The sequence below is a fragment of the Ambystoma mexicanum genome, chromosome 1q, assembly GCF_040938575.1.
Source record: "Ambystoma mexicanum isolate Mex_15411 chromosome 1q, UKY_AmexF1_1, whole genome shotgun sequence".
Taxonomy (NCBI): Eukaryota; Metazoa; Chordata; class Amphibia; order Caudata; family Ambystomatidae; genus Ambystoma; species Ambystoma mexicanum.
This window is the reverse complement of record NC_090922.1, coordinates 229,822,531-230,066,323: the sequence shown is the minus strand read 5'-3', so window position 1 is coordinate 230,066,323 and position 243,793 is coordinate 229,822,531. Positions and strand designations below refer to the sequence as shown.

At 44.8% G+C, this 243,793-nt stretch overlaps 50 non-coding genes across 50 annotated transcripts; all 50 read left to right on the top strand.

Annotated features, from left to right (window-relative positions):
* Nucleotides 1-549: 549 nt before the first annotated feature.
* LOC138565276 (U6 spliceosomal RNA) lies at nt 550-656 on the top strand. Its single transcript, XR_011301169.1, has one exon. It is a non-coding gene; the product is annotated as a U6 spliceosomal RNA (small nuclear RNA).
* A 5,334-nt stretch (nt 657-5,990) lies between these two features.
* On the top strand, nt 5,991-6,097 carry LOC138565275 (U6 spliceosomal RNA). The gene has a single exon (XR_011301168.1). It is a non-coding gene; the product is annotated as a U6 spliceosomal RNA (small nuclear RNA).
* A 2,411-nt stretch (nt 6,098-8,508) lies between these two features.
* LOC138565274 (U6 spliceosomal RNA) lies at nt 8,509-8,615 on the top strand. Its single transcript, XR_011301167.1, has one exon. It is a non-coding gene; the product is annotated as a U6 spliceosomal RNA (small nuclear RNA).
* A 5,334-nt stretch (nt 8,616-13,949) lies between these two features.
* Nucleotides 13,950-14,056, top strand: LOC138565273 (U6 spliceosomal RNA). Its single transcript, XR_011301166.1, has one exon. It is a non-coding gene; the product is annotated as a U6 spliceosomal RNA (small nuclear RNA).
* Nucleotides 14,057-16,467: 2,411 nt separating this feature from the next.
* Nucleotides 16,468-16,574, top strand: LOC138565272 (U6 spliceosomal RNA). Its single transcript, XR_011301165.1, has one exon. It is a non-coding gene; the product is annotated as a U6 spliceosomal RNA (small nuclear RNA).
* Nucleotides 16,575-18,985: 2,411 nt separating this feature from the next.
* LOC138565271 (U6 spliceosomal RNA) lies at nt 18,986-19,092 on the top strand. Its single transcript, XR_011301164.1, has one exon. It is a non-coding gene; the product is annotated as a U6 spliceosomal RNA (small nuclear RNA).
* A 2,411-nt stretch (nt 19,093-21,503) lies between these two features.
* LOC138565270 (U6 spliceosomal RNA) lies at nt 21,504-21,610 on the top strand. The gene has a single exon (XR_011301163.1). It is a non-coding gene; the product is annotated as a U6 spliceosomal RNA (small nuclear RNA).
* A 2,411-nt stretch (nt 21,611-24,021) lies between these two features.
* Nucleotides 24,022-24,128, top strand: LOC138565269 (U6 spliceosomal RNA). The gene has a single exon (XR_011301162.1). It is a non-coding gene; the product is annotated as a U6 spliceosomal RNA (small nuclear RNA).
* A 2,411-nt stretch (nt 24,129-26,539) lies between these two features.
* Nucleotides 26,540-26,646, top strand: LOC138565268 (U6 spliceosomal RNA). Its single transcript, XR_011301161.1, has one exon. It is a non-coding gene; the product is annotated as a U6 spliceosomal RNA (small nuclear RNA).
* Nucleotides 26,647-31,974: 5,328 nt separating this feature from the next.
* Nucleotides 31,975-32,081, top strand: LOC138565267 (U6 spliceosomal RNA). The gene has a single exon (XR_011301160.1). It is a non-coding gene; the product is annotated as a U6 spliceosomal RNA (small nuclear RNA).
* Nucleotides 32,082-34,482: 2,401 nt separating this feature from the next.
* Nucleotides 34,483-34,589, top strand: LOC138565266 (U6 spliceosomal RNA). Its single transcript, XR_011301159.1, has one exon. It is a non-coding gene; the product is annotated as a U6 spliceosomal RNA (small nuclear RNA).
* Nucleotides 34,590-39,923: 5,334 nt separating this feature from the next.
* On the top strand, nt 39,924-40,030 carry LOC138565265 (U6 spliceosomal RNA). The gene has a single exon (XR_011301158.1). It is a non-coding gene; the product is annotated as a U6 spliceosomal RNA (small nuclear RNA).
* A 2,401-nt stretch (nt 40,031-42,431) lies between these two features.
* Nucleotides 42,432-42,538, top strand: LOC138565264 (U6 spliceosomal RNA). The gene has a single exon (XR_011301157.1). It is a non-coding gene; the product is annotated as a U6 spliceosomal RNA (small nuclear RNA).
* A 2,405-nt stretch (nt 42,539-44,943) lies between these two features.
* LOC138565263 (U6 spliceosomal RNA) lies at nt 44,944-45,050 on the top strand. The gene has a single exon (XR_011301156.1). It is a non-coding gene; the product is annotated as a U6 spliceosomal RNA (small nuclear RNA).
* A 2,401-nt stretch (nt 45,051-47,451) lies between these two features.
* On the top strand, nt 47,452-47,558 carry LOC138565262 (U6 spliceosomal RNA). Its single transcript, XR_011301155.1, has one exon. It is a non-coding gene; the product is annotated as a U6 spliceosomal RNA (small nuclear RNA).
* A 5,328-nt stretch (nt 47,559-52,886) lies between these two features.
* On the top strand, nt 52,887-52,993 carry LOC138565260 (U6 spliceosomal RNA). Its single transcript, XR_011301154.1, has one exon. It is a non-coding gene; the product is annotated as a U6 spliceosomal RNA (small nuclear RNA).
* A 2,411-nt stretch (nt 52,994-55,404) lies between these two features.
* On the top strand, nt 55,405-55,511 carry LOC138565259 (U6 spliceosomal RNA). Its single transcript, XR_011301153.1, has one exon. It is a non-coding gene; the product is annotated as a U6 spliceosomal RNA (small nuclear RNA).
* A 2,405-nt stretch (nt 55,512-57,916) lies between these two features.
* On the top strand, nt 57,917-58,023 carry LOC138565258 (U6 spliceosomal RNA). Its single transcript, XR_011301152.1, has one exon. It is a non-coding gene; the product is annotated as a U6 spliceosomal RNA (small nuclear RNA).
* Nucleotides 58,024-63,351: 5,328 nt separating this feature from the next.
* Nucleotides 63,352-63,458, top strand: LOC138565257 (U6 spliceosomal RNA). Its single transcript, XR_011301151.1, has one exon. It is a non-coding gene; the product is annotated as a U6 spliceosomal RNA (small nuclear RNA).
* A 2,411-nt stretch (nt 63,459-65,869) lies between these two features.
* Nucleotides 65,870-65,976, top strand: LOC138565256 (U6 spliceosomal RNA). Its single transcript, XR_011301150.1, has one exon. It is a non-coding gene; the product is annotated as a U6 spliceosomal RNA (small nuclear RNA).
* Nucleotides 65,977-68,377: 2,401 nt separating this feature from the next.
* LOC138565255 (U6 spliceosomal RNA) lies at nt 68,378-68,484 on the top strand. Its single transcript, XR_011301149.1, has one exon. It is a non-coding gene; the product is annotated as a U6 spliceosomal RNA (small nuclear RNA).
* A 5,328-nt stretch (nt 68,485-73,812) lies between these two features.
* On the top strand, nt 73,813-73,919 carry LOC138565254 (U6 spliceosomal RNA). Its single transcript, XR_011301148.1, has one exon. It is a non-coding gene; the product is annotated as a U6 spliceosomal RNA (small nuclear RNA).
* A 2,405-nt stretch (nt 73,920-76,324) lies between these two features.
* LOC138565253 (U6 spliceosomal RNA) lies at nt 76,325-76,431 on the top strand. The gene has a single exon (XR_011301147.1). It is a non-coding gene; the product is annotated as a U6 spliceosomal RNA (small nuclear RNA).
* Nucleotides 76,432-78,836: 2,405 nt separating this feature from the next.
* Nucleotides 78,837-78,943, top strand: LOC138565252 (U6 spliceosomal RNA). Its single transcript, XR_011301146.1, has one exon. It is a non-coding gene; the product is annotated as a U6 spliceosomal RNA (small nuclear RNA).
* Nucleotides 78,944-81,352: 2,409 nt separating this feature from the next.
* Nucleotides 81,353-81,459, top strand: LOC138565251 (U6 spliceosomal RNA). Its single transcript, XR_011301145.1, has one exon. It is a non-coding gene; the product is annotated as a U6 spliceosomal RNA (small nuclear RNA).
* Nucleotides 81,460-83,864: 2,405 nt separating this feature from the next.
* LOC138565249 (U6 spliceosomal RNA) lies at nt 83,865-83,971 on the top strand. Its single transcript, XR_011301144.1, has one exon. It is a non-coding gene; the product is annotated as a U6 spliceosomal RNA (small nuclear RNA).
* A 2,405-nt stretch (nt 83,972-86,376) lies between these two features.
* On the top strand, nt 86,377-86,483 carry LOC138565248 (U6 spliceosomal RNA). Its single transcript, XR_011301143.1, has one exon. It is a non-coding gene; the product is annotated as a U6 spliceosomal RNA (small nuclear RNA).
* A 2,409-nt stretch (nt 86,484-88,892) lies between these two features.
* On the top strand, nt 88,893-88,999 carry LOC138565247 (U6 spliceosomal RNA). Its single transcript, XR_011301142.1, has one exon. It is a non-coding gene; the product is annotated as a U6 spliceosomal RNA (small nuclear RNA).
* A 2,401-nt stretch (nt 89,000-91,400) lies between these two features.
* Nucleotides 91,401-91,507, top strand: LOC138565246 (U6 spliceosomal RNA). Its single transcript, XR_011301141.1, has one exon. It is a non-coding gene; the product is annotated as a U6 spliceosomal RNA (small nuclear RNA).
* Nucleotides 91,508-93,918: 2,411 nt separating this feature from the next.
* Nucleotides 93,919-94,025, top strand: LOC138565243 (U6 spliceosomal RNA). The gene has a single exon (XR_011301140.1). It is a non-coding gene; the product is annotated as a U6 spliceosomal RNA (small nuclear RNA).
* A 2,395-nt stretch (nt 94,026-96,420) lies between these two features.
* Nucleotides 96,421-96,527, top strand: LOC138565242 (U6 spliceosomal RNA). The gene has a single exon (XR_011301139.1). It is a non-coding gene; the product is annotated as a U6 spliceosomal RNA (small nuclear RNA).
* A 2,405-nt stretch (nt 96,528-98,932) lies between these two features.
* LOC138565241 (U6 spliceosomal RNA) lies at nt 98,933-99,039 on the top strand. Its single transcript, XR_011301138.1, has one exon. It is a non-coding gene; the product is annotated as a U6 spliceosomal RNA (small nuclear RNA).
* A 5,334-nt stretch (nt 99,040-104,373) lies between these two features.
* LOC138565240 (U6 spliceosomal RNA) lies at nt 104,374-104,480 on the top strand. The gene has a single exon (XR_011301137.1). It is a non-coding gene; the product is annotated as a U6 spliceosomal RNA (small nuclear RNA).
* A 2,401-nt stretch (nt 104,481-106,881) lies between these two features.
* Nucleotides 106,882-106,988, top strand: LOC138565239 (U6 spliceosomal RNA). Its single transcript, XR_011301136.1, has one exon. It is a non-coding gene; the product is annotated as a U6 spliceosomal RNA (small nuclear RNA).
* Nucleotides 106,989-109,399: 2,411 nt separating this feature from the next.
* Nucleotides 109,400-109,506, top strand: LOC138565238 (U6 spliceosomal RNA). The gene has a single exon (XR_011301135.1). It is a non-coding gene; the product is annotated as a U6 spliceosomal RNA (small nuclear RNA).
* A 2,405-nt stretch (nt 109,507-111,911) lies between these two features.
* LOC138565236 (U6 spliceosomal RNA) lies at nt 111,912-112,018 on the top strand. Its single transcript, XR_011301134.1, has one exon. It is a non-coding gene; the product is annotated as a U6 spliceosomal RNA (small nuclear RNA).
* Nucleotides 112,019-114,429: 2,411 nt separating this feature from the next.
* Nucleotides 114,430-114,536, top strand: LOC138565235 (U6 spliceosomal RNA). The gene has a single exon (XR_011301133.1). It is a non-coding gene; the product is annotated as a U6 spliceosomal RNA (small nuclear RNA).
* A 2,411-nt stretch (nt 114,537-116,947) lies between these two features.
* LOC138565234 (U6 spliceosomal RNA) lies at nt 116,948-117,054 on the top strand. The gene has a single exon (XR_011301132.1). It is a non-coding gene; the product is annotated as a U6 spliceosomal RNA (small nuclear RNA).
* Nucleotides 117,055-119,459: 2,405 nt separating this feature from the next.
* On the top strand, nt 119,460-119,566 carry LOC138565233 (U6 spliceosomal RNA). Its single transcript, XR_011301131.1, has one exon. It is a non-coding gene; the product is annotated as a U6 spliceosomal RNA (small nuclear RNA).
* A 2,401-nt stretch (nt 119,567-121,967) lies between these two features.
* Nucleotides 121,968-122,074, top strand: LOC138565232 (U6 spliceosomal RNA). Its single transcript, XR_011301130.1, has one exon. It is a non-coding gene; the product is annotated as a U6 spliceosomal RNA (small nuclear RNA).
* Nucleotides 122,075-124,485: 2,411 nt separating this feature from the next.
* On the top strand, nt 124,486-124,592 carry LOC138565231 (U6 spliceosomal RNA). Its single transcript, XR_011301129.1, has one exon. It is a non-coding gene; the product is annotated as a U6 spliceosomal RNA (small nuclear RNA).
* A 2,405-nt stretch (nt 124,593-126,997) lies between these two features.
* Nucleotides 126,998-127,104, top strand: LOC138565230 (U6 spliceosomal RNA). The gene has a single exon (XR_011301128.1). It is a non-coding gene; the product is annotated as a U6 spliceosomal RNA (small nuclear RNA).
* Nucleotides 127,105-129,509: 2,405 nt separating this feature from the next.
* Nucleotides 129,510-129,616, top strand: LOC138565229 (U6 spliceosomal RNA). The gene has a single exon (XR_011301127.1). It is a non-coding gene; the product is annotated as a U6 spliceosomal RNA (small nuclear RNA).
* A 2,411-nt stretch (nt 129,617-132,027) lies between these two features.
* LOC138565228 (U6 spliceosomal RNA) lies at nt 132,028-132,134 on the top strand. Its single transcript, XR_011301126.1, has one exon. It is a non-coding gene; the product is annotated as a U6 spliceosomal RNA (small nuclear RNA).
* Nucleotides 132,135-137,057: 4,923 nt separating this feature from the next.
* LOC138565227 (U6 spliceosomal RNA) lies at nt 137,058-137,164 on the top strand. The gene has a single exon (XR_011301125.1). It is a non-coding gene; the product is annotated as a U6 spliceosomal RNA (small nuclear RNA).
* A 2,395-nt stretch (nt 137,165-139,559) lies between these two features.
* Nucleotides 139,560-139,666, top strand: LOC138565225 (U6 spliceosomal RNA). The gene has a single exon (XR_011301124.1). It is a non-coding gene; the product is annotated as a U6 spliceosomal RNA (small nuclear RNA).
* A 5,328-nt stretch (nt 139,667-144,994) lies between these two features.
* Nucleotides 144,995-145,101, top strand: LOC138565224 (U6 spliceosomal RNA). Its single transcript, XR_011301123.1, has one exon. It is a non-coding gene; the product is annotated as a U6 spliceosomal RNA (small nuclear RNA).
* Nucleotides 145,102-147,506: 2,405 nt separating this feature from the next.
* LOC138565223 (U6 spliceosomal RNA) lies at nt 147,507-147,613 on the top strand. The gene has a single exon (XR_011301122.1). It is a non-coding gene; the product is annotated as a U6 spliceosomal RNA (small nuclear RNA).
* A 2,395-nt stretch (nt 147,614-150,008) lies between these two features.
* On the top strand, nt 150,009-150,115 carry LOC138565222 (U6 spliceosomal RNA). The gene has a single exon (XR_011301121.1). It is a non-coding gene; the product is annotated as a U6 spliceosomal RNA (small nuclear RNA).
* Nucleotides 150,116-155,443: 5,328 nt separating this feature from the next.
* On the top strand, nt 155,444-155,550 carry LOC138565221 (U6 spliceosomal RNA). Its single transcript, XR_011301120.1, has one exon. It is a non-coding gene; the product is annotated as a U6 spliceosomal RNA (small nuclear RNA).
* The last annotated feature ends 88,243 nt before the right edge of the window (nt 155,551-243,793 follow it).

The window sequence follows — 243,793 nt, the reverse complement described above, 5'->3', positions numbered from 1 at the left end:
GCTTATCCAAGCAAACTAGACGTGGGTCGAAGGTTGAGCAATCCTTAAATCAGCAGCAAAGTTAAAATTGAAATCAGCCTCAGAATCCTTTATAGGATGGTCCAACATCTGTTGCTTACAGGGCTCAATCGGACAGCCTCTGGTGCTGACTCCTTAAGCCACCTCCTGTTTTTGCCTTGTCCTTGATACAGCCATGGGCCCACATACACTCAGAGGTACCGAGTTTTTCTCATGTCTATTGGGTCTATTGTGATGCTCTCAGGCTTGTATGACCCAGCCATTGTGATGGGGAGGGGGTTTTCATTTTGCAAGCACCCTGGACCATTAATCTTTATATCTTTAAATATAATTGGCATTAAACTAAAACCCTTTAGGGCCAGATCAATACAGCAGCAAAGAATGCTTATTCGTTGTTGTTTGCCTCTTCATTTCATACCACCCGATATCTAAATGGTGTTTGGACTTTCTGCCCTCTGAAATAAGGACATTTGGTATGGCAAACCTTTGACCAGAGGTCCTAATCAATGGTTTGATTGACTCTCCCTTTGCGCTTGCTTCTGCAACACATGTACTAATATTGGAATGATAATGGGAAATTTAAATCGGCCCCTGCTCTAAAGGATGACACGCACATTCGTAAAGCATTCACTATTTTTGGAACATGACTGGACAGAAACTTTCTTAATTTGCAAGTGTTGATTTTTTAATAGATCTTTCTTTATTGAAGATTGAAATTGTATGTTCATTCATATTACACGACAACACAATGCATTTTGCGCCAAATTCAACACTAATGCCTCAGGAGCCTTTTACTTGTGAGTCCTCTTGACTGAATGAACAGCCCCGTCCCCTTCAATTTCTTGACTTGTACTTTTACAAGTGGCACGCTTCTTTTGTTTTTTTTTATCCCATTCTACCAAACTCAGTATTATCACTTTCCCCCTTGTTGTGCACTCCAGCGTAAACTGCTTTAAGGTGCTATTTGCAAATATCGCTCTGAACTACAGCTTTACTTGCTTCTGGGCCTTAATCTTTAAATGGGGCTGAGCAGAGTACTCCGGGTTTGGCTGCTTTTAGTTGGTTGATTTCTTTTTTGATTTCTGTAACTTTCAAACAGTCCCATTGTGAAATACCATTGCCACAATGTGCTGCAGTGCATGAAAACTTAAAATTAATGGTAGGGAGAGGGAGAGGGGCTGGGGGGAAGAGAGAGTGCGGGAGGGTGGGAGGGAGCGAGGGAAGGAGACAGGGAGGAGAGAGAGAGAAAACAAAGAAAATATGGTATTTGGGGGCTATGTATTTGCATGGAAAAGATTTTAGCCTTTTAATCAAGTGGAAAGGGGCTCTGTGGTTGGTATCTCAGCCTGTTGATGCTTTGTTGAGTTGCTTGGAACATGCAAGGAAGGAGACCTGAAGCACTCCCGACCAGGTTGCATGTCTCCAAGTTACTGAAATCCAACAGACCTCCTCCCTGTGCCACAAACTTCTGGGCACTGAGCTCTGCAGTTGTTCCCCACAGGTCGCCAAGTGTCCCAGATTTACTTTCTCAGAGTTGCTAGTTACTGCTACCCCACCTCGACCACTATATTTTCCCCAGATACTTGCTACTGTGGAGTAAGCAGGGCTAAGAGAGAGGGAGAGGGGGTGTGCCTATGCAAATCATCTGCCAGTATGCTTCCTGGGAGGTCATTCCATCTCACCATCTGACACCTGGGCAGCGGCAGGTAATTTGGAGAACAGACATATTCGGACAGGCCACAGAGCAAAAGCTGGGCCGTTGATTGAGGATCCCTTTAGCCATGTCTCCCTAAGTTACTGAGGTCCAGAAAAATTCCACCCTCAGCTCTTATAGAGAGGTCCTTGGCCGATCGTGGCCGATCAGGGTCGGGGGTGGGGGGACTGCACACTGCCTCACCTTTTCACTGCTTTCTACAGCGGTAATGCTTTTGCAGAAGGGGCCTGTACAAGTGATTTTGTCTGCGCTGTGGGAAAGTGACATTTATCCACTGACATTAACCAAATTACTTGCGCTGTTCAACGCACATACATGCATAGAAATCATGTTATGTTTTTTGGGGAAGGTCTAGAGGGTCCTGCTGATGATTTATTAAGCTGTCTGCTACTCTTGCTTTTACATAGTCTTCCCTGCCCAGGCATGTTTAAGGCATACTGCATGTCCCTCCATTACAATGAAAACTCTGTTGAAAGCACAGAGGTACATAGGAATGGATCTGTTAAGAACTGAAACAAAAAGCCTGGAAAAATGTCGAAACGCGTAGGATTTGGACTTACAATTAACTGACTCACATTCAGATGTGCTATCCCTTGCCCCCCTGACCCCCTTTCCTTTTGTGTAATCCTTTTGTTCTCAGTAGGGTTTTCCAAAGTGGCTTTCAAATAAAAGATCATAGACCTGCATTTTGTGGCACACATGCCTCATATCCCGTTGCTCTTGATAAACTCACATCATCTCCCACCAATACAAGCTGTAAAAGATTTTCAGGGCTTAGCCAAGCAAACTAGACGCGGGTCGAAGGTTGAGCAATCCTTTAATCAGCAGCAAAGTTAACATTGGAATAAGCCTCAGAATCTCTTAAAGGATGGTCCAACATCTGTTGCTGGCAGTGCGCAATGGGGCAGCCTGGGTCCTGACACCTTAAGCCATCTCCTATTCTTGCCTTGTCCTTGATCCAGCCATGGGCCCACATGCACTCAGAGGTACAGAGTGTTTCTCATGTCTCTGGGTCTGCTGTGATGCTCTCACTCTTGCATCACCCAGCCATCGTGATGGGGAGAGGGGTGTCGATTTGCAAGCACCGTTGAGCATGAATCTTTTTATCTTTAAATATAATTGGCATTAAACCAAACCCTTTAGGACCAGATCAATAAAGCAGCAAAGAATGCTGATGTATTGCTGTTTGCCGCTTAATTCCATTCCATCCGACATCTAAATGGTGTTTGGTCAAACGTTTGCCATATCAAATGTCCTTATGTTAAAGAGCAGAAAGTCCAGAGGTCCTAATCAATGGTTTGGTTGGCTCTCCCTTTGCGCTTGCCTTAAGGCGTCAGCCCGATTGCGCCCTGCAAGCAACCAGTGTTGGCCCATCCTTTAAGAGATTCTGAAGCTGATTTCAATGTTATTTTTGCTGCTGATTTAAGGATTGCTCAACCTTCGGCCCACGTCTAATTTCCTTGGCTATGCCCTTGACATCTTTTACAGCTTGTATTGGTGGGAGATGATGTGAGTTTATCAAGAGCAACGGGATATGAGGCATGTGGGCCATAAAAAACATGTCTAGGATCTTTTTTTATAAGAAAGTCTCTTTAAGTAGGGAACTTTGGACAACACTGCTGAGAGCAAAAGGATTACACAAAAGGTAAGCGGGTCAGTGGGTCAAGGGATAGCACATCTGACTGTGAGTCCGTTTATTGTAAGTCCAAATCCTACCTGTTTCAACATTTTTCCAGGCTTTTGGTTTCATTTCTTAACAGATCCATTCCTATGTACCTCAGCAAAACATGTACTAATATTGGAATGAAAATGGGAAAATAGAATTGGCCCCTGCTTCAAAGGATGACACGCACATTCGTAAAGCATTCACTATTTTTGGCACACGACAGGACAGAAACTTTCTTAATCTGCAAGTATTTATTTTTTAATACATCTTTTTTTAATGAAGATTGAAATTGTATTTTCATACATAATACACGACAACACAATACATTTTGGGCCAAATTCAACACTAATGCCTCGGGAGACTTTTACTTGTGAGTCCTATTGACTGAATGAACAGCCCCATCTCCTTCAATTTCTTGACTTGTACTTTTAGAAGTGGCACGCTGCTTTTGTTTTTTATCCCATTCTACCAAACTCAGTATTATCACTTTTCCTCTTGTTGTGCACTCCAGCGTCAACTGCTTTAAGGAGCTATTTGCAAACATCGCTCTGAACTACAGCTTTACTTGCTTCTAGGCCTTAATCTTTAATTGTGGCTTAGCAGTGTACTCCGGATTTGGCTGCTTTTAGTTGGTTAATTCTTTTTTTATTTCTGTAACTTTCAAACAGTCCCATTGTGAAATACCATTGTCACAATGTGCTGCAGTGCAGGAAAACTTAAAATGAATGGTAGGGAGGGGGGGGTTATGGGGGAGGGAGGGAGGAGAGAGAGACAGAGAGAGAGAAAACAAAGAAAATATGGTTTTCGGTGGCTATGTGTTTGCATGGAAAAGATTTTAGGCTTTTAATCATGTGGAAAGGGGCTCTGTGGCTGGCATGGCAGCCTGTTGATGCTTTGTTGAGTTGCTTGGAACATGCAAGGAAGGAGACCTGAAGCACTCCCGACCAGGTCGCATGTCTCCAAGTTACTGAAATCCCACAGACCTTCTCCCCGTGCCACAAAGTTCTGGGAGATGAGCTCTGCAGTTGTTCCCCACAAGTCGCCAAGCTCCCCAGATTTACTTTCTCAGAGTTGCTAGTTACTGCTACCCTACCTCGACCACTATATTTTGCCCAGATACTTGCTACTGTGGAGTAAGCAGGGGTAAGAAAGAGAGCGAGGGGGTTTGCCTATGCAAATCATCTGCCAGGATCCTACCTGGGAGGTCATTCCATCTCACCAGCTGACACCTGGGCAGCGGCAGGTAATTTGGAGAACAGATATATACGGACAGGCCACAAAGCAAAGGCTGAGCTGTTGATTGAGGATCCCTTTTGCCATGTCTCCCTAAGTTACAGAGGTCCAGAAAATTCCACCCTCAGCTCTCATAGAGAGGTCCTTGGCCGATCGTGGCCGATCAGAGGAGGGAAGTGTCGGAGGTGACTGCACACTGCCTCACCTTCACTGCTTTCTACAGTGGTAATGCTTTTGCAGAAGGGGCCTGTACAAGTGATTTTGTTCTGCGCTGTGGGAAAGTGACATTTATCCACTGACATTAACCAAACTACTTGCGCTGTTCAACGCACATGCATGCAGAGAAATAATGTTATGTTTTTTGGGGAAGGTCTAGAGGGTCCTGCTGATGATTCTTTTAAGCTGTCTGCTACTCTTGCTTTTACATAGAGTCTTCCCTGCCCAGGAATGTTTAAGGTATACTGTATGTCCCTCCCTTACAATGAAAACTCTGTTGAAAGCACAGAGGTACATAGGAATGGATCTGTTAAGAAATGAGACAAAAAGCCTGGAAAATGTAGAAACAGGTAGTATTTGGACTTAGCACATTTGACTGTGAGTTAGTTTATTGTATCAGTTGACCCACTGACCCCCTTACCTTTTGTGTAATACTTTTGCTCTCAGTGGGGTTGCCCAAAGTTCCCTTCTTAAAGCGGCTTTCTTATAAAAAAATCCTAGACCTGCTTTTTGTGGCACACATGCCTCATATCCCGTTGCAGTTGATAAAGTCACATCATCTCCCACCAGTACAAGCTGTAAAAGATTTCCAGGGCTTATCCAAGCAAACTAGACGTGGGTCGAAGGTTGAGCAATCCTTAAATCAGCAGCAAAGTTAAAATTGAAATCAGCCTCAGAATCCTTTATAGGATGGTCCAACATCTGTTGCTTACAGGGCTCAATCGGACAGCCTCTGGTGCTGACTCCTTAAGCCACCTCCTGTTTTTGCCTTGTCCTTGATACAGCCATGGGCCCACATACACTCAGAGGTACCGAGTTTTTCTCATGTCTATTGGGTCTATTGTGATGCTCTCAGGCTTGTATGACCCAGCCATTGTGATGGGGAGGGGGTTTTCATTTTGCAAGCACCCTGGACCATTAATCTTTATATCTTTAAATATAATTGGCATTAAACTAAAACCCTTTAGGGCCAGATCAATACAGCAGCAAAGAATGCTTATTCGTTGTTGTTTGCCTCTTCATTTCATACCACCCGATATCTAAATGGTGTTTGGACTTTCTGCCCTCTGAAATAAGGACATTTGGTATGGCAAACCTTTGACCAGAGGTCCTAATCAATGGTTTGATTGACTCTCCCTTTGCGCTTGCTTCTGCAACACATGTACTAATATTGGAATGATAATGGGAAATTTAAATCGGCCCCTGCTCTAAAGGATGACACGCACATTCGTAAAGCATTCACTATTTTTGGAACATGACTGGACAGAAACTTTCTTAATTTGCAAGTGTTGATTTTTTAATAGATCTTTCTTTATTGAAGATTGAAATTGTATGTTCATTCATATTACACGACAACACAATGCATTTTGCGCCAAATTCAACACTAATGCCTCAGGAGCCTTTTACTTGTGAGTCCTCTTGACTGAATGAACAGCCCCGTCCCCTTCAATTTCTTGACTTGTACTTTTACAAGTGGCACGCTTCTTTTGTTTTTTTTTATCCCATTCTACCAAACTCAGTATTATCACTTTCCCCCTTGTTGTGCACTCCAGCGTAAACTGCTTTAAGGTGCTATTTGCAAATATCGCTCTGAACTACAGCTTTACTTGCTTCTGGGCCTTAATCTTTAAATGGGGCTGAGCAGAGTACTCCGGGTTTGGCTGCTTTTAGTTGGTTGATTTCTTTTTTGATTTCTGTAACTTTCAAACAGTCCCATTGTGAAATACCATTGCCACAATGTGCTGCAGTGCATGAAAACTTAAAATTAATGGTAGGGAGAGGGAGAGGGGCTGGGGGGAAGAGAGAGTGCGGGAGGGTGGGAGGGAGCGAGGGAAGGAGACAGGGAGGAGAGAGAGAGAAAACAAAGAAAATATGGTATTTGGGGGCTATGTATTTGCATGGAAAAGATTTTAGCCTTTTAATCAAGTGGAAAGGGGCTCTGTGGTTGGTATCTCAGCCTGTTGATGCTTTGTTGAGTTGCTTGGAACATGCAAGGAAGGAGACCTGAAGCACTCCCGACCAGGTTGCATGTCTCCAAGTTACTGAAATCCAACAGACCTCCTCCCTGTGCCACAAACTTCTGGGCACTGAGCTCTGCAGTTGTTCCCCACAGGTCGCCAAGTGTCCCAGATTTACTTTCTCAGAGTTGCTAGTTACTGCTACCCCACCTCGACCACTATATTTTCCCCAGATACTTGCTACTGTGGAGTAAGCAGGGCTAAGAGAGAGGGAGAGGGGGTGTGCCTATGCAAATCATCTGCCAGTATGCTTCCTGGGAGGTCATTCCATCTCACCATCTGACACCTGGGCAGCGGCAGGTAATTTGGAGAACAGACATATTCGGACAGGCCACAGAGCAAAAGCTGGGCCGTTGATTGAGGATCCCTTTAGCCATGTCTCCCTAAGTTACTGAGGTCCAGAAAAATTCCACCCTCAGCTCTTATAGAGAGGTCCTTGGCCGATCGTGGCCGATCAGGGTCGGGGGTGGGGGGACTGCACACTGCCTCACCTTTTCACTGCTTTCTACAGCGGTAATGCTTTTGCAGAAGGGGCCTGTACAAGTGATTTTGTCTGCGCTGTGGGAAAGTGACATTTATCCACTGACATTAACCAAATTACTTGCGCTGTTCAACGCACATACATGCATAGAAATCATGTTATGTTTTTTGGGGAAGGTCTAGAGGGTCCTGCTGATGATTTATTAAGCTGTCTGCTACTCTTGCTTTTACATAGTCTTCCCTGCCCAGGCATGTTTAAGGCATACTGCATGTCCCTCCATTACAATGAAAACTCTGTTGAAAGCACAGAGGTACATAGGAATGGATCTGTTAAGAAATGAGACAAAAAGCCTGGAAAATGTAGAAACAGGTAGTATTTGGACTTAGCACATTTGACTGTGAGTTAGTTTATTGTATCAGTTGACCCACTGACCCCCTTACCTTTTGTGTAATACTTTTGCTCTCAGTGGGGTTGCCCAAAGTTCCCTTCTTAAAGCGGCTTTCTTATAAAAAAATCCTAGACCTGCTTTTTGTGGCACACATGCCTCATATCCCGTTGCAGTTGATAAAGTCACATCATCTCCCACCAGTACAAGCTGTAAAAGATTTCCAGGGCTTATCCAAGCAAACTAGACGTGGGTCGAAGGTTGAGCAATCCTTAAATCAGCAGCAAAGTTAAAATTGAAATCAGCCTCAGAATCCTTTATAGGATGGTCCAACATCTGTTGCTTACAGGGCTCAATCGGACAGCCTCTGGTGCTGACTCCTTAAGCCACCTCCTGTTTTTGCCTTGTCCTTGATACAGCCATGGGCCCACATACACTCAGAGGTACCGAGTTTTTCTCATGTCTATTGGGTCTATTGTGATGCTCTCAGGCTTGTATGACCCAGCCATTGTGATGGGGAGGGGGTTTTCATTTTGCAAGCACCCTGGACCATTAATCTTTATATCTTTAAATATAATTGGCATTAAACTAAAACCCTTTAGGGCCAGATCAATACAGCAGCAAAGAATGCTTATTCGTTGTTGTTTGCCTCTTCATTTCATACCACCCGATATCTAAATGGTGTTTGGACTTTCTGCCCTCTGAAATAAGGACATTTGGTATGGCAAACCTTTGACCAGAGGTCCTAATCAATGGTTTGATTGACTCTCCCTTTGCGCTTGCTTCTGCAACACATGTACTAATATTGGAATGATAATGGGAAATTTAAATCGGCCCCTGCTCTAAAGGATGACACGCACATTCGTAAAGCATTCACTATTTTTGGAACATGACTGGACAGAAACTTTCTTAATTTGCAAGTGTTGATTTTTTAATAGATCTTTCTTTATTGAAGATTGAAATTGTATGTTCATTCATATTACACGACAACACAATGCATTTTGCGCCAAATTCAACACTAATGCCTCAGGAGCCTTTTACTTGTGAGTCCTCTTGACTGAATGAACAGCCCCGTCCCCTTCAATTTCTTGACTTGTACTTTTACAAGTGGCACGCTTCTTTTGTTTTTTTTTATCCCATTCTACCAAACTCAGTATTATCACTTTCCCCCTTGTTGTGCACTCCAGCGTAAACTGCTTTAAGGTGCTATTTGCAAATATCGCTCTGAACTACAGCTTTACTTGCTTCTGGGCCTTAATCTTTAAATGGGGCTGAGCAGAGTACTCCGGGTTTGGCTGCTTTTAGTTGGTTGATTTCTTTTTTGATTTCTGTAACTTTCAAACAGTCCCATTGTGAAATACCATTGCCACAATGTGCTGCAGTGCATGAAAACTTAAAATTAATGGTAGGGAGAGGGAGAGGGGCTGGGGGGAAGAGAGAGTGCGGGAGGGTGGGAGGGAGCGAGGGAAGGAGACAGGGAGGAGAGAGAGAGAAAACAAAGAAAATATGGTATTTGGGGGCTATGTATTTGCATGGAAAAGATTTTAGCCTTTTAATCAAGTGGAAAGGGGCTCTGTGGTTGGTATCTCAGCCTGTTGATGCTTTGTTGAGTTGCTTGGAACATGCAAGGAAGGAGACCTGAAGCACTCCCGACCAGGTTGCATGTCTCCAAGTTACTGAAATCCAACAGACCTCCTCCCTGTGCCACAAACTTCTGGGCACTGAGCTCTGCAGTTGTTCCCCACAGGTCGCCAAGTGTCCCAGATTTACTTTCTCAGAGTTGCTAGTTACTGCTACCCCACCTCGACCACTATATTTTCCCCAGATACTTGCTACTGTGGAGTAAGCAGGGCTAAGAGAGAGGGAGAGGGGGTGTGCCTATGCAAATCATCTGCCAGTATGCTTCCTGGGAGGTCATTCCATCTCACCATCTGACACCTGGGCAGCGGCAGGTAATTTGGAGAACAGACATATTCGGACAGGCCACAGAGCAAAAGCTGGGCCGTTGATTGAGGATCCCTTTAGCCATGTCTCCCTAAGTTACTGAGGTCCAGAAAAATTCCACCCTCAGCTCTTATAGAGAGGTCCTTGGCCGATCGTGGCCGATCAGGGTCGGGGGTGGGGGGACTGCACACTGCCTCACCTTTTCACTGCTTTCTACAGCGGTAATGCTTTTGCAGAAGGGGCCTGTACAAGTGATTTTGTCTGCGCTGTGGGAAAGTGACATTTATCCACTGACATTAACCAAATTACTTGCGCTGTTCAACGCACATACATGCATAGAAATCATGTTATGTTTTTTGGGGAAGGTCTAGAGGGTCCTGCTGATGATTTATTAAGCTGTCTGCTACTCTTGCTTTTACATAGTCTTCCCTGCCCAGGCATGTTTAAGGCATACTGCATGTCCCTCCATTACAATGAAAACTCTGTTGAAAGCACAGAGGTACATAGGAATGGATCTGTTAAGAACTGAAACAAAAAGCCTGGAAAAATGTCGAAACGCGTAGGATTTGGACTTACAATTAACTGACTCACATTCAGATGTGCTATCCCTTGCCCCCCTGACCCCCTTTCCTTTTGTGTAATCCTTTTGTTCTCAGTAGGGTTTTCCAAAGTGGCTTTCAAATAAAAGATCATAGACCTGCATTTTGTGGCACACATGCCTCATATCCCGTTGCTCTTGATAAACTCACATCATCTCCCACCAATACAAGCTGTAAAAGATTTTCAGGGCTTAGCCAAGCAAACTAGACGCGGGTCGAAGGTTGAGCAATCCTTTAATCAGCAGCAAAGTTAACATTGGAATAAGCCTCAGAATCTCTTAAAGGATGGTCCAACATCTGTTGCTGGCAGTGCGCAATGGGGCAGCCTGGGTCCTGACACCTTAAGCCATCTCCTATTCTTGCCTTGTCCTTGATCCAGCCATGGGCCCACATGCACTCAGAGGTACAGAGTGTTTCTCATGTCTCTGGGTCTGCTGTGATGCTCTCACTCTTGCATCACCCAGCCATCGTGATGGGGAGAGGGGTGTCGATTTGCAAGCACCGTTGAGCATGAATCTTTTTATCTTTAAATATAATTGGCATTAAACCAAACCCTTTAGGACCAGATCAATAAAGCAGCAAAGAATGCTGATGTATTGCTGTTTGCCGCTTAATTCCATTCCATCCGACATCTAAATGGTGTTTGGTCAAACGTTTGCCATATCAAATGTCCTTATGTTAAAGAGCAGAAAGTCCAGAGGTCCTAATCAATGGTTTGGTTGGCTCTCCCTTTGCGCTTGCCTTAAGGCGTCAGCCCGATTGCGCCCTGCAAGCAACCAGTGTTGGCCCATCCTTTAAGAGATTCTGAAGCTGATTTCAATGTTATTTTTGCTGCTGATTTAAGGATTGCTCAACCTTCGGCCCACGTCTAATTTCCTTGGCTATGCCCTTGACATCTTTTACAGCTTGTATTGGTGGGAGATGATGTGAGTTTATCAAGAGCAACGGGATATGAGGCATGTGGGCCATAAAAAACATGTCTAGGATCTTTTTTTATAAGAAAGTCTCTTTAAGTAGGGAACTTTGGACAACACTGCTGAGAGCAAAAGGATTACACAAAAGGTAAGCGGGTCAGTGGGTCAAGGGATAGCACATCTGACTGTGAGTCCGTTTATTGTAAGTCCAAATCCTACCTGTTTCAACATTTTTCCAGGCTTTTGGTTTCATTTCTTAACAGATCCATTCCTATGTACCTCAGCAAAACATGTACTAATATTGGAATGAAAATGGGAAAATAGAATTGGCCCCTGCTTCAAAGGATGACACGCACATTCGTAAAGCATTCACTATTTTTGGCACACGACAGGACAGAAACTTTCTTAATCTGCAAGTATTTATTTTTTAATACATCTTTTTTTAATGAAGATTGAAATTGTATTTTCATACATAATACACGACAACACAATACATTTTGGGCCAAATTCAACACTAATGCCTCGGGAGACTTTTACTTGTGAGTCCTATTGACTGAATGAACAGCCCCATCTCCTTCAATTTCTTGACTTGTACTTTTAGAAGTGGCACGCTGCTTTTGTTTTTTATCCCATTCTACCAAACTCAGTATTATCACTTTTCCTCTTGTTGTGCACTCCAGCGTCAACTGCTTTAAGGAGCTATTTGCAAACATCGCTCTGAACTACAGCTTTACTTGCTTCTAGGCCTTAATCTTTAATTGTGGCTTAGCAGTGTACTCCGGATTTGGCTGCTTTTAGTTGGTTAATTCTTTTTTTATTTCTGTAACTTTCAAACAGTCCCATTGTGAAATACCATTGTCACAATGTGCTGCAGTGCAGGAAAACTTAAAATGAATGGTAGGGAGGGGGGGGTTATGGGGGAGGGAGGGAGGAGAGAGAGACAGAGAGAGAGAAAACAAAGAAAATATGGTTTTCGGTGGCTATGTGTTTGCATGGAAAAGATTTTAGGCTTTTAATCATGTGGAAAGGGGCTCTGTGGCTGGCATGGCAGCCTGTTGATGCTTTGTTGAGTTGCTTGGAACATGCAAGGAAGGAGACCTGAAGCACTCCCGACCAGGTCGCATGTCTCCAAGTTACTGAAATCCCACAGACCTTCTCCCCGTGCCACAAAGTTCTGGGAGATGAGCTCTGCAGTTGTTCCCCACAAGTCGCCAAGCTCCCCAGATTTACTTTCTCAGAGTTGCTAGTTACTGCTACCCTACCTCGACCACTATATTTTGCCCAGATACTTGCTACTGTGGAGTAAGCAGGGGTAAGAAAGAGAGCGAGGGGGTTTGCCTATGCAAATCATCTGCCAGGATCCTACCTGGGAGGTCATTCCATCTCACCAGCTGACACCTGGGCAGCGGCAGGTAATTTGGAGAACAGATATATACGGACAGGCCACAAAGCAAAGGCTGAGCTGTTGATTGAGGATCCCTTTTGCCATGTCTCCCTAAGTTACAGAGGTCCAGAAAATTCCACCCTCAGCTCTCATAGAGAGGTCCTTGGCCGATCGTGGCCGATCAGAGGAGGGAAGTGTCGGAGGTGACTGCACACTGCCTCACCTTCACTGCTTTCTACAGTGGTAATGCTTTTGCAGAAGGGGCCTGTACAAGTGATTTTGTTCTGCGCTGTGGGAAAGTGACATTTATCCACTGACATTAACCAAACTACTTGCGCTGTTCAACGCACATGCATGCAGAGAAATAATGTTATGTTTTTTGGGGAAGGTCTAGAGGGTCCTGCTGATGATTCTTTTAAGCTGTCTGCTACTCTTGCTTTTACATAGAGTCTTCCCTGCCCAGGAATGTTTAAGGTATACTGTATGTCCCTCCCTTACAATGAAAACTCTGTTGAAAGCACAGAGGTACATAGGAATGGATCTGTTAAGAAATGAGACAAAAAGCCTGGAAAATGTAGAAACAGGTAGTATTTGGACTTAGCACATTTGACTGTGAGTTAGTTTATTGTATCAGTTGACCCACTGACCCCCTTACCTTTTGTGTAATACTTTTGCTCTCAGTGGGGTTGCCCAAAGTTCCCTTCTTAAAGCGGCTTTCTTATAAAAAAATCCTAGACCTGCTTTTTGTGGCACACATGCCTCATATCCCGTTGCAGTTGATAAAGTCACATCATCTCCCACCAGTACAAGCTGTAAAAGATTTCCAGGGCTTATCCAAGCAAACTAGACGTGGGTCGAAGGTTGAGCAATCCTTAAATCAGCAGCAAAGTTAAAATTGAAATCAGCCTCAGAATCCTTTATAGGATGGTCCAACATCTGTTGCTTACAGGGCTCAATCGGACAGCCTCTGGTGCTGACTCCTTAAGCCACCTCCTGTTTTTGCCTTGTCCTTGATACAGCCATGGGCCCACATACACTCAGAGGTACCGAGTTTTTCTCATGTCTATTGGGTCTATTGTGATGCTCTCAGGCTTGTATGACCCAGCCATTGTGATGGGGAGGGGGTTTTCATTTTGCAAGCACCCTGGACCATTAATCTTTATATCTTTAAATATAATTGGCATTAAACTAAAACCCTTTAGGGCCAGATCAATACAGCAGCAAAGAATGCTTATTCGTTGTTGTTTGCCTCTTCATTTCATACCACCCGATATCTAAATGGTGTTTGGACTTTCTGCCCTCTGAAATAAGGACATTTGGTATGGCAAACCTTTGACCAGAGGTCCTAATCAATGGTTTGATTGACTCTCCCTTTGCGCTTGCTTCTGCAACACATGTACTAATATTGGAATGATAATGGGAAATTTAAATCGGCCCCTGCTCTAAAGGATGACACGCACATTCGTAAAGCATTCACTATTTTTGGAACATGACTGGACAGAAACTTTCTTAATTTGCAAGTGTTGATTTTTTAATAGATCTTTCTTTATTGAAGATTGAAATTGTATGTTCATTCATATTACACGACAACACAATGCATTTTGCGCCAAATTCAACACTAATGCCTCAGGAGCCTTTTACTTGTGAGTCCTCTTGACTGAATGAACAGCCCCGTCCCCTTCAATTTCTTGACTTGTACTTTTACAAGTGGCACGCTTCTTTTGTTTTTTTTTATCCCATTCTACCAAACTCAGTATTATCACTTTCCCCCTTGTTGTGCACTCCAGCGTAAACTGCTTTAAGGTGCTATTTGCAAATATCGCTCTGAACTACAGCTTTACTTGCTTCTGGGCCTTAATCTTTAAATGGGGCTGAGCAGAGTACTCCGGGTTTGGCTGCTTTTAGTTGGTTGATTTCTTTTTTGATTTCTGTAACTTTCAAACAGTCCCATTGTGAAATACCATTGCCACAATGTGCTGCAGTGCATGAAAACTTAAAATTAATGGTAGGGAGAGGGAGAGGGGCTGGGGGGAAGAGAGAGTGCGGGAGGGTGGGAGGGAGCGAGGGAAGGAGACAGGGAGGAGAGAGAGAGAAAACAAAGAAAATATGGTATTTGGGGGCTATGTATTTGCATGGAAAAGATTTTAGCCTTTTAATCAAGTGGAAAGGGGCTCTGTGGTTGGTATCTCAGCCTGTTGATGCTTTGTTGAGTTGCTTGGAACATGCAAGGAAGGAGACCTGAAGCACTCCCGACCAGGTTGCATGTCTCCAAGTTACTGAAATCCAACAGACCTCCTCCCTGTGCCACAAACTTCTGGGCACTGAGCTCTGCAGTTGTTCCCCACAGGTCGCCAAGTGTCCCAGATTTACTTTCTCAGAGTTGCTAGTTACTGCTACCCCACCTCGACCACTATATTTTCCCCAGATACTTGCTACTGTGGAGTAAGCAGGGCTAAGAGAGAGGGAGAGGGGGTGTGCCTATGCAAATCATCTGCCAGTATGCTTCCTGGGAGGTCATTCCATCTCACCATCTGACACCTGGGCAGCGGCAGGTAATTTGGAGAACAGACATATTCGGACAGGCCACAGAGCAAAAGCTGGGCCGTTGATTGAGGATCCCTTTAGCCATGTCTCCCTAAGTTACTGAGGTCCAGAAAAATTCCACCCTCAGCTCTTATAGAGAGGTCCTTGGCCGATCGTGGCCGATCAGGGTCGGGGGTGGGGGGACTGCACACTGCCTCACCTTTTCACTGCTTTCTACAGCGGTAATGCTTTTGCAGAAGGGGCCTGTACAAGTGATTTTGTCTGCGCTGTGGGAAAGTGACATTTATCCACTGACATTAACCAAATTACTTGCGCTGTTCAACGCACATACATGCATAGAAATCATGTTATGTTTTTTGGGGAAGGTCTAGAGGGTCCTGCTGATGATTTATTAAGCTGTCTGCTACTCTTGCTTTTACATAGTCTTCCCTGCCCAGGCATGTTTAAGGCATACTGCATGTCCCTCCATTACAATGAAAACTCTGTTGAAAGCACAGAGGTACATAGGAATGGATCTGTTAAGAAATGAGACAAAAAGCCTGGAAAATGTAGAAACAGGTAGTATTTGGACTTAGCACATTTGACTGTGAGTTAGTTTATTGTATCAGTTGACCCACTGACCCCCTTACCTTTTGTGTAATACTTTTGCTCTCAGTGGGGTTGCCCAAAGTTCCCTTCTTAAAGCGGCTTTCTTATAAAAAAATCCTAGACCTGCTTTTTGTGGCACACATGCCTCATATCCCGTTGCAGTTGATAAAGTCACATCATCTCCCACCAGTACAAGCTGTAAAAGATTTCCAGGGCTTATCCAAGCAAACTAGACGTGGGTCGAAGGTTGAGCAATCCTTAAATCAGCAGCAAAGTTAAAATTGAAATCAGCCTCAGAATCCTTTATAGGATGGTCCAACATCTGTTGCTTACAGGGCTCAATCGGACAGCCTCTGGTGCTGACTCCTTAAGCCACCTCCTGTTTTTGCCTTGTCCTTGATACAGCCATGGGCCCACATACACTCAGAGGTACCGAGTTTTTCTCATGTCTATTGGGTCTATTGTGATGCTCTCAGGCTTGTATGACCCAGCCATTGTGATGGGGAGGGGGTTTTCATTTTGCAAGCACCCTGGACCATTAATCTTTATATCTTTAAATATAATTGGCATTAAACTAAAACCCTTTAGGGCCAGATCAATACAGCAGCAAAGAATGCTTATTCGTTGTTGTTTGCCTCTTCATTTCATACCACCCGATATCTAAATGGTGTTTGGACTTTCTGCCCTCTGAAATAAGGACATTTGGTATGGCAAACCTTTGACCAGAGGTCCTAATCAATGGTTTGATTGACTCTCCCTTTGCGCTTGCTTCTGCAACACATGTACTAATATTGGAATGATAATGGGAAATTTAAATCGGCCCCTGCTCTAAAGGATGACACGCACATTCGTAAAGCATTCACTATTTTTGGAACATGACTGGACAGAAACTTTCTTAATTTGCAAGTGTTGATTTTTTAATAGATCTTTCTTTATTGAAGATTGAAATTGTATGTTCATTCATATTACACGACAACACAATGCATTTTGCGCCAAATTCAACACTAATGCCTCAGGAGCCTTTTACTTGTGAGTCCTCTTGACTGAATGAACAGCCCCGTCCCCTTCAATTTCTTGACTTGTACTTTTACAAGTGGCACGCTTCTTTTGTTTTTTTTTATCCCATTCTACCAAACTCAGTATTATCACTTTCCCCCTTGTTGTGCACTCCAGCGTAAACTGCTTTAAGGTGCTATTTGCAAATATCGCTCTGAACTACAGCTTTACTTGCTTCTGGGCCTTAATCTTTAAATGGGGCTGAGCAGAGTACTCCGGGTTTGGCTGCTTTTAGTTGGTTGATTTCTTTTTTGATTTCTGTAACTTTCAAACAGTCCCATTGTGAAATACCATTGCCACAATGTGCTGCAGTGCATGAAAACCTAAAATTAATGGTAGGGAGAGGGAGAGGGGCTGGGGGGAAGAGAGAGTGCGGGAGGGTGGGAGGGAGCGAGGGAAGGAGACAGGGAGGAGAGAGAGAGAAAACAAAGAAAATATGGTATTTGGGGGCTATGTATTTGCATGGAAAAGATTTTAGCCTTTTAATCAAGTGGAAAGGGGCTCTGTGGTTGGTATCTCAGCCTGTTGATGCTTTGTTGAGTTGCTTGGAACATGCAAGGAAGGAGACCTGAAGCACTCCCGACCAGGTTGCATGTCTCCAAGTTACTGAAATCCAACAGACCTCCTCCCTGTGCCACAAACTTCTGGGCACTGAGCTCTGCAGTTGTTCCCCACAGGTCGCCAAGTGTCCCAGATTTACTTTCTCAGAGTTGCTAGTTACTGCTACCCCACCTCGACCACTATATTTTCCCCAGATACTTGCTACTGTGGAGTAAGCAGGGCTAAGAGAGAGGGAGAGGGGGTGTGCCTATGCAAATCATCTGCCAGTATGCTTCCTGGGAGGTCATTCCATCTCACCATCTGACACCTGGGCAGCGGCAGGTAATTTGGAGAACAGACATATTCGGACAGGCCACAGAGCAAAAGCTGGGCCGTTGATTGAGGATCCCTTTAGCCATGTCTCCCTAAGTTACTGAGGTCCAGAAAAATTCCACCCTCAGCTCTTATAGAGAGGTCCTTGGCCGATCGTGGCCGATCAGGGTCGGGGGTGGGGGGACTGCACACTGCCTCACCTTTTCACTGCTTTCTACAGCGGTAATGCTTTTGCAGAAGGGGCCTGTACAAGTGATTTTGTCTGCGCTGTGGGAAAGTGACATTTATCCACTGACATTAACCAAATTACTTGCGCTGTTCAACGCACATACATGCATAGAAATCATGTTATGTTTTTTGGGGAAGGTCTAGAGGGTCCTGCTGATGATTTATTAAGCTGTCTGCTACTCTTGCTTTTACATAGTCTTCCCTGCCCAGGCATGTTTAAGGCATACTGCATGTCCCTCCATTACAATGAAAACTCTGTTGAAAGCACAGAGGTACATAGGAATGGATCTGTTAAGAAATGAGACAAAAAGCCTGGAAAATGTAGAAACAGGTAGTATTTGGACTTAGCACATTTGACTGTGAGTTAGTTTATTGTATCAGTTGACCCACTGACCCCCTTACCTTTTGTGTAATACTTTTGCTCTCAGTGGGGTTGCCCAAAGTTCCCTTCTTAAAGCGGCTTTCTTATAAAAAAATCCTAGACCTGCTTTTTGTGGCACACATGCCTCATATCCCGTTGCAGTTGATAAAGTCACATCATCTCCCACCAGTACAAGCTGTAAAAGATTTCCAGGGCTTATCCAAGCAAACTAGACGTGGGTCGAAGGTTGAGCAATCCTTAAATCAGCAGCAAAGTTAAAATTGAAATCAGCCTCAGAATCCTTTATAGGATGGTCCAACATCTGTTGCTTACAGGGCTCAATCGGACAGCCTCTGGTGCTGACTCCTTAAGCCACCTCCTGTTTTTGCCTTGTCCTTGATACAGCCATGGGCCCACATACACTCAGAGGTACCGAGTTTTTCTCATGTCTATTGGGTCTATTGTGATGCTCTCAGGCTTGTATGACCCAGCCATTGTGATGGGGAGGGGGTTTTCATTTTGCAAGCACCCTGGACCATTAATCTTTATATCTTTAAATATAATTGGCATTAAACTAAAACCCTTTAGGGCCAGATCAATACAGCAGCAAAGAATGCTTATTCGTTGTTGTTTGCCTCTTCATTTCATACCACCCGATATCTAAATGGTGTTTGGACTTTCTGCCCTCTGAAATAAGGACATTTGGTATGGCAAACCTTTGACCAGAGGTCCTAATCAATGGTTTGATTGACTCTCCCTTTGCGCTTGCTTCTGCAACACATGTACTAATATTGGAATGATAATGGGAAATTTAAATCGGCCCCTGCTCTAAAGGATGACACGCACATTCGTAAAGCATTCACTATTTTTGGAACATGACTGGACAGAAACTTTCTTAATTTGCAAGTGTTGATTTTTTAATAGATCTTTCTTTATTGAAGATTGAAATTGTATGTTCATTCATATTACACGACAACACAATGCATTTTGCGCCAAATTCAACACTAATGCCTCAGGAGCCTTTTACTTGTGAGTCCTCTTGACTGAATGAACAGCCCCGTCCCCTTCAATTTCTTGACTTGTACTTTTACAAGTGGCACGCTTCTTTTGTTTTTTTTTATCCCATTCTACCAAACTCAGTATTATCACTTTCCCCCTTGTTGTGCACTCCAGCGTAAACTGCTTTAAGGTGCTATTTGCAAATATCGCTCTGAACTACAGCTTTACTTGCTTCTGGGCCTTAATCTTTAAATGGGGCTGAGCAGAGTACTCCGGGTTTGGCTGCTTTTAGTTGGTTGATTTCTTTTTTGATTTCTGTAACTTTCAAACAGTCCCATTGTGAAATACCATTGCCACAATGTGCTGCAGTGCATGAAAACTTAAAATTAATGGTAGGGAGAGGGAGAGGGGCTGGGGGGAAGAGAGAGTGCGGGAGGGTGGGAGGGAGCGAGGGAAGGAGACAGGGAGGAGAGAGAGAGAAAACAAAGAAAATATGGTATTTGGGGGCTATGTATTTGCATGGAAAAGATTTTAGCCTTTTAATCAAGTGGAAAGGGGCTCTGTGGTTGGTATCTCAGCCTGTTGATGCTTTGTTGAGTTGCTTGGAACATGCAAGGAAGGAGACCTGAAGCACTCCCGACCAGGTTGCATGTCTCCAAGTTACTGAAATCCAACAGACCTCCTCCCTGTGCCACAAACTTCTGGGCACTGAGCTCTGCAGTTGTTCCCCACAGGTCGCCAAGTGTCCCAGATTTACTTTCTCAGAGTTGCTAGTTACTGCTACCCCACCTCGACCACTATATTTTCCCCAGATACTTGCTACTGTGGAGTAAGCAGGGCTAAGAGAGAGGGAGAGGGGGTGTGCCTATGCAAATCATCTGCCAGTATGCTTCCTGGGAGGTCATTCCATCTCACCATCTGACACCTGGGCAGCGGCAGGTAATTTGGAGAACAGACATATTCGGACAGGCCACAGAGCAAAAGCTGGGCCGTTGATTGAGGATCCCTTTAGCCATGTCTCCCTAAGTTACTGAGGTCCAGAAAAATTCCACCCTCAGCTCTTATAGAGAGGTCCTTGGCCGATCGTGGCCGATCAGGGTCGGGGGTGGGGGGACTGCACACTGCCTCACCTTTTCACTGCTTTCTACAGCGGTAATGCTTTTGCAGAAGGGGCCTGTACAAGTGATTTTGTCTGCGCTGTGGGAAAGTGACATTTATCCACTGACATTAACCAAATTACTTGCGCTGTTCAACGCACATACATGCATAGAAATCATGTTATGTTTTTTGGGGAAGGTCTAGAGGGTCCTGCTGATGATTTATTAAGCTGTCTGCTACTCTTGCTTTTACATAGTCTTCCCTGCCCAGGCATGTTTAAGGCATACTGCATGTCCCTCCATTACAATGAAAACTCTGTTGAAAGCACAGAGGTACATAGGAATGGATCTGTTAAGAAATGAGACAAAAAGCCTGGAAAATGTAGAAACAGGTAGTATTTGGACTTAGCACATTTGACTGTGAGTTAGTTTATTGTATCAGTTGACCCACTGACCCCCTTACCTTTTGTGTAATACTTTTGCTCTCAGTGGGGTTGCCCAAAGTTCCCTTCTTAAAGCGGCTTTCTTATAAAAAAATCCTAGACCTGCTTTTTGTGGCACACATGCCTCATATCCCGTTGCAGTTGATAAAGTCACATCATCTCCCACCAGTACAAGCTGTAAAAGATTTCCAGGGCTTATCCAAGCAAACTAGACGTGGGTCGAAGGTTGAGCAATCCTTAAATCAGCAGCAAAGTTAAAATTGAAATCAGCCTCAGAATCCTTTATAGGATGGTCCAACATCTGTTGCTTACAGGGCTCAATCGGACAGCCTCTGGTGCTGACTCCTTAAGCCACCTCCTGTTTTTGCCTTGTCCTTGATACAGCCATGGGCCCACATACACTCAGAGGTACCGAGTTTTTCTCATGTCTATTGGGTCTATTGTGATGCTCTCAGGCTTGTATGACCCAGCCATTGTGATGGGGAGGGGGTTTTCATTTTGCAAGCACCCTGGACCATTAATCTTTATATCTTTAAATATAATTGGCATTAAACTAAAACCCTTTAGGGCCAGATCAATACAGCAGCAAAGAATGCTTATTCGTTGTTGTTTGCCTCTTCATTTCATACCACCCGATATCTAAATGGTGTTTGGACTTTCTGCCCTCTGAAATAAGGACATTTGGTATGGCAAACCTTTGACCAGAGGTCCTAATCAATGGTTTGATTGACTCTCCCTTTGCGCTTGCTTCTGCAACACATGTACTAATATTGGAATGATAATGGGAAATTTAAATCGGCCCCTGCTCTAAAGGATGACACGCACATTCGTAAAGCATTCACTATTTTTGGAACATGACTGGACAGAAACTTTCTTAATTTGCAAGTGTTGATTTTTTAATAGATCTTTCTTTATTGAAGATTGAAATTGTATGTTCATTCATATTACACGACAACACAATGCATTTTGCGCCAAATTCAACACTAATGCCTCAGGAGCCTTTTACTTGTGAGTCCTCTTGACTGAATGAACAGCCCCGTCCCCTTCAATTTCTTGACTTGTACTTTTACAAGTGGCACGCTTCTTTTGTTTTTTTTTATCCCATTCTACCAAACTCAGTATTATCACTTTCCCCCTTGTTGTGCACTCCAGCGTAAACTGCTTTAAGGTGCTATTTGCAAATATCGCTCTGAACTACAGCTTTACTTGCTTCTGGGCCTTAATCTTTAAATGGGGCTGAGCAGAGTACTCCGGGTTTGGCTGCTTTTAGTTGGTTGATTTCTTTTTTGATTTCTGTAACTTTCAAACAGTCCCATTGTGAAATACCATTGCCACAATGTGCTGCAGTGCATGAAAACCTAAAATTAATGGTAGGGAGAGGGAGAGGGGCTGGGGGGAAGAGAGAGTGCGGGAGGGTGGGAGGGAGCGAGGGAAGGAGACAGGGAGGAGAGAGAGAGAAAACAAAGAAAATATGGTATTTGGGGGCTATGTATTTGCATGGAAAAGATTTTAGCCTTTTAATCAAGTGGAAAGGGGCTCTGTGGTTGGTATCTCAGCCTGTTGATGCTTTGTTGAGTTGCTTGGAACATGCAAGGAAGGAGACCTGAAGCACTCCCGACCAGGTTGCATGTCTCCAAGTTACTGAAATCCAACAGACCTCCTCCCTGTGCCACAAACTTCTGGGCACTGAGCTCTGCAGTTGTTCCCCACAGGTCGCCAAGTGTCCCAGATTTACTTTCTCAGAGTTGCTAGTTACTGCTACCCCACCTCGACCACTATATTTTCCCCAGATACTTGCTACTGTGGAGTAAGCAGGGCTAAGAGAGAGGGAGAGGGGGTGTGCCTATGCAAATCATCTGCCAGTATGCTTCCTGGGAGGTCATTCCATCTCACCATCTGACACCTGGGCAGCGGCAGGTAATTTGGAGAACAGACATATTCGGACAGGCCACAGAGCAAAAGCTGGGCCGTTGATTGAGGATCCCTTTAGCCATGTCTCCCTAAGTTACTGAGGTCCAGAAAAATTCCACCCTCAGCTCTTATAGAGAGGTCCTTGGCCGATCGTGGCCGATCAGGGTCGGGGGTGGGGGGACTGCACACTGCCTCACCTTTTCACTGCTTTCTACAGCGGTAATGCTTTTGCAGAAGGGGCCTGTACAAGTGATTTTGTCTGCGCTGTGGGAAAGTGACATTTATCCACTGACATTAACCAAATTACTTGCGCTGTTCAACGCACATACATGCATAGAAATCATGTTATGTTTTTTGGGGAAGGTCTAGAGGGTCCTGCTGATGATTTATTAAGCTGTCTGCTACTCTTGCTTTTACATAGTCTTCCCTGCCCAGGCATGTTTAAGGCATACTGCATGTCCCTCCATTACAATGAAAACTCTGTTGAAAGCACAGAGGTACATAGGAATGGATCTGTTAAGAAATGAGACAAAAAGCCTGGAAAATGTAGAAACAGGTAGTATTTGGACTTAGCACATTTGACTGTGAGTTAGTTTATTGTATCAGTTGACCCACTGACCCCCTTACCTTTTGTGTAATACTTTTGCTCTCAGTGGGGTTGCCCAAAGTTCCCTTCTTAAAGCGGCTTTCTTATAAAAAAATCCTAGACCTGCTTTTTGTGGCACACATGCCTCATATCCCGTTGCAGTTGATAAAGTCACATCATCTCCCACCAGTACAAGCTGTAAAAGATTTCCAGGGCTTATCCAAGCAAACTAGACGTGGGTCGAAGGTTGAGCAATCCTTAAATCAGCAGCAAAGTTAAAATTGAAATCAGCCTCAGAATCCTTTATAGGATGGTCCAACATCTGTTGCTTACAGGGCTCAATCGGACAGCCTCTGGTGCTGACTCCTTAAGCCACCTCCTGTTTTTGCCTTGTCCTTGATACAGCCATGGGCCCACATACACTCAGAGGTACCGAGTTTTTCTCATGTCTATTGGGTCTATTGTGATGCTCTCAGGCTTGTATGACCCAGCCATTGTGATGGGGAGGGGGTTTTCATTTTGCAAGCACCCTGGACCATTAATCTTTATATCTTTAAATATAATTGGCATTAAACTAAAACCCTTTAGGGCCAGATCAATACAGCAGCAAAGAATGCTTATTCGTTGTTGTTTGCCTCTTCATTTCATACCACCCGATATCTAAATGGTGTTTGGACTTTCTGCCCTCTGAAATAAGGACATTTGGTATGGCAAACCTTTGACCAGAGGTCCTAATCAATGGTTTGATTGACTCTCCCTTTGCGCTTGCTTCTGCAACACATGTACTAATATTGGAATGATAATGGGAAATTTAAATCGGCCCCTGCTCTAAAGGATGACACGCACATTCGTAAAGCATTCACTATTTTTGGAACATGACTGGACAGAAACTTTCTTAATTTGCAAGTGTTGATTTTTTAATAGATCTTTCTTTATTGAAGATTGAAATTGTATGTTCATTCATATTACACGACAACACAATGCATTTTGCGCCAAATTCAACACTAATGCCTCAGGAGCCTTTTACTTGTGAGTCCTCTTGACTGAATGAACAGCCCCGTCCCCTTCAATTTCTTGACTTGTACTTTTACAAGTGGCACGCTTCTTTTGTTTTTTTTTATCCCATTCTACCAAACTCAGTATTATCACTTTCCCCCTTGTTGTGCACTCCAGCGTAAACTGCTTTAAGGTGCTATTTGCAAATATCGCTCTGAACTACAGCTTTACTTGCTTCTGGGCCTTAATCTTTAAATGGGGCTGAGCAGAGTACTCCGGGTTTGGCTGCTTTTAGTTGGTTGATTTCTTTTTTGATTTCTGTAACTTTCAAACAGTCCCATTGTGAAATACCATTGCCACAATGTGCTGCAGTGCATGAAAACCTAAAATTAATGGTAGGGAGAGGGAGAGGGGCTGGGGGGAAGAGAGAGTGCGGGAGGGTGGGAGGGAGCGAGGGAAGGAGACAGGGAGGAGAGAGAGAGAAAACAAAGAAAATATGGTATTTGGGGGCTATGTATTTGCATGGAAAAGATTTTAGCCTTTTAATCAAGTGGAAAGGGGCTCTGTGGTTGGTATCTCAGCCTGTTGATGCTTTGTTGAGTTGCTTGGAACATGCAAGGAAGGAGACCTGAAGCACTCCCGACCAGGTTGCATGTCTCCAAGTTACTGAAATCCAACAGACCTCCTCCCTGTGCCACAAACTTCTGGGCACTGAGCTCTGCAGTTGTTCCCCACAGGTCGCCAAGTGTCCCAGATTTACTTTCTCAGAGTTGCTAGTTACTGCTACCCCACCTCGACCACTATATTTTCCCCAGATACTTGCTACTGTGGAGTAAGCAGGGCTAAGAGAGAGGGAGAGGGGGTGTGCCTATGCAAATCATCTGCCAGTATGCTTCCTGGGAGGTCATTCCATCTCACCATCTGACACCTGGGCAGCGGCAGGTAATTTGGAGAACAGACATATTCGGACAGGCCACAGAGCAAAAGCTGGGCCGTTGATTGAGGATCCCTTTAGCCATGTCTCCCTAAGTTACTGAGGTCCAGAAAAATTCCACCCTCAGCTCTTATAGAGAGGTCCTTGGCCGATCGTGGCCGATCAGGGTCGGGGGTGGGGGGACTGCACACTGCCTCACCTTTTCACTGCTTTCTACAGCGGTAATGCTTTTGCAGAAGGGGCCTGTACAAGTGATTTTGTCTGCGCTGTGGGAAAGTGACATTTATCCACTGACATTAACCAAATTACTTGCGCTGTTCAACGCACATACATGCATAGAAATCATGTTATGTTTTTTGGGGAAGGTCTAGAGGGTCCTGCTGATGATTTATTAAGCTGTCTGCTACTCTTGCTTTTACATAGTCTTCCCTGCCCAGGCATGTTTAAGGCATACTGCATGTCCCTCCATTACAATGAAAACTCTGTTGAAAGCACAGAGGTACATAGGAATGGATCTGTTAAGAAATGAGACAAAAAGCCTGGAAAATGTAGAAACAGGTAGTATTTGGACTTAGCACATTTGACTGTGAGTTAGTTTATTGTATCAGTTGACCCACTGACCCCCTTACCTTTTGTGTAATACTTTTGCTCTCAGTGGGGTTGCCCAAAGTTCCCTTCTTAAAGCGGCTTTCTTATAAAAAAATCCTAGACCTGCTTTTTGTGGCACACATGCCTCATATCCCGTTGCAGTTGATAAAGTCACATCATCTCCCACCAGTACAAGCTGTAAAAGATTTCCAGGGCTTATCCAAGCAAACTAGACGTGGGTCGAAGGTTGAGCAATCCTTAAATCAGCAGCAAAGTTAAAATTGAAATCAGCCTCAGAATCCTTTATAGGATGGTCCAACATCTGTTGCTTACAGGGCTCAATCGGACAGCCTCTGGTGCTGACTCCTTAAGCCACCTCCTGTTTTTGCCTTGTCCTTGATACAGCCATGGGCCCACATACACTCAGAGGTACCGAGTTTTTCTCATGTCTATTGGGTCTATTGTGATGCTCTCAGGCTTGTATGACCCAGCCATTGTGATGGGGAGGGGGTTTTCATTTTGCAAGCACCCTGGACCATTAATCTTTATATCTTTAAATATAATTGGCATTAAACTAAAACCCTTTAGGGCCAGATCAATACAGCAGCAAAGAATGCTTATTCGTTGTTGTTTGCCTCTTCATTTCATACCACCCGATATCTAAATGGTGTTTGGACTTTCTGCCCTCTGAAATAAGGACATTTGGTATGGCAAACCTTTGACCAGAGGTCCTAATCAATGGTTTGATTGACTCTCCCTTTGCGCTTGCTTCTGCAACACATGTACTAATATTGGAATGATAATGGGAAATTTAAATCGGCCCCTGCTCTAAAGGATGACACGCACATTCGTAAAGCATTCACTATTTTTGGAACATGACTGGACAGAAACTTTCTTAATTTGCAAGTGTTGATTTTTTAATAGATCTTTCTTTATTGAAGATTGAAATTGTATGTTCATTCATATTACACGACAACACAATGCATTTTGCGCCAAATTCAACACTAATGCCTCAGGAGCCTTTTACTTGTGAGTCCTCTTGACTGAATGAACAGCCCCGTCCCCTTCAATTTCTTGACTTGTACTTTTACAAGTGGCACGCTTCTTTTGTTTTTTTTTATCCCATTCTACCAAACTCAGTATTATCACTTTCCCCCTTGTTGTGCACTCCAGCGTAAACTGCTTTAAGGTGCTATTTGCAAATATCGCTCTGAACTACAGCTTTACTTGCTTCTGGGCCTTAATCTTTAAATGGGGCTGAGCAGAGTACTCCGGGTTTGGCTGCTTTTAGTTGGTTGATTTCTTTTTTGATTTCTGTAACTTTCAAACAGTCCCATTGTGAAATACCATTGCCACAATGTGCTGCAGTGCATGAAAACTTAAAATTAATGGTAGGGAGAGGGAGAGGGGCTGGGGGGAAGAGAGAGTGCGGGAGGGTGGGAGGGAGCGAGGGAAGGAGACAGGGAGGAGAGAGAGAGAAAACAAAGAAAATATGGTATTTGGGGGCTATGTATTTGCATGGAAAAGATTTTAGCCTTTTAATCAAGTGGAAAGGGGCTCTGTGGTTGGTATCTCAGCCTGTTGATGCTTTGTTGAGTTGCTTGGAACATGCAAGGAAGGAGACCTGAAGCACTCCCGACCAGGTTGCATGTCTCCAAGTTACTGAAATCCAACAGACCTCCTCCCTGTGCCACAAACTTCTGGGCACTGAGCTCTGCAGTTGTTCCCCACAGGTCGCCAAGTGTCCCAGATTTACTTTCTCAGAGTTGCTAGTTACTGCTACCCCACCTCGACCACTATATTTTCCCCAGATACTTGCTACTGTGGAGTAAGCAGGGCTAAGAGAGAGGGGGTGTGCCTATGCAAATCATCTGCCAGTATGCTTCCTGGGAGGTCATTCCATCTCACCATCTGACACCTGGGCAGCGGCAGGTAATTTGGAGAACAGACATATTCGGACAGGCCACAGAGCAAAAGCTGGGCCGTTGATTGAGGATCCCTTTAGCCATGTCTCCCTAAGTTACTGAGGTCCAGAAAAATTCCACCCTCAGCTCTTATAGAGAGGTCCTTGGCCGATCGTGGCCGATCAGGGTCGGGGGTGGGGGGACTGCACACTGCCTCACCTTTTCACTGCTTTCTACAGCGGTAATGCTTTTGCAGAAGGGGCCTGTACAAGTGATTTTGTCTGCGCTGTGGGAAAGTGACATTTATCCACTGACATTAACCAAATTACTTGCGCTGTTCAACGCACATACATGCATAGAAATCATGTTATGGTTTTTGGGGAAGGTCTAGAGGGCCCTGCTGATGATTTATTAAGCTGTCTGCTACTCTTGCTTTTACATAGTCTTCCCTGCCCAGGCATGTTTAAGGCATACTGCATGTCCCTCCATTACAATGAAAACTCTGTTGAAAGCACAGAGGTACATAGGAATGGATCTGTTAAGAACTGAAACAAAAAGCCTGGAAAAATGTCGAAACGCGTAGGATTTGGACTTACAATTAACTGACTCACATTCAGATGTGCTATCCCTTGCCCCCCTGACCCCCTTTCCTTTTGTGTAATCCTTTTGTTCTCAGTAGGGTTTTCCAAAGTGGCTTTCAAATAAAAGATCATAGACCTGCATTTTGTGGCACACATGCCTCATATCCCGTTGCTCTTGATAAACTCACATCATCTCCCACCAATACAAGCTGTAAAAGATTTTCAGGGCTTAGCCAAGCAAACTAGACGCGGGTCGAAGGTTGAGCAATCCTTTAATCAGCAGCAAAGTTAACATTGAAATAAGCCTCAGAATCTCTTAAAGGATGGTCCAACATCTGTTGCTGGCAGTGCGCAATGGGGCAGCCTGGGTCCTGACACCTTAAGCCATCTCCTATTCTTGCCTTGTCCTTGATCCAGCCATGGGCCCACATGCACTCAGAGGTACAGAGTGTTTCTCATGTCTCTGGGTCTGCTGTGATGCTCTCACTCTTGCATCACCCAGCCATCGTGATGGGGAGAGGGGTGTCGATTTGCAAGCACCGTTGAGCATGAATCTTTTTATCTTTAAATATAATTGGCATTAAACCAAACCCTTTAGGACCAGATCAATAAAGCAGCAAAGAATGCTGATGTATTGCTGTTTGCCGCTTAATTCCATTCCATCCGACATCTAAATGGTGTTTGGTCAAACGTTTGCCATATCAAATGTCCTTATGTTAAAGAGCAGAAAGTCCAGAGGTCCTAATCAATGGTTTGGTTGGCTCTCCCTTTGCGCTTGCCTTAAGGCGTCAGCCCGATTGCGCCCTGCAAGCAACCAGTGTTGGCCCATCCTTTAAGAGATTCTGAAGCTGATTTCAATGTTATTTTTGCTGCTGATTTAAGGATTGCTCAACCTTCGGCCCACGTCTAATTTCCTTGGCTATGCCCTTGACATCTTTTACAGCTTGTATTGGTGGGAGATGATGTGAGTTTATCAAGAGCAACGGGATATGAGGCATGTGGGCCATAAAAAACATGTCTAGGATCTTTTTTTATAAGAAAGTCTCTTTAAGTAGGGAACTTTGGACAACACTGCTGAGAGCAAAAGGATTACACAAAAGGTAAGCGGGTCAGTGGGTCAAGGGATAGCACATCTGACTGTGAGTCCGTTTATTGTAAGTCCAAATCCTACCTGTTTCAACATTTTTCCAGGCTTTTGGTTTCATTTCTTAACAGATCCATTCCTATGTACCTCAGCAAAACATGTACTAATATTGGAATGAAAATGGGAAAATAGAATTGGCCCCTGCTTCAAAGGATGACACGCACATTCGTAAAGCATTCACTATTTTTGGCACACGACAGGACAGAAACTTTCTTAATCTGCAAGTATTTATTTTTTAATACATCTTTTTTTAATGAAGATTGAAATTGTATTTTCATACATAATACACGACAACACAATACATTTTGGGCCAAATTCAACACTAATGCCTCGGGAGACTTTTACTTGTGAGTCCTATTGACTGAATGAACAGCCCCATCTCCTTCAATTTCTTGACTTGTACTTTTAGAAGTGGCACGCTGCTTTTGTTTTTTATCCCATTCTACCAAACTCAGTATTATCACTTTTCCTCTTGTTGTGCACTCCAGCGTCAACTGCTTTAAGGAGCTATTTGCAAACATCGCTCTGAACTACAGCTTTACTTGCTTCTAGGCCTTAATCTTTAATTGTGGCTTAGCAGTGTACTCCGGATTTGGCTGCTTTTAGTTGGTTAATTCTTTTTTTATTTCTGTAACTTTCAAACAGTCCCATTGTGAAATACCATTGTCACAATGTGCTGCAGTGCAGGAAAACTTAAAATGAATGGTAGGGAGGGGGGGGTTATGGGGGAGGGAGGGAGGAGAGAGAGACAGAGAGAGAGAAAACAAAGAAAATATGGTTTTCGGTGGCTATGTGTTTGCATGGAAAAGATTTTAGGCTTTTAATCATGTGGAAAGGGGCTCTGTGGCTGGCATGGCAGCCTGTTGATGCTTTGTTGAGTTGCTTGGAACATGCAAGGAAGGAGACCTGAAGCACTCCCGACCAGGTCGCATGTCTCCAAGTTACTGAAATCCCACAGACCTTCTCCCCGTGCCACAAAGTTCTGGGAGATGAGCTCTGCAGTTGTTCCCCACAAGTCGCCAAGCTCCCCAGATTTACTTTCTCAGAGTTGCTAGTTACTGCTACCCTACCTCGACCACTATATTTTGCCCAGATACTTGCTACTGTGGAGTAAGCAGGGGTAAGAAAGAGAGCGAGGGGGTTTGCCTATGCAAATCATCTGCCAGGATCCTACCTGGGAGGTCATTCCATCTCACCAGCTGACACCTGGGCAGCGGCAGGTAATTTGGAGAACAGATATATACGGACAGGCCACAAAGCAAAGGCTGAGCTGTTGATTGAGGATCCCTTTTGCCATGTCTCCCTAAGTTACAGAGGTCCAGAAAATTCCACCCTCAGCTCTCATAGAGAGGTCCTTGGCCGATCGTGGCCGATCAGAGGAGGGAAGTGTCGGAGGTGACTGCACACTGCCTCACCTTCACTGCTTTCTACAGTGGTAATGCTTTTGCAGAAGGGGCCTGTACAAGTGATTTTGTTCTGCGCTGTGGGAAAGTGACATTTATCCACTGACATTAACCAAACTACTTGCGCTGTTCAACGCACATGCATGCAGAGAAATAATGTTATGTTTTTTGGGGAAGGTCTAGAGGGTCCTGCTGATGATTCTTTTAAGCTGTCTGCTACTCTTGCTTTTACATAGAGTCTTCCCTGCCCAGGAATGTTTAAGGTATACTGTATGTCCCTCCCTTACAATGAAAACTCTGTTGAAAGCACAGAGGTACATAGGAATGGATCTGTTAAGAAATGAGACAAAAAGCCTGGAAAATGTAGAAACAGGTAGTATTTGGACTTAGCACATTTGACTGTGAGTTAGTTTATTGTATCAGTTGACCCACTGACCCCCTTACCTTTTGTGTAATACTTTTGCTCTCAGTGGGGTTGCCCAAAGTTCCCTTCTTAAAGCGGCTTTCTTATAAAAAAATCCTAGACCTGCTTTTTGTGGCACACATGCCTCATATCCCGTTGCAGTTGATAAAGTCACATCATCTCCCACCAGTACAAGCTGTAAAAGATTTCCAGGGCTTATCCAAGCAAACTAGACGTGGGTCGAAGGTTGAGCAATCCTTAAATCAGCAGCAAAGTTAAAATTGAAATCAGCCTCAGAATCCTTTATAGGATGGTCCAACATCTGTTGCTTACAGGGCTCAATCGGACAGCCTCTGGTGCTGACTCCTTAAGCCACCTCCTGTTTTTGCCTTGTCCTTGATACAGCCATGGGCCCACATACACTCAGAGGTACCGAGTTTTTCTCATGTCTATTGGGTCTATTGTGATGCTCTCAGGCTTGTATGACCCAGCCATTGTGATGGGGAGGGGGTTTTCATTTTGCAAGCACCCTGGACCATTAATCTTTATATCTTTAAATATAATTGGCATTAAACTAAAACCCTTTAGGGCCAGATCAATACAGCAGCAAAGAATGCTTATTCGTTGTTGTTTGCCTCTTCATTTCATACCACCCGATATCTAAATGGTGTTTGGACTTTCTGCCCTCTGAAATAAGGACATTTGGTATGGCAAACCTTTGACCAGAGGTCCTAATCAATGGTTTGATTGACTCTCCCTTTGCGCTTGCTTCTGCAACACATGTACTAATATTGGAATGATAATGGGAAATTTAAATCGGCCCCTGCTCTAAAGGATGACACGCACATTCGTAAAGCATTCACTATTTTTGGAACATGACTGGACAGAAACTTTCTTAATTTGCAAGTGTTGATTTTTTAATAGATCTTTCTTTATTGAAGATTGAAATTGTATGTTCATTCATATTACACGACAACACAATGCATTTTGCGCCAAATTCAACACTAATGCCTCAGGAGCCTTTTACTTGTGAGTCCTCTTGACTGAATGAACAGCCCCGTCCCCTTCAATTTCTTGACTTGTACTTTTACAAGTGGCACGCTTCTTTTGTTTTTTTTTATCCCATTCTACCAAACTCAGTATTATCACTTTCCCCCTTGTTGTGCACTCCAGCGTAAACTGCTTTAAGGTGCTATTTGCAAATATCGCTCTGAACTACAGCTTTACTTGCTTCTGGGCCTTAATCTTTAAATGGGGCTGAGCAGAGTACTCCGGGTTTGGCTGCTTTTAGTTGGTTGATTTCTTTTTTGATTTCTGTAACTTTCAAACAGTCCCATTGTGAAATACCATTGCCACAATGTGCTGCAGTGCATGAAAACTTAAAATTAATGGTAGGGAGAGGGAGAGGGGCTGGGGGGAAGAGAGAGTGCGGGAGGGTGGGAGGGAGCGAGGGAAGGAGACAGGGAGGAGAGAGAGAGAAAACAAAGAAAATATGGTATTTGGGGGCTATGTATTTGCATGGAAAAGATTTTAGCCTTTTAATCAAGTGGAAAGGGGCTCTGTGGTTGGTATCTCAGCCTGTTGATGCTTTGTTGAGTTGCTTGGAACATGCAAGGAAGGAGACCTGAAGCACTCCCGACCAGGTTGCATGTCTCCAAGTTACTGAAATCCAACAGACCTCCTCCCTGTGCCACAAACTTCTGGGCACTGAGCTCTGCAGTTGTTCCCCACAGGTCGCCAAGTGTCCCAGATTTACTTTCTCAGAGTTGCTAGTTACTGCTACCCCACCTCGACCACTATATTTTCCCCAGATACTTGCTACTGTGGAGTAAGCAGGGCTAAGAGAGAGGGAGAGGGGGTGTGCCTATGCAAATCATCTGCCAGTATGCTTCCTGGGAGGTCATTCCATCTCACCATCTGACACCTGGGCAGCGGCAGGTAATTTGGAGAACAGACATATTCGGACAGGCCACAGAGCAAAAGCTGGGCCGTTGATTGAGGATCCCTTTAGCCATGTCTCCCTAAGTTACTGAGGTCCAGAAAAATTCCACCCTCAGCTCTTATAGAGAGGTCCTTGGCCGATCAGGGTCGGGGGTGGGGGGACTGCACACTGCCTCACCTTTTCACTGCTTTCTACAGCGGTAATGCTTTTGCAGAAGGGGCCTGTACAAGTGATTTTGTCTGCGCTGTGGGAAAGTGACATTTATCCACTGACATTAACCAAATTACTTGCGCTGTTCAACGCACATACATGCATAGAAATCATGTTATGTTTTTTGGGGAAGGTCTAGAGGGTCCTGCTGATGATTTATTAAGCTGTCTGCTACTCTTGCTTTTACATAGTCTTCCCTGCCCAGGCATGTTTAAGGCATACTGCATGTCCCTCCATTACAATGAAAACTCTGTTGAAAGCACAGAGGTACATAGGAATGGATCTGTTAAGAAATGAGACAAAAAGCCTGGAAAATGTAGAAACAGGTAGTATTTGGACTTAGCACATTTGACTGTGAGTTAGTTTATTGTATCAGTTGACCCACTGACCCCCTTACCTTTTGTGTAATACTTTTGCTCTCAGTGGGGTTGCCCAAAGTTCCCTTCTTAAAGCGGCTTTCTTATAAAAAAATCCTAGACCTGCTTTTTGTGGCACACATGCCTCATATCCCGTTGCAGTTGATAAAGTCACATCATCTCCCACCAGTACAAGCTGTAAAAGATTTCCAGGGCTTATCCAAGCAAACTAGACGTGGGTCGAAGGTTGAGCAATCCTTAAATCAGCAGCAAAGTTAAAATTGAAATCAGCCTCAGAATCCTTTATAGGATGGTCCAACATCTGTTGCTTACAGGGCTCAATCGGACAGCCTCTGGTGCTGACTCCTTAAGCCACCTCCTGTTTTTGCCTTGTCCTTGATACAGCCATGGGCCCACATACACTCAGAGGTACCGAGTTTTTCTCATGTCTATTGGGTCTATTGTGATGCTCTCAGGCTTGTATGACCCAGCCATTGTGATGGGGAGGGGGTTTTCATTTTGCAAGCACCCTGGACCATTAATCTTTATATCTTTAAATATAATTGGCATTAAACTAAAACCCTTTAGGGCCAGATCAATACAGCAGCAAAGAATGCTTATTCGTTGTTGTTTGCCTCTTCATTTCATACCACCCGATATCTAAATGGTGTTTGGACTTTCTGCCCTCTGAAATAAGGACATTTGGTATGGCAAACCTTTGACCAGAGGTCCTAATCAATGGTTTGATTGACTCTCCCTTTGCGCTTGCTTCTGCAACACATGTACTAATATTGGAATGATAATGGGAAATTTAAATCGGCCCCTGCTCTAAAGGATGACACGCACATTCGTAAAGCATTCACTATTTTTGGAACATGACTGGACAGAAACTTTCTTAATTTGCAAGTGTTGATTTTTTAATAGATCTTTCTTTATTGAAGATTGAAATTGTATGTTCATTCATATTACACGACAACACAATGCATTTTGCGCCAAATTCAACACTAATGCCTCAGGAGCCTTTTACTTGTGAGTCCTCTTGACTGAATGAACAGCCCCGTCCCCTTCAATTTCTTGACTTGTACTTTTACAAGTGGCACGCTTCTTTTGTTTTTTTTTATCCCATTCTACCAAACTCAGTATTATCACTTTCCCCCTTGTTGTGCACTCCAGCGTAAACTGCTTTAAGGTGCTATTTGCAAATATCGCTCTGAACTACAGCTTTACTTGCTTCTGGGCCTTAATCTTTAAATGGGGCTGAGCAGAGTACTCCGGGTTTGGCTGCTTTTAGTTGGTTGATTTCTTTTTTGATTTCTGTAACTTTCAAACAGTCCCATTGTGAAATACCATTGCCACAATGTGCTGCAGTGCATGAAAACTTAAAATTAATGGTAGGGAGAGGGAGAGGGGCTGGGGGGAAGAGAGAGTGCGGGAGGGTGGGAGGGAGCGAGGGAAGGAGACAGGGAGGAGAGAGAGAGAAAACAAAGAAAATATGGTATTTGGGGGCTATGTATTTGCATGGAAAAGATTTTAGCCTTTTAATCAAGTGGAAAGGGGCTCTGTGGTTGGTATCTCAGCCTGTTGATGCTTTGTTGAGTTGCTTGGAACATGCAAGGAAGGAGACCTGAAGCACTCCCGACCAGGTTGCATGTCTCCAAGTTACTGAAATCCAACAGACCTCCTCCCTGTGCCACAAACTTCTGGGCACTGAGCTCTGCAGTTGTTCCCCACAGGTCGCCAAGTGTCCCAGATTTACTTTCTCAGAGTTGCTAGTTACTGCTACCCCACCTCGACCACTATATTTTCCCCAGATACTTGCTACTGTGGAGTAAGCAGGGCTAAGAGAGAGGGAGAGGGGGTGTGCCTATGCAAATCATCTGCCAGTATGCTTCCTGGGAGGTCATTCCATCTCACCATCTGACACCTGGGCAGCGGCAGGTAATTTGGAGAACAGACATATTCGGACAGGCCACAGAGCAAAAGCTGGGCCGTTGATTGAGGATCCCTTTAGCCATGTCTCCCTAAGTTACTGAGGTCCAGAAAAATTCCACCCTCAGCTCTTATAGAGAGGTCCTTGGCCGATCGTGGCCGATCAGGGTCGGGGGTGGGGGGACTGCACACTGCCTCACCTTTTCACTGCTTTCTACAGCGGTAATGCTTTTGCAGAAGGGGCCTGTACAAGTGATTTTGTCTGCGCTGTGGGAAAGTGACATTTATCCACTGACATTAACCAAATTACTTGTGCTGTTCAACGCACATACATGCATAGAAATCATGTTATGTTTTTTGGGGAAGGTCTAGAGGGTCCTGCTGATGATTTATTAAGCTGTCTGCTACTCTTGCTTTTACATAGTCTTCCCTGCCCAGGCATGTTTAAGGCATACTGTATGTCCCTCCATTACAATGAAAACTCTGTTGAAAGCACAGAGGTACATAGGAGTGGATCTGTTAAGAACTGAAACAAAAAGCCTGGAAAAATGTCGAAACGCGTAGGATTTGGACTTACAATTAAATGACTCACATTCAGATGTGCTATCCCTTGCCCCCCTGACCCCCTTTCCTTTTGTGTAATCCTTTTGTTCTCAGTAGGGTTTTCCAAAGTGGCTTTCAAATAAAAGATCATAGACCTGCATTTTGTGGCACACATGCCTCATATCCCGTTGCTCTTGATAAACTCACATCATCTCCCACCAATACAAGCTGTAAAAGATTTTCAGGGCTTAGCCAAGCAAACTAGACGCGGGTCGAAGGTTGAGCAATCCTTTAATCAGCAGCAAAGTTAACATTGAAATAAGCCTCAGAATCTCTTAAAGGATGGTCCAACATCTGTTGCTGGCAGTGCGCAATGGGGCAGCCTGGGTCCTGACACCTTAAGCCATCTCCTATTCTTGCCTTGTCCTTGATCCAGCCATGGGCCCACATGCACTCAGAGGTACAGAGTGTTTCTCATGTCTCTGGGTCTGCTGTGATGCTCTCACTCTTGCATCACCCAGCCATCGTGATGGGGAGAGGGGTGTCGATTTGCAAGCACCGTTGAGCATGAATCTTTTTATCTTTAAATATAATTGGCATTAAACCAAACCCTTTAGGACCAGATCAATAAAGCAGCAAAGAATGCTGATGTATTGCTGTTTGCCGCTTAATTCCATACCATCCGACATCTAAATGGTGTTTGGTCAAACGTTTGCCATATCAAATGTCCTTATGTTAAAGAGCAGAAAGTCCAGAGGTCCTAATCAATGGTTTGGTTGGCTCTCCCTTTGCGCTTGCCTTAAGGCGTCAGCCCGATTGCGCCCTGCAAGCAACCAGTGTTGGCCCATCCTTTAAGAGATTCTGAAGCTGATTTCAATGTTATTTTTGCTGCTGATTTAAGGATTGCTCAACCTTCGGCCCACGTCTAATTTCCTTGGCTATGCCCTTGACATCTTTTACAGCTTGTATTGGTGGGAGATGATGTGAGTTTATCAAGAGCAACGGGATATGAGGCATGTGGGCCATAAAAAACATGTCTAGGATCTTTTTTTATAAGAAAGTCTCTTTAAGTAGGGAACTTTGGACAACACTGCTGAGAGCAAAAGGATTACACAAAAGGTAAGCGGGTCAGTGGGTCAAGGGATAGCACATCTGACTGTGAGTCCGTTTATTGTAAGTCCAAATCCTACCTGTTTCAACATTTTTCCAGGCTTTTGGTTTCATTTCTTAACAGATCCATTCCTATGTACCTCAGCAAAACATGTACTAATATTGGAATGAAAATGGGAAAATAGAATTGGCCCCTGCTTCAAAGGATGACACGCACATTCGTAAAGCATTCACTATTTTTGGCACACGACAGGACAGAAACTTTCTTAATCTGCAAGTATTTATTTTTTAATACATCTTTTTTTAATGAAGATTGAAATTGTATTTTCATACATAATACACGACAACACAATACATTTTGGGCCAAATTCAACACTAATGCCTCGGGAGACTTTTACTTGTGAGTCCTATTGACTGAATGAACAGCCCCATCTCCTTCAATTTCTTGACTTGTACTTTTAGAAGTGGCACGCTGCTTTTGTTTTTTATCCCATTCTACCAAACTCAGTATTATCACTTTTCCTCTTGTTGTGCACTCCAGCGTCAACTGCTTTAAGGAGCTATTTGCAAACATCGCTCTGAACTACAGCTTTACTTGCTTCTAGGCCTTAATCTTTAATTGTGGCTTAGCAGTGTACTCCGGATTTGGCTGCTTTTAGTTGGTTAATTCTTTTTTTATTTCTGTAACTTTCAAACAGTCCCATTGTGAAATACCATTGTCACAATGTGCTGCAGTGCAGGAAAACTTAAAATGAATGGTAGGGAGGGGGGGGTTATGGGGGAGGGAGGGAGGAGAGAGAGACAGAGAGAGAGAAAACAAAGAAAATATGGTTTTCGGTGGCTATGTGTTTGCATGGAAAAGATTTTAGGCTTTTAATCATGTGGAAAGGGGCTCTGTGGCTGGCATGGCAGCCTGTTGATGCTTTGTTGAGTTGCTTGGAACATGCAAGGAAGGAGACCTGAAGCACTCCCGACCAGGTCGCATGTCTCCAAGTTACTGAAATCCCACAGACCTTCTCCCCGTGCCACAAAGTTCTGGGAGATGAGCTCTGCAGTTGTTCCCCACAAGTCGCCAAGCTCCCCAGATTTACTTTCTCAGAGTTGCTAGTTACTGCTACCCTACCTCGACCACTATATTTTGCCCAGATACTTGCTACTGTGGAGTAAGCAGGGGTAAGAAAGAGAGCGAGGGGGTTTGCCTATGCAAATCATCTGCCAGGATCCTACCTGGGAGGTCATTCCATCTCACCAGCTGACACCTGGGCAGCGGCAGGTAATTTGGAGAACAGATATATACGGACAGGCCACAAAGCAAAGGCTGAGCTGTTGATTGAGGATCCCTTTTGCCATGTCTCCCTAAGTTACAGAGGTCCAGAAAATTCCACCCTCAGCTCTCATAGAGAGGTCCTTGGCCGATCGTGGCCGATCAGAGGAGGGAAGTGTCGGAGGTGACTGCACACTGCCTCACCTTCACTGCTTTCTACAGTGGTAATGCTTTTGCAGAAGGGGCCTGTACAAGTGATTTTGTTCTGCGCTGTGGGAAAGTGACATTTATCCACTGACATTAACCAAACTACTTGCGCTGTTCAACGCACATGCATGCAGAGAAATAATGTTATGTTTTTTGGGGAAGGTCTAGAGGGTCCTGCTGATGATTCTTTTAAGCTGTCTGCTACTCTTGCTTTTACATAGAGTCTTCCCTGCCCAGGAATGTTTAAGGTATACTGTATGTCCCTCCCTTACAATGAAAACTCTGTTGAAAGCACAGAGGTACATAGGAATGGATCTGTTAAGAAATGAGACAAAAAGCCTGGAAAATGTAGAAACAGGTAGTATTTGGACTTAGCACATTTGACTGTGAGTTAGTTTATTGTATCAGTTGACCCACTGACCCCCTTACCTTTTGTGTAATACTTTTGCTCTCAGTGGGGTTGCCCAAAGTTCCCTTCTTAAAGCGGCTTTCTTATAAAAAAATCCTAGACCTGCTTTTTGTGGCACACATGCCTCATATCCCGTTGCAGTTGATAAAGTCACATCATCTCCCACCAGTACAAGCTGTAAAAGATTTCCAGGGCTTATCCAAGCAAACTAGACGTGGGTCGAAGGTTGAGCAATCCTTAAATCAGCAGCAAAGTTAAAATTGAAATCAGCCTCAGAATCCTTTATAGGATGGTCCAACATCTGTTGCTTACAGGGCTCAATCGGACAGCCTCTGGTGCTGACTCCTTAAGCCACCTCCTGTTTTTGCCTTGTCCTTGATACAGCCATGGGCCCACATACACTCAGAGGTACCGAGTTTTTCTCATGTCTATTGGGTCTATTGTGATGCTCTCAGGCTTGTATGACCCAGCCATTGTGATGGGGAGGGGGTTTTCATTTTGCAAGCACCCTGGACCATTAATCTTTATATCTTTAAATATAATTGGCATTAAACTAAAACCCTTTAGGGCCAGATCAATACAGCAGCAAAGAATGCTTATTCGTTGTTGTTTGCCTCTTCATTTCATACCACCCGATATCTAAATGGTGTTTGGACTTTCTGCCCTCTGAAATAAGGACATTTGGTATGGCAAACCTTTGACCAGAGGTCCTAATCAATGGTTTGATTGACTCTCCCTTTGCGCTTGCTTCTGCAACACATGTACTAATATTGGAATGATAATGGGAAATTTAAATCGGCCCCTGCTCTAAAGGATGACACGCACATTCGTAAAGCATTCACTATTTTTGGAACATGACTGGACAGAAACTTTCTTAATTTGCAAGTGTTGATTTTTTAATAGATCTTTCTTTATTGAAGATTGAAATTGTATGTTCATTCATATTACACGACAACACAATGCATTTTGCGCCAAATTCAACACTAATGCCTCAGGAGCCTTTTACTTGTGAGTCCTCTTGACTGAATGAACAGCCCCGTCCCCTTCAATTTCTTGACTTGTACTTTTACAAGTGGCACGCTTCTTTTGTTTTTTTTTATCCCATTCTACCAAACTCAGTATTATCACTTTCCCCCTTGTTGTGCACTCCAGCGTAAACTGCTTTAAGGTGCTATTTGCAAATATCGCTCTGAACTACAGCTTTACTTGCTTCTGGGCCTTAATCTTTAAATGGGGCTGAGCAGAGTACTCCGGGTTTGGCTGCTTTTAGTTGGTTGATTTCTTTTTTGATTTCTGTAACTTTCAAACAGTCCCATTGTGAAATACCATTGCCACAATGTGCTGCAGTGCATGAAAACTTAAAATTAATGGTAGGGAGAGGGAGAGGGGCTGGGGGGAAGAGAGAGTGCGGGAGGGTGGGAGGGAGCGAGGGAAGGAGACAGGGAGGAGAGAGAGAGAAAACAAAGAAAATATGGTATTTGGGGGCTATGTATTTGCATGGAAAAGATTTTAGCCTTTTAATCAAGTGGAAAGGGGCTCTGTGGTTGGTATCTCAGCCTGTTGATGCTTTGTTGAGTTGCTTGGAACATGCAAGGAAGGAGACCTGAAGCACTCCCGACCAGGTTGCATGTCTCCAAGTTACTGAAATCCAACAGACCTCCTCCCTGTGCCACAAACTTCTGGGCACTGAGCTCTGCAGTTGTTCCCCACAGGTCGCCAAGTGTCCCAGATTTACTTTCTCAGAGTTGCTAGTTACTGCTACCCCACCTCGACCACTATATTTTCCCCAGATACTTGCTACTGTGGAGTAAGCAGGGCTAAGAGAGAGGGAGAGGGGGTGTGCCTATGCAAATCATCTGCCAGTATGCTTCCTGGGAGGTCATTCCATCTCACCATCTGACACCTGGGCAGCGGCAGGTAATTTGGAGAACAGACATATTCGGACAGGCCACAGAGCAAAAGCTGGGCCGTTGATTGAGGATCCCTTTAGCCATGTCTCCCTAAGTTACTGAGGTCCAGAAAAATTCCACCCTCAGCTCTTATAGAGAGGTCCTTGGCCGATCAGGGTCGGGGGTGGGGGGACTGCACACTGCCTCACCTTTTCACTGCTTTCTACAGCGGTAATGCTTTTGCAGAAGGGGCCTGTACAAGTGATTTTGTCTGCGCTGTGGGAAAGTGACATTTATCCACTGACATTAACCAAATTACTTGCGCTGTTCAACGCACATACATGCATAGAAATCATGTTATGTTTTTTGGGGAAGGTCTAGAGGGTCCTGCTGATGATTTATTAAGCTGTCTGCTACTCTTGCTTTTACATAGTCTTCCCTGCCCAGGCATGTTTAAGGCATACTGCATGTCCCTCCATTACAATGAAAACTCTGTTGAAAGCACAGAGGTACATAGGAATGGATCTGTTAAGAAATGAGACAAAAAGCCTGGAAAATGTAGAAACAGGTAGTATTTGGACTTAGCACATTTGACTGTGAGTTAGTTTATTGTATCAGTTGACCCACTGACCCCCTTACCTTTTGTGTAATACTTTTGCTCTCAGTGGGGTTGCCCAAAGTTCCCTTCTTAAAGCGGCTTTCTTATAAAAAAATCCTAGACCTGCTTTTTGTGGCACACATGCCTCATATCCCGTTGCAGTTGATAAAGTCACATCATCTCCCACCAGTACAAGCTGTAAAAGATTTCCAGGGCTTATCCAAGCAAACTAGACGTGGGTCGAAGGTTGAGCAATCCTTAAATCAGCAGCAAAGTTAAAATTGAAATCAGCCTCAGAATCCTTTATAGGATGGTCCAACATCTGTTGCTTACAGGGCTCAATCGGACAGCCTCTGGTGCTGACTCCTTAAGCCACCTCCTGTTTTTGCCTTGTCCTTGATACAGCCATGGGCCCACATACACTCAGAGGTACCGAGTTTTTCTCATGTCTATTGGGTCTATTGTGATGCTCTCAGGCTTGTATGACCCAGCCATTGTGATGGGGAGGGGGTTTTCATTTTGCAAGCACCCTGGACCATTAATCTTTATATCTTTAAATATAATTGGCATTAAACTAAAACCCTTTAGGGCCAGATCAATACAGCAGCAAAGAATGCTTATTCGTTGTTGTTTGCCTCTTCATTTCATACCACCCGATATCTAAATGGTGTTTGGACTTTCTGCCCTCTGAAATAAGGACATTTGCTATGGCAAACCTTTGACCAGAGGTCCTAATCAATGGTTTGATTGACTCTCCCTTTGCGCTTGCTTCTGCAACACATGTACTAATATTGGAATGATAATGGGAAATTTAAATCGGCCCCTGCTCTAAAGGATGACACGCACATTCGTAAAGCATTCACTATTTTTGGAACATGACTGGACAGAAACTTTCTTAATTTGCAAGTGTTGATTTTTTAATAGATCTTTCTTTATTGAAGATTGAAATTGTATGTTCATTCATATTACACGACAACACAATGGATTTTGCGCCAAATTCAACACTAATGCCTCAGGAGCCTTTTACTTGTGAGTCCTCTTGACTGAATGAACAGCCCCGTCCCCTTCAATTTCTTGACTTGTACTTTTACAAGTGGCACGCTTCTTTTGTTTTTTTTTATCCCATTCTACCAAACTCAGTATTATCACTTTCCCCCTTGTTGTGCACTCCAGCGTAAACTGCTTTAAGGTGCTATTTGCAAATATCGCTCTGAACTACAGCTTTACTTGCTTCTGGGCCTTAATCTTTAAATGGGGCTGAGCAGAGTACTCCGGGTTTGGCTGCTTTTAGTTGGTTGATTTCTTTTTTGATTTCTGTAACTTTCAAACAGTCCCATTGTGAAATACCATTGCCACAATGTGCTGCAGTGCATGAAAACTTAAAATTAATGGTAGGGAGAGGGAGAGGGGCTGGGGGGAAGAGAGAGTGCGGGAGGGTGGGAGGGAGCGAGGGAAGGAGACAGGGAGGAGAGAGAGAGAAAACAAAGAAAATATGGTATTTGGGGGCTATGTATTTGCATGGAAAAGATTTTAGCCTTTTAATCAAGTGGAAAGGGGCTCTGTGGTTGGTATCTCAGCCTGTTGATGCTTTGTTGAGTTGCTTGGAACATGCAAGGAAGGAGACCTGAAGCACTCCCGACCAGGTTGCATGTCTCCAAGTTACTGAAATCCAACAGACCTCCTCCCTGTGCCACAAACTTCTGGGCACTGAGCTCTGCAGTTGTTCCCCACAGGTCGCCAAGTGTCCCAGATTTACTTTCTCAGAGTTGCTAGTTACTGCTACCCCACCTCGACCACTATATTTTCCCCAGATACTTGCTACTGTGGAGTAAGCAGGGCTAAGAGAGAGGGGGTGTGCCTATGCAAATCATCTGCCAGTATGCTTCCTGGGAGGTCATTCCATCTCACCATCTGACACCTGGGCAGCGGCAGGTAATTTGGAGAACAGACATATTCGGACAGGCCACAGAGCAAAAGCTGGGCCGTTGATTGAGGATCCCTTTAGCCATGTCTCCCTAAGTTACTGAGGTCCAGAAAAATTCCACCCTCAGCTCTTATAGAGAGGTCCTTGGCCGATCGTGGCCGATCAGGGTCGGGGGTGGGGGGACTGCACACTGCCTCACCTTTTCACTGCTTTCTACAGCGGTAATGCTTTTGCAGAAGGGGCCTGTACAAGTGATTTTGTCTGCGCTGTGGGAAAGTGACATTTATCCACTGACATTAACCAAATTACTTGCGCTGTTCAACGCACATACATGCATAGAAATCATGTTATGTTTTTTGGGGAAGGTCTAGAGGGTCCTGCTGATGATTTATTAAGCTGTCTGCTACTCTTGCTTTTACATAGTCTTCCCTGCCCAGGCATGTTTAAGGCATACTGCATGTCCCTCCATTACAATGAAAACTCTGTTGAAAGCACAGAGGTACATAGGAATGGATCTGTTAAGAAATGAGACAAAAAGCCTGGAAAATGTAGAAACAGGTAGTATTTGGACTTAGCACATTTGACTGTGAGTTAGTTTATTGTATCAGTTGACCCACTGACCCCCTTACCTTTTGTGTAATACTTTTGCTCTCAGTGGGGTTGCCCAAAGTTCCCTTCTTAAAGCGGCTTTCTTATAAAAAAATCCTAGACCTGCTTTTTGTGGCACACATGCCTCATATCCCGTTGCAGTTGATAAAGTCACATCATCTCCCACCAGTACAAGCTGTAAAAGATTTCCAGGGCTTATCCAAGCAAACTAGACGTGGGTCGAAGGTTGAGCAATCCTTAAATCAGCAGCAAAGTTAAAATTGAAATCAGCCTCAGAATCCTTTATAGGATGGTCCAACATCTGTTGCTTACAGGGCTCAATCGGACAGCCTCTGGTGCTGACTCCTTAAGCCACCTCCTGTTTTTGCCTTGTCCTTGATACAGCCATGGGCCCACATACACTCAGAGGTACCGAGTTTTTCTCATGTCTATTGGGTCTATTGTGATGCTCTCAGGCTTGTATGACCCAGCCATTGTGATGGGGAGGGGGTTTTCATTTTGCAAGCACCCTGGACCATTAATCTTTATATCTTTAAATATAATTGGCATTAAACTAAAACCCTTTAGGGCCAGATCAATACAGCAGCAAAGAATGCTTATTCGTTGTTGTTTGCCTCTTCATTTCATACCACCCGATATCTAAATGGTGTTTGGACTTTCTGCCCTCTGAAATAAGGACATTTGGTATGGCAAACCTTTGACCAGAGGTCCTAATCAATGGTTTGATTGACTCTCCCTTTGCGCTTGCTTCTGCAACACATGTACTAATATTGGAATGATAATGGGAAATTTAAATCGGCCCCTGCTCTAAAGGATGACACGCACATTCGTAAAGCATTCACTATTTTTGGAACATGACTGGACAGAAACTTTCTTAATTTGCAAGTGTTGATTTTTTAATAGATCTTTCTTTATTGAAGATTGAAATTGTATGTTCATTCATATTACACGACAACACAATGCATTTTGCGCCAAATTCAACACTAATGCCTCAGGAGCCTTTTACTTGTGAGTCCTCTTGACTGAATGAACAGCCCCGTCCCCTTCAATTTCTTGACTTGTACTTTTACAAGTGGCACGCTTCTTTTGTTTTTTTTTATCCCATTCTACCAAACTCAGTATTATCACTTTCCCCCTTGTTGTGCACTCCAGCGTAAACTGCTTTAAGGTGCTATTTGCAAATATCGCTCTGAACTACAGCTTTACTTGCTTCTGGGCCTTAATCTTTAAATGGGGCTGAGCAGAGTACTCCGGGTTTGGCTGCTTTTAGTTGGTTGATTTCTTTTTTGATTTCTGTAACTTTCAAACAGTCCCATTGTGAAATACCATTGCCACAATGTGCTGCAGTGCATGAAAACTTAAAATTAATGGTAGGGAGAGGGAGAGGGGCTGGGGGGAAGAGAGAGTGCGGGAGGGTGGGAGGGAGCGAGGGAAGGAGACAGGGAGGAGAGAGAGAGAAAACAAAGAAAATATGGTATTTGGGGGCTATGTATTTGCATGGAAAAGATTTTAGCCTTTTAATCAAGTGGAAAGGGGCTCTGTGGTTGGTATCTCAGCCTGTTGATGCTTTGTTGAGTTGCTTGGAACATGCAAGGAAGGAGACCTGAAGCACTCCCGACCAGGTTGCATGTCTCCAAGTTACTGAAATCCAACAGACCTCCTCCCTGTGCCACAAACTTCTGGGCACTGAGCTCTGCAGTTGTTCCCCACAGGTCGCCAAGTGTCCCAGATTTACTTTCTCAGAGTTGCTAGTTACTGCTACCCCACCTCGACCACTATATTTTCCCCAGATACTTGCTACTGTGGAGTAAGCAGGGCTAAGAGAGAGGGAGAGGGGGTGTGCCTATGCAAATCATCTGCCAGTATGCTTCCTGGGAGGTCATTCCATCTCACCATCTGACACCTGGGCAGCGGCAGGTAATTTGGAGAACAGACATATTCGGACAGGCCACAGAGCAAAAGCTGGGCCGTTGATTGAGGATCCCTTTAGCCATGTCTCCCTAAGTTACTGAGGTCCAGAAAAATTCCACCCTCAGCTCTTATAGAGAGGTCCTTGGCCGATCAGGGTCGGGGGTGGGGGGACTGCACACTGCCTCACCTTTTCACTGCTTTCTACAGCGGTAATGCTTTTGCAGAAGGGGCCTGTACAAGTGATTTTGTCTGCGCTGTGGGAAAGTGACATTTATCCACTGACATTAACCAAATTACTTGCGCTGTTCAACGCACATACATGCATAGAAATCATGTTATGTTTTTTGGGGAAGGTCTAGAGGGTCCTGCTGATGATTTATTAAGCTGTCTGCTACTCTTGCTTTTACATAGTCTTCCCTGCCCAGGCATGTTTAAGGCATACTGCATGTCCCTCCATTACAATGAAAACTCTGTTGAAAGCACAGAGGTACATAGGAATGGATCTGTTAAGAAATGAGACAAAAAGCCTGGAAAATGTAGAAACAGGTAGTATTTGGACTTAGCACATTTGACTGTGAGTTAGTTTATTGTATCAGTTGACCCACTGACCCCCTTACCTTTTGTGTAATACTTTTGCTCTCAGTGGGGTTGCCCAAAGTTCCCTTCTTAAAGCGGCTTTCTTATAAAAAAATCCTAGACCTGCTTTTTGTGGCACACATGCCTCATATCCCGTTGCAGTTGATAAAGTCACATCATCTCCCACCAGTACAAGCTGTAAAAGATTTCCAGGGCTTATCCAAGCAAACTAGACGTGGGTCGAAGGTTGAGCAATCCTTAAATCAGCAGCAAAGTTAAAATTGAAATCAGCCTCAGAATCCTTTATAGGATGGTCCAACATCTGTTGCTTACAGGGCTCAATCGGACAGCCTCTGGTGCTGACTCCTTAAGCCACCTCCTGTTTTTGCCTTGTCCTTGATACAGCCATGGGCCCACATACACTCAGAGGTACCGAGTTTTTCTCATGTCTATTGGGTCTATTGTGATGCTCTCAGGCTTGTATGACCCAGCCATTGTGATGGGGAGGGGGTTTTCATTTTGCAAGCACCCTGGACCATTAATCTTTATATCTTTAAATATAATTGGCATTAAACTAAAACCCTTTAGGGCCAGATCAATACAGCAGCAAAGAATGCTTATTCGTTGTTGTTTGCCTCTTCATTTCATACCACCCGATATCTAAATGGTGTTTGGACTTTCTGCCCTCTGAAATAAGGACATTTGCTATGGCAAACCTTTGACCAGAGGTCCTAATCAATGGTTTGATTGACTCTCCCTTTGCGCTTGCTTCTGCAACACATGTACTAATATTGGAATGATAATGGGAAATTTAAATCGGCCCCTGCTCTAAAGGATGACACGCACATTCGTAAAGCATTCACTATTTTTGGAACATGACTGGACAGAAACTTTCTTAATTTGCAAGTGTTGATTTTTTAATAGATCTTTCTTTATTGAAGATTGAAATTGTATGTTCATTCATATTACACGACAACACAATGGATTTTGCGCCAAATTCAACACTAATGCCTCAGGAGCCTTTTACTTGTGAGTCCTCTTGACTGAATGAACAGCCCCGTCCCCTTCAATTTCTTGACTTGTACTTTTACAAGTGGCACGCTTCTTTTGTTTTTTTTTATCCCATTCTACCAAACTCAGTATTATCACTTTCCCCCTTGTTGTGCACTCCAGCGTAAACTGCTTTAAGGTGCTATTTGCAAATATCGCTCTGAACTACAGCTTTACTTGCTTCTGGGCCTTAATCTTTAAATGGGGCTGAGCAGAGTACTCCGGGTTTGGCTGCTTTTAGTTGGTTGATTTCTTTTTTGATTTCTGTAACTTTCAAACAGTCCCATTGTGAAATACCATTGCCACAATGTGCTGCAGTGCATGAAAACTTAAAATTAATGGTAGGGAGAGGGAGAGGGGCTGGGGGGAAGAGAGAGTGCGGGAGGGTGGGAGGGAGCGAGGGAAGGAGACAGGGAGGAGAGAGAGAGAAAACAAAGAAAATATGGTATTTGGGGGCTATGTATTTGCATGGAAAAGATTTTAGCCTTTTAATCAAGTGGAAAGGGGCTCTGTGGTTGGTATCTCAGCCTGTTGATGCTTTGTTGAGTTGCTTGGAACATGCAAGGAAGGAGACCTGAAGCACTCCCGACCAGGTTGCATGTCTCCAAGTTACTGAAATCCAACAGACCTCCTCCCTGTGCCACAAACTTCTGGGCACTGAGCTCTGCAGTTGTTCCCCACAGGTCGCCAAGTGTCCCAGATTTACTTTCTCAGAGTTGCTAGTTACTGCTACCCCACCTCGACCACTATATTTTCCCCAGATACTTGCTACTGTGGAGTAAGCAGGGCTAAGAGAGAGGGGGTGTGCCTATGCAAATCATCTGCCAGTATGCTTCCTGGGAGGTCATTCCATCTCACCATCTGACACCTGGGCAGCGGCAGGTAATTTGGAGAACAGACATATTCGGACAGGCCACAGAGCAAAAGCTGGGCCGTTGATTGAGGATCCCTTTAGCCATGTCTCCCTAAGTTACTGAGGTCCAGAAAAATTCCACCCTCAGCTCTTATAGAGAGGTCCTTGGCCGATCGTGGCCGATCAGGGTCGGGGGTGGGGGGACTGCACACTGCCTCACCTTTTCACTGCTTTCTACAGCGGTAATGCTTTTGCAGAAGGGGCCTGTACAAGTGATTTTGTCTGCGCTGTGGGAAAGTGACATTTATCCACTGACATTAACCAAATTACTTGCGCTGTTCAACGCACATACATGCATAGAAATCATGTTATGTTTTTTGGGGAAGGTCTAGAGGGTCCTGCTGATGATTTATTAAGCTGTCTGCTACTCTTGCTTTTACATAGTCTTCCCTGCCCAGGCATGTTTAAGGCATACTGCATGTCCCTCCATTACAATGAAAACTCTGTTGAAAGCACAGAGGTACATAGGAATGGATCTGTTAAGAACTGAAACAAAAAGCCTGGAAAAATGTCGAAACGCGTAGGATTTGGACTTACAATTAACTGACTCACATTCAGATGTGCTATCCCTTGCCCCCCTGACCCCCTTTCCTTTTGTGTAATCCTTTTGTTCTCAGTAGGGTTTTCCAAAGTGGCTTTCAAATAAAAGATCATAGACCTGCATTTTGTGGCACACATGCCTCATATCCCGTTGCTCTTGATAAACTCACATCATCTCCCACCAATACAAGCTGTAAAAGATTTTCAGGGCTTAGCCAAGCAAACTAGACGCGGGTCGAAGGTTGAGCAATCCTTTAATCAGCAGCAAAGTTAACATTGAAATAAGCCTCAGAATCTCTTAAAGGATGGTCCAACATCTGTTGCTGGCAGTGCGCAATGGGGCAGCCTGGGTCCTGACACCTTAAGCCATCTCCTATTCTTGCCTTGTCCTTGATCCAGCCATGGGCCCACATGCACTCAGAGGTACAGAGTGTTTCTCATGTCTCTGGGTCTGCTGTGATGCTCTCACTCTTGCATCACCCAGCCATCGTGATGGGGAGAGGGGCGTCGATTTGCAAGCACCGTTGAGCATGAATCTTTTTATCTTTAAATATAATTGGCATTAAACCAAACCCTTTAGGACCAGATCAATAAAGCAGCAAAGAATGCTGATGTATTGCTGTTTGCCGCTTAATTCCATTCCATCCGACATCTAAATGGTGTTTGGTCAAACGTTTGCCATATCAAATGTCCTTATGTTAAAGAGCAGAAAGTCCAGAGGTCCTAATCAATGGTTTGGTTGGCTCTCCCTTTGCGCTTGCCTTAAGGCGTCAGCCCGATTGCGCCCTGCAAGCAACCAGTGTTGGCCCATCCTTTAAGAGATTCTGAAGCTGATTTCAATGTTATTTTTGCTGCTGATTTAAGGATTGCTCAACCTTCGGCCCACGTCTAATTTCCTTGGCTATGCCCTTGACATCTTTTACAGCTTGTATTGGTGGGAGATGATGTGAGTTTATCAAGAGCAACGGGATATGAGGCATGTGGGCCATAAAAAACATGTCTAGGATCTTTTTTTATAAGAAAGTCTCTTTAAGTAGGGAACTTTGGACAACACTGCTGAGAGCAAAAGGATTACACAAAAGGTAAGCGGGTCAGTGGGTCAAGGGATAGCACATCTGACTGTGAGTCCGTTTATTGTAAGTCCAAATCCTACCTGTTTCAACATTTTTCCAGGCTTTTGGTTTCATTTCTTAACAGATCCATTCCTATGTACCTCAGCAAAACATGTACTAATATTGGAATGAAAATGGGAAAATAGAATTGGCCCCTGCTTCAAAGGATGACACGCACATTCGTAAAGCATTCACTATTTTTGGCACACGACAGGACAGAAACTTTCTTAATCTGCAAGTATTTATTTTTTAATACATCTTTTTTTAATGAAGATTGAAATTGTATTTTCATACATAATACACGACAACACAATACATTTTGGGCCAAATTCAACACTAATGCCTCGGGAGACTTTTACTTGTGAGTCCTATTGACTGAATGAACAGCCCCATCTCCTTCAATTTCTTGACTTGTACTTTTAGAAGTGGCACGCTGCTTTTGTTTTTTATCCCATTCTACCAAACTCAGTATTATCACTTTTCCTCTTGTTGTGCACTCCAGCGTCAACTGCTTTAAGGAGCTATTTGCAAACATCGCTCTGAACTACAGCTTTACTTGCTTCTAGGCCTTAATCTTTAATTGTGGCTTAGCAGTGTACTCCGGATTTGGCTGCTTTTAGTTGGTTAATTCTTTTTTTATTTCTGTAACTTTCAAACAGTCCCATTGTGAAATACCATTGTCACAATGTGCTGCAGTGCAGGAAAACTTAAAATGAATGGTAGGGAGGGGGGGGTTATGGGGGAGGGAGGGAGGAGAGAGAGACAGAGAGAGAGAAAACAAAGAAAATATGGTTTTCGGTGGCTATGTGTTTGCATGGAAAAGATTTTAGGCTTTTAATCATGTGGAAAGGGGCTCTGTGGCTGGCATGGCAGCCTGTTGATGCTTTGTTGAGTTGCTTGGAACATGCAAGGAAGGAGACCTGAAGCACTCCCGACCAGGTCGCATGTCTCCAAGTTACTGAAATCCCACAGACCTTCTCCCCGTGCCACAAAGTTCTGGGAGATGAGCTCTGCAGTTGTTCCCCACAAGTCGCCAAGCTCCCCAGATTTACTTTCTCAGAGTTGCTAGTTACTGCTACCCTACCTCGACCACTATATTTTGCCCAGATACTTGCTACTGTGGAGTAAGCAGGGGTAAGAAAGAGAGCGAGGGGGTTTGCCTATGCAAATCATCTGCCAGGATCCTACCTGGGAGGTCATTCCATCTCACCAGCTGACACCTGGGCAGCGGCAGGTAATTTGGAGAACAGATATATACGGACAGGCCACAAAGCAAAGGCTGAGCTGTTGATTGAGGATCCCTTTTGCCATGTCTCCCTAAGTTACAGAGGTCCAGAAAATTCCACCCTCAGCTCTCATAGAGAGGTCCTTGGCCGATCGTGGCCGATCAGAGGAGGGAAGTGTCGGAGGTGACTGCACACTGCCTCACCTTCACTGCTTTCTACAGTGGTAATGCTTTTGCAGAAGGGGCCTGTACAAGTGATTTTGTTCTGCGCTGTGGGAAAGTGACATTTATCCACTGACATTAACCAAACTACTTGCGCTGTTCAACGCACATGCATGCAGAGAAATAATGTTATGTTTTTTGGGGAAGGTCTAGAGGGTCCTGCTGATGATTCTTTTAAGCTGTCTGCTACTCTTGCTTTTACATAGAGTCTTCCCTGCCCAGGAATGTTTAAGGTATACTGTATGTCCCTCCCTTACAATGAAAACTCTGTTGAAAGCACAGAGGTACATAGGAATGGATCTGTTAAGAAATGAGACAAAAAGCCTGGAAAATGTAGAAACAGGTAGTATTTGGACTTAGCACATTTGACTGTGAGTTAGTTTATTGTATCAGTTGACCCACTGACCCCCTTACCTTTTGTGTAATACTTTTGCTCTCAGTGGGGTTGCCCAAAGTTCCCTTCTTAAAGCGGCTTTCTTATAAAAAAATCCTAGACCTGCTTTTTGTGGCACACATGCCTCATATCCCGTTGCAGTTGATAAAGTCACATCATCTCCCACCAGTACAAGCTGTAAAAGATTTCCAGGGCTTATCCAAGCAAACTAGACGTGGGTCGAAGGTTGAGCAATCCTTAAATCAGCAGCAAAGTTAAAATTGAAATCAGCCTCAGAATCCTTTATAGGATGGTCCAACATCTGTTGCTTACAGGGCTCAATCGGACAGCCTCTGGTGCTGACTCCTTAAGCCACCTCCTGTTTTTGCCTTGTCCTTGATACAGCCATGGGCCCACATACACTCAGAGGTACCGAGTTTTTCTCATGTCTATTGGGTCTATTGTGATGCTCTCAGGCTTGTATGACCCAGCCATTGTGATGGGGAGGGGGTTTTCATTTTGCAAGCACCCTGGACCATTAATCTTTATATCTTTAAATATAATTGGCATTAAACTAAAACCCTTTAGGGCCAGATCAATACAGCAGCAAAGAATGCTTATTCGTTGTTGTTTGCCTCTTCATTTCATACCACCCGATATCTAAATGGTGTTTGGACTTTCTGCCCTCTGAAATAAGGACATTTGGTATGGCAAACCTTTGACCAGAGGTCCTAATCAATGGTTTGATTGACTCTCCCTTTGCGCTTGCTTCTGCAACACATGTACTAATATTGGAATGATAATGGGAAATTTAAATCGGCCCCTGCTCTAAAGGATGACACGCACATTCGTAAAGCATTCACTATTTTTGGAACATGACTGGACAGAAACTTTCTTAATTTGCAAGTGTTGATTTTTTAATAGATCTTTCTTTATTGAAGATTGAAATTGTATGTTCATTCATATTACACGACAACACAATGCATTTTGCGCCAAATTCAACACTAATGCCTCAGGAGCCTTTTACTTGTGAGTCCTCTTGACTGAATGAACAGCCCCGTCCCCTTCAATTTCTTGACTTGTACTTTTACAAGTGGCACGCTTCTTTTGTTTTTTTTTATCCCATTCTACCAAACTCAGTATTATCACTTTCCCCCTTGTTGTGCACTCCAGCGTAAACTGCTTTAAGGTGCTATTTGCAAATATCGCTCTGAACTACAGCTTTACTTGCTTCTGGGCCTTAATCTTTAAATGGGGCTGAGCAGAGTACTCCGGGTTTGGCTGCTTTTAGTTGGTTGATTTCTTTTTTGATTTCTGTAACTTTCAAACAGTCCCATTGTGAAATACCATTGCCACAATGTGCTGCAGTGCATGAAAACTTAAAATTAATGGTAGGGAGAGGGAGAGGGGCTGGGGGGAAGAGAGAGTGCGGGAGGGTGGGAGGGAGCGAGGGAAGGAGACAGGGAGGAGAGAGAGAGAAAACAAAGAAAATATGGTATTTGGGGGCTATGTATTTGCATGGAAAAGATTTTAGCCTTTTAATCAAGTGGAAAGGGGCTCTGTGGTTGGTATCTCAGCCTGTTGATGCTTTGTTGAGTTGCTTGGAACATGCAAGGAAGGAGACCTGAAGCACTCCCGACCAGGTTGCATGTCTCCAAGTTACTGAAATCCAACAGACCTCCTCCCTGTGCCACAAACTTCTGGGCACTGAGCTCTGCAGTTGTTCCCCACAGGTCGCCAAGTGTCCCAGATTTACTTTCTCAGAGTTGCTAGTTACTGCTACCCCACCTCGACCACTATATTTTCCCCAGATACTTGCTACTGTGGAGTAAGCAGGGCTAAGAGAGAGGGAGAGGGGGTGTGCCTATGCAAATCATCTGCCAGTATGCTTCCTGGGAGGTCATTCCATCTCACCATCTGACACCTGGGCAGCGGCAGGTAATTTGGAGAACAGACATATTCGGACAGGCCACAGAGCAAAAGCTGGGCCGTTGATTGAGGATCCCTTTAGCCATGTCTCCCTAAGTTACTGAGGTCCAGAAAAATTCCACCCTCAGCTCTTATAGAGAGGTCCTTGGCCGATCGTGGCCGATCAGGGTCGGGGGTGGGGGGACTGCACACTGCCTCACCTTTTCACTGCTTTCTACAGCGGTAATGCTTTTGCAGAAGGGGCCTGTACAAGTGATTTTGTCTGCGCTGTGGGAAAGTGACATTTATCCACTGACATTAACCAAATTACTTGCGCTGTTCAACGCACATACATGCATAGAAATCATGTTATGTTTTTTGGGGAAGGTCTAGAGGGTCCTGCTGATGATTTATTAAGCTGTCTGCTACTCTTGCTTTTACATAGTCTTCCCTGCCCAGGCATGTTTAAGGCATACTGCATGTCCCTCCATTACAATGAAAACTCTGTTGAAAGCACAGAGGTACATAGGAATGGATCTGTTAAGAAATGAGACAAAAAGCCTGGAAAATGTAGAAACAGGTAGTATTTGGACTTAGCACATTTGACTGTGAGTTAGTTTATTGTATCAGTTGACCCACTGACCCCCTTACCTTTTGTGTAATACTTTTGCTCTCAGTGGGGTTGCCCAAAGTTCCCTTCTTAAAGCGGCTTTCTTATAAAAAAATCCTAGACCTGCTTTTTGTGGCACACATGCCTCATATCCCGTTGCAGTTGATAAAGTCACATCATCTCCCACCAGTACAAGCTGTAAAAGATTTCCAGGGCTTATCCAAGCAAACTAGACGTGGGTCGAAGGTTGAGCAATCCTTAAATCAGCAGCAAAGTTAAAATTGAAATCAGCCTCAGAATCCTTTATAGGATGGTCCAACATCTGTTGCTTACAGGGCTCAATCGGACAGCCTCTGGTGCTGACTCCTTAAGCCACCTCCTGTTTTTGCCTTGTCCTTGATACAGCCATGGGCCCACATACACTCAGAGGTACCGAGTTTTTCTCATGTCTATTGGGTCTATTGTGATGCTCTCAGGCTTGTATGACCCAGCCATTGTGATGGGGAGGGGGTTTTCATTTTGCAAGCACCCTGGACCATTAATCTTTATATCTTTAAATATAATTGGCATTAAACTAAAACCCTTTAGGGCCAGATCAATACAGCAGCAAAGAATGCTTATTCGTTGTTGTTTGCCTCTTCATTTCATACCACCCGATATCTAAATGGTGTTTGGACTTTCTGCCCTCTGAAATAAGGACATTTGGTATGGCAAACCTTTGACCAGAGGTCCTAATCAATGGTTTGATTGACTCTCCCTTTGCGCTTGCTTCTGCAACACATGTACTAATATTGGAATGATAATGGGAAATTTAAATCGGCCCCTGCTCTAAAGGATGACACGCACATTCGTAAAGCATTCACTATTTTTGGAACATGACTGGACAGAAACTTTCTTAATTTGCAAGTGTTGATTTTTTAATAGATCTTTCTTTATTGAAGATTGAAATTGTATGTTCATTCATATTACACGACAACACAATGCATTTTGCGCCAAATTCAACACTAATGCCTCAGGAGCCTTTTACTTGTGAGTCCTCTTGACTGAATGAACAGCCCCGTCCCCTTCAATTTCTTGACTTGTACTTTTACAAGTGGCACGCTTCTTTTGTTTTTTTTTATCCCATTCTACCAAACTCAGTATTATCACTTTCCCCCTTGTTGTGCACTCCAGCGTAAACTGCTTTAAGGTGCTATTTGCAAATATCGCTCTGAACTACAGCTTTACTTGCTTCTGGGCCTTAATCTTTAAATGGGGCTGAGCAGAGTACTCCGGGTTTGGCTGCTTTTAGTTGGTTGATTTCTTTTTTGATTTCTGTAACTTTCAAACAGTCCCATTGTGAAATACCATTGCCACAATGTGCTGCAGTGCATGAAAACTTAAAATTAATGGTAGGGAGAGGGAGAGGGGCTGGGGGGAAGAGAGAGTGCGGGAGGGTGGGAGGGAGCGAGGGAAGGAGACAGGGAGGAGAGAGAGAGAAAACAAAGAAAATATGGTATTTGGGGGCTATGTATTTGCATGGAAAAGATTTTAGCCTTTTAATCAAGTGGAAAGGGGCTCTGTGGTTGGTATCTCAGCCTGTTGATGCTTTGTTGAGTTGCTTGGAACATGCAAGGAAGGAGACCTGAAGCACTCCCGACCAGGTTGCATGTCTCCAAGTTACTGAAATCCAACAGACCTCCTCCCTGTGCCACAAACTTCTGGGCACTGAGCTCTGCAGTTGTTCCCCACAGGTCGCCAAGTGTCCCAGATTTACTTTCTCAGAGTTGCTAGTTACTGCTACCCCACCTCGACCACTATATTTTCCCCAGATACTTGCTACTGTGGAGTAAGCAGGGCTAAGAGAGAGGGGGTGTGCCTATGCAAATCATCTGCCAGTATGCTTCCTGGGAGGTCATTCCATCTCACCATCTGACACCTGGGCAGCGGCAGGTAATTTGGAGAACAGACATATTCGGACAGGCCACAGAGCAAAAGCTGGGCCGTTGATTGAGGATCCCTTTAGCCATGTCTCCCTAAGTTACTGAGGTCCAGAAAAATTCCACCCTCAGCTCTTATAGAGAGGTCCTTGGCCGATCGTGGCCGATCAGGGTCGGGGGTGGGGGGACTGCACACTGCCTCACCTTTTCACTGCTTTCTACAGCGGTAATGCTTTTGCAGAAGGGGCCTGTACAAGTGATTTTGTCTGCGCTGTGGGAAAGTGACATTTATCCACTGACATTAACCAAATTACTTGCGCTGTTCAACGCACATACATGCATAGAAATCATGTTATGTTTTTTGGGGAAGGTCTAGAGGGTCCTGCTGATGATTTATTAAGCTGTCTGCTACTCTTGCTTTTACATAGTCTTCCCTGCCCAGGCATGTTTAAGGCATACTGCATGTCCCTCCATTACAATGAAAACTCTGTTGAAAGCACAGAGGTACATAGGAATGGATCTGTTAAGAAATGAGACAAAAAGCCTGGAAAATGTAGAAACAGGTAGTATTTGGACTTAGCACATTTGACTGTGAGTTAGTTTATTGTATCAGTTGACCCACTGACCCCCTTACCTTTTGTGTAATACTTTTGCTCTCAGTGGGGTTGCCCAAAGTTCCCTTCTTAAAGCGGCTTTCTTATAAAAAAATCCTAGACCTGCTTTTTGTGGCACACATGCCTCATATCCCGTTGCAGTTGATAAAGTCACATCATCTCCCACCAGTACAAGCTGTAAAAGATTTCCAGGGCTTATCCAAGCAAACTAGACGTGGGTCGAAGGTTGAGCAATCCTTAAATCAGCAGCAAAGTTAAAATTGAAATCAGCCTCAGAATCCTTTATAGGATGGTCCAACATCTGTTGCTTACAGGGCTCAATCGGACAGCCTCTGGTGCTGACTCCTTAAGCCACCTCCTGTTTTTGCCTTGTCCTTGATACAGCCATGGGCCCACATACACTCAGAGGTACCGAGTTTTTCTCATGTCTATTGGGTCTATTGTGATGCTCTCAGGCTTGTATGACCCAGCCATTGTGATGGGGAGGGGGTTTTCATTTTGCAAGCACCCTGGACCATTAATCTTTATATCTTTAAATATAATTGGCATTAAACTAAAACCCTTTAGGGCCAGATCAATACAGCAGCAAAGAATGCTTATTCGTTGTTGTTTGCCTCTTCATTTCATACCACCCGATATCTAAATGGTGTTTGGACTTTCTGCCCTCTGAAATAAGGACATTTGGTATGGCAAACCTTTGACCAGAGGTCCTAATCAATGGTTTGATTGACTCTCCCTTTGCGCTTGCTTCTGCAACACATGTACTAATATTGGAATGATAATGGGAAATTTAAATCGGCCCCTGCTCTAAAGGATGACACGCACATTCGTAAAGCATTCACTATTTTTGGAACATGACTGGACAGAAACTTTCTTAATTTGCAAGTGTTGATTTTTTAATAGATCTTTCTTTATTGAAGATTGAAATTGTATGTTCATTCATATTACACGACAACACAATGCATTTTGCGCCAAATTCAACACTAATGCCTCAGGAGCCTTTTACTTGTGAGTCCTCTTGACTGAATGAACAGCCCCGTCCCCTTCAATTTCTTGACTTGTACTTTTACAAGTGGCACGCTTCTTTTGTTTTTTTTTATCCCATTCTACCAAACTCAGTATTATCACTTTCCCCCTTGTTGTGCACTCCAGCGTAAACTGCTTTAAGGTGCTATTTGCAAATATCGCTCTGAACTACAGCTTTACTTGCTTCTGGGCCTTAATCTTTAAATGGGGCTGAGCAGAGTACTCCGGGTTTGGCTGCTTTTAGTTGGTTGATTTCTTTTTTGATTTCTGTAACTTTCAAACAGTCCCATTGTGAAATACCATTGCCACAATGTGCTGCAGTGCATGAAAACTTAAAATTAATGGTAGGGAGAGGGAGAGGGGCTGGGGGGAAGAGAGAGTGCGGGAGGGTGGGAGGGAGCGAGGGAAGGAGACAGGGAGGAGAGAGAGAGAAAACAAAGAAAATATGGTATTTGGGGGCTATGTATTTGCATGGAAAAGATTTTAGCCTTTTAATCAAGTGGAAAGGGGCTCTGTGGTTGGTATCTCAGCCTGTTGATGCTTTGTTGAGTTGCTTGGAACATGCAAGGAAGGAGACCTGAAGCACTCCCGACCAGGTTGCATGTCTCCAAGTTACTGAAATCCAACAGACCTCCTCCCTGTGCCACAAACTTCTGGGCACTGAGCTCTGCAGTTGTTCCCCACAGGTCGCCAAGTGTCCCAGATTTACTTTCTCAGAGTTGCTAGTTACTGCTACCCCACCTCGACCACTATATTTTCCCCAGATACTTGCTACTGTGGAGTAAGCAGGGCTAAGAGAGAGGGGGTGTGCCTATGCAAATCATCTGCCAGTATGCTTCCTGGGAGGTCATTCCATCTCACCATCTGACACCTGGGCAGCGGCAGGTAATTTGGAGAACAGACATATTCGGACAGGCCACAGAGCAAAAGCTGGGCCGTTGATTGAGGATCCCTTTAGCCATGTCTCCCTAAGTTACTGAGGTCCAGAAAAATTCCACCCTCAGCTCTTATAGAGAGGTCCTTGGCCGATCGTGGCCGATCAGGGTCGGGGGTGGGGGGACTGCACACTGCCTCACCTTTTCACTGCTTTCTACAGCGGTAATGCTTTTGCAGAAGGGGCCTGTACAAGTGATTTTGTCTGCGCTGTGGGAAAGTGACATTTATCCACTGACATTAACCAAATTACTTGCGCTGTTCAACGCACATACATGCATAGAAATCATGTTATGTTTTTTGGGGAAGGTCTAGAGGGTCCTGCTGATGATTTATTAAGCTGTCTGCTACTCTTGCTTTTACATAGTCTTCCCTGCCCAGGCATGTTTAAGGCATACTGCATGTCCCTCCATTACAATGAAAACTCTGTTGAAAGCACAGAGGTACATAGGAATGGATCTGTTAAGAACTGAAACAAAAAGCCTGGAAAAATGTCGAAACGCGTAGGATTTGGACTTACAATTAACTGACTCACATTCAGATGTGCTATCCCTTGCCCCCCTGACCCCCTTTCCTTTTGTGTAATCCTTTTGTTCTCAGTAGGGTTTTCCAAAGTGGCTTTCAAATAAAAGATCATAGACCTGCATTTTGTGGCACACATGCCTCATATCCCGTTGCTCTTGATAAACTCACATCATCTCCCACCAATACAAGCTGTAAAAGATTTTCAGGGCTTAGCCAAGCAAACTAGACGCGGGTCGAAGGTTGAGCAATCCTTTAATCAGCAGCAAAGTTAACATTGAAATAAGCCTCAGAATCTCTTAAAGGATGGTCCAACATCTGTTGCTGGCAGTGCGCAATGGGGCAGCCTGGGTCCTGACACCTTAAGCCATCTCCTATTCTTGCCTTGTCCTTGATCCAGCCATGGGCCCACATGCACTCAGAGGTACAGAGTGTTTCTCATGTCTCTGGGTCTGCTGTGATGCTCTCACTCTTGCATCACCCAGCCATCGTGATGGGGAGAGGGGTGTCGATTTGCAAGCACCGTTGAGCATGAATCTTTTTATCTTTAAATATAATTGGCATTAAACCAAACCCTTTAGGACCAGATCAATAAAGCAGCAAAGAATGCTGATGTATTGCTGTTTGCCGCTTAATTCCATTCCATCCGACATCTAAATGGTGTTTGGTCAAACGTTTGCCATATCAAATGTCCTTATGTTAAAGAGCAGAAAGTCCAGAGGTCCTAATCAATGGTTTGGTTGGCTCTCCCTTTGCGCTTGCCTTAAGGCGTCAGCCCGATTGCGCCCTGCAAGCAACCAGTGTTGGCCCATCCTTTAAGAGATTCTGAAGCTGATTTCAATGTTATTTTTGCTGCTGATTTAAGGATTGCTCAACCTTCGGCCCACGTCTAATTTCCTTGGCTATGCCCTTGACATCTTTTACAGCTTGTATTGGTGGGAGATGATGTGAGTTTATCAAGAGCAACGGGATATGAGGCATGTGGGCCATAAAAAACATGTCTAGGATCTTTTTTTATAAGAAAGTCTCTTTAAGTAGGGAACTTTGGACAACACTGCTGAGAGCAAAAGGATTACACAAAAGGTAAGCGGGTCAGTGGGTCAAGGGATAGCACATCTGACTGTGAGTCCGTTTATTGTAAGTCCAAATCCTACCTGTTTCAACATTTTTCCAGGCTTTTGGTTTCATTTCTTAACAGATCCATTCCTATGTACCTCAGCAAAACATGTACTAATATTGGAATGAAAATGGGAAAATAGAATTGGCCCCTGCTTCAAAGGATGACACGCACATTCGTAAAGCATTCACTATTTTTGGCACACGACAGGACAGAAACTTTCTTAATCTGCAAGTATTTATTTTTTAATACATCTTTTTTTAATGAAGATTGAAATTGTATTTTCATACATAATACACGACAACACAATACATTTTGGGCCAAATTCAACACTAATGCCTCGGGAGACTTTTACTTGTGAGTCCTATTGACTGAATGAACAGCCCCATCTCCTTCAATTTCTTGACTTGTACTTTTAGAAGTGGCACGCTGCTTTTGTTTTTTATCCCATTCTACCAAACTCAGTATTATCACTTTTCCTCTTGTTGTGCACTCCAGCGTCAACTGCTTTAAGGAGCTATTTGCAAACATCGCTCTGAACTACAGCTTTACTTGCTTCTAGGCCTTAATCTTTAATTGTGGCTTAGCAGTGTACTCCGGATTTGGCTGCTTTTAGTTGGTTAATTCTTTTTTTATTTCTGTAACTTTCAAACAGTCCCATTGTGAAATACCATTGTCACAATGTGCTGCAGTGCAGGAAAACTTAAAATGAATGGTAGGGAGGGGGGGGTTATGGGGGAGGGAGGGAGGAGAGAGAGACAGAGAGAGAGAAAACAAAGAAAATATGGTTTTCGGTGGCTATGTGTTTGCATGGAAAAGATTTTAGGCTTTTAATCATGTGGAAAGGGGCTCTGTGGCTGGCATGGCAGCCTGTTGATGCTTTGTTGAGTTGCTTGGAACATGCAAGGAAGGAGACCTGAAGCACTCCCGACCAGGTCGCATGTCTCCAAGTTACTGAAATCCCACAGACCTTCTCCCCGTGCCACAAAGTTCTGGGAGATGAGCTCTGCAGTTGTTCCCCACAAGTCGCCAAGCTCCCCAGATTTACTTTCTCAGAGTTGCTAGTTACTGCTACCCTACCTCGACCACTATATTTTGCCCAGATACTTGCTACTGTGGAGTAAGCAGGGGTAAGAAAGAGAGCGAGGGGGTTTGCCTATGCAAATCATCTGCCAGGATCCTACCTGGGAGGTCATTCCATCTCACCAGCTGACACCTGGGCAGCGGCAGGTAATTTGGAGAACAGATATATACGGACAGGCCACAAAGCAAAGGCTGAGCTGTTGATTGAGGATCCCTTTTGCCATGTCTCCCTAAGTTACAGAGGTCCAGAAAATTCCACCCTCAGCTCTCATAGAGAGGTCCTTGGCCGATCGTGGCCGATCAGAGGAGGGAAGTGTCGGAGGTGACTGCACACTGCCTCACCTTCACTGCTTTCTACAGTGGTAATGCTTTTGCAGAAGGGGCCTGTACAAGTGATTTTGTTCTGCGCTGTGGGAAAGTGACATTTATCCACTGACATTAACCAAACTACTTGCGCTGTTCAACGCACATGCATGCAGAGAAATAATGTTATGTTTTTTGGGGAAGGTCTAGAGGGTCCTGCTGATGATTCTTTTAAGCTGTCTGCTACTCTTGCTTTTACATAGAGTCTTCCCTGCCCAGGAATGTTTAAGGTATACTGTATGTCCCTCCCTTACAATGAAAACTCTGTTGAAAGCACAGAGGTACATAGGAATGGATCTGTTAAGAAATGAGACAAAAAGCCTGGAAAATGTAGAAACAGGTAGTATTTGGACTTAGCACATTTGACTGTGAGTTAGTTTATTGTATCAGTTGACCCACTGACCCCCTTACCTTTTGTGTAATACTTTTGCTCTCAGTGGGGTTGCCCAAAGTTCCCTTCTTAAAGCGGCTTTCTTATAAAAAAATCCTAGACCTGCTTTTTGTGGCACACATGCCTCATATCCCGTTGCAGTTGATAAAGTCACATCATCTCCCACCAGTACAAGCTGTAAAAGATTTCCAGGGCTTATCCAAGCAAACTAGACGTGGGTCGAAGGTTGAGCAATCCTTAAATCAGCAGCAAAGTTAAAATTGAAATCAGCCTCAGAATCCTTTATAGGATGGTCCAACATCTGTTGCTTACAGGGCTCAATCGGACAGCCTCTGGTGCTGACTCCTTAAGCCACCTCCTGTTTTTGCCTTGTCCTTGATACAGCCATGGGCCCACATACACTCAGAGGTACCGAGTTTTTCTCATGTCTATTGGGTCTATTGTGATGCTCTCAGGCTTGTATGACCCAGCCATTGTGATGGGGAGGGGGTTTTCATTTTGCAAGCACCCTGGACCATTAATCTTTATATCTTTAAATATAATTGGCATTAAACTAAAACCCTTTAGGGCCAGATCAATACAGCAGCAAAGAATGCTTATTCGTTGTTGTTTGCCTCTTCATTTCATACCACCCGATATCTAAATGGTGTTTGGACTTTCTGCCCTCTGAAATAAGGACATTTGGTATGGCAAACCTTTGACCAGAGGTCCTAATCAATGGTTTGATTGACTCTCCCTTTGCGCTTGCTTCTGCAACACATGTACTAATATTGGAATGATAATGGGAAATTTAAATCGGCCCCTGCTCTAAAGGATGACACGCACATTCGTAAAGCATTCACTATTTTTGGAACATGACTGGACAGAAACTTTCTTAATTTGCAAGTGTTGATTTTTTAATAGATCTTTCTTTATTGAAGATTGAAATTGTATGTTCATTCATATTACACGACAACACAATGCATTTTGCGCCAAATTCAACACTAATGCCTCAGGAGCCTTTTACTTGTGAGTCCTCTTGACTGAATGAACAGCCCCGTCCCCTTCAATTTCTTGACTTGTACTTTTACAAGTGGCACGCTTCTTTTGTTTTTTTTTATCCCATTCTACCAAACTCAGTATTATCACTTTCCCCCTTGTTGTGCACTCCAGCGTAAACTGCTTTAAGGTGCTATTTGCAAATATCGCTCTGAACTACAGCTTTACTTGCTTCTGGGCCTTAATCTTTAAATGGGGCTGAGCAGAGTACTCCGGGTTTGGCTGCTTTTAGTTGGTTGATTTCTTTTTTGATTTCTGTAACTTTCAAACAGTCCCATTGTGAAATACCATTGCCACAATGTGCTGCAGTGCATGAAAACTTAAAATTAATGGTAGGGAGAGGGAGAGGGGCTGGGGGGAAGAGAGAGTGCGGGAGGGTGGGAGGGAGCGAGGGAAGGAGACAGGGAGGAGAGAGAGAGAAAACAAAGAAAATATGGTATTTGGGGGCTATGTATTTGCATGGAAAAGATTTTAGCCTTTTAATCAAGTGGAAAGGGGCTCTGTGGTTGGTATCTCAGCCTGTTGATGCTTTGTTGAGTTGCTTGGAACATGCAAGGAAGGAGACCTGAAGCACTCCCGACCAGGTTGCATGTCTCCAAGTTACTGAAATCCAACAGACCTCCTCCCTGTGCCACAAACTTCTGGGCACTGAGCTCTGCAGTTGTTCCCCACAGGTCGCCAAGTGTCCCAGATTTACTTTCTCAGAGTTGCTAGTTACTGCTACCCCACCTCGACCACTATATTTTCCCCAGATACTTGCTACTGTGGAGTAAGCAGGGCTAAGAGAGAGGGAGAGGGGGTGTGCCTATGCAAATCATCTGCCAGTATGCTTCCTGGGAGGTCATTCCATCTCACCATCTGACACCTGGGCAGCGGCAGGTAATTTGGAGAACAGACATATTCGGACAGGCCACAGAGCAAAAGCTGGGCCGTTGATTGAGGATCCCTTTAGCCATGTCTCCCTAAGTTACTGAGGTCCAGAAAAATTCCACCCTCAGCTCTTATAGAGAGGTCCTTGGCCGATCGTGGCCGATCAGGGTCGGGGGTGGGGGGACTGCACACTGCCTCACCTTTTCACTGCTTTCTACAGCGGTAATGCTTTTGCAGAAGGGGCCTGTACAAGTGATTTTGTCTGCGCTGTGGGAAAGTGACATTTATCCACTGACATTAACCAAATTACTTGCGCTGTTCAACGCACATACATGCATAGAAATCATGTTATGTTTTTTGGGGAAGGTCTAGAGGGTCCTGCTGATGATTTATTAAGCTGTCTGCTACTCTTGCTTTTACATAGTCTTCCCTGCCCAGGCATGTTTAAGGCATACTGCATGTCCCTCCATTACAATGAAAACTCTGTTGAAAGCACAGAGGTACATAGGAATGGATCTGTTAAGAAATGAGACAAAAAGCCTGGAAAATGTAGAAACAGGTAGTATTTGGACTTAGCACATTTGACTGTGAGTTAGTTTATTGTATCAGTTGACCCACTGACCCCCTTACCTTTTGTGTAATACTTTTGCTCTCAGTGGGGTTGCCCAAAGTTCCCTTCTTAAAGCGGCTTTCTTATAAAAAAATCCTAGACCTGCTTTTTGTGGCACACATGCCTCATATCCCGTTGCAGTTGATAAAGTCACATCATCTCCCACCAGTACAAGCTGTAAAAGATTTCCAGGGCTTATCCAAGCAAACTAGACGTGGGTCGAAGGTTGAGCAATCCTTAAATCAGCAGCAAAGTTAAAATTGAAATCAGCCTCAGAATCCTTTATAGGATGGTCCAACATCTGTTGCTTACAGGGCTCAATCGGACAGCCTCTGGTGCTGACTCCTTAAGCCACCTCCTGTTTTTGCCTTGTCCTTGATACAGCCATGGGCCCACATACACTCAGAGGTACCGAGTTTTTCTCATGTCTATTGGGTCTATTGTGATGCTCTCAGGCTTGTATGACCCAGCCATTGTGATGGGGAGGGGGTTTTCATTTTGCAAGCACCCTGGACCATTAATCTTTATATCTTTAAATATAATTGGCATTAAACTAAAACCCTTTAGGGCCAGATCAATACAGCAGCAAAGAATGCTTATTCGTTGTTGTTTGCCTCTTCATTTCATACCACCCGATATCTAAATGGTGTTTGGACTTTCTGCCCTCTGAAATAAGGACATTTGGTATGGCAAACCTTTGACCAGAGGTCCTAATCAATGGTTTGATTGACTCTCCCTTTGCGCTTGCTTCTGCAACACATGTACTAATATTGGAATGATAATGGGAAATTTAAATCGGCCCCTGCTCTAAAGGATGACACGCACATTCGTAAAGCATTCACTATTTTTGGAACATGACTGGACAGAAACTTTCTTAATTTGCAAGTGTTGATTTTTTAATAGATCTTTCTTTATTGAAGATTGAAATTGTATGTTCATTCATATTACACGACAACACAATGCATTTTGCGCCAAATTCAACACTAATGCCTCAGGAGCCTTTTACTTGTGAGTCCTCTTGACTGAATGAACAGCCCCGTCCCCTTCAATTTCTTGACTTGTACTTTTACAAGTGGCACGCTTCTTTTGTTTTTTTTTATCCCATTCTACCAAACTCAGTATTATCACTTTCCCCCTTGTTGTGCACTCCAGCGTAAACTGCTTTAAGGTGCTATTTGCAAATATCGCTCTGAACTACAGCTTTACTTGCTTCTGGGCCTTAATCTTTAAATGGGGCTGAGCAGAGTACTCCGGGTTTGGCTGCTTTTAGTTGGTTGATTTCTTTTTTGATTTCTGTAACTTTCAAACAGTCCCATTGTGAAATACCATTGCCACAATGTGCTGCAGTGCATGAAAACTTAAAATTAATGGTAGGGAGAGGGAGAGGGGCTGGGGGGAAGAGAGAGTGCGGGAGGGTGGGAGGGAGCGAGGGAAGGAGACAGGGAGGAGAGAGAGAGAAAACAAAGAAAATATGGTATTTGGGGGCTATGTATTTGCATGGAAAAGATTTTAGCCTTTTAATCAAGTGGAAAGGGGCTCTGTGGTTGGTATCTCAGCCTGTTGATGCTTTGTTGAGTTGCTTGGAACATGCAAGGAAGGAGACCTGAAGCACTCCCGACCAGGTTGCATGTCTCCAAGTTACTGAAATCCAACAGACCTCCTCCCTGTGCCACAAACTTCTGGGCACTGAGCTCTGCAGTTGTTCCCCACAGGTCGCCAAGTGTCCCAGATTTACTTTCTCAGAGTTGCTAGTTACTGCTACCCCACCTCGACCACTATATTTTCCCCAGATACTTGCTACTGTGGAGTAAGCAGGGCTAAGAGAGAGGGAGAGGGGGTGTGCCTATGCAAATCATCTGCCAGTATGCTTCCTGGGAGGTCATTCCATCTCACCATCTGACACCTGGGCAGCGGCAGGTAATTTGGAGAACAGACATATTCGGACAGGCCACAGAGCAAAAGCTGGGCCGTTGATTGAGGATCCCTTTAGCCATGTCTCCCTAAGTTACTGAGGTCCAGAAAAATTCCACCCTCAGCTCTTATAGAGAGGTCCTTGGCCGATCAGGGTCGGGGGTGGGGGGACTGCACACTGCCTCACCTTTTCACTGCTTTCTACAGCGGTAATGCTTTTGCAGAAGGGGCCTGTACAAGTGATTTTGTCTGCGCTGTGGGAAAGTGACATTTATCCACTGACATTAACCAAATTACTTGCGCTGTTCAACGCACATACATGCATAGAAATCATGTTATGTTTTTTGGGGAAGGTCTAGAGGGTCCTGCTGATGATTTATTAAGCTGTCTGCTACTCTTGCTTTTACATAGTCTTCCCTGCCCAGGCATGTTTAAGGCATACTGCATGTCCCTCCATTACAATGAAAACTCTGTTGAAAGCACAGAGGTACATAGGAATGGATCTGTTAAGAAATGAGACAAAAAGCCTGGAAAATGTAGAAACAGGTAGTATTTGGACTTAGCACATTTGACTGTGAGTTAGTTTATTGTATCAGTTGACCCACTGACCCCCTTACCTTTTGTGTAATACTTTTGCTCTCAGTGGGGTTGCCCAAAGTTCCCTTCTTAAAGCGGCTTTCTTATAAAAAAATCCTAGACCTGCTTTTTGTGGCACACATGCCTCATATCCCGTTGCAGTTGATAAAGTCACATCATCTCCCACCAGTACAAGCTGTAAAAGATTTCCAGGGCTTATCCAAGCAAACTAGACGTGGGTCGAAGGTTGAGCAATCCTTAAATCAGCAGCAAAGTTAAAATTGAAATCAGCCTCAGAATCCTTTATAGGATGGTCCAACATCTGTTGCTTACAGGGCTCAATCGGACAGCCTCTGGTGCTGACTCCTTAAGCCACCTCCTGTTTTTGCCTTGTCCTTGATACAGCCATGGGCCCACATACACTCAGAGGTACCGAGTTTTTCTCATGTCTATTGGGTCTATTGTGATGCTCTCAGGCTTGTATGACCCAGCCATTGTGATGGGGAGGGGGTTTTCATTTTGCAAGCACCCTGGACCATTAATCTTTATATCTTTAAATATAATTGGCATTAAACTAAAACCCTTTAGGGCCAGATCAATACAGCAGCAAAGAATGCTTATTCGTTGTTGTTTGCCTCTTCATTTCATACCACCCGATATCTAAATGGTGTTTGGACTTTCTGCCCTCTGAAATAAGGACATTTGGTATGGCAAACCTTTGACCAGAGGTCCTAATCAATGGTTTGATTGACTCTCCCTTTGCGCTTGCTTCTGCAACACATGTACTAATATTGGAATGATAATGGGAAATTTAAATCGGCCCCTGCTCTAAAGGATGACACGCACATTCGTAAAGCATTCACTATTTTTGGAACATGACTGGACAGAAACTTTCTTAATTTGCAAGTGTTGATTTTTTAATAGATCATACAATTTCAATCTTCAATAAAGAAAGTTCATTCATATTACACGACAACACAATGCATTTTGCGCCAAATTCAACACTAATGCCTCAGGAGCCTTTTACTTGTGAGTCCTCTTGACTGAATGAACAGCCCCGTCCCCTTCAATTTCTTGACTTGTACTTTTACAAGTGGCACGCTTCTTTTGTTTTTTTTTATCCCATTCTACCAAACTCAGTATTATCACTTTCCCCCTTGTTGTGCACTCCAGCGTAAACTGCTTTAAGGTGCTATTTGCAAATATCGCTCTGAACTACAGCTTTACTTGCTTCTGGGCCTTAATCTTTAAATGGGGCTGAGCAGAGTACTCCGGGTTTGGCTGCTTTTAGTTGGTTGATTTCTTTTTTGATTTCTGTAACTTTCAAACAGTCCCATTGTGAAATACCATTGCCACAATGTGCTGCAGTGCATGAAAACTTAAAATTAATGGTAGGGAGAGGGAGAGGGGCTGGGGGGAAGAGAGAGTGCGGGAGGGTGGGAGGGAGCGAGGGAAGGAGACAGGGAGGAGAGAGAGAGAAAACAAAGAAAATATGGTATTTGGGGGCTATGTATTTGCATGGAAAAGATTTTAGCCTTTTAATCAAGTGGAAAGGGGCTCTGTGGTTGGTATCTCAGCCTGTTGATGCTTTGTTGAGTTGCTTGGAACATGCAAGGAAGGAGACCTGAAGCACTCCCGACCAGGTTGCATGTCTCCAAGTTACTGAAATCCAACAGACCTCCTCCCTGTGCCACAAACTTCTGGGCACTGAGCTCTGCAGTTGTTCCCCACAGGTCGCCAAGTGTCCCAGATTTACTTTCTCAGAGTTGCTAGTTACTGCTACCCCACCTCGACCACTATATTTTCCCCAGATACTTGCTACTGTGGAGTAAGCAGGGCTAAGAGAGAGGGGGTGTGCCTATGCAAATCATCTGCCAGTATGCTTCCTGGGAGGTCATTCCATCTCACCATCTGACACCTGGGCAGCGGCAGGTAATTTGGAGAACAGACATATTCGGACAGGCCACAGAGCAAAAGCTGGGCCGTTGATTGAGGATCCCTTTAGCCATGTCTCCCTAAGTTACTGAGGTCCAGAAAAATTCCACCCTCAGCTCTTATAGAGAGGTCCTTGGCCGATCGTGGCCGATCAGGGTCGGGGGTGGGGGGACTGCACACTGCCTCACCTTTTCACTGCTTTCTACAGCGGTAATGCTTTTGCAGAAGGGGCCTGTACAAGTGATTTTGTCTGCGCTGTGGGAAAGTGACATTTATCCACTGACATTAACCAAATTACTTGCGCTGTTCAACGCACATACATGCATAGAAATCATGTTATGTTTTTTGGGGAAGGTCTAGAGGGTCCTGCTGATGATTTATTAAGCTGTCTGCTACTCTTGCTTTTACATAGTCTTCCCTGCCCAGGCATGTTTAAGGCATACTGCATGTCCCTCCATTACAATGAAAACTCTGTTGAAAGCACAGAGGTACATAGGAATGGATCTGTTAAGAACTGAAACAAAAAGCCTGGAAAAATGTCGAAACGCGTAGGATTTGGACTTACAATTAACTGACTCACATTCAGATGTGCTATCCCTTGCCCCCCTGACCCCCTTTCCTTTTGTGTAATCCTTTTGTTCTCAGTAGGGTTTTCCAAAGTGGCTTTCAAATAAAAGATCATAGACCTGCATTTTGTGGCACACATGCCTCATATCCCGTTGCTCTTGATAAACTCACATCATCTCCCACCAATACAAGCTGTAAAAGATTTTCAGGGCTTAGCCAAGCAAACTAGACGCGGGTCGAAGGTTGAGCAATCCTTTAATCAGCAGCAAAGTTAACATTGAAATAAGCCTCAGAATCTCTTAAAGGATGGTCCAACATCTGTTGCTGGCAGTGCGCAATGGGGCAGCCTGGGTCCTGACACCTTAAGCCATCTCCTATTCTTGCCTTGTCCTTGATCCAGCCATGGGCCCACATGCACTCAGAGGTACAGAGTGTTTCTCATGTCTCTGGGTCTGCTGTGATGCTCTCACTCTTGCATCACCCAGCCATCGTGATGGGGAGAGGGGTGTCGATTTGCAAGCACCGTTGAGCATGAATCTTTTTATCTTTAAATATAATTGGCATTAAACCAAACCCTTTAGGACCAGATCAATAAAGCAGCAAAGAATGCTGATGTATTGCTGTTTGCCGCTTAATTCCATACCATCCGACATCTAAATGGTGTTTGGTCAAACGTTTGCCATATCAAATGTCCTTATGTTAAAGAGCAGAAAGTCCAGAGGTCCTAATCAATGGTTTGGTTGGCTCTCCCTTTGCGCTTGCCTTAAGGCGTCAGCCCGATTGCGCCCTGCAAGCAACCAGTGTTGGCCCATCCTTTAAGAGATTCTGAAGCTGATTTCAATGTTATTTTTGCTGCTGATTTAAGGATTGCTCAACCTTCGGCCCACGTCTAATTTCCTTGGCTATGCCCTTGACATCTTTTACAGCTTGTATTGGTGGGAGATGATGTGAGTTTATCAAGAGCAACGGGATATGAGGCATGTGGGCCATAAAAAACATGTCTAGGATCTTTTTTTATAAGAAAGTCTCTTTAAGTAGGGAACTTTGGACAACACTGCTGAGAGCAAAAGGATTACACAAAAGGTAAGCGGGTCAGTGGGTCAAGGGATAGCACATCTGACTGTGAGTCCGTTTATTGTAAGTCCAAATCCTACCTGTTTCAACATTTTTCCAGGCTTTTGGTTTCATTTCTTAACAGATCCATTCCTATGTACCTCAGCAAAACATGTACTAATATTGGAATGAAAATGGGAAAATAGAATTGGCCCCTGCTTCAAAGGATGACACGCACATTCGTAAAGCATTCACTATTTTTGGCACACGACAGGACAGAAACTTTCTTAATCTGCAAGTATTTATTTTTTAATACATCTTTTTTTAATGAAGATTGAAATTGTATTTTCATACATAATACACGACAACACAATACATTTTGGGCCAAATTCAACACTAATGCCTCGGGAGACTTTTACTTGTGAGTCCTATTGACTGAATGAACAGCCCCATCTCCTTCAATTTCTTGACTTGTACTTTTAGAAGTGGCACGCTGCTTTTGTTTTTTATCCCATTCTACCAAACTCAGTATTATCACTTTTCCTCTTGTTGTGCACTCCAGCGTCAACTGCTTTAAGGAGCTATTTGCAAACATCGCTCTGAACTACAGCTTTACTTGCTTCTAGGCCTTAATCTTTAATTGTGGCTTAGCAGTGTACTCCGGATTTGGCTGCTTTTAGTTGGTTAATTCTTTTTTTATTTCTGTAACTTTCAAACAGTCCCATTGTGAAATACCATTGTCACAATGTGCTGCAGTGCAGGAAAACTTAAAATGAATGGTAGGGAGGGGGGGGTTATGGGGGAGGGAGGGAGGAGAGAGAGACAGAGAGAGAGAAAACAAAGAAAATATGGTTTTCGGTGGCTATGTGTTTGCATGGAAAAGATTTTAGGCTTTTAATCATGTGGAAAGGGGCTCTGTGGCTGGCATGGCAGCCTGTTGATGCTTTGTTGAGTTGCTTGGAACATGCAAGGAAGGAGACCTGAAGCACTCCCGACCAGGTCGCATGTCTCCAAGTTACTGAAATCCCACAGACCTTCTCCCCGTGCCACAAAGTTCTGGGAGATGAGCTCTGCAGTTGTTCCCCACAAGTCGCCAAGCTCCCCAGATTTACTTTCTCAGAGTTGCTAGTTACTGCTACCCTACCTCGACCACTATATTTTGCCCAGATACTTGCTACTGTGGAGTAAGCAGGGGTAAGAAAGAGAGCGAGGGGGTTTGCCTATGCAAATCATCTGCCAGGATCCTACCTGGGAGGTCATTCCATCTCACCAGCTGACACCTGGGCAGCGGCAGGTAATTTGGAGAACAGATATATACGGACAGGCCACAAAGCAAAGGCTGAGCTGTTGATTGAGGATCCCTTTTGCCATGTCTCCCTAAGTTACAGAGGTCCAGAAAATTCCACCCTCAGCTCTAATAGAGAGGTCCTTGGCCGATCGTGGCCGATCAGAGGAGGGAAGTGTCGGAGGTGACTGCACACTGCCTCACCTTCACTGCTTTCTACAGTGGTAATGCTTTTGCAGAAGGGGCCTGTACAAGTGATTTTGTTCTGCGCTGTGGGAAAGTGACATTTATCCACTGACATTAACCAAACTACTTGCGCTGTTCAACGCACATGCATGCAGAGAAATAATGTTATGTTTTTTGGGGAAGGTCTAGAGGGTCCTGCTGATGATTCTTTTAAGCTGTCTGCTACTCTTGCTTTTACATAGAGTCTTCCCTGCCCAGGAATGTTTAAGGTATACTGTATGTCCCTCCCTTACAATGAAAACTCTGTTGAAAGCACAGAGGTACATAGGAATGGATCTGTTAAGAAATGAGACAAAAAGCCTGGAAAATGTAGAAACAGGTAGTATTTGGACTTAGCACATTTGACTGTGAGTTAGTTTATTGTATCAGTTGACCCACTGACCCCCTTACCTTTTGTGTAATACTTTTGCTCTCAGTGGGGTTGCCCAAAGTTCCCTTCTTAAAGCGGCTTTCTTATAAAAAAATCCTAGACCTGCTTTTTGTGGCACACATGCCTCATATCCCGTTGCAGTTGATAAAGTCACATCATCTCCCACCAGTACAAGCTGTAAAAGATTTCCAGGGCTTATCCAAGCAAACTAGACGTGGGTCGAAGGTTGAGCAATCCTTAAATCAGCAGCAAAGTTAAAATTGAAATCAGCCTCAGAATCCTTTATAGGATGGTCCAACATCTGTTGCTTACAGGGCTCAATCGGACAGCCTCTGGTGCTGACTCCTTAAGCCACCTCCTGTTTTTGCCTTGTCCTTGATACAGCCATGGGCCCACATACACTCAGAGGTACCGAGTTTTTCTCATGTCTATTGGGTCTATTGTGATGCTCTCAGGCTTGTATGACCCAGCCATTGTGATGGGGAGGGGGTTTTCATTTTGCAAGCACCCTGGACCATTAATCTTTATATCTTTAAATATAATTGGCATTAAACTAAAACCCTTTAGGGCCAGATCAATACAGCAGCAAAGAATGCTTATTCGTTGTTGTTTGCCTCTTCATTTCATACCACCCGATATCTAAATGGTGTTTGGACTTTCTGCCCTCTGAAATAAGGACATTTGGTATGGCAAACCTTTGACCAGAGGTCCTAATCAATGGTTTGATTGACTCTCCCTTTGCGCTTGCTTCTGCAACACATGTACTAATATTGGAATGATAATGGGAAATTTAAATCGGCCCCTGCTCTAAAGGATGACACGCACATTCGTAAAGCATTCACTATTTTTGGAACATGACTGGACAGAAACTTTCTTAATTTGCAAGTGTTGATTTTTTAATAGATCTTTCTTTATTGAAGATTGAAATTGTATGTTCATTCATATTACACGACAACACAATGCATTTTGCGCCAAATTCAACACTAATGCCTCAGGAGCCTTTTACTTGTGAGTCCTCTTGACTGAATGAACAGCCCCGTCCCCTTCAATTTCTTGACTTGTACTTTTACAAGTGGCACGCTTCTTTTGTTTTTTTTTATCCCATTCTACCAAACTCAGTATTATCACTTTCCCCCTTGTTGTGCACTCCAGCGTAAACTGCTTTAAGGTGCTATTTGCAAATATCGCTCTGAACTACAGCTTTACTTGCTTCTGGGCCTTAATCTTTAAATGGGGCTGAGCAGAGTACTCCGGGTTTGGCTGCTTTTAGTTGGTTGATTTCTTTTTTGATTTCTGTAACTTTCAAACAGTCCCATTGTGAAATACCATTGCCACAATGTGCTGCAGTGCATGAAAACTTAAAATTAATGGTAGGGAGAGGGAGAGGGGCTGGGGGGAAGAGAGAGTGCGGGAGGGTGGGAGGGAGCGAGGGAAGGAGACAGGGAGGAGAGAGAGAGAAAACAAAGAAAATATGGTATTTGGGGGCTATGTATTTGCATGGAAAAGATTTTAGCCTTTTAATCAAGTGGAAAGGGGCTCTGTGGTTGGTATCTCAGCCTGTTGATGCTTTGTTGAGTTGCTTGGAACATGCAAGGAAGGAGACCTGAAGCACTCCCGACCAGGTTGCATGTCTCCAAGTTACTGAAATCCAACAGACCTCCTCCCTGTGCCACAAACTTCTGGGCACTGAGCTCTGCAGTTGTTCCCCACAGGTCGCCAAGTGTCCCAGATTTACTTTCTCAGAGTTGCTAGTTACTGCTACCCCACCTCGACCACTATATTTTCCCCAGATACTTGCTACTGTGGAGTAAGCAGGGCTAAGAGAGAGGGGGTGTGCCTATGCAAATCATCTGCCAGTATGCTTCCTGGGAGGTCATTCCATCTCACCATCTGACACCTGGGCAGCGGCAGGTAATTTGGAGAACAGACATATTCGGACAGGCCACAGAGCAAAAGCTGGGCCGTTGATTGAGGATCCCTTTAGCCATGTCTCCCTAAGTTACTGAGGTCCAGAAAAATTCCACCCTCAGCTCTTATAGAGAGGTCCTTGGCCGATCGTGGCCGATCAGGGTCGGGGGTGGGGGGACTGCACACTGCCTCACCTTTTCACTGCTTTCTACAGCGGTAATGCTTTTGCAGAAGGGGCCTGTACAAGTGATTTTGTCTGCGCTGTGGGAAAGTGACATTTATCCACTGACATTAACCAAATTACTTGCGCTGTTCAACGCACATACATGCATAGAAATCATGTTATGTTTTTTGGGGAAGGTCTAGAGGGTCCTGCTGATGATTTATTAAGCTGTCTGCTACTCTTGCTTTTACATAGTCTTCCCTGCCCAGGCATGTTTAAGGCATACTGCATGTCCCTCCATTACAATGAAAACTCTGTTGAAAGCACAGAGGTACATAGGAATGGATCTGTTAAGAAATGAGACAAAAAGCCTGGAAAATGTAGAAACAGGTAGTATTTGGACTTAGCACATTTGACTGTGAGTTAGTTTATTGTATCAGTTGACCCACTGACCCCCTTACCTTTTGTGTAATACTTTTGCTCTCAGTGGGGTTGCCCAAAGTTCCCTTCTTAAAGCGGCTTTCTTATAAAAAAATCCTAGACCTGCTTTTTGTGGCACACATGCCTCATATCCCGTTGCAGTTGATAAAGTCACATCATCTCCCACCAGTACAAGCTGTAAAAGATTTCCAGGGCTTATCCAAGCAAACTAGACGTGGGTCGAAGGTTGAGCAATCCTTAAATCAGCAGCAAAGTTAAAATTGAAATCAGCCTCAGAATCCTTTATAGGATGGTCCAACATCTGTTGCTTACAGGGCTCAATCGGACAGCCTCTGGTGCTGACTCCTTAAGCCACCTCCTGTTTTTGCCTTGTCCTTGATACAGCCATGGGCCCACATACACTCAGAGGTACCGAGTTTTTCTCATGTCTATTGGGTCTATTGTGATGCTCTCAGGCTTGTATGACCCAGCCATTGTGATGGGGAGGGGGTTTTCATTTTGCAAGCACCCTGGACCATTAATCTTTATATCTTTAAATATAATTGGCATTAAACTAAAACCCTTTAGGGCCAGATCAATACAGCAGCAAAGAATGCTTATTCGTTGTTGTTTGCCTCTTCATTTCATACCACCCGATATCTAAATGGTGTTTGGACTTTCTGCCCTCTGAAATAAGGACATTTGGTATGGCAAACCTTTGACCAGAGGTCCTAATCAATGGTTTGATTGACTCTCCCTTTGCGCTTGCTTCTGCAACACATGTACTAATATTGGAATGATAATGGGAAATTTAAATCGGCCCCTGCTCTAAAGGATGACACGCACATTCGTAAAGCATTCACTATTTTTGGAACATGACTGGACAGAAACTTTCTTAATTTGCAAGTGTTGATTTTTTAATAGATCTTTCTTTATTGAAGATTGAAATTGTATGTTCATTCATATTACACGACAACACAATGCATTTTGCGCCAAATTCAACACTAATGCCTCAGGAGCCTTTTACTTGTGAGTCCTCTTGACTGAATGAACAGCCCCGTCCCCTTCAATTTCTTGACTTGTACTTTTACAAGTGGCACGCTTCTTTTGTTTTTTTTTATCCCATTCTACCAAACTCAGTATTATCACTTTCCCTCTTGTTGTGCACTCCAGCGTAAACTGCTTTAAGGTGCTATTTGCAAATATCGCTCTGAACTACAGCTTTACTTGCTTCTGGGCCTTAATCTTTAAATGGGGCTGAGCAGAGTACTCCGGGTTTGGCTGCTTTTAGTTGGTTGATTTCTTTTTTGATTTCTGTAACTTTCAAACAGTCCCATTGTGAAATACCATTGCCACAATGTGCTGCAGTGCATGAAAACTTAAAATTAATGGTAGGGAGAGGGAGAGGGGCTGGGGGGAAGAGAGAGTGCGGGAGGGTGGGAGGGAGCGAGGGAAGGAGACAGGGAGGAGAGAGAGAGAAAACAAAGAAAATATGGTATTTGGGGGCTATGTATTTGCATGGAAAAGATTTTAGCCTTTTAATCAAGTGGAAAGGGGCTCTGTGGTTGGTATCTCAGCCTGTTGATGCTTTGTTGAGTTGCTTGGAACATGCAAGGAAGGAGACCTGAAGCACTCCCGACCAGGTTGCATGTCTCCAAGTTACTGAAATCCAACAGACCTCCTCCCTGTGCCACAAACTTCTGGGCACTGAGCTCTGCAGTTGTTCCCCACAGGTCGCCAAGTGTCCCAGATTTACTTTCTCAGAGTTGCTAGTTACTGCTACCCCACCTCGACCACTATATTTTCCCCAGATACTTGCTACTGTGGAGTAAGCAGGGCTAAGAGAGAGGGGGTGTGCCTATGCAAATCATCTGCCAGTATGCTTCCTGGGAGGTCATTCCATCTCACCATCTGACACCTGGGCAGCGGCAGGTAATTTGGAGAACAGACATATTCGGACAGGCCACAGAGCAAAAGCTGGGCCGTTGATTGAGGATCCCTTTAGCCATGTCTCCCTAAATTACTGAGGTCCAGAAAAATTCCACCCTCAGCTCTTATAGAGAGGTCCTTGGCCGATCGTGGCCGATCAGGGTCGGGGGTGGGGGGACTGCACACTGCCTCACCTTTTCACTGCTTTCTACAGCGGTAATGCTTTTGCAGAAGGGGCCTGTACAAGTGATTTTGTCTGCGCTGTGGGAAAGTGACATTTATCCACTGACATTAACCAAATTACTTGCGCTGTTCAACGCACATACATGCATAGAAATCATGTTATGTTTTTTGGGGAAGGTCTAGAGGGTCCTGCTGATGATTTATTAAGCTGTCTGCTACTCTTGCTTTTACATAGTCTTCCCTGCCCAGGCATGTTTAAGGCATACTGCATGTCCCTCCATTACAATGAAAACTCTGTTGAAAGCACAGAGGTACATAGGAATGGATCTGTTAAGAAATGAGACAAAAAGCCTGGAAAATGTAGAAACAGGTAGTATTTGGACTTAGCACATTTGACTGTGAGTTAGTTTATTGTATCAGTTGACCCACTGACCCCCTTACCTTTTGTGTAATACTTTTGCTCTCAGTGGGGTTGCCCAAAGTTCCCTTCTTAAAGCGGCTTTCTTATAAAAAAATCCTAGACCTGCTTTTTGTGGCACACATGCCTCATATCCCGTTGCAGTTGATAAAGTCACATCATCTCCCACCAGTACAAGCTGTAAAAGATTTCCAGGGCTTATCCAAGCAAACTAGACGTGGGTCGAAGGTTGAGCAATCCTTAAATCAGCAGCAAAGTTAAAATTGAAATCAGCCTCAGAATCCTTTATAGGATGGTCCAACATCTGTTGCTTACAGGGCTCAATCGGACAGCCTCTGGTGCTGACTCCTTAAGCCACCTCCTGTTTTTGCCTTGTCCTTGATACAGCCATGGGCCCACATACACTCAGAGGTACCGAGTTTTTCTCATGTCTATTGGGTCTATTGTGATGCTCTCAGGCTTGTATGACCCAGCCATTGTGATGGGGAGGGGGTTTTCATTTTGCAAGCACCCTGGACCATTAATCTTTATATCTTTAAATATAATTGGCATTAAACTAAAACCCTTTAGGGCCAGATCAATACAGCAGCAAAGAATGCTTATTCGTTGTTGTTTGCCTCTTCATTTCATACCACCCGATATCTAAATGGTGTTTGGACTTTCTGCCCTCTGAAATAAGGACATTTGGTATGGCAAACCTTTGACCAGAGGTCCTAATCAATGGTTTGATTGACTCTCCCTTTGCGCTTGCTTCTGCAACACATGTACTAATATTGGAATGATAATGGGAAATTTAAATCGGCCCCTGCTCTAAAGGATGACACGCACATTCGTAAAGCATTCACTATTTTTGGAACATGACTGGACAGAAACTTTCTTAATTTGCAAGTGTTGATTTTTTAATAGATCTTTCTTTATTGAAGATTGAAATTGTATGTTCATTCATATTACACGACAACACAATGCATTTTGCGCCAAATTCAACACTAATGCCTCAGGAGCCTTTTACTTGTGAGTCCTCTTGACTGAATGAACAGCCCCGTCCCCTTCAATTTCTTGACTTGTACTTTTACAAGTGGCACGCTTCTTTTGTTTTTTTTTATCCCATTCTACCAAACTCAGTATTATCACTTTCCCCCTTGTTGTGCACTCCAGCGTAAACTGCTTTAAGGTGCTATTTGCAAATATCGCTCTGAACTACAGCTTTACTTGCTTCTGGGCCTTAATCTTTAAATGGGGCTGAGCAGAGTACTCCGGGTTTGGCTGCTTTTAGTTGGTTGATTTCTTTTTTGATTTCTGTAACTTTCAAACAGTCCCATTGTGAAATACCATTGCCACAATGTGCTGCAGTGCATGAAAACTTAAAATTAATGGTAGGGAGAGGGAGAGGGGCTGGGGGGAAGAGAGAGTGCGGGAGGGTGGGAGGGTGGGAGGGAGCGAGGGAAGGAGACAGGGAGGAGAGAGAGAGAAAACAAAGAAAATATGGTATTTGGGGGCTATGTATTTGCATGGAAAAGATTTTAGCCTTTTAATCAAGTGGAAAGGGGCTCTGTGGTTGGTATCTCAGCCTGTTGATGCTTTGTTGAGTTGCTTGGAACATGCAAGGAAGGAGACCTGAAGCACTCCCGACCAGGTTGCATGTCTCCAAGTTACTGAAATCCAACAGACCTCCTCCCTGTGCCACAAACTTCTGGGCACTGAGCTCTGCAGTTGTTCCCCACAGGTCGCCAAGTGTCCCAGATTTACTTTCTCAGAGTTGCTAGTTACTGCTACCCCACCTCGACCACTATATTTTCCCCAGATACTTGCTACTGTGGAGTAAGCAGGGCTAAGAGAGAGGGAGAGGGGGTGTGCCTATGCAAATCATCTGCCAGTATGCTTCCTGGGAGGTCATTCCATCTCACCATCTGACACCTGGGCAGCGGCAGGTAATTTGGAGAACAGACATATTCGGACAGGCCACAGAGCAAAAGCTGGGCCGTTGATTGAGGATCCCTTTAGCCATGTCTCCCTAAGTTACTGAGGTCCAGAAAAATTCCACCCTCAGCTCTTATAGAGAGGTCCTTGGCCGATCAGGGTCGGGGGTGGGGGGACTGCACACTGCCTCACCTTTTCACTGCTTTCTACAGCGGTAATGCTTTTGCAGAAGGGGCCTGTACAAGTGATTTTGTCTGCGCTGTGGGAAAGTGACATTTATCCACTGACATTAACCAAATTACTTGCGCTGTTCAACGCACATACATGCATAGAAATCATGTTATGTTTTTTGGGGAAGGTCTAGAGGGTCCTGCTGATGATTTATTAAGCTGTCTGCTACTCTTGCTTTTACATAGTCTTCCCTGCCCAGGCATGTTTAAGGCATACTGCATGTCCCTCCATTACAATGAAAACTCTGTTGAAAGCACAGAGGTACATAGGAATGGATCTGTTAAGAAATGAGACAAAAAGCCTGGAAAATGTAGAAACAGGTAGTATTTGGACTTAGCACATTTGACTGTGAGTTAGTTTATTGTATCAGTTGACCCACTGACCCCCTTACCTTTTGTGTAATACTTTTGCTCTCAGTGGGGTTGCCCAAAGTTCCCTTCTTAAAGCGGCTTTCTTATAAAAAAATCCTAGACCTGCTTTTTGTGGCACACATGCCTCATATCCCGTTGCAGTTGATAAAGTCACATCATCTCCCACCAGTACAAGCTGTAAAAGATTTCCAGGGCTTATCCAAGCAAACTAGACGTGGGTCGAAGGTTGAGCAATCCTTAAATCAGCAGCAAAGTTAAAATTGAAATCAGCCTCAGAATCCTTTATAGGATGGTCCAACATCTGTTGCTTACAGGGCTCAATCGGACAGCCTCTGGTGCTGACTCCTTAAGCCACCTCCTGTTTTTGCCTTGTCCTTGATACAGCCATGGGCCCACATACACTCAGAGGTACCGAGTTTTTCTCATGTCTATTGGGTCTATTGTGATGCTCTCAGGCTTGTATGACCCAGCCATTGTGATGGGGAGGGGGTTTTCATTTTGCAAGCACCCTGGACCATTAATCTTTATATCTTTAAATATAATTGGCATTAAACTAAAACCCTTTAGGGCCAGATCAATACAGCAGCAAAGAATGCTTATTCGTTGTTGTTTGCCTCTTCATTTCATACCACCCGATATCTAAATGGTGTTTGGACTTTCTGCCCTCTGAAATAAGGACATTTGGTATGGCAAACCTTTGACCAGAGGTCCTAATCAATGGTTTGATTGACTCTCCCTTTGCGCTTGCTTCTGCAACACATGTACTAATATTGGAATGATAATGGGAAATTTAAATCGGCCCCTGCTCTAAAGGATGACACGCACATTCGTAAAGCATTCACTATTTTTGGAACATGACTGGACAGAAACTTTCTTAATTTGCAAGTGTTGATTTTTTAATAGATCTTTCTTTATTGAAGATTGAAATTGTATGTTCATTCATATTACACGACAACACAATGCATTTTGCGCCAAATTCAACACTAATGCCTCAGGAGCCTTTTACTTGTGAGTCCTCTTGACTGAATGAACAGCCCCGTCCCCTTCAATTTCTTGACTTGTACTTTTACAAGTGGCACGCTTCTTTTGTTTTTTTTTATCCCATTCTACCAAACTCAGTATTATCACTTTCCCCCTTGTTGTGCACTCCAGCGTAAACTGCTTTAAGGTGCTATTTGCAAATATCGCTCTGAACTACAGCTTTACTTGCTTCTGGGCCTTAATCTTTAAATGGGGCTGAGCAGAGTACTCCGGGTTTGGCTGCTTTTAGTTGGTTGATTTCTTTTTTGATTTCTGTAACTTTCAAACAGTCCCATTGTGAAATACCATTGCCACAATGTGCTGCAGTGCATGAAAACTTAAAATTAATGGTAGGGAGAGGGAGAGGGGCTGGGGGGAAGAGAGAGTGCGGGAGGGTGGGAGGGAGCGAGGGAAGGAGACAGGGAGGAGAGAGAGAGAAAACAAAGAAAATATGGTATTTGGGGGCTATGTATTTGCATGGAAAAGATTTTAGCCTTTTAATCAAGTGGAAAGGGGCTCTGTGGTTGGTATCTCAGCCTGTTGATGCTTTGTTGAGTTGCTTGGAACATGCAAGGAAGGAGACCTGAAGCACTCCCGACCAGGTTGCATGTCTCCAAGTTACTGAAATCCAACAGACCTCCTCCCTGTGCCACAAACTTCTGGGCACTGAGCTCTGCAGTTGTTCCCCACAGGTCGCCAAGTGTCCCAGATTTACTTTCTCAGAGTTGCTAGTTACTGCTACCCCACCTCGACCACTATATTTTCCCCAGATACTTGCTACTGTGGAGTAAGCAGGGCTAAGAGAGAGGGGGTGTGCCTATGCAAATCATCTGCCAGTATGCTTCCTGGGAGGTCATTCCATCTCACCATCTGACACCTGGGCAGCGGCAGGTAATTTGGAGAACAGACATATTCGGACAGGCCACAGAGCAAAAGCTGGGCCGTTGATTGAGGATCCCTTTAGCCATGTCTCCCTAAGTTACTGAGGTCCAGAAAAATTCCACCCTCAGCTCTTATAGAGAGGTCCTTGGCCGATCGTGGCCGATCAGGGTCGGGGGTGGGGGGACTGCACACTGCCTCACCTTTTCACTGCTTTCTACAGCGGTAATGCTTTTGCAGAAGGGGCCTGTACAAGTGATTTTGTCTGCGCTGTGGGAAAGTGACATTTATCCACTGACATTAACCAAATTACTTGCGCTGTTCAACGCACATACATGCATAGAAATCATGTTATGTTTTTTGGGGAAGGTCTAGAGGGTCCTGCTGATGATTTATTAAGCTGTCTGCTACTCTTGCTTTTACATAGTCTTCCCTGCCCAGGCATGTTTAAGGCATACTGCATGTCCCTCCATTACAATGAAAACTCTGTTGAAAGCACAGAGGTACATAGGAATGGATCTGTTAAGAAATGAGACAAAAAGCCTGGAAAATGTAGAAACAGGTAGTATTTGGACTTAGCACATTTGACTGTGAGTTAGTTTATTGTATCAGTTGACCCACTGACCCCCTTACCTTTTGTGTAATACTTTTGCTCTCAGTGGGGTTGCCCAAAGTTCCCTTCTTAAAGCGGCTTTCTTATAAAAAAATCCTAGACCTGCTTTTTGTGGCACACATGCCTCATATCCCGTTGCAGTTGATAAAGTCACATCATCTCCCACCAGTACAAGCTGTAAAAGATTTCCAGGGCTTATCCAAGCAAACTAGACGTGGGTCGAAGGTTGAGCAATCCTTAAATCAGCAGCAAAGTTAAAATTGAAATCAGCCTCAGAATCCTTTATAGGATGGTCCAACATCTGTTGCTTACAGGGCTCAATCGGACAGCCTCTGGTGCTGACTCCTTAAGCCACCTCCTGTTTTTGCCTTGTCCTTGATACAGCCATGGGCCCACATACACTCAGAGGTACCGAGTTTTTCTCATGTCTATTGGGTCTATTGTGATGCTCTCAGGCTTGTATGACCCAGCCATTGTGATGGGGAGGGGGTTTTCATTTTGCAAGCACCCTGGACCATTAATCTTTATATCTTTAAATATAATTGGCATTAAACTAAAACCCTTTAGGGCCAGATCAATACAGCAGCAAAGAATGCTTATTCGTTGTTGTTTGCCTCTTCATTTCATACCACCCGATATCTAAATGGTGTTTGGACTTTCTGCCCTCTGAAATAAGGACATTTGGTATGGCAAACCTTTGACCAGAGGTCCTAATCAATGGTTTGATTGACTCTCCCTTTGCGCTTGCTTCTGCAACACATGTACTAATATTGGAATGATAATGGGAAATTTAAATCGGCCCCTGCTCTAAAGGATGACACGCACATTCGTAAAGCATTCACTATTTTTGGAACATGACTGGACAGAAACTTTCTTAATTTGCAAGTGTTGATTTTTTAATAGATCTTTCTTTATTGAAGATTGAAATTGTATGTTCATTCATATTACACGACAACACAATGCATTTTGCGCCAAATTCAACACTAATGCCTCAGGAGCCTTTTACTTGTGAGTCCTCTTGACTGAATGAACAGCCCCGTCCCCTTCAATTTCTTGACTTGTACTTTTACAAGTGGCACGCTTCTTTTGTTTTTTTTTATCCCATTCTACCAAACTCAGTATTATCACTTTCCCTCTTGTTGTGCACTCCAGCGTAAACTGCTTTAAGGTGCTATTTGCAAATATCGCTCTGAACTACAGCTTTACTTGCTTCTGGGCCTTAATCTTTAAATGGGGCTGAGCAGAGTACTCCGGGTTTGGCTGCTTTTAGTTGGTTGATTTCTTTTTTGATTTCTGTAACTTTCAAACAGTCCCATTGTGAAATACCATTGCCACAATGTGCTGCAGTGCATGAAAACTTAAAATTAATGGTAGGGAGAGGGAGAGGGGCTGGGGGGAAGAGAGAGTGCGGGAGGGTGGGAGGGAGCGAGGGAAGGAGACAGGGAGGAGAGAGAGAGAAAACAAAGAAAATATGGTATTTGGGGGCTATGTATTTGCATGGAAAAGATTTTAGCCTTTTAATCAAGTGGAAAGGGGCTCTGTGGTTGGTATCTCAGCCTGTTGATGCTTTGTTGAGTTGCTTGGAACATGCAAGGAAGGAGACCTGAAGCACTCCCGACCAGGTTGCATGTCTCCAAGTTACTGAAATCCAACAGACCTCCTCCCTGTGCCACAAACTTCTGGGCACTGAGCTCTGCAGTTGTTCCCCACAGGTCGCCAAGTGTCCCAGATTTACTTTCTCAGAGTTGCTAGTTACTGCTACCCCACCTCGACCACTATATTTTCCCCAGATACTTGCTACTGTGGAGTAAGCAGGGCTAAGAGAGAGGGGGTGTGCCTATGCAAATCATCTGCCAGTATGCTTCCTGGGAGGTCATTCCATCTCACCATCTGACACCTGGGCAGCGGCAGGTAATTTGGAGAACAGACATATTCGGACAGGCCACAGAGCAAAAGCTGGGCCGTTGATTGAGGATCCCTTTAGCCATGTCTCCCTAAATTACTGAGGTCCAGAAAAATTCCACCCTCAGCTCTTATAGAGAGGTCCTTGGCCGATCGTGGCCGATCAGGGTCGGGGGTGGGGGGACTGCACACTGCCTCACCTTTTCACTGCTTTCTACAGCGGTAATGCTTTTGCAGAAGGGGCCTGTACAAGTGATTTTGTCTGCGCTGTGGGAAAGTGACATTTATCCACTGACATTAACCAAATTACTTGCGCTGTTCAACGCACATACATGCATAGAAATCATGTTATGTTTTTTGGGGAAGGTCTAGAGGGTCCTGCTGATGATTTATTAAGCTGTCTGCTACTCTTGCTTTTACATAGTCTTCCCTGCCCAGGCATGTTTAAGGCATACTGCATGTCCCTCCATTACAATGAAAACTCTGTTGAAAGCACAGAGGTACATAGGAATGGATCTGTTAAGAAATGAGACAAAAAGCCTGGAAAATGTAGAAACAGGTAGTATTTGGACTTAGCACATTTGACTGTGAGTTAGTTTATTGTATCAGTTGACCCACTGACCCCCTTACCTTTTGTGTAATACTTTTGCTCTCAGTGGGGTTGCCCAAAGTTCCCTTCTTAAAGCGGCTTTCTTATAAAAAAATCCTAGACCTGCTTTTTGTGGCACACATGCCTCATATCCCGTTGCAGTTGATAAAGTCACATCATCTCCCACCAGTACAAGCTGTAAAAGATTTCCAGGGCTTATCCAAGCAAACTAGACGTGGGTCGAAGGTTGAGCAATCCTTAAATCAGCAGCAAAGTTAAAATTGAAATCAGCCTCAGAATCCTTTATAGGATGGTCCAACATCTGTTGCTTACAGGGCTCAATCGGACAGCCTCTGGTGCTGACTCCTTAAGCCACCTCCTGTTTTTGCCTTGTCCTTGATACAGCCATGGGCCCACATACACTCAGAGGTACCGAGTTTTTCTCATGTCTATTGGGTCTATTGTGATGCTCTCAGGCTTGTATGACCCAGCCATTGTGATGGGGAGGGGGTTTTCATTTTGCAAGCACCCTGGACCATTAATCTTTATATCTTTAAATATAATTGGCATTAAACTAAAACCCTTTAGGGCCAGATCAATACAGCAGCAAAGAATGCTTATTCGTTGTTGTTTGCCTCTTCATTTCATACCACCCGATATCTAAATGGTGTTTGGACTTTCTGCCCTCTGAAATAAGGACATTTGGTATGGCAAACCTTTGACCAGAGGTCCTAATCAATGGTTTGATTGACTCTCCCTTTGCGCTTGCTTCTGCAACACATGTACTAATATTGGAATGATAATGGGAAATTTAAATCGGCCCCTGCTCTAAAGGATGACACGCACATTCGTAAAGCATTCACTATTTTTGGAACATGACTGGACAGAAACTTTCTTAATTTGCAAGTGTTGATTTTTTAATAGATCTTTCTTTATTGAAGATTGAAATTGTATGTTCATTCATATTACACGACAACACAATGCATTTTGCGCCAAATTCAACACTAATGCCTCAGGAGCCTTTTACTTGTGAGTCCTCTTGACTGAATGAACAGCCCCGTCCCCTTCAATTTCTTGACTTGTACTTTTACAAGTGGCACGCTTCTTTTGTTTTTTTTTATCCCATTCTACCAAACTCAGTATTATCACTTTCCCCCTTGTTGTGCACTCCAGCGTAAACTGCTTTAAGGTGCTATTTGCAAATATCGCTCTGAACTACAGCTTTACTTGCTTCTGGGCCTTAATCTTTAAATGGGGCTGAGCAGAGTACTCCGGGTTTGGCTGCTTTTAGTTGGTTGATTTCTTTTTTGATTTCTGTAACTTTCAAACAGTCCCATTGTGAAATACCATTGCCACAATGTGCTGCAGTGCATGAAAACTTAAAATTAATGGTAGGGAGAGGGAGAGGGGCTGGGGGGAAGAGAGAGTGCGGGAGGGTGGGAGGGTGGGAGGGAGCGAGGGAAGGAGACAGGGAGGAGAGAGAGAGAAAACAAAGAAAATATGGTATTTGGGGGCTATGTATTTGCATGGAAAAGATTTTAGCCTTTTAATCAAGTGGAAAGGGGCTCTGTGGTTGGTATCTCAGCCTGTTGATGCTTTGTTGAGTTGCTTGGAACATGCAAGGAAGGAGACCTGAAGCACTCCCGACCAGGTTGCATGTCTCCAAGTTACTGAAATCCAACAGACCTCCTCCCTGTGCCACAAACTTCTGGGCACTGAGCTCTGCAGTTGTTCCCCACAGGTCGCCAAGTGTCCCAGATTTACTTTCTCAGAGTTGCTAGTTACTGCTACCCCACCTCGACCACTATATTTTCCCCAGATACTTGCTACTGTGGAGTAAGCAGGGCTAAGAGAGAGGGAGAGGGGGTGTGCCTATGCAAATCATCTGCCAGTATGCTTCCTGGGAGGTCATTCCATCTCACCATCTGACACCTGGGCAGCGGCAGGTAATTTGGAGAACAGACATATTCGGACAGGCCACAGAGCAAAAGCTGGGCCGTTGATTGAGGATCCCTTTAGCCATGTCTCCCTAAGTTACTGAGGTCCAGAAAAATTCCACCCTCAGCTCTTATAGAGAGGTCCTTGGCCGATCAGGGTCGGGGGTGGGGGGACTGCACACTGCCTCACCTTTTCACTGCTTTCTACAGCGGTAATGCTTTTGCAGAAGGGGCCTGTACAAGTGATTTTGTCTGCGCTGTGGGAAAGTGACATTTATCCACTGACATTAACCAAATTACTTGCGCTGTTCAACGCACATACATGCATAGAAATCATGTTATGTTTTTTGGGGAAGGTCTAGAGGGTCCTGCTGATGATTTATTAAGCTGTCTGCTACTCTTGCTTTTACATAGTCTTCCCTGCCCAGGCATGTTTAAGGCATACTGCATGTCCCTCCATTACAATGAAAACTCTGTTGAAAGCACAGAGGTACATAGGAATGGATCTGTTAAGAAATGAGACAAAAAGCCTGGAAAATGTAGAAACAGGTAGTATTTGGACTTAGCACATTTGACTGTGAGTTAGTTTATTGTATCAGTTGACCCACTGACCCCCTTACCTTTTGTGTAATACTTTTGCTCTCAGTGGGGTTGCCCAAAGTTCCCTTCTTAAAGCGGCTTTCTTATAAAAAAATCCTAGACCTGCTTTTTGTGGCACACATGCCTCATATCCCGTTGCAGTTGATAAAGTCACATCATCTCCCACCAGTACAAGCTGTAAAAGATTTCCAGGGCTTATCCAAGCAAACTAGACGTGGGTCGAAGGTTGAGCAATCCTTAAATCAGCAGCAAAGTTAAAATTGAAATCAGCCTCAGAATCCTTTATAGGATGGTCCAACATCTGTTGCTTACAGGGCTCAATCGGACAGCCTCTGGTGCTGACTCCTTAAGCCACCTCCTGTTTTTGCCTTGTCCTTGATACAGCCATGGGCCCACATACACTCAGAGGTACCGAGTTTTTCTCATGTCTATTGGGTCTATTGTGATGCTCTCAGGCTTGTATGACCCAGCCATTGTGATGGGGAGGGGGTTTTCATTTTGCAAGCACCCTGGACCATTAATCTTTATATCTTTAAATATAATTGGCATTAAACTAAAACCCTTTAGGGCCAGATCAATACAGCAGCAAAGAATGCTTATTCGTTGTTGTTTGCCTCTTCATTTCATACCACCCGATATCTAAATGGTGTTTGGACTTTCTGCCCTCTGAAATAAGGACATTTGGTATGGCAAACCTTTGACCAGAGGTCCTAATCAATGGTTTGATTGACTCTCCCTTTGCGCTTGCTTCTGCAACACATGTACTAATATTGGAATGATAATGGGAAATTTAAATCGGCCCCTGCTCTAAAGGATGACACGCACATTCGTAAAGCATTCACTATTTTTGGAACATGACTGGACAGAAACTTTCTTAATTTGCAAGTGTTGATTTTTTAATAGATCTTTCTTTATTGAAGATTGAAATTGTATGTTCATTCATATTACACGACAACACAATGCATTTTGCGCCAAATTCAACACTAATGCCTCAGGAGCCTTTTACTTGTGAGTCCTCTTGACTGAATGAACAGCCCCGTCCCCTTCAATTTCTTGACTTGTACTTTTACAAGTGGCACGCTTCTTTTGTTTTTTTTTATCCCATTCTACCAAACTCAGTATTATCACTTTCCCCCTTGTTGTGCACTCCAGCGTAAACTGCTTTAAGGTGCTATTTGCAAATATCGCTCTGAACTACAGCTTTACTTGCTTCTGGGCCTTAATCTTTAAATGGGGCTGAGCAGAGTACTCCGGGTTTGGCTGCTTTTAGTTGGTTGATTTCTTTTTTGATTTCTGTAACTTTCAAACAGTCCCATTGTGAAATACCATTGCCACAATGTGCTGCAGTGCATGAAAACCTAAAATTAATGGTAGGGAGAGGGAGAGGGGCTGGGGGGAAGAGAGAGTGCGGGAGGGTGGGAGGGAGCGAGGGAAGGAGACAGGGAGGAGAGAGAGAGAAAACAAAGAAAATATGGTATTTGGGGGCTATGTATTTGCATGGAAAAGATTTTAGCCTTTTAATCAAGTGGAAAGGGGCTCTGTGGTTGGTATCTCAGCCTGTTGATGCTTTGTTGAGTTGCTTGGAACATGCAAGGAAGGAGACCTGAAGCACTCCCGACCAGGTTGCATGTCTCCAAGTTACTGAAATCCAACAGACCTCCTCCCTGTGCCACAAACTTCTGGGCACTGAGCTCTGCAGTTGTTCCCCACAGGTCGCCAAGTGTCCCAGATTTACTTTCTCAGAGTTGCTAGTTACTGCTACCCCACCTCGACCACTATATTTTCCCCAGATACTTGCTACTGTGGAGTAAGCAGGGCTAAGAGAGAGGGAGAGGGGGTGTGCCTATGCAAATCATCTGCCAGTATGCTTCCTGGGAGGTCATTCCATCTCACCATCTGACACCTGGGCAGCGGCAGGTAATTTGGAGAACAGACATATTCGGACAGGCCACAGAGCAAAAGCTGGGCCGTTGATTGAGGATCCCTTTAGCCATGTCTCCCTAAGTTACTGAGGTCCAGAAAAATTCCACCCTCAGCTCTTATAGAGAGGTCCTTGGCCGATCAGGGTCGGGGGTGGGGGGACTGCACACTGCCTCACCTTTTCACTGCTTTCTACAGCGGTAATGCTTTTGCAGAAGGGGCCTGTACAAGTGATTTTGTCTGCGCTGTGGGAAAGTGACATTTATCCACTGACATTAACCAAATTACTTGCGCTGTTCAACGCACATACATGCATAGAAATCATGTTATGTTTTTTGGGGAAGGTCTAGAGGGTCCTGCTGATGATTTATTAAGCTGTCTGCTACTCTTGCTTTTACATAGTCTTCCCTGCCCAGGCATGTTTAAGGCATACTGCATGTCCCTCCATTACAATGAAAACTCTGTTGAAAGCACAGAGGTACATAGGAATGGATCTGTTAAGAAATGAGACAAAAAGCCTGGAAAATGTAGAAACAGGTAGTATTTGGACTTAGCACATTTGACTGTGAGTTAGTTTATTGTATCAGTTGACCCACTGACCCCCTTACCTTTTGTGTAATACTTTTGCTCTCAGTGGGGTTGCCCAAAGTTCCCTTCTTAAAGCGGCTTTCTTATAAAAAAATCCTAGACCTGCTTTTTGTGGCACACATGCCTCATATCCCGTTGCAGTTGATAAAGTCACATCATCTCCCACCAGTACAAGCTGTAAAAGATTTCCAGGGCTTATCCAAGCAAACTAGACGTGGGTCGAAGGTTGAGCAATCCTTAAATCAGCAGCAAAGTTAAAATTGAAATCAGCCTCAGAATCCTTTATAGGATGGTCCAACATCTGTTGCTTACAGGGCTCAATCGGACAGCCTCTGGTGCTGACTCCTTAAGCCACCTCCTGTTTTTGCCTTGTCCTTGATACAGCCATGGGCCCACATACACTCAGAGGTACCGAGTTTTTCTCATGTCTATTGGGTCTATTGTGATGCTCTCAGGCTTGTATGACCCAGCCATTGTGATGGGGAGGGGGTTTTCATTTTGCAAGCACCCTGGACCATTAATCTTTATATCTTTAAATATAATTGGCATTAAACTAAAACCCTTTAGGGCCAGATCAATACAGCAGCAAAGAATGCTTATTCGTTGTTGTTTGCCTCTTCATTTCATACCACCCGATATCTAAATGGTGTTTGGACTTTCTGCCCTCTGAAATAAGGACATTTGGTATGGCAAACCTTTGACCAGAGGTCCTAATCAATGGTTTGATTGACTCTCCCTTTGCGCTTGCTTCTGCAACACATGTACTAATATTGGAATGATAATGGGAAATTTAAATCGGCCCCTGCTCTAAAGGATGACACGCACATTCGTAAAGCATTCACTATTTTTGGAACATGACTGGACAGAAACTTTCTTAATTTGCAAGTGTTGATTTTTTAATAGATCTTTCTTTATTGAAGATTGAAATTGTATGTTCATTCATATTACACGACAACACAATGCATTTTGCGCCAAATTCAACACTAATGCCTCAGGAGCCTTTTACTTGTGAGTCCTCTTGACTGAATGAACAGCCCCGTCCCCTTCAATTTCTTGACTTGTACTTTTACAAGTGGCACGCTTCTTTTGTTTTTTTTTATCCCATTCTACCAAACTCAGTATTATCACTTTCCCCCTTGTTGTGCACTCCAGCGTAAACTGCTTTAAGGTGCTATTTGCAAATATCGCTCTGAACTACAGCTTTACTTGCTTCTGGGCCTTAATCTTTAAATGGGGCTGAGCAGAGTACTCCGGGTTTGGCTGCTTTTAGTTGGTTGATTTCTTTTTTGATTTCTGTAACTTTCAAACAGTCCCATTGTGAAATACCATTGCCACAATGTGCTGCAGTGCATGAAAACCTAAAATTAATGGTAGGGAGAGGGAGAGGGGCTGGGGGGAAGAGAGAGTGCGGGAGGGTGGGAGGGAGCGAGGGAAGGAGACAGGGAGGAGAGAGAGAGAAAACAAAGAAAATATGGTATTTGGGGGCTATGTATTTGCATGGAAAAGATTTTAGCCTTTTAATCAAGTGGAAAGGGGCTCTGTGGTTGGTATCTCAGCCTGTTGATGCTTTGTTGAGTTGCTTGGAACATGCAAGGAAGGAGACCTGAAGCACTCCCGACCAGGTTGCATGTCTCCAAGTTACTGAAATCCAACAGACCTCCTCCCTGTGCCACAAACTTCTGGGCACTGAGCTCTGCAGTTGTTCCCCACAGGTCGCCAAGTGTCCCAGATTTACTTTCTCAGAGTTGCTAGTTACTGCTACCCCACCTCGACCACTATATTTTCCCCAGATACTTGCTACTGTGGAGTAAGCAGGGCTAAGAGAGAGGGAGAGGGGGTGTGCCTATGCAAATCATCTGCCAGTATGCTTCCTGGGAGGTCATTCCATCTCACCATCTGACACCTGGGCAGCGGCAGGTAATTTGGAGAACAGACATATTCGGACAGGCCACAGAGCAAAAGCTGGGCCGTTGATTGAGGATCCCTTTAGCCATGTCTCCCTAAGTTACTGAGGTCCAGAAAAATTCCACCCTCAGCTCTTATAGAGAGGTCCTTGGCCGATCGTGGCCGATCAGGGTCGGGGGTGGGGGGACTGCACACTGCCTCACCTTTTCACTGCTTTCTACAGCGGTAATGCTTTTGCAGAAGGGGCCTGTACAAGTGATTTTGTCTGCGCTGTGGGAAAGTGACATTTATCCACTGACATTAACCAAATTACTTGCGCTGTTCAACGCACATACATGCATAGAAATCATGTTATGTTTTTTGGGGAAGGTCTAGAGGGTCCTGCTGATGATTTATTAAGCTGTCTGCTACTCTTGCTTTTACATAGTCTTCCCTGCCCAGGCATGTTTAAGGCATACTGCATGTCCCTCCATTACAATGAAAACTCTGTTGAAAGCACAGAGGTACATAGGAATGGATCTGTTAAGAAATGAGACAAAAAGCCTGGAAAATGTAGAAACAGGTAGTATTTGGACTTAGCACATTTGACTGTGAGTTAGTTTATTGTATCAGTTGACCCACTGACCCCCTTACCTTTTGTGTAATACTTTTGCTCTCAGTGGGGTTGCCCAAAGTTCCCTTCTTAAAGCGGCTTTCTTATAAAAAAATCCTAGACCTGCTTTTTGTGGCACACATGCCTCATATCCCGTTGCAGTTGATAAAGTCACATCATCTCCCACCAGTACAAGCTGTAAAAGATTTCCAGGGCTTATCCAAGCAAACTAGACGTGGGTCGAAGGTTGAGCAATCCTTAAATCAGCAGCAAAGTTAAAATTGAAATCAGCCTCAGAATCCTTTATAGGATGGTCCAACATCTGTTGCTTACAGGGCTCAATCGGACAGCCTCTGGTGCTGACTCCTTAAGCCACCTCCTGTTTTTGCCTTGTCCTTGATACAGCCATGGGCCCACATACACTCAGAGGTACCGAGTTTTTCTCATGTCTATTGGGTCTATTGTGATGCTCTCAGGCTTGTATGACCCAGCCATTGTGATGGGGAGGGGGTTTTCATTTTGCAAGCACCCTGGACCATTAATCTTTATATCTTTAAATATAATTGGCATTAAACTAAAACCCTTTAGGGCCAGATCAATACAGCAGCAAAGAATGCTTATTCGTTGTTGTTTGCCTCTTCATTTCATACCACCCGATATCTAAATGGTGTTTGGACTTTCTGCCCTCTGAAATAAGGACATTTGGTATGGCAAACCTTTGACCAGAGGTCCTAATCAATGGTTTGATTGACTCTCCCTTTGCGCTTGCTTCTGCAACACATGTACTAATATTGGAATGATAATGGGAAATTTAAATCGGCCCCTGCTCTAAAGGATGACACGCACATTCGTAAAGCATTCACTATTTTTGGAACATGACTGGACAGAAACTTTCTTAATTTGCAAGTGTTGATTTTTTAATAGATCTTTCTTTATTGAAGATTGAAATTGTATGTTCATTCATATTACACGACAACACAATGCATTTTGCGCCAAATTCAACACTAATGCCTCAGGAGCCTTTTACTTGTGAGTCCTCTTGACTGAATGAACAGCCCCGTCCCCTTCAATTTCTTGACTTGTACTTTTACAAGTGGCACGCTTCTTTTGTTTTTTTTTATCCCATTCTACCAAACTCAGTATTATCACTTTCCCCCTTGTTGTGCACTCCAGCGTAAACTGCTTTAAGGTGCTATTTGCAAATATCGCTCTGAACTACAGCTTTACTTGCTTCTGGGCCTTAATCTTTAAATGGGGCTGAGCAGAGTACTCCGGGTTTGGCTGCTTTTAGTTGGTTGATTTCTTTTTTGATTTCTGTAACTTTCAAACAGTCCCATTGTGAAATACCATTGCCACAATGTGCTGCAGTGCATGAAAACTTAAAATTAATGGTAGGGAGAGGGAGAGGGGCTGGGGGGAAGAGAGAGTGCGGGAGGGTGGGAGGGAGCGAGGGAAGGAGACAGGGAGGAGAGAGAGAGAAAACAAAGAAAATATGGTATTTGGGGGCTATGTATTTGCATGGAAAAGATTTTAGCCTTTTAATCAAGTGGAAAGGGGCTCTGTGGTTGGTATCTCAGCCTGTTGATGCTTTGTTGAGTTGCTTGGAACATGCAAGGAAGGAGACCTGAAGCACTCCCGACCAGGTTGCATGTCTCCAAGTTACTGAAATCCAACAGACCTCCTCCCTGTGCCACAAACTTCTGGGCACTGAGCTCTGCAGTTGTTCCCCACAGGTCGCCAAGTGTCCCAGATTTACTTTCTCAGAGTTGCTAGTTACTGCTACCCCACCTCGACCACTATATTTTCCCCAGATACTTGCTACTGTGGAGTAAGCAGGGCTAAGAGAGAGGGGGTGTGCCTATGCAAATCATCTGCCAGTATGCTTCCTGGGAGGTCATTCCATCTCACCATCTGACACCTGGGCAGCGGCAGGTAATTTGGAGAACAGACATATTCGGACAGGCCACAGAGCAAAAGCTGGGCCGTTGATTGAGGATCCCTTTAGCCATGTCTCCCTAAGTTACTGAGGTCCAGAAAAATTCCACCCTCAGCTCTTATAGAGAGGTCCTTGGCCGATCAGGGTCGGGGGTGGGGGGACTGCACACTGCCTCACCTTTTCACTGCTTTCTACAGCGGTAATGCTTTTGCAGAAGGGGCCTGTACAAGTGATTTTGTCTGCGCTGTGGGAAAGTGACATTTATCCACTGACATTAACCAAATTACTTGCGCTGTTCAACGCACATACATGCATAGAAATCATGTTATGTTTTTTGGGGAAGGTCTAGAGGGTCCTGCTGATGATTTATTAAGCTGTCTGCTACTCTTGCTTTTACATAGTCTTCCCTGCCCAGGCATGTTTAAGGCATACTGCATGTCCCTCCATTACAATGAAAACTCTGTTGAAAGCACAGAGGTACATAGGAATGGATCTGTTAAGAAATGAGACAAAAAGCCTGGAAAATGTAGAAACAGGTAGTATTTGGACTTAGCACATTTGACTGTGAGTTAGTTTATTGTATCAGTTGACCCACTGACCCCCTTACCTTTTGTGTAATACTTTTGCTCTCAGTGGGGTTGCCCAAAGTTCCCTTCTTAAAGCGGCTTTCTTATAAAAAAATCCTAGACCTGCTTTTTGTGGCACACATGCCTCATATCCCGTTGCAGTTGATAAAGTCACATCATCTCCCACCAGTACAAGCTGTAAAAGATTTCCAGGGCTTATCCAAGCAAACTAGACGTGGGTCGAAGGTTGAGCAATCCTTAAATCAGCAGCAAAGTTAAAATTGAAATCAGCCTCAGAATCCTTTATAGGATGGTCCAACATCTGTTGCTTACAGGGCTCAATCGGACAGCCTCTGGTGCTGACTCCTTAAGCCACCTCCTGTTTTTGCCTTGTCCTTGATACAGCCATGGGCCCACATACACTCAGAGGTACCGAGTTTTTCTCATGTCTATTGGGTCTATTGTGATGCTCTCAGGCTTGTATGACCCAGCCATTGTGATGGGGAGGGGGTTTTCATTTTGCAAGCACCCTGGACCATTAATCTTTATATCTTTAAATATAATTGGCATTAAACTAAAACCCTTTAGGGCCAGATCAATACAGCAGCAAAGAATGCTTATTCGTTGTTGTTTGCCTCTTCATTTCATACCACCCGATATCTAAATGGTGTTTGGACTTTCTGCCCTCTGAAATAAGGACATTTGGTATGGCAAACCTTTGACCAGAGGTCCTAATCAATGGTTTGATTGACTCTCCCTTTGCGCTTGCTTCTGCAACACATGTACTAATATTGGAATGATAATGGGAAATTTAAATCGGCCCCTGCTCTAAAGGATGACACGCACATTCGTAAAGCATTCACTATTTTTGGAACATGACTGGACAGAAACTTTCTTAATTTGCAAGTGTTGATTTTTTAATAGATCTTTCTTTATTGAAGATTGAAATTGTATGTTCATTCATATTACACGACAACACAATGCATTTTGCGCCAAATTCAACACTAATGCCTCAGGAGCCTTTTACTTGTGAGTCCTCTTGACTGAATGAACAGCCCCGTCCCCTTCAATTTCTTGACTTGTACTTTTACAAGTGGCACGCTTCTTTTGTTTTTTTTTATCCCATTCTACCAAACTCAGTATTATCACTTTCCCCCTTGTTGTGCACTCCAGCGTAAACTGCTTTAAGGTGCTATTTGCAAATATCGCTCTGAACTACAGCTTTACTTGCTTCTGGGCCTTAATCTTTAAATGGGGCTGAGCAGAGTACTCCGGGTTTGGCTGCTTTTAGTTGGTTGATTTCTTTTTTGATTTCTGTAACTTTCAAACAGTCCCATTGTGAAATACCATTGCCACAATGTGCTGCAGTGCATGAAAACTTAAAATTAATGGTAGGGAGAGGGAGAGGGGCTGGGGGGAAGAGAGAGTGCGGGAGGGTGGGAGGGAGCGAGGGAAGGAGACAGGGAGGAGAGAGAGAGAAAACAAAGAAAATATGGTATTTGGGGGCTATGTATTTGCATGGAAAAGATTTTAGCCTTTTAATCAAGTGGAAAGGGGCTCTGTGGTTGGTATCTCAGCCTGTTGATGCTTTGTTGAGTTGCTTGGAACATGCAAGGAAGGAGACCTGAAGCACTCCCGACCAGGTTGCATGTCTCCAAGTTACTGAAATCCAACAGACCTCCTCCCTGTGCCACAAACTTCTGGGCACTGAGCTCTGCAGTTGTTCCCCACAGGTCGCCAAGTGTCCCAGATTTACTTTCTCAGAGTTGCTAGTTACTGCTACCCCACCTCGACCACTATATTTTCCCCAGATACTTGCTACTGTGGAGTAAGCAGGGCTAAGAGAGAGGGGGTGTGCCTATGCAAATCATCTGCCAGTATGCTTCCTGGGAGGTCATTCCATCTCACCATCTGACACCTGGGCAGCGGCAGGTAATTTGGAGAACAGACATATTCGGACAGGCCACAGAGCAAAAGCTGGGCCGTTGATTGAGGATCCCTTTAGCCATGTCTCCCTAAGTTACTGAGGTCCAGAAAAATTCCACCCTCAGCTCTTATAGAGAGGTCCTTGGCCGATCGTGGCCGATCAGGGTCGGGGGTGGGGGGACTGCACACTGCCTCACCTTTTCACTGCTTTCTACAGCGGTAATGCTTTTGCAGAAGGGGCCTGTACAAGTGATTTTGTCTGCGCTGTGGGAAAGTGACATTTATCCACTGACATTAACCAAATTACTTGCGCTGTTCAACGCACATACATGCATAGAAATCATGTTATGTTTTTTGGGGAAGGTCTAGAGGGTCCTGCTGATGATTTATTAAGCTGTCTGCTACTCTTGCTTTTACATAGTCTTCCCTGCCCAGGCATGTTTAAGGCATACTGCATGTCCCTCCATTACAATGAAAACTCTGTTGAAAGCACAGAGGTACATAGGAATGGATCTGTTAAGAAATGAGACAAAAAGCCTGGAAAATGTAGAAACAGGTAGTATTTGGACTTAGCACATTTGACTGTGAGTTAGTTTATTGTATCAGTTGACCCACTGACCCCCTTACCTTTTGTGTAATACTTTTGCTCTCAGTGGGGTTGCCCAAAGTTCCCTTCTTAAAGCGGCTTTCTTATAAAAAAATCCTAGACCTGCTTTTTGTGGCACACATGCCTCATATCCCGTTGCAGTTGATAAAGTCACATCATCTCCCACCAGTACAAGCTGTAAAAGATTTCCAGGGCTTATCCAAGCAAACTAGACGTGGGTCGAAGGTTGAGCAATCCTTAAATCAGCAGCAAAGTTAAAATTGAAATCAGCCTCAGAATCCTTTATAGGATGGTCCAACATCTGTTGCTTACAGGGCTCAATCGGACAGCCTCTGGTGCTGACTCCTTAAGCCACCTCCTGTTTTTGCCTTGTCCTTGATACAGCCATGGGCCCACATACACTCAGAGGTACCGAGTTTTTCTCATGTCTATTGGGTCTATTGTGATGCTCTCAGGCTTGTATGACCCAGCCATTGTGATGGGGAGGGGGTTTTCATTTTGCAAGCACCCTGGACCATTAATCTTTATATCTTTAAATATAATTGGCATTAAACTAAAACCCTTTAGGGCCAGATCAATACAGCAGCAAAGAATGCTTATTCGTTGTTGTTTGCCTCTTCATTTCATACCACCCGATATCTAAATGGTGTTTGGACTTTCTGCCCTCTGAAATAAGGACATTTGGTATGGCAAACCTTTGACCAGAGGTCCTAATCAATGGTTTGATTGACTCTCCCTTTGCGCTTGCTTCTGCAACACATGTACTAATATTGGAATGATAATGGGAAATTTAAATCGGCCCCTGCTCTAAAGGATGACACGCACATTCGTAAAGCATTCACTATTTTTGGAACATGACTGGACAGAAACTTTCTTAATTTGCAAGTGTTGATTTTTTAATAGATCTTTCTTTATTGAAGATTGAAATTGTATGTTCATTCATATTACACGACAACACAATGCATTTTGCGCCAAATTCAACACTAATGCCTCAGGAGCCTTTTACTTGTGAGTCCTCTTGACTGAATGAACAGCCCCGTCCCCTTCAATTTCTTGACTTGTACTTTTACAAGTGGCACGCTTCTTTTGTTTTTTTTTATCCCATTCTACCAAACTCAGTATTATCACTTTCCCCCTTGTTGTGCACTCCAGCGTAAACTGCTTTAAGGTGCTATTTGCAAATATCGCTCTGAACTACAGCTTTACTTGCTTCTGGGCCTTAATCTTTAAATGGGGCTGAGCAGAGTACTCCGGGTTTGGCTGCTTTTAGTTGGTTGATTTCTTTTTTGATTTCTGTAACTTTCAAACAGTCCCATTGTGAAATACCATTGCCACAATGTGCTGCAGTGCATGAAAACTTAAAATTAATGGTAGGGAGAGGGAGAGGGGCTGGGGGGAAGAGAGAGTGCGGGAGGGTGGGAGGGAGCGAGGGAAGGAGACAGGGAGGAGAGAGAGAGAAAACAAAGAAAATATGGTATTTGGGGGCTATGTATTTGCATGGAAAAGATTTTAGCCTTTTAATCAAGTGGAAAGGGGCTCTGTGGTTGGTATCTCAGCCTGTTGATGCTTTGTTGAGTTGCTTGGAACATGCAAGGAAGGAGACCTGAAGCACTCCCGACCAGGTTGCATGTCTCCAAGTTACTGAAATCCAACAGACCTCCTCCCTGTGCCACAAACTTCTGGGCACTGAGCTCTGCAGTTGTTCCCCACAGGTCGCCAAGTGTCCCAGATTTACTTTCTCAGAGTTGCTAGTTACTGCTACCCCACCTCGACCACTATATTTTCCCCAGATACTTGCTACTGTGGAGTAAGCAGGGCTAAGAGAGAGGGAGAGGGGGTGTGCCTATGCAAATCATCTGCCAGTATGCTTCCTGGGAGGTCATTCCATCTCACCATCTGACACCTGGGCAGCGGCAGGTAATTTGGAGAACAGACATATTCGGACAGGCCACAGAGCAAAAGCTGGGCCGTTGATTGAGGATCCCTTTAGCCATGTCTCCCTAAGTTACTGAGGTCCAGAAAAATTCCACCCTCAGCTCTTATAGAGAGGTCCTTGGCCGATCGTGGCCGATCAGGGTCGGGGGTGGGGGGACTGCACACTGCCTCACCTTTTCACTGCTTTCTACAGCGGTAATGCTTTTGCAGAAGGGGCCTGTACAAGTGATTTTGTCTGCGCTGTGGGAAAGTGACATTTATCCACTGACATTAACCAAATTACTTGCGCTGTTCAACGCACATACATGCATAGAAATCATGTTATGTTTTTTGGGGAAGGTCTAGAGGGTCCTGCTGATGATTTATTAAGCTGTCTGCTACTCTTGCTTTTACATAGTCTTCCCTGCCCAGGCATGTTTAAGGCATACTGCATGTCCCTCCATTACAATGAAAACTCTGTTGAAAGCACAGAGGTACATAGGAATGGATCTGTTAAGAACTGAAACAAAAAGCCTGGAAAAATGTCGAAACGCGTAGGATTTGGACTTACAATTAACTGACTCACATTCAGATGTGCTATCCCTTGCCCCCCTGACCCCCTTTCCTTTTGTGTAATCCTTTTGTTCTCAGTAGGGTTTTCCAAAGTGGCTTTCAAATAAAAGATCATAGACCTGCATTTTGTGGCACACATGCCTCATATCCCGTTGCTCTTGATAAACTCACATCATCTCCCACCAATACAAGCTGTAAAAGATTTTCAGGGCTTAGCCAAGCAAACTAGACGCGGGTCGAAGGTTGAGCAATCCTTTAATCAGCAGCAAAGTTAACATTGAAATAAGCCTCAGAATCTCTTAAAGGATGGTCCAACATCTGTTGCTGGCAGTGCGCAATGGGGCAGCCTGGGTCCTGACACCTTAAGCCATCTCCTATTCTTGCCTTGTCCTTGATCCAGCCATGGGCCCACATGCACTCAGAGGTACAGAGTGTTTCTCATGTCTCTGGGTCTGCTGTGATGCTCTCACTCTTGCATCACCCAGCCATCGTGATGGGGAGAGGGGTGTCGATTTGCAAGCACCGTTGAGCATGAATCTTTTTATCTTTAAATATAATTGGCATTAAACCAAACCCTTTAGGACCAGATCAATAAAGCAGCAAAGAATGCTGATGTATTGCTGTTTGCCGCTTAATTCCATTCCATCCGACATCTAAATGGTGTTTGGTCAAACGTTTGCCATATCAAATGTCCTTATGTTAAAGAGCAGAAAGTCCAGAGGTCCTAATCAATGGTTTGGTTGGCTCTCCCTTTGCGCTTGCCTTAAGGCGTCAGCCCGATTGCGCCCTGCAAGCAACCAGTGTTGGCCCATCCTTTAAGAGATTCTGAAGCTGATTTCAATGTTATTTTTGCTGCTGATTTAAGGATTGCTCAACCTTCGGCCCACGTCTAATTTCCTTGGCTATGCCCTTGACATCTTTTACAGCTTGTATTGGTGGGAGATGATGTGAGTTTATCAAGAGCAACGGGATATGAGGCATGTGGGCCATAAAAAACATGTCTAGGATCTTTTTTTATAAGAAAGTCTCTTTAAGTAGGGAACTTTGGACAACACTGCTGAGAGCAAAAGGATTACACAAAAGGTAAGCGGGTCAGTGGGTCAAGGGATAGCACATCTGACTGTGAGTCCGTTTATTGTAAGTCCAAATCCTACCTGTTTCAACATTTTTCCAGGCTTTTGGTTTCATTTCTTAACAGATCCATTCCTATGTACCTCAGCAAAACATGTACTAATATTGGAATGAAAATGGGAAAATAGAATTGGCCCCTGCTTCAAAGGATGACACGCACATTCGTAAAGCATTCACTATTTTTGGCACACGACAGGACAGAAACTTTCTTAATCTGCAAGTATTTATTTTTTAATACATCTTTTTTTAATGAAGATTGAAATTGTATTTTCATACATAATACACGACAACACAATACATTTTGGGCCAAATTCAACACTAATGCCTCGGGAGACTTTTACTTGTGAGTCCTATTGACTGAATGAACAGCCCCATCTCCTTCAATTTCTTGACTTGTACTTTTAGAAGTGGCACGCTGCTTTTGTTTTTTATCCCATTCTACCAAACTCAGTATTATCACTTTTCCTCTTGTTGTGCACTCCAGCGTCAACTGCTTTAAGGAGCTATTTGCAAACATCGCTCTGAACTACAGCTTTACTTGCTTCTAGGCCTTAATCTTTAATTGTGGCTTAGCAGTGTACTCCGGATTTGGCTGCTTTTAGTTGGTTAATTCTTTTTTTATTTCTGTAACTTTCAAACAGTCCCATTGTGAAATACCATTGTCACAATGTGCTGCAGTGCAGGAAAACTTAAAATGAATGGTAGGGAGGGGGGGGTTATGGGGGAGGGAGGGAGGAGAGAGAGACAGAGAGAGAGAAAACAAAGAAAATATGGTTTTCGGTGGCTATGTGTTTGCATGGAAAAGATTTTAGGCTTTTAATCATGTGGAAAGGGGCTCTGTGGCTGGCATGGCAGCCTGTTGATGCTTTGTTGAGTTGCTTGGAACATGCAAGGAAGGAGACCTGAAGCACTCCCGACCAGGTCGCATGTCTCCAAGTTACTGAAATCCCACAGACCTTCTCCCCGTGCCACAAAGTTCTGGGAGATGAGCTCTGCAGTTGTTCCCCACAAGTCGCCAAGCTCCCCAGATTTACTTTCTCAGAGTTGCTAGTTACTGCTACCCTACCTCGACCACTATATTTTGCCCAGATACTTGCTACTGTGGAGTAAGCAGGGGTAAGAAAGAGAGCGAGGGGGTTTGCCTATGCAAATCATCTGCCAGGATCCTACCTGGGAGGTCATTCCATCTCACCAGCTGACACCTGGGCAGCGGCAGGTAATTTGGAGAACAGATATATACGGACAGGCCACAAAGCAAAGGCTGAGCTGTTGATTGAGGATCCCTTTTGCCATGTCTCCCTAAGTTACAGAGGTCCAGAAAATTCCACCCTCAGCTCTCATAGAGAGGTCCTTGGCCGATCGTGGCCGATCAGAGGAGGGAAGTGTCGGAGGTGACTGCACACTGCCTCACCTTCACTGCTTTCTACAGTGGTAATGCTTTTGCAGAAGGGGCCTGTACAAGTGATTTTGTTCTGCGCTGTGGGAAAGTGACATTTATCCACTGACATTAACCAAACTACTTGCGCTGTTCAACGCACATGCATGCAGAGAAATAATGTTATGTTTTTTGGGGAAGGTCTAGAGGGTCCTGCTGATGATTCTTTTAAGCTGTCTGCTACTCTTGCTTTTACATAGAGTCTTCCCTGCCCAGGAATGTTTAAGGTATACTGTATGTCCCTCCCTTACAATGAAAACTCTGTTGAAAGCACAGAGGTACATAGGAATGGATCTGTTAAGAAATGAGACAAAAAGCCTGGAAAATGTAGAAACAGGTAGTATTTGGACTTAGCACATTTGACTGTGAGTTAGTTTATTGTATCAGTTGACCCACTGACCCCCTTACCTTTTGTGTAATACTTTTGCTCTCAGTGGGGTTGCCCAAAGTTCCCTTCTTAAAGCGGCTTTCTTATAAAAAAATCCTAGACCTGCTTTTTGTGGCACACATGCCTCATATCCCGTTGCAGTTGATAAAGTCACATCATCTCCCACCAGTACAAGCTGTAAAAGATTTCCAGGGCTTATCCAAGCAAACTAGACGTGGGTCGAAGGTTGAGCAATCCTTAAATCAGCAGCAAAGTTAAAATTGAAATCAGCCTCAGAATCCTTTATAGGATGGTCCAACATCTGTTGCTTACAGGGCTCAATCGGACAGCCTCTGGTGCTGACTCCTTAAGCCACCTCCTGTTTTTGCCTTGTCCTTGATACAGCCATGGGCCCACATACACTCAGAGGTACCGAGTTTTTCTCATGTCTATTGGGTCTATTGTGATGCTCTCAGGCTTGTATGACCCAGCCATTGTGATGGGGAGGGGGTTTTCATTTTGCAAGCACCCTGGACCATTAATCTTTATATCTTTAAATATAATTGGCATTAAACTAAAACCCTTTAGGGCCAGATCAATACAGCAGCAAAGAATGCTTATTCGTTGTTGTTTGCCTCTTCATTTCATACCACCCGATATCTAAATGGTGTTTGGACTTTCTGCCCTCTGAAATAAGGACATTTGGTATGGCAAACCTTTGACCAGAGGTCCTAATCAATGGTTTGATTGACTCTCCCTTTGCGCTTGCTTCTGCAACACATGTACTAATATTGGAATGATAATGGGAAATTTAAATCGGCCCCTGCTCTAAAGGATGACACGCACATTCGTAAAGCATTCACTATTTTTGGAACATGACTGGACAGAAACTTTCTTAATTTGCAAGTGTTGATTTTTTAATAGATCTTTCTTTATTGAAGATTGAAATTGTATGTTCATTCATATTACACGACAACACAATGCATTTTGCGCCAAATTCAACACTAATGCCTCAGGAGCCTTTTACTTGTGAGTCCTCTTGACTGAATGAACAGCCCCGTCCCCTTCAATTTCTTGACTTGTACTTTTACAAGTGGCACGCTTCTTTTGTTTTTTTTTATCCCATTCTACCAAACTCAGTATTATCACTTTCCCCCTTGTTGTGCACTCCAGCGTAAACTGCTTTAAGGTGCTATTTGCAAATATCGCTCTGAACTACAGCTTTACTTGCTTCTGGGCCTTAATCTTTAAATGGGGCTGAGCAGAGTACTCCGGGTTTGGCTGCTTTTAGTTGGTTGATTTCTTTTTTGATTTCTGTAACTTTCAAACAGTCCCATTGTGAAATACCATTGCCACAATGTGCTGCAGTGCATGAAAACTTAAAATTAATGGTAGGGAGAGGGAGAGGGGCTGGGGGGAAGAGAGAGTGCGGGAGGGTGGGAGGGAGCGAGGGAAGGAGACAGGGAGGAGAGAGAGAGAAAACAAAGAAAATATGGTATTTGGGGGCTATGTATTTGCATGGAAAAGATTTTAGCCTTTTAATCAAGTGGAAAGGGGCTCTGTGGTTGGTATCTCAGCCTGTTGATGCTTTGTTGAGTTGCTTGGAACATGCAAGGAAGGAGACCTGAAGCACTCCCGACCAGGTTGCATGTCTCCAAGTTACTGAAATCCAACAGACCTCCTCCCTGTGCCACAAACTTCTGGGCACTGAGCTCTGCAGTTGTTCCCCACAGGTCGCCAAGTGTCCCAGATTTACTTTCTCAGAGTTGCTAGTTACTGCTACCCCACCTCGACCACTATATTTTCCCCAGATACTTGCTACTGTGGAGTAAGCAGGGCTAAGAGAGAGGGAGAGGGGGTGTGCCTATGCAAATCATCTGCCAGTATGCTTCCTGGGAGGTCATTCCATCTCACCATCTGACACCTGGGCAGCGGCAGGTAATTTGGAGAACAGACATATTCGGACAGGCCACAGAGCAAAAGCTGGGCCGTTGATTGAGGATCCCTTTAGCCATGTCTCCCTAAGTTACTGAGGTCCAGAAAAATTCCACCCTCAGCTCTTATAGAGAGGTCCTTGGCCGATCAGGGTCGGGGGTGGGGGGACTGCACACTGCCTCACCTTTTCACTGCTTTCTACAGCGGTAATGCTTTTGCAGAAGGGGCCTGTACAAGTGATTTTGTCTGCGCTGTGGGAAAGTGACATTTATCCACTGACATTAACCAAATTACTTGCGCTGTTCAACGCACATACATGCATAGAAATCATGTTATGTTTTTTGGGGAAGGTCTAGAGGGTCCTGCTGATGATTTATTAAGCTGTCTGCTACTCTTGCTTTTACATAGTCTTCCCTGCCCAGGCATGTTTAAGGCATACTGCATGTCCCTCCATTACAATGAAAACTCTGTTGAAAGCACAGAGGTACATAGGAATGGATCTGTTAAGAAATGAGACAAAAAGCCTGGAAAATGTAGAAACAGGTAGTATTTGGACTTAGCACATTTGACTGTGAGTTAGTTTATTGTATCAGTTGACCCACTGACCCCCTTACCTTTTGTGTAATACTTTTGCTCTCAGTGGGGTTGCCCAAAGTTCCCTTCTTAAAGCGGCTTTCTTATAAAAAAATCCTAGACCTGCTTTTTGTGGCACACATGCCTCATATCCCGTTGCAGTTGATAAAGTCACATCATCTCCCACCAGTACAAGCTGTAAAAGATTTCCAGGGCTTATCCAAGCAAACTAGACGTGGGTCGAAGGTTGAGCAATCCTTAAATCAGCAGCAAAGTTAAAATTGAAATCAGCCTCAGAATCCTTTATAGGATGGTCCAACATCTGTTGCTTACAGGGCTCAATCGGACAGCCTCTGGTGCTGACTCCTTAAGCCACCTCCTGTTTTTGCCTTGTCCTTGATACAGCCATGGGCCCACATACACTCAGAGGTACCGAGTTTTTCTCATGTCTATTGGGTCTATTGTGATGCTCTCAGGCTTGTATGACCCAGCCATTGTGATGGGGAGGGGGTTTTCATTTTGCAAGCACCCTGGACCATTAATCTTTATATCTTTAAATATAATTGGCATTAAACTAAAACCCTTTAGGGCCAGATCAATACAGCAGCAAAGAATGCTTATTCGTTGTTGTTTGCCTCTTCATTTCATACCACCCGATATCTAAATGGTGTTTGGACTTTCTGCCCTCTGAAATAAGGACATTTGGTATGGCAAACCTTTGACCAGAGGTCCTAATCAATGGTTTGATTGACTCTCCCTTTGCGCTTGCTTCTGCAACACATGTACTAATATTGGAATGATAATGGGAAATTTAAATCGGCCCCTGCTCTAAAGGATGACACGCACATTCGTAAAGCATTCACTATTTTTGGAACATGACTGGACAGAAACTTTCTTAATTTGCAAGTGTTGATTTTTTAATAGATCTTTCTTTATTGAAGATTGAAATTGTATGTTCATTCATATTACACGACAACACAATGCATTTTGCGCCAAATTCAACACTAATGCCTCAGGAGCCTTTTACTTGTGAGTCCTCTTGACTGAATGAACAGCCCCGTCCCCTTCAATTTCTTGACTTGTACTTTTACAAGTGGCACGCTTCTTTTGTTTTTTTTTATCCCATTCTACCAAACTCAGTATTATCACTTTCCCCCTTGTTGTGCACTCCAGCGTAAACTGCTTTAAGGTGCTATTTGCAAATATCGCTCTGAACTACAGCTTTACTTGCTTCTGGGCCTTAATCTTTAAATGGGGCTGAGCAGAGTACTCCGGGTTTGGCTGCTTTTAGTTGGTTGATTTCTTTTTTGATTTCTGTAACTTTCAAACAGTCCCATTGTGAAATACCATTGCCACAATGTGCTGCAGTGCATGAAAACTTAAAATTAATGGTAGGGAGAGGGAGAGGGGCTGGGGGGAAGAGAGAGTGCGGGAGGGTGGGAGGGAGCGAGGGAAGGAGACAGGGAGGAGAGAGAGAGAAAACAAAGAAAATATGGTATTTGGGGGCTATGTATTTGCATGGAAAAGATTTTAGCCTTTTAATCAAGTGGAAAGGGGCTCTGTGGTTGGTATCTCAGCCTGTTGATGCTTTGTTGAGTTGCTTGGAACATGCAAGGAAGGAGACCTGAAGCACTCCCGACCAGGTTGCATGTCTCCAAGTTACTGAAATCCAACAGACCTCCTCCCTGTGCCACAAACTTCTGGGCACTGAGCTCTGCAGTTGTTCCCCACAGGTCGCCAAGTGTCCCAGATTTACTTTCTCAGAGTTGCTAGTTACTGCTACCCCACCTCGACCACTATATTTTCCCCAGATACTTGCTACTGTGGAGTAAGCAGGGCTAAGAGAGAGGGAGAGGGGGTGTGCCTATGCAAATCATCTGCCAGTATGCTTCCTGGGAGGTCATTCCATCTCACCATCTGACACCTGGGCAGCGGCAGGTAATTTGGAGAACAGACATATTCGGACAGGCCACAGAGCAAAAGCTGGGCCATTGATTGAGGATCCCTTTAGCCATGTCTCCCTAAGTTACTGAGGTCCAGAAAAATTCCACCCTCAGCTCTTATAGAGAGGTCCTTGGCCGATCGTGGCCGATCAGGGTCGGGGGTGGGGGGACTGCACACTGCCTCACCTTTTCACTGCTTTCTACAGCGGTAATGCTTTTGCAGAAGGGGCCTGTACAAGTGATTTTGTCTGCGCTGTGGGAAAGTGACATTTATCCACTGACATTAACCAAATTACTTGCGCTGTTCAACGCACATACATGCATAGAAATCATGTTATGTTTTTTGGGGAAGGTCTAGAGGGTCCTGCTGATGATTTATTAAGCTGTCTGCTACTCTTGCTTTTACATAGTCTTCCCTGCCCAGGCATGTTTAAGGCATACTGCATGTCCCTCCATTACAATGAAAACTCTGTTGAAAGCACAGAGGTACATAGGAATGGATCTGTTAAGAAATGAGACAAAAAGCCTGGAAAATGTAGAAACAGGTAGTATTTGGACTTAGCACATTTGACTGTGAGTTAGTTTATTGTATCAGTTGACCCACTGACCCCCTTACCTTTTGTGTAATACTTTTGCTCTCAGTGGGGTTGCCCAAAGTTCCCTTCTTAAAGCGGCTTTCTTATAAAAAAATCCTAGACCTGCTTTTTGTGGCACACATGCCTCATATCCCGTTGCAGTTGATAAAGTCACATCATCTCCCACCAGTACAAGCTGTAAAAGATTTCCAGGGCTTATCCAAGCAAACTAGACGTGGGTCGAAGGTTGAGCAATCCTTAAATCAGCAGCAAAGTTAAAATTGAAATCAGCCTCAGAATCCTTTATAGGATGGTCCAACATCTGTTGCTTACAGGGCTCAATCGGACAGCCTCTGGTGCTGACTCCTTAAGCCACCTCCTGTTTTTGCCTTGTCCTTGATACAGCCATGGGCCCACATACACTCAGAGGTACCGAGTTTTTCTCATGTCTATTGGGTCTATTGTGATGCTCTCAGGCTTGTATGACCCAGCCATTGTGATGGGGAGGGGGTTTTCATTTTGCAAGCACCCTGGACCATTAATCTTTATATCTTTAAATATAATTGGCATTAAACTAAAACCCTTTAGGGCCAGATCAATACAGCAGCAAAGAATGCTTATTCGTTGTTGTTTGCCTCTTCATTTCATACCACCCGATATCTAAATGGTGTTTGGACTTTCTGCCCTCTGAAATAAGGACATTTGGTATGGCAAACCTTTGACCAGAGGTCCTAATCAATGGTTTGATTGACTCTCCCTTTGCGCTTGCTTCTGCAACACATGTACTAATATTGGAATGATAATGGGAAATTTAAATCGGCCCCTGCTCTAAAGGATGACACGCACATTCGTAAAGCATTCACTATTTTTGGAACATGACTGGACAGAAACTTTCTTAATTTGCAAGTGTTGATTTTTTAATAGATCTTTCTTTATTGAAGATTGAAATTGTATGTTCATTCATATTACACGACAACACAATGCATTTTGCGCCAAATTCAACACTAATGCCTCAGGAGCCTTTTACTTGTGAGTCCTCTTGACTGAATGAACAGCCCCGTCCCCTTCAATTTCTTGACTTGTACTTTTACAAGTGGCACGCTTCTTTTGTTTTTTTTTATCCCATTCTACCAAACTCAGTATTATCACTTTCCCTCTTGTTGTGCACTCCAGCGTAAACTGCTTTAAGGTGCTATTTGCAAATATCGCTCTGAACTACAGCTTTACTTGCTTCTGGGCCTTAATCTTTAAATGGGGCTGAGCAGAGTACTCCGGGTTTGGCTGCTTTTAGTTGGTTGATTTCTTTTTTGATTTCTGTAACTTTCAAACAGTCCCATTGTGAAATACCATTGCCACAATGTGCTGCAGTGCATGAAAACTTAAAATTAATGGTAGGGAGAGGGAGAGGGGCTGGGGGGAAGAGAGAGTGCGGGAGGGTGGGAGGGAGCGAGGGAAGGAGACAGGGAGGAGAGAGAGAGAAAACAAAGAAAATATGGTATTTGGGGGCTATGTATTTGCATGGAAAAGATTTTAGCCTTTTAATCAAGTGGAAAGGGGCTCTGTGGTTGGTATCTCAGCCTGTTGATGCTTTGTTGAGTTGCTTGGAACATGCAAGGAAGGAGACCTGAAGCACTCCCGACCAGGTTGCATGTCTCCAAGTTACTGAAATCCAACAGACCTCCTCCCTGTGCCACAAACTTCTGGGCACTGAGCTCTGCAGTTGTTCCCCACAGGTCGCCAAGTGTCCCAGATTTACTTTCTCAGAGTTGCTAGTTACTGCTACCCCACCTCGACCACTATATTTTCCCCAGATACTTGCTACTGTGGAGTAAGCAGGGCTAAGAGAGAGGGGGTGTGCCTATGCAAATCATCTGCCAGTATGCTTCCTGGGAGGTCATTCCATCTCACCATCTGACACCTGGGCAGCGGCAGGTAATTTGGAGAACAGACATATTCGGACAGGCCACAGAGCAAAAGCTGGGCCGTTGATTGAGGATCCCTTTAGCCATGTCTCCCTAAGTTACTGAGGTCCAGAAAAATTCCACCCTCAGCTCTTATAGAGAGGTCCTTGGCCGATCGTGGCCGATCAGGGTCGGGGGTGGGGGGACTGCACACTGCCTCACCTTTTCACTGCTTTCTACAGCGGTAATGCTTTTGCAGAAGGGGCCTGTACAAGTGATTTTGTCTGCGCTGTGGGAAAGTGACATTTATCCACTGACATTAACCAAATTACTTGCGCTGTTCAACGCACATACATGCATAGAAATCATGTTATGTTTTTTGGGGAAGGTCTAGAGGGTCCTGCTGATGATTTATTAAGCTGTCTGCTACTCTTGCTTTTACATAGTCTTCCCTGCCCAGGCATGTTTAAGGCATACTGCATGTCCCTCCATTACAATGAAAACTCTGTTGAAAGCACAGAGGTACATAGGAATGGATCTGTTAAGAAATGAGACAAAAAGCCTGGAAAATGTAGAAACAGGTAGTATTTGGACTTAGCACATTTGACTGTGAGTTAGTTTATTGTATCAGTTGACCCACTGACCCCCTTACCTTTTGTGTAATACTTTTGCTCTCAGTGGGGTTGCCCAAAGTTCCCTTCTTAAAGCGGCTTTCTTATAAAAAAATCCTAGACCTGCTTTTTGTGGCACACATGCCTCATATCCCGTTGCAGTTGATAAAGTCACATCATCTCCCACCAGTACAAGCTGTAAAAGATTTCCAGGGCTTATCCAAGCAAACTAGACGTGGGTCGAAGGTTGAGCAATCCTTAAATCAGCAGCAAAGTTAAAATTGAAATCAGCCTCAGAATCCTTTATAGGATGGTCCAACATCTGTTGCTTACAGGGCTCAATCGGACAGCCTCTGGTGCTGACTCCTTAAGCCACCTCCTGTTTTTGCCTTGTCCTTGATACAGCCATGGGCCCACATACACTCAGAGGTACCGAGTTTTTCTCATGTCTATTGGGTCTATTGTGATGCTCTCAGGCTTGTATGACCCAGCCATTGTGATGGGGAGGGGGTTTTCATTTTGCAAGCACCCTGGACCATTAATCTTTATATCTTTAAATATAATTGGCATTAAACTAAAACCCTTTAGGGCCAGATCAATACAGCAGCAAAGAATGCTTATTCGTTGTTGTTTGCCTCTTCATTTCATACCACCCGATATCTAAATGGTGTTTGGACTTTCTGCCCTCTGAAATAAGGACATTTGGTATGGCAAACCTTTGACCAGAGGTCCTAATCAATGGTTTGATTGACTCTCCCTTTGCGCTTGCTTCTGCAACACATGTACTAATATTGGAATGATAATGGGAAATTTAAATCGGCCCCTGCTCTAAAGGATGACACGCACATTCGTAAAGCATTCACTATTTTTGGAACATGACTGGACAGAAACTTTCTTAATTTGCAAGTGTTGATTTTTTAATAGATCTTTCTTTATTGAAGATTGAAATTGTATGTTCATTCATATTACACGACAACACAATGCATTTTGCGCCAAATTCAACACTAATGCCTCAGGAGCCTTTTACTTGTGAGTCCTCTTGACTGAATGAACAGCCCCGTCCCCTTCAATTTCTTGACTTGTACTTTTACAAGTGGCACGCTTCTTTTGTTTTTTTTTATCCCATTCTACCAAACTCAGTATTATCACTTTCCCCCTTGTTGTGCACTCCAGCGTAAACTGCTTTAAGGTGCTATTTGCAAATATCGCTCTGAACTACAGCTTTACTTGCTTCTGGGCCTTAATCTTTAAATGGGGCTGAGCAGAGTACTCCGGGTTTGGCTGCTTTTAGTTGGTTGATTTCTTTTTTGATTTCTGTAACTTTCAAACAGTCCCATTGTGAAATACCATTGCCACAATGTGCTGCAGTGCATGAAAACCTAAAATTAATGGTAGGGAGAGGGAGAGGGGCTGGGGGGAAGAGAGAGTGCGGGAGGGTGGGAGGGAGCGAGGGAAGGAGACAGGGAGGAGAGAGAGAGAAAACAAAGAAAATATGGTATTTGGGGGCTATGTATTTGCATGGAAAAGATTTTAGCCTTTTAATCAAGTGGAAAGGGGCTCTGTGGTTGGTATCTCAGCCTGTTGATGCTTTGTTGAGTTGCTTGGAACATGCAAGGAAGGAGACCTGAAGCACTCCCGACCAGGTTGCATGTCTCCAAGTTACTGAAATCCAACAGACCTCCTCCCTGTGCCACAAACTTCTGGGCACTGAGCTCTGCAGTTGTTCCCCACAGGTCGCCAAGTGTCCCAGATTTACTTTCTCAGAGTTGCTAGTTACTGCTACCCCACCTCGACCACTATATTTTCCCCAGATACTTGCTACTGTGGAGTAAGCAGGGCTAAGAGAGAGGGAGAGGGGGTGTGCCTATGCAAATCATCTGCCAGTATGCTTCATGGGAGGTCATTCCATCTCACCATCTGACACCTGGGCAGCGGCAGGTAATTTGGAGAACAGACATATTCGGACAGGCCACAGAGCAAAAGCTGGGCCGTTGATTGAGGATCCCTTTAGCCATGTCTCCCTAAGTTACTGAGGTCCAGAAAAATTCCACCCTCAGCTCTTATAGAGAGGTCCTTGGCCGATCGTGGCCGATCAGGGTCGGGGGTGGGGGGACTGCACACTGCCTCACCTTTTCACTGCTTTCTACAGCGGTAATGCTTTTGCAGAAGGGGCCTGTACAAGTGATTTTGTCTGCGCTGTGGGAAAGTGACATTTATCCACTGACATTAACCAAATTACTTGCGCTGTTCAACGCACATACATGCATAGAAATCATGTTATGTTTTTTGGGGAAGGTCTAGAGGGTCCTGCTGATGATTTATTAAGCTGTCTGCTACTCTTGCTTTTACATAGTCTTCCCTGCCCAGGCATGTTTAAGGCATACTGCATGTCCCTCCATTACAATGAAAACTCTGTTGAAAGCACAGAGGTACATAGGAATGGATCTGTTAAGAAATGAGACAAAAAGCCTGGAAAATGTAGAAACAGGTAGTATTTGGACTTAGCACATTTGACTGTGAGTTAGTTTATTGTATCAGTTGACCCACTGACCCCCTTACCTTTTGTGTAATACTTTTGCTCTCAGTGGGGTTGCCCAAAGTTCCCTTCTTAAAGCGGCTTTCTTATAAAAAAATCCTAGACCTGCTTTTTGTGGCACACATGCCTCATATCCCGTTGCAGTTGATAAAGTCACATCATCTCCCACCAGTACAAGCTGTAAAAGATTTCCAGGGCTTATCCAAGCAAACTAGACGTGGGTCGAAGGTTGAGCAATCCTTAAATCAGCAGCAAAGTTAAAATTGAAATCAGCCTCAGAATCCTTTATAGGATGGTCCAACATCTGTTGCTTACAGGGCTCAATCGGACAGCCTCTGGTGCTGACTCCTTAAGCCACCTCCTGTTTTTGCCTTGTCCTTGATACAGCCATGGGCCCACATACACTCAGAGGTACCGAGTTTTTCTCATGTCTATTGGGTCTATTGTGATGCTCTCAGGCTTGTATGACCCAGCCATTGTGATGGGGAGGGGGTTTTCATTTTGCAAGCACCCTGGACCATTAATCTTTATATCTTTAAATATAATTGGCATTAAACTAAAACCCTTTAGGGCCAGATCAATACAGCAGCAAAGAATGCTTATTCGTTGTTGTTTGCCTCTTCATTTCATACCACCCGATATCTAAATGGTGTTTGGACTTTCTGCCCTCTGAAATAAGGACATTTGGTATGGCAAACCTTTGACCAGAGGTCCTAATCAATGGTTTGATTGACTCTCCCTTTGCGCTTGCTTCTGCAACACATGTACTAATATTGGAATGATAATGGGAAATTTAAATCGGCCCCTGCTCTAAAGGATGACACGCACATTCGTAAAGCATTCACTATTTTTGGAACATGACTGGACAGAAACTTTCTTAATTTGCAAGTGTTGATTTTTTAATAGATCTTTCTTTATTGAAGATTGAAATTGTATGTTCATTCATATTACACGACAACACAATGCATTTTGCGCCAAATTCAACACTAATGCCTCAGGAGCCTTTTACTTGTGAGTCCTCTTGACTGAATGAACAGCCCCGTCCCCTTCAATTTCTTGACTTGTACTTTTACAAGTGGCACGCTTCTTTTGTTTTTTTTTATCCCATTCTACCAAACTCAGTATTATCACTTTCCCCCTTGTTGTGCACTCCAGCGTAAACTGCTTTAAGGTGCTATTTGCAAATATCGCTCTGAACTACAGCTTTACTTGCTTCTGGGCCTTAATCTTTAAATGGGGCTGAGCAGAGTACTCCGGGTTTGGCTGCTTTTAGTTGGTTGATTTCTTTTTTGATTTCTGTAACTTTCAAACAGTCCCATTGTGAAATACCATTGCCACAATGTGCTGCAGTGCATGAAAACTTAAAATTAATGGTAGGGAGAGGGAGAGGGGCTGGGGGGAAGAGAGAGTGCGGGAGGGTGGGAGGGAGCGAGGGAAGGAGACAGGGAGGAGAGAGAGAGAAAACAAAGAAAATATGGTATTTGGGGGCTATGTATTTGCATGGAAAAGATTTTAGCCTTTTAATCAAGTGGAAAGGGGCTCTGTGGTTGGTATCTCAGCCTGTTGATGCTTTGTTGAGTTGCTTGGAACATGCAAGGAAGGAGACCTGAAGCACTCCCGACCAGGTTGCATGTCTCCAAGTTACTGAAATCCAACAGACCTCCTCCCTGTGCCACAAACTTCTGGGCACTGAGCTCTGCAGTTGTTCCCCACAGGTCGCCAAGTGTCCCAGATTTACTTTCTCAGAGTTGCTAGTTACTGCTACCCCACCTCGACCACTATATTTTCCCCAGATACTTGCTACTGTGGAGTAAGCAGGGCTAAGAGAGAGGGAGAGGGGGTGTGCCTATGCAAATCATCTGCCAGTATGCTTCCTGGGAGGTCATTCCATCTCACCATCTGACACCTGGGCAGCGGCAGGTAATTTGGAGAACAGACATATTCGGACAGGCCACAGAGCAAAAGCTGGGCCGTTGATTGAGGATCCCTTTAGCCATGTCTCCCTAAGTTACTGAGGTCCAGAAAAATTCCACCCTCAGCTCTTATAGAGAGGTCCTTGGCCGATCGTGGCCGATCAGGGTCGGGGGTGGGGGGACTGCACACTGCCTCACCTTTTCACTGCTTTCTACAGCGGTAATGCTTTTGCAGAAGGGGCCTGTACAAGTGATTTTGTCTGCGCTGTGGGAAAGTGACATTTATCCACTGACATTAACCAAATTACTTGCGCTGTTCAACGCACATACATGCATAGAAATCATGTTATGTTTTTTGGGGAAGGTCTAGAGGGTCCTGCTGATGATTTATTAAGCTGTCTGCTACTCTTGCTTTTACATAGTCTTCCCTGCCCAGGCATGTTTAAGGCATACTGCATGTCCCTCCATTACAATGAAAACTCTGTTGAAAGCACAGAGGTACATAGGAATGGATCTGTTAAGAAATGAGACAAAAAGCCTGGAAAATGTAGAAACAGGTAGTATTTGGACTTAGCACATTTGACTGTGAGTTAGTTTATTGTATCAGTTGACCCACTGACCCCCTTACCTTTTGTGTAATACTTTTGCTCTCAGTGGGGTTGCCCAAAGTTCCCTTCTTAAAGCGGCTTTCTTATAAAAAAATCCTAGACCTGCTTTTTGTGGCACACATGCCTCATATCCCGTTGCAGTTGATAAAGTCACATCATCTCCCACCAGTACAAGCTGTAAAAGATTTCCAGGGCTTATCCAAGCAAACTAGACGTGGGTCGAAGGTTGAGCAATCCTTAAATCAGCAGCAAAGTTAAAATTGAAATCAGCCTCAGAATCCTTTATAGGATGGTCCAACATCTGTTGCTTACAGGGCTCAATCGGACAGCCTCTGGTGCTGACTCCTTAAGCCACCTCCTGTTTTTGCCTTGTCCTTGATACAGCCATGGGCCCACATACACTCAGAGGTACCGAGTTTTTCTCATGTCTATTGGGTCTATTGTGATGCTCTCAGGCTTGTATGACCCAGCCATTGTGATGGGGAGGGGGTTTTCATTTTGCAAGCACCCTGGACCATTAATCTTTATATCTTTAAATATAATTGGCATTAAACTAAAACCCTTTAGGGCCAGATCAATACAGCAGCAAAGAATGCTTATTCGTTGTTGTTTGCCTCTTCATTTCATACCACCCGATATCTAAATGGTGTTTGGACTTTCTGCCCTCTGAAATAAGGACATTTGGTATGGCAAACCTTTGACCAGAGGTCCTAATCAATGGTTTGATTGACTCTCCCTTTGCGCTTGCTTCTGCAACACATGTACTAATATTGGAATGATAATGGGAAATTTAAATCGGCCCCTGCTCTAAAGGATGACACGCACATTCGTAAAGCATTCACTATTTTTGGAACATGACTGGACAGAAACTTTCTTAATTTGCAAGTGTTGATTTTTTAATAGATCTTTCTTTATTGAAGATTGAAATTGTATGTTCATTCATATTACACGACAACACAATGCATTTTGCGCCAAATTCAACACTAATGCCTCAGGAGCCTTTTACTTGTGAGTCCTCTTGACTGAATGAACAGCCCCGTCCCCTTCAATTTCTTGACTTGTACTTTTACAAGTGGCACGCTTCTTTTGTTTTTTTTTATCCCATTCTACCAAACTCAGTATTATCACTTTCCCTCTTGTTGTGCACTCCAGCGTAAACTGCTTTAAGGTGCTATTTGCAAATATCGCTCTGAACTACAGCTTTACTTGCTTCTGGGCCTTAATCTTTAAATGGGGCTGAGCAGAGTACTCCGGGTTTGGCTGCTTTTAGTTGGTTGATTTCTTTTTTGATTTCTGTAACTTTCAAACAGTCCCATTGTGAAATACCATTGCCACAATGTGCTGCAGTGCATGAAAACTTAAAATTAATGGTAGGGAGAGGGAGAGGGGCTGGGGGGAAGAGAGAGTGCGGGAGGGTGGGAGGGAGCGAGGGAAGGAGACAGGGAGGAGAGAGAGAGAAAACAAAGAAAATATGGTATTTGGGGGCTATGTATTTGCATGGAAAAGATTTTAGCCTTTTAATCAAGTGGAAAGGGGCTCTGTGGTTGGTATCTCAGCCTGTTGATGCTTTGTTGAGTTGCTTGGAACATGCAAGGAAGGAGACCTGAAGCACTCCCGACCAGGTTGCATGTCTCCAAGTTACTGAAATCCAACAGACCTCCTCCCTGTGCCACAAACTTCTGGGCACTGAGCTCTGCAGTTGTTCCCCACAGGTCGCCAAGTGTCCCAGATTTACTTTCTCAGAGTTGCTAGTTACTGCTACCCCACCTCGACCACTATATTTTCCCCAGATACTTGCTACTGTGGAGTAAGCAGGGCTAAGAGAGAGGGGGTGTGCCTATGCAAATCATCTGCCAGTATGCTTCCTGGGAGGTCATTCCATCTCACCATCTGACACCTGGGCAGCGGCAGGTAATTTGGAGAACAGACATATTCGGACAGGCCACAGAGCAAAAGCTGGGCCGTTGATTGAGGATCCCTTTAGCCATGTCTCCCTAAATTACTGAGGTCCAGAAAAATTCCACCCTCAGCTCTTATAGAGAGGTCCTTGGCCGATCGTGGCCGATCAGGGTCGGGGGTGGGGGGACTGCACACTGCCTCACCTTTTCACTGCTTTCTACAGCGGTAATGCTTTTGCAGAAGGGGCCTGTACAAGTGATTTTGTCTGCGCTGTGGGAAAGTGACATTTATCCACTGACATTAACCAAATTACTTGCGCTGTTCAACGCACATACATGCATAGAAATCATGTTATGTTTTTTGGGGAAGGTCTAGAGGGTCCTGCTGATGATTTATTAAGCTGTCTGCTACTCTTGCTTTTACATAGTCTTCCCTGCCCAGGCATGTTTAAGGCATACTGCATGTCCCTCCATTACAATGAAAACTCTGTTGAAAGCACAGAGGTACATAGGAATGGATCTGTTAAGAAATGAGACAAAAAGCCTGGAAAATGTAGAAACAGGTAGTATTTGGACTTAGCACATTTGACTGTGAGTTAGTTTATTGTATCAGTTGACCCACTGACCCCCTTACCTTTTGTGTAATACTTTTGCTCTCAGTGGGGTTGCCCAAAGTTCCCTTCTTAAAGCGGCTTTCTTATAAAAAAATCCTAGACCTGCTTTTTGTGGCACACATGCCTCATATCCCGTTGCAGTTGATAAAGTCACATCATCTCCCACCAGTACAAGCTGTAAAAGATTTCCAGGGCTTATCCAAGCAAACTAGACGTGGGTCGAAGGTTGAGCAATCCTTAAATCAGCAGCAAAGTTAAAATTGAAATCAGCCTCAGAATCCTTTATAGGATGGTCCAACATCTGTTGCTTACAGGGCTCAATCGGACAGCCTCTGGTGCTGACTCCTTAAGCCACCTCCTGTTTTTGCCTTGTCCTTGATACAGCCATGGGCCCACATACACTCAGAGGTACCGAGTTTTTCTCATGTCTATTGGGTCTATTGTGATGCTCTCAGGCTTGTATGACCCAGCCATTGTGATGGGGAGGGGGTTTTCATTTTGCAAGCACCCTGGACCATTAATCTTTATATCTTTAAATATAATTGGCATTAAACTAAAACCCTTTAGGGCCAGATCAATACAGCAGCAAAGAATGCTTATTCGTTGTTGTTTGCCTCTTCATTTCATACCACCCGATATCTAAATGGTGTTTGGACTTTCTGCCCTCTGAAATAAGGACATTTGGTATGGCAAACCTTTGACCAGAGGTCCTAATCAATGGTTTGATTGACTCTCCCTTTGCGCTTGCTTCTGCAACACATGTACTAATATTGGAATGATAATGGGAAATTTAAATCGGCCCCTGCTCTAAAGGATGACACGCACATTCGTAAAGCATTCACTATTTTTGGAACATGACTGGACAGAAACTTTCTTAATTTGCAAGTGTTGATTTTTTAATAGATCTTTCTTTATTGAAGATTGAAATTGTATGTTCATTCATATTACACGACAACACAATGCATTTTGCGCCAAATTCAACACTAATGCCTCAGGAGCCTTTTACTTGTGAGTCCTCTTGACTGAATGAACAGCCCCGTCCCCTTCAATTTCTTGACTTGTACTTTTACAAGTGGCACGCTTCTTTTGTTTTTTTTTATCCCATTCTACCAAACTCAGTATTATCACTTTCCCCCTTGTTGTGCACTCCAGCGTAAACTGCTTTAAGGTGCTATTTGCAAATATCGCTCTGAACTACAGCTTTACTTGCTTCTGGGCCTTAATCTTTAAATGGGGCTGAGCAGAGTACTCCGGGTTTGGCTGCTTTTAGTTGGTTGATTTCTTTTTTGATTTCTGTAACTTTCAAACAGTCCCATTGTGAAATACCATTGCCACAATGTGCTGCAGTGCATGAAAACTTAAAATTAATGGTAGGGAGAGGGAGAGGGGCTGGGGGGAAGAGAGAGTGCGGGAGGGTGGGAGGGAGCGAGGGAAGGAGACAGGGAGGAGAGAGAGAGAAAACAAAGAAAATATGGTATTTGGGGGCTATGTATTTGCATGGAAAAGATTTTAGCCTTTTAATCAAGTGGAAAGGGGCTCTGTGGTTGGTATCTCAGCCTGTTGATGCTTTGTTGAGTTGCTTGGAACATGCAAGGAAGGAGACCTGAAGCACTCCCGACCAGGTTGCATGTCTCCAAGTTACTGAAATCCAACAGACCTCCTCCCTGTGCCACAAACTTCTGGGCACTGAGCTCTGCAGTTGTTCCCCACAGGTCGCCAAGTGTCCCAGATTTACTTTCTCAGAGTTGCTAGTTACTGCTACCCCACCTCGACCACTATATTTTCCCCAGATACTTGCTACTGTGGAGTAAGCAGGGCTAAGAGAGAGGGAGAGGGGGTGTGCCTATGCAAATCATCTGCCAGTATGCTTCCTGGGAGGTCATTCCATCTCACCATCTGACACCTGGGCAGCGGCAGGTAATTTGGAGAACAGACATATTCGGACAGGCCACAGAGCAAAAGCTGGGCCGTTGATTGAGGATCCCTTTAGCCATGTCTCCCTAAGTTACTGAGGTCCAGAAAAATTCCACCCTCAGCTCTTATAGAGAGGTCCTTGGCCGATCAGGGTCGGGGGTGGGGGGACTGCACACTGCCTCACCTTTTCACTGCTTTCTACAGCGGTAATGCTTTTGCAGAAGGGGCCTGTACAAGTGATTTTGTCTGCGCTGTGGGAAAGTGACATTTATCCACTGACATTAACCAAATTACTTGCGCTGTTCAACGCACATACATGCATAGAAATCATGTTATGTTTTTTGGGGAAGGTCTAGAGGGTCCTGCTGATGATTTATTAAGCTGTCTGCTACTCTTGCTTTTACATAGTCTTCCCTGCCCAGGCATGTTTAAGGCATACTGCATGTCCCTCCATTACAATGAAAACTCTGTTGAAAGCACAGAGGTACATAGGAATGGATCTGTTAAGAAATGAGACAAAAAGCCTGGAAAATGTAGAAACAGGTAGTATTTGGACTTAGCACATTTGACTGTGAGTTAGTTTATTGTATCAGTTGACCCACTGACCCCCTTACCTTTTGTGTAATACTTTTGCTCTCAGTGGGGTTGCCCAAAGTTCCCTTCTTAAAGCGGCTTTCTTATAAAAAAATCCTAGACCTGCTTTTTGTGGCACACATGCCTCATATCCCGTTGCAGTTGATAAAGTCACATCATCTCCCACCAGTACAAGCTGTAAAAGATTTCCAGGGCTTATCCAAGCAAACTAGACGTGGGTCGAAGGTTGAGCAATCCTTAAATCAGCAGCAAAGTTAAAATTGAAATCAGCCTCAGAATCCTTTATAGGATGGTCCAACATCTGTTGCTTACAGGGCTCAATCGGACAGCCTCTGGTGCTGACTCCTTAAGCCACCTCCTGTTTTTGCCTTGTCCTTGATACAGCCATGGGCCCACATACACTCAGAGGTACCGAGTTTTTCTCATGTCTATTGGGTCTATTGTGATGCTCTCAGGCTTGTATGACCCAGCCATTGTGATGGGGAGGGGGTTTTCATTTTGCAAGCACCCTGGACCATTAATCTTTATATCTTTAAATATAATTGGCATTAAACTAAAACCCTTTAGGGCCAGATCAATACAGCAGCAAAGAATGCTTATTCGTTGTTGTTTGCCTCTTCATTTCATACCACCCGATATCTAAATGGTGTTTGGACTTTCTGCCCTCTGAAATAAGGACATTTGGTATGGCAAACCTTTGACCAGAGGTCCTAATCAATGGTTTGATTGACTCTCCCTTTGCGCTTGCTTCTGCAACACATGTACTAATATTGGAATGATAATGGGAAATTTAAATCGGCCCCTGCTCTAAAGGATGACACGCACATTCGTAAAGCATTCACTATTTTTGGAACATGACTGGACAGAAACTTTCTTAATTTGCAAGTGTTGATTTTTTAATAGATCTTTCTTTATTGAAGATTGAAATTGTATGTTCATTCATATTACACGACAACACAATGCATTTTGCGCCAAATTCAACACTAATGCCTCAGGAGCCTTTTACTTGTGAGTCCTCTTGACTGAATGAACAGCCCCGTCCCCTTCAATTTCTTGACTTGTACTTTTACAAGTGGCACGCTTCTTTTGTTTTTTTTTATCCCATTCTACCAAACTCAGTATTATCACTTTCCCCCTTGTTGTGCACTCCAGCGTAAACTGCTTTAAGGTGCTATTTGCAAATATCGCTCTGAACTACAGCTTTACTTGCTTCTGGGCCTTAATCTTTAAATGGGGCTGAGCAGAGTACTCCGGGTTTGGCTGCTTTTAGTTGGTTGATTTCTTTTTTGATTTCTGTAACTTTCAAACAGTCCCATTGTGAAATACCATTGCCACAATGTGCTGCAGTGCATGAAAACTTAAAATTAATGGTAGGGAGAGGGAGAGGGGCTGGGGGGAAGAGAGAGTGCGGGAGGGTGGGAGGGAGCGAGGGAAGGAGACAGGGAGGAGAGAGAGAGAAAACAAAGAAAATATGGTATTTGGGGGCTATGTATTTGCATGGAAAAGATTTTAGCCTTTTAATCAAGTGGAAAGGGGCTCTGTGGTTGGTATCTCAGCCTGTTGATGCTTTGTTGAGTTGCTTGGAACATGCAAGGAAGGAGACCTGAAGCACTCCCGACCAGGTTGCATGTCTCCAAGTTACTGAAATCCAACAGACCTCCTCCCTGTGCCACAAACTTCTGGGCACTGAGCTCTGCAGTTGTTCCCCACAGGTCGCCAAGTGTCCCAGATTTACTTTCTCAGAGTTGCTAGTTACTGCTACCCCACCTCGACCACTATATTTTCCCCAGATACTTGCTACTGTGGAGTAAGCAGGGCTAAGAGAGAGGGAGAGGGGGTGTGCCTATGCAAATCATCTGCCAGTATGCTTCCTGGGAGGTCATTCCATCTCACCATCTGACACCTGGGCAGCGGCAGGTAATTTGGAGAACAGACATATTCGGACAGGCCACAGAGCAAAAGCTGGGCCGTTGATTGAGGATCCCTTTAGCCATGTCTCCCTAAGTTACTGAGGTCCAGAAAAATTCCACCCTCAGCTCTTATAGAGAGGTCCTTGGCCGATCGTGGCCGATCAGGGTCGGGGGTGGGGGGACTGCACACTGCCTCACCTTTTCACTGCTTTCTACAGCGGTAATGCTTTTGCAGAAGGGGCCTGTACAAGTGATTTTGTCTGCGCTGTGGGAAAGTGACATTTATCCACTGACATTAACCAAATTACTTGCGCTGTTCAACGCACATACATGCATAGAAATCATGTTATGTTTTTTGGGGAAGGTCTAGAGGGTCCTGCTGATGATTTATTAAGCTGTCTGCTACTCTTGCTTTTACATAGTCTTCCCTGCCCAGGCATGTTTAAGGCATACTGCATGTCCCTCCATTACAATGAAAACTCTGTTGAAAGCACAGAGGTACATAGGAATGGATCTGTTAAGAAATGAGACAAAAAGCCTGGAAAATGTAGAAACAGGTAGTATTTGGACTTAGCACATTTGACTGTGAGTTAGTTTATTGTATCAGTTGACCCACTGACCCCCTTACCTTTTGTGTAATACTTTTGCTCTCAGTGGGGTTGCCCAAAGTTCCCTTCTTAAAGCGGCTTTCTTATAAAAAAATCCTAGACCTGCTTTTTGTGGCACACATGCCTCATATCCCGTTGCAGTTGATAAAGTCACATCATCTCCCACCAGTACAAGCTGTAAAAGATTTCCAGGGCTTATCCAAGCAAACTAGACGTGGGTCGAAGGTTGAGCAATCCTTAAATCAGCAGCAAAGTTAAAATTGAAATCAGCCTCAGAATCCTTTATAGGATGGTCCAACATCTGTTGCTTACAGGGCTCAATCGGACAGCCTCTGGTGCTGACTCCTTAAGCCACCTCCTGTTTTTGCCTTGTCCTTGATACAGCCATGGGCCCACATACACTCAGAGGTACCGAGTTTTTCTCATGTCTATTGGGTCTATTGTGATGCTCTCAGGCTTGTATGACCCAGCCATTGTGATGGGGAGGGGGTTTTCATTTTGCAAGCACCCTGGACCATTAATCTTTATATCTTTAAATATAATTGGCATTAAACTAAAACCCTTTAGGGCCAGATCAATACAGCAGCAAAGAATGCTTATTCGTTGTTGTTTGCCTCTTCATTTCATACCACCCGATATCTAAATGGTGTTTGGACTTTCTGCCCTCTGAAATAAGGACATTTGGTATGGCAAACCTTTGACCAGAGGTCCTAATCAATGGTTTGATTGACTCTCCCTTTGCGCTTGCTTCTGCAACACATGTACTAATATTGGAATGATAATGGGAAATTTAAATCGGCCCCTGCTCTAAAGGATGACACGCACATTCGTAAAGCATTCACTATTTTTGGAACATGACTGGACAGAAACTTTCTTAATTTGCAAGTGTTGATTTTTTAATAGATCTTTCTTTATTGAAGATTGAAATTGTATGTTCATTCATATTACACGACAACACAATGCATTTTGCGCCAAATTCAACACTAATGCCTCAGGAGCCTTTTACTTGTGAGTCCTCTTGACTGAATGAACAGCCCCGTCCCCTTCAATTTCTTGACTTGTACTTTTACAAGTGGCACGCTTCTTTTGTTTTTTTTTATCCCATTCTACCAAACTCAGTATTATCACTTTCCCTCTTGTTGTGCACTCCAGCGTAAACTGCTTTAAGGTGCTATTTGCAAATATCGCTCTGAACTACAGCTTTACTTGCTTCTGGGCCTTAATCTTTAAATGGGGCTGAGCAGAGTACTCCGGGTTTGGCTGCTTTTAGTTGGTTGATTTCTTTTTTGATTTCTGTAACTTTCAAACAGTCCCATTGTGAAATACCATTGCCACAATGTGCTGCAGTGCATGAAAACTTAAAATTAATGGTAGGGAGAGGGAGAGGGGCTGGGGGGAAGAGAGAGTGCGGGAGGGTGGGAGGGAGCGAGGGAAGGAGACAGGGAGGAGAGAGAGAGAAAACAAAGAAAATATGGTATTTGGGGGCTATGTATTTGCATGGAAAAGATTTTAGCCTTTTAATCAAGTGGAAAGGGGCTCTGTGGTTGGTATCTCAGCCTGTTGATGCTTTGTTGAGTTGCTTGGAACATGCAAGGAAGGAGACCTGAAGCACTCCCGACCAGGTTGCATGTCTCCAAGTTACTGAAATCCAACAGACCTCCTCCCTGTGCCACAAACTTCTGGGCACTGAGCTCTGCAGTTGTTCCCCACAGGTCGCCAAGTGTCCCAGATTTACTTTCTCAGAGTTGCTAGTTACTGCTACCCCACCTCGACCACTATATTTTCCCCAGATACTTGCTACTGTGGAGTAAGCAGGGCTAAGAGAGAGGGGGTGTGCCTATGCAAATCATCTGCCAGTATGCTTCCTGGGAGGTCATTCCATCTCACCATCTGACACCTGGGCAGCGGCAGGTAATTTGGAGAACAGACATATTCGGACAGGCCACAGAGCAAAAGCTGGGCCGTTGATTGAGGATCCCTTTAGCCATGTCTCCCTAAGTTACTGAGGTCCAGAAAAATTCCACCCTCAGCTCTTATAGAGAGGTCCTTGGCCGATCGTGGCCGATCAGGGTCGGGGGTGGGGGGACTGCACACTGCCTCACCTTTTCACTGCTTTCTACAGCGGTAATGCTTTTGCAGAAGGGGCCTGTACAAGTGATTTTGTCTGCGCTGTGGGAAAGTGACATTTATCCACTGACATTAACCAAATTACTTGCGCTGTTCAACGCACATACATGCATAGAAATCATGTTATGTTTTTTGGGGAAGGTCTAGAGGGTCCTGCTGATGATTTATTAAGCTGTCTGCTACTCTTGCTTTTACATAGTCTTCCCTGCCCAGGCATGTTTAAGGCATACTGCATGTCCCTCCATTACAATGAAAACTCTGTTGAAAGCACAGAGGTACATAGGAATGGATCTGTTAAGAAATGAGACAAAAAGCCTGGAAAATGTAGAAACAGGTAGTATTTGGACTTAGCACATTTGACTGTGAGTTAGTTTATTGTATCAGTTGACCCACTGACCCCCTTACCTTTTGTGTAATACTTTTGCTCTCAGTGGGGTTGCCCAAAGTTCCCTTCTTAAAGCGGCTTTCTTATAAAAAAATCCTAGACCTGCTTTTTGTGGCACACATGCCTCATATCCCGTTGCAGTTGATAAAGTCACATCATCTCCCACCAGTACAAGCTGTAAAAGATTTCCAGGGCTTATCCAAGCAAACTAGACGTGGGTCGAAGGTTGAGCAATCCTTAAATCAGCAGCAAAGTTAAAATTGAAATCAGCCTCAGAATCCTTTATAGGATGGTCCAACATCTGTTGCTTACAGGGCTCAATCGGACAGCCTCTGGTGCTGACTCCTTAAGCCACCTCCTGTTTTTGCCTTGTCCTTGATACAGCCATGGGCCCACATACACTCAGAGGTACCGAGTTTTTCTCATGTCTATTGGGTCTATTGTGATGCTCTCAGGCTTGTATGACCCAGCCATTGTGATGGGGAGGGGGTTTTCATTTTGCAAGCACCCTGGACCATTAATCTTTATATCTTTAAATATAATTGGCATTAAACTAAAACCCTTTAGGGCCAGATCAATACAGCAGCAAAGAATGCTTATTCGTTGTTGTTTGCCTCTTCATTTCATACCACCCGATATCTAAATGGTGTTTGGACTTTCTGCCCTCTGAAATAAGGACATTTGGTATGGCAAACCTTTGACCAGAGGTCCTAATCAATGGTTTGATTGACTCTCCCTTTGCGCTTGCTTCTGCAACACATGTACTAATATTGGAATGATAATGGGAAATTTAAATCGGCCCCTGCTCTAAAGGATGACACGCACATTCGTAAAGCATTCACTATTTTTGGAACATGACTGGACAGAAACTTTCTTAATTTGCAAGTGTTGATTTTTTAATAGATCTTTCTTTATTGAAGATTGAAATTGTATGTTCATTCATATTACACGACAACACAATGCATTTTGCGCCAAATTCAACACTAATGCCTCAGGAGCCTTTTACTTGTGAGTCCTCTTGACTGAATGAACAGCCCCGTCCCCTTCAATTTCTTGACTTGTACTTTTACAAGTGGCACGCTTCTTTTGTTTTTTTTTATCCCATTCTACCAAACTCAGTATTATCACTTTCCCCCTTGTTGTGCACTCCAGCGTAAACTGCTTTAAGGTGCTATTTGCAAATATCGCTCTGAACTACAGCTTTACTTGCTTCTGGGCCTTAATCTTTAAATGGGGCTGAGCAGAGTACTCCGGGTTTGGCTGCTTTTAGTTGGTTGATTTCTTTTTTGATTTCTGTAACTTTCAAACAGTCCCATTGTGAAATACCATTGCCACAATGTGCTGCAGTGCATGAAAACTTAAAATTAATGGTAGGGAGAGGGAGAGGGGCTGGGGGGAAGAGAGAGTGCGGGAGGGTGGGAGGGAGCGAGGGAAGGAGACAGGGAGGAGAGAGAGAGAAAACAAAGAAAATATGGTATTTGGGGGCTATGTATTTGCATGGAAAAGATTTTAGCCTTTTAATCAAGTGGAAAGGGGCTCTGTGGTTGGTATCTCAGCCTGTTGATGCTTTGTTGAGTTGCTTGGAACATGCAAGGAAGGAGACCTGAAGCACTCCCGACCAGGTTGCATGTCTCCAAGTTACTGAAATCCAACAGACCTCCTCCCTGTGCCACAAACTTCTGGGCACTGAGCTCTGCAGTTGTTCCCCACAGGTCGCCAAGTGTCCCAGATTTACTTTCTCAGAGTTGCTAGTTACTGCTACCCCACCTCGACCACTATATTTTCCCCAGATACTTGCTACTGTGGAGTAAGCAGGGCTAAGAGAGAGGGGGTGTGCCTATGCAAATCATCTGCCAGTATGCTTCCTGGGAGGTCATTCCATCTCACCATCTGACACCTGGGCAGCGGCAGGTAATTTGGAGAACAGACATATTCGGACAGGCCACAGAGCAAAAGCTGGGCCGTTGATTGAGGATCCCTTTAGCCATGTCTCCCTAAGTTACTGAGGTCCAGAAAAATTCCACCCTCAGCTCTTATAGAGAGGTCCTTGGCCGATCGTGGCCGATCAGGGTCGGGGGTGGGGGGACTGCACACTGCCTCACCTTTTCACTGCTTTCTACAGCGGTAATGCTTTTGCAGAAGGGGCCTGTACAAGTGATTTTGTCTGCGCTGTGGGAAAGTGACATTTATCCACTGACATTAACCAAATTACTTGCGCTGTTCAACGCACATACATGCATAGAAATCATGTTATGTTTTTTGGGGAAGGTCTAGAGGGTCCTGCTGATGATTTATTAAGCTGTCTGCTACTCTTGCTTTTACATAGTCTTCCCTGCCCAGGCATGTTTAAGGCATACTGCATGTCCCTCCATTACAATGAAAACTCTGTTGAAAGCACAGAGGTACATAGGAATGGATCTGTTAAGAAATGAGACAAAAAGCCTGGAAAATGTAGAAACAGGTAGTATTTGGACTTAGCACATTTGACTGTGAGTTAGTTTATTGTATCAGTTGACCCACTGACCCCCTTACCTTTTGTGTAATACTTTTGCTCTCAGTGGGGTTGCCCAAAGTTCCCTTCTTAAAGCGGCTTTCTTATAAAAAAATCCTAGACCTGCTTTTTGTGGCACACATGCCTCATATCCCGTTGCAGTTGATAAAGTCACATCATCTCCCACCAGTACAAGCTGTAAAAGATTTCCAGGGCTTATCCAAGCAAACTAGACGTGGGTCGAAGGTTGAGCAATCCTTAAATCAGCAGCAAAGTTAAAATTGAAATCAGCCTCAGAATCCTTTATAGGATGGTCCAACATCTGTTGCTTACAGGGCTCAATCGGACAGCCTCTGGTGCTGACTCCTTAAGCCACCTCCTGTTTTTGCCTTGTCCTTGATACAGCCATGGGCCCACATACACTCAGAGGTACCGAGTTTTTCTCATGTCTATTGGGTCTATTGTGATGCTCTCAGGCTTGTATGACCCAGCCATTGTGATGGGGAGGGGGTTTTCATTTTGCAAGCACCCTGGACCATTAATCTTTATATCTTTAAATATAATTGGCATTAAACTAAAACCCTTTAGGGCCAGATCAATACAGCAGCAAAGAATGCTTATTCGTTGTTGTTTGCCTCTTCATTTCATACCACCCGATATCTAAATGGTGTTTGGACTTTCTGCCCTCTGAAATAAGGACATTTGGTATGGCAAACCTTTGACCAGAGGTCCTAATCAATGGTTTGATTGACTCTCCCTTTGCGCTTGCTTCTGCAACACATGTACTAATATTGGAATGATAATGGGAAATTTAAATCGGCCCCTGCTCTAAAGGATGACACGCACATTCGTAAAGCATTCACTATTTTTGGAACATGACTGGACAGAAACTTTCTTAATTTGCAAGTGTTGATTTTTTAATAGATCTTTCTTTATTGAAGATTGAAATTGTATGTTCATTCATATTACACGACAACACAATGCATTTTGCGCCAAATTCAACACTAATGCCTCAGGAGCCTTTTACTTGTGAGTCCTCTTGACTGAATGAACAGCCCCGTCCCCTTCAATTTCTTGACTTGTACTTTTACAAGTGGCACGCTTCTTTTGTTTTTTTTTATCCCATTCTACCAAACTCAGTATTATCACTTTCCCCCTTGTTGTGCACTCCAGCGTAAACTGCTTTAAGGTGCTATTTGCAAATATCGCTCTGAACTACAGCTTTACTTGCTTCTGGGCCTTAATCTTTAAATGGGGCTGAGCAGAGTACTCCGGGTTTGGCTGCTTTTAGTTGGTTGATTTCTTTTTTGATTTCTGTAACTTTCAAACAGTCCCATTGTGAAATACCATTGCCACAATGTGCTGCAGTGCATGAAAACTTAAAATTAATGGTAGGGAGAGGGAGAGGGGCTGGGGGGAAGAGAGAGTGCGGGAGGGTGGGAGGGAGCGAGGGAAGGAGACAGGGAGGAGAGAGAGAGAAAACAAAGAAAATATGGTATTTGGGGGCTATGTATTTGCATGGAAAAGATTTTAGCCTTTTAATCAAGTGGAAAGGGGCTCTGTGGTTGGTATCTCAGCCTGTTGATGCTTTGTTGAGTTGCTTGGAACATGCAAGGAAGGAGACCTGAAGCACTCCCGACCAGGTTGCATGTCTCCAAGTTACTGAAATCCAACAGACCTCCTCCCTGTGCCACAAACTTCTGGGCACTGAGCTCTGCAGTTGTTCCCCACAGGTCGCCAAGTGTCCCAGATTTACTTTCTCAGAGTTGCTAGTTACTGCTACCCCACCTCGACCACTATATTTTCCCCAGATACTTGCTACTGTGGAGTAAGCAGGGCTAAGAGAGAGGGAGAGGGGGTGTGCCTATGCAAATCATCTGCCAGTATGCTTCCTGGGAGGTCATTCCATCTCACCATCTGACACCTGGGCAGCGGCAGGTAATTTGGAGAACAGACATATTCGGACAGGCCACAGAGCAAAAGCTGGGCCGTTGATTGAGGATCCCTTTAGCCATGTCTCCCTAAGTTACTGAGGTCCAGAAAAATTCCACCCTCAGCTCTTATAGAGAGGTCCTTGGCCGATCGTGGCCGATCAGGGTCGGGGGTGGGGGGACTGCACACTGCCTCACCTTTTCACTGCTTTCTACAGCGGTAATGCTTTTGCAGAAGGGGCCTGTACAAGTGATTTTGTCTGCGCTGTGGGAAAGTGACATTTATCCACTGACATTAACCAAATTATTTGCGCTGTTCAACGCACATACATGCATAGAAATCATGTTATGTTTTTTGGGGAAGGTCTAGAGGGTCCTGCTGATGATTTATTAAGCTGTCTGCTACTCTTGCTTTTACATAGTCTTCCCTGCCCAGGCATGTTTAAGGCATACTGCATGTCCCTCCATTACAATGAAAACTCTGTTGAAAGCACAGAGGTACATAGGAATGGATCTGTTAAGAAATGAGACAAAAAGCCTGGAAAATGTAGAAACAGGTAGTATTTGGACTTAGCACATTTGACTGTGAGTTAGTTTATTGTATCAGTTGACCCACTGACCCCCTTACCTTTTGTGTAATACTTTTGCTCTCAGTGGGGTTGCCCAAAGTTCCCTTCTTAAAGCGGCTTTCTTATAAAAAAATCCTAGACCTGCTTTTTGTGGCACACATGCCTCATATCCCGTTGCAGTTGATAAAGTCACATCATCTCCCACCAGTACAAGCTGTAAAAGATTTCCAGGGCTTATCCAAGCAAACTAGACGTGGGTCGAAGGTTGAGCAATCCTTAAATCAGCAGCAAAGTTAAAATTGAAATCAGCCTCAGAATCCTTTATAGGATGGTCCAACATCTGTTGCTTACAGGGCTCAATCGGACAGCCTCTGGTGCTGACTCCTTAAGCCACCTCCTGTTTTTGCCTTGTCCTTGATACAGCCATGGGCCCACATACACTCAGAGGTACCGAGTTTTTCTCATGTCTATTGGGTCTATTGTGATGCTCTCAGGCTTGTATGACCCAGCCATTGTGATGGGGAGGGGGTTTTCATTTTGCAAGCACCCTGGACCATTAATCTTTATATCTTTAAATATAATTGGCATTAAACTAAAACCCTTTAGGGCCAGATCAATACAGCAGCAAAGAATGCTTATTCGTTGTTGTTTGCCTCTTCATTTCATACCACCCGATATCTAAATGGTGTTTGGACTTTCTGCCCTCTGAAATAAGGACATTTGGTATGGCAAACCTTTGACCAGAGGTCCTAATCAATGGTTTGATTGACTCTCCCTTTGCGCTTGCTTCTGCAACACATGTACTAATATTGGAATGATAATGGGAAATTTAAATCGGCCCCTGCTCTAAAGGATGACACGCACATTCGTAAAGCATTCACTATTTTTGGAACATGACTGGACAGAAACTTTCTTAATTTGCAAGTGTTGATTTTTTAATAGATCTTTCTTTATTGAAGATTGAAATTGTATGTTCATTCATATTACACGACAACACAATGCATTTTGCGCCAAATTCAACACTAATGCCTCAGGAGCCTTTTACTTGTGAGTCCTCTTGACTGAATGAACAGCCCCGTCCCCTTCAATTTCTTGACTTGTACTTTTACAAGTGGCACGCTTCTTTTGTTTTTTTTTATCCCATTCTACCAAACTCAGTATTATCACTTTCCCTCTTGTTGTGCACTCCAGCGTAAACTGCTTTAAGGTGCTATTTGCAAATATCGCTCTGAACTACAGCTTTACTTGCTTCTGGGCCTTAATCTTTAAATGGGGCTGAGCAGAGTACTCCGGGTTTGGCTGCTTTTAGTTGGTTGATTTCTTTTTTGATTTCTGTAACTTTCAAACAGTCCCATTGTGAAATACCATTGCCACAATGTGCTGCAGTGCATGAAAACTTAAAATTAATGGTAGGGAGAGGGAGAGGGGCTGGGGGGAAGAGAGAGTGCGGGAGGGTGGGAGGGAGCGAGGGAAGGAGACAGGGAGGAGAGAGAGAGAAAACAAAGAAAATATGGTATTTGGGGGCTATGTATTTGCATGGAAAAGATTTTAGCCTTTTAATCAAGTGGAAAGGGGCTCTGTGGTTGGTATCTCAGCCTGTTGATGCTTTGTTGAGTTGCTTGGAACATGCAAGGAAGGAGACCTGAAGCACTCCCGACCAGGTTGCATGTCTCCAAGTTACTGAAATCCAACAGACCTCCTCCCTGTGCCACAAACTTCTGGGCACTGAGCTCTGCAGTTGTTCCCCACAGGTCGCCAAGTGTCCCAGATTTACTTTCTCAGAGTTGCTAGTTACTGCTACCCCACCTCGACCACTATATTTTCCCCAGATACTTGCTACTGTGGAGTAAGCAGGGCTAAGAGAGAGGGGGTGTGCCTATGCAAATCATCTGCCAGTATGCTTCCTGGGAGGTCATTCCATCTCACCATCTGACACCTGGGCAGCGGCAGGTAATTTGGAGAACAGACATATTCGGACAGGCCACAGAGCAAAAGCTGGGCCGTTGATTGAGGATCCCTTTAGCCATGTCTCCCTAAGTTACTGAGGTCCAGAAAAATTCCACCCTCAGCTCTTATAGAGAGGTCCTTGGCCGATCGTGGCCGATCAGGGTCGGGGGTGGGGGGACTGCACACTGCCTCACCTTTTCACTGCTTTCTACAGCGGTAATGCTTTTGCAGAAGGGGCCTGTACAAGTGATTTTGTCTGCGCTGTGGGAAAGTGACATTTATCCACTGACATTAACCAAATTACTTGCGCTGTTCAACGCACATACATGCATAGAAATCATGTTATGTTTTTTGGGGAAGGTCTAGAGGGTCCTGCTGATGATTTATTAAGCTGTCTGCTACTCTTGCTTTTACATAGTCTTCCCTGCCCAGGCATGTTTAAGGCATACTGCATGTCCCTCCATTACAATGAAAACTCTGTTGAAAGCACAGAGGTACATAGGAATGGATCTGTTAAGAAATGAGACAAAAAGCCTGGAAAATGTAGAAACAGGTAGTATTTGGACTTAGCACATTTGACTGTGAGTTAGTTTATTGTATCAGTTGACCCACTGACCCCCTTACCTTTTGTGTAATACTTTTGCTCTCAGTGGGGTTGCCCAAAGTTCCCTTCTTAAAGCGGCTTTCTTATAAAAAAATCCTAGACCTGCTTTTTGTGGCACACATGCCTCATATCCCGTTGCAGTTGATAAAGTCACATCATCTCCCACCAGTACAAGCTGTAAAAGATTTCCAGGGCTTATCCAAGCAAACTAGACGTGGGTCGAAGGTTGAGCAATCCTTAAATCAGCAGCAAAGTTAAAATTGAAATCAGCCTCAGAATCCTTTATAGGATGGTCCAACATCTGTTGCTTACAGGGCTCAATCGGACAGCCTCTGGTGCTGACTCCTTAAGCCACCTCCTGTTTTTGCCTTGTCCTTGATACAGCCATGGGCCCACATACACTCAGAGGTACCGAGTTTTTCTCATGTCTATTGGGTCTATTGTGATGCTCTCAGGCTTGTATGACCCAGCCATTGTGATGGGGAGGGGGTTTTCATTTTGCAAGCACCCTGGACCATTAATCTTTATATCTTTAAATATAATTGGCATTAAACTAAAACCCTTTAGGGCCAGATCAATACAGCAGCAAAGAATGCTTATTCGTTGTTGTTTGCCTCTTCATTTCATACCACCCGATATCTAAATGGTGTTTGGACTTTCTGCCCTCTGAAATAAGGACATTTGGTATGGCAAACCTTTGACCAGAGGTCCTAATCAATGGTTTGATTGACTCTCCCTTTGCGCTTGCTTCTGCAACACATGTACTAATATTGGAATGATGATGGGAAATTTAAATCGGCCCCTGCTCTAAAGGATGACACGCACATTCGTAAAGCATTCACTATTTTTGGAACATGACTGGACAGAAACTTTCTTAATTTGCAAGTGTTGATTTTTTAATAGATCTTTCTTTATTGAAGATTGAAATTGTATGTTCATTCATATTACACGACAACACAATGCATTTTGCGCCAAATTCAACACTAATGCCTCAGGAGCCTTTTACTTGTGAGTCCTCTTGACTGAATGAACAGCCCCGTCCCCTTCAATTTCTTGACTTGTACTTTTACAAGTGGCACGCTTCTTTTGTTTTTTTTTATCCCATTCTACCAAACTCAGTATTATCACTTTCCCCCTTGTTGTGCACTCCAGCGTAAACTGCTTTAAGGTGCTATTTGCAAATATCGCTCTGAACTACAGCTTTACTTGCTTCTGGGCCTTAATCTTTAAATGGGGCTGAGCAGAGTACTCCGGGTTTGGCTGCTTTTAGTTGGTTGATTTCTTTTTTGATTTCTGTAACTTTCAAACAGTCCCATTGTGAAATACCATTGCCACAATGTGCTGCAGTGCATGAAAACTTAAAATTAATGGTAGGGAGAGGGAGAGGGGCTGGGGGGAAGAGAGAGTGCGGGAGGGTGGGAGGGAGCGAGGGAAGGAGACAGGGAGGAGAGAGAGAGAAAACAAAGAAAATATGGTATTTGGGGGCTATGTATTTGCATGGAAAAGATTTTAGCCTTTTAATCAAGTGGAAAGGGGCTCTGTGGTTGGTATCTCAGCCTGTTGATGCTTTGTTGAGTTGCTTGGAACATGCAAGGAAGGAGACCTGAAGCACTCCCGACCAGGTTGCATGTCTCCAAGTTACTGAAATCCAACAGACCTCCTCCCTGTGCCACAAACTTCTGGGCACTGAGCTCTGCAGTTGTTCCCCACAGGTCGCCAAGTGTCCCAGATTTACTTTCTCAGAGTTGCTAGTTACTGCTACCCCACCTCGACCACTATATTTTCCCCAGATACTTGCTACTGTGGAGTAAGCAGGGCTAAGAGAGAGGGAGAGGGGGTGTGCCTATGCAAATCATCTGCCAGTATGCTTCCTGGGAGGTCATTCCATCTCACCATCTGACACCTGGGCAGCGGCAGGTAATTTGGAGAACAGACATATTCGGACAGGCCACAGAGCAAAAGCTGGGCCGTTGATTGAGGATCCCTTTAGCCATGTCTCCCTAAGTTACTGAGGTCCAGAAAAATTCCACCCTCAGCTCTTATAGAGAGGTCCTTGGCCGATCGTGGCCGATCAGGGTCGGGGGTGGGGGGACTGCACACTGCCTCACCTTTTCACTGCTTTCTACAGCGGTAATGCTTTTGCAGAAGGGGCCTGTACAAGTGATTTTGTCTGCGCTGTGGGAAAGTGACATTTATCCACTGACATTAACCAAATTACTTGCGCTGTTCAACGCACATACATGCATAGAAATCATGTTATGTTTTTTGGGGAAGGTCTAGAGGGTCCTGCTGATGATTTATTAAGCTGTCTGCTACTCTTGCTTTTACATAGTCTTCCCTGCCCAGGCATGTTTAAGGCATACTGCATGTCCCTCCATTACAATGAAAACTCTGTTGAAAGCACAGAGGTACATAGGAATGGATCTGTTAAGAAATGAGACAAAAAGCCTGGAAAATGTAGAAACAGGTAGTATTTGGACTTAGCACATTTGACTGTGAGTTAGTTTATTGTATCAGTTGACCCACTGACCCCCTTACCTTTTGTGTAATACTTTTGCTCTCAGTGGGGTTGCCCAAAGTTCCCTTCTTAAAGCGGCTTTCTTATAAAAAAATCCTAGACCTGCTTTTTGTGGCACACATGCCTCATATCCCGTTGCAGTTGATAAAGTCACATCATCTCCCACCAGTACAAGCTGTAAAAGATTTCCAGGGCTTATCCAAGCAAACTAGACGTGGGTCGAAGGTTGAGCAATCCTTAAATCAGCAGCAAAGTTAAAATTGAAATCAGCCTCAGAATCCTTTATAGGATGGTCCAACATCTGTTGCTTACAGGGCTCAATCGGACAGCCTCTGGTGCTGACTCCTTAAGCCACCTCCTGTTTTTGCCTTGTCCTTGATACAGCCATGGGCCCACATACACTCAGAGGTACCGAGTTTTTCTCATGTCTATTGGGTCTATTGTGATGCTCTCAGGCTTGTATGACCCAGCCATTGTGATGGGGAGGGGGTTTTCATTTTGCAAGCACCCTGGACCATTAATCTTTATATCTTTAAATATAATTGGCATTAAACTAAAACCCTTTAGGGCCAGATCAATACAGCAGCAAAGAATGCTTATTCGTTGTTGTTTGCCTCTTCATTTCATACCACCCGATATCTAAATGGTGTTTGGACTTTCTGCCCTCTGAAATAAGGACATTTGGTATGGCAAACCTTTGACCAGAGGTCCTAATCAATGGTTTGATTGACTCTCCCTTTGCGCTTGCTTCTGCAACACATGTACTAATATTGGAATGATAATGGGAAATTTAAATCGGCCCCTGCTCTAAAGGATGACACGCACATTCGTAAAGCATTCACTATTTTTGGAACATGACTGGACAGAAACTTTCTTAATTTGCAAGTGTTGATTTTTTAATAGATCTTTCTTTATTGAAGATTGAAATTGTATGTTCATTCATATTACACGACAACACAATGCATTTTGCGCCAAATTCAACACTAATGCCTCAGGAGCCTTTTACTTGTGAGTCCTCTTGACTGAATGAACAGCCCCGTCCCCTTCAATTTCTTGACTTGTACTTTTACAAGTGGCACGCTTCTTTTGTTTTTTTTTATCCCATTCTACCAAACTCAGTATTATCACTTTCCCCCTTGTTGTGCACTCCAGCGTAAACTGCTTTAAGGTGCTATTTGCAAATATCGCTCTGAACTACAGCTTTACTTGCTTCTGGGCCTTAATCTTTAAATGGGGCTGAGCAGAGTACTCCGGGTTTGGCTGCTTTTAGTTGGTTGATTTCTTTTTTGATTTCTGTAACTTTCAAACAGTCCCATTGTGAAATACCATTGCCACAATGTGCTGCAGTGCATGAAAACTTAAAATTAATGGTAGGGAGAGGGAGAGGGGCTGGGGGGAAGAGAGAGTGCGGGAGGGTGGGAGGGAGCGAGGGAAGGAGACAGGGAGGAGAGAGAGAGAAAACAAAGAAAATATGGTATTTGGGGGCTATGTATTTGCATGGAAAAGATTTTAGCCTTTTAATCAAGTGGAAAGGGGCTCTGTGGTTGGTATCTCAGCCTGTTGATGCTTTGTTGAGTTGCTTGGAACATGCAAGGAAGGAGACCTGAAGCACTCCCGACCAGGTTGCATGTCTCCAAGTTACTGAAATCCAACAGACCTCCTCCCTGTGCCACAAACTTCTGGGCACTGAGCTCTGCAGTTGTTCCCCACAGGTCGCCAAGTGTCCCAGATTTACTTTCTCAGAGTTGCTAGTTACTGCTACCCCACCTCGACCACTATATTTTCCCCAGATACTTGCTACTGTGGAGTAAGCAGGGCTAAGAGAGAGGGGGTGTGCCTATGCAAATCATCTGCCAGTATGCTTCCTGGGAGGTCATTCCATCTCACCATCTGACACCTGGGCAGCGGCAGGTAATTTGGAGAACAGACATATTCGGACAGGCCACAGAGCAAAAGCTGGGCCGTTGATTGAGGATCCCTTTAGCCATGTCTCCCTAAGTTACTGAGGTCCAGAAAAATTCCACCCTCAGCTCTTATAGAGAGGTCCTTGGCCGATCAGGGTCGGGGGTGGGGGGACTGCACACTGCCTCACCTTTTCACTGCTTTCTACAGCGGTAATGCTTTTGCAGAAGGGGCCTGTACAAGTGATTTTGTCTGCGCTGTGGGAAAGTGACATTTATCCACTGACATTAACCAAATTACTTGCGCTGTTCAACGCACATACATGCATAGAAATCATGTTATGTTTTTTGGGGAAGGTCTAGAGGGTCCTGCTGATGATTTATTAAGCTGTCTGCTACTCTTGCTTTTACATAGTCTTCCCTGCCCAGGCATGTTTAAGGCATACTGCATGTCCCTCCATTACAATGAAAACTCTGTTGAAAGCACAGAGGTACATAGGAATGGATCTGTTAAGAAATGAGACAAAAAGCCTGGAAAATGTAGAAACAGGTAGTATTTGGACTTAGCACATTTGACTGTGAGTTAGTTTATTGTATCAGTTGACCCACTGACCCCCTTACCTTTTGTGTAATACTTTTGCTCTCAGTGGGGTTGCCCAAAGTTCCCTTCTTAAAGCGGCTTTCTTATAAAAAAATCCTAGACCTGCTTTTTGTGGCACACATGCCTCATATCCCGTTGCAGTTGATAAAGTCACATCATCTCCCACCAGTACAAGCTGTAAAAGATTTCCAGGGCTTATCCAAGCAAACTAGACGTGGGTCGAAGGTTGAGCAATCCTTAAATCAGCAGCAAAGTTAAAATTGAAATCAGCCTCAGAATCCTTTATAGGATGGTCCAACATCTGTTGCTTACAGGGCTCAATCGGACAGCCTCTGGTGCTGACTCCTTAAGCCACCTCCTGTTTTTGCCTTGTCCTTGATACAGCCATGGGCCCACATACACTCAGAGGTACCGAGTTTTTCTCATGTCTATTGGGTCTATTGTGATGCTCTCAGGCTTGTATGACCCAGCCATTGTGATGGGGAGGGGGTTTTCATTTTGCAAGCACCCTGGACCATTAATCTTTATATCTTTAAATATAATTGGCATTAAACTAAAACCCTTTAGGGCCAGATCAATACAGCAGCAAAGAATGCTTATTCGTTGTTGTTTGCCTCTTCATTTCATACCACCCGATATCTAAATGGTGTTTGGACTTTCTGCCCTCTGAAATAAGGACATTTGGTATGGCAAACCTTTGACCAGAGGTCCTAATCAATGGTTTGATTGACTCTCCCTTTGCGCTTGCTTCTGCAACACATGTACTAATATTGGAATGATAATGGGAAATTTAAATCGGCCCCTGCTCTAAAGGATGACACGCACATTCGTAAAGCATTCACTATTTTTGGAACATGACTGGACAGAAACTTTCTTAATTTGCAAGTGTTGATTTTTTAATAGATCATACAATTTCAATCTTCAATAAAGAAAGTTCATTCATATTACACGACAACACAATGCATTTTGCGCCAAATTCAACACTAATGCCTCAGGAGCCTTTTACTTGTGAGTCCTCTTGACTGAATGAACAGCCCCGTCCCCTTCAATTTCTTGACTTGTACTTTTACAAGTGGCACGCTTCTTTTGTTTTTTTTTATCCCATTCTACCAAACTCAGTATTATCACTTTCCCCCTTGTTGTGCACTCCAGCGTAAACTGCTTTAAGGTGCTATTTGCAAATATCGCTCTGAACTACAGCTTTACTTGCTTCTGGGCCTTAATCTTTAAATGGGGCTGAGCAGAGTACTCCGGGTTTGGCTGCTTTTAGTTGGTTGATTTCTTTTTTGATTTCTGTAACTTTCAAACAGTCCCATTGTGAAATACCATTGCCACAATGTGCTGCAGTGCATGAAAACTTAAAATTAATGGTAGGGAGAGGGAGAGGGGCTGGGGGGAAGAGAGAGTGCGGGAGGGTGGGAGGGAGCGAGGGAAGGAGACAGGGAGGAGAGAGAGAGAAAACAAAGAAAATATGGTATTTGGGGGCTATGTATTTGCATGGAAAAGATTTTAGCCTTTTAATCAAGTGGAAAGGGGCTCTGTGGTTGGTATCTCAGCCTGTTGATGCTTTGTTGAGTTGCTTGGAACATGCAAGGAAGGAGACCTGAAGCACTCCCGACCAGGTTGCATGTCTCCAAGTTACTGAAATCCAACAGACCTCCTCCCTGTGCCACAAACTTCTGGGCACTGAGCTCTGCAGTTGTTCCCCACAGGTCGCCAAGTGTCCCAGATTTACTTTCTCAGAGTTGCTAGTTACTGCTACCCCACCTCGACCACTATATTTTCCCCAGATACTTGCTACTGTGGAGTAAGCAGGGCTAAGAGAGAGGGGGTGTGCCTATGCAAATCATCTGCCAGTATGCTTCCTGGGAGGTCATTCCATCTCACCATCTGACACCTGGGCAGCGGCAGGTAATTTGGAGAACAGACATATTCGGACAGGCCACAGAGCAAAAGCTGGGCCGTTGATTGAGGATCCCTTTAGCCATGTCTCCCTAAGTTACTGAGGTCCAGAAAAATTCCACCCTCAGCTCTTATAGAGAGGTCCTTGGCCGATCGTGGCCGATCAGGGTCGGGGGTGGGGGGACTGCACACTGCCTCACCTTTTCACTGCTTTCTACAGCGGTAATGCTTTTGCAGAAGGGGCCTGTACAAGTGATTTTGTCTGCGCTGTGGGAAAGTGACATTTATCCACTGACATTAACCAAATTACTTGCGCTGTTCAACGCACATACATGCATAGAAATCATGTTATGTTTTTTGGGGAAGGTCTAGAGGGTCCTGCTGATGATTTATTAAGCTGTCTGCTACTCTTGCTTTTACATAGTCTTCCCTGCCCAGGCATGTTTAAGGCATACTGCATGTCCCTCCATTACAATGAAAACTCTGTTGAAAGCACAGAGGTACATAGGAATGGATCTGTTAAGAACTGAAACAAAAAGCCTGGAAAAATGTCGAAACGCGTAGGATTTGGACTTACAATTAACTGACTCACATTCAGATGTGCTATCCCTTGCCCCCCTGACCCCCTTTCCTTTTGTGTAATCCTTTTGTTCTCAGTAGGGTTTTCCAAAGTGGCTTTCAAATAAAAGATCATAGACCTGCATTTTGTGGCACACATGCCTCATATCCCGTTGCTCTTGATAAACTCACATCATCTCCCACCAATACAAGCTGTAAAAGATTTTCAGGGCTTAGCCAAGCAAACTAGACGCGGGTCGAAGGTTGAGCAATCCTTTAATCAGCAGCAAAGTTAACATTGAAATAAGCCTCAGAATCTCTTAAAGGATGGTCCAACATCTGTTGCTGGCAGTGCGCAATGGGGCAGCCTGGGTCCTGACACCTTAAGCCATCTCCTATTCTTGCCTTGTCCTTGATCCAGCCATGGGCCCACATGCACTCAGAGGTACAGAGTGTTTCTCATGTCTCTGGGTCTGCTGTGATGCTCTCACTCTTGCATCACCCAGCCATCGTGATGGGGAGAGGGGTGTCGATTTGCAAGCACCGTTGAGCATGAATCTTTTTATCTTTAAATATAATTGGCATTAAACCAAACCCTTTAGGACCAGATCAATAAAGCAGCAAAGAATGCTGATGTATTGCTGTTTGCCGCTTAATTCCATACCATCCGACATCTAAATGGTGTTTGGTCAAACGTTTGCCATATCAAATGTCCTTATGTTAAAGAGCAGAAAGTCCAGAGGTCCTAATCAATGGTTTGGTTGGCTCTCCCTTTGCGCTTGCCTTAAGGCGTCAGCCCGATTGCGCCCTGCAAGCAACCAGTGTTGGCCCATCCTTTAAGAGATTCTGAAGCTGATTTCAATGTTATTTTTGCTGCTGATTTAAGGATTGCTCAACCTTCGGCCCACGTCTAATTTCCTTGGCTATGCCCTTGACATCTTTTACAGCTTGTATTGGTGGGAGATGATGTGAGTTTATCAAGAGCAACGGGATATGAGGCATGTGGGCCATAAAAAACATGTCTAGGATCTTTTTTTATAAGAAAGTCTCTTTAAGTAGGGAACTTTGGACAACACTGCTGAGAGCAAAAGGATTACACAAAAGGTAAGCGGGTCAGTGGGTCAAGGGATAGCACATCTGACTGTGAGTCCGTTTATTGTAAGTCCAAATCCTACCTGTTTCAACATTTTTCCAGGCTTTTGGTTTCATTTCTTAACAGATCCATTCCTATGTACCTCAGCAAAACATGTACTAATATTGGAATGAAAATGGGAAAATAGAATTGGCCCCTGCTTCAAAGGATGACACGCACATTCGTAAAGCATTCACTATTTTTGGCACACGACAGGACAGAAACTTTCTTAATCTGCAAGTATTTATTTTTTAATACATCTTTTTTTAATGAAGATTGAAATTGTATTTTCATACATAATACACGACAACACAATACATTTTGGGCCAAATTCAACACTAATGCCTCGGGAGACTTTTACTTGTGAGTCCTATTGACTGAATGAACAGCCCCATCTCCTTCAATTTCTTGACTTGTACTTTTAGAAGTGGCACGCTGCTTTTGTTTTTTATCCCATTCTACCAAACTCAGTATTATCACTTTTCCTCTTGTTGTGCACTCCAGCGTCAACTGCTTTAAGGAGCTATTTGCAAACATCGCTCTGAACTACAGCTTTACTTGCTTCTAGGCCTTAATCTTTAATTGTGGCTTAGCAGTGTACTCCGGATTTGGCTGCTTTTAGTTGGTTAATTCTTTTTTTATTTCTGTAACTTTCAAACAGTCCCATTGTGAAATACCATTGTCACAATGTGCTGCAGTGCAGGAAAACTTAAAATGAATGGTAGGGAGGGGGGGGTTATGGGGGAGGGAGGGAGGAGAGAGAGACAGAGAGAGAGAAAACAAAGAAAATATGGTTTTCGGTGGCTATGTGTTTGCATGGAAAAGATTTTAGGCTTTTAATCATGTGGAAAGGGGCTCTGTGGCTGGCATGGCAGCCTGTTGATGCTTTGTTGAGTTGCTTGGAACATGCAAGGAAGGAGACCTGAAGCACTCCCGACCAGGTCGCATGTCTCCAAGTTACTGAAATCCCACAGACCTTCTCCCCGTGCCACAAAGTTCTGGGAGATGAGCTCTGCAGTTGTTCCCCACAAGTCGCCAAGCTCCCCAGATTTACTTTCTCAGAGTTGCTAGTTACTGCTACCCTACCTCGACCACTATATTTTGCCCAGATACTTGCTACTGTGGAGTAAGCAGGGGTAAGAAAGAGAGCGAGGGGGTTTGCCTATGCAAATCATCTGCCAGGATCCTACCTGGGAGGTCATTCCATCTCACCAGCTGACACCTGGGCAGCGGCAGGTAATTTGGAGAACAGATATATACGGACAGGCCACAAAGCAAAGGCTGAGCTGTTGATTGAGGATCCCTTTTGCCATGTCTCCCTAAGTTACAGAGGTCCAGAAAATTCCACCCTCAGCTCTCATAGAGAGGTCCTTGGCCGATCGTGGCCGATCAGAGGAGGGAAGTGTCGGAGGTGACTGCACACTGCCTCACCTTCACTGCTTTCTACAGTGGTAATGCTTTTGCAGAAGGGGCCTGTACAAGTGATTTTGTTCTGCGCTGTGGGAAAGTGACATTTATCCACTGACATTAACCAAACTACTTGCGCTGTTCAACGCACATGCATGCAGAGAAATAATGTTATGTTTTTTGGGGAAGGTCTAGAGGGTCCTGCTGATGATTCTTTTAAGCTGTCTGCTACTCTTGCTTTTACATAGAGTCTTCCCTGCCCAGGAATGTTTAAGGTATACTGTATGTCCCTCCCTTACAATGAAAACTCTGTGGAAAGCACAGAGGTACATAGGAATGGATCTGTTAAGAAATGAGACAAAAAGCCTGGAAAATGTAGAAACAGGTAGTATTTGGACTTAGCACATTTGACTGTGAGTTAGTTTATTGTATCAGTTGACCCACTGACCCCCTTACCTTTTGTGTAATACTTTTGCTCTCAGTGGGGTTGCCCAAAGTTCCCTTCTTAAAGCGGCTTTCTTATAAAAAAATCCTAGACCTGCTTTTTGTGGCACACATGCCTCATATCCCGTTGCAGTTGATAAAGTCACATCATCTCCCACCAGTACAAGCTGTAAAAGATTTCCAGGGCTTATCCAAGCAAACTAGACGTGGGTCGAAGGTTGAGCAATCCTTAAATCAGCAGCAAAGTTAAAATTGAAATCAGCCTCAGAATCCTTTATAGGATGGTCCAACATCTGTTGCTTACAGGGCTCAATCGGACAGCCTCTGGTGCTGACTCCTTAAGCCACCTCCTGTTTTTGCCTTGTCCTTGATACAGCCATGGGCCCACATACACTCAGAGGTACCGAGTTTTTCTCATGTCTATTGGGTCTATTGTGATGCTCTCAGGCTTGTATGACCCAGCCATTGTGATGGGGAGGGGGTTTTCATTTTGCAAGCACCCTGGACCATTAATCTTTATATCTTTAAATATAATTGGCATTAAACTAAAACCCTTTAGGGCCAGATCAATACAGCAGCAAAGAATGCTTATTCGTTGTTGTTTGCCTCTTCATTTCATACCACCCGATATCTAAATGGTGTTTGGACTTTCTGCCCTCTGAAATAAGGACATTTGGTATGGCAAACCTTTGACCAGAGGTCCTAATCAATGGTTTGATTGACTCTCCCTTTGCGCTTGCTTCTGCAACACATGTACTAATATTGGAATGATAATGGGAAATTTAAATCGGCCCCTGCTCTAAAGGATGACACGCACATTCGTAAAGCATTCACTATTTTTGGAACATGACTGGACAGAAACTTTCTTAATTTGCAAGTGTTGATTTTTTAATAGATCTTTCTTTATTGAAGATTGAAATTGTATGTTCATTCATATTACACGACAACACAATGCATTTTGCGCCAAATTCAACACTAATGCCTCAGGAGCCTTTTACTTGTGAGTCCTCTTGACTGAATGAACAGCCCCGTCCCCTTCAATTTCTTGACTTGTACTTTTACAAGTGGCACGCTTCTTTTGTTTTTTTTTATCCCATTCTACCAAACTCAGTATTATCACTTTCCCCCTTGTTGTGCACTCCAGCGTAAACTGCTTTAAGGTGCTATTTGCAAATATCGCTCTGAACTACAGCTTTACTTGCTTCTGGGCCTTAATCTTTAAATGGGGCTGAGCAGAGTACTCCGGGTTTGGCTGCTTTTAGTTGGTTGATTTCTTTTTTGATTTCTGTAACTTTCAAACAGTCCCATTGTGAAATACCATTGCCACAATGTGCTGCAGTGCATGAAAACCTAAAATTAATGGTAGGGAGAGGGAGAGGGGCTGGGGGGAAGAGAGAGTGCGGGAGGGTGGGAGGGAGCGAGGGAAGGAGACAGGGAGGAGAGAGAGAGAAAACAAAGAAAATATGGTATTTGGGGGCTATGTATTTGCATGGAAAAGATTTTAGCCTTTTAATCAAGTGGAAAGGGGCTCTGTGGTTGGTATCTCAGCCTGTTGATGCTTTGTTGAGTTGCTTGGAACATGCAAGGAAGGAGACCTGAAGCACTCCCGACCAGGTTGCATGTCTCCAAGTTACTGAAATCCAACAGACCTCCTCCCTGTGCCACAAACTTCTGGGCACTGAGCTCTGCAGTTGTTCCCCACAGGTCGCCAAGTGTCCCAGATTTACTTTCTCAGAGTTGCTAGTTACTGCTACCCCACCTCGACCACTATATTTTCCCCAGATACTTGCTACTGTGGAGTAAGCAGGGCTAAGAGAGAGGGGGTGTGCCTATGCAAATCATCTGCCAGTATGCTTCCTGGGAGGTCATTCCATCTCACCATCTGACACCTGGGCAGCGGCAGGTAATTTGGAGAACAGACATATTCGGACAGGCCACAGAGCAAAAGCTGGGCCGTTGATTGAGGATCCCTTTAGCCATGTCTCCCTAAGTTACTGAGGTCCAGAAAAATTCCACCCTCAGCTCTTATAGAGAGGTCCTTGGCCGATCGTGGCCGATCAGGGTCGGGGGTGGGGGGACTGCACACTGCCTCACCTTTTCACTGCTTTCTACAGCGGTAATGCTTTTGCAGAAGGGGCCTGTACAAGTGATTTTGTCTGCGCTGTGGGAAAGTGACATTTATCCACTGACATTAACCAAATTACTTGCGCTGTTCAACGCACATACATGCATAGAAATCATGTTATGTTTTTTGGGGAAGGTCTAGAGGGTCCTGCTGATGATTTATTAAGCTGTCTGCTACTCTTGCTTTTACATAGTCTTCCCTGCCCAGGCATGTTTAAGGCATACTGCATGTCCCTCCATTACAATGAAAACTCTGTTGAAAGCACAGAGGTACATAGGAATGGATCTGTTAAGAAATGAGACAAAAAGCCTGGAAAATGTAGAAACAGGTAGTATTTGGACTTAGCACATTTGACTGTGAGTTAGTTTATTGTATCAGTTGACCCACTGACCCCCTTACCTTTTGTGTAATACTTTTGCTCTCAGTGGGGTTGCCCAAAGTTCCCTTCTTAAAGCGGCTTTCTTATAAAAAAATCCTAGACCTGCTTTTTGTGGCACACATGCCTCATATCCCGTTGCAGTTGATAAAGTCACATCATCTCCCACCAGTACAAGCTGTAAAAGATTTCCAGGGCTTATCCAAGCAAACTAGACGTGGGTCGAAGGTTGAGCAATCCTTAAATCAGCAGCAAAGTTAAAATTGAAATCAGCCTCAGAATCCTTTATAGGATGGTCCAACATCTGTTGCTTACAGGGCTCAATCGGACAGCCTCTGGTGCTGACTCCTTAAGCCACCTCCTGTTTTTGCCTTGTCCTTGATACAGCCATGGGCCCACATACACTCAGAGGTACCGAGTTTTTCTCATGTCTATTGGGTCTATTGTGATGCTCTCAGGCTTGTATGACCCAGCCATTGTGATGGGGAGGGGGTTTTCATTTTGCAAGCACCCTGGACCATTAATCTTTATATCTTTAAATATAATTGGCATTAAACTAAAACCCTTTAGGGCCAGATCAATACAGCAGCAAAGAATGCTTATTCGTTGTTGTTTGCCTCTTCATTTCATACCACCCGATATCTAAATGGTGTTTGGACTTTCTGCCCTCTGAAATAAGGACATTTGGTATGGCAAACCTTTGACCAGAGGTCCTAATCAATGGTTTGATTGACTCTCCCTTTGCGCTTGCTTCTGCAACACATGTACTAATATTGGAATGATAATGGGAAATTTAAATCGGCCCCTGCTCTAAAGGATGACACGCACATTCGTAAAGCATTCACTATTTTTGGAACATGACTGGACAGAAACTTTCTTAATTTGCAAGTGTTGATTTTTTAATAGATCTTTCTTTATTGAAGATTGAAATTGTATGTTCATTCATATTACACGACAACACAATGCATTTTGCGCCAAATTCAACACTAATGCCTCAGGAGCCTTTTACTTGTGAGTCCTCTTGACTGAATGAACAGCCCCGTCCCCTTCAATTTCTTGACTTGTACTTTTACAAGTGGCACGCTTCTTTTGTTTTTTTTTATCCCATTCTACCAAACTCAGTATTATCACTTTCCCCCTTGTTGTGCACTCCAGCGTAAACTGCTTTAAGGTGCTATTTGCAAATATCGCTCTGAACTACAGCTTTACTTGCTTCTGGGCCTTAATCTTTAAATGGGGCTGAGCAGAGTACTCCGGGTTTGGCTGCTTTTAGTTGGTTGATTTCTTTTTTGATTTCTGTAACTTTCAAACAGTCCCATTGTGAAATACCATTGCCACAATGTGCTGCAGTGCATGAAAACTTAAAATTAATGGTAGGGAGAGGGAGAGGGGCTGGGGGGAAGAGAGAGTGCGGGAGGGTGGGAGGGAGCGAGGGAAGGAGACAGGGAGGAGAGAGAGAGAAAACAAAGAAAATATGGTATTTGGGGGCTATGTATTTGCATGGAAAAGATTTTAGCCTTTTAATCAAGTGGAAAGGGGCTCTGTGGTTGGTATCTCAGCCTGTTGATGCTTTGTTGAGTTGCTTGGAACATGCAAGGAAGGAGACCTGAAGCACTCCCGACCAGGTTGCATGTCTCCAAGTTACTGAAATCCAACAGACCTCCTCCCTGTGCCACAAACTTCTGGGCACTGAGCTCTGCAGTTGTTCCCCACAGGTCGCCAAGTGTCCCAGATTTACTTTCTCAGAGTTGCTAGTTACTGCTACCCCACCTCGACCACTATATTTTCCCCAGATACTTGCTACTGTGGAGTAAGCAGGGCTAAGAGAGAGGGGGTGTGCCTATGCAAATCATCTGCCAGTATGCTTCCTGGGAGGTCATTCCATCTCACCATCTGACACCTGGGCAGCGGCAGGTAATTTGGAGAACAGACATATTCGGACAGGCCACAGAGCAAAAGCTGGGCCGTTGATTGAGGATCCCTTTAGCCATGTCTCCCTAAGTTACTGAGGTCCAGAAAAATTCCACCCTCAGCTCTTATAGAGAGGTCCTTGGCCGATCAGGGTCGGGGGTGGGGGGACTGCACACTGCCTCACCTTTTCACTGCTTTCTACAGCGGTAATGCTTTTGCAGAAGGGGCCTGTACAAGTGATTTTGTCTGCGCTGTGGGAAAGTGACATTTATCCACTGACATTAACCAAATTACTTGCGCTGTTCAACGCACATACATGCATAGAAATCATGTTATGTTTTTTGGGGAAGGTCTAGAGGGTCCTGCTGATGATTTATTAAGCTGTCTGCTACTCTTGCTTTTACATAGTCTTCCCTGCCCAGGCATGTTTAAGGCATACTGCATGTCCCTCCATTACAATGAAAACTCTGTTGAAAGCACAGAGGTACATAGGAATGGATCTGTTAAGAAATGAGACAAAAAGCCTGGAAAATGTAGAAACAGGTAGTATTTGGACTTAGCACATTTGACTGTGAGTTAGTTTATTGTATCAGTTGACCCACTGACCCCCTTACCTTTTGTGTAATACTTTTGCTCTCAGTGGGGTTGCCCAAAGTTCCCTTCTTAAAGCGGCTTTCTTATAAAAAAATCCTAGACCTGCTTTTTGTGGCACACATGCCTCATATCCCGTTGCAGTTGATAAAGTCACATCATCTCCCACCAGTACAAGCTGTAAAAGATTTCCAGGGCTTATCCAAGCAAACTAGACGTGGGTCGAAGGTTGAGCAATCCTTAAATCAGCAGCAAAGTTAAAATTGAAATCAGCCTCAGAATCCTTTATAGGATGGTCCAACATCTGTTGCTTACAGGGCTCAATCGGACAGCCTCTGGTGCTGACTCCTTAAGCCACCTCCTGTTTTTGCCTTGTCCTTGATACAGCCATGGGCCCACATACACTCAGAGGTACCGAGTTTTTCTCATGTCTATTGGGTCTATTGTGATGCTCTCAGGCTTGTATGACCCAGCCATTGTGATGGGGAGGGGGTTTTCATTTTGCAAGCACCCTGGACCATTAATCTTTATATCTTTAAATATAATTGGCATTAAACTAAAACCCTTTAGGGCCAGATCAATACAGCAGCAAAGAATGCTTATTCGTTGTTGTTTGCCTCTTCATTTCATACCACCCGATATCTAAATGGTGTTTGGACTTTCTGCCCTCTGAAATAAGGACATTTGGTATGGCAAACCTTTGACCAGAGGTCCTAATCAATGGTTTGATTGACTCTCCCTTTGCGCTTGCTTCTGCAACACATGTACTAATATTGGAATGATAATGGGAAATTTAAATCGGCCCCTGCTCTAAAGGATGACACGCACATTCGTAAAGCATTCACTATTTTTGGAACATGACTGGACAGAAACTTTCTTAATTTGCAAGTGTTGATTTTTTAATAGATCTTTCTTTATTGAAGATTGAAATTGTATGTTCATTCATATTACACGACAACACAATGCATTTTGCGCCAAATTCAACACTAATGCCTCAGGAGCCTTTTACTTGTGAGTCCTCTTGACTGAATGAACAGCCCCGTCCCCTTCAATTTCTTGACTTGTACTTTTACAAGTGGCACGCTTCTTTTGTTTTTTTTTATCCCATTCTACCAAACTCAGTATTATCACTTTCCCCCTTGTTGTGCACTCCAGCGTAAACTGCTTTAAGGTGCTATTTGCAAATATCGCTCTGAACTACAGCTTTACTTGCTTCTGGGCCTTAATCTTTAAATGGGGCTGAGCAGAGTACTCCGGGTTTGGCTGCTTTTAGTTGGTTGATTTCTTTTTTGATTTCTGTAACTTTCAAACAGTCCCATTGTGAAATACCATTGCCACAATGTGCTGCAGTGCATGAAAACTTAAAATTAATGGTAGGGAGAGGGAGAGGGGCTGGGGGGAAGAGAGAGTGCGGGAGGGTGGGAGGGAGCGAGGGAAGGAGACAGGGAGGAGAGAGAGAGAAAACAAAGAAAATATGGTATTTGGGGGCTATGTATTTGCATGGAAAAGATTTTAGCCTTTTAATCAAGTGGAAAGGGGCTCTGTGGTTGGTATCTCAGCCTGTTGATGCTTTGTTGAGTTGCTTGGAACATGCAAGGAAGGAGACCTGAAGCACTCCCGACCAGGTTGCATGTCTCCAAGTTACTGAAATCCAACAGACCTCCTCCCTGTGCCACAAACTTCTGGGCACTGAGCTCTGCAGTTGTTCCCCACAGGTCGCCAAGTGTCCCAGATTTACTTTCTCAGAGTTGCTAGTTACTGCTACCCCACCTCGACCACTATATTTTCCCCAGATACTTGCTACTGTGGAGTAAGCAGGGCTAAGAGAGAGGGGGTGTGCCTATGCAAATCATCTGCCAGTATGCTTCCTGGGAGGTCATTCCATCTCACCATCTGACACCTGGGCAGCGGCAGGTAATTTGGAGAACAGACATATTCGGACAGGCCACAGAGCAAAAGCTGGGCCGTTGATTGAGGATCCCTTTAGCCATGTCTCCCTAAGTTACTGAGGTCCAGAAAAATTCCACCCTCAGCTCTTATAGAGAGGTCCTTGGCCGATCGTGGCCGATCAGGGTCGGGGGTGGGGGGACTGCACACTGCCTCACCTTTTCACTGCTTTCTACAGCGGTAATGCTTTTGCAGAAGGGGCCTGTACAAGTGATTTTGTCTGCGCTGTGGGAAAGTGACATTTATCCACTGACATTAACCAAATTACTTGCGCTGTTCAACGCACATACATGCATAGAAATCATGTTATGTTTTTTGGGGAAGGTCTAGAGGGTCCTGCTGATGATTTATTAAGCTGTCTGCTACTCTTGCTTTTACATAGTCTTCCCTACCCAGGCATGTTTAAGGCATACTGCATGTCCCTCCATTACAATGAAAACTCTGTTGAAAGCACAGAGGTACATAGGAATGGATCTGTTAAGAACTGAAACAAAAAGCCTGGAAAAATGTCGAAACGCGTAGGATTTGGACTTACAATTAACTGACTCACATTCAGATGTGCTATCCCTTGCCCCCCTGACCCCCTTTCCTTTTGTGTAATCCTTTTGTTCTCAGTAGGGTTTTCCAAAGTGGCTTTCAAATAAAAGATCATAGACCTGCATTTTGTGGCACACATGCCTCATATCCCGTTGCTCTTGATAAACTCACATCATCTCCCACCAATACAAGCTGTAAAAGATTTTCAGGGCTTAGCCAAGCAAACTAGACGCGGGTCGAAGGTTGAGCAATCCTTTAATCAGCAGCAAAGTTAACATTGAAATAAGCCTCAGAATCTCTTAAAGGATGGTCCAACATCTGTTGCTGGCAGTGCGCAATGGGGCAGCCTGGGTCCTGACACCTTAAGCCATCTCCTATTCTTGCCTTGTCCTTGATCCAGCCATGGGCCCACATGCACTCAGAGGTACAGAGTGTTTCTCATGTCTCTGGGTCTGCTGTGATGCTCTCACTCTTGCATCACCCAGCCATCGTGATGGGGAGAGGGGTGTCGATTTGCAAGCACCGTTGAGCATGAATCTTTTTATCTTTAAATATAATTGGCATTAAACCAAACCCTTTAGGACCAGATCAATAAAGCAGCAAAGAATGCTGATGTATTGCTGTTTGCCGCTTAATTCCATACCATCCGACATCTAAATGGTGTTTGGTCAAACGTTTGCCATATCAAATGTCCTTATGTTAAAGAGCAGAAAGTCCAGAGGTCCTAATCAATGGTTTGGTTGGCTCTCCCTTTGCGCTTGCCTTAAGGCGTCAGCCCGATTGCGCCCTGCAAGCAACCAGTGTTGGCCCATCCTTTAAGAGATTCTGAAGCTGATTTCAATGTTATTTTTGCTGCTGATTTAAGGATTGCTCAACCTTCGGCCCACGTCTAATTTCCTTGGCTATGCCCTTGACATCTTTTACAGCTTGTATTGGTGGGAGATGATGTGAGTTTATCAAGAGCAACGGGATATGAGGCATGTGGGCCATAAAAAACATGTCTAGGATCTTTTTTTATAAGAAAGTCTCTTTAAGTAGGGAACTTTGGACAACACTGCTGAGAGCAAAAGGATTACACAAAAGGTAAGCGGGTCAGTGGGTCAAGGGATAGCACATCTGACTGTGAGTCCGTTTATTGTAAGTCCAAATCCTACCTGTTTCAACATTTTTCCAGGCTTTTGGTTTCATTTCTTAACAGATCCATTCCTATGTACCTCAGCAAAACATGTACTAATATTGGAATGAAAATGGGAAAATAGAATTGGCCCCTGCTTCAAAGGATGACACGCACATTCGTAAAGCATTCACTATTTTTGGCACACGACAGGACAGAAACTTTCTTAATCTGCAAGTATTTATTTTTTAATACATCTTTTTTTAATGAAGATTGAAATTGTATTTTCATACATAATACACGACAACACAATACATTTTGGGCCAAATTCAACACTAATGCCTCGGGAGACTTTTACTTGTGAGTCCTATTGACTGAATGAACAGCCCCATCTCCTTCAATTTCTTGACTTGTACTTTTAGAAGTGGCACGCTGCTTTTGTTTTTTATCCCATTCTACCAAACTCAGTATTATCACTTTTCCTCTTGTTGTGCACTCCAGCGTCAACTGCTTTAAGGAGCTATTTGCAAACATCGCTCTGAACTACAGCTTTACTTGCTTCTAGGCCTTAATCTTTAATTGTGGCTTAGCAGTGTACTCCGGATTTGGCTGCTTTTAGTTGGTTAATTCTTTTTTTATTTCTGTAACTTTCAAACAGTCCCATTGTGAAATACCATTGTCACAATGTGCTGCAGTGCAGGAAAACTTAAAATGAATGGTAGGGAGGGGGGGGTTATGGGGGAGGGAGGGAGGAGAGAGAGACAGAGAGAGAGAAAACAAAGAAAATATGGTTTTCGGTGGCTATGTGTTTGCATGGAAAAGATTTTAGGCTTTTAATCATGTGGAAAGGGGCTCTGTGGCTGGCATGGCAGCCTGTTGATGCTTTGTTGAGTTGCTTGGAACATGCAAGGAAGGAGACCTGAAGCACTCCCGACCAGGTCGCATGTCTCCAAGTTACTGAAATCCCACAGACCTTCTCCCCGTGCCACAAAGTTCTGGGAGATGAGCTCTGCAGTTGTTCCCCACAAGTCGCCAAGCTCCCCAGATTTACTTTCTCAGAGTTGCTAGTTACTGCTACCCTACCTCGACCACTATATTTTGCCCAGATACTTGCTACTGTGGAGTAAGCAGGGGTAAGAAAGAGAGCGAGGGGGTTTGCCTATGCAAATCATCTGCCAGGATCCTACCTGGGAGGTCATTCCATCCCACCAGCTGACACCTGGGCAGCGGCAGGTAATTTGGAGAACAGATATATACGGACAGGCCACAAAGCAAAGGCTGAGCTGTTGATTGAGGATCCCTTTTGCCATGTCTCCCTAAGTTACAGAGGTCCAGAAAATTCCACCCTCAGCTCTCATAGAGAGGTCCTTGGCCGATCGTGGCCGATCAGAGGAGGGAAGTGTCGGAGGTGACTGCACACTGCCTCACCTTCACTGCTTTCTACAGTGGTAATGCTTTTGCAGAAGGGGCCTGTACAAGTGATTTTGTTCTGCGCTGTGGGAAAGTGACATTTATCCACTGACATTAACCAAACTACTTGCGCTGTTCAACGCACATGCATGCAGAGAAATAATGTTATGTTTTTTGGGGAAGGTCTAGAGGGTCCTGCTGATGATTCTTTTAAGCTGTCTGCTACTCTTGCTTTTACATAGAGTCTTCCCTGCCCAGGAATGTTTAAGGTATACTGTATGTCCCTCCCTTACAATGAAAACTCTGTGGAAAGCACAGAGGTACATAGGAATGGATCTGTTAAGAAATGAGACAAAAAGCCTGGAAAATGTAGAAACAGGTAGTATTTGGACTTAGCACATTTGACTGTGAGTTAGTTTATTGTATCAGTTGACCCACTGACCCCCTTACCTTTTGTGTAATACTTTTGCTCTCAGTGGGGTTGCCCAAAGTTCCCTTCTTAAAGCGGCTTTCTTATAAAAAAATCCTAGACCTGCTTTTTGTGGCACACATGCCTCATATCCCGTTGCAGTTGATAAAGTCACATCATCTCCCACCAGTACAAGCTGTAAAAGATTTCCAGGGCTTATCCAAGCAAACTAGACGTGGGTCGAAGGTTGAGCAATCCTTAAATCAGCAGCAAAGTTAAAATTGAAATCAGCCTCAGAATCCTTTATAGGATGGTCCAACATCTGTTGCTTACAGGGCTCAATCGGACAGCCTCTGGTGCTGACTCCTTAAGCCACCTCCTGTTTTTGCCTTGTCCTTGATACAGCCATGGGCCCACATACACTCAGAGGTACCGAGTTTTTCTCATGTCTATTGGGTCTATTGTGATGCTCTCAGGCTTGTATGACCCAGCCATTGTGATGGGGAGGGGGTTTTCATTTTGCAAGCACCCTGGACCATTAATCTTTATATCTTTAAATATAATTGGCATTAAACTAAAACCCTTTAGGGCCAGATCAATACAGCAGCAAAGAATGCTTATTCGTTGTTGTTTGCCTCTTCATTTCATACCACCCGATATCTAAATGGTGTTTGGACTTTCTGCCCTCTGAAATAAGGACATTTGGTATGGCAAACCTTTGACCAGAGGTCCTAATCAATGGTTTGATTGACTCTCCCTTTGCGCTTGCTTCTGCAACACATGTACTAATATTGGAATGATAATGGGAAATTTAAATCGGCCCCTGCTCTAAAGGATGACACGCACATTCGTAAAGCATTCACTATTTTTGGCACATGACTGGACAGAAACTTTCTTAATTTGCAAGTGTTGATTTTTTAATAGATCTTTCTTTATTGAAGATTGAAATTGTATGTTCATTCATATTACACGACAACACAATGCATTTTGCGCCAAATTCAACACTAATGCCTCAGGAGCCTTTTACTTGTGAGTCCTCTTGACTGAATGAACAGCCCCGTCCCCTTCAATTTCTTGTCTATCGGCATCCTCTACATAGGGGTGGGGGGTCTAGGGCCAGTTTGATTCCATTCTATTAAAAGCAGGGAGTGGTCAGAGATGGTCCTGCCTAAATGCTGTGCCTCCTCTATTTGTGACAGGTGTTCTTTGCCTATGAAAATGTAATCTATCCTTGTGTGGAGATCATGCGGGGAGGAGAAATATGAGTACCCCCTGGAATCCGGATGACGTTCCCTCCAAGTGTCGGCTAGATTCAATCTATTTGTTAATAGGGACAGAGCTGTGGTTGCCGGTGAGGGGCCTTTCGGGTGGGGCAGGGACCTGTCTAGGTTCACATCATGGACACAATTAAAGTCTCCCCCCCAGAGAAAAACTCCATGCCTGTAGGGTGCGATTTTAGCATACATGGCGTTCAAATGAGCTGGGATGTTGGTTTTGGGGAGGTAAGAGTTTATTATGCATACTTCTTCGTGTTCCAGTCGGCCGCAGAGTATGACAAACCTCCCCTCAGGGTCAATATCCGACCTGATTAGATGGAATGGGAGTTGGGGGTGGATCCAGGTGTACACACCCGTTGCAAATTTGGAGTAGGCGGTGCCCACTCCCTGTCCTCCCCAGTGTTCCCCCAGCCTGGCCAGGGAGTCCGCCGTGCAGTGGGTCTCCTGCAATAGTGCTATTTGCACTTTTTTCCTGTTCAAGTATGACTTGATTCTATTTCGGCGTAAGTAGGTTCCCAATCCCCTCACATTCCATGTCATTATCCTTATTTTTGCGTTGGATGCCATGCCGGGTCACTCCGATTGTCACCGAAACAGTCCGGCACCCATCGATGCCTTCTGTACAATTCTCCCGGTCCCAACCATCCCCCTCCCGTCCACCCTCCCCAGCAGCATCCGTTTCGCACGTGGGAGATTTTGTAACTTGGGTAACTCCCATTACCTTGAATGGGGAAGATGAACAAAGCAAACTAAACAAAACAGTAAAACCTTGAACTGCCCCCAGCAGTTGCTTCGAACTTGCAACACTCAGGGGTCCCAAGCCTTCCAGACCAGTCCTGGTCATCCGGATCGGGCGGCGTGTAGGTAGATTACCAACACAGTTTCCGGAGGGGTGGGTCATTCTGCAGGTGCTCGTGCGGTGCTTGGAGTTCTTGCCCGATCAAGCGTTCGTCTCAGTAGGACTCTGGTATAGTGTGAAAGTCTGCTTGACTAAGCTTGCGGGCGGGGATCTCGGTATACCTCTTAATTCAGTGTGGAGATGGTCATCCCATTTCCGACCTCGGGGGGTCTTCCTTGTCGTCGGCCAGGTTGTTATGTTCTAGCCACAAATTTGCTGCGGCTGGGGTCTCCAGGAATATAGCTCTTCCTTTATAGAGAATCTTGAGGCGTGATGGATAAAGCAGCATGTATTTTAGGTTGAGCTTTCTTAGTTGCGCTTTTATTGGAATGAAGGAGTTCCTTGCTTGTTGCACAGTGGGGGTGTAATCTGGGTATATGACTATTGTCGAGTCCTTCTGTTTGATCTCCCCTCCTTCTCTGGAGTATCGCAATATTATTTCCTGGTCGCGAAAATTCAGAATTTTGGCTATAATTGGGCGTGGGTGCGAGCCTGGAGGTGGACGTTTCTGGAGGGATCGATGGGCTCTTTCCACAGAGAACCCCTGTGAGAGATTCCCTAGGCCAATTTCCTGCAGCAGGAGTGTTTCAACAAATTCAGTCGGGTCTGAGCCTTTCAGGTCCTCGGGGACCCCCAGCAAGCGGATGTTATTACGGCGGGCTCGGCCCTCGGCGTCCTCTGAGCGCGCCTCCAGCCTTGCCACCTTTTGTTCCAGATCCTGGACTCTCGACTTCAGGTCCTGGGTGCCTTCCACATTCTCTTGTAGGGTGTTTTCTGCTTCCGTCACCCTCTCCGTGAGGTTGCGGGCATCCTGACGCATGAGCTGCATACCCGATCTCATCTCCTCTATCTTCCCCTCCACTGACGTGCGGAGGGCCGCTATCGCCTGCAGGACTTGCACATGCTTAAGGTCTTCACCCTGCTGAGGGGGCTCTTCTAAGGTTTCCTGGGCCTGTTGTGGTAGCCTTTGGGGCCTGACCGTCGTAAAGGAATCCATTGTGACCAACTTCGGCTTGGTTTTGGTGGGAGACATCACCCTCCTTAGGTCCTTCTGCTTCTGGACCAGGTCCTGCTTTACAAGGCAAGAGGGTCTCGCTTATGGCCCTTGATCAGTGTTTCAGAACTGGAGTTACCCACTGAGGTGTCACAGGCAGGGCCCCCTATCTGGCCAATGTCCAATAGCTACAGTTATGATGCAGACCTTGCAAGTTCAATTTCCCCACCCACAGATGCAGGCAGAGGGGGTACCGTATAGGCCAGCTTCTGGCTATTTCAGGGGGGGTTCAGCTTTCCGTGGTGTTTCAGCCGCAAGTACCTTTTTTGTTGTTCCGGGTGCCAGCTCCAGCAGCAGGGGGCCCCTGGGTCAACCGTCTAATTGGTAGTCTTTCCTCTGTGCTTGTTATGCCGCCTGCTTAGCTCCAGGGGAACCCCTGCCTGCCAGTGGGTATCAAAGTATGGCTAGGAGAGCCCCGGGCTCCAGGCGAGCCAGCGAACCTAGCCACCTTCTCCTTAGTTGTTCGGAGACTCACAGGTCGCCTCGGTTTCCTCTCCGCAGCCTCAACGGCGCCGCCGTGGCCGATCCAATGGTCTGCGCTCACCCCCTCGGAGGAGCCCCGATGTTCGTGGGCTCCCCGTAACGTTGGGGCTCTACCAGTGTTCTAGGGGTCAAGTTGCAGGCACCCCGCTTGCCAGGCAGCCGTGCAGATTGGGGTCAGGGGCCCCCGGTAGGGGGGTAATGGAAGGGGTGCCCCGCGCCCTACGCTGCGTTATGCAGCAGCCCACCACCACCTCAGCTCCGGAAAGCCCGCTCAAGTGTGGTTCCAATCAGGCTCACCTGTGTGTGGGCAGCGTCAGCTCCTCAAGCCCGGAACCTCGTCGCCGTATCCTCACGTCTCGGCGGTCAGGCCTGTCCGCCCCGCTTCAGCATGCCTGGTCCTCCAGTGCGTGTTGTCGTCGCTGAAGCCGCAGGGCACCAGCCTCGATCCCCCGATTATGTCTTCTGGTCGCAGGAGCCAGGGGCAGCCCGCCGCCGCAGCAGTCCGCAAGGCTTCTCAGGAACGCAGCCTCACATTAGCTTCGGTCCTCGGCGGTCGCCGCCATCTTGCGGGTTCTGGGAGCGCTAATTCCGGCTTCCCGATTCGAGTCTTCAGTGTTGTTTTATGTTAACGTCCTTTGCCCTCTTGGACAGGCAAGACCGCTTGAGCGGCACCAGCCTCCCCGATGTGCGGACCCAATCCACTCCCCCTCAACCCAGCGGGTCCTCCACTGCGTTCTGACGCTGGTGGTGCCGCAAGGCTCCTGCCCCGATCTCTCCGTCACCTTGTCTCCCCTGCTGGAGCTGGGATACGGTCAGGTGAGCTGGCGGGCGGCCCCTCAACATCAGCGCCAGAGAAAGCTCTTCGTCGTGGCGGTCTGCGGGGCGTCCTGGGTCCGCAGCGTCAGTTAGCTTCTCTCCTTCGCGGGCGCCGCCATCTTGTGGGTCCGGGGGGGCGCGAGTTCAGACTCCCCGTTTCGGGTCTTCTGTTTTCCGATTCGCCTCAGCAACGCAGTCGGGCTCAGGAAATCGGATCCCCTTCCGGAATCTGTATTTGTTTTATTCCGCAGAGTGGTTTTTGGCGATAGTTATTAGGTTATCAAGGATCGCGGGACGGAGCTCCGAAGAAAACTGTCTTCACGGCATGCCTGCTGGCCACGCCCCTGCTTTAAACTTGTTGATACCCTAACACATGTTATTGCCAAATATGCTTTACTCGTGTGCAATTTTCCATGATATGCTTTTGGTGGAATTTGTTTTGGGGTATTTTAGTAGATCAGAATCAGGAAAAGGACAAATTGGCATGTAGTCTGAACATGTTTCTTTATTATAAAGCACAAAGCCTAAGCTACCCCCCAAGACTATGGTGCTTTGTCCTATTCCATATAGGAAAACATGAAAGGGTGCTCGTCAGGATGCCCTACAAAACAAGAAAGGTCCTCTGTCCAGAAACATATGCTAGCCTAATTCTGTCCCTACCGCAGCAACAGAAAATTAGAAATTCAACAAAGGTACGTTTAGGGCCAGGGTCCAAGCAAAAGAATGGTGGCTGGTTTCTGGCCCCAAGCCTGGTGTATCTGTATCAATAGGGACTCCTTGCCTTGAAGCGCAATCCACACATTATACGGATTGTCTTTGCAATCTTGCTCTCCTTGGAACAGTTCAAACAAGTACACTAAAAGTCTCTCATCCTTTTTCCCACTTGGGTACCCCTGACTCCTGTCCCCACTCTGCTTGGTAAAAGACACAAGTAGATCACTCAAGGTCCTGGTGTTTTCTCCACAAGTGTAGTTCCTTGTCTTTACCCCACCGTAGGGTTGCGTTCTTCTCACCCAGCCTTGGGGTTTAGTTTCCCTCATGCCACCTTGGGGTCACATTTCCTTCACCCTTCCTTGGTGTTGTGGCTTCTGTCACCCTGACTTGGGCCTGGTTCCTTTCACCCTATCTTGGGGTCTTGTTTCTTTCACTCTGTCTCAGTCCCTAGACGGTGCTCCTCTGGGGTGTTGTGTAAGTTGGCTGCTGCAACACCGCTTCCTGGGCTTCTTCTCAGTGTCCCGCGTCTGCGGAGCTCCCTCCGTTCCCGCTGGATTCTGGGGATACTTTGTGCCAGCTCTTCCACACGCTGGTTATCTGCTCCTCAAGTAGCATTCACCCCTCAGTGCAGGGCCATCTTAAGCATTTTTGGAGCCCTGGGCATGGACATCTTTGGGGCCCCTTTCCACCAAACCAAAGGAATAAAGTGATCAAGAATATAGGGTGGCACTCCCTTCCCCCCACCGTGAGCATTGTCCATAGGTGTAAATGCTGTCTCGCAGCATTCAAAATAAGCATGTTTACTCCCTTTAAGTCCCCTTACCCTCTTCATTCTTGCTCTAATCAGACTGATAAACAAGTAGCATTTGAAGGACAACATTAGCAATCTGCGAAGAGGTTACTTCTCTTCTAGTAAAGAAACAGGATACTTTTCATCAATAGCATCCATGGAAGGTATGCAGCCTGTAGTATTAAAGTAAAAGGTACATGTAACCCAGAATAGGCAGAGAGCTCACATTAGCTGCCTTAGAGAATGAAAAAGTGTTCAAGCATGGATAGAGCAGACCAAGTGTAAGGAAGGAGAAAGTTACAAATAGTGTGCAGTCATTTTTTCGAATGCAATATTTTCGAAAGTCAAAATGTCGAAAATATTTAGTTAGAAAAAAAATGTCAAAAATATAAAATGTCGAATTTTTTTCTATATTTTTTCGAAAATATTAATAAATGCATTGTATAAGGTAAGCATATTTACTACTTTTTTTTCGAAAATATCAATACATGCAATGCATATGTGTATTTATTTTTTTAATGGTTAACTTCACAATTTATAATAATAACTTTCAATAATTATATGAATCATTAGTTTATTTTATTTAACTTCAAATGTATTAATAAATATATAACATTAAATAAGTTGCATGCTATTTTCAGGTTGAACATCCAATATATATATTGTCCATTAGATGGCGGTATTGCATTACAAATGTGCATATAGCTGTTTTTGTCATAATTGTTTTTGTTTTTGTACGTACGTTACTCCGTTCATGGATTTAGTGGATTTTCTTTTTTTTTCCTGGATTTTTTTGGACCTATCGATTTTTTTTTCCATTGGATTACGTGGAATTTATGGTTTTATAATGGTTTTATTTCCGGTGCATCGTGGAATGTGGATTTTTTTCTTCTGGTTTTCTTATTCTTCCGTGCTGGATTTGGATTTTTCTTGTTTTTTTTTTGTTGCATATTTCCAAGGATTGTTGTTGCAGATTTGGATTTATGGAGTTTCTGGTTTGCGTTTTTGGATACTTTTCTCTTGTGCCACACTGGACCGTAGATGCTTCGGAAACGTAAGTTTTTTTTAACATTTTAAATTAAATGCAACCGAATTCTGGAAGTTTTCTTTATTCTGTGCGTCAAATTCTCGTATCAGTTGTTCAAGTTTTTGTTCATAATCTCTGTATTTTTTTCTTTTTGGTTCCTGGTTTGCCAATGAAATTGTTTGAGATATGCAAAATTCCTGGTGGTGTTCCCCATTTTGCAATTCTTTTAAAAAATGCCACAAATTAGGGTTGTTGATATTGACATTTTTATTTAATCTGCTATGCCATCCTTCTAAAGCATTGTTGGTGCGTGGTTTACCTTCTAACGTTGCTTGGTAGCAATTCCACAACGTTACAGGGAATTTTGGCCTGTGTCTTGTTCCACTACGTGTCAAATGTCCTATCCAAGTGTTCTCCATATAGTCGAATAAGTCTGAATTTTCCTCCTCATGATTCTTGTAATACTCACTTTCAATCAAATGTTCGTAAAAATGTACAACACGATCCTCTTTTACAAAAGCCAAAGCAAAACGTTTTTTTATGTTGTATTGGTAAGAACTGTCCTCCGTATATTTCGTGCTTAATCCTAGTTTTTGTAATTTTCTCTATATGTTCTGTGTAAAATGAAAAAACACCCTTGTACCCTTGTCTCTTTGTATACTGTTGAAAATGCCTTAATTTGTGCCATTTCGTAGTCCATGAGTATTGTATTTGGATGAGAATCAGGTGCAGTGTCTTTAATTTTTTTGAACACGATTTTATAGGTTTCCTCACATTTCCTTGGCATCAAAACATATACAAGTGGTATGATTTTGTTATTAATTGTTCCATGAACTGTGAAAAACTGTTGAAACAGTTGTGGGCACACTTTAAATGTGGCGTCACTTTGCCAATGTTGACTCTGACTGAGATGTTGAAAGTTGGCAGCAGTCGAAAATATTATTATTTTTTCATTGTTTATTTCCAGTGTGGCATGGTGGAAACTGTCTCCTTTTGCAGTCATTTAAAAAACTTCTGGTATTGTCATATCAGTATATACCATTGGTGCCGGTGGCAGATTCTCTTTTTGTTGTAATTCTGGTAATTGTGCCGATATATGCAAGGGTAACTTGTCACAAACACTTGAAATCACTGACCCACTTGCTTCACCCTGACTTTCCACTGCTTTTCGTTTCAGTTTGTATATTTTTTTTTATTATAATATTTGTTTGATCTGGTAGATGGTTGTGCTCATTTTTGGTCTTTACATTCGAAGCTTCAGTAATTGCTCTTGCGCTGCATTTTGTTTTGCCATACTCTGCGCACTTCCAATAAGTGCGTTCCTTTTTTTCGGCTTCTTTATAGAAAATATAACCATTCAAAACCATCTGTTTTCCTCCTTTTTGTGTGCTGATATACTCCACCTTGTTCTCCATTGTTTATTCTAAAATAACCGAGAAAATAAACTGTTCTATCATTCCTGTCACACATTTTTATATGGTAAGATACCTTATTGTCTAGTTACATGTTAGTTATGACAATATTACCTGTTTTAGTCTGAAATAACTCTAATCAATTTCCTGCAGTCCGATCTCAAGTGTGGTTCTGTCAGGTAATGACGGTTTTCCACAACTGTTATTTGTTCCTTGGTACCTAGGCAAGGTTCTTTACTCGTGGTTGTCACCTATGTGCTTAACTCTTTTTTACCCTTTTGTGTTGTGTATGAGGGGTGAGAGGGTGGTCCGGGGGCACAGGGGGGTTGGTGGGTGGCTGCGCGGTGTCAGGTGAGGGAGGTTTGGAGGGGGAAACCCCCCCTATTAAATGGTACTATTGTTGACACTTTACATTGGTTTATTGCTATTGTTCGTCAACTTTTTTTTAGACATTTATTTTTCTAAAAATTGACTTTTTCTGTTATATGTATATGTTTTCGATATTTTTGTTTTCAACATTTTTTTTAACATTTTTGTAGTTCGACATAATATCGAAAAAATAATCAGTATAAACCAGTGAATGCAGATTAAAAGCTACCAGGAAGGTGTCTCTATCCAGACAGATTGAGATTAGAAGTGGGACATGGTTTTCAAATAGTGTTGCCATTAGAGATCAAGGGAACAAGTGCCTGTGGTGTGCAGTATATCAATGCTCACTATTATAGTGGAAGCAACCCAGTAGCCAGTGAAACAATGAGTGAGGCTTTTATGAAGAGTATACCCTGGGAAGGAAATCACTCTGAAGGGCTGACAATTTAGAAAGGTTTAGGGACTGGAAATTCTGAGAGGCTAGGCAATACAATATTAAATGAGATACCCAGGATCACACATTGCTTAGGGGGTGAAGCTGGGATGTGTGCCAACTCTGCAATTTCTGCATTTGAACACTTTCTTTTCCAGCTCTTAGCATGTACTAAAACAATCTAATTTTATAAAACTGACTAGCAAAGTGCACAAATCACATTTCCAAACCGGACAATTTTTAAACCAAAATATTACAGAAGGGTGTTACGCAAAATGTGAATGATTCTAGCTTTATTCTCTCCATCATCAAGGGAAGTATATAAGTACCAGCACACCAATCAATGTGATTTAACAAATTTAATCTAGGTATGTCTTTTGTACTTTTAAGCTTTAAATACTTCCAAAACAATGGCTTGTGAAATTGTCATTCATAAACATGTAGAAAAACCTTTGACTTTTATACAAAAAGCAAAACGTTTTTTGTGTCAAACGAGCAGACCTTAAAATATGCTTGCGCAAGGCCTACAACATCTGGTCCGCTCTCTCCTGTCTATCACTCAAATGGCCTACATAAGAACAAAGATCAAGTAATGAGCTAAACGATGCCACCAGCATCCAAGAAGGCAAGCCTCACAGAAGACAGTACGGTAATGCAAGAGATATTATATGATTTGACCAGGATCAATGTATCGTCTGCTGGTAAAGCCAGGATACAAGCCTGAACACTGTGTAACCAAAGTCTTTTTTTCACCTCTTGGACTAATAGTTAATGCTCATCTTTGGAGGGGATTGCCTAGGTTTTAGAACGCCCCATCTGAACAAACCAATTTCTAGATCTTCACCATACGAATGACATGTTAGTTTTTATAGCAACCCCTATCTGGTGCATGAACATTGCTGATAATAGCACCTCTTATGCTGCAAAACCAAGTACATATGCAGGTTGGTTTATAAACTTCAGACAGGAAAGGTTCAGCAAGCCTTGCTGGAATGTGCTCTTCTAATATTTCATATGAACACATATCTCTGCAGTGAGTGCTTAACACACTGAGCTAACTTCTGAACCATTGTGGCACTTGATTTATCCATATGGATTTCAACTTTGGCTATTGCACATGATCAACTTAATTCCCACATGAAGGAAAGAATGCTAGTACGGAACACACAAACTATGTATTCCACAGTCATCACAGAAAGCATTACATGATGAACTGATCAAAGCAGAATGTACTTGTCAAAACAGACAGGCTATAGGTTTAGTGAGAATCTCCTGGCGTGTCCTATTTAAGTCTGATGAACAATGGAATCTTAGTTTGGATCAGGCAGCCTTGCAGGGGGCCCCCATCCAAGGTGGGGGCTCTGGGCAAGTGCCCCTTTTGCCCTCCCATAAAAACATCTCTGCCTCACTGTCCTTCTAGGCCAGGCATTCTGCCTCCTGACCCAACAGGGACTCAGGGGGTGGGGAGGGGGGTATTCAGCAGGCTTGGCCACTGCTGGACTGTACCCCACCTGGTTGATAGTTCTGCTTTCCTGCCACACCTCCCAGAAGCAAGTCTCCACGCCTTGACAGCTCCACAGGTTTCTCTTCTCCACCTGCAGAGTTCTGATTGTATCTTTATGTTCCCCTCTGTTAGGAGGTGGAGACTATCCACTGTTCTATCCTTTCAGGCATGGACAGAGTACGCAGAGGGTCATAATAAGCCATACCAGCCATTCATACAAGCAGTTTCAACTCATCACACACTTGAATTCACAGATAGCCAACAACGATATTGAGGTCTTGATATAAGGGAGGATAACTGGTCTTGATATAAGGGAGGATAACCTGTCCTCTTTGGGGGTGGGGAGTTATCCCCATTGGGATCACACTTGCCCTGTCCCCTAGGGGATGTGTCGCTTAGTGGGCACACCTCACCAGTGCTAAAGGGGATGTCTCTCCCCTTCAAAGAGGGGAGGAATACCCTGGATTCATCATAGTATGTTTTCATGGTTGTGTGGTAGTAGGGTGGTAGGAGGGTGCAGGGTGGGGGGTGACTGGAGGGGGGTCAGGGTTTGAGGGGGTTGTGGGGTGAGACTCCCCCATTTAAAAAAGATATACATTGACCACAAGCACTTAAAGGAATAGTGCATGAGAAATGTGCACACAAGTAAAACATAGTCTGCCATAACTGCACTATTCCTCATAACTGAGTCCCTATGGTTTCGTCCTAGATCCTCGCATAATTTTAAATCTCAAAACATTACTCTGCGGACTGAGGAAGCCATCAGGGATTGAGTAGACTCATATGTGTTGGTAGGGAATATGTGACATTTAAGTCTGTGTGTGCTCCAAATCAAGGGCAGGAAACCTTTAAATTTTACTCTCTACATTTTGTTGAAAAAAAAGGGGAAGGTGACGATGGGAGGGGGGTAATTTTGTCCTGGAGCCTCATTTTGATCACTCCACAAACCATATATATTTCTCGGCAATGGTTATGTTCCTAAAGCTGAAGAATAAAGCTTAAGAATAAAATAATGAAAAGGGAGTTGTCCGATGCTTTGCAGACAGCGTATTTTGAGAGGAGGGATTATTCCTGCTGCCCTCATGTGCATCACTGCTATTCTAGAATAGATTTATATTTGACACTTGGAAAACATTTTCTGAAAACAAACACGTTTATATGGGAAGGATGTTGGATCACGCCTGATCCCGACGGACCCATGGTTTGCTAGGTTGAGTTACCGAACCCGAATATGGAGATTTGAGGACTATTATTATGTGTCTAGGGACCTGATTTATAGGAAAGAAAAACTATTGGCAATTTTCCAAAGAAAATGACTCCCAGGACATTATTCTACAAGTTACTTTGGACACAATGAAAGTGGTGGTGAGACGTCAATGATTTCAGCTATCTGCAGCAGCTTTCAAATTGAGGTCCTTAGCGAAGAATACATTGCAGGTTTAAATATCCCATTTAGAAATGTTACATAAGGAACCTGGCTACATCTCCAAAGTAAAGAGACTGTTAGCAGCTAATGTGCCGCTTCAGAAATTGTGCCAAATAAGACAGAAGCTCTTTTACTCAAATCACAACAGCGTTTCCTTTTTATAGGGGAATAAATATTTACTTCTTGTACATTACTTGAATGTGCAGAGAGTCAAGACCTCTGTACAGCTTATTAAATACATTGACTGCTCTCTGGTAGGTTCTGAAAAGGAAAAGCTAGGAGAATTTGAAAACGACTATACATCCCTTTATTCTAAAGATAATAACCCCCCAAGAGAGCAAGACCAATACCAACGGGTCACCCCATTGCAGAGGTTTATGTAATTAAAGAGTCAGGTGATGGACATCCCGATTACAGTGGAGGAAGTGCTGAAGGCACTATCAGACCTGAAAAATAATAAGAACCCAGGCCCTGATGGCTTCACAGCACACTTCTATGAGAGATTTGAATGCCTGCTTGCCCCGTAATTAGAAACGCTGTATAATCACATTAGAAATGGTGAACAGCTGCCGAACTCCATGGAGAAATCCTTGAAAAGTTGATTGTAAAAGAGGGGAAAGGCCTCCGGTATGTGCCTTTTTACAGGCCAGTAGCATAAATCGACTTGGATGTGAACAATTTCATATGAATACTGGCTAGCGAGATTCAGAGATATTTTATGGGTCTGGTTAACCTGGATCAGGCAGGCTTTGTACAAAATAGAAGTGCATTCACCAATATCAGAAGGGTGTTTCATTTAAGTCCAATAGGACAAAGATCCAGTTGATGCTTCTTGCTCTAAATCCTGAGGAGGCTTTTGTTCAGAATAACTGGGGGTTTCACTGAGTTTTTTTTATAGATTTGGGCTTGGGCCAGACATGGTTAAAATGATTAAAGCTAATTATTGTGAGTTTAGGGCAGAATTGCAGGTTAATGGCACTCTTTCAAACAGCTTCCCTTTGAGTAAGGGGGCAAAATAGGTTTGTCCCTTGTCTTCACATTGACAATAGAGCAATTTGTGAGGCATATCAGGAACCATATGGACATACCAGGTATTAATTGGGGTGGGAAATGTCCTAAATTATGTCTGTTATCAGACCACATGTATTAATTTTCTAGAATGCAAAAGGCACTTTGGGACCCATCATGGAGGAAATCAAAACATTCTCTACGATCTCAGGGGTTCATGTAAATGTGGTTAAAACAGAGGTAGTACATTTAACATTGTCTGTTGAGGAGATCACAGATCACAAACCTACAATTCTCTTTCTTTGGGATAAGAAGCATCTGAAATATTTGAGTATGTTTGGTTCCTGGGCTATCCCAATTATTTAGGGCACACCATCCGTGTTTATTTGATGCATTCCAGCAGGATCTCCAGAGGTGCAGGAAATTATATAATACATGGATGGGGAGAGTAGGTAAAGTGAAATTAACTTTTGTTTTGAAATGGCGTGGTCAATCTCTTCTGTTGTTATAGGGACATTGAGCTTATCGCAGTCTGTGGACTGTATCGGGGGGAAGGAAATTTTGGCTGTGAAGTTTGCCAAGCTCTCAGGGGAGGGGTTGCAGTCAGAGGTGTATAGTTGTTCATAGAATTGGGAAAAGCGGGCTGTTATGTCTGTTGGGTCAGTTAGGGCGGATCCAGATGGGGAATTTATTTTGTTGACTGCCCTTTCAGTTCTTTGTTTCCTGAGCCTGGTGGCCAGTAGGTTGTCTTCTTTATCACCCTTCTCGTAGTACCTTTGTTTGACGAACCTGAGGTGGGCTGGTGATTTTCCCTGCCAGATATCCTTCAATTCCTGTCTGAGTTCCCTTGTTTCTGCTAGAATTACTTTAGCGTCTGCTTTATCCTTTCCTAGGGCTGACAATTTTCAACTAATTAGTCTCTTAAATTGGGTTTCTCTGAGCTTTCTGATCCTTTTGACTGATGCCCCCTGGGCCATTATAAGGCCTCTTATCGTGGCCTTTGCCGCTTCCCATACAGTGTTGCGAGGGAGGTCCCCTGTGTCGTTTCTTTAAAACAAACTCTCTTATCTCTGTGCCAAGGGATTCTCTAAAAGGCTTGTCTCTGAAAAGCCTGTCATTACATAACCAGCGTCTGTCTATTTGTTTGTTGGGACCCAGGTCTAATCCTACCATAACCATATCATTTTCTGACCACCCCACTGGTTCTATGTTAGCACTTCTCAGATGGTGTTTGAGGTCCCCATCCAAAGAAAAATGATCTATTCGGGTAAAGGTGTTGTACGGGGTGAGTAAAACGTATATGATTTTTGGCGGGGGAGTTGGGTTCTCCAAGCATGTATCAACAAGTGTTCTGTTATTAGGTCCCGGAACAATCCCGTTTCCTGGGGGGGACAGCCCCTTCCCTGTAGCATTTCCAATCCAGTGCTGGGTCCATGATCAGGTTGAAATCACCTCTGCAGATCAGGGAGCCTGCCCTTTCATTATCTAACTGTGTGAGGATGTCTTTGCAGAAAGCTAATTGTTTGGTATTTGGGGTGTATGCTGAGCACAGTTTGACCTTTTTTGTTCTAATGGTTCTGTGTATTACTATGAATCTTCAGCTCGGGTCCCTATGCGTCTGAGACACGCATAGCTCAAGGGAGCTGTGGAATACGATGCCCACTCCGCCCTTTTTGTCTGGCGCTGAGGCCCAGAGCGCTCCTCCCACTTGCCTTCCCCGTAGTAGAAATTCCTTTTTGTTTTTGTATTTAGTTTCTTGGATTAACAATAAATCCAACTTGGATTTTTGAAACAGCCTTGTTAACATGGACCTTTTCTACGGCGAGTTGAGACCTTTGACATTAAGAGACCCTATATGTATCCTTCTACACTTATTCAATCCTTCTCCTGCACCCCCACAACACTCTGATTCCCACACCACTTCCTCCCTCTCAGTTAATTGCTCTTTGCACTGCTTTGTGAGCAAAAATTTCAACTTGAATCATTCCACAATGTTAATTGTTATTTCTCTGTATTTGTTGTTCCATTGTACAGCGCTTTACGCCAAAGCGCTCAATAAAGAAACAAATCAATCAATTTTGCTAATATTGATCGCTGACCCCTCTGGCGGGCTGCCAGCTCGGTGGACTCTGTCGAATTCAAGCTCTGGGTTTAGGGGTGAAGAGAAGAGGGAGTTTACCAATGCCTTCACTTTTCTTTTTAGGCTCGCTGCGGTCTTGTCTCTTAGTCCTTGAATATGAATATTTGACCTCCTTTCTCTGTTTTCTAGGTCGTCGACCTTTTTCCGCTAAGTCGAAGTTGCTTTGCTCTAAATCCTGTACTCAACCTTCCATTTTAATTTCCATGATGTCTATGGATTGCTGGTAGTTCTCCAATGTTTCTACCTTCTATTTTGTGCACTCTTTCCTGAAGAGTGTTGACCATGGCCATCATGTTGTTGCTTAAAGTCCGGATTTCTCACAGCAGGAGGCGCACATCTGTTTTAGTGGAGGCTTTGTGGTCCCCTCCTGGATTCCCACTGCATGCGCACATAGCAGGGCTCAGCTGAAGCCTGAAATCCATGGGCTGCCTGCTTTTTGTACTGCGTGTTATTGTTAGCTGGGAGGGGGGGGCAAGCACCCTTTTGATGTTTGGTGGCAGATCCAGTAATGAGGGGCGGGGGGATATGAGGCAGATTTTGGTGGGTTGCTTTGGAGTGCGATCTCGGCATCCGGTATGAGCTCTCCCTTGGGCGCTCAAGAAGGAGGAGCCTCCCACTTGAGCACTCTGCCCCTTCTGGTGCGGTTAGGCTTTGATTTTAGACTTGGCAGCCATCCTTGGTCAGAGTCGTCTTGTCTTCTAGCAGTCCCTTCTTGTATTAAAGGCTACCTCCCTTTGGTGCTACCTTGGTTCTTTGCCCTTTGGGGTGTTGGGCGGGCTCTATCAGTTCTGGTTGGTTCGATATGTTGCCACTGCCCTCTGGAACCTAATAAGTTTTAAGATATATGCGGGCAGGGAGCAGCATAGCGGCGTTCTGGCGTGTGGGCATTTGGTGCACAGTTTTGTGAACACTGTGGTGTGTGCTCACTTGGGGCCATGTCTGTGGGCTTTCCACATGTGAATCTACCCCTGAAACTGTGTCCTGAGCTGCCCGCTTTGTTGACTTTCTTTTCCTGTGTGCAAGGGGGGTGAAGATCACTCTGGGCACAGTGGCTGTCGTGCTGCGCGGCCTCTCCTGCAAGCTCACTCCCCACCGTGTTGCTCTGCATGTGGGCGACGGAGCCTCCTAAATGCGATGCTGCCAGAGGCACACATTTGGGTCCCAATATGCGGCTCCTACCTCTTCAATTCGTGCTGTGCGCCACTCTTGATTTTCACTCTCCCTAACCCTGCGGGGATGCAATAGCAGCCTTTCCTGTGAGATATGGGGGGGGGGTGCTGGTTAATGTTCCTCACCAGGCCTGGGGGCACTGCTGGGGGCTGGCGAGCCATGGGGGCCTCTCTCCCCTGCCGCGTGGATTGCCAGGCGGCTGCGTGGTCTCCGAATTCTATTACGTGGCTTCGCCTCTGAGGGGATCAGTCTTTCTGGGTGCCCTTGTTGGCGTGTCCTGGGCTGCTTGCTTAGGTGGCGGCCATGCCTCGGTGTCAGTAGGGTGAGCAAGGGGGGGACGAGGAGCACTCTAAACGCTGAGATGGCTATATATTCTACGGCCCTCCCTATCATTCCACTCCTTACCGGGTTGTCTTATGCCGGGGTGCATAGTCTTTCTGTTGCGACGTGGCCGTGGCCGCTCCTATGTGGCCCACTGTGCGGGACTTCACCGCTTCAGATGGCGCCGGGGGTTCCTCCCATTCTGTGCACACCTCGGCTCTGCCGGGGAGCAGTGGCTGGCGACTACTGCATGTTGTGAGGGGGGATGCTGAGTGGCACTCTCAGCCTGGCCCCAGGATGTTGGTGGGGGCCGGCGAGCGGTGGGAGCCCCTATCTCTCCTGTCCACCGCGCTGAGCGTCCACATGCTTCACGGGTATTGCTGCATGGCCTCACCGCATCGTAGTGACTGGGCCTTTGGAACACCACGGGTTGAAGCTGGATCTATATGAATCCCGCACCGATTCTTGTCGGGCTCGTGTCAGATGAAAGCCGACCACTCCTTTCAGTGAAACGGCGTGTTTAGGTTGCTTGTGGGCTGGGCAGAGCGCTAAGAAACCGCCATTGCCTGTGGGTTCTCGAGGAGGCTAGCATTCAGGCTTCCATCTTGCCTACGCCCCCTGATAGTCTCACTTTGAGCCTCTTCACAAGTTTGGGGGTGCTGTAAAAAAGTGTCAGTACCGTCAATTTTTTGGGGCAGTAATGGAAGCACCACAGTTTTTAACACACCATTGAATTCCGAGGTTTGACCTTGAAGTGGAGAATTTACCTCCAGATTCATGCTTGGGTTAAACCCTCCACTTTAAGGTCAAATTTGGTGGAATTTCTGCAGCGGAATTGCCACTTGCGCTGATTCTGCCAAAATCTCTGTGGATTTCTGTGGCATACATGCCAACATTCTGTGACCAAAAATCTGTAGGATTCTCAAAGTTTCCAAAATATTGAAAAAAATCTGTATTTGTTGCCACTAAATTGGTATGCGGTAGGACTGCTTAAAAAGCGGCATCCTACTGCCTAAATCGGTAGGGTTGGCAAGTATGTAGCAGGTGCCGGAGAGAGGGGCGCTGCGTTGTGCAGCTAATCTGAAGAAATAGCATATTGCACTTGCAGGTGGGTGGAAGTGGCGAGACTCGCACAGGGCGGGGCTGAAACGTGCGGTTTCCTCTCGGCTCCTGGCGCAAGCTCACACCTGCCAGAACTCATTAGGTGGAGTGGCTTGCCATTGCTTCAGCGGCTCGCCCCAGCATGTAGATGACTGGCACCGGGTAGCTGAGGTACGGTGAACCATGTGGCTGTTGATATTCAGAAGTGCAGGAGCGGATCTCACAGGCACCTCTGACAGTCTGGGGAGGTTGCACTGGCGCACTGGTCTGCTAACTGCTGCCAGTAAGAACACACCATTATAAAAGGAGCAGCTTGGGCACATCCCCACTGAAGAACGTTCCTCGGATTCTGTGTACTTGCGCACCCTGCAACCATGGCTGAACAGGCTGCTAAATCCAGCCCAAAAAAAAAAAACGTATATATATATATATATATAGTAATTTCTTTTTTTTTCTTAAATCTGTATTTGTTGCCACTAAATCGGTAGGCGGTAGGACTGCTTAAAAAGCAGTATTCTACTACCGCCTAAATCGGTAGGGTTGGCAAGTATGCTATGGCCTCCAAAAAATGAGATTTACACCACTAGTAATCCAGGGGTAAACCCACGAGTGTCAGTAATGGTAATCAATTTTGTCGGTAATTCAGCAAATTTACCTCCAAACTTCTAATGTGGCCCTTTGTTTTCACTTCCTGTTACATAAAATAACAATGGGTGAAAAGGTATTTACAGTAATCATACAGGCAGTTTTGGCAGACCTAGCATAACCAGTCACAATGAAGGCCGCTTTTATGAATTTGGGCAGAAGTTAACCAAAGTTAAATATGTATTTTTGTGACGCAACAACATCTGATCATCCATAGTTTTCCTTTTGTTGTGGCGCTGCCTTCATTTCTGTCTGTTTCTATTTTTTTTTTTATCACAGAGCATTTGCTCCATTGTGATGCTACTCTAGATTGTGAGCTGGAATCAGGTCTCGCTTCTGACATGTCATTGTTATGGTTGCCCAACCCAAGCTGTCTTTGTGATTTTGTCTCTATCTGCAGACCGGATAGTATTCCGCTTCAATATAAGGATGATGTAGAAGGGAAAACCCGATTTATACAAGATTTGTTTTTCTGCTGCAAATGTAATGTGATCTTGCAAAATTGTTTCCTACGAAGAACAGTTGCAGGGTCCAGTTCCAGAAGATTTTGAGTGTGCTATTTTGAAGTTGGACATCATTTTGGAGCATATCTTAAACAGAAATGTTTCCTTTTATTTGCAATAATGAAATTGGGTCACTTTATCAAGGATCGGTCCAGTTGTAGTTTGGAAGGCATAATAATTCATGGGAGTGCAGTCTAGTATACTTTTTCGAGTCTCAGAAGGTTCCAGTGGAGCATTGATCAGTGTGCTTTCACATAACTTTGCAGGCTAGCATTGATTTGTCCGACGGAATGCTCTGGATACAGGCATTGTTTCTCTGAGATCTGTTCTCCTGATCCTCCTGTTTAATTATAAGTTGCTACGGGCATGCCTCCCATTTCTCCACTCTCTTTGTAAGTTCCGACTGGCCAAATGTAGTGTCTGTGTAAGAGTGCTCACTATATATGGATGACTCCCTTGTCAAAGCACAGAGTTATTATAGATTTCTTCTATCATCTGTTCCCATTCAGAACAAAGGCTATTTATCTAGGATTTAAGGGTGGCTCTGGAGAGCCCGACCAATATGGCGGACTCCGGTGTTGAGCTTCGCCCGAGGGCTCCAATTAAACCTGAATATATCCACATCGAGGCAGCCACAGTCATTCACCCAGTGTGAGCGGAGAGCAGTGTGCGCCCCCCCTCCATGTATAGCATGGTTAAGAGTGGCTGAGGACCCTGACATAGCTGATTCACCGGCATGGCTGCGAGGCGGTCGGGCGGTGGAGCCGGTGGACTGCTCTAGCTGTGAGCCCTGTGGCTGGCTTCCCCTGCTGCAGGGACGGGGTGGTGCCCCACGCCCCAGGCCAGCTGAGCAGGCCGCTCCAGGGGGACCATTGTAATGAAAGCAGTGGAGAAAAGGTGCTGTAGGGCTGAATTGTGCAGCCCGGAAGCAGAGACAGTCCGAAGCCCGCTTTCAGCGCCAGTAACGTTGGCTACAGCAACTGGATAACCCGGACGGCAGATTGTGATAGCGGGGAACACCATATGAGGCGCTCGTCCGGCTCACAGATGGAGGAATCGGCTTGTCGTTGGTGGAGGGACGACATATCCGAGCGATTCATCAAGCCGATAATAGCTGAGAGTGGTGCAGCGCCATGCAGCCAGGGGGCAGAGGCAGTGTGGAGCCCGCTCCTGGCATGAGAAATATCAGTGAAAGCCGCCAGTCAGCTCGAATGGCTCACACAGACGGTGGGAAGCACAAGATGAGACGGCGATCAGGCCCACGACCCACCCCTGCTCCACCCCTCCCGCACCTAGACAGCAGGGAGTGTGGTAACATACAATCAACACTGAAACTGACAGAGGGACTGCTCTGAACAAACACTGGCAGAGTTGGGGCAGAGCGGGATATGGCCTGGCTCTGAGGTGTGGGGGACTGGTGGAGCAGGGACTGGAGGCAAGGCCTGTACAATCATGGTCCCCTGATAACCGGCTCTCCAGAATAGCCCGCTAATTGGAGTAGCGCTACCATAACCCTTGCACTGTCAACCACGGGATTACATAAAATAAAGAGCCTGCTTGGGGGGGCTCTGGTGAGCCTCAGCTTTAATTTGGGTAAAGAAATGGACTAATAACCCCAAGGGACCACCCATCCTCTTGGATATTCAGCTAAGGCCAGGCACCAGCTGACACAAACTTCCCTTAAGGGGACAGCTCTGCGTGGAGCCGGAGGAGCTGCGCTGCACTGAATTACCTCCCTTCCTGGGAGGGAGGCCAGCTCTACCACTGGATCTCCCTGCTGCCCAAAGCTGCACCGTATCACCAGCATAGGCTCCCATAGCCTCGCGTTTTTGCCAATCTAGTCCCACGTCTACTTTTACTGAGGCATATTATATGATCAGAGCCCTGGTGGGGTGCCTCCGTGGTGGCTCTGGCCCGGATTGACTTCACTGTCCCTGAATGACGTGGGGCCCTGTGGGGTACTGTTAACCCCCTAAGACCAGGCCCGCTGACCAGACACACCTCCCTGGCAGCCCGGGGCCTGTGGTGGGCTTCCCCCAACATGGGAAAATCTGACAAAACATAACAGGAGCTCACCTTTGATGGGGGGCCCTCCTCCAGGACACCCAAGCCACAACACCAGGTGGAGACGTTAGAATCAATGGAGGCGAGGGGGCGCTGTTGAGGAGCGAGCTTGTGTACAAGCACGATAGAAATAAAATATCAATCAAAAAAGAAATCAATCAAAGGTCTAACCCAACATCGCTCCGGTGTGACCCGCACTATCCACACACGAAATGTGCCATCTTTTTCACAATAAAACACATAACTATCGTTGAATACATCGATCGGACAACGGGGGCTACCTATTCCAAACTGCCCGGGCAAAAATGGAGCCGGGAAGGCCCAGCTGCGGCAGCTGCAAAGAAGGGATGCGGTAAAGCAGCGTCAGTTCGAGCTGGGGAAAACTACACCTACTGCTGTGGAGCCAGCGCTGGAGCAGGAACCCTGGATGAGCGGGGCATGACTGCTCCTGTGGCTGATTGAGGCTTAGACAGGGGAGGGGCCAGGCGGGAGCCCCTGCACCTGATGACCCTTGCCGCAAGGATTCTTGTCCGGAGTCTGCAGCTGTTCCTAGTGCCGCTGCATGCGTGTGTGGCGTGACGTTCTCCGACCGAGATGCAGCCTCATTAGAATTGGCGTTGCAGACCGTGTCTGACTGTAAACGACTGCGGCTGGAATTCGCCCTCCCCGCCACAAGAGAGTTGGCCGTGGAGGTTACCTGAATCTCTGTACCTTCGTGGAGCCGTGGGGAGGAGCCTGCATGCCAACTTGTTACTGCGCACAGATCCGCTCCCACCAGATCCAAACACTGAGGACCGAGCAGGCACGCATGGGAGGGAACCAAACACAACTTTCAAGTAAACTGAACCATCATATGACGGCCTTGGAGCCTGGGACAGACTGTGGTCTCCCGTGAAAAGGTTGAGACATAAGTACAAACACAACTACACAAGGAGCAGACCCCGGCTACTGATAGTGTTGTCGGAGGCATTGAAGTAACAAGTTAGGGCAGCACGCATTGCAGCTGGCTGTGATTTTCTGTGCATCAGCGGCTGGGCCACTCCCCACCGGCGGGTTGTTGGTGTCGGCCTCGCAGTCGGGGTCACCTGGGGGGTTGTGTTCAGGGGTAGACTGGCTGTGGTGGTACAAGGATACGTGCTGTGTGTGCCTAGGTGGGGGGGACTTCTAAAACTCAGAGAGCAACAGAACTGCCTAAGGCATAGACTCAATGCCCCATACAGTTTCACCATCTGTTATTAACTGCTGCAAGTCTTATTTGATAACTGAGCACCGGAGGGAGTCCCCTAGATTCCAGCTGGACATTCCAAAAGTGCAAGAGGTCCGCCCCAGAGTGGCACATCCCCGGTCTGCTATTGGGCGTATTAGCCCTGGACACGAGAGTTGAGTGTTCCAACTCTTGACCCAACACTGCGACACACTTGAGAAGTTTGAACTTCCGCTGCATGTGCCCATAAATTGGGAATCCCACTCCAACGGTCCTGTGGCATCTTCTAGGAAGTTGGCCACGCATGAAATTGCAACAATTGCCTCCAATAGAAGACAGGGCAATATCCTGTGAACATGTGCTGACCACGGCTGTGGCAACATACGTGCCTGAGGCGCCCACCGGGGGACTTGGGACGTGCAAATATCATTTATCTGATCATAACACGATGACTAGAGGCACGGGCGGAAGCAAAAAAACAGGCGACATGGACAGGTTAACAACAGCTAAAACCAGGGGACCCCTGAACCCGCAACAACCTCTAATACGGAACAAGCACAACCTCTGGTGAATCCACCCTACAGATCTTACGCATATGATGGAGGCCATGGCAAAGGGATTTGCAGCCATCCACGTGAAGCTGGATGATATTAAAGCGAATGTTGCTTCCACAAGGACTCAGCTGGGCAGGGAATCCGGATGCATAACAGAAGCCAAAACAAGAATAGGGGCGATGGAAGACACCATGCAGAGCCTCCAGAACAAAGTGTCATCCCTGGTGAAAGACACAAAAACGGTAAAGTCTAAATGCGATGATTTAGAGTTCCGATCCAGGAGGAACAACATTAGGATAGTGGGAGTGCCGGAAGATGCCCTGACAGGGGCTATGGAACAGGCAGTGGACAATCTGCTCAGGGAACTCTTGGGATCACTGGCTTTATCACCCTTCTTTGCAGTTGAACGGGCACATTGAGCTTTGGGTCCTCGGCCCAAACCCGGCGACTTCCCAAGACCTATTATACGTAAGATTCTCAGCTACCATGACAAAGACCTTCTCCATCACCTTGCAAGGGAAAAAAGGAATTGCACCTGGATTCCCAAGTAATTAGACTTTTTCCGGACTTCTCCATATCAGTACAAAACAAACAACGCCCGTTCATTGGAGTTAAGAAACTGCTCCGTAGCCGCAACATTCAATATGCCATGCCATTCCCGGCACGATTGAAATTCCAGTTTCGCAGCAAGCTTTATTTTTTTACGGTCCCGGATGAGGCGCTCAAGTTCATAGGACGGTTGGACGCTACTTGCGGAACCAAGCCTGACGTACCAAAGAAAATGGGAAAGTGTTTGGCAGAAGAGTACATGGTTAACAACGTTCACATTGGTAAAACAGACATAATATCCGTTGAGGTGGGAGTGGACTTGATAGATACCGCCATTGTTACCTGATGGATACTAAACTAATGTCCTGGAATGTTACAGGGCTAGGTCATTACATGAGTCTCGCAGAATCATGGCGTATGCCCTTAGACATGAAATTAAAATTCTACTTCTACAGGAGACACAAGCCATGACGGGAATTGCAACTGACATAGCACCAACCTGGGGGGCAAACAGATACTTTATCAACCTGTTCTTTCCAAAATAGAGGGCTTATGATAATGATTCCTGAATCTGTCAAGTTCACTCTGAAATGGAGCTACATCGACCCTGATGGTAAATATGTCATGCTGCATTGTATTGTTGCTGGTGCTGGATACCCGTTGATTAATGTTGGTTAATACATCCTGTCCCAATGTCGATACTCCTGAATTTTTCGACAATGTGGCATCCATACTGATGTGATTTATTGAGATTCCCATCATATGGGGGGGGGGGACATGAACCTGATACTTGATACAGTGTGGAACAGAACCAGGTCAGCCTCTAGACCCATATAACATACGGCCCACAAGCTGCTATCACACATGAACTCACTGGGATGGCGCAATGTGTGGAGAGCACTGCACGTACACGAAAAGCAGTACACATACTATTCCTCAGTTCACGATAGCTCATTGCAGATAGATCTGTTCTTAGTGTCGAGCTCCTTGATGGGCAAGATCGGGAGTACTGAAACATGGCCCGCACCTTATCTGATCACTCACAGGCACTCCTGGATATTGTGTACAGAGCTGAGATCCGCTCAGCTGAAACATACTTTGTCTGCAATGAACCATGTGCCACCTCTGCGGGGCTAAAATGGGAAGCCTATAAGGTATATATCCGGGGCATGTCCATATCCAGGGAAGCGGGTATACTGAAAGCAGTAAGGCAAGACCTTCATTGTTCTGAAGACAAGCTCAAGGACCTAGAACATGAGTACTCAACCTTACCTAGCTCCAAAATATTGGAAAAAATCTGGGCCGATTTGGAGCTCTTTGAAGCGCTCGCACATAGGGAAATATGATACTTCACACGCCCACATGCAGCTAAAAGCTACAGTGAGGGTGAAAGGCCGGGTAGAACGCTAGCTAGATTAGTCAGGTCGAAAGGTGGATACGCGCAAGTAGACTGAATTATTAATGCATTATTAATGAGAAGGAATCCCCCAATGTGCATACCAGGAGATCCTAAATGTATTCTCTAGCTTCTATGGCACCTTGTATGCGGCGTATACTTGTACACACTATACAATCCCTCTTAGAGGGTATTCCCATTTCATGCCTACTCTCTCAGACCAGAGAGGAGCTTGAGAATCCGGTCTCACTGGAAGAGATAGTGACGGTAATATCAGAACTTCCGAAAGTCAAAGATCCTGGACCTGACGGTCTTACCCCTGTATTTTACCAAGAATATGCAGTCTTGCTCTCCCCATGCCTATTAGAGATGTGGAATGAATCACTTAACAATTCTATCCTTCCTGCCAGAGATGCCACTATAACAGTCCTCCTGAAACCTGGGAAACCGAGCTATTAGGCTTCTACCGCTCATGCCCTATATGATACACAAGAATCAAGGGGGTTTGGTTCCGGTAGATTGACATCCTTGAACATCAGGAGACTCTTTAATGTAATGGCCAGAATGGATTTTAAGGCCGAAGCAGTGGCAGTCACATTGGACGCCCAGAAGGCCTTCGACATGGTTTTGTAGCAATAAATGTGGGGGTCTTGGGAAAGATGGGATTCGGTCCCGAAATGATCAGATACATTAAATTACTATACACTTGCCCTACAGCTAGTGTATTAGTCAACTCTCACTGATCATCATCATTCACCTTGAACAGGGGCACAAGACAGTGCTGTCCCCTCTCCTCTTTGCATTGGTTATTGAACCTATGGCGGATATGATTAGAACTCGCAAAGCCCACCGTGGCATTCGACTGAAGGACCTGCCGGAGATGATATTATATGCCGACAACGTTCTGTTATACATCAGAGACCCTCAGATGCACCTTGATCCTATCCTGAGAGACATCATTCAAATGAGGAGCTTCTCTGGGTTCATGATTAATTATAGCAAATACAAAATGTTCCCACTTATGGAAAATACCAGATGACCGACTAGTGGGTTTCCGCTCTGGAGGTCCCCAGAGGGATTCAAATACTTAGGGGTAAAAGTTACTGGGACGAAGACGGCGTTATTAGCAGATAATTATGTGGCTTTGGAAACTCACGTTGAAAGCAAACTAACCAGATGGCGATCATTATCCCATCACCATAGAAGGTAGATTATCCTTGATAAAGATGGGTTTAGTGCCGAAATTACTATATACATTCGCAAATGTCCCTGTCTGGCCCGCGGAGGCATATTTTGCTACACTACATAGCCTCTGTGCACAATTCCTGTGGCACGAGGGGGCCGTTCCGTATGAGAGAGGAGGCTTCACAGCCCCTGACTTCGAGTTATATTGGATAGCAGCGCAGGCACAGTATGCCTCTTTCTGGTATGGCGATGTCCATCGACCGCCACATGTTAAGCTTGAGCAATTGGCATTCGGGGATTCTGATCTCCAAACTCTTATACTGGACTGGACCTACAGAGATAAATGCCCATGTGACCTGATTGTCACCACGCTACAGGCCTGGCGCTGGGTGCTGCCATTGGACACTGTACCGGGCCCTTATTACAAATGTCTCCCCTTGTGGGAATTCCCGGGCCTGGAGCCCACATATGACCTGACAATATTACTCCACTGGAAGGGGCTGGGCTACAAGGCACTGGCAGACATGTTCCCTGAAGGGAGGTTCATAACACCACAAACCTGGCAAGGGTACGCTCTGGCTCTGGGTTGGAAACACTACAATACTATATACTCTGTGCATCAATTCGATCTCGATGGCCATGTCTCCCCACTGGACCCTTGGAAACTGCAGAGTTACAGTACATTGCTAATGCGTATGGCGCACATGGGATTATGTCATTTCTGTATAAGATGTTGCTGAAGAAACGCCCGGACCTGACGGCAAGGGTGCGTGCTAAATGGGCGAATGATCTTGATATTGACTTGTCTGATGTCCAGTGGAGATCCATGTGTATGCACACATGTACTGTTTCTCTCAATTTCAGGTTCCGCTGTATACAGAACAAACTGCTGAAGAGGTTGTACTATACCCCCCAGAGGATCAATCATTTTGCCCGAAAAATGCTCCATAAGTGCCCCAGATGCCAATCCACAGAGGCTGATCCCCTACACATGTTCTGGTCATGCACCCACCTTCAGAACTTCTGGGACAAGGTCTTACAAACAGTTACTGACATAGTCGGGACCTCTGTTGAACATGCCCCACTCGGCTTGCTATTTGGAATATGGCATAAAACCATGAGCAAAATTATGCCCTTTGTAAACATAAGCTGTATTGTCACCAAGAGATGTATACTCCAGTGTTGGAAACAAACTTCTCCACCCAATTCTAAAATGTGGCTGATGGCACTCACCTGGACTCAGACTTGCGAGGAGGAATATTTGGACTTAATGCCTCTACCATCCTGCCCAAAGAACATCTGGTCTGAATTACAGTCATACCTGGCTAATCAGTTGGGGGACTGAACTGAAAATTGAAAATGTTTTCACCCACTTACTGTTGCCTTTCAAACTGTATACGATTACCTATATTATAACATATGTACCTGAAACACTGCGATCCTAATCCTGTTCATAAATCTGTAACGATACTAAGAAATTAACATGTATCCAATTTACTCTGATATGTTTGCCAATAAATAAAAGGTTAAAAAAAAGATTCAATGAAGGCGATGACAGACGTAGCCGCCCAGATGCCGGAATTGGGCATTAGGGAAATACTACTGGATCTCGCGGTGGGTATTGAAGGTGGACCTACTGCAGCACCGGCTAGATAAACACGGCGATCATTTAGAATAGGTGGAACAGAGAGTGTCTGGGCTGGAGGATGGATCATCTTCACCTGTCGCCAGGGTGTCCACCCTCAAGGTATAGATCAAGTCGGTGATCTCCAAGAATGAGGACCTGCAAGGAAGGGCCTGCAGGAACAATATCTGCTTGGTGGGCATCAGATAGCAGCAAGGGCAGTTAAAGATGAAGGAATTTGTTGAAACTTTGTGTAAGGAGCTCTTTGGAGGATCTGAGCTATTCCCCCTGTTTGTGGTGGAGAGGGCCCACTGCAACCGGCCGCTCGACCGATACCTGGAGGGTCCTCTCGCCCCTCTTTGCTCTCCTCCTGAACTATAGAGACCGGGACACAATCCTTCATTTGGCCAGACTGAAAGGAGATCTCAAGTATAACAGGGATAAAATCCAGATCTACCCAGATTTTTCGGCAGCAGTGCAGGCTTCAAGGCGGTCCTTTGCAGGGGTTAAAAAGACACCTTAGAGTTTGTAGTGTTCCTTAATCCATGCTGTTTCCTGCAAAACTCTGTGTCCAACACAACGGGAAGACATATAGAATTGTGTCTCCGGAGGCGGCAAGCTCTTTTTTGGATGAGATCAACAGGTGTCATCCCTGCAATAACCCAAGCCCTATGATGGTATTGGGGACCGCGGCCGGATTGACCTTTGACGTGGGGGATTATGACATTCACAGTGAAATGGCAGTCTATGGCGGTTGCATAACACTGGGGGTGCCGCTGGCTTCTTTGTTTCTTAGATTAGGCTGCCTCAGTCATATGAATTCCACCCACGGGTGGCGGAGCCTCGCAGGCTTGGCCGGGCTCTTTCGCCCCGAGCACAGCATTGGGTTCGGTTTTTGGTTCTGTGGGACGGGGGGTCCAGCGGGAGGGTTGGGGGTTGCCCGTGTGGGAGGAAGGCCTGTGTGGGTAATGTGGTATGGGGAACGAGGGGATCGCAGCGGGACATTTGGGCCAGTGTTGGGTGGCTCATTGGGGTGGGGGGCAGATCAGAGTTAGTTTAGCGGGAAGAGGGGTTACAGGGTTTGACTGGGGGAAGGGGAGGGTGTTTGGTTTTGTTCTGGTTGTTGGTAGTCGGATTCTCATCCTGGCGTCTCACCAACCTATCCCGCTTTATGGGTGGCGGATATATGGGCGAGGGTAAGCTGTCTCCAACACATGAGCATCCTTTGGGCAAATGATATTCTGGGTTGGAACATGGAACATTAGGGGGGAACAAGACCTCCAAGAACCGAAAGGTGGCACAATACCCCAGAAGGCATCAGGTAGAGGTGGCCTTCATCCAGGAGACCCATCTCACTCCCTCCTCTGAACACAAAGGGGGCGCCCATTGGGGATACCATAGGTATTTCTCTTCCTACTCCTATGTGAGGGGATAGCTATCCTGATCGGTAGGGGAGTTAAGTTTTGTTAAGTCTCAACGGCAAGAGCCTATGAAGGGAGGGCCCTGCTGGTGTGTGGAGTCCTTGATGGTGTACTGGTGGCTCTGGTGAACTCGTACCGCCCCAACTTAGACAATCCAAATGCATTCCATTGGGTCATGGTGAAATTGCCCGGGTGTCAGGGCGCCACCATCGTGTGGGGTGGGGATTTGACCACATCGATGGACCCTCTCAGGGATAGATCAGACGGGTCTGGCCCTTGTGACTAAGGCGAGTTTGCAGGTGCAAGAAATATGCAAGACATAAACTTGTTGACAGTCGGCGACAACAGCACTGGTATGAACAGGATTACAATTTCCACTCCTGGGTTCACGGATCGAACTCCAGGCTTGACTGCCTATTGGTATCCCGCGAAGGGGAATTCACTTGGGGCGATAGCTGGATACTCTCTCAGACCCTGTCGGATCACTCCCCTGTGCTCCTGGAGTGCGGGCTGGGAAAGGTGGAGAGTGGGGCCACTCCTGGCGATTTAAACCTGACGTGCTGCATGGCCTGGTGTTTTGGCAGGAACTACGGGAGGAAGTTCAGTCCTTCCTTCAATACAAGACAGGGTTCTGTCTCCTAAGTAGGGGTGCTCTGTGAATGCCTTAAGTTTTATGTCGGGGGTGTGTATGGCTAAAGAAAATGGGATTCTCCAGGGCATTAGGAGGGACCTCATGGAAGGGGAATCTTGGATCAAGGACTTGGAGCTAGAATATGCATATACGGTGGACCCCCGAACCCTTACGATGCTCTGCGAGAAGCTCAACAGGTTTAGGGCCAGTGCCGGTCTGGAAAATGCGATTCTTCGGCCGAGGCCATCAGTTACGTCGGTACTGGGAGGTGCAGAAACCAGGGGTCCTACTGGCTTGGTTACTGGTTACTGGCCGCCGACAAACTGGCCCTGCATGGGGAGTACATTAGGGACCCCCAGGGTGAAACACTGCACACAGAGGAGGGTATTTCTACGGCATTCGAGCGTTGTATAAGGACCTATATAGATCCAAGAACACGCAGGATTCGGACGTGCTGCAGCATTATTTGCGGGAGGTGGAGCTGTACTGGGTGGAGGCACAACTCTTTGAGCTTCTCAATCGGGAGGTATCACTGGAAAAAATCCTAACAGTAATTAAGGAGCTCTCGGGATCGAAATCGCTGTGGCCCGATGGTTTAACTGGGGAGTTTTATAAGACATATGCTCCCATTCTGGCTCCATTGCTTCTGTGGTTATATGAGGAAGCGCTTAATGTTGAGACGCTTCCCCCCACGTTGCGTGAGGCAAACATACTTTTACATAAACTGGGGAAACCGTCCGAAGATTGCGCCTCATATTGAGCAATCTCTTTAATCAATGTCGACAATAAAATATTTGCAAAAGTCATTGCAAATCGGCTGCTCCCATTGATGCCCGGCTTGGTGCTGGTGGACCATGCTGGGTTTATCCCCGGAGGAAACACCACATATGGCATTCGCACTTGAGCATACGTCCCAGGTGTTTGCTGTTTTCCTAGATGCCGAAAAGGCCTTCGACTCCATTGCATGGCCCTCCCTATTTGCAGTACTCCAAAAGCTGGAACACTGCTGCTATTTTGTCAAACTGGTCTATCTCCTATACGTCAAGCCCGCGAAAATTGTCGTGGGGCGAGCGAGATCTGATGGCTTCGAGATGGGAAGGGGGACTCTGCAGGGATGCCCTCTCTCCCCACTCCTGTTTGCCCTTGCGATGGCACCATTGGTGGCGATCCTGTGAGAGTGACACATTCAGAAGCGACTAAGCCTCGGCTGGCACAGGCTGATCATAGCTCTGTACACCAATGATGTGGCCCTCTTTGTCGACAATCCGATGCACAACTTGAGCCCCTGGATGCGGGAGTTGCTGAGGTTTGGGGAATTTTCGGGCCTGAGAATCAATCGTAGCAAGTCTATGGTGTTCCCCCTTACGGATGGGACCAGGAGGTTTGACGATGAGTTCAGCCTTGGATGGGAGAGTACTGGAGTCTGCTACCTGCGCGTACTGGTATCTCGTAATCGGGATGACCTGTTTTGAGACAACTACAGGAGGCCAATTGGAAAACTTCAGGAGGCGGTGGTGAGATGGTGGTTGCTCCCGCTCATGCTACACGGCGGATCTCCATTGTTAAAATGATGGTGCTCCCTAAATTTCTGTACCTTTTTCTCAATGTACCCTTGCTGCTGTCAGGCAGCTTTTTCCAGCATTTGCGTGGGCTGATCCTTGACTTGCTGTGGGCCGGAAAGCCGGCGAGGGTGGCATATATGACACTAACACAACCAATGGCAAGAGGGGGCTTAGCTCTACCAGATCTTGAGCCGTACTAATGGGCAGCGCAGGTACACTTCCTTGGACACTGGTATGCTACACGTTTTATAAGGCTGCATGTACAAGTGTAGAGAGCACTTGCCGCCCCAGACCTGTTGAATGCGATGATTCTTGGGGCGCCCCAAGCATCGGCCAATTCCCTGAATATTCTCAAGATTACCTGTGCTGTTTGGAAAAGAATTGCAGGAGAATGGGTCTCTCAACTCTGTATTCACCTCTCCTTCTAGCACGGCATGTGGCTAGGCTGGCCATAACAAGTGAGCGAGTGTACCTACAGTGGGCAAACAAACTTGGTATTGAAACCCTCAGAGATGCGTTTGTTGATGGTGTATTTCTCTCGGTTCAGCAGGCAAGGGAGCGGGAAGGTGAGTTGCTGCTGGATGTTTTTCTTTATTTTCGCTTATGACGCGCTTAAGGCTCTGTTCACCTCACTCCCTGCGCAATCCTCTGTGTGGCCTCTATTGCATGAGGTGATCCAGCCTCAGGGGGTGGGTTGCTTGGTCTCGTGAATTTATAGTAGTATTATATCAGATACACCGTATGAGGGGGAGGCCCTGAAGAGACAGTGGGTGGCAGGCCTGGGGAAAACTATAGAAGACGAAGACTGGGCATATGTGTCTTGACACAAACCCAGAAAGTATCTTTAAACTCCAAATTCAAGTTAATACATTTTAACTTCCTACACCAGGTCTAGCAAACTCCGGCCAGGCTCCACAAACATTTCCCTATTGCTCCAGCGGGCTGTGCCAGGTGTGACTTTGCTCCGGCAGGATTTTTCCATCTGGTCTGGGAATGCCTGCGGATATCCAAATTTTGGTCAGCTGTATTATGATATGAGCAATAGTCTCACTAGATGCAGTCCATGCGTTTGACTCTGTTAAATGGCCCGGGTTACTGGCGATCCTAAAGAAGTTTGGGATAGGACCAGAGTATTTGGCAATCGGCGCACTAAACAATCATTTCACCCATTGCAGAGTCCGGACAGGCTCGGTGACAGAAAAGTGGGTGCTAGGCAGGGGAACTAGACAGGGCTGCCCTTGGTCTCCGATGCTGTTCATTCTAGCAATAGAGACCTTGGCGGCATACCTCAGATATCAATATGGGGAGGTGGGCATCACAACGAAGGGCGGACAGCACCGGATATCATTGTATGCTGATGGCATGCTGTTGTATCTAAGGTACCCTGAAGAAAACTTACAATATATACTAGAGATATTGGATCATTATGCACTAATATCGGGTATAACAGTAAACCCACGGAAGTCTGTGATATTCCTACAAGGGAGATACATAGGAATACCCTGAGATAGGTTGCCGGTGTTACAGATCGAATGGGCGGTAGACACCTTCATATACCTGGGGATAAATGTGTATCACAGTGTGGGAGATGAACATAGGAATAATACAGAGCGTGCAATAGAAGGTATGAGTATGACATTCTGGGCAAGGTTGCCCCTAACCTTCATGGGGAGAACGGCATTGCTTAAAATGATTGTATTGCCCAGGTTGCTACACAACTTTGCAAATGTCTCGTACCTGATACCTAAACACTTTTTTAATAAACTCCATTTGTAGAGGGTTCATCTGTCATAATACTAGAAACCAGGCAGCCCTATAGAAATTACAAAATCCACATGATCGGGCGGGTATTAAACTACCCAATTTTGAGGTGTATTACCTAGTGGGTCAATTACAATATGTAGCTAGATGGCTCTCCGAAGAAACCACTTCAGAGTCCAGACTATTGAGGGTGGAATGTGCACCGTATTTCTTAAATGAATGGATGTGAGTAACTGAGCCCCCGAAAAGTAAGAGAGCAGCGCTACTGACCCTGGGTAGGAAGATCTGGCATAGGACCTGTGTATTGCTGGGAAGCCGGACACCGTGCTCCCCGCAAGTCCCTTTGGTGACATTAAAAGGGATAGACGATCAATTGAGGCGAGTTATAAGGGAACACTGGCAGCCGGTGGGGGTGACAACAGCAGGAGATGTGTGGCAAGGAGAGGGCAGAATAGAGTTTGACAGCTTACACGAGGGCACAGGCCTACACAGCGGGCAGTATATCACATATGTAAGGTTGATGGCAATACCTAAAAAGACGTGGTCAGAAGTAGAACTGACCCAGCAGCCAGACTAGGCCATAAAATTATTCCAAATGCTGTCAGACGGGGGGTCATGAGGTATGATATGATATGATATGATATGGTATTTGTAACGCGCCTATACACAGGTGTTTCAAGGCGCGACGAGGCAGGGAGGGGAGGAACAAGGGGAGACAGACAACGATCCTACTAGGCCAGGTTTCATTCAGATCGCGCAAGTGCAGGGGTGGGGGAGGGGGAAAAAGTGCAAGGGGAAGGGGAGGGGGGAAGTGCAGTACAAGGTAAGTGGCGTAAAGTAATAAATAAATAGGGCCAGCTGGTGGCAAGTGCAAGATAAGTGCAGAACAAGTGCTGGGGAAGGGGGGGGCTGTAGGGATACAGAGACAGTCCCGCAGTGCAGAGGGGTTCAAGGGCATCAGTGCAAGTGGAGAGTGGCTGGGCCCAGGACCGAGGCCGTTTAGAGTGGTCCAGTTGCAGGATCAGTGCAGTTTCAGTGAAGAATTAATTTGCTGTTCAGCAGGGGAGAGGGAGAGAGAAAGCAGAAGCAAAGAGGAAGGTTTTGAGGTCCTTCCGGAACCGGAGATGGTTCTCCTCAAGTTTCAGGGAGGCAGGAAGGCTGTTCCAGAGGGAGGCCCCTGCCGCGGAGAGAGATCTACCCCCAGCTCGTTGCTTCGAGAAGCGGCTAACCCTGAGGGAGTTGGAGGCGGATGAGCGAAGGGCCCGGGAAGGAAGATATTTGGGAAGAGAGAGTTGAAGGTATTTAGGACCCAGGCCCCAGAAGGCCTTGTGGACAATGCAGAGGGTTTTGAACTTTATCCTCGCAGCCACTGGGAGCCAGTGTAGAGATTTCAGTCCTGGAGAGATACGGTCCCTGGGCTTGAGGCCAAGGACAAGTCTCGCAGTTCTGTTCTGGATGAGTTGCAGAGGGCGGAGAGTGGAGGCAGGCAGATTAAGATAGAGGCTGTTACAGTAGTCCAGCTTCGAGAGAACCAGGGCTCGGGAGACAGTGAGCTTCTGGGGGAAGGAGAGGAAGGGAAGAATACCTCTGAGGAGGTGCAGCTGGTAGTGTGACCTCTTGGCGACGTCAGAAATATGAGGAGAGAAGGAGAGTGTGGAGTCGAAGATGACCCCAAGGTTTTTTGCCCTGCAGGTAGGAGCAGGGAGGGGGCCAAGGGAGGCAGGCCAGAGAGCTGCAGGGAAGGAGGGAGTGGGAGTACCGATGAGTAGAATCTCAGGTCTCCAGAATATACGAAATACTGATATCTAAAGTGGGAAAGGAGGTGGCTCAGACAAGGCGGGACTGGGAAGAGGAAAGCGGGGAAACAAAAAGCGATGGATTATGGGAAAGGGTGCAGGGGTATCACAAAAAAGTGTTGAGGAATGCCTGTTTACAACAGATTCAATTGTATATTACTCACAGAGCATATATGACCCCAAAGAGAATTGCTAAGTTCACAAATGCGGTTACACAACGTTGCCCGAAATGTGGGGTACAATATGCCGGGATGGTACACATGTATTGGGCGTGTCCCGAAATTGCGAAATATTGGAGGGAAAAAGAGGACCGACTGGCTTCTAAAGGGATTGAACTAGTGGAAGACCCCTTGTGGGCATGCATGGTAGGTGGCTTCCCTAGACCGCGCAAACTCAAGCATGTGTGCAAACTCAAAGACCTGGCCTATATTTTAGCAAATAGAAGGATAGCCATGGGATGTAAAGCTCAAGCTAGACCCAATGTAGATGCCTAGTGGAGGGAGCTTCTGCAGTGGGCCGAGGCGGAAACGGTGGTCTGGAGGGAGGCAGCATGTAGAGGTGGTGAGGAGGAAACAGAATCATTAATGGCGTGGCAGCATCTGATTGCATCTCTGACGGGCATGGGACCCGAAGAACTGGACACGGATAGCTCTCTGGATTATGGAGAAGAGACAGTTGTGGACTAGTGGACTGTGTTGGCTTTTTCATAGTGCCTTTAAAGAGGGGGAGGGGAAGAAAAAGAGGGGTGTTGGGGTGTGAGTAATTTATGCACCATGTTAAGGTGCACAGTTTGTTTGTGATGAAACTAATAAAATATAAAAAAAACAGGCCTATACACAAGTGTTTCAAGGCGCGACGAGGCAGGGCGGGGGAAACAAGGGGAGACAGACAGCGATCCTACTAGGCCAGGTGTCATTCAGATTGCTCAATTGCAAGGGAAGGGGAGGGGACAGTGCAATACATGGGAATAGATAGTAACAATAAGTACAATAAGTAACAGTAACGGCCAGCAGGTGGCAAGGGTAAGTGCTGACATCAGGTGTCAAGTGATGGTAGGGGGACTGAAGGGATATAGAGACAGTCCCCAGTGCAAGTGTGTGTGACTGGCGGGGGGACGTGGGCCCAAGTTTAGAGGGTGTCCAGGTAACCAGCGCAGTTCTCGTTACAGCCAGATGGTCAGCAGGGGAGAGGAGGAGAAAAAGCAGAAGCAAAGAGAAAGGTTTTGAGGTGCTTCCGGAACCGGAGATGGTTCTCCTCATGTTTAAGGGAGGCAGGGAGGCTGTTCTAGAGGGAGGCCCCAGGTGAAGAGAGAGATCTACCACCAAATGACCAAAATGTCCTTGATTATTGGGGAACCGCTGGAGCCGGACCCTGTCTTAGCTCTGTTGGGATGTAAAAGAGAGCTGCAGCCTGAGAAAAGTCACTTGGTGGGAATGTTGTTTGTGGTAGCTCCCACAAGAGTGGCCATGGCCTGGGGGAAAGCCCCCCCACCCCAATTTATAGGGATGGCTTCAGGATGTTGCTTACTGTCATGATGTTGAAACTGCCTTTATTCAGACTTTACCATTGCATGCCCGCCCGCCCGCCCGCCCGCCAGAGATTTGGGGGCCATACATCCAATATTTGATTGCAACAGCTGACTGACAATGCAGAGTGAAATGACGATAAAATTAATGTCTTATGTATTGCTGATATGTACAATTTTACATTGGGTTGGCGGCGGGTGGAATCGGACTCCTTGTATGTTTTTGTTTGGTTAGTAAATAACAAAATAAAGTATAAAAAAGAAAAAAAAACTTACACTTGAGTTGGACTTGAGCTCAGTACAAATAGCTTGTTTTTGAGTGGCAAAGAGTTGTTAAATCGTTTGGAGGGTTACAATGCCTTGGGATGCAGAGTCTTCATCTTCGGCTGCATCGTCTTCAGGCAGCAGGCATGCTGTTTGTTTTTCTGGATGTCTCTTTGCCCACTATGAATTCTTTAGAATTAAATCTAAAGGAGAGACGGGTTACATCATTAGTCATTGTCAAGATAACAACCACATCCACCAGAAGTTAACCCATTACCCGAGATGTGATTATGTGGGAAGGTGGTGGTAAAGGTGAAAAATCACAACATAAGCCTCCTCAATAAAATGTGTTCCATTTGATATACTCTGGATTTTGGAAAAATAATAGGAACCTGTAATGCAGCCCAACTTCCTCAAAAGGCACACTCGTAGCTTGTCTCTAAATAAGTATTTGCTCCACATTGTCTTTGCAGGAGGCCAAGTTACGCGGATTTGAATAGGTAGATAGGAGTGGGGTTAGAGGGAACCACCACGGAAAGCACCAGGATCTCCTATTCGTCCACCCACCCTGTACCCCTTTAGATCCGCTTTGTACCCCTACACTCTCAACTGTAATGTCAGCTGTTCACTCTCAGGCCCACCCAGTTTTCATGTCTAGTAGTGACCGAGCAGGATTTGTGACTTCTGTGCCATTGTCGGGCAATCCCCAGGGAGTCGGAGGGGCACCAGCATCAACCGCAGAGTTTCTCCAACACCTCAGTTACCATTTTGTATTTGTATTTATTATATTTATATAGCGCTTTACGCCAAAGCGCTTTACATAACAACAACAAGAATACATTAGAATAAAATGGAAGCATTGCAGAACATGAGACAAACCATCAAAAACAATATATAGAACAATTTACCTAGGAGTGTGTGAGAGAAACTGAACAGAGGAAAAGTAAAAGGGAAGTGAGGTTAACAGGACGGGGAATGCAAAAGATGAGCTTTCAAGGAGCAACGGAAGGAGGAGTAAGAGGAAATGGAGCGGATAGGGAGAGGTAGAGAGTTCCAGTGTAGGGGCGAAACGAGCGGAAAGGAACGGAAATGAGAAGGGGCACGGGGAGAAGGAGGAACAGTGAGTAGGAAGAGATCAGCAGATCGCAGGGGGCGAGAGGGAGTGTAGAACGAGAGGAGAGAGGAAAGGTAGGGGGGCGAGATCATGAAGAGATTTAAAGACGAGACAGAGGAAGTTAAATTTAAGTTGAGAACGAAAGTGAAGCCAGCCTAAGTAAGAAAGCGAAGAAGAAATGGAGTCGTGAGGAGAGAGAAGGCAAAGGGTACGGATAGCAGAATGATGGCGGGTTTTGAGGGGAGCCAGATGAGAGGCAGGGCGGCCAAAAAGGTGAGTGGAGCATAGAAAAGACGAGAGAAGATGAGGGAAGAGATTAAGAGTTTAATGGCATGAAAGGTAAGGGAGGAACGGATTTTACGAACATTGAAGAGGTGGAAGCAACAGGCGTGGGACGTAAGAGAAATGTGGTGGGTGAAGGAGTGGGAGGAGTCGAAATGGAAGCCTAGATTGCGAGCAGAGGCAGAGATAGGGAGATCAGAGAACTGTAAAATTCGGAGACCACTTTACTAGGTAAGAAGGACATTTGACAAACAATATGTCCAGCTGAAATGAAAGATACAGAGCTCTGCAATCTCGTCAAAAATCGCCTCCAATCTCCTGGTGGGCATGATTGCCACCAGGAACCATGCTTTAAAAATGCTCTGGGAATTGATTCCACGTGTGAGCCAAATGCGGGGCTCTAGCAACCAGGGGCAGATCCCAGGGCGGAAGCCCAGACACCGGAACCTGACTTTGAAATGAAACTCTTTAATAACCCACTTAACAGGGCTTGATCCCCCGGGATCCTAACTCTGTGCCTCCAAGGGTGTGGATGGTGACCCAATGAGCCCTGAGTGCAGAACAGCCAGTACCATATTGAAGCCTTCCTGCAACACTAGCAAGTGTCACTGTCTCGTAAAGGTGAAAAGGACTGTACTCAGTCCGACTCTCACAACTTGAGAGTGTGCTTAGAACCAGCACAGAAGCGTGCCCTAAGCAATTCACCAAACTTTTGTGCTAGTAGTGTACGGTGACAGATTCACCCCGATGAAAGCTCTGGCTGAAATGCATTGCCTACTGTGATGTGTCTGCTATAAATACAAGCAAGCCTGCTGGGCATTATATGATTAAAAACATAAATAATTCACTGAAAATGTACCTCTTTTATACTTACAAATAATGGATTATATAATCACCATGGTTTCTATAGAATCAATACTATTCGCACACAGCACAGCCGGGACAGTGAAACTGTGAATGGCTCATTAAGTCAGTTATTGCTCTGATATTTCTGTGATTGACTTATCCAATTGTGCCTTTTGGGCATCTGCTGTGCTCCTTATCATTAATTGTTTTCTATTTGCTACTCTTAAACATTGGGTGGTGCACACTCCCCCAGTTCTCCCTTTTGCAGTACTTTGATTCCCCGCAGATGCAGGGAGGCGCTACCATTGAGCCAGACCTTTTTGAAGACCCTTGGTGCTGATTAAAAGCCTGAAAGGGAGGGCTCTGAACTGGGAATGATTGTAGCGCACACCAGACTGCAGAAACTGACGGTGAGGTTTCGCTATGGGCACATGACGTATGAATCCTGGAGCGCCAGCGATGCTAGGCAGTCCGACTCCTCGATCTAGAAGATTAAAATGATGAAGGTATTCCAACTTGAATGATAAGAGAACATGCTGTGACACAGGGATTTCAGATCTATGATCAATGTGGACACCCCAGAAAGCTAGAAGGCTAGAAATGTACACCACCCTCTCTAACCAGCACTTGACACCGGATGTCTGCACTTGCTCTTGCACTTGCCACCAGCTGGCCGCACTTACTTATTGTCATTCTATTATCCCATGTACTGCACTTTTCCCTCCTCCTCTCCCATCCACCTTCCCCCTTCCCATGCACCTGCACGATCTGAATGACTCTTGGCCTAGTAGGATCGTTGTCTGTCTTCCCTCTGTTCTCCCTCCCTTGCCTCGTCGCGCCTTGAAACACTTGTGTATAGGCGCGTCATAAATGCCATATCATATTATGTCATATAAGGTCTAGGCATGTCCCTGATGGCCTTTTGACACAGACTGAGAAAAGCCTATAACATCTCTCTGCTTTTGGACCCTCTGGGGAAGGGGGTATGAATGGTCAGGTGGGAGATCCCATAACCCCCTGACTGGATTGTCAGCCCAGGAATGTCCAGAGTTCTTGTGCCACTTGTTCCATAACTACGGGTGTTGTCCTCACACTAGTTTGGTGTCAGGATTTCTAGGTTCCGGCAGGTGAAGCTGGACCTCTGTTTTTGCCCCGCCCACCTCTGACCATCCATGTCATCTGTCATCTGTGAGAGTCACTTGTGTTGGGGATTGCTGCTGTCCTTTGATGAAAAGACGATCTGGCAGGAGGAACTGACCTCTAGTTTTCTAGCAAGTTAAGCAGCTTTATAGACGTTCAAACGCGATGAAATTCTGGTAGAAGCACAATGCCAGTCTTTGACATGAAGGTGGTGACGATCAGCTATAAAGGACCCCGAGGCACTTGCCGACACCCTGAATCTATTGTGTACCCAATCAGACTTTAAATCTGCCCGTGCCATGATTTACTGTACAATAGGGACAGGGACAGCTTCATTTGATGGCCTTTACTGGTGCCATAGACGATTCCTCCACAACCCCCAGGCTTGGGAGGATATAGAGAGGGGAACCTAGCTCTTAGTGCCATTCCCTAGCCTCCGTGCTACTGGGTCTCCCATGTTTAAATTCTGGTGCCTACCACCTGGATCAAATAAGAGGTGACTGTCTCTTCCCTCACGATGTAGTTGAGGAGGAAGCAAGATCCATACCTTCTGTTTAACCCCATTTATCCTTTTCAGGGGACATGAATGTGGAGGAGAGTTTGGAACCCCCTTTTTGCTTACCCATACTCGAATATCATGATAGAACTGCAATCAAGAGCGAGCACTTAAATTAGCATGCATCCCTTAAGCGACCGCCATTTTTTGCATCTATGGTGCCACGGGCACGCTCAATGTCTCAGACAACCACACCCCAGTCGGCGCTGTCCCACTTCATCTCCCTTCTCCTTACCACTGCCCCGAGATGGCTCTTGCCACCCCGGGCTACGTTGTGGAAGACTGGAGTGCCAACCATAATGATACAGGCCCGATGTCACCAAAAACCCTATGTCGAACATTTCCAGTGGGCGACTCTCTCTAGTGGTTATCAAGGGTCCTGCACCAAAGTTCTACAGCAATGCAGTTCCCCTTCTTCTGACTCAACAGGCGCCCCCATGCACAGCGGGGGCAACAGGGACCTTAGTCCCTGTGGTCAGGACCCCCCATACAAGGCTGTCCTGGGTCAGTACCGGCCTGCTGAGTATCTCCACCCCGGCCCAGCCGGGAAAGGAAAATAAGAAGACGATTTCAACTTCATAAGGATCCCTGCTCGCGCAGGCAACATTTTAACTAAAGACAGATGTGGAAAAGAGAAATATATACCCAGTAGAGGAGGTGAGACATCCAGGTGAAATATCACAGAAAGAGAAGAAGGGTTCCTGCATGAGAGGTAAGGTACCACACAAGTAGATACCAGGATGAGGAAGAGGGACTGGGGGTTTCCTGGAATTTATGGACAATTAGTACTCAGCAAGGGGGGGTGTGGCAGCCTACCAGCCACTTAGGAGGCTTGGAGCGGGGTCCTTACCACACAGGGAAAGACCCTGCTTCTAGTCTCCTCGGAGCGGGAGGCCACCATCTTTCTTTGCCAGGAATCAGGTTAGTGCTTTCCCTGCAGCCCTGCACCTCCTAACCACTACCCCACTTTTCCACATATTTAAGGCCTCCCCACTTACCTTCTGCTGCGTTGTCCCTCGCTGGCACCGGGAACAGGGCTGCTCCTGGAGTATCTCCATCCCGCGATTAGCCACCATGGAAAGTGAGAAGGGACTATGTGTAGTCCTCTCTCCCTTTCCATGGTGGCCATTTCCATTGTCAATTTTTATTCCATTAAGTTTAATGGCCGCCATGAAAAGGCAGAAGGGACCACATGTAGTCCCTTCTGCCCAACCACGGTCAGACATTTTTTTCACTTTTTTTTCTCGAGTCGAGAAACGGTTTCAATGCCTTTTCTTAGCTCAAGAAAGAAATAGTAATACATTGGTACGACATGCCGGGGTACTAATAGCAATAGAACCTGAGGAGGGGGGCATTATTTGTCTGGTAATGCCCACGGGGCTACGTCAAACCCCTTGCTTTGCTCGGCTTGTAACTATCGCCCTGGGGACATTACCAGATCGGCAATGCCCCCCTCCTCGGGTTCTATTTCTTCAATAGTATGTTTGCGGGGGGCAGAATAGTGCATGGGGCGTCCAGACCAGAGCCAGCCGAGGCATGGACAGTCTGTGCCGTCGCACTGGAGGCCCTGCCGCTACCTGCTGCCATGAGTATAAGAAGTAACGAGGGCTCGGCTGCTTTTTCAGCAGCCCATCAGACCTGTGGGGCAGCAGAGTTAGGGCGTATCATGCTCTTTGTTTAATGTAATGATCTATTTAAGAAACTTTGTTTTGGACAAGGGATCGAAAAGGGGCATTTTATTGTGAAAGCACATACAGAAAAACGAGTTGCTACCCAAATCTGTCTTCTTTGAATACAATTAAAATATGTTGACAAAAAAGAGTTGTACACTCTTGATAGTATTCATATGTACTCATTTGGTGTGTTAAATCAATTTTTTTGGGGGGGAGAATGTCATATTTCACCCGCATTATATAAAGCATGCCTTTGTCAAACGATGCATAAAGTTATCATTTCACATTATCTTTTGTTATGATTAAGTCTTGAAAGACAGCCTACAAGCCATTATTTATAATTTTGTGGAATTGCATTCTGGTATTTGCAGTCTTCAAGATGGGGTCAGATTATTGCAACATTTGTAGTACTTTAATTATGATGGCTGTACTTTTCAAATACGATTTATAAAACATAATATTGTTGAAAGCCAAACGTTGTGGTGAGGAGGGGAAAGGATCAGAGGTCACATTTGTTGTGATGCTTTACCAGATCCATGGATGTGGGAAGAGAGGTTGCTGGACTGAAGATGATCAAACTGGCCCTGTGCTGATTTTCAGGGTACACAGGGGCAGAGGGGAGGGAGTATTGATTCATTTTGCGAATGGAAATGAATGCTCATTTGTCTTTTGAATGATCTTCTATTAGGAAAGGCCAGTTGAATTACATTTGCACATTTCACTTTAGGATACCTTTAGTCCATGTGCGTATGTATGTTAATGATCCCCCACATTTTGTTCTGGACTTCGTCACATGTCATCAATGGGGCTGATCTGCAGAATTGCTTACGCTGACTACCTCAGTACCTTTACGGTAAATAGGCTTTATCACGATTGCACTATCCTTCAGCAAAAGCACTTTGCCCTGTCTGTCCCAGGACCAATCCCTACCCGTACATCCTTGGAACACGCAGTCACATTAGGTATGTTTGGATTACTTACCAGTGATCTTCATTACTATCTGTACTTCTCTCATCACAGTACTTTCTTTGGAGGTACCCATCTCTATAAATGACTCAGCTCACTCGGTCAGCTACTCCAAAATAAGTCTCACTCCTGATATTGCTACAACCGTAACATTAACAGTTACAATTCAGCTATTGAACGTCAGTTTATTTGATCCCCATGGATAATAATGACTAATTTTATGACCTAATTTTCCGCTATGCAAATTAAGTGGCCCACACATCTTTTGCCGCTCAGGCCCACGCAAATCCTACGGCCGGCCCTGGTATAGACAACGAGGGCCCGATTCATGGAATTTATTGCACGGTAAATCGGGTGATTGCGCGCCAAATCAAACACAAAACCCTGTTTATCAATTCATGTAATTGATTGTGCATGACTTTTTCGTACTCGGCAGGGACTTTGTGAGATACCTGCAGAGCGTGGGCATGGCATGCACATTGACGGGAGTAGGGGACGGAACTCGCTAAATTGGTAAGAACAAGTGAAAATGTGTGCGTTCCGAGGGATGGGCCGCACAAAGTGATTGCACAACCAAAACTACACAGGTAAAATCATATTCTTGGAACTGACCACGCAAAGCACTCGATGTAACTTGCACCCAAAGGCAGGCATACAGACACTTGCGCATAGGAATCACTGTGCAGAGGTAAGATCGAATGTTTGATTTAGGGGTGCATGCACGCAGACAGGGTTCCAATAGAAGTTAGGGGTGCATTTAAATCAGTGTAGCAGGGTGCAGGAACGGTTTACATGGGTTCGCAAGCATATTTAATGGGAAATGTTAACTTTTACCATACATGTTAAGCATGCTGATTGGGTTCTGGGAATAGCTTTGAGGGACACTACGCAGTGTCACTGGAGTGCTGGCTTGGTTGCGGGCACCTCACGCAGGATTACAGGGGTGCATGAGTTTGCACCATAGGACCGCGCACAGGTAGGTATTAGTGGCTGAATCTGTTCTGCGGGGTGGAGGGATGTCGGGTGCATTGCGGCTGCAAATTGTGGATAGGCTTACTTTGAGGGGACAATTCCATGAATACGTAGATCGCGCAGATAAACTTATTCTCGCAGGCTCGCACAGGGTCATGCGCAGGCTTTGCGGGATCTATGCGCACTTTTCCATGAATCGGGCCCTTCGTCTCTTAGTGATATTGGAATAGTACCCCAGTCCTTAGATTCGGGCTGCCCCGTAGATTGGGCTAATTAAAATGCAGCATGAAAAAAATGTTGAGGAAAATCTCTAGGACGCCAATGATGTGGAGGCGTAGCACCCATGCTCTCAGCATTGTATAATCTAAGGGCTAATGGCAGGAGAGCACATAAAAAGTTGTCTCACCGACTCCTGCGTAACCTCTCCCTCCTTCACTTGATAGTGCGGCGCACTGTCATGCGGCATTTTTGCAACGGGCTGCACTCGGTGTACAGAGGAGAGTAGCATCATAGCAAATGTTGGTTGAAGCCATTATGGCCAGCAGATACGACAAATAGAATGAGGAGTAAAAGAGGGGCGGTGCATCAGGTGGTTGTGCCTGCAAAACTATTATTTCACTTTTTTTAGGTCCCAGGTGAGTGTAGGCCAGCATCGGACCTTCCTGGGTCTTGATGTGACTCGATGAAGCCATTTACTAGCAGCCCCCCAGTCCCTCTGTGCACCCGTAGTCTATCCCTCTCCCAAGCTTCCCAGTTCCACCTCGTCCCGTCTCCCATCCCTCCCCGCGCTGTGATTGATTTTATTGGTGATCTTAACCAACCTCCCCTGGGCAGCCCTCTGCCCGTGCAGCCCCTGTGGCTAAGGGCCCCGAGGCAAAGGGCGGCTCCTACATCGGCGGCTCCATAAAGTGTCTGCAGGTGTCAGCAGGGGAAGCCAGCGGCCAGCATTCAAACCAGCGGCAACCACCAAAGTAAGTGTGGCATGGGTGGCTAGTAGAGCAATTACTTTACTCCAGAAAACCCCTGCCACTCTATATTACCTTACCCTGGAACTGTGAATATTAGCAGGGGCCACACTTTGATAGAATTGTGAACACTAGACTGCGTCGCATGTAGATAAAATTGCAAAGGTTAGCAAGTGCCGCAATCAGAACTGTGAATATCACCAATACAATATAACCCACTAACTCTTATTATGGCAACATTCCGACTGTACTGCTGGTATTGGCTTCTCCCTTCTTGGACCCTCAGACCTGCCTTGAAAGGTCCTGTCCTAGGCATTGACAGTGGTACATACTGCCGTGCCCCCACAGGACCAGGGAAGCGCTGTTTAAATGAAGCATCTGTCTGTGAACAAACAATGGTACAGCAGCCGCAGCACAGTCACTTTTAGCCTTCAATACTGCAGTGTAATTCGTTTTTTTCACGTATTGGCACTTAGTAGCAAATTCATTGTTAACACAGCACACAAACTGAGGACTGCAAATGCTTGGCAAACGTGTTCCCCTGCCCTTCCTTGACCCCCACTTTGCCAGCGAATGCAAGCCAATGTTGCCTCTGGCCTCCCTCTCACCGCCATGGGACTTTCAAGCAGTTCACTACATTTTTTCACGTTAGATAGTAACTACCAAATAAAATGCATTACAGACATTTATAAAAGTAAGCGCTGTGTCTACCATGCGTTGAGGGGGCTGGCTGCAGCTGGGTGTGAAACATAAAAAACGACATTCAGTCATTAGAAGCGTCACTTTAGATGCTGCATAAATCATATGTTACCGCAGATAGCGGCTCAATGACACCCTGTGTCATAACACAAAAAGTGTGGGGCCCCCTGCGAGTTATGTTGAGGGCAACCCTGTCCCTGCTCGGCACAAAGCATGAGCCACGCTTCACTCCATGCCAGGCTGAACCACCCACCACGCATGCACAATGCGCATGTTGATCATGCTGCTGCATGGGCACGCCATGCCCTGCACTAAGGGAAAGATGCAAGTATGTGTTTTAATCAAACCTTTAATCTTTCCCCTAACCTAGAAACAAGGGGGCTGTGCCTGGCTCCAGAGTTCTGGCACCCAAAAGTACCAGCCAGTTCTGTGCATGGCCGGTAACATTACGTACAGTAATGATACCATAGGAAATGGTGTTTCTGCAAGAATATGCCAGTATACTCACGTACGAACATTCGCTTATTGGCTCAAGGTCCGTAAAACATGCAATAAAACAGTAAGGAACCATTTTCTTGTTTGGCTGGAGAGAAAGGTTTTTGAATAATGGGTTAAAATGGTGCATTATATATAGCACTTTTTCTCTGAGAAATTGAGTAAAAAGCCAGACAGTTTGCAATTGGATTTGTAGGGTAACTCCAAAACAAAAACCCAATACAATTCACCAACAGCATTTCTCGAAGCATTTTCATGATGCCTGTGCCCACAATGTATGCCAGTATACAGAAATGTTAACGCTGGCTGTGCCCATACATGTCCATGGTGGTGACACCAATATTTGCCAGTATTCCCATAAAAGAACATACTCCTGTTTGTTTTGCGCATAATGGCAGTAATAATACTATTAGAAAACATGTCCAGACTGTCTCTGCAGATATATGGCAGTATTCCCATGATAGAACATAGTCCTGCTGGCTTTGCTATTAAAAAGCCCATGACATAATAAGAAAACATGTCCAAAATGGCCGGAGCAAAATGCCTGTCTTCCCAGGTAAAAACACTTATCATGCTTGCTTGATCAAAGATGCCCAATACAATTATCATACCATAGTAAAAGACATTGCGGGACTGGCTTCACCAAAATGACAGTGTACTCATGTAATATTGGATAACAGTTATTGGTTGCACACTAGTTAAAGCTAAAGTTAACATTTTCTTTGGCAAATAAACTTCAATCATTCACCCTTAGGAGTATTGGGGCTTATACCACAAGGATGCCTAGCCTCTGAAACCTCTTGAAGTAATAAAAAACTAAAAAAAAACATACAGAGAAAATTGTAAGAAGGCCCTTTGCTCGTATGGGAACCCCCAAACGAACATTTATAAAATATTCTATACACTTCATAAACATTCCATACCTAAAATGTATACAATCAATTCTATATAAACAATTTATACACATACATTCTTTTAAAGCAAAATAGTCATAAAGTACTTATTTTGTAATAATTTTTTTCACACAATCTAATATAATGTTGAAATTCACATATAATTCAATCACAAAATCATTTACAATGGTTCAACCATATGTAGGTCAAAATCATTAAACAAAATAACACTTTTGATCAAACAAAAAGGTTAATTAACAAAGTTGATGAGTTTCTTATTTTATAAAGTCAAGTCTGCTCAAAGCACCCTCTTCTGAAAATTCAAATTCAGTTGTGATCAAAAATCAAGAATAACTGATGTTCTGTAGTCATTCTACATGTTTCGGGACTTGTCCTTCATCAGGAATGCAGACCACCATTTACTTGATGTACAATGATATGAGTAACCAATCGTCAAAAACTGTAATATAACAAAGCAACACTCCGGACTTGAACAAATTAATCGCAACTAACCTTAAATCCAGATATTTACTGCACAGACAGAATCACATACATTTTTCATCGTTAAGTAAATCCACTGTAGTAAGTTGAAAGTCCTTTGCTTCCATTCAGTCTAACTGTACAAACCAACATTAAAATTCAATGGGTGATCAGATTATGTATCAAGATTCATTCAAAAAACCCTTACATATCATAAATCCTCTCTCCTACCTTAGTTCTGAGAGGCCGTTCCTCCACACTGTGACTTAAGAGAATATCCAAAAACCTACGTCATTATCCTCATATTTCATAAAATCACTTCAATAGTTAGATTTGTGGATATTTTTAGGGACCACATATGATGAGTTCCAAAAGTCCCAATTTCTACAAATATCTCACTCAATCAATCTAGCCATCCTTAACTTACTTGTTTATTTGCCTTGCAGGTAAAACTGAGTCACTGTTGTTACATGCAACCCCACCTCCCTGCTTCTAAATGTTTATATAGCTTCCTGTTGGTCACACGTGAAAAATGCTAGAACACTAGACTATTACTCTCAGTTCCAAATCCTCACTTGGTAAGTAACTAAACAACTAGACCGTTAATCTCAGTTAGATCCTCTTACTCAGTGGATGCCATATTGGAATACATTAAAAATTGCTCAGTAAAGTAATCATTATGAATATATCAAAGAACACTTTACCGTAACCTTCATCCACTAAATAGGTGGGTGCCGTGTTGGAATACATTGGGATAGTTTTTGGAAAATACTAACAAGCTGGGTTTCATTGAGTACTTCTCAAAGTGATAATAAATAAAACACTTTCAAGATGGGGGTCCTTCCATGTGTAAAAGGTGCTAAAGAGCGTTATGCTATAATTTATTTTCGACCCTCAAGGTCGTTCTTTCCATGATTCCCTTGTTATTTAAATCCAATCTACACTCGGCATCAAAATCATGCCTACATAGATCAATGTAATCTTCATTACTCAATGGTAATCTTCTTTGTGTCACAATCAATTTGTATCTCTCAAATCAATCGATTATCAATTTACACATTAAGTTCAGAATCATCCAAGATCAATATCAAATGCATCATTTTATCATCAAACACAATGTCTTAAAATTCAGAAAACTGCTCATCAAGTAGAAATACCCCACTCACTCATATACAACAATGAAGATCCCATTCACTGTTCATCTATTTGCCATGTAATGCAAGACATTCTATGAATCCAAAATATCTCTCTCTGTGCTAACAATTTTGAGGATTACCCTGTCTTTTTGGTAGTCTTACCACTTCCAAAATTACAAATTTCATCTGAGCTTATGAATGTCTCTTTTCTTGGAAGTGCTTTTCCACTGCAGAGTTAGGGTTATGTAATCTCGCATTCGACTTGTGTTCAGTCCACCTCAATTTGGTTTTACGAGTTGTCATGCCAATATAATAGCTTCCACAAGGATATTTAAGGCCATACATCACATTTGAAGTGTCACATGTAGCGTAGTGTTTTAACATTATGGTCTCACCCGAATATGGGTGTCTGATAGATGGAGCTTTAATACGAATATTGCAGTGTTGAAATCCTAGAAAAATGTGCATCCCTTTCTTTCTTTTTAGAATCAATCCCAGATTTCATCCTCTAAGCTCTAATTAATCTTTTGCTAATGAAAGAATGATTCCTATATGTAAATTTAGGAGGGCTGGAGAACAATTCAACTGTCAAGTTATCATTTTGAAATATTTGCCGAGCCGATAAAATAATCAATTTAATAAAACAGCTTTGTTGACACAAAGTAGAAACATGTACCAAGTCCAACATTTCTTTAGACAGTTTACTCCTCAAAAGTGTACTACAGCCTGCACTTGAAAATGTTTCCTCCACTGCTCTTTGTAAGGTCTGGTCAGAGCCCCTTGCAAACAATATATGTTTCAGGACTTGTTTGGCCAGATCCCAATTATCTCCAGTGGACACAATTCTTCCAATTTGTTCAAACTGACTGAATGGTACATTCTGGATCAATTTTGGTGGATGGAAACTTTTTGCCTGTAATAAGATGGTCCTATCAGTAGGCTTAATGTAAACAGCAGTATCCAATCTCAAATACTTAACTGTAATTGAGATGTCCAAGTTATCTATATTTGTTCTGCTCTTAATCATAGTGAATTTGATATGCGTATGTACTTCATTCAAATAATCAAAAAAAGTTGTTAATCTCCTGTTCCATGCCAGATTAAAACAATTTCATCAATGTACCGTTGTATGGTAACCATCTCACCTATCCTAATATATGTTTTCTCAACATAATACATAAAGATGTTCACATAAACTGGTGCCATACAGGCCCCCGTAGAGGTGCCTGAAATGTGTGAATTATGTTGTTCTCCAAATCGAAAATCTATTTTCTTCAAAATAAATGTAAACAAACTCAAGACAAAAATCGGATTAGCATCCCTCACATCATTGGTAAGCAAAAACCATACAATAGCTTCCAAACCCTCTGCATGCTAAATAGAGGTGTACAAACTCACTACATCAATAGTTACTAGGATATCTGGCTCCTCCAAAGTTATTGGAGTGAACGCCAGTACGAAATGTGTGGAATCTTTCACATACATTTCAGTAGTTTGAATGAAGGGTTGTAATATTTGATCACTGTATTTGCCCAATGGTTCTAATAAACTATTGGCTGCAGTAATTATAGGATGTCCTGGCGGCTGTGTAATCGATTTATTTACCTTCAGAAGTATACAAAACACAGACATTAATGGATTTGAGTTAATTAGGAAAGCCTTAGTTTTATGTTTTATCCATCCCTCTAATTCTGCTTGTTCCAAAACGTCTTTAAGTAATGCCATTACTTCAATGGCCGGGTCATGTGGTAACTGCATGTAGGTAGTCTCATTGTGTAAGTTCCTTAAACATTCTGTGATACAAAATGTTGTAGTCATGATTACAATGGACCATCCTTTATCAGTCTGTTTAATAGTCATTGATTAATCATTTGCTAATTTATCATGAGCAACCAACTCTTTCTGAGATAGTTGGTGTTTATGTTTTTAATGGAAGTTCATTTTTGCTAATTTGGAAAATACCTATTTTTTAAACAAATCCAATGTTGCATTCTGTAAAGGTGGGCTAAATTGATTATTTGGTTTAAATCTCAGTACATTTCATTTATGGATTCTTCAATTGACGAATCCACCAGTGTTGCAAGAAACACTGTTAATTTTTGTTTCCTCATATGTTTGCGTATGTCAATCTCTTCAGATAATAAGTTAGAGTTATAAACTGGGACATAAAACAGTCCCTTTTGTGAGTCCTGTTTTTGAAGTCTAGAAAGTCGTGGATAGTTAGCTAAATTAATGACTACATGTTCTTCTGAGGTATCTTTCGTGGTGGATATCTTTTTCTTCCCTCTGCTTGTCTTTCCATGTTTTCTAAAAAATAATAACCTGCTTCTCAGTAGTGTCTGTCCTTAATTCTCGCACTGTATGTAACACCTCAATAGAGGACCCTGTTTCTTTTATCATGCCTCTATCATCCTTCCTAGGTGGAATACTTTGCTCCAATTTGGCGCTAGATATATCTGAGGATAGTCGGGTTTCTTGGTGTGGATGTTTGTGTTTTTTTGTGGTAGGATTCTTGCCATGTATAAACTAGATCTAATTCATAATCTAAGGTATCCCTTCTGAATTTCCAAATCTTCTTGGATTGAATCCCTTTCTTGTACAAATCTAATTTCGGATTGATAAAGTTGTAAGGAATTCATGGTGGCAACAGTAAAGACAGACACACGTGATCACAATTCAAGGTGTTTATAAAACTGTATATGCAGGTTTGAAAAATGGCTAATCTAAACCTAAATCTAAGATGGGAGCAAGCTACGACCATAAAATAATAATGAAGCAGTCCTAGTGGCATCTTGTCAAATAAAAAGGCCTATATTACAAAACTGATTGCCAATCCTTACAACTAAATACAAAAGGGTGTGGGATAATGTTCACAAGAAAGAAAGAAGTATTCACAAATGATAAGTCAGGATGTGGTAGCCGGAGATCTCCCTTCCCCACATTTTGTGCACGGGACAAGGCGGGACTCCTGAACACAGCACACGCTCGAGCTTCCCCAGCATGAGATGACATTCTGCTTTCAGCTATCAGGAACTTCAGTGGTTAAGTCTCTTTTCTACAAAAAGTCTCTTGCCTCCGAGGACCTGATTTGTTCCAAAATAATAAACAAAAGTTCCTTTCTGCTTGCGCGTTGGGTGATGCCTTTTCACCTCTGGATCACCCTCTTCCGAGCTCAGATCGTCAGACAGTTTCTTTCTACAAAAATCATAATCGAAAGTTCTTTTCTGATTGTACTTGGATGATGATTCTTCACCCCTGTGTCCCCTTCTTCCGGGCTCAGACCCCTGTCAAATATCTGCCTCCCTCCGTCGGGTTCACTCTGGCTTGTATTCAAACGATTTCTTCCATTGCATTCATATGTCGGTGGGGTGCTGGTTTCTTACCCCTGAATCCCCCTCTTCTGGGCTCAGACCCTTCTCAAATGTTTGCCTCCCTCCGTCGGGTTCTCTCAATTCACTTTTACTTATGGCATTCACAAACCTTAAATTCTTTTTAAACAGTTCACTGTGGACATCCCTCTGTCGGGTTCACCTTTGTCAACACAATGTTCATTGGCACTTTTTAGGCTTTGCCCCTTTCCATTGGCATCCCTCCGTTGGGTTCACTCTTGCAACTTTGCCAATCACACAATTCCTTCTACTTTCTTATGATGCAGGATTCACTTCCCTTAGCTTTTCAATCATCTGCCGGTCAAAGACTTTCGACTGTACAGAGGATTTTGCCAGACCATTGCATGACCACTTTGACCCCTTCCTTGTGCCTTTCCCAAGGCCTCTGGTAACGGTAGTATCAACAATAGGGTAATCACCCAGAGTTTCTCAAGTGAGCACCCAGGTCGTGTCGGACTCCTCTGCAGCTGGTTTTCCCCTCTCGTCTTAACAGTTCTTTGTACTTTTCTTCAAATAGCCGTTTGCTACTTTTAATCAACACAGTTCACTTTCTTATCGGCATTCCCTTTGACTCACTGCTCTAATGAACAGCTTGGCTTTTCTTGTCTCTGGAGTCAAGGACGGTACCACGGGAGCATGCGTCTCTCCCTGGCTTGGTTATCAGCAGAAGAGGGCCCTGTGTACCGTTGACATCTGCGTCAACACATGCTGGCTATTGTTTGCAGTCTTACGATTCCTTCTCCAGAGGTTTCACGGTTTTGGTTCGGAAAGGGCTAGGTCGCTTCTCTACTTGTCACCCTTACCCTTTCTTTGTTCGCAGCCTTTTCCCTCCTCTTGAACTGCCGGACTTGGATAGGTGTGTCATCGTGCTGTCTGCCTTGCTCGTATTGTGTTCTCGTGCTCCACCTTTTATCCATGGGGGGGGAAGGGAAAGGGCCGTCAGGTGTGTGTACTTCTTGTGAATTGCCCGACTTTGTCTGACCATTGTGTTGGGATATGTCATGTAAATGGCTTTGGTGTAAGTCTGTCATCTTTCGTGGTGTGCTAAAGTGTTTGTGTTGAAAAAGGGGGGGTAGAGTGTCTGAATATCCCACGTGGTAGGTTGTGGAAAAGGTGTTATAAGAAGGGGGATACCGTGTCTCACCCGTCGGTGTTCCACTTTTGCTCCCCGAGGACCCTCCTGTGAAGGATCACTCTGGACAGGGTATTGCTGGTTAAATAAAAATAGTCTTTATTGGAAAAAAAATAAACAAAAGGATCGCTCTGGTCCCAATTAAAGTCCAAATATCACCCCAACAAAGGTTTTCGAACGGAGTAGGGCAAACATCGGGCTTTAGTCTTCATTTGCCCACCAGGATGTTGCTGCTTCCTCTCCAGCTCTGTCTCTCTTCTGAAAATGAAGGGAGAAGTATCCGTCAGTCCCTCGTCTCTTTCTACCTTAAATAGCGGCTGGTGTTCCCTCCTCCATTCAGCACCTCGCATAGACCCAATATGGTTCTTTCCTCTAGGAAGGCTTGATCTGACCCCCCAAGCCTCTCCCCCTTCTTTCCGGCATGCTACTCGCCATGATGGTTCCGGCACCATTGACTTGAGGGGGCTGTCTCCCATGTTATGGTGTGTAGGTGAAAGAGGTAAATTATTATATTTATTCTTTGCCTCCTTGTCGCGTGTCTTTATTTTCTGCTGGTGCCCAAATCTGCATGTGAACACCAACTCGTAGGGGCTACACTGTTTTACTTTCAGCCACTTAGAGGTGGGGCGTCCCGCACCTTTAACTCTGCGTCCCTCGGTGCTGCTCCCCTGCTGCAGTGTCATAACCCTCGGTCTGCCATTAACCACCGTTTGTACTTCCCTCAGGCCCGCCCCTCCAACACTGCCATCTCCATCTCCTCTCCCCATGGCCCTGTCTGTCTCTGATCTGAGTGTTCCATCCGCCAGTGTAGGTTTTCCCCACGATGGTCCCACCTCCTCTGTGACTCGGCAACTTGTACCGCTCTCTTCCAGATTCCACCAGAGATCGGTCGCCTGTTCCTGAATCCGCCACTCTGGTCCGGGCCCCTCCGCATGACTTGAACTCTCACACCCCCATCCAGGTGTTCCTCCCTCACTGGTCAACCCCCAGGAACTGGATCCAATAGGGATGACCATGTCCTGGCCACCTGGATGAGAGATCCCCGCGGACTAGTCAGGGAGACACCTTCAGGTTTCTCACAGAGTGCAAAGTGGAGGTCAACTCTTCTTTAGTAAACGTAGCTGACAAATTGTTAGTTCAACTTTTTAAAATCTAACTCTGATTTTGCCAAGTTGTTTGAAATCACTTCTATAGTTAAAAGATTTTGATCTAACGATCACTTATTAAGTATCAAATATCCTTTCATGACTATCGGGCTATCTTTACATAAAATTGGCTGTTGCAAGAAACTTACACCCCTTGTGATGCTCTGTGCTTGATAGTATTGAGCTATGGTAATGGCATATAATTTTTGATTAATTCTTTATAATTAACTTTTTAATAATCTGTTCTGGTGTTTCCTGAGTCAACAACGACTTGTGTGTGTTTGTTTAATGATACAATCCTGGCAGCTTCTTCAGATGAAAAAGCTAAAGCTGAAACTCTTTTTTGTGTCATACTCTGTAATTTTGAATAATACATTTTGATGTTACCTTTAGTGAAAACTGGTGGGGGGCCTCACCTATAGAGAAGCAGTGCTCTAAAATGAAGCAGGCACTAGGTGGCCTGTCTCGTTTTAGCGCAAACTAAGGCCGCAACAAGCTATGGCGCTGCCCTTTGGGGTATGGAGAAAATGGCCCCCATTGAAACAATCGAAAACACCTTATTAAAAAAATAGCTTGGTTTACCTAGTTCGGCACCGAACTATGCCATCCACATATAACTAGGAATCTCTCATATAGGTGACGATTGGCAAATGGCCCCATGTTTACATAGGTTGGCACTTTGGTCAAACCCAAAAGCTAGTCTAACGCACATGATTATTAAAACCCTAAGCACAAGTTTGTTGTGGTGTAAAATACCATGGCTGGACTTTATTTCTAAGTGTATATTCCAGTTGAAGGCTCAGAGCCTGCAGTGCCCACCTGCCCTTTTACCACCTGCTGTTGTGAACAAATATAAGCAGTTGTTTTATTCTATTACTGTGTCTAATAGAGAAACATCCAGGCTTCAAGTGGAGTCAAATAGAAAACATAAGCTTATTGCCATGCAGAAGATAAGGCTGAATACCCTCAAGATCTGAGATAGGCATAAGATCGATGGGCACTAACTAGGGCTCGTTTTAATTTGTTATGACTCAGGGCGAGAACCAAAAACCGGCTGAGCACGGAACAGTTTACAGTCTGCCCAGGATGCAATTGGCCAGAAGAAGACCTCTTACATTTTGTTTTATTCTACCCTGTTTATCAAGAAATCTTAGAAAGAGGACCGTTGAACCCTTGCTTAAAGATGCAGGCTTTATCCAAGCTAAAACTGCCTTGATATTTTTACTGCGAGCAGAAACTAACCCAGGGGCATGTAGCTGCCTAGAATTTTTGAGAAAAGCCTGGTACCGGTGGAAAAAACGGTTTGATGAATGAAATAGAATTTGCATTTTTTTATTATATGTCTTAATCTGATGTATAATGTGATTTTATCTGGTCCTTGTTATTAATTGCTTTGAGCATTGTGGTAATGTTTGTCTAATGTTGTTTTTATACTGGTTTATGGATTTTTTTAATCCGAATAAACATTGATGATGAAAAATACATTTTAATGTTTGCTGCAAACCAAACATTGGCTAGATCCAATAAATATTAGAAAACAGTTAATGATCGCACACTATTTAAATCTAAAGTTGACATTTTCTTTCACAAATAAACTTCAATCAGCCTTCCTTAAGCATATCAGTGCTATCACCACGAGGATTCCTAGCCTCTGAAACCTCTAGAAGTATTAGAAAACATAAAACCTTACAGAGAAAACTGTAAGAAGGTGTTGCACTCGCATGGAAACCCCCAATTGTACATTTATGAACTATTCAATAAAGTTAAAAAAAATTCCATACCTAAAATGTATACGATCAATTCTATGTAAACAATTTATACACATAATTTCTTTTAAAACAAAATAGTCCAAATGTACTTTTTTGTGTGTTTTCACATAATCGAATATAATGTTAAAATTCACAAATAATTCAATCATAAACTCAATTATAATGGTATAGTTTAACCATATGTAGGTCAAAACATTAAACAAAACAACATCTTGGATCAAACAAAAAAGTTCATTAACAATGTTTATAAAAATAGAAATTCATCAAATCAAGGCTGCCTAAAGCACCCACTTCTGACAATTCCAATTCAGTTGTGATTAAAAATCAAAAATATTTGATGTCCGTTGGTCATTCCACACATTTCAAGACTTTGCCTTCATCAGGAATGCAGACCCACAATCACTTGATAATTAGTCCACGATGATATACGTAACCAAAGGTGAAAAACTCTAATACAAGTGTGACAAATCAACTTTCAGGTTACCAGTGGTCCAGGGGTGAACATTGGTTTCTAAACCATTTATCAGGGCCACACCTCTAATACACAAGAAGGGAGCTGAACAGATTGGAATCACAAGCAAATTATAAATCTTCTTTGACAATTTTGGTAACGTGGAAGGAACAGCAGGCTTATCTCTGAAATGTTGTGGATCATTGTGGATCATTGGTTAGTTGCAATACAATTATTACTCAATGATAAAAGGGACTGTCCAGTCAAGGTTGTATCTACTTTATTTATATCACAACAGACAGTTGTAGCAGCACTACAAAATACAACCCACACAGTAAAGGAATGCAGAGGACAGACAGTTTTAAAGAAGAAAAAGCAATGCTGTCTGGATACTGACAGGAGGGTAGTTGGCACGGTTAATAACCACAACAGTTTAAGGTTTCTTGACTTCAGTACAAAGGGATTAATGAGACTCTAGGGGCTTTCTGGGTAGGGCCACAGGGACACAGAACCTTAATGTACCTTGTGCTGTAGGAGTTCTTGGTGCTCGACAGGGTTGAATTAGCCTCAGGGCGCATTGCAGGCTTCTGCGACAGAGTTTGAGACAGCTGTCAGCTCGTATATCAGGCGGCAAGACTGTTCAGCAAGCAAAGCTGGACGAATGGCTGCAGGATGGCCTACACAGCAGCTCAGGGTCAGGAATCGTTGTCTCAGTGCTGATAGGCAGTTGTGAAGCACTGGTCGAGACATCCCAGATGCCTTTAAGTGACAGGGGCTTGACAACGGTCAGCATTGCCATCGGTTGCAGATCAAGAAACTCGACTGGTTTGAAAATGTCCTTTAAGGTGGACGTCGGTGGAGGTTCATCGAGGCACTTCTCCCAGCTTCTTCATTGGGCTTGTGTCGTCCTTTAAGGCAGACAGCTACAGCTGTGGAGTGTGTTGCAGGCAGCTGCTTTGTCCTTTGTTGTAGATTGAGAGACCTTCTGGCACTTCCTATCCAGGAAGCTTGCTGCAGAGCCTAGCAGGACACGCTGTGTGCTGGCTTGGTACCGGTTCTGGAGTGGCTGGAGGGTCCTCTGAGATCTTTTCTCCTTCTTTTTCCTGGTAGAGGTTTAGGAGAGGCATCGTGCTTCCTTCTTTGGATATTCTGGCCTTCCTTCACTGGCGGAAGATGTAACAGAGATTGTACCTTTAGCCAGGGTCCAAAGATGAGTTATTCTTTCTTATTTCTCATGAAGTCTTTAGATGATCTGCCTAAAGAGGGGTTTGTCCCTCTTTTAAAGCCAGGTGGGCTACAGCGATTGGTGTAGGCTAAGCCTACATAAATGAACCAATCCGGGGGTCCCTACCAACAATCTCCTAAATGCGTGAGGTCATAACCAGAGTGCTTTGCAACAGGAAAGGTAAGGGGGTGAAAACAGGAACAAGGTGTACCCCAGAACTAAAATGGTGGAATCCTTCTTTCAACAGAATAGGCTCTGCTCACTCTCTTGTGACACTAAGACCCACCCATCTTCCGTTCTGTTGTTTTCCAAAAGTCTCTCTGGTTAATGGTCCTCTCTATGTGGTCGCTGTTAAAGCTGCAGGCTCTCCCTTGAAGCAACTGCGAGACCAGACTCTCTGGCTCCTGCAAACCACATACTTGTACCTTATGAATGGGGTCGCCCTAGCGAGTTGGCCTACTGTAAACAACATTCCCAGACATGACAGCTCAATGTCATTGATATTGAGGGTGGGAACTGGCTTCCGGTTGACACAGCTACATATGAAAGGTTGTTAGGTTTTCTGTCTCTGTTGTTAACTTCTGCAACAGGGTCAATGTGGGCCTGTTTGAAGTACCCTCTATTGGTATGTTAATTGCTGCCATCAGGTGGATGGCCTAATAAAAGTGCAGGACGGATCCATGGAGCCTTTGTTAGTTAATCAGGCTGGCCATGGCAGGGGGATGGGTTGGTCCTCCCACTTCCTGGAGATGACATAGTGCATTCCTGGCTGTCACATTCCAATTAAATATGATTGGATGCACTGTGCCCGTAGGCTGTGTCACCCAGAGTAAACAAGTCTATGTTTGTCGTGATGTGACCATAGGAAAATGTGTGGGGGTTACCCCCACACATTTTTCTGAGATTGGTCTACCATCATTCCATTTAATAAAAAATGTCAAAAAGCTCAGGCAAGCGCATGCCCAGCATGCGGACGGTTAAACTCCTCACAATAACAAAGTAACATGTAGTAACACTTATCATGCTTGCTTTATCAAAAATGCCCAGTAGAAAATGTCATGCCACATTAAGAAAAGGCTGGTTTGGCTGCACCAAAATGCCAATCTAGTCATGTAATAACAATTATCATGCTTGCTTTTTCAAAAAAGAACAATACAAAATGTCATGCCACAGTAAGAAATGGCTAGTCTGACTGCATCAAAATGCCAGTCTAGACACGTGATAAGTGTTATCATGCTTGCTTCATAATAGATGCCAAGTAAAGAAATGCCAAGTCCATCCTGGCCACTAGGCACCCAGTGCCTCGCACGCACACATAATCACATTCATTCATGTGTGAATGAGTGAGAGTATGATGTATGGATGATGAGGCTGACTGGAGGGCCTAGGGGGCAGAAATGGCATCTTTTGACATTTTTACTGCCCATCTATGATAGATACATGCACACATGCATACATGCAAACATACACCATGAACATCCAATAACCAGACACACACACTTATAAAAATATTTGTTTTCTTACCTGCTCCCCAAACAGCTCACAGTAGAGGTGGAGCAGGCACACCCTTATCATGGGCCAGAACCAGTGCATTTCTTTTTCAAGTCAGAGTGTTTGCACGCTGACTTCTGTAATGAATCTGATGATGTCTGCACTCCTTTCCCTGAGATAGCCTCTCCTCATGTGTCAAGGGGACGGCAGACACTACCTAATCCTGAGCATGGGGGTGTGCTTTTTGAGGGAGGACCATATGGGGGAGGCGACCCACAGGGGAATGACAAGGCATCATAAGGTGAGACATAGTATCCCACCTTTCCCTTTAGGATTGTGTCTTCCTTTCCACATGTCCTAATGGCATTCTGCCATTATTCCTCCCAACATACTAACAACTCTGCAGACCACACTCCTCAATGGCAGATAACAAGTAAAGGAAGTACTGGGATGAGAAGGATCAAGAGAGCAATGAGGATCGGTAAAACCGAGAAACCCAGAATACGCATTAGTGGTTCTGAGCAAATGATAGGTGACAGGACATTTAAAACCCCATCCAGCATGCAGGAAGGAGACGCTGCTGGGAGAAGCTTTGTCCGCTTGGTGCTGACCGAGGGACTGTTGAGCCGCATAGGAGACCCTGGAGCGAAGAGTCGCGGGAGGACAATGGAAGAAGAAGAACTGCTCGAACGGGTTCACTGTGCTGGGACCATAGCAGGAAGAGAAGAGAGGTCTTCCTGATGGCTACCGAATGCGAGAAACAGTGTCAACACCACCCAAACATGGAGAAGGGCTCAGCAACAGAACAGGAACCACAAAGGATGTGGAAGTCAAGGCGGTGAACCCAAGAAGTGGAGACGGGATGCTGGAGAGTTGCTTCACGTTTATCGAGAGAAGACTGGAGAATGCGACAAGAAGCTGGTGAGTCCTGAGAAGAGAAGCTGGGACACTGGGGCAATTCAGCAACGCTTTTGAGTACAAATAAGAGACAGTGAAGTGAATCATAAGGATTTGGAAACCCGATATGTAAAAATGAATATCAACAAAAGTCAAGTTTGCAAAGTGTATATCTTGAACTACACAAGAAAGCCCTGGCAGGAGAATATACCATGAAAAGTTAAGTTTGCAAGTGTGTGGAGTGAAGGACATGGTAGAGCTGAAGAGTGGGTAAATAGAGCTGTTTAAGAAAGTCCTTGCAGGAAAGTATACCAGGCAAAGCCAAGTTTGCAAGTGAGTAAAGTAACCACACGAGAGAAGCCTGGCAGAAAAGCACACCTGGGAAAGAAACAAATTGCATATTAAGTGGAGGAGAACCTGGCAGGTGAGTATACCAGGTATCCTGCAAGGGTGGAACCCACCATCAAATTGTTTTGAACCCAAGTTGTTTTGTTGAAGACTTATAACCTTAGGATTTTTGAATTGGTTGAACAGACCTGGGGAAGGGAGAAGATTTCTTAGCAGCAGAGTGCACCGTCAAGAGGAAGGAGTTATCTCTTGTGCTATAGAGAATTTTGATTATTTTGTTGATCTGTTATATTTGTGAAGAGAAATGTGGGGGAGCTATTTCTTTAGGAGTGGAGTGCAACTGCCAAGAGGATGGAGTTATCCTCTCGGGCTACGAAGAACTTTGACTGTTTTGTTGATCTGTAATACTTGGAAAGAGAAAACCTGGAGAAGGGAGCCATTCCCTGGAACTGTGAACATTATCCATTGGGGACTTTTATGTTGGAGTTGCATCTTTCTTTTGAACTTGAATGTATGTGCACCTTCAAGGGCAAAGACATTATCGTTAGCACTTTAGAGTTATTTTAGAGTGTGAGGGCCAGGATAGGACTTTGGATACATGACATTTTGCTTTGGACATCTTGACGAAGGACAGAACTTTTGCTTTTGGTTGAGGTAGGGACAATACCTCTTAGTTTAGGGATAGTCAGGCATTTTTCAACCCCTTTTATTATTTGAATAAAACTTTGTAGCCAAAACTTGAGTCCTATGTGTCGGTGTCTCATTCCTGGTTCATCAAACTTCAGAAAGAAATAGTTTTTTTCATTTCTTTCTGAAGTCAAAGTGCATGCTCTTTGACTTAAAAAAGAAATTCTCTGGACTTCAGAAAGATCATTTATTTTAGTAGTCGGAGTGAACGGTGCACTCTGACTAAAGAAGGAAATGATTTATTTCAGAAGCTGGGTGGCAGAGGGACATCAACTGGTCATGGTGCATGGACTACCACTACGCCATTGATGACACCAACATTACTCATTTTGGTAAAGACAATGTTGCGCCATGATTAAAATCAGGCTCTGCGCCACCACCAGACCAGGCACCAAAGCCTGGTTATCATCCCAGGAGGGCCATCTGAGTGCAGTCCATTTGTACCCGGCCATCTCCATGCTGATACAATCAGCATCCAGAGAGCCATGGTCTCCACGGCATCTAAGCAATCAATACGTTTCATTACAGCTGGCCACAGAGTCGACGCTGCACAGAATGGACTGAGAATCATGGAATCATGAAACAGTTCCAGAGTTGTGTTTCATCTAGACTGCTGGCAGGAAAATTAGTGGGTTGGGTGACAGTTTTGAAAGCTGGTCGTGAGTGGGGCCATTAACCCACTGGTCTGTCGATCACACCCTTTCAACTCCCCATTCCCCAGCCCACCTCCTCTAAGCTCAGGAGGCTGAATAATGATTGTGCCATCCATTCGATACACCTGTCATCCCAATTCAGATGTTTAGTTCACAAAGCGATGCTAATCATTGGATGTGTGGGCCATCTAAAAGCTGGGCTGAGGGGTTACGTCTTTGCCTTCATCATAGGGGGCTATTGATATTGCCTGGGCAGCCTTTAGTTCTCTGCCTCCGTATCTTTGCTGATGCAGGCTACAGCCATGTTAATGATTGTTTCAATATAAATGCTATGCTCTTGCATGTGAGAAATTGGACATGCTCTTGCTGTCACATCCTTTCCTATCGGCACACTTGGACTGAGCGTCACGGCAGGATGCTGCCTTCTGCATGCAACCTCCTCCATTTGGAAGGATTACGCCAGGGTTGGTGCCCCTGCTCGTGGTATTTGTCCAACGGCCCATGTTGGCGACACCTCAGTAGATTGTGCCTCTTTACTAAGCCTTTTCAACTGCACTATATTTGCCTGCTAATTAGATTGCAATAGTAATATTTTCTGTTCCTTGATGGGCCTCAAAGTGCAGTCTTAGAATGATTGCTGGTGGTGACCTCCTTTGCTATGTTCTATCTCACGAGCTTAGCCTAGGCAGGAAGGAAGAAAAGAAGAACATCCACGAGAAAATAAGAGGAGACAACCACTGGGTGGAGGAAAAGAAAGAGATAAGCACTACACAGAACAAGTGAAGGAAAGAGAAGAAAGGAGACAGGGTTAGCTAGGAGCCGGACATTTATAGAGACTCCAGAGTGGGTGGGGGAAAGCTGAGCAAAATCAGCCAAGAAGGGGCATACAGCAGCATGCCCGTGTGATCTTATCCTATATCATAAGGCGACAGATGACTAGCCCATCCCCACGGTGCAAGGCTGTGGTGGGGCCAGAAGGGATCTAGGACGAGAAGAATATGAGCAGAGTCCTGACCAGAAAGACACTGCATTCAAGACAGAAGTGCAGGGCACTTAAAATCCCAGAGACTGTAAGTGACTCATTGATCACCGCCATGAGGGCAGTGGCAGATTTAAGGCAAAAAGCCCCAGGGGCAAGCTTTGACAGAGAGGGTCCCAAGATTTATGGGTAGTGGTGTTGGGTGGAGTTTAGCGTAGTCTTGGGCATGAGAATAGAGAACTGTAGGGGTACATTTTCCAAGTCATCTTTTGTACTTCTTTGGATCCTCTGATTAGAGATCACACATTTTGGATAGAAAGAGCATTGTGACTTGAGGACATATTTGTATGTATTGTTGGTGATATCTGCCAGTGCATATTGCAAATAATGATGGCAAGATAATGCTTAAAGGTTAATAATTTAGTTTCTGGAATTAAACATTCAGGTTGCCGGAAAGTAGTAAAAATTTAAAATTCGACCAATCAGCTTAAAATGGCATAGATGGATGATTAGACATGTGGCTGCTTGGGTTGATGGTGAAAACATGTATTGTTCTCTTTACTTTGTCCTTCTCCTAGAACTTACATTTGGGTACTAAATTGAAAAATGTGTCATTTTTAGGTGTAAAAATGCCAATTTTCAGCCCCAACAGCCTCACGTCTAGAGTTTCTGATTTAGTGAGGCCACAGAGGCAGTGTTTATTTTAATTATTTTTAATGTTAGCGTCTTACTGTGTGTATGCTGATTGCATAGTGAGATGTGAATGTACGGTTTAACCATTGAATACAAACATAGACTGACAGCGAAGCCGCTAAGAGAAAAGAAAGACGAAGGCAGTCCTGGTGTGTGCCACAATCAATATGTTCCCAGAAACCATTGGTAATGTATTATCATACTAAGGGTGCAACAGTTGTAAAGGCCTCAACATTATTCCACTCCTTTCTTGTACTCCGTTCAGTGGTTGGTGGTGTGTCATTCTTTGAAGACCTAGTTGTCATTTAAATCCACTCTTGTGAATAAGTCCAGGGGGGTGTTCTTAGCTCTGAGACACCATGTTGCAGAGAAAGTATAGGTGACACTGATTTAATCTAGGCGGAAGGCACAAAGGGCCTCATTACACGTTCGGTGGGATCTCTGTGGTAAATCCAATTTCCATTCTTCCTTAATATTCTAAAGTCTGGGAAAGGATTGCGCACGAGCAGCTTTCTTCATACTTAGATACTCATTCTTTTCTTTCTACTGTTCAATCTGCTTGCGTTCTTGATAGACTACTGAAACCACACTTCTGACCGATTCTGATTTAATTTACTATGCACAGCATCATAAGCTTTTGTCCATTCTGATTTTGTTAGATCTCACTGCTGCCTTCGACACTGTTGATTACTCTACTCTGCTTCGTCGCTTGTCTTGGAATTTCCGGTTTTGTCTTGGGTTGCTGTTTATCTTATCTTCAGAATGTTATTTTTACTTTATCTTGGAAACTCTCCATGTCTTCAACTCATTCACTTCCTTATGGGGTTCCTCAAGGACAAGTAATGGGTCCAATTATTTTCACACTCTTTAATTATGGACTCCAGGTTTCGAGCATACTACTATGTTGATGGCACTCAGATTTTATTTTATTTTCCCTCCTTTACTGATGCCTTACATCAGTGACTGCCTTCTTGTCTGTTATCCATTAATTCTTGGATGGCTCCTCATTCTCTTTGTTTTAACCTGAAGAAGACCACAATTCTGTTCTTTTCAGATTCTTTTGTAATTCACTCATCCTCATTCACCCCTTTCCCTCTTTTTCCTCCTTTACAATTGCCCATTTCTAAAAGTGCCCACAATCTGGGCGTTGTTTTCGATGCTAATCTCGCCTGCCAAAATCACATTCTTTCTGTTGCACATAGTAAACATTTGAAAGCAACATCTATTTGGAAAATTCGACACCTTCTCACCATCTCATCTACCACATTATTATTACAAAGTATTGTTCTTTCACGCTTTAACTGTTGTTGTTCGCTCTACATTGGGCTGCCTAATTATGCTTTATTTCCATCCGATATTGCATGCATTTGGTTTTGTTCTGTTTTGCCTTGGGTTTTCCACTCAAATTTCCCCATACTTATCTTAGTTTTACTGGCTCCCTATCCCAGCTCGCTTTCAGTTTCAATTTCTATGTATTAACTTTAAATGTGTTCGTGCTCTTGCACCTGGCTATATCTGTGATCAGGTGCCTTTCTATTGGCCAACTAGGCTTCTTCGATCTTCTTCTCAGTTTTTTCTTCTTGGCGTCCATCATGTTCTACTTCACGCTTTCCCTCCTTTCTGCTCCTTGCTCCTAAGCTCTGACATTGGACATCAGTTGACCTACTTTGTCCTTGTTCAAGAAACGCCCAAAACAATCTTCTATGTGATATTTTCGCTTTTTTGTTGGTCGCCTACCAAAAAGACGGATTATTTCCACTGATATTTGGCAGCTCGCAAAAAAGTGAAAATAGCACAACCCTTTGCCCGCACACCCATCGTTGCTGGCGGGATGTCTGTGAAATCAGCAAGTTTTTAACGCCAAACCACCCTCCTCAGCTGCCACCGCCTTCATCTCCGCCCAAGCATACCTGGACCCTAATAAAAACACAAAAGCGCCACACACACAAACGCACACACATAAACTCTTACCTGTTCTCCAGCGACAGCTCTTCCTGGTCCTGACCTGCCATGATAGTTTGATTTAGAAAGACCTCTCTTAATAGAGAAAAGACCAATTTAGAAAGACTGCTTTGTGACCACACAAACAATAGAAAAAAGACATTTCTCACTTAATACCAAAGCAACACCCTTAGACTCTGTATTTTCCTCTTGACCACACAAGCCTAACGTCTACAACCCTTACTTCTTACCCATCCTTCTTTACCTTGGTCTTGTTCTGTTTATGGTATGTTTTCATTATTATATTTTTCTTTTATACTGTATATTATTCACAGCTCTGGAAAAAGGTGCTATATTAAAAACTGTAATAGTAAATAAAATCAGGTTGTGATATGCAATGCAAGGCAATAGTCAATTCCTAACTATGCAACTCACACCACAGATACTGTGCATTAGAAACGGAATTGTCGGTTTGTAAAATCTTTGATGCTTAATTACACAGTACAAAAATGATATTTCAATATAATGTCCAAAACATGGGTCTTTGCTGTCTCTATGATCCTATGAAAATCCCTTACTGTGGAAATAACTCTTTTTAAATACTATCACCTTTAGAAAATTTGAATTGTTTGCCTTGTATATGAGTACATTAAGACTGATGGTATTAAACCAGGACTCTGCTCCAATGGCTCACCAGGTGTTTTGAACTACAACTCCCATTAGCCCTCACCTTTGACTAAAGTGGATAGTGCTGATGGGAGTTGATGTGCAAAACACATGGAGACCAAAAGGTTGCAAGCCCCTGTATTAAACTGATAAGCCAACTGTCCAGAATATTTATAAAAGTACCCATCTTGCTACGCATAGTGCCTGTTCATTAATTAATTTAGTTGCTAAACAATTATTCAGTTCACATTTATATTTCCCTCTCCTCTTGTTTTTAAACGCTGTGTTGATAGGTGTTATTCATTACCAGGGCCAGATCTTAATGCATCACCCTCAGCCCATCCAGGATTCAAATGTGTGCTCAGCCAGAAGAACATAGGCATTTGGGTGATCCACTTGCTAAACTATCTTGCCTGGAAGTTATATCTAAGTACATTGGGCCTCATTCCAAGCTTGCTGGTCCGTTAATAAAGTGGCGGTAACATCGGACACTGGCACTTTTACTGGATCGGCAAACTACATGTGAGGCTGACCACCAGAGGTGGAAACACTGGTGCCGGTAAACAGAGATCCGTTACTAAAGGCGCTTGTGAATCCGGCACCGATGTGCACCGTCTGTCCCTCTAAGCGATGGCGGTAATACCACCACATTGGCAACAGCACCACATCACAAGCTCTAGCCTTCTGGAAATACTGCCAAAAAATGGCAGTAACACAGCCAATCATGGTGGAGAAACCTCCAGCTGAAAGCAAGCAATAAATGGCAGACAATACATGCAGGTGTGGGAAATGATGCCACAGGTGCGCCCAATGCATCCAGGTGCACCCAATGCAGCATGGAGGAGTTGAAAAAGGCCACACCTTCAACTGACACACTTCCAAACACCACACTGCTGCCACTGGCTGCAGTCAGAATTGACCTGCAGCTGCTCCAGGCCAACGTAGCGCTGCAGAGGCTGGAGGAGCAGTAGAGGGCACAAGAGGCATTGGACAGGAGGAGGAATGAGAGGAGGAGGCGGTGGCAGATGCAAGGTGTGCACCCATACCCCATGTACTGGCCACATCATGAACCCTCAGTGACATGCAAATCCTAACCCTGCACTGCCTCGACAGGGAGAGCATAGTATATGTCCTCAGCATTGTCCAGGGAGACATTGAGAGGAGGATTGGCATCCGCACAGCTGTACCATTGCTGGTGAAGGTAGTGGCGGTCCTGCATTTCCTAGCAACAGGAACATATTCCAGCATACTGTAAGTCAGCTGCACGGATTAGCACAGTCAACATTCTCCAAGGTTTTGGTGGAGGTGCTGGATGCATTCCTGCTACATGTGGGGCCGCACATTGCACTCCCAACCACCCTGACACATGTGAATGCCACGAAGGCAAGGTTCTATGCCATGGCAGGCATTCCTAATGTGATAACGGCCCTGGATTGCACGCATTTCGAGCTGGTTGCACCCCAAGCCCAGGAGGAAGTCTACAGGAACCGGAAGCAGCACCATTAACTGATCGTCCAGGTCACCTGTGATGATCTCATGATCACACACTGCTGTGCCAGGTTCCCAGACTCAACCCATGATGCCATGGTCCTGCGCAACAGCATGCTGCCAGCGCACATGGAGTGGCACAGAAAACAATGTACCTGGGCATTGGGTGAGTAGAAGTAACAGTGCACTGAGACTGCTGTATTGGGGGGTAGGGTGGGAGTAGTCACAATGCCAATGATTGGTCTGGGAAGTCCCCCACATACACAGGACCCACAACCCCCGCTGACAAGAGTGGCTGCTGTCCACCGTTATGTGACATGACACAATGTGCGGCAGTGAATGGCCAAACTGCAACCCAACTGGCCACTGACACATAGGACCACAGGTACCAACATACAACAGTGCACACACACAGAAAGGATGGCCTGCAAGTGGACCCAGGCATGGGAGCATAGGTGAGCAGAAACCATGTGTATGGGGGTGCAAATGTCCCTCGAGGAGGTGTACATCCAACATGCCACAACACACCCCTGTACCAATGTCAAATGGCTCAGTCAGCAGGAGCACCCATCACATCACCGCACAAGTGAATCAATGAACTGAAAGACACACTGTGCGTCAGCATGGGATGCTGACCCACAGACACATATTGTGCATGCAGAAGGACACTTAGAAGCTTCAGGCCCATGTCACAGGAATGTGAACCAAACACATGGGGTGCACACCATGTCACTCAGTGCAGAAGATCACCATACATGAGATGTGTGCCCGATGAAATGACACAGGGGGACCCTTCAGCAGGAAAAGACATGGCATGTGACCCACCCAATCACCCACCCCAACTACACCCTCCCCAATCACCCACCCCAACAGTACGCATCAGCAACATTACTTTGTCCATGCCTCACTTTCGGGCACATTTGGGCTTGGGGTCTGGTTTCTGGAGCCTTGTGGTGAGGAGGCGCATGGAATTTCACCTAGGAGTGCTTTCCTGTGACCCCTGAGTGGGCATATTGGAGGTTGAGGGCTCGGAACTTTGAGCATAGATGTATTGCAGTGTTAAGGGTGTCCTTGGCAACTTTTGGATGACCCATGGTGCGCGCCATGCGGCAGGTGAACCCCTGCATGCAGTTTTGTATTTCACACATATTTGTCAGTTGTTCCCCTGCCGTTGTGTCGATGTCTGCCTGCTGGTGCTCTATCTAGTCCAGCTGTGACCGTATTTCCCGTAGGTTGACGCCAGGCAATGGTGGTGGGCTTTGTGGCCTTGGGGGTGTGCTGGACTGAAGCCAGGTGTGAAGTCCCCCTCATATTACTCATATGACTAGATGGCCACATCCTGTTCCTCATTGGAGTTGGGCTCCTTGGCAATATCCACCTGTGGCATCTGGCTGTTGGCATGGCACAGGGGGGTGCTGGTGCGTGTCCGGGCATTGTCCTGTGGCACGTGTGCACTGTCACTTCCTATGCTGTAGTTGGAGGCCACAACAGTGTCTTCGTTGTCTGTGGAGAGGGTACCTGTTGGGGAGATGAGATGGGTTGTCTGCATTCTAACCATCCCATGTTTCATGTCTCCCAGTTTTGTTGGTATCATGTGTCTCACCTGGGTCATATTGCTCGGAGGGGTGGCTATGCAGGGTGCAGTTCATGCGGGGGGGGCATGCAGGAGGGGTCCATACAGGGGGGGGTCATGCTGGGTGTGTGTGATGTCCTTGTGTGTGTTTATCAGGGTGCTACTGCCATCAATGTGTGTGCAGTGCATCGCATGTCATGTGCCAGGCCACTTGCCATGCCTGTTACTCTGCGCTTTGCTGGTGGATACATGCAACACGGGGGACGTGCACATGTACATGCACTTGTACTTACTGGCATCTCCTTCAGTCCCCGCATCTGCCTCAGTGCCTCCAATGCCCTTGATCCCCCCCGCATGGGGGGGATGCTGCTGAGGTGCTCCTCCCATGGCATGAGTCATAGGGGTTCCACAGTGCCACCACCAATGGCTGTCCACTCCGTCCAGTCCTTGGCTATGGTTGTGCAGACAGTGGCCTTGAGGTCGTCCCACCTCTTCCAACAGTCCTGTCTTGTCCGGGGGGACGGTCCCGACAGCTGTCACATTGGCCACCACCTCACCCCATATGGCGCTCTTCCGCTGGCAGCTTGTCTTGCACTGTCTGGGTCCAAACAACTCCTCTGCCCACTGCAGCGCAGTATCCACCAGGGCTGTGCGTTCACCATCAGCAAACTTTGGTTTACGTTGGCGGGTGTCCTTGCCTGGGGTGCTCTGCTCCTGGGACCTCTTTTTCTGGTAGTTCTGGGGCTTGATAGCTGTTGGAAACAGTGGATTCAGTTTGATTGGGGGTTTTATAATGACCGGATTCAGTTGGATTGGTATTTGTGTAATGGCTGCCGCACTTCTTCCGGTTTCCGCAGCATTTCTGTTTCCGGCACCGGTATTAACGCCATTCCGGTGTTAGCACCATTTTTTGTGGCGGATCTGTTAGTTCCACCATTTTCTGTCTAGTATTGCCAGATGTTCTTCCCCTTCATCTGCTAATGCCAGCAATCCGGTAGTACGTCGGGGATTCCGCTGCACGCCCACCCGGAAACGATAATCCCGGATTGCCAGTATTAACAGATTTTTTACGGGAAACTCAGAATGAGGCCCATTCTTAGATATCACTGTTGCCACAAGAAAATTCATAGTTGGCCTCTGCAATGAACTGAACATGTAGGGCAGGAAAGGCTCTCCTGATATATTTGACTACGACGTCTGTGACGCCTCAGCATTGGCTAGATCAGCACAGGAACTGGGCCGGAATACCATGAAGCGGGTTCCGGCAAGACCAGAGTTCTGGTAAAATATGTCTTGCTGCCCTGCCCCCAGGCCTAGGGGCTTGCCCTCAACACTCACACCTGTGCTTTAAGGAGCGGTGTAGGTGGCTTTCTGAAGACTCTGTAGTACTGTCAAGTCTGAAAGCAGGCTGCTTCTTGAAGGGGAGGGGGGTAACAGCTGGCTTCTGAACAGTACTCCCAGTGAGAGCTGTCCCGAAGGAGAGTTATTGCATGCAACTTTAACAGACACTTTCTGTAGACTCAGCATGACAAACTGAATACATGAACAGCCAAAGCCTGACATGCTCACTCTAGTCGTCCACTTTCACTATCCGCTCAAAAGGTGTTCCTACTAAATCACAATAAGACATGTTTCGGATGTAAAATTCTGGACATGTTTATGTTCCCATAATGCTCTCTGCTTTCATTCAAATCACCAGGATTGGGTTCTATGAAGAGATAATATATTGCATAACCCGGCCTGAGACCACAGCCCTCTGCAGCCACCTCCTCCCCATGGCCCCACCCCTCCCCATGTCCCCGCCCCTCCAAGGACGAGAGGGTTCCCATTTCCAGCACTGACTATGCTAACTAAGGCTGATGATGGGTGCAGTACAACACGCCTGGAGAGCCAAAGCTTGCAGACCACCGATTTAGGGCGTTACTTTAAAATTCGCAAAGCAGTAAACCACGGCGTGAAAGCACGGTCTGGTAGGCTCGCAGCTTGCTTTACTGCTCTGAGCCATTTTCAGTCAATTTGAAGCCAACGAAGGCGCAGAGTTAACGTTTCTGCCGTGCTTTCCTCCTCCATCTTCAAAGTGCATTTTTTTTTACGCAATGTATTCCAAATGCCTCGCAATTTAGCACCTGCTAAAAAGCTGGTAGCTTGTATAGGAATCCATTGTAAATGCCGTATGCAAATAGCAGGCATCAAGAAAGTAAAGGCGGTTTGCCTGGTTTTACTCTTTACTTTTAAACTCCTATTTTAAAAAAATTTCATTTGAATGAAGGTGACCAAACAACATGTAAATGCTAACGTGTGTGGTGCACTGCAAGAAGTTTGCAGTTTTTGCAAAGGGACCGCCATACTGTGCTTGAAACCTCCCCACATCTCCGCCGAGTATGTCTTCAGGTGGGTTTGTTATCTGACACGTTCACACCTGAATCCAGGGCGGTTTAGTGCGGGGCCGCAGGCCTTCTAGCAAATCAGAAAAATGTACTCCTACCAGTTTAATTCGGTATTAGGTGTGCTCCATTAAAAACAGACACACACATTTAGAAATAAAAGTACGTGCAGTAAGAAACCTTTACATGAGAACGTTTAAAGAAACGTTACAATCTTATCAATTGTATCACACCATGTCTACCCTGCGGGATTGCTTGAAGGGAACTCTGGAGATTTCCCTGTAGGCCTCCCAAAACGGGCCCTCTTTTGTGTGCTAACCTATTTTATTTCCAAATTTCCTTATAGGACAAGACTTGGGCTTGCAGAAAATGTGTAATATGACGCCACTCTGAACATTATTTCCAGTGCCTTTTTTGGTTCCCAGTGCACTCCTGGCTCGCCCAGGTGATGGGGGCATTTTGTTATTGAATAATTATTTTAATTGAATTATGCTCCCTACATGACAGTCTAAGCGGTTTAATTTGTCCCTGCCGTTTGCAGCCGTCCTTCTTTGCAATATGCCAGCAAGTTGTTATCGCAAGCAACGCGCCTTAGCTTACACTTAGCCTTGGGGAAGGAGTAACAGGCAAACGAGAAGCTAAGTGAGGAAAGGGCATCCCTAACCCCACTTTATTTAGACTTCTCGCCCTCACTGACTAAATGGCTGAAAGCATGGGTCAAATAAAATGCTGTATCAGTCAGAACCCTTGTGCCCGTCCCTATACTACACACGAATTATGAACTGATGAGACCCCCCAACAAAAACATTGCCACTTCTGTCCTATACATATAATTCTCTAGTGATGTCTTCCATTGCCCTCTCAGCCCCTCCTCTTCTAAAATTCTGCAAGGAAGAAACAAGTAGCAGGTCGTGAACCACAAAGGAGTAACAGGTTTTTCCCCAACCACACTACATCCGTTATCATATCCTCACTTGAACAGTGCTCTCCTCAATTGTGAGGGCTCCATGACTTAGGCATGTGGTCCTAACTCATGTGGTCTGAACAAGTGCTCATAACACATGCCTATGTCTCGTACGGGCTAACAGAGTCTGGCTCTCATGTCCACCTTGGGCCCTGCCTATCATGGTCATCTCACATTGTAGGCTGATAGAGCGGGTCCAAGGTGGCAGTTATTGCCCCCGTCCTAGGGGCCTTTCTCATCCAGTCCAGATGTTCAAATTGGCTCAAATCGGCCTACAGCAACCGAGCTGAGTGCATAGAGCACACTTGATTCCGAGGGATGTGCTTACCAGCCCACAGGTACTCCTCCAGGCTTCCTGTGAGCCTTGTCTGACAGGTCACAAGCTCAAGGTACACTGGGGTCTTTTCAGTCCACTGCCTGATCCACTGTGCCGTATACAGAAATGCTCATCCCTAGCATCATCATTTTATTGTGTTTTTTATTTTCACCCTTAAAATAGGTGCAGAAGTGTAAATCTGTTATCTCAGGAGGCCCACAAGTCTGAAATCAGCTTGTAGCACCCTTGTGGGTGGAAGACAGGGGGGTTCTGCTTACATCAGCAGGCCCCTGGGTGTCAACACACATAAATTCATGGGGTCCAAAGCATATTGTCGGGTGAAAAGAGTACCCCAGAGTGCTAAGCCCTTTTGTGAGAGTGAAGCTGGCTAATGTGGAGTGCCATTGAAATATAAAAGCCAGTACAAAACGGTACCTTTCGACATGAGGCCTAAAGAAATGGAAAGAAATGGGCCTATCCAACGCCACTAAAATGGACAGGTGCGCAAGTGAAGAGGACTCTGTCTGAGAGCTTAAAACTGATGGATATGCCCAGTGACTGTGGCATAACATGTGGTGCTGCTGATGGTGATTTCGTGTGAACTGGGAAAGGGCACCTTTTGACAGATTCAAAACTGCAGCAGTACACATGGGAAATATACATGGAAAGGATAGGCATGTGAAAAATACCAAGGAGCCTTACACTTGGAAAGTGAGCCAAGTGACATATTTCGGAGAAAGACACTTACTTTTCACAAATAAACTGACATTCAAATGGAAAGGCCCCATTGTTAGATTTTTCTATGTAACTGTGGCCTGTGTGTGAATAATACCTAAAGTGAATTATATTTTTCCAGTCTGTCAAGAAAGATTGTATTTCAAACTGACCCATATATAATGCCAAAATGTTACATGGAAGCACATCTTGTTGATTTAAAGCTGTATTTTCTATAGTATGGATGCAGCTGGTGTTTTTCCCCAGTGAACTGAAAGGTCTGTGCCTATGAAACTTTGACCTCAAGACCTGTGGGCTAGGCCCACCAGGAAAAGCAGGCCTGGTCCAGTTATAAATACAAAGAATTTACTTGACCTCAAGAAATGGCTTCAGAGCCACTAATGGATGATCAAAGATTGTGTATGAAAAAGATACTGATAAAAAGATGTTTGGGTGAGGTGATGATGGAAAAATGCAATTTAGGAATAGGTGGGAGCTATGTGAAACTGAGGGACCCATGTGAGTCCTTGCCATATGATTAACATTGGGCCACCTTTTCTTTAATAATAAGAGAATCATATGTCCCAGTGACCCCAACCCAGACTCATATTAAAGGGGATAAAACACCCGCCAGTACCATGTAACTATGAATCCTGTGTGTTGAATACAATTTAAGTTATGAAGACAATTATGATTCTGGCATTCCCATAATTCTGAGGGAATAGAAAGTTGGTGTGATGGTAGGATATGGAAGTAAGGTTTGAATCAGGAAGGGGCAGATTTGTGACTATTTCAGCTCAGGAGTAAATCAATTAAAACATTAGCTCCACCCAGGAGGGGCTGTGATGAGTGGTGCAATTCAAACTCTTTCTCCCCCGCAAGCACACTCTCCTCACCTGAGCTGTCTGAGTTGGCGGTCTCTTGTAGACGTCGTCGTACAAGGTAGTCTCTTCCCTTCTTATGATGAATGTGCTTGTCACGGAGGGAAGCCGCAGTGACCGCTGGATAAACAGCTGTCCTGTGACTCCCTTCTGGAACCAAGCCGGAAATCAGGGAAAAACCCAAAAGGGAAAAAACCCTGCGGAGCAGTGTAGACTCTTCAATCCAGATGACAGGATAGTCGCTGATGAGAGCAATGGAGTGTGGCGGATAGCAGAGTAGAAGATATCCAACCGTCTAAACCATGGAGTAGTAGAGTAAAGGGAGACAGAGGCTCCTAGTGGCAGTTCGAAAATATGGCACTGGTTCCAGGAAGAGGAGAATAGGTATGCAGCATGCTTCAGCTCAGAGGAGCCCAAACAGGAAGAGAGAACGGGAAGGATTCCTGGAATCAGAAGAGAGAGAGAGAAACGGAAATAAAGCACACCGGAGTACCGCCCAGAGCAGCGGAAGGAAATGGTAGCTTTCCGGGGAAAGAAACGGGAACACAGGTGAACAGGTAAACCCTCTGACAGATCCAAAAAAGGTGAACGGCAGAGGATCGGAGCGAGGAAACCCGGAAACAGGAAGTGTCCAAGGTGGGTTGCAACGCAGCGTCTACCAGGAGGCGGGGAGTTTAAATACTTCCAGCGGCGCTGCATCACGTAACTGAGGCTGGTAGCAAGAACACAAAGAAAGGACTAAAACACCCTACCTCTGTGTCTCCAGCTCCAACGCGGAAACAACCGCCAATTACGGCTATGGCTGTGACGGCGGATGACAGGGGCTTGCTGAAATAAAAATTTTATTTTCCGACTTGCTATAAAATGTAGAATTGAAAAATGTATAGGTTCATGTAGTTAAAGTAGTTACGATGTTGTCAGATTTTCAGAACCCAAATATGTAACACTACTTGTCATTTTGAAATGATGTATTTTTAATCCTCCCTAAGAGATCGTTTTCAATCTGAGAGGGATATTTTTGACTCTTGGGACCTTTCTTTGAACTTTTGATTTTTCCCTTGACTTTCCCACTCTATTGCTGGAGGTCTCTTGCTTCTGGACTCTTGCTAAGAACTAGCAGAGAGACGAAGAGCTGCCAAGGCCTTAAACATTGCAGGGAGACAGAGACTGGGAAATCTAGAAGCTAGCTGGGCCTGCCCTTTGAGGTACCAGAGAAACTCTGGCTGCTGGGGACTACCCTTGACTGAAGCCTGTGGCCAGATCTGTGTGTCATGACCGGAGCCTCCAAGGAGTCAGGTTTAGCCCAACTGCCTCGGAAGCTGAGTCACAACTTCATTTCCAGGCGCCCATCGGCTCCCATAGGGGCCTTATGGACCTTGTCCTGGCGCCAGTGGCGCCAGGCTCATAAGGGGACCCAGTCCCGGCACAGGACGTGCCGGGCTCACGATGTAAGGAATGGTGCTTGGGTGGACCTACCTGCTGCAGACCATGCTGCTCACTCACCTGCAGGATGAAATCCTCATCCATCCATGGCTGGAACTACTTTACCTTCTGGATGTGGCCAGCACCACTCCCTGGGACTGGATACTGGAACTATTCTGGAAGCTGGGACTTCTTACCTGGGCGAGGCTGCTGTGGAAGGAGACGCCTAAGCACTTCAGTAGGCTATTTAAACCACGCCTGATCAGAGCAACGTGCTTCGCGTTATTCTGCAATGGCAGCAGGATGCTCACCGTGACAGCTCCAGAGAATCTTCAACTTCTGCATCTAGGGAAGAGAAATCCGTAATCTTACCTTCTGAAATACCATCTTCGTCTTCTGCAGCATCTGAGAAGGGAAAAGAACACCAGGTTAGCACGAGATAAAAACCAGCGCAGCACTTACCCAGTCCATCGGTACATCTCAAGCCACGGGCTGCAGCTTTCCATTTTTCGGCACCCTGTGGAAGCAAGGACATTGGTTAGTAAACCTCCGTGAAACTTTCCTTACCTGCGCTGCATTCTTCTCGCCTCCGCCGACGCTGCTACTCGCATCTGCAAAACAAAAGGACATCATTAAGAAATACAAAACCCCATCTATACGCACGTGTTTTGGGCAGCTCTCATCTTTCTCACTCCTCAGCGCATTCCTCGACATCTATTTTTCTACCCAGCTGCTTCTGCAACCTGAAAAAGGAAAAGAGACATTAAGAAGTGCTTTTAACTTCGAATTGACATTTTCTACTTACTTGCCTGCAATACCTTCGCCATTCCATCGCTCTCCGGACCTCCATATTCAAGCAACCGCCGTTCGTGCTGCTAACGACGGCCTAGCTCCTCTGCAACCAAGAGGCTGGACAATTAACCAGTGAAGTAACTGGCTTTGGCGCCCCTGCACAGACGCAGGATGGAGAGCACCGCTTTCACCTACATAAGGTGAGCACATTTAGCCTACAAACTACTTGGGGAGTACCAGGAAGGGGAGTCTGCTTGCCCAGTCAGGCTTATATATCCTTATTAACCCCTTGCTCTCATAATTGCAGACACCTCACCCTTCAGATCAAGATCTCAGTGAGGAAAGGGCCTTTCCAGGGTGGCATTCGAGGCCTGCGCGTGACCCTAGAAGACTCCGAGAACCCCCAGCCCAGACCTGCGCCTCCGAGGGATTCAGGTGAGCGTTACACTGTGTTACACTCAGAGGAGCCCTGCTGTTTCCCTCGATGCCCCATAACCAAGGCCTCCCATGTAAATAGAATAATCCAAATGTCAACAAAAGTGTGGGAGGAATCTGCCAGCCTTAATCGCCGTCTCGCATAATGGGTAGAGGGGTGGAACTGGGGAGACCTTTGGCACATTTCATTAAATCCAACTCAAATTAATTCCACTATAGACAATCACCCTATCCATTTAAATTGAATTGTGTTGGGAACTGCCTGTCTTAATCCTTTCCATTAAATTGTTGGGAGGGGGAAGCTGAGTAGATCCTTAGCACCTTATATTGAAGTTAAATCAATTAATTCCCATATAGAAAATCACGGGAGGATTGTTGTTAGAGTTAAAAATGAACAAAGTTCATGCCCAGTGTGTTAGAGCAGGTATAGACAATACTGTATTTGGGTGACTCTATCTTTCTCAAACCCCTGTCTTCTGTACCATAATGGGGTGTCCATAATCTGAAAATAAGTAACCCCAAAACACTGCCATTTAATTGAATGTAAAATGTGCAAAACGAAAATTCTCATTTATTTACTTGAATCTCAAAAGGATGTTCCCAAGGCCCTGCTTTTCATGCAAATAAATAGTCCAAAACAATGTTCCCATTGAGTTCCTTTCTTGACTTTACCTTTCAAATAAAAATCCCAAAGCAATATTTTTTCATTGTGTCTATTTGTCAAACCCTCCCTTCTAATAAAAAGTCAAAGCGATTTTGCTACTGTTTTACCACTCCCTGTACCTTGCCTTCAAATTAAGGGGTCATATATAACTGATGTCTGGGGGTAGGGGTTGGTGGACGAGAAGAGCATTATGATAGCCAAAGCAATCACTGCGGCTGTTCAAATTTCATAATTGTTAATGTGCAAGAAATCCTTTGTGTGCGTTTGATGTACAGTCTCTACATTTGACCTGTGTCTTGTAGTATCTGTACGTTCATTCAAAATACAAGTCAGTCAATTGGCGCAAGTGATTTGGAATTGTGACCTTGTGTTGTGCCACGGCATTGGTGGCTGATGTTTTTTTTGCTAATATTCTTTGTCAAACCTTAAATAAATATTATAACTATACATCAGCCTGGTTCCTAGCTTATTGGTGGTACTGAGGGCATTTTGCTGGGGTGGTACGAAATAGCTTGTAGGCATCACTAAAGTTCTTTTTTTAAAGTTGTTATTTTGCAGCGAGAGTTACATCAGAACAGAGCAGCAATGGAGCTAACAGAACAGCACATCAAATACAACATTTTGATTTCAATAAGCACATTACATATTATGTTGCAATTCAGGGTGACAACGGGGCGTAAAGTCATTATCTGATAGCATATTACATAAATAGTATCTAAATGGGGCCCAAATGTCTTTGGGCGGCAGGTTGATGATTCAGTTAATACAAATTGTTCTTCACATTCATTAACCATTGTAAAGTCCTTAAGGAGGTCCTCTCTGTGCGGTGCATTGACAGATTTCAGCACTTTAAGATACAGCATTTTGCAACCACACATGTAACATTAAATAACCTTCGAGTGGTCTCAGCCACCTTACCAATGTCCCCAAACAGGTATTTCAATGGGGATGGTGCTGCAGGGATTGATATGATCTCCTCAAGGATGTCTGCAACCTCACCCCAAAATGTTGCCACTGAGGGACACGCCCAGTACATGTGGTATGCTCCTGTATTTGGTGCATCACATTTTAAGCATTTTCCCATGCAACCTTCCACAAATGTGGTCAACTTCGCTGGGGTGTAGTGTAGCTGGTTAAGTATTTTAAATTGTATTAATCGCAATCCAGAGTTCATGGATACAGTTCTATTGTGCTTCATTTAACTTGATACCCAAGTCCCGTTCCCAGGACTCCTTAATGGTGTTACATGAGCTTGAATGTGATTGAACAAGAGTATATAACATCGAAAGCCCTTTCTTCTACCCCTCGGCCACTGTTATAGCTCTTGTGCGGGTAGGGGGTTCCATAGGGCACGTTTGTCATTTAGTAGCAAATGCATCCTTTATCCGGTGGAACTGAAATTAAGTTGCCCACCTGCCACCATGTTTACAAAGTCCCCCAGGTCAACGTATGTACCCCCAGGAAACATGTCTCACATTTTAAATTGTTTGGTCAGGTCCCACATCATCTGCAGGGCTTTATCAAATGTGGGTGCAATGTTGGAGAAGTTCCACAGTGGAATTTCCGGGTTGTATGGGGTCGTTAATCCAATCCTCCAATATATTTTGGACCATGCCTGTGTCCTAGTGCTTACCGGGTCAAACTCACAAGAATCTTTGTGCTTGGGGCTAAAGATGACCAATCTAACATCAGAGGGGGAGGCAGCGTACTTCTCTAAAGGGATATGTGTGGCTGTATCGGGGGGGTCAAACCAGTGTTTAGCGAATTGCGCCTGAACTGCTAAGTAATATCATTCGAAGTCAGGGGCTGAAATGCCACCTTTCGAGAATGGTTCCACCAGTTTGGCCCATTTCAATCTGGCTGTCTTCCCACCCCACACAAAAGATGTAGCAAGTGACTGAATTTTCACAAAGAAAGCTTTACCAGTCCAACGTTAACATCAGCAGGAATTCCTCATGATCGTCTATGTATAGCGTGTGTCTGTCGTTAGATACGACAACACCCAGATAGCGGACCCGTGTTGGGGACCACTTGAACCCACTTATGTTGGACAAATCGCCTCTACTGGGGGTTGATGGAAACAGTTCAGACTTGGAAACATTAATCTTATACCCGGAGTATTTGGAAAAAACGTGAATGTCTGCCATAATAGGCTCCAGGTTGTCTTTCGGGTTACAGATATATAGCAAAGTGTCATCGACATACAGAGATATTATCTGTGGGACTTCTATCATTCTGAGACCCCTATGCGCGTGATATTTCCAGCCAAATTCCGCCATGGGTTCTATCGTGAGTGCAAACAAAAGGGGTACGTGTACCAGGCAGGGTTGTCCTTTCTCCCCAAAGTGAAGAGAGAGGTCATGGTATAATTGGTGAGGGCTCTCGCGTTTAAGTAAAGCAATCGGACACATTTAAGAAAGTACCGACCCAGACCAAAACGTTTGAGTACCAAAAATAAATAGGACCAGGAAACTGAATCAAAAGCCTTTTCGGAATCCACTGCAGCAATAGCAAGATGGGCGTGTGTGGTAGGAGTCTAGTCGCAAGGATTTTGGCAAAGTTGTTGGTGCCCGTATTGATCAGAGAAAGGGGTCTTTATGAGGGCATACCGTGTGCGGGGCACCAGGGTTTAAGGAGGACCGTGATCACCGCCTCGCGCATAGATTTGGGAAGTGTGCCTCATTCCATTGCCTCATCCCACACCCTCAATAGAACAGGGGCTAGCTTGTCATGGAACTCCTTATATAGTTCGCACCAAAGCCATCCGAGCCTGGAGCTTTACCATATGTTAATGCCTTTATGGCGGTCGTAATTTCTTCGAGCGTGATGGGTGTATCTAGAGTGTTCTGTGTTTCCGGGGTAAGGGTTGGGAGGTTAAGTTCATGCAAGTAGTTAGCTATCTCTTCTTTAGATTTGACGTCTTGGTTGGAATACAGGGATTTATAGAAGTCAACAAATGTAGTATTAATGTCCTGTTGGCGGTTCACCATCACCCCATGTGCAGTCTGAATGCTGCCGATAGGATTGCAGTAGCCCTCTGATTTAAGCATGTTAGCTAGGAATGTACCAGCCTTGTTGCTTTCTCCATATATACAGGCACGGGCAGGGGTAGTCAAATACAGGACCTCCCTATATGCCATCTTATTAAATTCATTCAAGGGAAAGGGCTTCTTTACTGTGTGTAATGCTGTATTTAATTTCAAGCATTGCTAATTTAGCTTCTGTTATTCCCAGTTCTTTCCTAACAGTTGTCAGTAACCCTGTAGACTTTGCCATAATGACACCTCGCACCCACACCTTGAACGTCTTCCATAAAGTAGACTAATTAAATGAAGGGTCGGTGAATAATCAAAGAAATTCCTCTATCACTGTGTGAAGAGATTCGCATACATGGGGGTCCCTCAGTATGGTGGGGGCATCCTCCAACGTCTAGCTCACGGTGTAGTATCTCGTAGTTTCACAGTGAGGGATATTGGGGAGTGGTCAGAAAGGGTATGGTTTGAATGTCACAGCTAGACATTGCTTCTGAAAGGGACAAACTAATTAGCCAATACTCAGAGTCGTGTACAGACGAGTAGTATGTAAACCGCTTTTCTTGCGGGGGTGAAGCACACGCCACATGTCAATCAGGGATGCTTTACCATTATCTGTCGTAGGGTGGGTGCGACTTTTGTGTGACCACGGGGAGCTACAGAGGATCGGTCGAGGGATACATCCAGGATCGTGTTGAAATCTCCCCCCCACAATACCAACGCATCATCTGATGTGACCAGCATATCTAGTATTGTCCTGTACAATTCTGGATCATCGATGTTAGATCCGTAGGTGCTAACTATCACTATCAAGTGACCTGCCACCTCTCCCCAGACCAGCACAAATCTTCCCTGGACATCTACTTTACTGTCCAGGTATTGAAACCCCAATGACGGGTGAATCAGGGTGAGAACTTCGCTGGACTGGGCAGAGTACTCCGTATAATACCAAAGGGGTCCCCAGCATGAGTGAAAACTATTATTAACTTTTCTAAGTGCATGTGTCTCCTGGAGAAGAGGCATCTGTGGGCTATGCCTAGTTACATACTCCACAACCTTTCTGGCTTTGACTGGGTTAAGTGGGAACAGTACCTAGGGAGGGAACTGGAGGAAGCACAGTAAAGGACCTTATGCAAGAACGCACACAAGACTTCTGTGGCATGTCAATACAAGCTACAAGGGCTAATACATCTATACAGATGGAAGCACAACCCCCATTATCTGTCCATGATGTTCCCTGGGGTGTACCCATCATGCTGGAGAGGCTGTGGCCTAAGGGCTACCTATTGGCACACGTGGTGGGCTTGTCCGGAAGTATGTAGGTTTTGGAAGGAGGTGCTCAGTTGGGTCAGTAGTATTGATGGGATTGAGAGGGCAATAGACCCATTGTTGGTGCTATTTGGGGTGGAGTATGTGGAAGGGGGTGGACCATGCTGGCACATATGACAGACATGTTGCTTTTGGCGGCCAGGGCGTGCCTCACCATAAGGTGGAAAAAACAGATTGCCCACTGAAGAAATGTGGGCCCTCAAAACGAGGGAACTTTACAAAAATTGAAAACTTACTCAGAATCTTACATGAAGTACATCCAACCAGAGAAGCAGAATTGAGCCCTTTTCTGTGAAAATATGTCACATCTCCAAAGTAGGCATTGACTGCCAGTGATGTTTCCCTGCTTGAATTAAGCGCCTTGGGAAGCCCCTGTCGGATAGAATTTACATAGTCCTCCCTGATGCTGTAGGCCAGTCATGATACTTGATTACCCATATATTGCCGAGGGTTGGAAAAGGAGGGGATGGGAGGGAGAGGGGTAGAAGGGGGGGAACTAGGAGGGGAAAGTTGAAATTAAACATAAAATACTTTTTCACTATGTGTTGTTGAATGAAAACCCTATGCGTTGAAAGGGCAGTTTCTCAAAAATTACATGCAGAAGAATAACTAAAGAATTAAAAAGAAAATACCCTGGCATGTACTTCGAACCAGGAGGGTTCCTATGATGAAAAGATCAGGGAGTTGAACTGGTAGAACATGAAGTTACAAAGGGACCACCTGGTCCGCTTTACAGAAAGAGAAAAACCAGAGTTTAGGCCTCAAAAGAGCATCTTAAAAACCTCCATTCAGGGAAGTGGAGGGAATTCCCCACCATCCCTGGAAGGAGGGATGAGGAGGATGAGTACTCTCCAGTGCAAAAAGGGGTGTATAAGGGAAATGACCCGCAGATCCCACAGTACCACAGGAGAGAAGAGTCCAGACCCGGCTATTCTGTGAGCTATTCCCGATCTCATAGAGGTAGGAAGTGCATAGAGGACAGAGAATGGACCACCATCACTAGCAGCTCTGAGTCAGAGAATGACTGTACTCAGGTGCAGCAGAAAAGGAAGTTTGCCAAAGAAAATTAAGGTCTGGTGAAAGACCCAATTTGGCAGATAAAGGCCATAAAAAGCTTCATGATTTCCTACCAGAAGAATGCAAAATACTCAGTATGGAAGCATCTAGAGCTTTATGACCAAATGATGACATAATTTGTCATTAACAATTATGGGAATTGTATGAAATTCGCTAAGTGGTCATTCTCCCCTGAATACTCTAGCTTCTTTGCAGGGCCGGAGGACCAAGATCACCAACAATGGTCCACCTATAATGCGGCCATTCTGAAACACTTCTCAATCCATAAGAACCCGCAGGAGGCCTGCAAGACTGCATACAACCTTCAGTGTGGGGAAGACCATGCGCCTAGAGAGTTTGTGCAGGAGCTGAAACAAGCATTTGCACAGACTTCTAGGTGGATGAACATCAACAGCCGGGAGTTCATCAACACCTATTTTCATGCGCTCCCAAAATACTCAATGACACAATTAGAAAGGGATTTCTATGAGCATAGGACCCTGGATTGGCTGATGGAGCAAGCCACCAGGATCTATGAGGTCCAAAAGCCCTCTAAAAGTAAGAATCATACAAAAGAATTAAAAAATAAAACACACCTGCCGCTGCAAAGGTAGCAGAGGTGAAAAGTATTCCCCCATTGGACATGTAGACGGGGTAGCCTAAAAACACTCCATCCACCAATCAGCAGAACGAGACCCTTGGATCCAACCCAATTGTGTGGTAGCCAGGCAGGATACCAGACCAACACTCAACCTGACCTGACACCTACATCAGTCAGAGATACAAGGGTAACAGACACATCCTGGGGTACATCTACACTCCCCCGCTCCAGGAAACTTCCCTCAAAACAACCCTAAAAAATTTCCTCAGGAGGGAAGAAATACTCCACGCCCCAACCTAAGATTCTTTCCCAGATTCCCTTCAAACCCTAATTTACAGAATAATCCTCCTCTCTCTCCTTGCTTTCAGGACAATAGATTCCCGAATCTGGGAGAAAGGAGACCTAGGATGTAAGGTTATCAGGGAAACCACCAATACCCAAGCTACTCCGGGAGAAGGGACAGCTACCCTTTACGTATGGAAACCGACCCAGAGCGAGAATCTATGCAACCCAAACAATGTCACCCAGAGGACCCAGAAATCACAGAGGCATCCTTCGTCCAAACAGGTTTGGGTAACTGTCTCCATGAAAAGGGGGACAACAAAGAATCAGGGGAAAAGGGGACTTCCCATTCCCACCTGTTTCTGGGTACAAAATCTTTTTTAGAGCTTCCCGGATTCTGACACAGAAAACTGTCCAAGATCACACAGTGTGGGGGTTTCTATATTAAAAGGTTAACCGCCAAGCTGGCGCAGAATCAACATTTTGTTTGCCCCCTTGAGGAGATAGAAGGAAGATATTACACTTCTGTGAAGGTACAGGGTGTGTGTGCATTATCAGCGCTGGTGGATACTGGATCCCAAGCCACCCTCCTGTCCAAAAAGTCTTTCAACCAACTAACTTCAGGAAGGGGGAGAGTCACTGAATTCCCCTCACACTCCTTCCCAGACAACTCCAAAACTTCGATGGGAATGATATTTCAATCGCGGGAACTGCGGATCTGGAGATAAAAATTGAATAACATAGGCTGAAAAACGCAATGATCATCATGACTCTAGAGGACACACCTTGTCTTTTGGGAAATAACCTCCTTCAGATGTTATCACCCCTGAGCGTCTGCGTCAAGGACCTTGTTCACACAGACTAACTGTGCAATCAAACTAAAACAAAGCACAAACTATGTGAGTTTGAATATACACATGCCATGTAATTGAACAACGGTCTGACAAAATAGAATTTAATTTCCAGAACAATCAGGTCCATGACATCACTGTCATATCTGTAGTGGAACAAACTCATGAAGGGAACCTTTCTCCATTCTTGAAAATCAACCTTGCTCCCAATTTTAAGTGCCATTCCACACTGGAGGGAAATACTCTGAAATGATATACCCATTCAAAATCAAAAGAAAAGCCAAATCCCATGACGAAAGAGGATGAAAAACCAGATCAAAGTTTGACTGACATCTAGATGAAGGGTGAACAGCTTCTTTTCCCTATTCAGATAAATGAGGGGAGGAGCTTTTACCTGCCAGAGTATGCCCGAATAACGGAAGAAGCTTCATCAGCGAAGCATTATTCAGGAAACTCACAAAAGATCAGACCATTCCTACATTTGTATTTATTGATAAGTGAGAAATGGGCCTTGAAACTCCAAGATACAAACATCATCTGCCTAGCAGGTGTATGCTAAAAATGTCCATTGGCAACAAACACATGGAACATAATTGCTGGGTTGTGAGAAATGTCCCCTCTGCCTTTTACTTAGGCAGTGACATTCTCAATTGATTCACAATTAATTTGGACCTAATTAATAACACAGGCTGGTTCCGACTGGTGGGTAACCCCATGGGCTTTGACAACACTGAGAAAGCATTCTGGTCAGCCCAATTGCTGCTGTATGCAGTTGAAGTTCAAGTGAGAGAATAGGTTACCATACCAGGACCGGTGTGACAATTTACAATTCCCCTTAAAATTAAGCGAGGACAGAACCTCAAAAAGCGTGATGCCTATATACATTTCAATGATCATCTCCAACAGCAAGGTTTGTATTTACATCTGACACCCCTAGTTGACCTAGAACACAACACCATTCAAGTATTGGTGGATAACAGCAACACTCAAAGTATTACTTTTGGCGCAGACCCCTTTATTGGAATGGCAGTTGATGACCAACATTATTCTATTGATTTGGGTTATGAGATCATTGGATCAATTCCAAATGACTGTGTGCATGTAGACGATGGTATCCCTCCAGAAACGATTTTCACCAGGCAAGGGGGGAATTTCTAGGTGTATTCTTCCTGTCCTTATGGTGTGGAAGAGGTGACGCGTGACATCAGAAAGGATGAAGTGGTATTCTGAGTCAACAGTGACTACCTCCCATCCTTGGAACCTCCTGTCCAGGCCAGCATCATCAAAAGAGATCTCTCCACCCAACTGGAGGACAGAGATAAATTGCATGCCCAAAGTCTTTCCAGGCTTTAAGCAGATGGTCGAAGAACAAATAGATCTTGCCAATGCCTGTTAGACAAGGAGCAAAAACAGAAGCTGAAACAGGTGTTTCTGGATTTTCAGGATATATTTGCAGTGGATTCATATGACTGTGGACGCACCGAGATACATGCAACCACCATACTCGTGGACCCCAAGAAGGGTCCAGTATTTGTGAAGCAATACCGGTTACCTCTCGGGTCTATGGAGTCACTCCCATAGATTATTAAAAACATAGAATCCCACAGAATAATTTGTTCAATCCACAGTACCTTTAACAACCGGTTACTGGGGCTACTCAAACCCAATGGACAATGGAGACTTTGCGCAGACCTAAGGGAGTTAAATAAACTGGTCCACATGTCAAGGTGGCTCCTTCCCTACATCGACAAGGGACTGGCCCAGATCCAAGGGCAAAAGATGTATAGCCCCATTGACCTGACCAACGGTTACTGGACAGTACCCGTGAGTAGGGAAGATCAGTACAAGCTTGCCTTTACCTTCGAGAGGCCACAATACACATGGACACAAACCGCCTTTGGATACATATACTCCAGCAATGAATTTAACATTTTCCCATAGAAGGCCATGCCCGATTTGGATGAAAGTGGAAACCTAGCCTATGTAGATGATTTCTTAATCAATAGCTGGACTGTGGAGGAACATATAGCGGGAATATGCTATGTTCTGCAGGAGCAAAACTGTCATTTCAGAAGGAATAGTGGTGTAAAACCCGTGTGAACTTCTTAGGGCATGAAATCACCCCTAAAAGTCTCAGTCCCCAGGCGAAAAAGGTGGAAGCATTATTGAAACTGAAAGACAATACTACTCTGCGAGAACTAAGAAGCCTTCTTAAACTAACTAATTATAGTACAAAGTTCATTGAAAACTACGTAGAGGTCACTCGACCGTTGGTCCATTTATCAAAGGCAGGGGTCAAGTGGGAGTGGGGTTCGGAACAATTCAAGGCAGTTAAATAACTAAAGAGAAGCCTTTCCCAAGCCCCTTGTTTGGCTTACCTGTTAAAGAACAAGGAGTTCTTCTTGGAGACAGGGTTCTGAGATACTTGCTTAACAGCGGTATTGTACCAAAAGCACGACATGGTCAACAAAGTAATCTTATATGCGAGCAAGACTTTGTCCTCTGTAGAGGAAAATTTCAATGTTTGCAAAAAAACACTCCTAGCAATGGTGTGAGTGTTGAGGAATTACCATCCATTCATCCAGGGGAGCACATCATAGTGGACACTCCTCACCAACCCTTTCTATATCTCCAGAGTGACCGAATCCGAACAGGGAATGTGAATAATAACAGAATTACTTCCTAGATTCTGTCCATGCAAGGCTTTCCTGCGGAGGTCAGATATGGCCTAAACAAGAAGAGTCCTCTAGCGCAAGGATTGTCTGACTTGCATGACTGTGCTCAAAAGACTGTCTTGAGGACAAAAGTCTAAGGACCACTGACAACTTAATTCCCTACACAAAGTCTATGAGGAAGACACATGTCAGGGGATACCCACAGTTTATGTGAATGGGTGCTCCTACCATGTTGACAATCACGGGGGAAAATAACTAGTGGCTAGCATTGTGAATGCCTATATGAATGATGCTCTGGATACGCTCTGCTGGGTACAAAATAGGTCCCCGAAGTAGTCAGGTGGCAGAGTTAATGGCGGTACACCAAGCCTTCCTCACTGCACCACACCACCAACTCAAACAACTGGTCATTTCTGACTCTGATTATCTCAGGAATGGGTTTGTGGAACACTTGATTAACTGGAAAAATCAAAGCATGCTGTGTGCAAACAATAAACCGCTAAAGCATGAGAAATTAATTCAACCAATTTATGATCTGGTAACCTCTAATGAGATGACCATCTAATGGAAAATAATAGAGTTCAATCCAAAATGGAGGGACCAGACAAAACTGGAAATGACTTAGCTGACCAGTTGGCCAAAACCAGAGCCATTCACAGGGATCTCATAGAAACCGAAACCCTGTTGAGGAAAATCCAGGTCACTGCGGTCACCAGGTCCCAAACCCATGCCAATAATGAACTCTCAACTACCCACTAGAGTAGAGAAACCAAACATGCAAATTTGATTCCTGCACAAAAAGGGGACCGAATTATTGGGAAATGTTGGCAACATATTGAAGACCCTGGGAATTTTGCCCTGACAAAATCCAATTAAATCAGGAAGGAGGATATCTGAGTGTTGAAGTTTTCCAAAATGTTCTGGATACAACACGGTTTGCTGGTACAGAGATCCTTATCTGGATGTGACCAGTGGGTGGTACCTACCTCATTCCAAAGCCTGATGTTAAGTCACGCCCATGACGCGGCCACTGCCGGTCATAGGGGCTTTCATACAACATTAGAAACCTTGCACAAGTTGCATATTGGCCACACATGGGCCAGGACCTCGACATCCACTTAAAGGGGTGTCTTGTGTGTGCTTAGTTTCGGCAAAGTTCTCGCACACACAGAGTTCCCCTACAGAAAAGGGGAATGTTACAGCCTTGGTCAGATTTGCAAGTCGATTTCATTGGACCAGTGATTAGCTCCTCTAGAGGAAACAAGTACATGTTGACCATGACATGCTTGTTTACCAAGTGGGTAGAATGTCTTCCTGCCCCAAATTGTAAGGCGGAGACAGTTG